At 53.4% G+C, this 228,884-nt stretch overlaps 7 protein-coding genes across 10 annotated transcripts; 5 read left to right on the forward strand and 2 right to left on the reverse strand.

Annotated features, from left to right (window-relative positions):
* Positions 1 to 17,849: 17,849 nt before the first annotated feature.
* Positions 17,850 to 91,054, reverse strand: MED12 (mediator complex subunit 12). Its single transcript, XM_065410898.1, is given in 44 exon segments — positions 17,850 to 18,274; positions 23,697 to 23,778; positions 23,983 to 24,150; positions 32,255 to 32,429; positions 33,319 to 33,536; positions 33,837 to 33,917; positions 34,601 to 34,797; positions 35,064 to 35,214; positions 35,580 to 35,957; positions 36,519 to 36,680; positions 36,915 to 37,050; positions 37,792 to 37,901; positions 38,308 to 38,397; positions 38,654 to 38,765; positions 38,853 to 39,014; positions 39,122 to 39,285; positions 39,582 to 39,653; positions 39,880 to 40,059; positions 55,432 to 55,595; positions 57,803 to 57,916; positions 59,935 to 60,036; positions 69,121 to 69,241; positions 69,559 to 69,703; positions 73,355 to 73,582; positions 74,120 to 74,251; positions 74,531 to 74,694; positions 75,538 to 75,681; positions 75,850 to 75,968; positions 76,866 to 77,067; positions 77,424 to 77,597; positions 78,577 to 78,657; positions 79,097 to 79,326; positions 79,724 to 79,850; positions 80,346 to 80,477; positions 81,579 to 81,715; positions 82,072 to 82,171; positions 82,562 to 82,708; positions 84,152 to 84,406; positions 84,954 to 85,064; positions 85,257 to 85,432; positions 86,712 to 86,871; positions 88,157 to 88,348; positions 89,331 to 89,435; positions 90,956 to 91,054. Coding segments are annotated over 44 exon segments (6,543 nt in total). The 3' UTR covers positions 17,850 to 18,230.
* Positions 91,055 to 96,556: 5,502 nt separating this feature from the next.
* Positions 96,557 to 120,095, forward strand: IL2RG (interleukin 2 receptor subunit gamma). Its single transcript, XM_065410995.1, has 8 exons — positions 96,557 to 96,738; positions 111,336 to 111,441; positions 112,449 to 112,624; positions 115,270 to 115,412; positions 116,097 to 116,259; positions 118,334 to 118,439; positions 118,761 to 118,845; positions 119,815 to 120,095. The coding sequence occupies exons 1-8, from the start codon at positions 96,624 to 96,626 to the stop codon at positions 120,028 to 120,030; spliced, it is 1,110 nt and encodes a 369-aa protein (XP_065267067.1). The 5' UTR covers positions 96,557 to 96,623; the 3' UTR covers positions 120,031 to 120,095.
* Positions 120,096 to 122,212: 2,117 nt separating this feature from the next.
* On the forward strand, positions 122,213 to 128,353 carry C9HXorf65 (chromosome 9 CXorf65 homolog). The gene is made up of 6 exons (XM_065410899.1): positions 122,213 to 122,318; positions 123,436 to 123,522; positions 124,615 to 124,749; positions 125,175 to 125,243; positions 127,386 to 127,507; positions 128,228 to 128,353. Exons 1-6 carry the CDS (start codon positions 122,213 to 122,215, stop codon positions 128,351 to 128,353), a joined length of 645 nt encoding a protein of 214 aa, XP_065266971.1.
* Positions 128,354 to 139,318: 10,965 nt separating this feature from the next.
* LOC135883593 (sestrin-3-like) lies at positions 139,319 to 153,874 on the forward strand. The gene is made up of 9 exons (XM_065410802.1): positions 139,319 to 139,428; positions 148,425 to 148,628; positions 149,133 to 149,315; positions 149,874 to 150,107; positions 150,204 to 150,315; positions 151,028 to 151,146; positions 151,964 to 152,154; positions 153,074 to 153,218; positions 153,785 to 153,874. The coding sequence occupies exons 1-9, from the start codon at positions 139,363 to 139,365 to the stop codon at positions 153,872 to 153,874; spliced, it is 1,344 nt and encodes a 447-aa protein (XP_065266874.1). The 5' UTR covers positions 139,319 to 139,362.
* A 14,330-nt stretch (positions 153,875 to 168,204) lies between these two features.
* On the reverse strand, positions 168,205 to 190,732 carry FOXO4 (forkhead box O4). 2 transcript variants are annotated; one of them, XM_065411326.1, is made up of 3 exons: positions 190,310 to 190,732; positions 176,893 to 178,133; positions 168,205 to 169,287 (listed from the first exon to the last, which is right to left on the reverse strand). In XM_065411326.1, exons 1-2 carry the CDS (start codon positions 190,730 to 190,732, stop codon positions 176,910 to 176,912), a joined length of 1,647 nt encoding a protein of 548 aa, XP_065267398.1. In that variant the 3' UTR covers positions 168,205 to 169,287; positions 176,893 to 176,909. The 2 variants fall into 2 exon arrangements, with proteins under 2 accessions (XP_065267398.1, XP_065267399.1); XM_065411327.1 differs by having other exon boundaries at positions 176,889 to 178,133.
* A 6,092-nt stretch (positions 190,733 to 196,824) lies between these two features.
* On the forward strand, positions 196,825 to 204,410 carry SNX12 (sorting nexin 12). 3 transcript variants are annotated; one of them, XR_010561669.1, is made up of 5 exons: positions 196,825 to 197,015; positions 200,947 to 201,042; positions 201,348 to 201,472; positions 202,188 to 202,706; positions 203,863 to 204,410. XR_010561669.1 is itself a non-coding variant. In XM_065411328.1 (4 exons), exons 1-4 carry the CDS (start codon positions 196,851 to 196,853, stop codon positions 202,288 to 202,290), a joined length of 489 nt encoding a protein of 162 aa, XP_065267400.1. In that variant the 5' UTR covers positions 196,825 to 196,850; the 3' UTR covers positions 202,291 to 204,410. The 3 variants fall into 3 exon arrangements, 2 of the variants coding, with proteins under 2 accessions (XP_065267400.1, XP_065267401.1); XM_065411328.1 differs by having other exon boundaries at positions 202,188 to 204,410; XM_065411329.1 differs by lacking the exon at positions 201,348 to 201,472 and having other exon boundaries at positions 202,188 to 204,410.
* Positions 204,411 to 214,695: 10,285 nt separating this feature from the next.
* Positions 214,696 to 222,166, forward strand: LOC135883390 (putative uncharacterized protein ENSP00000383309). Its single transcript, XM_065410465.1, has 9 exons — positions 214,696 to 215,229; positions 216,990 to 217,200; positions 217,387 to 217,518; positions 217,948 to 218,103; positions 218,448 to 218,561; positions 220,002 to 220,102; positions 221,073 to 221,145; positions 221,427 to 221,495; positions 222,129 to 222,166. Exons 1-9 carry the CDS (start codon positions 214,696 to 214,698, stop codon positions 222,164 to 222,166), a joined length of 1,428 nt encoding a protein of 475 aa, XP_065266537.1.
* The last annotated feature ends 6,718 nt before the right edge of the window (positions 222,167 to 228,884 follow it).

Here is a 228,884-nt window from a genome sequence, read left to right on the forward strand (position 1 = left end):
TACTGGTCTGTAGAAATGCTGTACCCAAGGCAGGCCCTTTCAAAATTTTCTAAGGCGGCCTTGGTATCATTGCCTGCCTTGTAGGTGGGGAATTTTCTGGGATGGGAAGCGGTACCTGGAGAGGGGTTGCTAGGCTTGGCTGGTATATCCTGCCTAGCCCTTACCAACTCCAGTTCATGCTTCCTCTCTCTTTCCCTCTCTTTTTCTTTCTGCTCCATAGCTCTCTTGTGGGCAGCCTCCTCTGCCTCCATAGCCAGTTTCTTCCCTGGCTTTTTCTGCATTAATTTCTAATTGTTTTAGTTCTATCCGTCTCTTATGTTCATTTTCTTTCTCTGTTGCTTCCAGTCTAGGCAGTTCTAGTTTGTTAGCTGCTTCACTGGTAGTTATTTTCCTGCTTTCTTGTGCTGGGTCACACCCCTCTGCAGTTCACTGAAACTGGGATGCACTCAGCTCAGGGCTGCTTAGTTAACAGAGACTTTCACAGCATTCAGTGTTCAGCCTTTCTAAGCTAGCTATACACGAGAGTTAGAAAGAAAAAAAAACAATTCAGCTTGTAAATTCCTTTTGCTAGCTGCTTGCTCACAGCTTGAAACCTTCTCTTAACAAAGACCCTTGTTAAAAAAACTTAACACCTCTGCCTTCAGGCTTAACTACCTTCAGCTCTGCTTTCTAAGCAGCTAAAAATGAGAAAAAAAAATCTTACTGGCTTTTGGTTTAAAATGATCCCACCGCTCTGCCACCATGTCAAGGTTCCTTCCCCACTCTGAACTGTAGAGTACAGATATGGGGACCTGTATGTGAACCCCTAAACTGAATTACCAGCTTAGATCTGGTTTTGCTGCCACCACTCCAAGTACTAACTCTCTTCCCTGGGTAGCCTTGAGAGACTTCTTCACCAATTTCCTGGTGAACACCAATCCAAACCCTTGGATCTTAACACAAGGAGAATTTAACCATCCCCCCTCCTTTCCCCCACCAATTCCTGGTGAGTCCAGATCCAATCCCCTTGGATCTTAACACAAGGAAAAATCAATCAGGTTCTTAAACAGAAGGCTTTTAATTAAAGAAAGAAAGGTAAAAATCATCTCTGTAAAATCAGGATGGAAAATAACTTTACAGGGTAATCAGATTCAAAGAGCCCAGAGGAACCCCCTCTAGCCTTAGGTTCAAAGTTACAGCAAACAGAGGTAAACCCTCTAGCAAAAGGAACATTTACAAGTTGAGAAAACAAAGACAAAACTAACACGCCTTACCTGGCTGTTACTTACAAGTTTGAAATATGAGAGACTTGTTCAGAAAGATTTGGAGAGCATGGATTGATGTCCGGTCCCTCTTAGTCCCAAGAGCAAACAACCCCCAAAACAAAGAGCACAAACAAAAGCTTTCCCCCCACCAAGATTTGAAAGTATCTTGTCCCCTTATTGGTCCTTTGGGTCAGGTGTCAGCCAGGTTACCTGAGCTTCTTAACCCTTTACAGGTAAAAGGATTTTGAAGTCTCTGGCCAGGAGGGATTTTATAGTATTGTACCCAGGAGGGCTGTTACCCTTCCTTTTATAGTTATGACACTGCCGTTCACTCTTGTTCACTGTGGAGACAGCCAAGGAGCCCAGGAAGGGATGGGTATAGAAATGTTCGTGCCTATGAGAAGGAATGTGGTACCTCTATTCGGTCCTCTTGGCTGTCAGTGGCACAGAGATGAAGGTGTCTGACACAATATCTTTATGGGCTTCAATATGGCCTTGTTTACAGGCAGAGCTACATGGGAACGACCTGCTGAACTTAGTATGTCCACCAGCCTATGGGAGCTCTCTTGCATTACCTCAATCTGAATGTCCAGAGGGGAACAATCCAAGACATCACCGCCTCATTCAGTGATGAGGAGCGCAAAGGGGGCAGAGATGGAGTCTCTTGTACCTCCTGCACAGGAGGCTCTGGCAGGCAAGGTTGGTTCCGACCTCAGCACCAGCAGTAACCTCTTGAGTTTTTTCACGAGAGTTATCCCAACATCTGCTCAAGGCTCTGGAGGGGGGAGGATCTGGTGGCAGGAGAAAACCCCGTTGAGTTCCAATACAGCCATTGGTAGGGTATGGAACCCCAACCTCTACCAGCCCACAGATCTGGGTCTCTGGACCACCGTGGGACTTCTGCTGGGTACCAGAAACGTAGTCTTCTTGTTGAAGGTGATGCCTTCCATCCCAGAAGCAAGGGGAACAGAAGGCTACTTCCAACTCCGATGAGTAGTCTGAGTTGCCTGACCAGGCTGGCACGGTACCATTCTGAGCTGAGGACTGGTGGTGTGTCTCTGGAGACACAGGTATCAGAGATAGCATGCTGGGCTTGCCACTAGGATGGTACCAGGTGAGGAGGTGCTGGATGGTCTGAAGTCAGCTACAGTACCAGGAGTTGGATGCTACTCCTAGGTAAGCCCAACGAAGACTGGGGATCAATTGGTATCAGACACGTTGTTTCCTGAACAGCTGGAGAATCCAGTACCGAGAGGCATAGGAGATCCTGTGCCAGAGTATATGCCTCCAGCATCTTTGGTACCAAGATGTTCTTCTGATGCTGCTGTTGTTGCATCGAAGGGGTTGGTCCGCAGAGATGATCGGCTCCAACAGCACAGGCACCGGTGCCAGAGTCAATGATCATGTACGTGACAAAGGCCGTACCAGGGAGCCTCTCTTCCCTTCAAAGAGGTTGGCTCCTTTGAAGCATGGTGTCCATTCTTCCTCGGTACTGGGGAAGGGGAGCAGTGCCGAGTCTTCGCAATGTCCAGAGGGACACTTCTGACTCAGGTAGAAGCACTCGGCGCCCCTCCTGAGCAGGAAGGCTGTGACAGGGACGCAAGACACCTTCCATGAGGAGGTGACGCAGTCTCACCTCTCTGTCCTTCTTAGTCTGGGGCTTGAAGTCTCTACAGTTTTGACACCTGTCCCAGATATGGCCCTCGGATGCCTGGAGTGACGGTCAATCACCGGCATCAACTTCTTGCAGCCAGTGCAAGGGTTAGAGCCTAGAGACCAAGGCATGCCCTAATACCAGGAGCTGGTATCCCAAACACCTGGGAACCAACACTACAAGAAACACTACATACATAATCGGTTAAACTTACTGTAAAGCTCTACTAACTATGACAAGTACACCAACTGTACACAAAAGACCAGAAAGGGGGAATATTTGCAAAGCAAGACAACGCGCTCTGAGTCCCAATCATGAGCAGTAAGAAGGAACGGAGGGAGGTCAGGGGTGGCTCCATCCTTTCTATCATTGTGGAACAGCACATGGTAGCAGGGGGCACACACACAGCCCTGACAGGTACCACTAAGGGGAAAATGTCCGACTCTGGTGTACTGGGTGCACGCACAGCTGGAGTGGAGTGGCTGTGTGCAACCATGCGAAGAGGTAGCTAATCTCACTTAGTCTTAATGAGGTGTGAGATTAGATGGGATCAAATATGCACAAAGCCGGTGTGGTGTTTTAAATCCGTTTCTCTCCGCTGCTTTATACCAACCGCTGCTTATGCTTGCTATGTTCAGGAGACTCTTGGTCACTATAGAGCTAAGTGGTGTTAGTATCAGATCACTGGTCACAGGGTCCCGAAGGGAGGAAACGCAAGTGCACAAAACCCCGTCAGGCCTGCAGGGTGATGAGCAGCTGGGATACATGGATGCTGGTCATGCAGGTCCCAGTGAGAGTCCCCTTCCCCCCCTACAGGTGAGGACAAACGGCTGAACACTGAAGGGGCTCTCAGAGATCAGGAAAGGGGCAGAAGAACTAGTCTTGACATTGTGACAGGTGCTGAGAGCTGTGTGGAGAGGGTCACCAAATTTGAGGGGGGAAGGGAAGAGAGACATGAGGGTGGGTGAGGGGGAAGAGAAGGAATCCAGCTGCGAGGGAGGAGAGATGAGGAACATGGGCAAACAGCAGATGAGCTCAGCTGCACCCTGTGCAGCTCTACGTGTAAGGAGACTAGCAGGAGCCCAGCTCCTCGAAGGGAGGGAGACATGGAGCAGAAATGGCAGTACATGAGCCAGGCGGTCGCTGCAGGCCGTGGTGACAACAAGGCCAGCACAGCTTTGGGCTGCAGACACAGAGTCAGGGCTGGAAGTGGACAGCCCCTTTCCACAGGACTCAGGAAGATGGTGGGCAGTTCTGGGAGCCCCAGCACCCAGGAGACACTGACAGATGGGAGGAAGCCCGCTGCAAAGCCAGGCAGCAGTGGGGAGCAGGGGCTAAGTCAGAGGATGGATCTGCAGCTAGTGAGGTGGCCAGGGGACAGGTAGCAGATGCCTGCAGGGTGTGAGCCCCATGGGGCATCATCGGGAGTCCCCGACAGCAAGCGGTAGGTCGCTCTGCAGCCCTGAGCTTCACATGCCGGGCTGGTGCTCAGCCCAGGAGCAGCAGAGGCAGGGCCCAGCTTAGCTCTGCCCTGTGGACAGTGGAGCCAGACCCCTCCCCTGCGAAGGCCCAACGTGGGGGCCATGTGGGAGACAGACCCAGGACAGATTCATGCACTGTGGGCCTTTCCCTCTGGGTGAGCACTCCGGGGAGCTCTGCTTCCCACCCCTGCAGACAGTGCTCTGCGGAGTGAGGGCCAAGGAGTGCTGGGGGGCTGAGGGAGGACATGGGGGAGGGCACCTGGGGAAATCCCTAGGCTCCTTTCAATTTCTCCCCTCTAATGTTAAAAGCAGAAAACAAACGCTTGATCTCTGTAACTGCTATGTCCACGCCCGCTGCAGCCTGCCCTGGACCGCACCCTGCATCACACTGCAATCTCCCCCTCTCTGGATTGCACCCCTACCAGCCTCCGCACACACTGCACCCTGCTGCAACCCCCCGCCCCCCTGAGCACACCCCACTTCGCTATCCACCTGCATCATCCCCCCCCCCCCCAGAGCCAGCTCCCATCCCCCTTCATCTGTGGGAGATGGACTGACTACTGCAACTGGCCCCCCAGGCACTCCCTTCACCCCCCCGCCCTGCCCCCGGAGTGAGGGAACATCCCCTGGGACGCGCAGATGACAGGTTCTGTCTCACAGAGGAGCGTGGGGGCTGGGGAAGGAGGCAGCTGGCACTCATCAATCCTTGCTGATTAATTCTCTCTCCCTCACTCAGGGCAGGGAGACCCTCAGGCCTGGCTGCTATAGCACAGCCAGGAATGCACAATGCCCAGGCCTGCACCGGGGCAGGGTGGGACAATGCCAGCAGCCCTTTCCGCATTCCCTGGACTACCATTCCTCCCCCCACCCGAAGACTGGAGGAAAGTCCCCAGACAGGCAGGGCAGGGTGCCTGGTCTCTGGGAGAGCAAGGATCCTGCAGTGCTGTAGGGGAGCTGCAGATGGACACAGAGATGGGTATCAGCTCAAACTCCGCTCACTGCCATTGCATGACTGGGGGGGGTACCCAGTCACCCCTTCTCAGCAGAGCCACCCTGAGACCTGGCCCCAGGGTGCCCTAGGAGGACTTTGCCAGCCACACAGTAGGGGGGCATGAGGACAGGAAGAGATTTGTCCCCTTGCCCTTCCTTCCAGAATCCCAGCACCCAATCTCTGCTCATGCTGCCTTGACACCCACTTCTCCAGCTCTCTGACCCCTCCCATCTTATCCCCCCAAATCCCCTTTCTCCTCACTCTCTGCTGAGTGCTGCCGGGCTCTTCCTGCCCTGCTCATCCCCCCCATCCCTGTCTGGCAGCATCCCTCAGGGTCCTGCCGTGCCCCCTCTTCTCCATCTGGGCATACATCTTCTGATCCTACTCCTGTGCCAACGTTTCCCCCTCCCCATCCTCTCGGGAACCCATCCCTCTACCCCCTCCTCCACTGACCTGTCTCCCCTGCAGAGCCATGATCCCAGAGCTGCCCAGCTTCCAGCCCTCATGGAAGGGCAGGGTCCCTATCTCTAAGGCACTATGCATGCCTGTGTGGCTAGAGTTCCTCACAGCCTGATACCATGGGAGCCTGGCACAGCTGCACCCTGTAGCAATACACACTAACCTCTGTGGCGGATCAGAGACAAGGGCTCTTCCTTCGTATGACACCAAAGCCACAGCACTGACCAACACCCACCAGCCCCCACAGGGCCAGGAGCCACCCCGGGAGCAGCCAGGCAAGTCAGACACCACAGTGCTGTCCAGGAAGACCCACCCTGCCAGCCTCACCTGCTCTCCCCATGGTCACTCTCAGCTCTTCCCCCACATTGGGTTCCCTCTGCTCCCTCAGAGGGTGGGCAGGTGATTGAAATGGCCCCAAAGGCCTCCCCAGCACAGAGTGGGCTGGCACCAAGCAGACGTAACCCTTCAGGATCCACCGCCTAGGCCCGGCCCAGTGTAACCCCTAACTTCTAGCACTGGGGGGGGAGCTCCAAGCTGCTCTCCTTGCAAAGAGCCAATCTCGGGGCCCTACCGCCACACATAATCTAGCTCTTCCCCAGGGCCTTTCCCGAGGCAACTCTACAAATAGCTCCATAACAGCACTGCTGGTCTAGCCAAAGCTGTCCCGCGAGAGCTCTGACCGGAGGCTGCTGGGGATTCCCTATACGGGGAGAGGGAGATGGGCTGCGGCAGTGTCAGGCACTGCACACGCTGACCCCTTAACTCTCCTGCAAGTTCCCAAGAACAGGGGCACTGCACCTGCCCTGAGACACAGCCCTCAGTGGGGTGGGGACAGCACTGCTGCAGCCAGCCCACAGGCTGTCTGGGGGTCACCTACACCTCTGTGGCTCAGTGGAGAATTGGGGGGGAACGCAAGGGGATCCTGGCTGCTGGGGATTTGGTATGTAGCCCATCATTCATGCTGCCTTTCCCTTCTCAGAACCACCTCTTCCTCCCATAACTGGACACTGCTGGAAAAGAGATGCGGGAGGGGTCCTAGGTCTAGGGATCCATCCCAGGGAGGAGGAAGGAGATGGTTGGCAGACCAGGGCACCAGGTAAGTGGCAGGCTGGAGACAGAGAGGCGGCTGCTCCCAGGCCTGGATCCTCATTGAAGCAGACAGGTCGAGCTGCACACAGGAAGCAACCCTGCACACACACGTCTGCTCTCATTAACAGAGGAGTCTGTCTCCATCAGCTCTGAGTGGGCTCAGAGGCCTGGCCAAAACTGCCTTCCACCTCCTGTGCCAAAGCAATTCACCAGGAGCCCAGCGCCGGGGAGGAGAGGGGGGTTTGGGGGGACACATGCAAGGTGGGAGGGGCTGGCAGGCCAGGCTGGGGCGGGCATGCTGAAAGGGCAGGCGGCGCTACCAGCTGCCTTGGAACAGCAGCACCACACAGGCACTCACAGCCCCTTCCTGCGCTCCTGTGCCTGTGTGGTGCTCTGAGCACCCCTTGCCTGCCCTGGGGCAGTATGTGTGTGTGTGTGGGGGGTGTCAGCAGGCTCTCAGGCATGGGCTGAGCTTCCTGGGTGAACTGCACACCAGCCGCTGGGGAGCTTTTCCCCGGCACCCCCCCAGGGTCAGGAGGGGAGCTGGCACCGGGGCTGCAGTGCCTAGGGCAGGAAGAAAGGCTGGGGAAATTGGTCCGTGCAGCGGGGGCCAGTCTCCAGGGGAGCGCAGCAGGTGCCATGGCAACGCAGATGGTGAGCGCTAGAGCGCACAGACTCAGGCCAGGCCCGGCCCCTGCCTCGGCACAACAGCAACTCCCCCGACACTCTGCACCTATCCCCCAGCAATTCCTTGCCTGTCAGAATGGCCCTGGCTGACCCATTCCCTCACTGGCCTCGAGTGCCTCCACTCTCAGACTGTAGCCAGCCTGCCCACCCTGCGCGGCTGGGAATTGGGTAAAGCCAGGGAGCCTGCAGGCCTAGGGCCTGGCCCACGCTGCCCAGAATTCCAGCTCTGTACTGCTCAGAGGATGGACAGACGGGTGGGGTGGTGCCAGGCAGGCCCCCTTTCTGTCTGCCCCTGAAGCTGCCATAGACCAGGATGAATTTGTTCCAAGTCTCCCTGCTAACTCAGAGGCCTCAGCAAGAGAGCACACCCCCAGGGCGCACTCTGCTGGCTTTCAGGCCTAGTCCGTGACCTACCTCCCTCCCTCAGCCCAAGAAAGGAAAGGGGGGCCACCTGATTAAGGGGGTGCTGTAGGAGCCAACAGCACAGAGAAGCAGCCCAGGCAGCATCTGCAGTGACTCCTGGCCCCAGTCTGCCAGGTGCATGAGATTCAGCCCCTCCCTGTCAGGTGCTGAGGTCTGGGTCTGTTCACCTCCACATCAGAGCCCACGCTCTGGAAGGTCTCTAAAGGGGACTGATCTGGAGCAGGTGGCGACAGTGGAAAGGCCTTGCCAGGCCCCCTCATATGGTAGGGGAGAGGCCCAGGAGGGAGGCCTAAAGCCTCAGTGAGGCACAGGGGAGCAGGGAGAGGGTGAAGGTTCCTGAGGGCTGTCTGAGGCAGTGGCCTGTGCACCAAGGGCACAGGCCCAGAGAATTGTCAGGGAGAAGGGAAGTCAGAGAGAGGTACCCCAGAAGAAAAAGGGGTCTGGGGGGGGGTCTGCTTGATGTCAGCTTCCTTCTGCCCTCACCTGACCCATCCAAATTGGGCATTCTCACCTGGTGGGCTGAGGCCAAGCAGGAGGCAGGGGGAGAGCTGATGCACGTGTGCTGGGGCAGCAGGCTGGGCACTTTCTCTTTTCACATTCATAGAAATGTAGGGCTGGATCTGTTCTTAAAAACTTCCATTGATGGTGATGTCACAACCTCCCTTGGAAGCCTGTTCCAGAGCTTAACTGCCCTGAGAGTTAGAAAGATTTTCCTAATAGCTAACCTAACTATTCCTGGCTGCAGCTGAAGTCCATTACTTCTTGTCCTGCTGCCAGTGGACATGAAGAACAACTGATTGCTGTCCTCTTTATAGCAGCCCGTAACATATTGAAAGACTGTTATTGGATTCCCCCTCAGTTGTCTTTTCTCAAGAACAAACATGCTCAGTTTTTTTAACCTCTCCTCATAGGTCAGGTTTTCTAAACCTTTGATCATTTTTGTTAGTCTCCTCTGGAGTCTCTTCAATTTGGCCCTGTCTTTCCTAAAGTGCGGTGCCCACAACTGGACACAGCGCTCCAGCTGAGGCCACCAACAGTGCCAAATAGAGCAGGACAATGACTTCCTGTTCCTTACGTACCACACTCCTGATAACACACTCCAGAGTGATATTAGCCTTTTTCGCAACTGCAGCATACTGTTCACTAATATTCAGTTTGTGGTCCACTATATCCCCCAGATCCTTTTCAGCAGTACTACCAACTAGCCAGTTATTCGCCATTTTGTAGTCATGCATTTGCTTTTTCCTTCCTAAGTGAAGTACTTTGCACTTGTCGATTTCAGAACAATTCTCCAATTTGTCAAAGTTGTTTTGAATTCCAATCCTGTCCTACAAAGTGCTTGCAACCCCTCCCAGCTTGGTGTCATCAGCAAATTTTATAAGCATTTTCTTCACTCCAAGTCATTAATGAAAATATTGACTAGTACTGGACCTAGTACTGACCCTTGCAGGAGCCCACCTGATACACCCTCCCAGTCTGACAACAAACCAGGGATAACTACCCTTTGAGTATGGTCTTTCAACCAGCTGGGCACCCGCCTTTTGGTAATTTCATCCAAACCACATTTCCCCAGTTTGCTTATGAGACTGTCATGTGGAACTGTGTCAAAAGCCTTACTAAAAATCAAGGTATATCACGTCTACTGCTTCCCTCCCATTCACTAGACCAGGAACCCTGTCAAATAAGGAAATTAGGCTGGTTTGGCATGGTTTGTTCTTCCTTCTAGTTTATCAATGTCCCTGTGAGCCCAACAGTGCAGTCAGTGGGGCCGGGGCCGGGGGGGTGGCTCTGCAAGGGGCCAAGGCACCTTTGTGCACAGCCCCAAAATCACATGGATTGTGACTAACCACACTGCAAACCTGTGCCCATGACCCCTTCCCAGGTCTCTGCTCCCTTTGGGTTTGTGGCCTTGGAGAAGGAAGGCTCCCTTATGGGCTTTTCTCCTTTGAGCACCTGCTTCTGACTTGCCCAATTTGGAGGGGGAGTTACCTGAATTATGATCCCTTTTCTTCCTGGTAGGGAGCTACTGCCATCTCCACATTCCATGGCACCCTGGGCTGCTCTCTGTAGGGCAGCATTTTGTACCTGTGCCGAGTCTCCTGCTCTCCCTCTAGGGGACGTGGCTGCTTGCTGCATTTCTTCATCACTGAGCACAACAGGCCTGCCAGGTAGGGGGGCCTGTGAACAAAAGAGGCACTGGGTCCCTCCCTGATGCTCAGAAGAGGCTCCAGCAGGGGAACAGAAACATAATCAGAGGGAGCAAGACAGACAGCAGGAGCGAAGGAAGCGAGCGCTTGGCACGTACAGTGCGGTAGGGGCAGGTCCTGCATAACAGCCTCAGCGGCCTCCATCATAGCTAACAAGGGCTCCCGACCCACAAGGCAAGATCAGTGGCTGGCTGAAGAGAGAGGCAGAGCAGTCTTCCCCACTCCTCTCAGCTGGCACTGGGGCAGAGGTTTCTAACTAGCTCTTTCCCCTAGAGGTGCTGGAAACTGTCCTTTCCCTGGGGATTCCCCGCAGCCAGAGATATTCATCTTAGGGCCTCATTTGGCCATTGCTGTAGCTTCAGTAGCTGATTTGGTAGCTGGCCAGAGCTGTCTCTGCACCCAATGATACAGTCCACTACATCGCTTTCCTTTAAACCCTGCCCTTGTGACCCACGCAGCATCTAAGCCAAGATGGGTCTGACCACTTGGCCCTGGTTATCATGCCATGGGCAAGGCAGACGCTGCCCCCTTGACATGGGGCACCAGCCTGGCCATCTTTAGTATTGAGCAATCTGCCCTCTGGCTCACTAGCCCCTTACTGCCAGGGGCTTGCCTGGTGGTTTAAGAGAAGCTTACTGACTAAAGAATGGCCTAATTAGCCACAAATAAGAGTCACCCCAAGGGGCAGAAGAAACCAACAAGGGAAGCACAGAGGACAGTGTGACCTGAGCTTGCTGCACTTTGAGCAAGTAGAAGAAACTGAGGGAGCCCTTGGACTCCTATAGCAGGGGAGAGAATGGAGGGTAAGTGGTCCCCATCAGACCTGGTCTCCAGGGTTTGTCCTGGCTAGGTGTGTTGGGGAGACATGGTAGCTAACACGGTTTGATACACAGGTGAGGTGGTGGAGCTGAAGCCTACACTCCAGGCTTCCTGGCCCAGCTAGTCACAAACAGAATCAGCTAAGAGGGGAGTTTTGGAGGGAGCGTGAGTGGCTTTCCTTCCAGGTTCAGCACTACTTGAGATGTTACGATGGCCAGTGACAGAACCTTGGTGATGACTTGCAATGGACGTGCCATGTTCTCTTTCCTACCAGGAGATAGAAGGGATTTCCTGTGCATGAATGCAAGTTGGTGGCTGAGCTGTAGAAAAAGATTCTTGGATTGGAGGAGCAAGTTGAGATGCTACTAAGAATCAAAAAGGCTGAAGAGTTCCTAGCTGCCAGGTTTGGGAAACATCAGTACCTCAGGTTCAAGGAAGAAAGGAGCTGGCCACAAAGGAATCGGTGAGAGGGAGTCAGAGAGGGTGCCTGGCAGTTGTAACCACCAGAGGCGAGAGGTCATGACAGTATTTTACACTGTTGGAGACAGATGAAGATCAGCCAGCTGTGGCCACCAGAGAGAAAAGAAGCAGGAGGAATTTCACACAGTTAGAAGTTTCAAATTGACTGCCAGAGGCTGGCACTGGATGATGGGCGGTGGATCATGCAATAATAGCCCTGTTCTGTTCATTCCCCCGAAGCACTTGGTATTGGCCACTTTTGGAAGAGAGGATACTGGGCTAGAAATCCACTGGTCTGACTCAGTATGGCCGTTCTTATATTCTTATACCAAGTTCTCAATGTGGAAACTATGGAAGATATCTCTTAAGATCCAGCAGTCCCAAAGGAATGGAAAGATGTACAGGACACACCTGGGCATGGCAACTTGGCCCAACCTGTAAAACATGAAGCTTACCTGCAAAGAGTTTTCCAACCATCCAAAGAAGATGGATAATCCTTGTTGGAGATTCAATACTCAGAAGAATCAGAAAAACATTCTGTAAAGGACAGGTGGACAAACTGGACAGCATGCTCCCTTCCCAGGGCCAAGACATAAGACCTCATTCTAAGACTGGATAGTCTTCTGAAGTCTGCGTGGAAGGATCCATTGGTGATGATTCATAGTGGCACTAATAACACCGCATCCTGGGATATCTCACACATAGTAGATGACTTCAGGGAACTCGGCAGCAAGCTGAAGAAGAATGTCCAAGCAATCTTCTCTGAGAGCCTTCCTGTCCCACAAACAAAGGAAGACAGAAAATTCTGGAAGTGACTCACTGGCTAGGTAAGTGGTGAAGGGCTTTAGTTTTGTGGAACACTGGTCCACTTCTATGGAAAAATGGGGATGTATAATTTGGATGGTCTCCGCCTCAGTAGAAGGGGAACCAATCTCCTTGGGGACAGGCTGGCTAAAGTTGTCGGGGTGTGTGTGTTAAACTAATAGCAAAAGGGAAGGGTAAAAAGAGGGAAGATATGAGCATTCAGCAGAAAACAAGAGGTTGAGAATAAATTAATCAAGGAACTAAAGGACATGAAGAGAAGAAAATATTAAATTATCTATACACCAATGCTAAGAGCCTGAGTAACAAACAAAAGGAACTGGAATTACTCGTTTATGTGCATAAATTCGATGTCATTGGTACTACTGAAAACTGATGGGATGATTCACACAATTGGAATGTTACAATCAAGGTTATAACCTATTTAGGAAAGATGGAGTGGGCAGAAGGGGAATGGCACTCTATGTCAGAAATGGCATTACCTGCTTCCGAGTCACTGATAAGCATTCAAGATCACTTTCTTTATGTCCTAACAGCTATAGCACAAGATGGGGTATTAGTTGGTGTCTGCTACAGACCATCAAATCACAGTAGGGAACAGAATGACCAACTCCTTAATGCATCTATCTATAATGTGCAGGGGAAAAAACTTGTGTGATCATGGGGGACTTCAATGTGAGTGACGTATGCTGGAGGTCTCATGACACCAGGACTAAAAAGATCCTTGGAATTTCTAAACATTATCAACAACAATTTCCTAATTCAAAAACTTTTGCAGCCAACAGGGGGGAATTCTATATTAGACCTTGTCCTAACAGATAAAGATCACAGAACTAAAATTTAATGGTAGCATAGGTACAAGTGATCATATTTTGATCACATCTATACTGTGCAAGCAGAATAAAGTCCAGACCAATTATTTGGTCTTTGGGATGAGGAAATAGCGGGCGTAGAACCCCTTGCCCCTGAACTCCTGAGGAACCTCCTCTATTGCCCCTAGAGCGAGGAGCAATTGCACCTCCTGCAAGAAGAGTTGCTCGTGAGAAGGGTCCCTGAAGAGGGATGGGGAAGAGGGGTGAGAAGGAACAGAATTGGATTCACAAAGAGGAGTAAGGATCCGAGACTGAAACTGATGCTCCGTCCTCGGGTGCATCTTCAAAAGTTTGGCTTCGGGTCCGGGGGCTGTTTGGCCGAACCCTGGCCTTGGCCTGAGGACTGTGGCGGGCGCCTCCTATTATTTCTGCCCCGTCTCCTTGACGAGTCTCACCTAGGAGCCCAGAGTAGAAGCGGGACGGGTCCTGAGGCTTAAAAGGCTTTCTTTGAGGTGCAGGGGTGTAGATCCCCAAAGACTTCAAAGTTGCCCGTGAGTCCTTAAGGCTGTGCAGGCGAGAGTCCATATTTTGGGCGAACAGGCCCTCACAGTCAAAGGGGAGGTCCTGTATTGTGTTCTGGACCTCAGGTGGTATCCCTGAGACCTGGAGCCACACACTGCACCTCATTGTAATGGCGGTGGCCATGGTCCGCGCTGCCGAGTCTGCCGCGTCTAACATGGCCTGGAGGGAGGTTCTGGAGACCACCCTGCCCTCCTCAAAGAGTGCGCTAAAGTCCTTGCACGAGTCAGCCAGGAGTAACTCCTGGAATTTTGCCAACGAGCTCCAAGAGTTGAAAGCATAGCGGCTGAGTACCGCTTGCTGGTTGGCCACTCGAAGCTGGAGCCTCCCAGTTGAGTAGACCTTCCGGCCAAAAAGGTCCAGCTTCTTAGCGTCCCATGACTTAGGTGCGGGACCCAGCTGTCCTTGCCGCTCTTTGTTGTTTGCTGCATTGACCACCAGAGTCCCCAGTTGGAGGTGGGTGAAAAGGTGTTCGTACCCTTTCTGCGGCAAGAAATATCGGCTTTCCACCCCTTTAGCGGTGGGCGGTATCGAGGCCGGGGTCTGTCAGAGCACCTTAGTGGTGTTTTGGATCATTCTTATGAGGGGCAAGGCCACCCTAGAAGGACCCTCAGGGGCAAGGATGTCGACCATTGAGTCAGACTCCTCCATGACCTCCTCTGCCTGGAGACTGAGGTTAAGGGCCATCCTCCTAAGGAGGTCCTGGTGTCCATCGCCGGTAGGGTGGTGGTGGTGCCTGCCACCGCCTCGTCTGGCGAGGTCCATGGGACAGGGTCTTCCTGCCCTTCTGGCTCTCTGCAGGCTGAGTCAGGTACCTCGGAGCCTCTCGTGACTGGAGGTGGCTCTAGTGTCACTGATGGTGCTGGTTCGGGTGCTGCGCCTGAGCAGGACAGCCCAGAGTCCCTGTCTTGTGCGGGATCCTCAGGAGCCCTGGGGGGGTGGCGAGCCAGCAATGTTGCTGGGGGGTGGGGGCACAGGGTGCAGATGCCACCAATGCCAGCCTGGAGCCCTGAGCCTGGGGGTAGGCCCAGGGAATCCCAAAGGGCCATTAGACTGGGCCCTGCCACTGGGGTGGCCAGGCAACCGCCGGGGCCGCGGATTCCACTGGCCTGCGGTGCTGGGAGCGGAAGTGGCTGCATTGAGAGACAGAAGACTCAGTGTCTGACTCGGACGAGCAGCTGTGCCCAACCACGGGGGGGCAGAGTCGGACGGTGCTGGGGAGATGGCGAGCGGCACCGTAACATCATAGGCTTGCCACGATGATGAACCAGAGGCGGTGCAGCCATCGGTGCCGCAAAGGGTGCCAGAGCCACATGCAGTGCTGGGCTAGACGTTGAAGCCGGTGCCGCTGACGGTGCCTGGGCTTGCGGTGCCGGGGCCCGCCCCTGTGTGGCTGGGGACTGCGCCATCATGGCAGTGAGGTCTCGCACTGCCTTGTGGGTGTCCGGCGTGGAGGGAAGGTCGAGCTCTTCCTCCAGATCCTCCCGAGTCGGGGAGTCTATCAGCACTGGACTCGACGGGCCTCCCGTTGGGGCTGGAATCAACGGTGCCGGGTCTTGAGGCCCAGACCGTGGGTGTCCCGCCAGGGGACGCACCCCGCTGGAGTCCCCTCGCGGCTTCTTGATGTGGGAACGACCCCTGTCCGCCTTCTTTTTCTTATGCGGCACCAGGGACTGTGAGTGGTACCTCCTGGTAGCACTGGCCTTACGAGCTGGGGAGCGGCACTGGTGGTCCTTGGAGGAGTCCTTCCTCAGTGCCGGGACATCCCGCGCCGAGGCCGGGGCGCTGCGCACCGATGATGCCGGTGCCGCTTCCAGTGCCGGCTGTGGGCGGAGGGCCGACTCCATCAGGAGAAGCTTCAAACAATAGTCCCGCTCTCTCTTAATCCTGGGTCTGAAGCTCCTGCAAATTGGGCATTTATCTGTTTGATGGCCCTCTCCTAAGCACTTGAGACAGGCAGTGTGCGGATCACTTGTGGGCATAGGTTTCACACACCTCTTGCACGCCTTAAACCCCTGCGACCGAGGCATGCCCTGGTGCCTGGGGAAACTAGGGCCGGGGGAAAGCCCCCCAAAGTAAGCCCAACTAATCTAGAAACTAATATATAACGAACTAACAAGTATGTACAACTAGGAAAAGGAAACCACTAGGTAGGCACTTGTGAATGCAAGAGACTGAGCTGCTCCAAAGACCGTCACTGGCGGCAAGAAGGAACTGAGCAGGCGGCGGGTCGGCAGGGACCTATATACACTGCCATAAAGGTGCCACTCCAGGGGTCTCCACAGCCGACCCGACGGGTACCACTAGGGGAAAAACCTTCTGACGACTGTGCACGCAGCGCGCGCACACTATTGGAATGGACATGTGCAATCACTCGAAGAAGAAACAGGGAAGCTCAAGTAGGAGTAGAGAGGTTATCTTATCTCTGTATTTGGCACTGCTGCAACCACTACTGGAATATCATGTCCACGTCTGGTGCTCACAATTCAAGAGGATGTTGATAAATTGGAGAGGGCTCAGAGATGAGTCACAAGAATGACTAAAGGATTAGAAAACATGCCTTATAGTGACATACCCCAGCAGTTCAATCTATTTAGCATAACAAAGAGAAGGTTAAGGGGTGACTTGATTACAGTCTATAAGTACCTACCTGGGGAACAAATATTTAACAATGGGCTCTTCAATCAGACAAAGGTATGACATGATCCAATGACTGGAAGATGAAGCTAGGTAAATTCAGACTGGAAATAGGGTGTAATTTGTTAACAGAGGGAGTAATTAACCATTGGAACAGCTTACTGAGGGTCATAATGGATTCTCCATCACAGGCAATGTTTAAATCAAGGTTGGATGTTTTCTAAAAGCTCTGCTCTCGGAATTATCCTGGGGCAGTTCTATGGCCTGTGCTATGTAGGAGGTCATATTAGATTATCACGATGGTCCATGTAGTAGGAAGAGAGCCTGAGACATAAGCCCTTGTATCAGAGGCCTCATATGAGACAGGACCTGCTCACAGAATCTGTCAAGAACAGGGCTGATATTGCAGAAATACACATTCCTAAGAAGTGCTAATCACAGAGTACTCACACAAACACATCCCGATATTAAGTGGTACCAGAACATCCCGATGTCAAGGATCCCAAGAACAACAGGAACACACTGACCCCTCCTAAAAGAGAAGGTCAGAATGACAGTACGTAATAGAGATGTTTTGATTGAACCAACATGTACAAGGTGGTAATTAGCCACATCAGGAGGCAGTGACTAACTATGTCAGAGGCAGTACGTAACTTGTTTGTATCAGGGTATAAAGATGTATCTCAGAGAGAGTATCTTTGTCAGCTGAGGGGGGAATGAAAAGTCCCACCATTCACTGAATTGCGTCCATTGTCACGGGCATACGTGTCTTAGTCTGCCAGGTGCTAATACTGTACTTTGTCGACAATAACCCTGGCCTGGTGCCTTTGTACCTTAACAGATCTTGTGGTCATTGGGTGGTTCGCTCAAGGTCTGCTGTGCTATCTGTCTGCGCAGAGCTGAGGCAGCACACAGGAAGAACACACACACACAGCCAAACATCTGACCACAGTTCCTTCTGGCCTTAGAATCTATCTTGAAAGTCTACATGAGGTCTAGAATGTGTTAGCTGCCACACCTCACCTCCTTCCTAGACACCTTTTATCCTCACCAGGACAAACCCTAGCAGGTTCGGGACCCTGGATGTGCAGGCATCTTGATCCCACCAGTGGAAGTGTGCAGGGACCATTTGTTCTCTGTGGATCGGTAACAAGGCACTGCTGCTTAAAGGGAAGCTCTGAATCACTATCCAAACCCTCCTCCCAACTAGTGAACACAGGGAGAGAACAACTTGGGCAAAACAGGCAAGCAAGAGATGAGCAACCTGGTGAGGATGAACAATGTACTTATTTAGGAGAAGGAAAGGTGCAGACAATAGTTCTTAAGATTTGGTGTGTATAGCTCACTGGGCCCTGTACGGGAGTAGTTCAGGGCAAGATCTGTGGGAATGCAGGGGAATCGGGAGAGGGAGCATGCTAGGGTCATGGGGCTCAGACTCTGAACACGCACATGTGCACGCGCGCACACACACACACACACACCCCCCTTTCGCAAAGTAAGCTCTCTGTATTTGTTTGAGGACGTCTGCAATACAGGGTTTCATCTGGTATAAATAAAGTACAAAATCTTACAATGTCTTAATCATTATTTTAACAAAAATACTAAAAACTTAGTAAAAACTGAAACCAAAGGGGGAGGGGAGACTACCAATCACACGGGATCTCCATAAACCTTTGTAGAAACCGGAGTAAAAACATTTTCTCTGTATGATAAAAATTACTCCCTCCCTCCAAGAAGGGCAGCTGCAGAACACGGTGCCTGGGCAGGTGCCCCAGGGACAGAGGGTTGGGAACAGCCCCCACTGGGGGGGAGGCTGTATCCAGTCCACAGTGATGTCTCCCTCTGGATCGGGCCCAAGTGCCATGGCTCAGTAGCGTCCAAATGGATTGTTGTTCTGCTGTGGCTGTGTATCTGTTCAGATCAAACACAGAGTTAGACAATCACAGGATTCTGGTCCAGTTAGGAGATGCCCATCAGCTCTGCAATTCAGAGTCTGATTGTGAAGCGGAGGGGCTAGGTAGGCAAGAGAAGGGGGCTACCCAGGTCTTAGTCTGGGACACTGCACCTGTGTATCACTTGTGGCACTTGATGCTCTGCTCAGATGCCAGACACTCTGGTGCCAGCTCCTGGGGCTTAGGATAGCAGTACTATCAACATTCCACATGCTTCTGGAAAGGTGGGGATAAAGTGTGTCAAACCCAGCTCTCTACGCCTCTTCTGCTCAGCTCCACACTGCTCCTTGGTGTGAAAAAGGTGTGGAACAATGTGGCACTGAAAGGGAGTGGGTAGCTGCCTAGGTGGTGAGGTTGGAAGCTGAATTATCCTCTGGGCTTTTCTCTTTTAAACAGAACACCCGTCACCCCAAGTTCTGTGCAGCACCCCCGCCATACAGAAACCCAAACATCGCAACCGCCACCAGGTGGGTGCACAGCATGAGCTGCGCTGGGCCAGCTAACTACCCTGGAGTTCCCATCAATCATCTAACCTGAAGAAAACTTGGAAACTTCAGCTAGTGCAGAATTCAGAGGCTCACGTCAACCAGGAGCATGTCATCAGTGCTCACAGACCACACGGTCCCACTTACTATCCCGGTGCTGGTTTCAAGACCTATCTGGCTTGAGAGCAGGCTACCTTAGAGACCTGCCTCCCCTCAAACTCCAGCCAGACTTGGATGCTCTTGCTGATCACTTTAGATGCAGTGTGCTCCAGGGTTGGCTCCTGACTACAGGGCTCGCTAGCCCGGCGGGGCCAGACTGCCATGATTTGTTGGTTTACTGTCACCTGGTGAGTGGGAGCATTCAGAGTCTGTCATTCCATTACAAAATCCAGCCATACAGCATGCTGCTGGGCAGGCCCTCAGCAGGGCAAACCCAGCCCCAACCCCACACTGGGAAAGCCTGCTGGTCACAGGGGCATTGGAGAGATGGTTTTTTCCCCCTCTACAAGTGTTTTAGTCAAATTCACTGCTCTTGAAGGCATCAGCCTGACAGTCCTGGAGACTAACGGTACAGCACAGACAACAGCAGCGCAAGCGTCTCCTGCCCCGGGTCTCATCTGAGTTGGACAGGGAGGAGCATGACTCACCCAATGCTTTGTGCTCTCTGCTGAGACTAACCAAAGGGAGTGATCTGTGCCAAGTGGGATGGTGCTTTCAGCGGTGTGGATGTGAGCACTTGGAACACAGCAGTCTCCAAGACACACTCTAGCTGGGCTATATCACTGGGGTTATCTCTAGCTGCAGCCTCTTTCATACAGCAAGGAGGTTGCAAGGTTTCTGCTAGATACAAGACCTTGCCCCAGTTACAGCAATACGATCTACATGGGAGCATGCCCAGGCTCTCGGAAACTCCAGCTAGAGAAAAAGGAGCAACCCTTGGAGTGGTGCTTCTTACAGGGAATGTCACACACCTGTGCTCTGGGATCTGACTGGCCCCACATTCACTGCTGGTGCAATCTGGGGGGATGGTTTTACTCTATAAAGACCTTTATGATTTAGGGCCTGTCTACACAACAACTTTAAACTCAGTGGGTAACCAGTTAGTGACATGGCCAGCTTGAAACACGGCTTGTGTCTGTGCACAACACAATCACTACTCAGGGAGGCATTGGCCTTGCCGCCAGAAACATAATTTTCTTCCTATAACCCAGTCCACAGGCTTTCTGCAGCGCAGACCTGCTAAAATCATGACAGTGTAACCTGCACGGCTGGCCCTCCTTCCTTTTCCATTCTGCAAGAGGGCAATGCATTCTGGGATGCCACCTGAGCTGCTGGTGCCACTCTGTGTGTGTTCTCCAGGTACTCTCCCCATCGCGAGGCCCTATGGGAGAGCAGCTCTGACTTTCAGGAATGCACTGACATGGCGAGGTAGCACAGCAGGTGAGTCCACACAGCAGCTCTTTATACAACTCAGCCCTGTTTATTGTAACCAGGACAGAAGAGAGATTCATGAGCTGGTTACAAAAATGATTATAGTTGTGCTGTAAACAGGTCCTTAGAGGCAGCCTCTCTCTGTACTTTCAGATTATCCCCTGGAGCCACACGCACTAGAAGCCCCTCAGATTGGACTAACTGGGAGCACTCAGCCCTAGAATTCACTTCCTCCACTGCAGAGGAGGACATGCTGCAAGGCCTAAGCTGTTTGCTCAGCCATTCTCAGAGGGACCAGGGCGATATGTTGTTAGGCTGATGGACATAGGCGCTGACTCCATGGGTGCTCCGGGGCTGGAACACCCACAGGGAAAAATTAGTGGGTGCTCTGCACCCACCGGCAGCCAAACTCCCCTCACCCCCCGCCCCACCTCTCCTCCTCCCCCACCCTGAGCACGCCACATCCCCATTCCTCCACCTACCTCCCAGCGCTTCCCGGGACTTTCCGGGAGGAATGGGGGCAGGGGGGGGACTTTGGGGAAAGGTTGGAATGGGGGCGGGGTGAGGGCGGGGCCAGGGGTGGGGTCGAGCACCCACCAGGAACAGTGGAAGTCAGCGCCTATGCTGATGGATAGCATTAATGTTGGCTGTTATTTAGTGTGGACTCTTCTAGAGGCTGATTGTAAATGCACTTTTTACATAGGAAAGATAAAACATGACTTCTGCAGTGGCATAGGTGTTCCTGGTGCTTTTCAGACAAAGAAAGTCACAGGCCCTGTCCTGTGAAGTGCACATTCTAGGGATCTATGTAAAGAAATCCAATCAACCAAGTTCACACAAGACTACCACGTGGTTGGTACTGAGCACTGCCAGATTTCAACCTGGAACCTAGAAGTGAAAGGCTCCGTAACTCAATCAGGCAACCAGTCATGTCACGATACAGGGTGGAAATGGTGGCCTAGATGGGAAAAGGACCATTTACCCCAGTCACCAACCACCCTGCGCCTCCGAATTCTTTTTCTTGACTGTCACTATGGCTCTCAACACCTTGGAGAAACTCTGCAATCTCACTTGCATCTCCCTGGCTTGGTGTATAATGCAGCCCCAGTGAAGCACATACAGGCACTGGAAGGAATATGTAACAGCCCATAAAGGAATATCTAATAGTCCCTGCAGTCTCAGCCTCATAAGGGAAAGAACGCTGGAGGGGCCGGAATCCAATTTTAAATTATATACAGAAAACTGCAAAGTTTTTGCATCACTGCGTTCGATGGTTCTGCTGCACTGAGATGGGGTCACTTGGGGCAGGGTTCGATGCACCTGGGCACAGCTGGGAAGTAAGGCAGCATATGTTTCATGCAGCATTCCTTTGGGCAGGGCTCTGGTTTGGGTGTTGAATAGTTTAATTGCCAGTTTTATTGTATAAAATTACTGACGTGATCCCTACAACAGCAGGGTGGTCCGGAGGGATACACTGCCCTGCTGGGGCTCAGGCAGCATCCCACATGGCAGTGCTCACTGACCATGTCCTGAATAAAGCACCTCCCTGGCTGCCCCATCAGGCACGAGCTCCAGAATTTATACTGCCGTTGAGATCGTTGGGAGCCAGCAACGATGGAGGCAGTGGCACTGACACAGTGGTACATCCAGAAAAGCAGACCTGACACGTTTGGGAGAGCTGCCCGACAGCCTCCACAGACACTGCTGCCCTGGCCCCTCTGTCTGCAACAGGTCTAGAAGGCTGCTCACTTGGTTGGTAGTACTTTGCACCCTCGATAATCTGTATGTTATTCCCTGATAACCAGAAACTTCTATGCTCAAACTCTGTTCATTTTTTTTTTTTAACATCATCTTAATACAATTTTTAAATCTGTATGCTCCTCTCTCTGCCTGCGGCTCTGGCACCACTAACAGCAGCTATGGTCATAAGAACATAGGAATGGCTATACTGGGTCAGACTAATGGTCCATCTAGCCAAGTATCCTGTTTTTTGACTGTGGCCAGTGCCAGGTGCTTCAGAGGGAATGAACAGAACAGGGCAGTTAATGCATGATCCAAACTCAGCTTCTGGCAGTCAGAGGCTTAGGGACACCCAGACATGGGGTTGCATCTCTGACCATCTTGACTAATAGCCATTGATGGACCTATCCCTCCATTAACTTACCTAATTCTTTTTTGAACTCTGTTATAGTTTTGGCCTTCACAACATCCCCTGGCAATGAGTTCCACAGGTTGGCTGTGCTTTGAGTGAAGAAGTACTTCCTTATGTTTGTTTTAAACCTGCAGCCTATTAATTTTATTGGGTGACCCCTGTTCTTATGTTATGTGAAGGGATAAATAATACTTCCTTAATCACTTTCGCCACACCATTCATGATTTTATAGTCCTCTATCACCCTTAATCGTCTCTTTTCCAAGCTGAACAGTCCCAGTCATTTTAATCTCTCCTCATGTGGAAGCTGTTCCATACCCATAATAATTTCTATTGCCTCTCTCTATACTTTTTCCATTTCTATAACATCTTTTTTGAGATGGGGCAACCAGATCTGCAGATAGTATTTAAGGTGTGGGCATACCATGGATCTATATAGTGGCATTATGATATTTACTGTCTTACTGGCTATCCCTTTCTTAACGGTTCCATTCTGTTTGCTTTTTTGACCACCACTGCACTTTGAGTGGATGTTTCCAGAGAACTATCCACAATGACTCCAAGATCTCTTTCTTGAGTGATAACAGCTAATTTAGATCCCATCATTTGGTATGAATAATTGGGATTATGTTTTTCAATGTGCATTACTTTGCATTTATTAACAATAAATTTCATCTGCCATTTTCTTGCCCAGTCATCAGTTTTATGAGATTCCCTTTGTAACTCTTTGCAGTCTGCCTGGGACTTAACTATCTCGAGTAACTTTGTATCATCTGAAAACTTGGCCACCTCACTGTTTACCCCTTTTTCCAGATTATTTATGAATATGTTGAACAGCACTGGTCCCAGTAAAGATCCCTGGGGGACACCATTAATTTACCTCTTTCCATTCTGAAAACTGACCATTTATATCTACCCTTTATTTCCTGTCTTTAACCACTTACTGATCCATGAGAGAACCTTCCCTCTTATCCCATGACAGCTTACTTTGCTTAAGAGCCTTTAGTGAGGGTCCTTGTCAAAGGCTTTCCGAAAGTCTAAGTACACTATATCTACTGGATCACCCTTGTCCACGTTTGTTGATCCCCTCAAAGAATTCTAATAGATTGGTGAGGCAAGATTTCCCTTTACAAAGTCATGTTGGCTCTTCCCCAACAATCCGTGTTCACCGAGAGATGATGTGTAAAGAGACAGAGAAGCCTGGGCTTGCCCTCCCCTCGCTATCACTTTACACTAGGGCCTGTTCTATGGAGAAAGACACTTTGGGTGGGGCAGGGAGAAGAGTAAGAAAAACGAAGAGTGCTAATTTCTTACTAGAGAGTTGCTGCTGAAGCTGTCGGACCAGGGCAGCTGTTTGCTGCTGCTGCTGTGTCTGCTGGAGACCCTGGCGCTGGAACTAGAAAGAGAGAAACATGATTAACAAGTGCCACTAGGCTTGTGGGGACTCAGCATTCACACAGGCAGCCAGCAAATGCTCCCCGTGTTAGGCAGCAGCTAGTGGGGTGGAGAAGGAGAGTGCTGCAGGGAGCAGGTAGGAGGATCTATGGAGGGTTGGGCTATGATGAATGACTCTTCCCCTCTAGCTCTGTGACACACTTACAATGGGCTGTTGAGGAGGAAGAGCCTGCATCCCCAGGCCAGGAGGCTGGCCCTGGGCTTGTGGCTGAGGGACTGTGGACACCTGTGGCTGTTGCTGTGGTGGTGCCTGTTGCTGCTGCTGTTGTTGTTGTTGTTGTTGTTGTTGTTGCTGTTGCTGCTGCTGTTGCTGCTGAAAAAAAAGAAGCAGAAGAGACCATTAGGGATGTGTCATGGGGAGGGCTATACAATAAGACAGTCAGCCTAGGGAATACTACAGGGAAAAATCTGTAATTCGATAAACAAACAGTGACCTTCCCAGGCTGCCCCTCAACTTTATTGATGGTGATGTTTGGGAAAAGTCTGGACCCGCTTTTTTTCCTTTAATTGAAAAAGCAAAGAACAAAATAAAAGGGTAAACATGCATGCGATGTTGTGTGCATGAAGAAATTACTCACCTTGTGCAGTAACGATGGTTCTTCGAGATGTGTGTCCCTACGGTGCTCCACTGCAGGTGTGTCTGCGTCCCTGCGCGGCTGATCGGAGAGCTTTGGTAGCAGTGTCCGTTCAGCCTGCGCATGCGCTGCCCTACCTCCTCATGCCCTGCCACGAGGCTACCCAGTGTTGCTCAGGTGAACCCCTCCTCAGTTCCTTCTCTACTGCAAAGTGAATGATGAGAACTCCAAAGTAGAAGGGAGGAGGGTGGATCGTGGAGCACCGATAGGGACACACATCTGCTCAAGGTGAGTAACTTCTTCTAGTAGTGTTCCTATGGGTGCTCCATTGTAGGTGACTCCCGAGCAGTATCCCCTACTGGAGGCTGTGGCTTTGGAGTCGAGTCTCTGATGGATGATAGTACCACGGTGCCAAATCTGGCGTCTGCAGCAGAGTCCCCAAGGCTGGCATGATGTTCAGCAAATGTATGCGCAGATGCCAAGGTAACCGCTCTGTAGATTTCTGATATAGGGATACCCTTGGAGAAGGCGACGGATGAGGAAACCGATCTCGCAGAATGTGTGAGATTGTAGATGGGGTGCTAAATTGCACATCTGATAACAGAGTTTGATAGTTTGAGACCCATTTAGAGAATTTTTGAGCTGAAATCGCTATGCCTCTAGCCCTGTCCATGACAGAGAGGAAAAGTCTTGGAGATTTTCTAAAAACTCTTGTCCTGTCCAAATAATAGGCCAAGGTTCTCCTTACATCGAGTGTATGGAGGATGGCTTGGCCTATTATGCTGGTGAGGCTTGGGTTAAAAGGTTGGAAGGTGAATGAGTTGGTTCACATGAAATGTGGAAGTCACCTTGGGTGTGAACTTCGGATGTGGTCTAAGCAAGACTTTGTCAGGGAAGAACACTGTGAAGGGGGGATGCGCCATAAAGGTTGCTATCTCCCATATCCTTCTTGTCGAGGTAATGGCGATAAAGAACGCCGCCTGTGACACTGCACCCCATATTCTTCATAGTGATATTATTATGATATGGTTATAGCATAATTATGATGCATTTTATGCAAGATAAGTCATGTGAGGTGTCACTGAAAAAAGGTATGATTTGCTTAATATGATTATTCTATTTGTATGCATGTATCATTTTTGTATCTGAAGTTATGAATGTGGACTATGTATCTATATTTCAAATGTAGTTACACCTGGGTAACGCGCACTAGACAAGATGCTGTCAGTCTAGAAAGCTGGTTGGAAACGGCCTATTCAGGTGAATGTGCCATTAGGGAGAACAATAGGCATTAAGAGAAGCTTATCTCCCACCTGGTGAGCCTTACTGAGAACACCACAGACAGCCTGTGAATGATGGCTGCTATGCCTATACAAGGACATGTGACCAGGCCCCATGATGCTGGTCTCCATCTTGGGATGGCAGTGTTTTTCCACAGACTGGTCTGGGAACCAAGCTTGAGAACAAAGGGTTCCCGCCATATGCTAAGGCTATATAAGGCAGGGAGTGACATCATCTGGAGTTCTTCATTCCCAACACAAGAAAACTCCTGGAAACACCTGAGGAACAAAGACTGACCTGGGGGAAGTGCTGGACCCAGGCTAAAGGGATTTCTGGCCTGTGTACGAAAGACCTGGGGATTCCAAGCTGTAAAGCAAGTGCAGCTCGCCCCTTAAGAATCTGCAGCCTGCTTGTATCCTCTCTTAGGGTGAGACTCTGCTAATTCATATCCAATCTATTTAGTATATTAAGCTTAGTTTGCGTTTTTGTTTATTTGCTAGGTAATCTGCTTTGATCTATATCTTTGACCATATCGGTGCATATAACAAAATTCATTCCACACATGTGTGGGAAAAATTAGAGGGAACACTGTTTAGGAGTACAGGTAGAGTGGCCGCATCCAGGGTAACTTTTTTGAACTGGCACCAGATCTGGAATCTAGTCCACTTCTATAGGCAAGTACGATGGGAGCCACTTTCCTAGTGTGCAATAACACTTCCTGTACCTCTTCAGAGCATGATGTTTCTATGCGCTGGAACCATGAAGGAGCCAGGCTTTGAGCCGTAGTATCCATAGGTTGGGATGGAGAGTGTTTCTCTCATTCTGCAAGAGGAGGTAAGGAGTTGCTGGAAGAGTCATCGGTGGACAAAGCACCAATTGTGACAGATAAGGGTACCATGTCTGTCTGGGTCCGGTGGGAGCAATCGGTATTTTGTTTGCTTTTTCTCTTTTTATTTTCAACAGGAATTTCAGCAACAGAGGAAATGGGAGAAAGGTGGAAAGAAGGCCCTTGTCTCACGAGAGGAGGCAAGCGTCCCCCATAGAGTGCTGGCCAATGCCCATTCTGGAGCAGTACCATGGACATTTCTTGTTCTGGTAAGTAGCTAACAAGTCTATTATCAGTGTCCCCCATTGTCGGAATATGTCAGAGTACCACTGAGTCTATCTCCCACTTGTGGTTGTGTGGGAATTTGTGGCTGAGATTGTCTGCTATCATGTTGTGTACTCTTGGTAGTTAAGCTGCTGATATTGTAACATTGTAGGAAATAAACCAGTTCCATAGCTTTAGTGCTTCCACTGGTGCCTCCTTGATGGTGTATGTAATACATGCACGCTATATTGTCCGTCATGACCTTTGTGCACGTGCCTCTGATCAGCAGAAGGAAATGAGCACACACATTCCTGACCACTCTGAGTTTGAGTAGATTGATGTGAAGGCACGTCTCGGATGGAGACCATTTGCCCTGCACTGCGAGATCATTGATATGTGCGCCCCATCCTATCAGAGATGCATCGGTGGTGAGAAATAGTGATGGGGAAGGCAGAGTGAATGGGATTCCCATGCAGGTGTTTGCTGGTCTTTCCATGGATTCAAGGATTGTTTGATTTTGGTGGGCATCGATAGGAGTTTATCTATGTTGTCTTTGTTTGGTCTGTAAACCGAACTGAACCATAATTGGAGGCATCTCATGTGAAGTCTGGCCTGAGCTATCATCCATGTGCCTGTGGCCATGTGCCCCAGAAGCTGAAGCCAATATTTGAGGGCTGGAGTGCACTGTCTCTATAAGTGTGGACAGACTGAGGAACCTGTGTTGTGGGAGAAGCACCCTTACTCAGAGTCGACATTGGATCCTATGAATTCTAGTCTCTGTACCAGTATTAATGTTGATTTTTTTGCATTGATTTGTAGGTCCAGATTCTTGAACAGATCCAGAGCAATTCTGGTAACTCGCTGGGTTTTGATGAAGGAATGCGCCCTGAAGAGACAATCGTCCAGGTAAGGGTAGATCATAATGCCCTGGGAATGTAGGTGAGCTGCCACCACAGACAGGATCTTGACGAATACTCTGTGGGCCAATGAGAGAGCAAAAGGGAGTACTCTATACTGGTAGTGGTCCTGGCCTAGTGTCAATCTGAGATATCTTCTGTGACATGGTATGATTGAAATGTGGAAGTACGCATCTTGGAGGTCATGGGCCACGAACCAGTCACCTTTTTCTAATGCTGGAATAATAAAGTGACCATCTTGAACTTCTGAGCCTTGACAAATTTGTTGAGCACCCTGAGGTCTAGTATGGGTCTCCAACTTCGCTTTTTCTTGGGTATCAGGAAATAACGAGAGTAAAAGTCTTTGCATCTTAGATGTACTGGTTTTATGGATCCTACACTGAGGAGATGGTCTATCTCTTGTTGTAATAGGTTCTTATGAGAAGGGTCACTGAAGAGGGACGCGGAAGGGTGTTTGGGGGGGAGGGGAAATAGATGGAGTACCAATCTCGAATAATCTCCAGTACTCATTTGTCAGAGGTTATCCCAGGTGCTGCACAATGGGTCAAGATGCCAGCATCCGTAGGGATGAGAGGGGTTTTCCAATGTTGGATGATATTGAAGAGACTGGTCTGATGGCACCTCAAACAACCCAACAAAACTGTCGTTTTGAGATGGATGGCTACGAAGAAATAGTTTGAGGGCCTGAAGATTTCCGTTTGTAGAACCTAGACTTCTTTTTTTGGGGGTTCATACAAGCATTGGGATGAATATTGTGACAAGTGGGCGGAACAAAGGTGTGTAGATTCTGAGCAATCAAAGAGTAGCCCTGGAATCTTTTAAAGTGTGAAGGGAAGGGTCTGTCTTTTTCACAAAGAGCTTTGTATCTTCAAAGAGAAGGTCCTCTATGGTTGTTTGCACCTCTTTGGGGAAACCAAATAACTGCAGCCAAGAAACTCATCTCATCACAACGGCAGTGGAGATGGAACGTGCTGTCGTGTCAGCTGCATCGAGTGCAGTCTGGAGTGACGTCTTTGCCACTTGTTGGCCTTCATTAATGATGGCTTTGAATTGGTCCTTGTGAGAATCTGGGAGCTGCTCAATAAAGGAATTGAATTTTGAGTAGTTGATGTAATCATATTTTGCCACTAAGGGCTGATAGTTTGCCGATACAGAACTGTAAAGTGCTGATGAGTATATTTTTCTCCCCAAAAGACAGAGACACTTCCAGTCCCAGTCATAGGGGCTGGATTTCAGATGATGCTGATGGCCTCTTGAGCTCAGCATGTCCACAATGACTGAATTGGGGGGTGGGTGGGAGAAGAGAAATTCTGTGTCTTTCGCCGGCATGTAACACTTTTTATCGTCCCGCTGGCATGTTGGTGGGACCGATGCCAGGGTCTGCCATATGAGTTTGACAGGGTCCAAGAGGGCCCCGTTAATAGGGAGAGCTAGTCTGGACAAGGTGAGTAAAATGTCCAATAGTTTATGGTGTGACTCGGTCACCTCTTGTAATGGTAGTTGTAATGCATCTGCCACCCTATGAGCTAGCTCCTGGAAAAAGCTTGAAATCATCTGCCAACGATGGAGAAGGGGGCATCACTGTCTCATCTGGTGATGAAGATGAGAAGTTGGTCAGGGTGGGGGGTAATCTCCTCCTCGACTTCAGCCTCTTGTTCCCTCATGACTGTTCAGGGGGCTCAGACGCCCTCAATGCGGTGGGTATCTCATGGGCTCCTGATAGGACAAGCTAGAGCCATAGGAGGCATGGTGTCTCTGTGCCTGCCAAGGATCCCAGTAAGGCCATTGAGAGGGTGGGAAAGGCCCTGGAGGTTGGTACCATGGCTGCCCATACCAAGGAGGCTCGGGGTCAGAGGGGCAGTACAGTTGAGGTCTATACTGGAAATGGGTACCATAGGGTGGATGAGAGGAATGGCGGGAGACTATGTCCTCTTGCTCACTATCTGACTCAGCACTCGAAAATGGGAGTGCATGGCATGATGTCACTGGTGAGCCTGGAGCTCTGGGTGGACTCAGTGCTGGGACCCCAGTACCGAGTAGAGGTGAGTCCAGTGCATCAAACACCGAAACGTCTGTCATGTACTGAAAATCTGGTGGTGCCGCAGTCATTGGTACCAGTAGCATTTAGCAGTGCTGAGATGTCTGCACCGAAGGGGCTGGCAATGCTGTCCTGATTGCGCGGTCTGCCAGTCGTGACGGTACCGACATTGAGGTCTGCACCTTAGGAGCCTTCTCCAGGGTGGATTCTCTAGTTTTCTCGTGCCCAGGCAGTACCAATGATTCCTTGCCTGTGCCCATCGGGTCCTTACGCAGTCCCAGATGTTCTGTTGGGGTGGTAGGTACCATGCGAGCCCCGGTACTACTGGCCCTTTTCTTAGAGGCCTTGTAAGAGTGGCTCGTGGTTGACTTCTTAGGCTCACCACCCTTAGATGTAGAGGGTTGCGGTGAGAATTCCTGCCGTCCGGAGTCTTGGTGCAACTCCAAGGGTGGTTGGAGGGCCGCTTCCATTAGAAGAACCTTGAGTCTCAGTTCTCTATCCTTTCTAGATCTGTGTTTCAATTGTTGGCATAAACTATACTTCTGTGGGATGTGGTTCTCTTCGAGACAGCAGACGCACTGAGAATGTCAATCAGTCACTGGGATAGATTCTTTGCAACTGAGACACTTCTTGAAGCCCGGTGAACCAGGCATACCCTGTTCCGGGGGGGGGGACCCCAGATGGGCGGGGGAGGGAGTAGAAGAAAAACTAAGGGTTTTTTTTGTTTTTTTGTTTTAGCTAAATAAATGATAAAGGAGTGAAAAAGAAAAGGAAGCGCTAAAAGATTAGAATTGCTAATTGTTTCTCTATAGAAAGTAATGATCCACTAACAGACTGCTAAAGCTCCATCTCTAGCCAGGGGCGGTTGAGAAGGAACCGGGGAGCGTAGGGTGGGGGAGTGTGCATACTCGGGCCAAACAGACACTGCAACCAAATTCTCTGATCAGCAGCGCAGGGACTCAGATAAACCTACAGCAGAGCACCCATAGGGACACTACTTGAAGAAGTATTAGACCTTACAATCAGTTAGGGAATACAGTTCACTTGAACCCAGTAGCCCCAAAAATTCATTGTTTAAAATAAAATTTCCCTTGTAATTCTCAATCGATTTCTACCATTTCAGGAGCAGGTGTGTTAATACCTATGTTACCGTGTCATCTATGTCATGGATCCAACATTCATCAAACCCTACTCTTAAGCCAGGGAATAAATCCACTTCCATCAACACATAGATTCTCCTAATCTAGGAGAAGTTTCTATCTGAGGGCTCACCTAAAATTAGCACATCACTGTCTACTGTAAGACTGCATACAAGGAACAAGTGAGGAGCCCTTTGCCGTTAACAATCACCAAAAGGAAATAAAAGCTGAATATTAGGGGACATTTTGTAATAATGAAATCTCCTAGCCCATGAGACAGCCTCCCAAAGGCAAGGCTGGAAGCCTCACCAAGGTCTACCTGGGACACGTCACACTGGAAAAAGCCAGAGGGCTCATCTACATATAAACTGTCAGTGAAACGATTTAGCTGCCTTTAATGCCCACCCCTGTGATTTTGGGCAGGACTGTGCACACGCTCATTTCAGAATAAGTGAGATAGGAATGTACCCACAGACTCACATTGAGCTCACTACAGGTGGGAATTACAATCAGCGTAGTCATTTCCATTCTAGCTACATGACCCTATAACTTCTCCTATATGGAAAAGTCCTGCCCTCGCCTCAGGTTGGGAGGGGATCTCCAGTTAAAGAGGTTCACTGAGAAGCCTGGACACATCTGGCTCACAAAGAATGTCTAAAGCAGCACTGGAGAGACAAGGTGGGTGAGATAATATCTTTTACTGGACCAACTTCAGGTGGTGAGTGACACAAGCTTTTGAGCCACATGCTGTGTGTGGCTCAAAAGCTTCTCTCGCTCACCAACAGAAGTGAGTCCAATAAAAGATATTACCTCACCCACCTTGTCTCTGTAATACCCTTGCACTCGCATGGCTACAACTCATTGCATGAAGCAGCACTGGGCAGTGACGTACCAGTAAAGCTCAGAGCTTAGCACCACTGCAACACTAACTGTTTTGTGAGCCAAACTTCTACCAATATTTCAAAGGCTCAGCTGGAGCCGAGAGCAGTGGGGAGCAGATCAATGGGGGATAGACCCAACAGATTTTTCTAGTTCCTGATTTTTCTACTATGTATGTCAGATGACTTGAAAGTGACAGCAAAGCAATGCCCCCAGGTCTCTACACCAGGAGCACACAATTCCTAGGAAGGGAGAACATCTTCTCAGGAGAGAGATTAGCAAAGAAGCAGCCGAACAGGCATCTTAGTCACCTATCAAACAAAAGTGTGACAGAGAGCACCCCTGCTGTCATCAGCTCCCCCTGCTGGCAATGACAGAGTACTGCACAGATTAGAGGACACATCTGGGCTAGTGGTGCTTGAAGGCCCTCCACCCCTCAACTCTGGCTCTTCAGATGACGTGAGAGAAGGTGGAAAAAAGAAGCAGGCCTTCACTTACCCTCAGCATCTGCTGTTGCTGCTGCTGCTGCCTCAGGTACTGCTGCTGCTGCTGCTGCTGCTGCTGCTGATCAGGTAATATCTGACTGGGTCGGATTCCTGATGGAACCCCTTGTGCACTCATATGATTCATCCCGCTCATCATAGGCGCTTGCTGTATCGACTGATGAGGAAACCTTACACAACAAGGAGAAGAATCAGTGGCTCTTGTGGATCCAGACAAAGCCTGGAGACAGAGGAGCCTCCCTAAACCCAGCCTGAGCTTCTCATTGTCTAAGAAAACCAAATGCATCAGAGCAAGCATGGCCAGAACCAGAACCTCCCACATCACCAGTTCAGAGCCCAGAACACCCCCTGGGACCCATGCACCCTCTCAACTAGGCTTGGATGCAGGATTCTCCCTGTACTTTTTCAAAGGTTTGTCCAGTCTAGGTTAAAAAGTCTCAAGCAACAGGACTCCGAGCCCTGCTCCTGGGGACAATTTCCTGGCTGTATCCATCCCCCTGATGGAGAACGATGGTGCATCCAGTGCTTTCCCCCTGGGGGGGATGGACAATCTCCCAGCCAGATCCATCCCCTGGTCAGGGAGTGACAGCGCACCCAGTCCTTCCCCTGGTCAGGTGATTCCCTGGCCAGATCCACCTGTTTGAGAGTGACTGGGGTCCCAGCCCTTCTCCCCTGGGGTCAGGTCCGAATCTGTGGTTAATGACTTCTCTCTATCCTTCAGCCTACATTCCCCTTTCTTAATTCCATCCCTCCCTTACTGGTCACAGCCTCTTAACCCCCTCCCTGCTTGGGGTTTATACACATCTCTCCCCATGCTACTCACTGAATTCCCTCCTGGCTGTAATATCTTTCTGGGTCTGACAAGGAACTGGACAAGACCATCAGCTCCGGAGGCACAAAGGATTCCAAGATGCTGAACGCTACAGCACCAGAGCTATAGCCCTGGGGCCACAAGGCTTTTCACAGTCCCCTATCAACTAGTCCTGTCTGAGCAGTTACATTGGAGAAGCTCCCTGTGCAACACCAAGAGCTGCTCAGCGCCTGCAGGTTGGGAGGTACCTCTGTGTGTTGCCCAGGGCGTGGCCATAGCCGGGGGCCTGCTGATGCACATAGCCACTTGGTCTCTGCTGCATCTGTCTGACGGGATCCACGAGAGCTGGGTTTGAGCTGGGATGGGAATTCTGGTAGGGCTGGCTGGAATAGTTGGGAGGTACCATTGTACTGGACTGAGGGGGATGCTGCTGCAGGCCTATATGGGAGACGTAAGGTGTGTAACCCTGAGGGGAAGAAAAAGCCAATGTTAAATGTGCTGGGATACAGAGGGAGTGCTGGGGGAGGAAGGGAGAGGGGTTTCCCACTGGGACACAGAGATGGCAGCATTAGAAACCCAGGGCCTCTTGGTCCACTTCACCCTCTTCCCAGAGATTGGAATTTTCATGACAATTGGCAAGTGGGGACACCAGGGGAGCACCAGGTGGCTCCAGGGCCCTACAGCAGGAGTTCACACAGTGCTGGCTGCGCCTGAACCCACCTGTCCCTTCATCCCCCTCCTCCCTGCCAGAGAAAACCCCACTCACCTGGGAAGGCTGCAGGGCTCCATAGGAAGGGGTAGGGGTCATGTGGCGCACTGGCGGCTGCCCCAGCATTCCCTGGCCCTGCTGGAAAGGAGCACGAGACATTCACACTCAGGAACACGGAGACCTAGGACCATCCAGCTCCCTCTTTGCCATCCTCTGGGCATATGTGAGCTCCTCCCAGGCCAGACACAACAGCCCGTCCTCTCCAGGACTCAGTCTGGCAGGAATGTCACGGCCACATGGGACCCAGCAGTGAGCAACTGGGCTCGCAGGGACCCCACCTTCCAATCAGGACAAGGCCTTGGAGAATGTTCCCAGGCCAGGCTAAAGAACAGACCTGCCTCCATTTCTGATGGCCCCACAGTCCAGTGACACTAACCCCTGCCTTCCCCCCTGCTGGCCCCACAGATGCAGTGACACTAACCCCTGCCCTCCCCAGACTAGGGCCTGGCGCCCCCTGCTGGCCCCGCAGCCACAGTGACACTAGCTCATTCTCCATGTCCGTCTCCCCATCACGGCTGATTCAATCAATGATGTGGGAACACAAAGAAAGAAAGGAACCAAGGACCCAGATGATGCCAAATGCTATAGAAATACCAGCCACCTGAGGCAGACGGAAATGCAGGGTTAGGAAGAGCGTTGGGGAGTTTGTTTTCCAGCATGAATAAGAAAATGAAAACCAGTGAGCACAACCCAGGACCCACTGTGCTCTGGGACGACTGCGCAGCCAGGGGTGGGACACAGCTCCGCCGTACCAGCTTAGCCTGAAGCTGCTGGCGGAGCAGCTGCCCTTGGGAAACTGGAGGCTGCTGTCTGTAGACTGCTGGCTTGTAGGAAGGGTCAATTCCCATCATGCCACTCATCCCCGAAGGCAGCACCCCACTGTAGGAGGGCCGACTCTGCACCAGCTTTCCCAGGGGCACGCGTACAGGTCTGTAGGAGGTATCCAGCCGAGGGCCACCTGCAATAGGAGGAGAAAGAGAAAGGGCCAGAGTCACACACATCCTACCCACCACTGTCCCACCACACTAGGGCAGGAGCAGCTGCGAAGGGGCACTCTCTGCTGGTTATTCGTCTCTAGCCAGGCCAAGCCCAGGCAGGTGTGTCTGGTTCTTCCATTCGCTCACCTCTCAAATGGCTACAGAAAAGGAAGCTCATGATGTAAAAGGGACTCCCTTAAAGTTGCTACCTGCAGGGTAGTAAGATTCTCCTCTCCCCCACACCTACCTGCTGGCAGAGGCTGATTCTGGGCATAGAGACCCACTGGCGACTGCCCATATGCCAGTCTAGACATGGAATTCCCAGCCTGATGATGCATGAGGTCTGCAGGCATGCCAACTCCATAGGAGACTCCTCGGCCAGGGCCCAACACAAAATCCTGCAGGAGGAAGGAGGACTGAGTGGGAGCAGCACACCTGGAGCCTCCAGGAACGCACAGCTGGGACAACTGGGTCACAAAGCTAAAAGAGACAGGACCCTGTGTGCTAGTCAGGGCTACGAGCAGACTCTCCTCTCCCTAGCAAGGATGCTGAGGGCACACACACTGCCTCTTCCTCAAGAAACCCGGAGAGGCTCCTCTCCCGGGGAATGCTGGGAAGAGGTCCAGCGTTTCACTGATGCCTCTCGGAAAGGAAAGCACTAACCACCTGCTCCTCCCAGGCAGAGCAGAGAGGGCAGATCTGTGGTTGGGGGTGGGACACAGCCCTGTGTCAGGTCCACGGCTGGCAGGAAAGGCCATGTTACCTCGCTTTTGTTGGCAGGCTGGTTGCGTTTCTTGCTCTTGCTCGGTTTCTTCTTGCGCTCCTCAGTGGAGGTGGCAGGATTGGAGCTGGTTTTATCAGCCTTGGCTGGCTCTACAACCTTCTTCTCTGGCTCTAGGGCCACAGGTGTGGGGGGCTCCTCCTCCTCGGGAGGCAGTGGCAGTGGCTCCAGGTAGTAGCTGCAGGGCTTGGGTTTCAGGTGTGTATGATACAGCAGGAGCCTCTGCTGCTCCTCGAACCTGGACACCTTACGATCCACCCGCACAGTCCCAAACCAGCCCCAAGAGAGGGGGGCTGAGTGCTTCAGGCCCTCAAACAGATCCCAGGGGGAAATCTTCTGCTTCGTGGAGACTTGCAAACCCTTGAAAGAAAGACGAGAAAGTCAGTGAGCAACCCCCAAGCCACTAGCAGCCTTTGGGCAAGGGCACAGGGAGCCACTGAGCCCATACCACCAGCTCCACTCCATCGAGCAGGGACCAGTGTCTTGTCTCTTCTGAAACAATGTTCACCACATTGTCTCCTATTGCTCCTCAATTAATCCCCCCCCTTCTCGTCCCCCCCTTTGCCGGTCTCCTGCTGGCATATAGGCTGTAAGCTGCTGTGGCATGGCTCGTGGGTCTCCGTGGGCACAGAGCCAACATTTAAATCAGCAGCAGCAGTACTCGTGATGTCTTGGAAGACATTGCCTGCAACTATTAACGGGTTAAAACACCTTAACTCTGCCCTTCTCTGATGTGGCTACACCACGCTGAGTGCGAGGGCCCTGGCTCTTTTTGGACAGCTGCACAAAACACAGTACTTGGCAAGAGGGTTAACAAATCAGATGCTTCCAGACACCAGCACAGGCTCCAGGCAAGAGCAGCACGAGGCTGTCTGTGCACCGGCAGCCATGACTCAGAGGCCCAGGAACAGGACTACTTGCCTCCTTCTTGAAAATAGAGTCAAAGCCAGCAATCTTGTTGCCTTTGGTGTCAATGAGGGATCCCTGAGGTTCGCAGGTAATGACGTCCCGAGTCTGCTTGGGAAGAGGAAGTAGCTGTCGCACTTTCTCCAGGCTGTCGGATTGTCGGTCGCCCAACTCCTTCTGCACTAGGCGGAAACAAAGGCGTCAGGAGCCATTCAAACAGCGGCATTCAATGCAACCAACCCTACTATCACTGTCGTCCCCACAATGCTCTGCCCCACAACCACCACTGCCCTATTGCCCCATGCCCCACAAACCACTTCTCAATACCCTCTTATATTGCTGCCCCCTGCCCTCTGTGCCCAACACCACACCATATTCCCCAGCTCTCCAGACTGGCCAGGGCCTCCTCACCCTGAGTTTCTTGACCAGGTTCATGTATGCTCGCTTGTTCTCCTCCATGCTGCCCTGAGAAATGCTGGACATGTCCGCAGCCAGGGTGCCGTTGATGAGCACACTCAGCATGTCCAGCACTGTGGTGAAGAGCTCGCTGAGGGGAAGAGGAGAAAGGCTGAGGTCAGGAGAGGGGAAGACCCTGCAGTTCCACAGCCCAGCACCACACAGAAATGCAAGGTTGCATGAGCACCTCTGCCATCATAGAGAACAATGCCCCGTTAACTCACCTGGAACATGCCCTCAGGGGATGAGCAGGATTGGACCCACCAGCACAGGACATCTTATAGCACCCTGTCCAGACTTCAATCCCCAACTCCTCCTCCGGAAAACTGTTCCACAGCCTCCCAGACCCCTCACCATCCCATTGCACCTTGTAGCCCCCCTGGCATTCACACCCTCAAGACAGCTGGATGTGCCCCCTGCGTGCACACTCACTCAGCCTCTCCTCACAGCTCAGTCCCTCAGCTCTGCCCTGAGCTCCTCACAGCTTGACTGCATCTTTCCGGTAATAACGATGCCTGGGTGAGCTCAGGGGGACTGTCCCCTCCCTGCTCTGCATGTGCCCATGGAGTGTGGGGGCCCTTTGGCTGCCATATGAGCCTATGCACTGGGAACTAGTTGCCCACTACTTCTCCTAAGTCTCTTTCAGCCATCCCTGGTTCCTGATTCCCGCAAGCCTCTCGCAGGAGAGGTCTATATGTGCTTGCGGGCTGGCTCTCCCCCAGGGGACAGAAGTATGTGGGTGGGACAGCTTGCCCTCACCAGGAAGGAGCTGGACTAACTCTAGACTCCCCATGGGAGGGGCCCTGCTCCGAGACTTGAAGGAGACAGTTACTTGTTTGACTGCATGTCGACAGTCCCACTGCTGATGATGTCCAGGAGAAGCACCGCCCACTCTGTTGTCTGCTGTGTGCTGCGCTGAACTGTGTCAAACATCCCCCCCACCTGGCAGGGAACAAAAGTCAGTCAGAGCCTGCCACACAGGGAACCCCAGAACCCAAAAGGGAGAGTGGAGGCTAAGCCAGGATACCTCTTATGGGCAGGTGAGGGGGGGACAAGCTCCAGGCAGCCCAGCTAAAGGGGTGCTCTGCTGTAGGCCCTGGAGCAGCTTAGGCCCTGCCAGGTTGGCAGCAAGTTGAAAAGGGAAGCAATGCTGTGACCAATCTGCACTGAGCGTTTCTGAAAGAGTTCAAGGTGTGTCTCCTGTCTGGACAGGACAGTCAGGTCTCTCCATCCATTCCGTCCCCCGCAAGGCTCCATACCCAGAAGAGCCAGGGAAATCTTCATCAGGCCCTGCCCACCCTTAGAAGGGAGGTCTTCCTGTTTATCTCCCCTTTCTCCTGCTGCTCACCAGATTCAGTCGCAGTTTCAAGGCCTCATGCATCAGCTGTTTGGCTTTACAGTCGTCCTGGTACTGATCTTCCCGCCAGTTTGTAACAATCTAAGAGATTTAGAAGAGAGGTGAGGACCTCACATGCTGGACCCTGCACTGCAGGGGGAGCAGTGAGTACTCCCCACTCCTCACAGTCTGGGCTAGGAGGAAAGCAGAGAAGATGCCCTGCTAAAGCACCCACAGTCCCCGATATGGAGGGAGTGAGGGAGATGCCTTCCCCATGGAGGATGCCACCCTGTGAGGGTACATCCATTTGGATGCTCTGTTGTTCCCAAGCTCTTGTGAGGGCTGGGAAGGGGCCTACCTGCTGGACCTGGCTGTAGAGTGAGGTAAGGAGGCCTTCTCGCTGCTCATCCTGTCCTTTTAAACATGTCAGCACCAGTGACAGGAAGGGCTGCTGGCTCAGGAGGGACATGCTGGGAAGAAGAGGAGGAAGTGAGCTAGACAATACTAAATGCTAGGTGTGGCTGCCCAGGGCTTCCTGACCTCTCCCCAGAGCTCACCTCTTCTGCTTCTGGCGATCTCGCTCTTTGCGGGACGATGACCCCAGGTGCTGTCCTTTCTCTAGCTCTTCTCCAGCAGCTTTAAGTACATGGCCCTGCACCGATGTGGGCAGCTTGGCGATAAGTGGGGCCACCAGCCACACTCCTGACCTCTCCAAGGAACTGTGACACCGGGCAGACAAAAAGCTGAGTGAGCCAACCCATAGTCCAAAGTCCCTCTGCAAAGGATCCCACTGTCCCAAGGAGAGAGGAGCTGGGGCAGTACCTACCTGAGGATGGGTTTGGCTTTGTTGCTGGCAGATGCAGTGCTCACAGGCGCAGTGCTGAGGCTGTTGACTCCAGTTCCAGTGGAGTTAGCGGAGCTGGTCTCTGCTGACTGCTGGAACACCTCAATGGTGGCCTTGGCAATGTTTTCTAACAAGGAATTCATCTCCTGGAGAGAGTAGAAGTGTCGAGTGGAGTTTAGACCCCCCCCCGCAACACCGCTCCTCTTTCTAGAGCACTTGGGGCACTGGCTGACCACAGCAACAGGGCCCAAGTGAAACTCCCTCATGCCTGCAGGCCTTGGGCGACTCACCCATTCTCGGTGAGCCGTTCCCCAAGCATCCTCCCCCACTTATGTTCCCCACGTTCTCACTTCCTGCCAGGGGTCCATTCCCCGACTTGGAAACACAGAGAGATCCCCATCCAACATGCAGGGCAGCTCTCTCAGCTCACCACACAACTCACATTGTTTGCTGTCTGCTTAATCATGAGCTGCAGCTCCAACGAGGACTGCCTCATTGTCCATTGGTCCAAGTTCTGTAACACACAGACATACTGCAAATTAACAACCACTTCCTCAGCCCACATAGCCCCTCCCCCAATGATGAATCTTCCCCCTGGCCTCAAGAAGGTGAACGTGTTTTAGAGACGGACGTTATGAACGCTCATGTCCAGCAATGGAAGTTAATGGGAATAATGTGTCAGGCTCTCTCCTCCCCACTCATCCCACCATGGAGCCAAGCAGGACCCACCCCCCCAACACCTGTAGGATGCGTTTAATCCTCTGTCGCTGCGGATTCTCTCCCTCCTCATTGTCCAGCAGTCGATGTGGGTAACAGATCAGCTGCATCAGCCTCTGGGCCTGGGTGCTGCTCAGAACGGGATCCTGCAGATCATTGCTGTCTTCACAGAGGGACTTCAGACATCGTTCACCCACCCACTCCTGCAAGGTGAGCACAGGATGAGCAGGGTCAGTGCATGGCCTGCACTGTGTTTAGGTGAGCAGGCCAAGACAGCACCCACTGCTTGCTCCTCAAATTTGAGGGAAGGATCTGGGAGCAAATTCAATCCACACGGACCTCCCTAGCAACTAGTAGGGCCCAAAGTCCCTTCTCCTCACTAATTATGCAGACACTGCCCCTTTACTTGTCCGATGCAGTGACTGTAGAAGGGGAAGCTGGTCCTGGCAGTCAGCAGCAGACGAACACAGCTGTAGCTGTTTGTTTATTGACCTATTGGCCAGACTTAACTCCAGACTGTCACCGCCATGGCCAGGCTTCACTAAAGCCATTAGACATTCCAAATGTTCCATTAGTAATTCATACATTTTAAGGCCAGAAAGAACCATTGTGATCATCCAGCCTGAGCTCCTGCACAACATGGGCCACAGGGCTTCCCTGAATTAACTCCTGCCTTCAAGCCCAATGTCTGGGGTTGACCTAAATCGTATCTTAGAAAAACTTCCAATCTTGATTTTAAAATGGTCACTGATGGAGAATCCGCCATGACACTTGGTAAACTGTTCCAGTGGTCAGTTACCCTCACTGTTAAAAATTTGCATCTTGTTTCTAGTCTGAATTTGTCTAGCTTCAATTTCCACTATTGGATCTTGTTAGATCATGGCCTATTAGATTGAACAGCCTTCTTATTAAATTGTTGTTCCCCACACAGGCACTTACAGACTGTGATCAAGTCACCTCTTAACCTTCCTTTCGATAAGCTAAAGTAGATTGAAAGACTCCAGGAGTCTTTACCATCGTCTGGAGTTCCTCTCCTCCAATTCTATCCCAAACCCTCTCCAATCTGGCTTCTGCCCCTTTCATTTCTCTGAAACTGCTCTCGCCGAAGTCCCTAATGGCCTCTTCTCTGGCTTCCATGACTATGCCCTCTTCTGGTTCTCTAATCACGCCTTCCCTCCTTGGTCCCTCTCTACTCTCCCGCTGCACCTTAGGTCTTGGCAATTTCATCTAGAAACACCAACTCAACTACAGTCTCTGTGCTTATGACTCACAGATTTATCTCCTGCTCTCCAAACTACAATCACCGCCTGTCTGTCTCTGACATCCCCTCATGGATCATCAGCTCCAACTCAATATGGCTAAAACTGAGCTCTTAATCTTCCCTCCAAACCCTCCCCACTACCTCTTTTCTCCATCCCACTGGACATCCTCCTCCTGTCTGTCATTCAGGCCTGTAACCTGCACATGCTCTTTGACTCCGGCTTCTCTCTTGGTCCTCATATGCAGGCTGTGTTTGAAGCTTACTGATTCATTCCACAAAACATCTCTAAAATACGGCTTTTCCTTTCCACCACCCAGCTAAAACTCTCATCGTGTCACGCCTGGATCACTGCAACATCCTTCCCTCTGGCTTTGACAAACACCGTCCTGCCTTGCTCAAATCCATTCAGAATGCAGCTGCAAAGATCATTTTCCTAACCTTTCGCTTTGACTGTGTCACCCCTTTCTCTACATCTCTCCATTGGCTCCCCCTTTTCTAGCGCATCAAACATAAGCTATTTCACTTTCAAGGATCTGCGAGGCCCACCCCCACTTTACCTATCATCTCTCATTCATTATCAGGATGTTGACTCCCACCTCCAATCAGCTCATGATGCCACACTCCACTGTCCACTTGTTACATTTTCAAACAAGCACCTTCATGCTTTCTCCCATGCTTAGGTGGTCATCTGCAAAGCTCTCTCGTGATCCTCCTTCCTTCAAAACCTTCCCTAAGACTCTCCTTCTCCTAACTTGATAGCAGTTAGGCCGCTGGGGTGCTGAGACCACTGTCTATCACACTGACCAATCCTGTCTCATTATTTCCTCCCCAGTCTGTCTGTATCCAACTATCTCTTGTCTTATACTTATACTCCTAGGTCACTTAGGAGCTTTTGAAAATTTTCTCTTATCCTTCTCTTTGATCTCAGTTGGAACTGGATTGGGGCCCTCTTCTTAGGCAAAATTAAATTGGTCCTAGGTTTTATATCATGCTAGCAGCAAATGCCTCCTGCCACCAAGTGTAAGCTCTTCAGGACAAGGATTAACTTTTTGTTCTGTGTTTGTACAGGGCCTAGCACAATGGGGTCCTGAGCCAGGACTAGGGCTCCGAGGTACCACATTAATACAAATAATGAATACAGTATACTTCCAATGATCCAAACAGCATGGGGGACACGGACTTTATTTGGATAATTGGGAATTTGGATAATTGAGAAGGCAGGAGCCATTCAGTAGTGGAGTGGCCTTCCCACCAGCCAGGGGTACCTCCTCACAGTCCAGGCCAGGGGTCTCTGCTCTATGCTCTGAAGCTCTGCATTATCCAAATCCCTTCCTTGTCCCCCAGCATGAGATACATGGGAGACAAGGCACCGATCTGAACAACATGGGGGTTTGGATAATAGGGTCTTGGATAAACAGGAGTTACGGTAATGAAAAACAAATAATAAATAAGGCATGTTTTCCAATCTTGTAATTATTCTTGTGGCTCTTCTCTGAATCCTTTCCAAATTTTCAACATCCTTCTTGAATTGGGGACACTGGAATGGAACAATATTCCAGCACCGGTCACACAAGGGCCACATATACAGCAATAGAACCTCTCTACTATTGGATATTACCCTGTTTATCCATCCAAGGATCACATTCGCCTTTTTGGTCACTGCACTGGGAGCTCATGTTCATGCAAACTCACATTTAACCAATTATCCACTATGACCACCAGTCTTGTTCAGAATCTCTCCTTCACAGGATAGAATGGCCCATCCAAGTGTGACCTCCTGCTTTGATCCTAGGTGTACAACTTCAGATTGGCCATACTGATATGGATGTTTGCTTGATCCCAGCTTATCAAGCGATACAGATCACCCTGTACCAGTGACCTGTCCTCTTCATTATTTACCACTCCCCCAATCTTAGTCTCCTCTGCCAACTTTATCATTGATGATTTTATGTTTTTTTCCAGGTCATTGATAAAAAATGTTAAGTAGCATAGAGCCAAAAAATTATTCCGACAGGTTCCACTAGAAACAGACTTGCTTGATGATGATTCCCTATTTACAGTTACAAATTTAGAGCAGTCAGTTAACCAGCTTTTAATCCATTTAACATATGCCATGTTGGTTTTGTATCAGTCTAGTTCCTTAATCAAAATGATATGTGATACCACCTTCAATGCCTTACAGAAGTCTAAGTATATTACAGCAACACTATTATCTTTATCAACCAAGCTTGTCTCATAAAAACAGATATCAAGTTAGTCTGACAGGATCTATTTTCCATAAATCCAAGTTGTTTGGCATTAGTTATATTCCCCTGTTTTAATTCTTTACTAATCGAGTCCTGTATCAATCATTCAGTTATTTTGCCCAGGACTGATATCAGCTGACAGACCTATAATTACCTGGGTTGTCACATTTATCTTTTTTAAATACTGCCACAACATTAGCTTTCTTCCAATCCTTTGGAACTTCCCCAGTGTTCCATGATTTACTGAAAATCCAGCATTAATGGGTCCAGAGAGCTCCTTGGCCAGCTCTTTTTAAATTCTTGGATTAAAGTTATCTGGACTTGCTGATATAAAAACATCTAACCTTAGTAACTGCTGTTTAACATCCTCCTTAGTTACCGTTGGAATTGAAAGTATTTCCCCTTCAACACTATGATATGACATCATCATCATCATCATCTGGACTTTTTCCAAATACGGAACAAATATTTATTGAACACTTCTGGCTCTTTTGCATTATTATTGATAATTCTACCATTTCCATCCAGTAATGGGCCAATACTATCCATCCGAAGTCCTTCTGTTCCTGATATACTTGAAACAGAACAGTTACTTACCCTTCAATAACTGTGGTTTTTGACATGTGTTGTCCATGCAGATTCCACTCATGGTGCCCATGTGACCCAGCCACACAAGATCCGATTCTTTTTGAATAGCAATGTCGTTCACACTCCAAAGTGTAGGTGGTGCAAACTAGTGGTCGGAGCAGAACCAGAAGGCTAGCCAACAGACTGAGCCAGAAGCCAGAACAGGACCAAAGGCAGAGCTAGAGTCATGGTCAGGAGACAAGCCAGTGGTCAGAGCCGGGAGATAGGACTCAGCGGTTCAGAGGTAGGCAGGGACTAGGGCTGGAGTAAGGGCTGGCCAGGAAGTAGGTCTGGCGCAGCTGTGGGCAGAGAATGCATTGAGCGGCCACTGAGTTCCTGTTGCTACAGGGTTTACATGGTGATTTGTTGGCTCTTCTGACCAATCAGGGAACACAGCCACTTAGTGAGGGTTTATTAGGCACAGCCAAGCTTATGGGGTTGCTAGGCAACCGAGCCTGAGGCAGCAGAGTTCCTGACAGCATCCACTATGGCAGCACCCCTGCTTCATGTATCCTCACAACCACAGACATGGGGGTCTTAAAGGATGGAGAGCCTCAACTGCCCCCCCCCCCCATTTCTTCGCCAATAAGAATTCCAAGAGAACAGGTCTCCCATTAGTGAGGGTGGAGGGCCAGATCATGGAGCCTGTGTGGACAACATATCTCAAAGAACCACCCTTACTGTAGGATAAGTAACTGTTCTTCGAGTGACTGTGCAACAGATTCCACTCTTAGTGATTAACAAGCAGTGATCTTTAACCTGAAGGTGGGAAGAGGAGTCCTACTTAAAAAGGTATGGCAGGCTAGCCCTACCAAAGCTGGCATCTGATCTGGAAGCCTGAACCAGGACAAAATGGAGGTGAAAGTGTGAACGAAGCTCCAGGAAGCTGCTCTAACTATTTCAAATAATGAGATGTTACCTAGAGACATTGTGGAGGCAGCGTGAGCCCTCATGGAATAGGCTCTAACATGACCCTGAGGATCTTGTCAGCTATCTGATACCAAAGCCTTAAAACAGTCCAAAACCCAGCTAGATAATCTGAGTGGAAACCCTTTTTGGGAAAGCCACAAACAGACTGGGGGAGGATGTGAATGCTTAGCCCTAACTCTATAGAAGGATAAGGCTTTCACCACATATAAGGTGTACACTTTTATTTTGTCTGAGCTGGAGTTAAGTTTTAGGAAGAAAACAGAAGATGACCTGACTAGTTGAGGTGGAAGTCTGAAACTTGGGCGAAGCCTAAGGATGACACTGTCCTTAAGGTACATAGAGGGCCCACCATGAAGGCCTGTATTTCATTGACTAATCTGGCTGAGCTAACGGACACCAAAAACACCATCTTTGTCTAGAAGTAGTAGAGGGGGCACGTTGCCATGGGTTCTAAAGGGGGTCTCTTAAGCCAGTTAGAACCAAACTGAGGTTCCAGGAACAGGGAGGTTCCTTAACTGGGGGGAAAAACATGAGAAATTTCAATACTGTAGGGAGAGCAAACACGCTGTAACTCTGGACTGGCAGGAGGTTTGCAGAAATTGCTGTCTATGCACTCTAATGGAGCAAACAGAAAACCTAGATTGCTTCAGGGACGATAGCTAGCCCAGGATGGCTCAAATTGAAGTGTTTAATGGTGAGAGCTGCTGCTGGGTTGCCCAGACAGAAAACCTTCTCCATTTAGCTCTGTACATTAGCCCGATAGAAGGCTTTCTGCTTTGTAACAAAATGTTCTGTACTCCAGATGAGCAGTCCCTGTCCAAGGGAGTCATCCAGCCAGCATCCAAGCAAGCAGGCGGAGCCAGGCTGGGTCCGGGTGCAATATGAGGCTGTGGTTCTGAGAGACTACATTGGAAAGAAGTGGTAAGGTAGCTGGTAGGCTGTTCGAAATATTCATCAGTTCAGAGAACTGAAACTGTCTAGATCATGCTTGAACTATCAGGATATTGTGACCTGAGTCCTGTTTCAGTTTTCTGAGAAATCAGGGAACTGGTGGAAAAGCAAACAGACCTACCTGGAGTCCACAGGAGAAGAAAGGTGTCTGTCAGCAAGCCTGGGCTCATGCTCCTTCTGGAGCAAAATACTTGCTGCTTGCTTTTCTGGCACGTTGTGAACACATTAGGAACCCCCATCTGACAAAGATGTCATGGAGGATGGAACTGCTGAGGTACTATTTGTGGTTCTCTGAAAAGTGCCTGCTGAAATGACCTGCCAGGGTGTTCTGGAGACCAGGCAGGTGTAAAGCTACTGGCATAATGCGGTGAGGTATGCACCATTCCCAAAGCTATGTTGTGTCTTCACAGAGTGGGGAGGATCTTGCTCCCCCGAGCTGTTGATAAAGTACACTGCAGTGGTATCGGCTGCGAGCATTTGATCAGCGAGGCTCCAAAGGAGAGGTAGGAAGGTCTGGCATGCTAATGGTATGGCTCTAACTTACAAGATATCTATGTGCAATCAGACCTCCCGAGGGAACCACAGCCCCTGCATCTTGAGATGGTCAAGATAAGCTCCCCAACCAAGAGCGTAGGAGTCCATTACCAGGGTCTTGGGAGGGAGAGGCACAGAGAATGGAACTCCACTGCAGACTTGAAGCAGATCTGCCTGCCAGCTTACCGAGGATAGGACTTCTGACATGACCATGCTGGTCCATACTGTGTCTGTTAGGCAGATAGATTGATCTTAACCAGCCTTGTAGTGGCCAAAGGTGAAGTCCAGTCAGGCATGCTGCTTGACATAGGTGCACACTGCCATAGGCATGAGCCCCATATGCCTCACTGATCCTCTGGAGTGCAAAGTTACTTGCTGTGCGAATCTTCCCCGAATCAGCGAGTCATCCAGATGGAGATAAACTTGTATTCCCAGTCTGCAAAGGTATGCAGACACTAAAGCCAGGACTTTGGCAAAGACCCACTCAGAGGCCAACAGGCAGGACTCTGTGTTGGCAGAGAAATGTTCCTACCAAGAATCTCAGATACCTTCTGGGAGTTGTGTGGATGAAAACGTGCAAGTATGTATCCTGAACCAGTCCATGGGATCCAGGGGAACATATTATGGAAACTAGGGTGACCATATGGAATTTGAAATGAAACAAACACACTGAGAGGTCGAAGGTTGAGGATGGGTCTCCAGCCTCCTTTTTGATATGGGAATACAAGTCCCTTCACATGAAGTACCTCTTCCACTGCTCCGAACTGCATCAGAGTCCACTTTCTGTTTCAACAGTTTTGTGAGATGGGTCCCTGGAAAGGCCAGGGGGAGGGAGTTGGAACAGTCTAAAACTGGATGGAATACCCATTAGCTATTCTCTTGAGGACTCAATCCAAGGTTATCTTCATCCAAACTTCTAGAGAAAAGGCAAGTTTCTAACAGAGGGCAAAAGAAAAATGCTCCAAATGTGGTCCAACCAGCTCTCAACACTTACGGCAAAACTACATCTTAGTAGAAGGTCCAGGTTGCAGCGCAGACGAGGAGGAGAAGGAAGGTTGAACCGTGCAGAACTTCTACCTCTTCCTCAGAGGCTCAGAAGGAGATTGTTGCAATTAGCATTGGGGCTGAGGTTTGCGCTTGTAGTTAGTAGGTTCCTGCCTCTGTTGCAGTTTCCTCTGCGATAGGAACGTAGAGTCCCGGGGCTCAAAGAATCACTCTCCTGTCTCTGATGCTGTGGACAGCCTCATCTGTGCTCCTGCTAAACAAAACTGGTCCCTTCAAAGAGGAGGTCCTCTCTAGCTTTCTGGACCTCCCACAGGATCCCAGATGCCTGAAGCCAGGAAGAATGCATCATGGCAAATGCAATAGTCCTCACTGACATATCAGAGGCATAAAGAGGAGCTTATAACAAGGTTCTCGCTGTGAGTTATTCGGGGTGAGTTAAAGGCGTTCTCTTGGCACTTTGTTAAGTAGGCTAGAGAGTCTATCCCAGAGGAGAAAAATCACACTGATAGCAAAGCTTGATAGTTGGCCACCCTCATTTGGAGGCTTGCGGAAGAGTAGACCTTATAGCCAAATAGATCCAGGTATTTGGGATCCTCCCCCTGAAGGGTGTTTTCTAGGGGCTCCCTACTGTTTGGGCCTTTCCTGAGCTGTCTGTACCAGTAAGAAGCCTGGGATCGGGTGCTGAGAAAAATATTCAGATGTTCATTAATCCACATCACAATTCTGACTGGTATCGCCATGCAAAGTATAAACCAGTAATTTGTGCTGCTTTTCCTGGGTGTTTTCTGGTGATATATCAAGAGTCTCGTGATCCTATTAAAGATATCCTGGAATACTTTGAATTCATCCTGACAGGCTGAAGGAGATGGATTGACCTCCTCATTCAGAAGAACAGGAGGAAATTCCTTGAGGATCAGGGAGCTCTAGATCTAAGCCACTCTGGTCATCCCCAGTATCCAATTCTTCATCTTCTAGCAACTAAGGATAAAAAAGTTGCGGGGCTAGAGATAGCTGAATTTGTCTACTCAGTGAGGGAGATCTTGGTCGAGTCACGGTAGAGGAAAGCTTCCTGGAATAAGGGATCATGCCCCAAGAAGACCAGTATGTCTAGGGCTGGTAGAAGAGGGCACATGGGTGAATACCAAGGTGGAGGTTCCTTGAGAAACCCTGCCCTCTTTGTTGGTGCTCTAGTGAAATCCTCTCTGGATTTTCCGCTGGACTCCTATTGAGCCACCCACAGTGGAGAGTGGGGCTAGGAAGAAGAGGAGCTTTTGCTGTGCTCTGGAGAAGACAATGAGACAGACTACTTCCAGAGCTAGAGCAGACATGTCCAGGATGCCAGGTCTGCGTGGTGTCAGATCAGGTGGAGGCATAGGGACTGAATGCTTGGAGATGACATCTCTTAGGCATTGCAGTAGGGGAGACTCCGGTATTGGACCTATGGATAGGTCGGCCGGTATGATGCAAGGCTTCGGTGTCAGGATGCCGGCCTGTGCCAAGAAGGCTGAAGCAGGCTGGAGGATTTTGGCGCTGAGGATGGTGCTGGAGCACATACTCTCAGCATGATACCAGGGGGAACATAGTCCGTGTGGGTTAAAGGAGCCATCAGTGCAGATTTGCTCTTCAGTGGCAGGGCACTGGGAGGGACACTGAGTTGTGGGTCTTAATAGATGAAGTCTGAGAAGTCTCTTGATTGGGGTTGCTGAGGGCAATCTGTGCAGGACTTCTCTACTGGAACAGTGCTCCTTGCTCCCTCTCTCTGAGGGCGCAGAGCTAGAGAGAAGTGTGGTCTATGGCAGGAGGCAGTGAGAGAGCTGGACGTGGAGCCACAGCTGGCCAGTTTCAAGGCAGGATGAGACTGACCTGTTCTGGACTTCTCCAAAGCAGAAATAAGTTTCAGGCTCCTTGAAATCTCCAGTGGAAACAAATTTAGCCTCACCTCTCTGTTCTTGACAATCCTCTTGGAGAACAAGCACCATACGGAGTAGTGCTGAGTTACGTGTCCTTCCTGGGCAGATAAGACATCAGAAATGCCCATCATTTATGGGTATGGCAGAGTCACACAATGGGCACTTCTTGAAGCCTGGTGACTTGGGTCTGCCATGATGGAGGCATACCCCTCCTGTGCATGGAGGAAGGGAGGAGGGGTGAAGCCACACTAGTCACAAGCTTCCCCTTAAAAATTATGATTTTTCTTTTCTTTTTGTAAGCCAATGGGCAATTAAACCTAAAGACTAACTAGATCTAACACTACAACAGGAACATTAAATGAAAGCTATGTCACTCGAGGGATGCAAACACTGCAAGTCTTTCATCGTGCAGTCATGGTCATGAGACCACCCTACCCCTTATACGCTTAAGTATAGTGGTCACAAGGGTATACAGAGCATGGACGTGGCCACAATAGATGCAGCTATTCATAAAGAGTCCGACTCACATGCCTGGGGCACATGGACACCAAAAGTGGAATCTGTGTGGACAATCACTCAAAGAACTCCTTATTATCCTTAACACTGCTGGCCATAGGATTTCTAATTGTGCCCTTTTACTTCCTTTATCAATTTTCTACAGTTCTCAGCTTCTAGTGTATTTTCATTGATTGATGAGAGGGACAAGCTCTGGAGCTTGAGATGCAAGAGGTAGTCTAGTATGAGCTGCAACAGGGTTCGCTTGGGACGGACCCCCTTATTCGCCATCCAGCAGGTGAATAGCTTCCATTTGGCCAGGTAGGTCGCCCTGGTGGAGGGCTTTCTACTGCCCAACAGGACTCGCTGGACCTCAGATGAGCACTGCCGCTCTTGAGCGTTCAGCCACACAGCAGCCAAGCTGTCAGATGAAGCGCTGCCAGGTTCAGGTGCAGGAGACTGCCGTGGTTCTGGGGCAACAGGCCCACCCTGAGTGGAATCTGGAACAGGGTCGCCACCAAGAGACCCAGCAGTGTGCTGAACCAGTGTTGGTGCGGCCACATCGGTGCTATGAAGATGATATTCACCCTGTCCTGCTTGATTTTCATGAGGACCCTGCGCTGCAACGGCACCGGAGGGAAGGCATACATCAGAGTCCACGACCATGGGAGCAGGAAGGTATCCGACAGAGATCCTCTGTCCCTGCCCTGGAACGAGCAGAAGACGTGGCATTTTCTGTTCTACCTGGACGTGACTAGGTCCACCTGGGGAGTTCCCCACCTGTGGAAGATAGAACTGACCACCTCCAGGTGACGGGACCACTCGTGGCGAGACGAGACTGTCCTGTTGACGCGGTCTGCCCAAGCGTTCCTGGCCCCTAGGAGGTGAGTGGCCACAAGATGGATGTCGTGCTGCAGAGCTGGCGAACCGCCCTGAGCTCCCTGACATTGATGTGCAGAGACCGATCGTGACTGGACCAACAGCCTTGAGTACTGAGATTGCCCAAGTCAGCTCCCCAACCCAGGTCCAAAGCGTCAGAGACAAGAGTCACCAATGAGACTTGGGGCTGCGAAGGGGACTCCCTCCGGCACCAACGCGGGATCTTGCCACCAGGTGAGTGACGACAGTATGCTGTCCGGAATCCTGATCCATACTGTGCCGGTTGGGGATATAGACCGACGCCAGCCACGCCTGTAGGGGCTTGAGGCGGAGTCACTAATGCTGGACCACGTAAGTGCATGCTGCCCGGTGACCCAACAGTCTCAGGCACGTGTGGGCGGTGTTGAGTGGTTGGGCATGCAGAGACGAGAGGAGGTCCACCATGGCTTGGAACCAAGTCTCGGGGACAAAGGCTCTGGCTCGAGTGGAGTTGAGTATCACCCCAATTAATTCTCTACATTGCACTGGGGTTAGGGTTGCCTTGTCATTTATTAATAGGCCCAGATCGCAGCAGGTGGAACAGACCAGGTTGAGATGCCACCACACCTGATCCGAGGACCGGCTCCTTACCAACCAGTCATTGAGATATGGGTAGATTTGGAACCCCGAACGCTGCAGGTGAGCAGCCACTGGCGCTATACACTTGGGGAACATTCTCGGAGCCCGACCAGAGACTAAAGGGCATCACAGTGAACTGGAAATGGCACTGGCCCAACGTGAAACCGAGGAAACACCAGTGCCCCAGGAATATGGACATACGACAAGTACACTTCCTTTAAATCAAGGGCAGCGTACCAGTCTCCTGGATCCAGGGAGGGGAGGATGGAGGCCAGGGAGACCATATGAAACCTCAACTTTTTGAGAGACTTGTTGAGGTGATGCAGATCTAGAATAGGTCTGACGTCCCCTTTTGCCTTTGGAATTAGGAAGTAGTGGGAGTAAAATCCTCTTCCTTCCATGTTTTGCAGAACCTCTTCCACTACCCCTAGATGCAGGAGGTTTTTGACCTCCTGAACGAGGAGTTGCTCATGAGAAGGGTCCTGAAGAGGGACGGGGAAAGGGGATGGAAGGGTTGGTAGGCTATAAACTGCAGAGTATAGCCAGACGAGACTGTGTCGAGCTCCCAGCGGTCCGAGGGGATATGGGACCAGGCTGACCGGAAAGGGCGGAGGTGATTGAGGAAGATGGGGAGCGGATTCGGTGCATTCACTGAGGTGTCGTCCTCGGGTGCACCCTCAAAATGACTGCTTTTGGCTGCCTTGGTATCTGGAAGGACCAGGATGGGCAGGTGGACGAGACGACGACAGGTGGCTTCGCTTAAAACCCCTGTCCTTGTCTTTTTTGTAGGCACCAGATCGAGGGGTACCCCAAGACCTCGATGATGGCGGGGGGGAGGAACGGTTTTCTAGCCTGTTGAGGAGTATGCAGGCCCAAGGAGCAGAGGGTGGCCTGGGAGTCTTTAAGGCCATGGAGCCTTGCATCAGTTAGCTCTGAGAATAGCTCTGTTCCCTCGAAAGGGAGGTTCTGGAGGGTGGATTGCATCTCCTGGGACAGCCCGGAGGTCTGTAACCAGGAGCTACACCTCATGGCTATTGCAGAGGTGACACCAAGTCCGTGGCATCTCGGCTATCTGGGGGACACCTCTGGCTACTGCCTTGCCCTCTTCCACCTGAGTGGCGAACTCCTGTGCCCGATCCTGTGGGAGGCTCTCTTTGAACCTGCCGATGGAGTCCCACAGGTTGAAATTGTATCTGCCAAGTAGGGCCTGATGGTTAGAGACCCTGAATTGGAGGCTCGCTGTTGAATAAATCTTTCTCCCAAATAAGTCCAGCCTCATGGCATCCTTATTTTGGGGGTGCCACTCGCCTGGCCCTGCCTGGCCCTTTCGTTGACAGCGGACACGACCAGGGACCCCGCAGGAGGGTGCGTGTATAGCTATTCAAACCCCTTTGTGGGGACATAGTACTTCTTTTCCGCCTTCTTGGACGTGGGCAGAATGGAAGATGGGGTCTGCCACACCGACTTGGCGATCTTTAGGACCCCGGGGTGAACGGGCAATGCGACCTGGGCTGGGGCAGAGGAGGGAACGACAGTCAAGAGGTCATCGGGCTCCTCAGCTAGCTCCTCAACCTCCAAGTTCAGGTTGGCTGCCACTCTTAAGTAGGGCTTGGTGCTCCCTGAAGTCATCAGGTGGGGGGGGCGGGGGGAATCTACCAGTTTGCGAGTTTCCCCCGCCACTGACTCGTCCGGGGATGACGAGGATGACTGCACCGCCAGAGGGTGGGGAGCGTCCCCTTGCTGCGTCTGGGACCACTCTGCAGCCGCCGGGGCCTCCAGCAGAGTCACTGCTTCGGATTCAGCCCCTTGCTCCAACACCGGTGCCGGCTGTGCTGGAGGTAGCTTGTCTGATGCAGCCTGGGAGGAGCGGTGGGAGTATGGTGCCGGCATTACAGGCACCCACCGTGGGTTCCAGTATTGCCACTGGGCGAGCCATTGCCCTTGATCCCATGCCGGTGCCGCAGGTGCCTTGACGGGTTCCTGGCTGGGAGACGATTCACCCTGTACAGGGGAAGAGCTGAACTGTCCCTCCGACCCAGACCAATGCCCTTCTGGTGACCAGGGTGGGGCTGTGGAAGCCTGAGTCTGTCGACTGACTCTCGTCGGCGACCATTACAAGGAAGCCGAGGGGCCGGTGCCTGCCCAAAGAACGGTACCGGGGCCCCGGTGATCGGTGCCATGACCAGGAACGGTCTCGTGCTGGAAGGGACCGATGCATGGAATACCTGCGAGGCAATGGCAACTGGCACATTGGTGATCTCTGGTGGGAGGACCGTCGGTACAGAGAATACGGGGATCAGCGTCGTGATTCCGGAGTTCCGTGCCTTGTAAGCGGAGACCATGGCGTCAGAGATCTGAGCCTCCTGGCTGGAGACCGAGGTTGCAGTACCAGGGTCCTTGGCCATGGCGAAGGGGAATGACACCTGCGGTCCGGGGGCCATCCCATCACCAGCTGGGTCATCTAAGCCAGTGTCTTGGCGGGATCCGCCATGCGGCCAGGTGTGTGTGGTGCTGGTCAGCCTAACTGTTCTTTGGCCACCAGGGACGCAGATGGCCCTGCGATGGCCTGGGACCCTTTACTGCTCCCCGGAGACCGAGGCAGGTCCACAGCGGTACCCCCGAGAGCCTCCATTGCGGGCACGAGCCCTAACTCAGGTCCTTTGCCCGAAGTTCCCTTGCACGGTGCCTGCAGACCAGTCGACTTGGACTGCTTCTTCGTTACTGGTGAGGGGGAACGGTGCCGGGCAGATCCCAGTGCCAGCGGTGCTGACGCCGAAGTACCGGGTGTGGAGTCCAAGTGCGAGGGCTCCGATGCTGGGCGCAGAGCATGAGGAGGACCCTCAGTCGAATGTCCCGCTCTTTATGAGTTCGGGGATGAAAGTTTTTGCAGATCTGGCACTTGTCTTTTTGATGGGACTCCCCCAGGCACTTCAGACAACTCTCGTGAGGGTCACTGACGGGCATCGGCTGGCAGCACTCAGAACACAGCTTGAAGTCTGGGGAGGGGGGCATGCCCCACCAGCCAGGACTCTAACTGCTACTAAAACACTTAACAGCTAACTAATCACTGACTAAATAACAAAGGAGAACAACCTCAACAGCGAAGAACCGCTAATGCTCTTGCTAAGCAAGACCAGGCACTCCAGCCAACCGCCATGGGCGGTAAGAAGGAACTGAGAGGGCGTAGGGCCAGCAGTGCCTGATATACTGCGGCATGAGGGCGGCACTCCAGGGGGCGCCACAGCCTGCCCCATGGATACTACTAAGGCAAAAATCTCCGACGACTGTGCACGTGGGCGCACACACACCTGGATGGAATCGACATGTGCAAGCACTCCAAGAAGAAAGCAGAATTTCCCACCAATAATGAAATCAGTCAAGTAGTTTGTAAATTCATGCATATTAAAAATGTGCTGCTCATCTACTTGACTTGGGGTAAGCCTCCGCTGCTACACCCACCTATCAAGGCCCCTGCTAGCCAGAGCATCTCCTAACATACTCACTTCTTGTGGATCTTAGAAAGTGGTGAGAGCAGTGGAGAAGGGAAGGGTTCAAGAGGCTGTCAGACGGGCAGGGGAAAGAAGGGCAGCACAGGACTTGGGCACTGCCTGGATGGTGCCCAGGACCCTATTAGACTTGAGAGCCAGGACAACCCTGAAAAGGGCACGTAAAAAGTGAGTGGCTCTCCCTGAAACTCACAAAAACACAGGCTGCAGGTGAGCAAGCCCAGCTATAGAACTGGCCGAGCTGCCAGGAATGCCCCAACCTGACATGCAAGAGACACCTTATATCACTTCAAGTACCCCTCCTTCTCATGCTCCCTCCTCTCTGCCCCCAGCCCATGCGTAGGGGGCTACTGACTGCCATCTCACCCTGGGGAAGGGGCACAGTGGTGGCACCAGAGCCCTACAGAATACACAGCGTCTGAGCTCTCCGAAACCAGAGTACCAGTCAGCTCTGTTCAGCAACTTTTAATTCTTAGCACTACCACGTGGCAAAACTGTGCCCAGCTTCTTTGAAACAGCAGAAGGGAACATCCACCAAACCTGAATAGGCAGAGGGACAGCCCTGTCAGCAGCCGGGATCAGGGACAGGGTGGGGCGCAAGAGCCAGATTTACCTGCTGACAGATACTCCTCAGGACATACTTGGCATAAATATCCAGGCTGGCCGTCTCTATGGACACTGTCCGGCCAGCAGACTTCTTGGCACCCAGCTCATCTTCCATAAGGTCATCCACCCCTCCAGGGTGGGAAAAGCCAGAGCCTTTCAGCTCTGCATCACCTGTAACCAAGAGGCAAAGGGTCACCTTATGCAACAGTAGCAAAAACCAGAGCCATTCACACAAGGGACGCTGAACTTGAATACGATTTCCTCCTGGCCCCAGAGCTCAGCGCAGGCCGTCCCCATGCCCCGCGACTGCCCCACGGCCCCAGAGCTCAGCACAGGCCGTCCCCATGTCCCACTACTGCCCCACGGCCCGAGCTCAGCGTAGGCCAGCCCCATGCCCCACTGCCCCAGAGCTCAGCGCAGGCCGTCCCCATGCCCCACGGCCCCAGAGCTCAGCGCAGGCCACCCCCATGCCCCGCTACTGCCCCACGGCCCCAGAGCTCAGCGCAGGCCGTCCCCATGCCCTGCTACTGCCCCAGAGCTCAGCGCAGGCCGTCCCCATGTCCCACTACTGCCTCACGGCCCGAGCTCAGCGCAGGCCAGCCCCATGCCCCACGGCCCCAGAGCTCAGCGCAGGCCAGCCCCATGCCCCGCTACTGCCCCACAGCCCCAGAGTTCAGCGCAGGCCGGCCCCATGCCCCACTACTGCCCCACAGCCCCAGAGCTCAGCGCAGGCTGTCCCCATGTCCTGTGACTGCCCCACAGCCCCAGAGCTCAGCGCAGGCCGTCCCCATGTCCCACTACTGCCCCACGGTCTGAGCTCAGCACAGGCCAGCCCCATGCCCCACGCCCCACGGCCCCAGAGCTCAGCGCAGGCCGGCCCCATGCCCCGCTACTGCCCCAGAGCTCAGCGCAGGCCAGCCCCATGCCCCACGGCCCCAGAGCTCAGCGAAGGCCAGCACCATGTCTTGCTACTGCCCCACAGCTCAGCACAGGCCGTCCCCATGTCCTGCTACTGCCCCACGGCCCCAGAGCTCAGCACAGGCCACCCTGTCCCCATCCCCAACCAACAGCCCTCAGCCAGAGTGCCCAGCACAGACCAGCCTCATCCCTGCCAGCTACCAACTCCTGGGCAGGGAGACCCACGCAGCCCACATACGCCCCAGGGTGAGAGCTTAGCGCAGGCCAGACATTTCTCCATCACACAGATCTCATCTACCCCTCCTATTTCTCCCGACAGAATTCTGCGCCCCTGCAGGGCCCGCATTTTTCTGTGCCCCCCATGCAGAAAAACGCAAAAAAAATCTGCTGGGGAACACGCGCCTCTTCCCCAGCAGCATATCTGTTCCAGCATGCCTGGAGCAGCCTTACGGTTGGGAAGGGAGGCTGGCTGTGCATGCCTGATCACCGGGGGGGGGGGGGGGGGGGGGGGGCACTCTGTCCCTCTCGCTTGCTACTGCAGCTCCCTGGCGTGGAAGGGTAGGACTTTTTATTATGCAGGAGGCAGGCTAGAGGCAGAAATGTAGCAGCCTGCCTGCATAGTAGCATTGTTAATGTTCCTATTGTTAGTTAACTGTTCCCATTCTCAGTCAATTCCTCCAGGAGCATAAAACCTGTGAAAGTTTTAAGGCCCCTACATTGCCAGAGTGATGTAAAGCCTTATAAATGACAGTAAGGAAATCAGCTAGGAAGATCTATGTGCTCTCTCACTTTTTTCCTGTGCCAAAGTGGCACAATGGGGTTAGATTACAGTTCAGGATTTATTTTACTTACCCATTAAAAAAAAAAAAAAAAAAGACTGAGGGCAAATAAAACATTTACCAAGCAGTCAATAAAATGTCAGGACAATCAGAACCAAGCACTTCCCAAAGTACCCAGCCAGGTCCAGGGCAATGATTAGCAAAACTGTATGACTTTCATGTGTGAAAGTCTGAGCAATTTAAAATGACATTCTACTCCCCCACCCCCGGTTTGGTGTTCTGTAATGTGATTTAAATGAAAATCCAGGATTATAACTGGAATGCAGGATATTGTTACCAAGTGTTTGTAACTTCACTTTCATGTGTTTAAGAAATGCTGAATAGTTATTGTGACCTTTTCCTGTATTGTAGTTTAAATAAATTTCCAAAACAATTGAAACTGATGTGATTATATTGCATTATTTTGACAAATAAAATATGCAGAATTTTGCAGAATTTTTAATTTTTGGCGCAGAATTTTTAATTTCTTGGCGCAGAATCCCCCCAGGACTACTCCTATGTAGTCATCATATATCTCTCGCAGTCCAATACTGTAGCACACACAAACTTCCTGCACTCTGCCTGCTCCCCCAACACTCCTTGTCTCCCTCTCACAGGTCCAGTCTAGGATAAGATACGTACCCAGCACAAAGACAGCCTTCAGCACTGCAAAGACTGCTCCATCCACAATTCGGTTCTGGGAAGCAGCCAGCAAGTGGCGGTCACAGGAGGAACGAATTCCCACTGTGGGCTTATCTGCAGAAAGGACAAAGGAGAAGGGTAAATCCCAGCACACGAGAAAGACCCAGCCTCCAGAGCCACCCAAATCACGCACTATCCAGAGCGGCAGACTGAGGGCCAGCAGTTCTGGCTCGGCTACTAGCTCACTGGGCCAGCTTGGCCCTATTCATTTTCCCATCTGTAACATGGAGCCAATTACATTTGTCTACGCCCAAGAGTGGGGGTGTCTCTGAACAACTTATCTGACAGACTGCACAAAGGCAAAGTGTCGTGCAGCACTGGATCACCCCAGTGTAACATTCATAGGGATGACCAGGAAGCAATGTCTGTGCAACAAAGTCCAGGCTTCAGCACAACTCTAACCTGGGGCAGCAGCCACATTTGGAGGAGTGAGGGGACAATGTACAGATGATGAGCCATGGATGGAGCCCTGCAGGACTGGTTCCACCCCAAACAGAAAGGGCAGTCAAACCAGACAAGTCTGAGACATTACAGAGGTGTGCATGGCAGCCCTAGGGCAGGAGAGGAGCCAGCAACAGGTCAATGAAGAGAGGTTCATATTCTGGGGCCAGAGTGAAACCCAGATGCTGCTGCTGCGAGGACAGCTCCCAGCCCCTCTGCTCAGACTCGGAGCCGGAGGATTAGCGTGCCTGGGCCACGCGGGGGTGTTTAAAGGGGAGGACAGGCAGATTCCAGAGTTTGGGGAAGCAGAGGAGAGGGGTTTGTCAATGGGATAATACAGGGAGCAGCACAGAGACGGGAGTCGAGGGGGAAGAAGCTGCTCTCTGCAGGCACTGCAGGGTGTCAGGAAGGAGAAGGAGGAGTAGGGGTTGCTGACATTAGGGCATGGAAGATTCATAAATTATAAGGCCAGAAGGGACCACTGTGATCATCTAGTCTGACCGCCTGTATAACGCAGGCCAGAGACCTGCCCTGAATGAATTCCTATTTGAACTAGAGCAGATCTTTTAGAAAAACATCCAATCTTGATTTTAAAACATCTAGTGGTGGAGAATCCACGACAACCCTTGGTACATTGTTTCAATAGTTAATTACCCTCACTGTTAAATGTACACCTTACTTCCAGTCTGAATTAAAGTCTAACTTCAACTTCCAGCCATTGGATCTTGTTATACTTTTGTCTGGTACGTCGAAGAACGTCTTTATTATCAAATTTCTGTTCCCCATGTAGGTCCTTACAGACTGTCAGCAAGTCACCCCTCACCTTCTCTTTGATAATCTAAAACTGAGCTCCTTGAATCTATCACTATCAGGCATGTTTTCCAATCCTTCAATTATCCTCATGGCTCTTCTCTGAACCCTCTCCAATTTACATCATCTTTCTTCAATCACGGACACCAGAACTGGACACAGGATTCCAGCAGCTGTTGCCCCAGTGCCAAATACAGAGGTTATAGAGCCTCTCTAATCTGAATCCCCTGGAGAGAAGGAAACGGCAGGTTCCAATGGAGCCAGCTGGTTACAGGCACAGGATGTGAGAAGAACTGCAGAGAACAACACAAGGGGCTGGGTAGGCTGAAGAATCCGGTGCTAGAAGCAGGGAGTGGCACGTCCAAATCCAGCTAGGGAGGGACATGTGTAGGTGAGGACAGAGTAGACTCTGGCACTGATGTCAGGCGGCACGAGACCCTGGCTGACAAACTCTTCAGCACTTACCGTAATGTCTGGGACAGAGCAAGGGTCACATCAACCCACAGCACACCAAGGTTGGTGTCCTGCCTGCAGTGGGGCCCAGTGGCTGATGCTGCAGAGGGAGGAGACCCCTTCTGCACATGCTTGGCTAACCACACAGTGACACACGGGGGAAGCTGTACAAATGCATTCCCCATTCACCCCCTTTCCCAGGGCATGGGAGACTACCCAGCAGAAGGCTAGTCTTGTCTTGCCCAGGGTGAGACAAGGCTTTCCAAGACAGCACCAGGAGCTCCTCCTCTTGGATCCAGTGAGCATAGGCGGCCCACAGACTCACAGTGTTTGAGCTGGGTACAGAAGCCTTCCCCCATAGCACTTACTGCCATCCTGCTGGCATGGGTTCAGCTGTGGTGTCTTAAACAGGTGTAGCAAAATCCGACAGGTCAGACGGGCCCCCGGTTCCGAATCCTGTTCACTGCAGGCTACAGAAAGCAAAGGAATCAATGGAGATTTCACAGGAGCAGAGCTCGCCTCTACTGTCCAGCCGCTGGCCCTAATTTCTGCAGTAGAGTGGCCTGCACTCTGCCTGAAGGGGGGAGGAGGGCATATTGCAATTAATATGCAAATGAGCAATCCAATCAGCACAGACTCCCCAGGCCCCAATCGCTACATGACATTCAATGTATTCTAAGCTTCTCCTACCTCAGCTTCACCGCGCTGCAGCCGGGGGGCTGAAATCAGCAGGGCGAAGCTGGAGGGTCAGACAGCTGGGGCAAGGGCAGGGGGGGGGTTGGAGCTAGAGAGCCCCAGGAGGAGGGAGGGGATGAGCATATTAGTTGGATTCTCCTGTGAAATGATCAGCCATGAGTGTGAACTATGTCGAGAATGAAAAGCCCATTGTTAGGTTTCAGAATTAAACACCCAGAGTGAGGCATATGGGGGAGTTCACACCTCTCTGAGCTCTTATTTGGGACTGTCTGCAGACTCCAGCACACAGCATGGCATGGGTAGAGCCCTGCGTGGATACAAAATTTGTATCCACATCCAATCCGCGATCCACAAATATTATCCAGGGATATAAAATGGATATCCGTGGATTTGCAGGGCTCTACTAACAGCTCCACAGGTCATCACGCACCAGTGACACAAGGCTGTGCCCAGCCCCGAACCACCCTCTCACTTCTCCACAAAGACCTCCTGCCTCACTGCCCGCTCCACCCCCGCCATACCTCCTGCCCTACTCTGGGCAGGTAGGCTATAATCTTGGGCGCTCGTGTGCACCGCCGCCCCCCCAGGGGGGGCTCAGACACACCTACACAGCCGGAGCAACTTTAATGCACACAGACCCAGCCAGGACTGGCAGTGGTGACAACTACTTGGCTCACTGCACCGGAGCACATGGTCACACTCCCTTCTGGGAGTTGTAGTTTACTTCCTCCTTTCGAACAAGCTGTGGACTACAACTCCCAGAATGCCCAGCAGGCTATTGCCTGTTGCGTGATTCAGAGAGCCGAGCTAGAGCCTCAGGGCTGGGTGACAGCTGCTCTGTTCAGGTGAGTGTGTGCTGCAGATATTTGTATCCGCATCCGAGCCATGATCCGCAAAAATGGTCCGTGGATATCAGCGGATTTGCAGGGCTCTAGACATTAGGTAAGAACATAAGAATGGCCACAGTGGGTCAAACCAAAGGTCCCTCTAGCCAGTATCTTGTCATCTGACAATGGCCAATTGTAGCACTCTGTACCTCAGAGCAGTACCCTGGAACCCCCATATTCACCTGTGTCATATAATTATGATATATTTCATACAAAAACGTGCCATGTAAGATATCATATGAAAAGCCATGATCTGCTGAAACCCACAGTTCTGTCCAAATATGTATATAGTTAGTGTGTATGACGTTATGAGATTTCGCTGTAAGGTTGTTACTGAAATATGTTGTAAGTTTGCTAGTTACAACAAAGGCGGTGATCCACACCCAGGAAGGTGTTAAACGCCCACTAATCAGCAGGGGAGTTGTAAACAAGGGATTTACAATGCTGTAAAAGTGCTGCACAAGCATCACACAATGGGGGATTGCTCAACTCTGACTCAGCAAAGCCCACCAGGACATGTCTGGGCTAGTGTTTCCCAGGCACATGGACTGAGGATATAAAAGAGGGGACAGTACCATCATGCTTTTGCCTTTCTATTCCCCCACCTATGCTGGAAGCAACAAGAGAACGCTGGGAAGACACACACTTGAACTGAGGAGACTGATCCCAGGCTTAAAGAGGAAGCCTGTGTATTAAGAACTGTACCATCTAGTGGGGTGAGAAAACTGCTTGATCGAAATACTAACTAGTGTAATAAAGTCTAAGATTTAGACTCTGCACTTACTTTTTATTTTCTTTGGTAACTTTCTCTGACCTTTTGTGCCTATCACTTATAATCACTTAAAATCTTTCTGTAGTTAATAAATCTGTTTTATTTTTTACCTAAAACAGTGGGTTTTGCTTGAAGTGCTTGGGAAATCTCAGCTCAGTTTACAAAGGCTAGTGCGTGTCCTCTCCACATCCAGGGATGGGCAGACTGGGTAATGAACTTACACTGGTCAGGCTTCTGTGATGGTACTGTCCCCTCTTTTATATCCTCAGTCCGGTATATTCCAGAGTGCAAGGCCGGGGGCTTGGGAGATCTGCTGGTGGCTTTCTCTGTGTGATTCATGAGTGGCTCAGGGAGCTTTCATGCAATCTAGCTGAGTGTGGGATAGAGTGATAACAGCACCTGGAGGGGTTTGCTGCTTGTCACTAACAAAGCATTGTGAGAGACAGCCCAGGCTGGAGAGTTAAGGCGGCAGAGCAGTTCCAGGTTGTACTCCAGGGATCCTGTCACACCAATGCCAGATGCTTCAGACAGAATGAACAGAGCAGGGCAGTTATTGCATGATCCATGCCCTGTCATCCAACCACAGCTTCTGGCAGTCAGAGGCTAGGGACATCCAGACCATGTGGTTGTGTCCCTGACCATCTTGGCTAATGGCCATAAGAACATACATAAGAACGGCCGTACCGGGTCAGACCAAAGGTCCATCTAGCCCAGTATCCTGTCTACCGACAGTGGCCAATGCCAGGTGCCCCAGAGGGAGTGGACCAACAGGCAATGATCAAGTGATCTCTCTCCTGCCATCCATCTCCATCCTCTGACAAACAGAGGCTAGGGACACCATTCCTTACCCATCCTGGCTAATAGCCATTAATGGACTTAACCACCATGAATTTATCCAGTTCTCTTTTAAACGCTGTTATAGTCCTAGCCTTCACAACCTCCTCAGGCAAGGAGTTCCACAAGTTGACTGTGCGCTGCGTGAAGAAGAACTTCCTTGTATTTGTTTTAAACCTGCTGCCTATTAATTTAATCTGGTGACCCCTAGTTCCTGTATTATGGGAATAAGTAAATAACTTTTCCTTATCCACTTTCTCCACATCACTCATGATTTTATATACCTCTATCATATCCCCCCTTAGTCTCCTCTTTTCCAAGCTGAAGAGTCCTAGCCTCTTTAATCTCTCCTCATATGGGACCTGTTCCAAACCCCTAATCATTTTAGTTGCCCTTTTCTGAACCTTTTCTAGTGCCAGTATATCTTTTTTTAGATGAGGAGACCACATCTGTACGCAGTATTCAAGATGTGGGCGTACCATCGATTTATATAAGGGCAATAATATATTCTCAGTCTTATTCTCTATCCCCTTTTTAATGATCCCTAACATCCTGTTTGCTTTTTTGACCGCCTCTGCACACTGCGCGGACATCTTCGGAGAACTATCCACGATGACTCCAAGATCTTTTTCCTGGCCATTGATGGACCTATCCTCTAATTCTTTTGTGAACCCAGTTTTACTTCTAGGCTTCACAACATCTCCTAGCAATGAGTTACACAGGTTGACTGTGTGTGGTGTAAAGAAATTCCTTGTGTTTGTTTTAAACTTGCTGCCTATTAATTGTATTGGGTGACACCTAGTTCTTGTGTTATGTGAAGGGATAAAAAACACTTCCTTATTCACTTTCTCCACACCAGTCATGATTGTATAGACCTCTATCTTATCCCCCCTGGTCTCTTTTCCATGCGGAACAGTCCCAGTCTTTTTAATTTCTCCTCATATGGAAGCTGTTCCATACCTCTAATCATTTTTGTTGCCCCTCTGTGCACCTTTTCCATTTCTAATATAGCTTTTTTAAGATGGGGTGACCAAAACTGCACACAGTGTTCAAGGTGTGGGCATACCATGGATCTATATAGTGACATTATGATATTTACTCTCTTATTAGCTATCCCATTCCTAACATTCTGTTAGCATTTTTGACCACCACTGCACACTTATGGATGTTTTCATAGAACTAACCAAATTGACTCCAGGATCTCTTTCTTGAGTGATAACAACTAATTTAGATCCCATCATTTTGTATGTATAGCTGGGATTATGTTTTCCTATGTGCATTACTTTGCATTTATCAGCAATGAATTTCATCTGCCATTTTCTTGCCCAGTCACCCTGTTCTGAGAGATCATCTTTGTAACTCTTCGCAATCTGCATTGGACTTAACTACCTTGAGTAATTTTGTATCGTCTGCAAACTTTGCCACTTCATTGTTTACCCCTTCATCAGATCATTTATGAATATGTTGAACAGCACTGGTCCCAGTACAGATCCCTGCAGGGCACCATTATTTACCTCTCTCCATTCTGAAAACTGCTCATTTATTCATACCCTTCATTTCTGGTCTTCTAACCAATTACATGAGAGGACTTTCCCTCTTACCCCATGACTGCTTACTTTGCTTCAGAGCCTTTGGTGAGGGACCTTGTCAAAAGCTTTCTGAAAACCCAACTACACTGTGCACTGCATCACCCTCGTCCACATGTATGCTGACCCCCTCAAAGAATTCTAACAGACTGGTGAGGCATAATTTCCCTTCACAAAAGCCATGCTGACTTGCCCCCAAGAAATCCAGTTCATCTGTGTGTCTGATCATTCTCTTCTTCAGTATAGTTTCAACCAATTTGCTTGGGACTGAAGTTAGGCTTACCAGCTCTTAATGACAGGATCGCCTCTGGAGCCTCTTTTAAAAACTGATGTCACATTAGCTATCCTCTTTCAGTCATCTGGTATAGAAGCTGATTTAAGCACTATGTTACGTACCACAGTTAATAGTTCTGCAATTTCATATTTGAGTTTCTTCAGAACTCTTGGGTGAACACCATCTGGCCCTGGTGACTTATCACTGTTTAATTTATCAATTTGTTCTAAAACCTCCTCTATTGTCACCTGAATCTGAGACAAGTTCCTCAGACCTGTCACCTAAAAGGATGGCTCATGGGTGGGAATCTCCCTCACATCCTCTGCAGTGAAGACCAATGCCAAGAATTCATTTAGCTTCTCCACAATGGCCTTGTCTTCCTTGAGTGCTTCTTTAGCACTTCCATCATCCAATGGCCCCACTGATTGTTTGGCAGTCTTCCCGCTTCTATTTTTTTTTTTAAATTTTGCAGTTAGTTTGTGTGTCTTGTACTAGTTGCTTTTCAAATTCTTTTTTGGCCTGCCTAATTACACTTCTACATTTGACTTGCCAGAGTTTATGCTCTTTCCTATTTCCCTCAGTAGAATCTGACTTCCAATTTTTAAAGGATGCCTTTTTGCCTCTAACCACCTCTTTTACTCTCTTATTTAGCCATGGTGGCTTTTTTTGGTCCTCTTACTATTTTTTTAAAATTTGGACTATACATTTAATTTGTGCCTCTATTATGGTGTTTTTAAATAGTTTCCATGCAGCTTGCAGATATTTCTCTCTAGTGATTGTTCTTTTTAATTTCCACATAACTTGCTTCCTCATTTTTTAGTAGTTCCCCTTTTTGAAGTTAAATGCTACTATGGTGGGCTTCTTTGGTATTTTTCCCCCTCCCAAGGTTGTTAAATTTAATTACATTATGGTCGCTATTACTGAACGATTCAGCTATACCAAGGGTAGGCAACCTTTCAGAAGTGGTGTGCCGAGTCTTCATTTATTCACTTTAATTTAAGGTTTCGCGTGCCGGTAATACATTTTAACGTTTTTTTAGGTGTCTCTCTCTAAGTCTATATTATATAACTAAACTATTGTTGTATGTAAAGTAAACAAGGTTTTCAAAATGTTTAAGAAGCTTCATTTAAAATTAAATTAAAATGCTGATCTTACGCCGCCAGCCTGCTCAGCCCGCTGGGTGTGGGGGGGGGGGGGGTTCAGGGCAGAGGGCTGGGTGTTGGGGGGGGGCCTCAAGGTCAGGGCAGAGGGCTGGGGTGTGTGGGGGTGCAGGGCAGAAAGCTGGGTGTGGGGGGTTCAGGGCAGAAGGCTGGGTGTTGGGGGGGGACTCAAGGTCAGGGCAGAGGGCTGGGGTGTGTGGGGGTGCAGGGCAGAAGGCTGGGTGTGGGGGGTTCAGGGCAGAGGGCTGGGGTGTGTGGGGGTGCAGGGCAGAAGGCTGGCTGTGGGGGGGGGTTGAGGGCTGGGTGTTGGGGGGGACTCGAGGTCAGGGCAGAGGGCTGGGGTGTGTGTGGAGGTGCAGGGCACAAGGCTGGGTGGGGGGGTGCAGGGCAGAGGGGTGGGGGGTGCAGGGCAGAAGGCTGGGGTGCTCCCAGCCCCCTGCCCTGAGCGGCTCATGGCAGGGGGCTGGGAGGGATATGACCTGTTCCACCCCCTTCCCCCAGGCCCGTCCCTACCTCTCTCTGCCTGCTCTACGGAGCAGCGAGCATGCTGCGCTCGGCTCTGCTCCTCTGGGAGGAGGAGGGGCCGGAATGCACCACGTTGTGGGAAGAAACAGGGGAGGGGGGAAGCTTGGCTGCCGCAGGACCAAGCTTCTGCCTCCTGCCCCCGCAGGGGAGAGCGGTGGGCGGGGGGGTTGAGTGGGGCGGGGGGCCGGGACCCCCCACCACCACTCTCCCCTGCGGGGGCAGGAGGCAGAAACTTGGTCCTGCGGCAGCCAAGCTTCCCCCCTCCCCCGCTTCTTCCCACAACGTGGCGCTTTCCAGCCTCTCCACCCCTCCTCCTCCTCTCACCGGGCAGGCAGCGTGCCACTCAAAATCGGCTCGCGTGCTGTGTTTGGCACGCGTGCCGTAGGTTGCCGACCCCTGAGCTATACTCACCTATTGGACCAGATCCTGTGTGCTTCACTCATATTGAAAACTGCCTCCCCCTTGTAGGTTCCAGGACTAGCTGCTCCAAGAAGCAGTCATTAATAGTGTCTAGACATTTTATCTCTGCATCCCATCCTGAGGTGACATGTACCCAGTCAATATGGGGATAGTTGAAATCCCCCATTATTATTGAGTTCTCTACTTTTATCGCCTCTCTAATCGACCTGAGCATTTCACAATCACCATCCTGGTCAGCTGGTCGGTAATATATTCCTACTGTTATAATCATATTATTCAAGCAGGGAATTTCTATCCATACAGATTCTACAGTACAGTTTGATTCATTTAAGATTTTTAGTATACTTGGCTCTATGCTTTCTTTCACATGTAGTGCCCCTCCCCCACCAGCACGACCTATTCTGTCATTCCTACATATTTTGTACCCTTGTATTACCGTGTCCTACTGATTATCATCGTTCCAACAAGTTTCTGTGATGCCTATCATTTTAATATTCTCATCTAACACCAGGCACACGAGTTCACCCATCTTATTTAGACTCCAGCAATATATAGTTGTCTGCCTTCACGTGATGTAACTGAATGGAACTCTCTTTATTTGACTATTTCTCTTCAGTTCCTACTTGTACTTTATCTACTTCTATCCTCTCCTCTTTACTAGGATATAGAGAATCCCTGTTAACAGATCCTCCCCTAAAGGCTGTTTCTGTCCCAACTGTGCGCTTCTCCACACCTGACAGCTTTCCCTCAGCCCTTAGTTTAAAAACTCCTCTAAGACCTTTTGAATTTTACATGCCAGCAGTCTGGTTCTGTTTTGGTTTAGGTGGAGCCTATCCTTCCCATCCTCCTTTCCCAAAAGGTTCCCCAGTTAGATTTAATAAAATCTAAAACCAGGCTCCATACACAATCATCTCATCCACGCATTGAGACTCTGCAGTTCTGCCAAACTGACCCTGATGTGGAACTGGAAGCATTTCAGAGAATACTACTATAGAGGTCCTGGACTTTAATCTCTTACCTAGCAGCCTAAATTGGCCTCCAGGACCTCTCTCCTACCTTTCCCTACGTCACTGATACCTACATGTACCACAACCACTGGCTCCTCCCCAACATCGCACATTAGTCTCAAGAGATCTGCAAGCTTCACATCCAGTAGGCAATTCATCATGCTGTTCTCCCAGTATTCATAAACCCAGCTTACTCCTGGGGGAATTCTGCGCCACTGCGCATGTGCAGAATTCATGTCCAGTGTAGCCCCCCCGCGTCTCTCCCATGTGGCTCTGCAGCCCCTCCCCCAGTGCCAGGTTAGGAGGCACAGGATATGGTGGGGGCAGACAGAGTGGGGCACATGCAGCTGCTGGGGGATCAGACTGGGGTTCAGAAGTGCTAGTGGGGAGACAGATTGGGGCGCAGGCTCAGGAGCTAGTGGCATGACAACATTTAACCAGGGCCACATGGGGACGGGGCGGAGGAGGCTGCAGGGCCACATGCGGACGGGGGCAGATGTGCCTGACTGAATGCACGAGGCTAGGGGTCAAACAGGGTCTGCATGGCAGAGGCTCCCCAACTCCATAACTATCCCCCCCCCCTCCAAAAAAACCCTGTTCCATACTTCTCCCACCCACACCCAACAACCTTCCACGTTCACTCCCAGGCTCCTTTCCTCTCTCTCAGCTCCTCCATTACCCCCGACTCCCCCAAGCCTTTGCACTGCTTCTGAGGGGTGCGGGAAATGTTTCTGTATTGTATTTTAAATGAATTACTCAAAGTTCTAATATGCCTAGTAAAGAATCTATTTGTCAAAAAAACATTTCCTGAACCATTTTTTTTTTTTTTTTTTTGGTCTGTATTATTACAGACATACTTGCTGACAGATATTTTGAAATAAATTACCAAAATAATTGAAACTGGCATGATTATAGTGTGTTTTCTTTTGACACACAAAATATGCAGAATTTTAATATTGTGCGCAGAATTTTTTGGCACAGAATTCCCCCAGGAGTACCAACTATCTATATTTCTAATGATCGAATCCCCCATTACTATTACCTGCTTCCTCCTAATAACTGGGGTTCCTTCCCCAAGAGAGGTATCCTCAGTGCAGGAGGCTACCATGACATCATCTGGAAGAAGGGTTACACTCAGATCACCTGTTTAGGGTTTCCTTCCCAAACATAAGAGCCAGTTATTTTCTTTAAATCAAAGGTCCGATTCTTAAAAGGTGGACGCTGAGCATATTCCATGGTCAGGGATTATGTGCAACGTTACTGTGCGCAGGGGCTTCAGGGCCCCAGAGTCCCACTGCTGGGTACTCGGCCCTTTGAGACAGGCACTGCATTGCAGGCAGACCGCTGGAGTGCACCGTGAGCAGCACAGTGTCTCTGGAAGGGACTCACTCACCAGCATTGAGGAGTGAGGGGATGGCTGCACAGCGAATCAGGTCCTCCAACAGCAAGCACTGACGGGCAATGAGAATGGCAACAAAGGTGGCCAAGGAGTCATGGAAGGATAAGTCGCTCACCTGGGAGACAGAAGAGCAGCCAGTGACCATGTCAGTCTCTGCTTCACCCCCTCCAGTTAACACCATATGGTCCTGACTGGGTGCAGGGGGAAGGGCAAGCCCAGCAACCCCATGACCAACCCAGCAAAACCCTACATAAGGGCAGCTCCAATACCAAAAGACAGTTCCCCATCTCCCACCCATGACATCCCTCTCCCTCTGCCATTCCCATCTCCAGCCCCTTGGGGACACTCTCCCATGTCCCGTTCCATCTCCGCCCTGCCCCCTCCAAAGCACCCCCCTCTCCTCAGCCCTGTTATTTAAGCTTTTGCACTTACGTCAACATTGCAGAGGAGGTCGTTGAAGCCACAAGTCCCGTTGTTGGAGGAGCAGCACAAAGCCTTGAGCACGCCCAGCCACTCGGCACTCAGGGATTTGCAGTAACCAGTCAGCTCAGCACATAGGATAGCTATGTCATTGACTCTGTAGAGAGGAGCCATGCGGTCACGAACAGCACTCAACAGCCTAGCCCTTCCCCTCATTCCTAAAGCAGAGCCAGGCTTTGGAGAAGGTGGGGAATTGCTGTATCATTATTTTCTTTTTAAACTTTTTATTAAGGCAAAATTACAATAAAACATTAACATACTACATTGTACATTACTTATTCTGGCTAAGAATAAGCCAGGATAAAGATCCTGGCTCGATGTCTGAAGAGCCCTCCTCCTCTGAGTACGCTACAAAGGGTGACCAAATTTCAAAATACCTATTGTCTTTTGGGTGCTTCTCTTGTGTACTTATGTGATAAAAAAGTCTGTATTTTACTATCCCATAACTCCATAGGAGAAGGGGTCACATTTCTCTAGTAACGTGCAATACAAAGTGTAGCTGCTGACAATGAAAAATAACGTAATTTGTTGGTCTATTTAAAATGTAGATCCTTTGCTGGAGCATTAAACAAGCAGGTTTGGGGAACTCTTAAAAGGTTGCATTTTATTTCTGTATTATTAGGAAAAATGTGTGACTCAGTTTAGCCATTCACTTTGTATTGTGATCTACTAGGACTGAAGGAGTTAATTTCTCCTCTGGGACAGGGGAATAAGAGATAAGTGCTGGTCATCCAGATAAGACTGGGTTGGTGTGTGTGACAGATATGACGGTTTGGAAACATGGAATATTCAGACTCTTTTACTGAGATGTGACAGATTCTATGGACACCTAGAATATTCAATCACTATTGCATCAACTTTATTAATGTTGTATATAGCTTTATGGGTTGGTTAGTTCTTGAATTCCTGACTCAGTCATAGAATCATAGAAATGTGGGACTGGACTAGATGATCTGTCCCTTCCAGTCCTATATTTCTAGGACAGGTCATCTAGTCCAGCCCCAGCACTAAGGCAGGATCGAGTATTATTTAGACCATTCCTGGCAGGTGTTTGTCTAACCGGCTCTTAAAAACCTTTATTAATGGAGATTCCACAACCTCCCTAGGCAACTTGTTCCAGTGCTTAACCACCTTTAGTTAGGAAAGTTTTTCCTAATGACTAACCTAAATCTCCCTTGTCACAATTTAAGCCCATATCTTGCCCTGTCCTCAGTGGTTGAGAACAATTTACCACCCTCCTCTTTATAATCACTTTTGACATACTTGAAGACTTATGTCCCCCCTTCTCAGTCTTCTCTTCTCTAAACTAAACAAATCCAATTGTTTTCAATCTTTCCTCATAGGCCGTGTCATAAACATACAGCTAAGGGTAGCATAACATCCCTCCTTTACCTGTAAGGAGTTAAGAAGCTCAAATAACCCGGTTGGATTAGCCTTGGGGGAGGGAGGAGGCAGGCCATTTTCCAGACTTTTAAACATCTTGGTTGCTCTCCTCTGGACTTTCTCCAATTTGCCCACATCTTTCCCCAACCAAGTGTGGTGCCCAGAACTGGATACAACACTCCAGTGGAGGCCTTATCAGTGCTGAGTAGAGTGGAAGAATTACTTCTCGTGTCTGGCTTACAACATGCCTGCTAATACATCCCAAAATGATGTTTGGTTTTGTTGCAACAGTATTACACTGTTGACTCATATTTAGTTTGAGATCCACAAGTGCAGTACTTTGCATTTGTCCTTATTTAATTTCATCCTATCTATTTCTGACCATTTCTCCAATTTGTCAAGCTCATTTTGAATTCTAATCCTGTCCTTTAAAGCACTTGAAACCCATACCCACCACCCAGCTTGGTATTATCCATAAACTTTATAAGTATCAGAGGGGTAGTCATGTTAGTCTGGATCTGTAAAAAGCGACAAAGAGTCCTGTGGCACCTTATAGACTAACAGACCTATTGGAGCATAAGCTTTCGTGGGTGAATACCCATTTCATCAGACGCAGTGGGTATTCACCCACGAAAGCTTAAACTTTATAAGTGTGCTCTCTACACCATTATCCAAATAATTTATGAAGATATTGAATAGAGCCAGAACCACAACGGATCATTGTGGGGCCTCACTCGATATGCTCTTCCAGCTTGACTATGAACCACTGATAACTACTCTCTGGGAATAGTTTTCCAACCAGTTGTGCACCCACCTTTAGGTTCATCTAGACTATATTTACCTAGTTTGTTTGTGAGAAGATCGTGTGAGACGGTATCAAAAGCCTCACTAAAGTCAATAGGGAAGCTAAAGGGTTTCCTGCATTAACTAAAGTCACTTGGTAGAGAGGGCAGTTATTAACAGTTATTTACACAAATCCTTACTGCAGGTAAAAAGTTTGTGGAAGTTTCACCCCTGGAAAATAACACGGACTGGTCTGACCTGGTTCAATAGGCCTAGCTGACAAAGAAATTGTCTGTATAAAGTGACTGCCATGACCTAGAGAGAGATCACTTACGCTTGATACAAGAACTGACCCAAAACTGTGACCAAGAGAGATAGGCCCTGCAGAGGGCCTGAAGTACTTTAATCCTGTCAGGGTCTCCAGGTGGCAAATGGGTGACAGCTGGTGAGCCAGATGTGTGTATAGGCTGTTTGTTGTTTTTAAAGATAAATAGTACTTTGCTTTATGAAAGCTGCCTGGTTATTGGTTAAACCTGTCACTGCCCCTGAGAGAACAGGGCTGCAGGTGCTGAACTAAAGTCAGATCTGCTGAGATAATCACAGTGAATTGCAGGAGCTTGCAGTCTAAGTCCACAGTCTGGAAGAAGTGGATCGCAGGTTCCCGTCCAAGAAAAGTGATGGCTAGAGGCCCGAGACCTAACTGGGCGTGCCCTCAAAGAGTCAAAAACAACAAGGAGTCCGGTGGCACCTTAAAGACTAACAGATTTATTTGGGCAAAACCGGACTCCTTGTCATATTTGTTGATACAGACTAACACGGCTACCCCCTGATACTCAAAGAGTCAGAGGTGCAGTTAATTCCAGAACTGTTGTGACAGTCTGAATAAACTCTGAAGGACCATTAACATACAAATGGAGTTGCATCAGACAGGCACAATGGAAGACCAACAACTGGATATTAACTTTTAAGAACTAGCAGCCAAGGGAAGCAGAACGTATGGAACATGCATAACAGCAACTTGAAACAAAGAACGGAGGTATCAGCATACAGCGCTAAGACCTCTGCTGCGCAGTGCAGAGGAGAGACTGGAATCCTAGACACTTCCAGGCCAGAGAGGCAGGTAATGCTGCCAGCATGGACAAGCGTATAAGTTGGCTTTTCCACTTTAACCAAAGGACCCTAAAATACCATATTCCAGCTGACTAATATGTGCTGGCTTGTTCTGGGACTCTGCAAAACATCTGATGGTTGTGTGGCTCCTGAGAGCAGCATATCTCCAACAGGGGCCTAAACTAATTTGGACCCGATGGAGGAGCCCTGACGAGAAACGTGTGCTGAAGCCAGTAACCCAGGCTCAGGGTAGGAGGTAGTGGAGGCCTAGGACTAAAGGGGTAACCTCCCAAAGAGGCTGTATGAATGTCAGAGTTATAGTATGCCCTGTGGACACATGACAAGTGGCTACTGGTTCCCTCATCCTCAGATTGTATCTTGCTGCCCCCTCGAGGAGCACAGACACTCCTTCTCCCTACACAAGTGGAGCCACCTGAGAGGGGGTCTCAATAACCCCAGCCCTGCGCCTCACCGGTCTGGGTCATGATGTCCCACACACACGTGCATGAGTGCATTGCACACAAAGCTGTAGCGGTTGGCCGGGTTGTCGTTGAGGCTCTTGCCCAAGTTGGTGTAGGTGAAGTTGTGTGCGGATGGATTCTCGATGGTGTCGATCATGAACTCGGGCTCCCACAGCATGTTAGAATCAGAGGGCTCCACATTGCAGTAGATTGTGTTCTTCACCTTGGAGCAGAAGTCACTGGCAGGGACAGGAAGGGAAGGTTAGGCACTTCTGCAAACATGCTTCCCACTGCCTTTCACAAGCAATGCCGAGGCCCGGGGTAAGAGCCTTCTGCTCCCTCTCCCAGACCTCCCCTGCATCCTCTGCAGTGCAGAGAGCTCCAGCTTTTACATGAAGGCTTAAGGGGCTCATTCAAAAAAGTTCCTCCATGAAGAGCCATGCCTGTTCCTTGTTGGGGAAGCCCCTGGAAAATACCAGAGGGGGTTCAGTGAACTAGCTTGGGGCTGCCACTTCCTCTTGCTCTCAGTGCAGCTCCTGGAAGTGCTCACCAGTCAGCAGCTCAGCCTGCAGGCACCGCAGTAACAGAGATGGCCCCAGGCAACTACCATTCTCTCTGCATGCTCAGCTAGACCTGAGGCAGGGAACCCCCACCGTATGTCCATGAGGAAAGAACACTAGCTGGTGGGGAACAGTGTGTGCAAGATCACAAGCAAAGTTGAGGCCATGGTCCTTCTGAGGGCAGTGCCCATTGCCTCCAACCTGCCTCAAACTCACCTAAAGAGCTCCCCAAATTTACTCTTGAGGTGACTGCAGGAGGTGTATAGGTCGTAGAGGTAGGCCAGGATACAGCGCTCTGCTGAGGAGCCATCGGAGCGGTTCATGCCATGTTTCACCACCCCACACAGACTGTAAAGAGACAAGAAATGCTGCAGCAGCTTGAAAGGAAAGCCTGAAGGAGCATGGCATCAGACACAGGCAGCATCCACCCACTTGAGGGTAGAGCCCCAGACATGGAGACAATGCCCTCGGAGAACAGATCCCTCCCCACGCCCACCCCTCCATGGGACAAAGCTCCAGGCACAGAGACACCTCCTAGGAGGACAGACCCCTGTCCCCCCAACCCACCTGGGACAAAGCCCAGAGATGAGGCTTCCCCTGCCCAAGAGGGGCACAAGGCTCCCTTACCCTTCGAAGACCTGGGCCATCTGGTCTTGGTTCAGGATAAGGCAGGAGTGGTAGTGCCGCAGCACAGCCACGATGCACAAGCACAGGCTGGTGGTGTAGCTGCCAACTAGGTCGGAAGATTTCAACAGCAGCTCTGCCTCCACCACGCTCAGCTCGTTCAGCAACTGCACCCAATGACATAAAAACCCTTCAACAATCCAGACAACTCCACTGCTACAAACCCTGTCGTTGGGGCACCAGTCAGAGGGAGCCTGCTGGCTAGGCACCAATGCATTCAGGAGCCTGAAATCCGGGCGAAGCCTGCCATCCAGGCCCCAGTCAGTTCAGGGGGTCTGCCAGCATTGGGGTGCCAACCAGAAGAAGCCTGCCGGTTGGACACAAGTGTGGGCAGGCTGGCTTCCTAGATATAGCTCTGACCTTTCACTACCAGGACCTGTTCAAAATCCCACTTAGCTCATCCACTAACTGGAGTGTAACAGTTTCAGTTATGCCTCCAACTATAGCAAATTTTCTAAAATATCATCTGGCCTAGTCTGCCACAACCACTAACACAGCTTGTATTGCAGGGTGGCAGGACCTTCTGAGGGAGGAAACCACCCTTGTTGTTGGAAGGGCTGCCATGAACAGAAAAAAAAACGTTCTCGCTCAAGAAAGGCATCACTGCAGCTCAGGGACAAGAACAGTAGCAAGGTCCATTCCAAACAATCCTGAAACCTTTGGAAAAATGACCCTCAAAACCAGAGCCCCAGAGGAGGACTACAGCTTTGTGCCACACACAAGCATACCTCATGGCCACTCCCCCCATGGAACACCAGAGAGTCTAAGGCCAGAAAGCACCATTATGATCATCCAGCAAGACCCAGGCCAGAGACCCTCACTCAGAGATTCCTACATCCAACCCAATAACCTGTGGTTGAGCAAGAGCAGATCCTTCAGAAACACACTTAGTCTGGATTTAACGTAGATAAACCCCACTCCGGTGAAGCACCTCAGACCCCAGGGCTCACCTGGATAGCGAAGTCAATGAGACCACTGATGTTGAGCGAATACTCCATCAGGTCAAAGATGAACTGCACGTGCTGCACCAGAGGCAGATGGTATGACATCCCTAAGGCAAAGCTGGTGATCTGTTCCAAGACATTGCGAGATACCTGCAGGCAGAGAGAGAGGCACAAGGGGGTATCAGCCCCTTGCAAAGCTCCACTTGTCAGATCCAAATTACTCTCCCACTGTCTCCTCTGGAGGCTGCTTTCCATGCTGCAGTGGGGCACATACAGCCAGGGCCCAGATTGGAGACTTCTCATTCCGGAACCCCATACCTGAGAGGTGACCTGGTGCTGATCAAAGTGAGAAAGGTGTTGGAATTTAGCAAAGATATCCTCAGCTGTTGGGAATGCCTCTGGCTTGCTCCTCTTCCTCTTCTGGCCTTCCTCTCCACCTGCCAAAGGCAAGAAATACAGGGAGCCATTACCAGACTACCTTCTTTGGGGCACAGAGCCACCCTACAGACAGCCACATGCATCTTCCAATTCCTCAGCAGGGAGCACGGGTCCACCCAACTGCAGGCAGAGTAACCACTGGAACAATTTACCAAGAGTCACGGTGGATTCTCCATCACGGGTAATTTTTAAATCAAGATCGCATATTTTTCTAAAAGCTCTGCTCTAGGAATTCTTTTGGGGCAGTTCCATGGCCTGTTACACAGGAAGTCAGACTACATGATCACAGTGGTTCATTCCGGCCTTGGAATCTATGACTATGAACCAGGGAGCCTCACGTTCCCCCCATTAGGGCAAAGGGTCTTGGGCCAACTCATAAGCTGTAAGGCCTGCTCTAGAAGGCATCAAATTCAACTCCCAGAGATGGGAATCCCTAGTTAAGAGTGATGGTCAGGGATGGTGAAGTATCTAATCCATCCCAAATGAATTAGCTATTCTCTCCAGGGCTCTGACCAGTCGCAGTTTAACTGCCCCAATGTAGGGGCTTCTCTTGGGAGACTAGCCACTCTCACCGGGACTCAGCCTCAAAATCCCTCAGCTTGGTTTCAAGAGCATCTCATCTCTCCTTTAAAGGAGCATCCTCAACTTAAAAACACTGGTGTCTGCTGTTGTCACAAGGCACCTCTAAGAAGCCCTAGACTGACAGAGATTACAGAAAAGTGGAACAGACCAAATCCCCACCTGGTGTAAATCAATGTTGTTCCATTGGCTTCAGTGCAGCTGTCCTAGTTAACATTTTTCATCGGGTTTCCTGTGTGACAGCACACTGTGTCTAGTCAGTGTCATTGCTTCCCTTGCACACTCAGTTGCCCCTGTGTGCAGGTCTCCCAAGGGACCCAACCAGCTGGAAAGGAACACCTTCCTGGGGCAGGGCGGGCCCAGGCTGCACTAACCTGTCTCTGCTGTGCTCTTCCTGTTTAACACCTTCAGAATGTCTTTGGTTATCTTCTTGATGGTATGTCGGGCATCATCTCGCTGTTTCCCAACCCCAAACAGAACCACCAGCCGCTGGTTACATTCATGACTGCATGACTCTTCCTGGGAGCCAAAGGGAGACAACCGCATTAGCTGCTTTCAGGCTAGATGCCAATCATCTCATCACACATGGGTCTCTAAGAGGAGAGGGAAGGTGCAGCTGGGAGATGACCCTGGGGAATGGAGAAGCAAAAAGCCACCCCAGGCACCCACTCAAAGACAAACTGCCCCCAGCATTCAAGGCACGCATGACCATGCTCCTTTCCCTTTCAGTGCTCAAGCTGCAAGGCGTCAGGCGTCCCATGCTTGGGTAGAGCAGCAGGAAGGAACTGTGCAGGTCTCATGATGGGAGGGTGGCGTGAGCCCAGGTCTGATACCTGGGTGAAAGGGGTGGGGGAAGGTAGGCACAGTTCTCATACCTGAGGGATAGGAAAGTGCGTGGCATACTGGATGTGCCGGGGCTGGTCGTACAGGGATGCTAGTGTTCCTTCTGCAGCCTTTTCCTTTAGCAGAGGCTTTGCTTCCTTCTCAGGGTCTGGTTTCTCAGGGGAAGGGCTGGCCTTAGACTCACAGTGCATTGGAGGAGAGAACATCTAGGGAGAGAAGACAAGATTGCTGTGGTACGTGGCCACACATCAATGGTACTGAAAGCAGCCCACAAGGCTATTCCAGCCCACAGCTGATAAGGAGGGCAAAGCATGGGGACAGCACCCACCCCTCAGGACACTGCTCCCAGCCCAGGTACCAGATCCCCCTCCCCAATCTGCACATGAGTACAGCTTCCTGGTACACCTTGGACTGAGAACAAGCAACAGAAAGTTAGGAATTAGAGGCTATGATTCTGATGACAACACTCCACAAGAGCCAAGATAAAGGCAAAAGGCCCCCTGGGGGGCAGTGCAGCCCCAGACACCACAGGTGTCCAACACACATCTTGAAAGATACAAATGGCTGGAAAAAAGAAATTTCCCGGCGGTTTCAACAGCGATCATTCTTAGCTCTTACTGCGCATCTCCACTCAAAGTGCTCTGCAAACACGAATGAGCGACTCCCACAACAAGCTAAGAAACACACAAACTAAGGCAGAGAGGTCAGGTGACTTGCCCAAGGCTGCAGAGTCACTGGACCACATCTCTTCTCCCAGGTAAGCAAGAGTCTCAATGTCACCATCCTTTCCCCACTTTCACCCTCCATACCCTGCACTGCCTCTCAGTAATGTCCCTCTCACCTCCTGCTCCCTCACCATTCCAAGTGACAAGCAGCTCCTGGGGTGGTGTCAACCCTACAAAGGAGGAAATTCATGGAATGGCACACCTGGTTACACAGCTGGATCCTAGCCTGCCTACATGCTCTGTACCACTCGACTCAAGAGCATTCACAGGCAAGTTGTGTCTACCATACCGCCCCAACCAGCCGCAAGACACGAGCCCTTTTGGCCAGGCCCTTCAATTCCATAGAGGACAGAAGGCACACAGCAGCAAGTTGATGCACCTCCACATTGGCAAGGTGCCCAGCAAAGCACACCTGAGCTACTCACCGAGCACCAGGTAGGAGAGGAAAACAGGAACGTACCGAGAAATCAGTCTTCTCCATGTCATCAAACAGCACGCTGGAGCTATGATCAATATCCATGGACTCCGAGAGGCCGGTGTCCTGGGGCCATAAACAAGGGGCAGCCGTTAATTCTCCACGCTGCACTAGGAAACGCGTACACCTCAGAGTTTCCCCACGGCATTGTCCAGCCTACAGCCCAGGCAGAATGAGCCCCCCTCTAGCAGTGCCTGTGCCAGCCACTGTTAATGCCCCTTTGGTTTTCAAATCCTAGTAGCTCATTACATGCTATCTTATTAGAGCTGGGCTGCACGGCATGAGCGATTGAATCATGGCTCGAGAGCCTTTTCCATGCCACAGGCCCCTTTCAGCAGCTCAGAATTTAACCCTTCACCTTCAGGCTGAAGTTTTATAGGATTAGCCTTGGGGGAGGGAGGAGGCAGGTGGCAAGTGCAGGTACTTTGCAGGGGATGAGTCCGGGACGTAAGGACAATCAGGAAGGAGCACTTGGGAAGGGGCCATGAGAGCCGGTGCTCCTTACCTCCAGCTTGATGCCACTGTTGCCCATCCCCTCCTTTCGGTCATGCTCCTCGGCGGGGTCATCGAAGGGCGAGGGAGGGCGGGGCCCATGCGAGTCCATGGCCAGGTCGCCCCGGGAGATGAGTGTGCACATATAGATGTTGTGAGAGAAGACGTCATGCCGGATCAGCTCACAGAACAGCAGCACCAGGTTGAAGAACTCCACCTTCTCACTTTCATTCGCTGGGTCCGCTGGAGGCACAGCGACAGCACATGAAGGAGCAGGTAGCGCTACCCGAGTCCTCCCTCCAGCACTGCTCTGAGCAGCACTGGCCACCTGCCCGATATCTAACCCAGGGATGTCCTTTGGCAGGGCTAGAGGCCCCTCAACCACCCGGCAGGATTCAAGGCAGGGCTAGGAAACCGCAGTGGGGATCAAGGCCAGAGCACACAGCTGGCAGAGGCAGCAACTAAATGCTTGGGCTCCTCTCCAGTTAGTCTCAGCAGCAGTTACATTTCCTCATCCCTTCCCAATGTCTTGCCCTCCGGGCTGCATCCCCTCCTCTCCAGAGTCCAAGTGAGACTGTTGGGTGTGTCCCGGGCTCAAGGAAGAGGGAAGGCTGGACATTAGCGAGTTCTCGTTACGTACTTAGCACAGGAGCCTGAGTGTCGAGGAACTGCATGAGGACATCCTGGAAGACAGGCGTGCTGGCTGCTGAGAGGGAACCTGAGGAGATGGAGCCTTTCTCATCCACAACTTCAGAGTCCCCACATCTCTGGAGAGAGAGACATGAGTACAGGCTGCTGCCAGGAGGAGAAACTCAGTGTCCCCCACTCCCAAAGACAGACATTGTCTTTGCAGAGAGAACCTCCCTCCATAGGAGAAAGCCAGTCCCCGAAACCTTCCCATAATCCACTATGCACAGCCTCTGAGGAGACCTAGTGCTTCTGTATCTGTGCTCCAGAGAACCCGAGAGACACACAGAGCAGTCCCATACAGTGGGGTGGTCTCTGGCCTACTATGGGTCAAAGTAAATGTTCATGCCAAAGGCACTAGCACCAAGGGGCCTTTGGCATCCAGTACTCAGCTAGCAGGCTTCCGCCCATCAGTTCTGGAGACACCACCTCACTACATAGTTATGGGAGAGCTCTTCTTTGGAGAAGGTCACCCTTGCTTTAACCCCAGCGACCAACCCAGTAACTACTGTTCTCTTTCCAACTATTAGCTGCTGTTCAAAGACTTCCAGGGTCCATCAGGGACAAGGACTCACCTCGGCCTCTATCTCCGCTTGCCGCTTTTCCAGCAGTTTAGCCACAACCATAGCCCTGTGGCGGCCGGAGCGCTTACAGCTCACAGCCCACTCACACAGCAAGGCCACCACTGCGTCATCATCTGGGGAGATCTGTCAGAACACAGGCATGATGGTAAAGCACTGAACCACAGGTTAGAGTTCAACCGCTCCTGTGGGCACAGGCAGTCAGGACACAAAGGAAGGTGATCAGCAGGAAGCCAACCAGCCTGAAATCTGCTCTACTCCTCTCTTCCCAGTACACACAGAACACACACCAAGCCAGAGTCTGAAGCGGGGTTTCCACGCTCCATGCAGACCACACAGTGGGGGAACTCCAGCAGCAGCTGCTAGTCTCCACCACACACCCCTGGGAAATCCCAAAGCAGGGCTTTCTTCACAGAATTCCTCCTTTTCGGGGTCAGGCTGGGGCCAAGCTCACCAAGCACATTACCCCAGCCCTTCAGAGACTGCCCTGGATCCCAGTTTCCTTGTGGGTGCTGATACTGACTGACCTCCAAACCTCTAGTCATTTGGGTCCCAGCTCTCCAGGACATGCTACTTTCCATGCTCAGTTGTGGTAAAAGAGCATGACCTAGCAGCTCCTGGATTCCAAAGAGCAGCCTGTGGCCCTGAATCCATGAGGACAAAAGTCAACTGCCCTTGGAAGCTCCCTGCACAGCCTCCTCCGCCCCCCCCCCCCCCCCCCCGGTATTAGCATGGGTTGTCATTTCCTGGATGGGTTGTTTAACATTTGGTTTTCGTGTATTTATACAGCATGATTTTACAGATCAAAGAACCCACCCCCCATCAAAGGCAATTCCCATTTCACAGAGGTCTGGGGCTGCGCCTCTGCTCAGGACAGTCATTGTCGGCTGTACGGAATGCTACTCAGCAGCACCAGACACCACCTCCCCCGTGCCTGCACAGGCTTCCCCTCCCTCAGAAATACAGGCAGCCCTTACCATAGGCTCTCACAATGCACACCTCACTCTCTCTACATGGGCTCTCTCCCTAACCCAGGGCTGCGTAGACACCCCCTCCAATGGAGTTCCAATGTCTTGTCTGCAATGGGCCACTTTTCATGTGGCACCCAAGTAGCTAGTTCCCTCATGTTGCCAGCTGGACATAAACCTGAAAGAGAACAACCCCCCGACTAGCACCTGCACCCACCACCACCAGCACAGGGCATCACCAGTGTCGCCCATCACCCACCTCATGACTGTCTTTGCTTGGTCCCAGCCCAAATATCCTGTTGTACAGGGAATCCAAAGAGTTGCTGAAGTCAGATCTCTCAAAGCTGTGACTGTCCAGAACTTCCAAAGTGTGCAGAACCCGGCCGATAGTGAATCCTGGAGCAGGACAGGGAAGGAAAGGGGAGTGTGCATAAGCAAGCATTTGGGCAACTGGTATCACAGACCTAGGAACACAGGAGGCAAAGCCCCAAATCTCTGCGAGCTCAGAGCATGGGAGACAGGAGACACAACCTGTGATTGGGGGTGGGCCTGATCCCCACAGGGCTCTGAGCCTGGGAAAGAGCGAGATTCATCTGCATTCTCCTCACTGTGGTCAAACGAGCAGAAATGTGGCCAAGAGACAAGCCAAAGAGAGGATGACTGGACATGGAGCTCGTTAGGGCACTGGTTCAGGCTAACACATCTGATGCTAGGGACAGGGAGAAGAGACTGCAGATCCTGCAGTAAGTTACCTGCAGTGGTTTCCTGGCACTTGTCAAATGACCAGCGGACCTCAACTGCCTGGCCACGCTCCTTTATCTGCTGCTCAATCTCACGGAGCTTCGCCCGAACCTAAAGGCAAAGGAATTCCATAAACACCTGCGAGGGTGGCCAGAATAGACTTGCAGCACAGAGAGCTGCCAGCAGAACCCAGGGAATGCCAGCTGCCCTGCCTGAGGCACAAGGCAAGAGAGACGCCGCCCATCCCCAAGTGGGGCGCTGGATGCCTCAGGCACAAGGGAAGAGATTCTGCCCACCCCCCAGGTCCATGGGTGCCCTGCTTGCAGCACAAAGGGAGGAGAGGCCTCCTGCATCTCTCAGTGCCTCAGCTGCTCAGGCTCAGCAGTGGCAGGAGCACAGCCAGAGGTGCTGTTGCTTAACATGGAGAGATAAGCCTGAATGGACTGGGGTAGGTGCTAACGTCCTGGGCCCCCAACACTCCCTCCTTTGAAAGCTGCTCACCTGCTGGGTGAAGGCCGAGTTTCCCCCGGGCATGGGCAGGTTGGAGGGGGCAATAGGCAGATGGTCCAGTGGAGAGCCAGTCTTTATCCTGCTGTCAGTCAGGGAGTAATGCCAGACCAGAGCACTTGGGCAGCACAGGATGATACTCTGCAGCAGACAGCCAAAGCAGAAGCACTGAGCATCTCCAAGCCTGCCTCCTGGGTCCGAGAGCACCCGGCAGGGCTGTTCCCAGACTGTACAGACACTCCCCAGCCTCAGCCTCACCACACCTATGAATAGGCTCCCATCTGAAAGAGCTTCGAGGCTGGAGAGTGTGCTGGGGTACAGAGGTGCCCTCTCTCCATGCAGGAAGCTACCCAGCATTTACTGCATTGGCTTACTTAGACTAGACACGTTTAGGTAGCCAAGGCCAAAACTCCATGTTGCCTTAGGCTAGTGAGAAGCTGGTGCATGCAGCTCATAAAGACCCACAATAACACTACGTGAATTTCCCCGGCTAGCCCGGCCATCGCAGTTACATTAATGACACAGAGAGGACTCACTAGCAAATAAATCAGAAGCGTGATGGGGGATGCGTGTAGCCCAAATCCTGGAGCCCCAGGGTTTCTTATTCGTTGCTACACAGATTCCATAGTCAGACACCCCACATAATACAGGACAGAGCATTTCACCAAGGGATTCCTGCACCAAGCCCAGGACTTCTGATTCAGTAGGTCAACAAGCGTTGATATAAGAACTCCAAGTGATGGACAATCTACCACATCCCTAGCTAACTTGTTCCAATGGTTAATTTATGCCAGACTTGCAGTTTGAATTTATCAAGATGCAACTTCCAGTCATTGCATCTTGTTCTGCCTTTCTCTGCTAGATGAATGAGTCGTCTGCTATCAGAAATCTTCTCCGCATGCGGGTAGATACTGATAGACCATGATCAAGACACCTTTCTTTTAACATACTTTTCAGTACGCTAAAAAGTCTGACCTCCTTCAGTCACTCACTGCAATGCAGGCTTTCCACTCTTCTAATCACTATGGCTTGTCTCTAAACCGCTTCCAGTTTTTCAACAACCTTTTTAAAGTGCGGGCACCAGAACAGGATACAGCATCCCAGTAATGGACTCACCAATGCTATAGAGAGAGGTAACACCACCTCCCTAGGCCTATATTAAGTCCTATCTTTAAGTCCTTTTCCAAGTCCTGCTTTCCAGAATAAAGTCCCCCATCCTTCAACTGTGACCTACATTCTGCATTCCCAGAGGCAAGACCTTGTATTTTGCCATATTAAACTGCATATTGCGCCCAGGGACCCATCATCATTATTTACCATCTCAACTAGTCTGTGTCATCAACAAACTTTACCAGGAATGATCACTGATAAAAATATTAGAGAGTGTTGGGCCAACAATGGGTGCCTGTGGGATCCAACTAGAAACACTCTCTTGGTGATGATCCCCGCTCTACCAGCCAGCCAGTTTCTAGTAGGTACTGTGCTGATTTTGCATCATACTAATATTTTAACCAGAATGTCTTCTGTTGACCCATCAGAGCTCCAGCCTTCTTCACCACTGATATTAACCCAGCAAAACCCTACCTGTAGAATGCAGCTGAGCCCAAATACCACCGGGCGGTGTTGGGGACAGAGCAGCAAGTCACTGAAGGGACTAGGGGGAGGATTTCCTGCAGCCGGTTGAGGGGCGGGTGTTGACGGGAGGGCAGCTCCTGTCTGTGCGGATAGGATGTGGGGCAGGTGCCCACCCGTGCCGTCCACCTGCATGGCAAGCCTGCGGGTACAGAAGTAGGCCAAGCGCCTGGACAGGTATGCAGACTGCACGAACTCTCCAGAGTACTGTGGGGAAGAAGGAAAAACCATCCCAGTTCCAAGCAACACTAGAGAAGTCCCCAGAGCCAATGCTGTGCAGTTGTGCCTCACGGATAGGGCCACAGCCTCGCCCAGAGCAAAGGCCTAAACAGCAGGGGAACCCTTGGGGAAAATGTCATCACAATGTTGCTTAAGTACCAGTGAGATTCACAGAGCACCATGGGCAACATCTCCCTTGATCTCAATGTACCCAGTCCCTGCCTTCTCAGGAGCTTGGGGGTCTAGTGGAACCAGCCATGGGAGCAGAAGAGAAAAGCCACTTCTATTCAGTTCCATCCAATGAACACACTATTCCCATCAAGAGTCCAGCCGTTACAGGTAAGGCAGGGACAAGGAGCTGGAACAAAGCCCCTTGCAGTAGCAGAAAGCAGTGGGATAAGCAGCATTCCCTTCTGCTAGCTGGTGGCTGATGTGGGGGGAAGGCACGCGGCTGGGAAAACACCCCAGGCTAGTGCAAGGCGGCGTGCGCTCCCCAGAGCCGTGTTGGAGGAGGTAGTTCTCTCCTGAAGCTCACCCGCAGCAGCAGAGGTAAGAGCAGTTTCAACAATTCATCTTCTCCTGGCCGTAGCTTCTCAAAGCATTCAAGCACCCAGGTGAGGAATTCGTGTCTGTCCAGCATCCCGTCCTGGAGACAGACAGACAGACAGGGTGAGAGGACCAAAGGAAGAGCATCCTGGAGCTATTCTACCCCTATTCCTCCTGCTGGGCCACCCAGGGGCTCAGAGATGGAATACATTCTGCAAAAGCAAATTACTTCTGAGCCTTGAGTATCCCTTGCAAACCCCACCCCAGCCAGCAGCTCTCTTCAACACCTCACCTGGAACATGAACATAGCCAGTTTCTCATTGTAGTCCCATTGTTTCAAAGCGTGCTCCACCTCCTGCGGCATGGGCCCAGATGGTGAACCACAACCCTGCCCAGAGAGCTGCCTATAGAACTCAGAAATCTTCTGCAGCTGCTCTGACAGGTACTTGGTGATGATCTGTGTCCACTCTGGAACGAAGAAGACAGTCATCAGTGAGTAGGTAAGCAGGAAGAGGAATGGGAGAGGGCTGATCCAGGCAGGGGGAGGGAGAGTCAAAGAGTTCCTGTGATGGAAGAAAAACCACAAGGAAAGAGATACACCTGTGGGTTCCAGGGAAAGGAGGAGAACAAGGGACATATTCTGAACTGCATTTTAAAGCAGGTCTTTAACACACAAAATACAGGACGGCAGTTCGCTAGAAAGGAAGATTCCTTAAACACCTTTGTTGAAGATCTGGCAAGAGCAAAGGGATGGAGGGAAACAGGAGGGGACAGGGTCAGGACAGCCTGATGTAGCATCCCCATTAGTGATCTGAGAGATGGAGTCAGCAACATGTTCAAGGCCTTGGTCTTAATCTTCAAAGCAATTAATAAAGTATGTCCCAGCTACATTAAGCCCAAATTTCATTCCATGAACTGTCAAGATATTTTGGCTCCTCTGGGATGATTCAGATCACAAAGCCCAGGACAAGGCAGGTGAGAGCTGGGAATAAAGCATGCTTGAAGGGGTTGAGCTGTGGAAAAAACTTCCAGAGATCAGGAGATTAAATAAAACAAAACTCTGTAAACAAACATATTAATCAACCAACCCAATAAAATAAAAAAGCTAGAGTGTAGTCTTTGTCCCAGAAAGAGAGAGGAGCAGAGACTTCATGAAGTCCCTCTTGCTATTTCTTTTACGTGGTAAGTGCTCAGATAATATAGTGATGGGCAGCAGTATAAACTGGGAATGGGGTTGTTCAGGGGAGGAACACACAGGGTGTAAGAAAGAGTCATGAGAGTGAACTGTGAAAGACTATCAGAAAATATTCGTTCTCAGGAAGATGTATTTGTCTGTTGTCCAAGGGAACAGGCTGAAGCCCCATTGCCTGGGATGTAACTAGAAGGATGAAAACAGCAGTCATGATCCAGTAGAAGGAAGCCTGTGCTGCCCCCTCCTGGCTAGAGAGATAAGGTGTGTGAAGTAATATATTTTATTGGGCCAACTTTTGTTGGTGAGCGAGACAAGCTTTTGAGCCAAAGAGAGCTCTTCTTCAGGTCACCTCACCCACCTTGTCTCTCTAACATCCTGGGACGCACCTGGCTACAACTACACTGCATATACCCTCCCGGCTAGGGCAGATGTGGCCAAATAGATCTTTTTCATCCTTAACGACTACTATTCTATCGAGGAGGTGCAAGCACAACAACAGGCAAGGAAGAGAAAACCTGGTAGGGAAAAGGCCAGGACTCCACTCAAGTCACTTACCGATAAAGGGATCAATGACGTGCCGTTTTTTCACCTTAGTTTCTGTGATGGCAGCATAGTAGGCGCAAGTCATTTTGATCAGCCAGGCTGCTCTCATCACTGGAACAGTGTATTTTGCCAAGTAACCAAAGACCTCCTCCTTCTTACTAAAGATGGGTACCTAGAACAGAACAGAAAAAGGGAAAAGCTAGCTTCTGAGGATCCAGAAAGGAATCACCCCGGAGTAACATCCACTACCACCCTTGTGCCTGGACAACCGTGCACAAACTAAGTATCACACAGCTTGCGCCATTCCATCAGGGCAGTTACAACATAAAGAACATTTTCCTGGGTCAGCAGGCAACAGTACCAGAGCTGAAGTGCAACACATGAGAAATGAAGCAGGAAACTGGGGAAAGGTACTGCAAAGAGGCAGGTCTGTCATAAACACAGTTCTTAAGGGAAGGGTGGATAACAAGTCAAGAAGTGTGTAAGTACAAAAGACACACTAACAGCCTGTGAAAACTGACTTTTACCCGCAGGGGCCCTGAACTCCAGGACCTGGCAAACCCTAGCCCAGAGGTAGTCAATAGGCAGACCATGGGCCAAATCCAGACCACCAGACGCTTTTGAATGGACCCCGAAATCTTTTTATTTACTTATTATTTTCTCTGGAATTTGGACCTTGATTATACCTGGACTAAGAAATTTAGACCTTGACAAAAAAATAAATTGACTACCTCTGCTCTAGCCTCTACATTATACACTCTGCTGCTACAACGATAGGAACTAAGCTTCCCCACAACCACTGCCAGGCTCACAAGCCCCCTGTTTCTAGCCCCACCTCTTCAGAAGACAGAGCTTTCTTTCCTCATCCAGCCCTCGGAGAATTCATCATTCCAGCTCCACTATGGTAGCATCAAGGCCTAGCTCCTGGAGCACAGAAATGTAAATGCTCTTCTTAACCAGCTCTCCACCAGGCCAATACACAGAGCCCTTCCCTGTAAGAAGGCTGCCACAGACAGGAGTGTGGGAAGTCATTCAGCTAGTTATCGCTAGACAATCTCACTACAATCTTTGAGAACTTGAAAACACCATAGCAGCATGAACTACCCTCATCTAAGCATGAGGCCAATAAAGGTAGGCAGCAGCAGTTCCCCTAAAAGCAATCGAAATTCAAATGAAACATTCAAGCTCTACATGCCATGAGACAAAGTTTAGCCTCGTCTCTGAATAACTGGGAACCTTAGCTCTACAGCTGTGGAGGACACAGGCAGCCCAAGATGAGTCCTGGACACACACTCTGAGAACTATAACCAATCTGATGTGGAGAGAGAACAAACCTCTTCTAACCGCAAAACCTCCATTGCAGTCTTCAAAAATAGACAATACCCACAAAACCAGGTGAGGGAAGAGCTCAGACAGGACATGTTCTACCTTTCTTGGCAGCCTCACCTGCAACATACCTTTTTAGCCAGGTGAGTGAGGGGCTTAGTCCCAGACAGATCTGTGAACCAGTTGTTTATGGCACTCTGAGAGCGTGCCGTCACCAGCCAGAAGTTATCCTTCTGGTTCACCTGAGGTTTCCGTCTTCCCGTGTCAGGCAGCGTGTTGCAGCGAAGCTTCTCTGCAATAATGCTGCTAAAATTTGAACTAATCTGAAAAAGAGAAGAGGGTAAGAAGCCTCTCACAGAACTGGGTCCTGTGAGCTACACACTAACCCCTTGTTAGTCTCTGGGAGAGGCTTGGCTTTATTAATTAGTTACATACATTTGCTATTATCCCCAAAGTCTCATTAGCATGAACTTCCAAAACCCAATCACCAAAAACAGCCAATGGCTCCCTTTACTTCAATCAACAAGATGACTATCTGCAGCAGGACTGAGAATACCTCAATAAGGGAACTTCTGAATTGCAGCGCTAAAATAGCCTGGCTTTAGCACCGCTGGAATGAACGTCTCTAATTCCTTGGCAGAAGAACCCAACACTTGGCACTTCCTGATGGCCTTCCATCCGAGGATATCAGTGGGAGGGAGGCCTGGTGAGCACTAACACATTGTACAGGAGGCCAGACTGAGGCACAGGCATCTCATGACTCCCAGCTTTGTGTTTGCACCAACAGAGAAGTCTGTCTTCCAAACATACAACTTCTTATCCACCACAGCAATGTCCCTGCATCAAGCCAATACTGATGTTCTAACCTCCTACTTAATTTGCAGCTCAAGTGTGAGCCAGTAATCTGTCAGGATGGGGCATCTAGGTACTAGTTATCAACAGCTGTGGATAAAGCTCTGCCACCACATCACACCGCATCACTGACACTGTGGGTCAGGAGCGGAGCAGCCTACTCTCCCACCAAGGTTGGGAACACAGCAGCCCACCACCACAAAGAAGGATAGACACTCCTAGAGCTTAGCCTTGGGAAGGTGATAGGCCAGATCATCACAAGAGTGTAAACCTGTCCACCCTAGAACTCCTATCCCAAAGACCCTGGCTGTGGGCCAAGATCTAGAACCACCACACTAATCATCACCAGTCTGGGTGCAGAAATCATTAAGAACAAGGCCTACCCCTGGGAACCCTAGTAAGAGGGACTCGATGCAGTGGGGCTTGGCCCCCAAAGCCCTGCAGGGATCTCACCTTAGCTGGATTAAAGTTGACATTTTTGGCAGTACCATGTTCATCTCCAGAGACTGCTGGCTGATTATTGAAACCCTGCTTCACATTTAAAGCGGTGAGCTCATCCTGTGCAAGAGAAGGAGTGAGGGAACGCTGCATGGCAGTGCAGCTCTACACAAGCCATGCCGCTCCCCTGGTAGCCCTGCCCAGAGACACGGGACTAGACAGTGAGAGAAAGGAGGTTATCCTCCCCTAGTGGTCCCTGCCACAGCCCTCACTGAGGGAGGGCAACTTCCCAGCCTCATCCACTGATCTCCACAGGGACAGGACCCCTCAGTGACGGGGCCCATTCCCTGACACCCCCCTGGGGACAGGACCCCTCAGCGACGGGGCCCATCCCCCACACTCCCCTGGGGACAGGACCCCTCAGCGACGGGGCCCATCCCCCACACCCCCCTGGGGACAGGCCCCTCAGCGACGGGGCCCATCCCCCACACCCCCCTGGGGGCAGGACCCCTCAGCGACGGGGCCCATCCCCCACAGCCCCCCAGGACAGGACCCCTCAGTGACGGGGCCCATCCCCTGACACCCCCCTGGGGGCAGGCCCCTCAGCGACGGAGCCCATCCCCCACAGCCCCCCAGGACAGGACCCCTCAGTGACGGGGCCCATCCCCCACAGCCCCCCAGGACAGGACCCCTCAGCGACAGGCTCATCCCCTGACACCCCCCTGGGGGCAGGACCCCTCAGCGACGGGGCTCATCCCCTGACACCCCCCTGGGGGCAGAACCCCTCAGCGACGGGGCCCATCCCCTGACACCCCCCTGGGGGCAGGACCCCTCAGCGACGGGGCTCATCCCCTGACACCCCCCTGGGGGCAGGACCCCTCAGCGACGGGGCCCATCCCCCACAGCCCCCCAGGACAGGACCCCTCAGTGACGGGGCCCATCCCCTGACACCCCCCTGGGGGCAGGACCCCTCAGCGACGGGCTCATCCCCTGACACCCCCCCTGGGGGCAGGCCCCTCAGCGACGGGGCCCATCCCCCACACCCCCCTGGGGGCAGGACCCCTCAGCGACGGGGCTCATCCCCTGACACCCCCCTGGGGGCAGAACCCCTCAGCGACGGGGCCCATCCCCCACACTCCCCTGGGGGCAGGACCCCTCAGCGACGGGGCTCATCCCCTGACACCCCCCTGGGGGCAGGACCCCTCAGCGACGGGGCCCATCCCCCACAGCCCCCCAGGACAGGACCCCTCAGTGACGGGGCCCATCCCCTGACACCCCCCTGGGGGCAGGACCCCTCAGTGACGGGGCCCATCCCCCACACTCCCCTGGGGGCAGGACCCCTCAGCGACGGGCTCATCCCCTGACACCCCCCTGGGGGCAGGACCCCTCAGCGACGGGGCCCATCCCCCACACTCCCCTGGGGGCAGGACCCCTCAGCGACGGGCTCATCCCCTGACACCCCCCTGGGGGCAGGCCCCTCAGCGACGGGGCCCATCCCCCACAGCCCCCCAGGACAGGACCCCTCAGCGACAGGCTCATCCCCTGACACCCCCCTGGGGGCAGGACCCCTCAGCGACGGGGCCCATCCCCCACACCCCACACCCGGGTCCCCCAGGCCCGGTCACGCCCCCGGCCCGCACCTCCTTCTGCTTGGGGTCCTGCGGGTAGACGTCAGGCGGCCCCAGGCGCGGCCGCTTCAGGGGCCGGTGCTCGTAGCTCAGGATCCCGAAGGCCGCCATCGCCGGGGGGGGTGGCGGGGCCGGCAAGGCTGGGGGAGAGACACGGCCGGGCCACAACAAGGAACGGCGGAACCACCCGAGTGGGCCCGAACCAGCACCCGGCACTCACGGAAACTGCCGAGCGGGGTCGGAGCTTCCCGAGCCGGCACCCGGCACTCACGGAAACTGCCGAGCGGGGCCGGAGCTTCCCGAGCCGGCACCAGACGCTCACGGAAACCGCCGAGCGAGGACGGAGTTTCCCGAGCCGCCACCCGGCACTCACGAAAACCGCCGAGCGGGGCCGGAGCTTCCCGAGCCGCCACCCGGCACTCACGGAAACCGCCGAGCGGGGCCGGAGCTTCCCGAGCCGGCACCCGGCACTCACGGAAACCGCCGAGCGGGGCCGGAGCTTCCCGAGCCGGCACCCGGCACTCACGGAAACCGCCGAGCGGGGCCGGAGCTTCCCGAGCCGGCACCCGGCACTCACGGAAACTGCCGAGCGGGGCCGGAGCTTCCCGAGCCGGCACCCGGCATTCACGGAAACTGCCGAGCGGGGCCGGAGCTTCCCGAGCCGGCACCAGGCACTCACGGAAACTGCCGAGCGGACCAGCGCCCGTTTCCCCGCCTAGGCAGCACCTAGTGAGCGGCCAGCTCGGCAGCCTCGTGCCCGGCCTGCCCCACGTGACCCGCTTCGCCCCCCACGTGTCCCCGTCTCACTGCTGACCGGGCTGTTTTAAGTCCGGTCGGCGGCGCCGGGACCTGCCAGCATCTCCCTCTGGCCCCCAGTCTTAGAGGTGCCCCGGGGCCCGCGCCGGCTCCGCAGCTCCCATTGGCCAGGGGCTCCCCGGCCCCCCACGTAGAAACCAGAGGGAGATTCCAGCCACTTCCTGGGAGCCCCCTCCCGGAGCCCCCTCCTGCCCCCTGAACCCCTCATGTCCGGCCCCACCCCAGAGCCCACACCCCCAGCCGGAGCCCTTGCCCCCTCCCACACACCAATCCCCTCCCGGAGCCCCCTCCTGCCCCCTGAACCCCTCATGTCCGGCCCCACCCCAGAGCCCACACCCCCAGCCGGAGCCCTTGCCCCCTCCCACACACCAATCCCCTCCCGGAGCCCCCTCCTGCCCCCTGAACCCCTCATGTCCGGCCCCACCCCAGAGCCCACACCCCCAGCCGGAGTCCTTGCCCCCTCCCACACACCAATCCCCTCCCGGAGCCCCCTCCTGCCCCCTGAACCCCTCATGTCTGGCCCCACCCCAGAGCCCACACGCCCAGCCGGAGCCCTCGCCCCCTCCCACACACCAATCCCCTCCCGGAGCCCCCTCCTGCCCCCTGAACCCCTCATGTCCGGCCCCACCCCAGAGCCCACACCCCCAGCCGGAGTCCTTGCCCCTCCCACACACCAATCCCCTCCCGGAGCCCCCTCCTGCCCCCTGAACCCCTCATGTCCGGCCCCACCCCAGAGCCCACACCCCCAGCCGGAGTCCTTGCCCCCTCCCACACACCAATCCCCTCCCGGAGCCCCCTCCTGCCCCCTGAACCCCTCATGTCCGGCCCCACCCCAGAGCCCACACCCCCAGCCGGAGCCCTTGCCCCCTCCCACACACCAATCCCCTCCCGGAGCCCCCTCCTGCCCCCTGAACCCCTCATGTCCGGCCCCACCCCAGAGCCCACACCCCCAGCCGGAGCCCTTGCCCCCTCCCACACACCAATCCCCTCCCGGAGCCCCCTCCTGCCCCCTGAACCCCTCATGTCCGGCCCCACCCCAGAGCCCACACGCCCAGCCGGAGCCCTTGCCCCCTCCCACACACCAATCCCCGCCCAGACCTCCTCCTGCCCCCTGAACCCCTCATGTCCGGCCCCACCCCAGAGCCCACACCCCCAGCCGGAGTCCTTGCCCCCTCCCACACACCAATCCCCTCCCGGAGCCCCCTCCTGCCCCCTGAACCCCTCATGTCCGGCCCCACCCCAGAGCCCACACCCCCAGCCGGAGCCCTTGCCCCCTCCCACACACCAATCCCCTCCCGGAGCCCCCTCCTGCCCCCTGAACCCCTCATGTCCGGCCCCACCCCAGAGCCCACACCCCCAGCCGGAGCCCTTGCCCCCTCCCACACACCAATCCCCTCCCAGACCCCCTCCTGCCCCCTGAACCCCTCATGTCCGGCCCCACCCCAGAGCCCACACCCCCAGCCGGAGTCCTTGCCCCCTCCCACACACCAATCCCCTCCCGGAGCCCCCTCCTGCCCCCTGAACCCCTCATGTCCGGCCCCACCCCAGAGCCCACACGCCCAGCCGGAGTCCTTGCCCCTCCCACACACCAATCCCCTCCCGGAGCCCCCTCCTGCCCCCTGAACCCCTCATGTCCGGCCCCACCCCAGAGCCCACACCCCCAGCCGGAGTCCTTGCCCCCTCCCACACACCAATCCCCTCCCGGAGCCCCCTCCTGCCCCCTGAACCCCTCATGTCCGGCCCCACCCCAGAGCCCACACCCCCAGCCGGAGCCCTTGCCCCCTCCCACACACCAATCCCCTCCCGGAGCCCCCTCCTGCCCCCTGAACCCCTCATGTCCGGCCCCACCCCAGAGCCCACACCCCCAGCCGGAGCCCTTGCCCCCTCCCACACACCAATCCCCTCCCGGAGCCCCCTCCTGCCCCCTGAACCCCTCATGTCCGGCCCCACCCCAGAGCCCACACCCCCAGCCGGAGCCCTTGCCCCCTCCCACACACCAATCCCCGCCCAGACCTCCTCCTGCCCCCTGAACCCCTCATGTCCGGCCCCACCCCAGAGCCCACACCCCCAGCCGGAGTCCTTGCCCCCTCCCACACACCAATCCCCTCCCGGAGCCCCCTCCTGCCCCCTGAACCCCTCATGTCCGGCCCCACCCCAGAGCCCACACGCCCAGCCGGAGTCCTTGCCCCTCCCACACACCAATCCCCTCCCGGAGCCCCCTCCTGCCCCCTGAACCCCTCATGTCCGGCCCCACCCCAGAGCCCACACCCCCAGCCGGAGTCCTTGCCCCCTCCCACACACCAATCCCCTCCCGGAGCCCCCTCCTGCCCCCTGAACCCCTCATGTCCGGCCCCACCCCAGAGCCCACACCCCCAGCCGGAGCCCTTGCCCCCTCCCACACACCAATCCCCTCCCGGAGCCCCCTCCTGCCCCCTGAACCCCTCATGTCCGGCCCCACCCCAGAGCCCACACCCCCAGCCGGAGCCCTTGCCCCCTCCCACACACCAATCCCCTCCCGGAGCCCCCTCCTGCCCCCTGAACCCCTCATGTCCGGCCCCACCCCAGAGCCCACACCCCCAGCCGGAGCCCTTGCCCCCTCCCACACACCAATCCCCGCCCAGACCTCCTCCTGCCCCCTGAACCCCTCATGTCCGGCCCCACCCCAGAGCCCACACCCCCAGCCGGAGTCCTTGCCCCCTCCCACACACCAATCCCCTCCCGGAGCCCCCTCCTGCCCCCTGAACCCCTCATGTCCGGCCCCACCCCAGAGCCCACACCCCCAGCCGGAGCCCTTGCCCCCTCCCACACACCAATCCCCTCCCGGAGCCCCCTCCTGCCCCCTGAACCCCTCATGTCCGGCCCCACCCCAGAGCCCACACCCCCAGCCGGAGCCCTTGCCCCCTCCCACACACCAATCCCCTCCCAGACCCCCTCCTGCCCCCTGAACCCCTCATGTCCGGCCCCACCCCAGAGCCCACACCCCCAGCCGGAGCCCTTGCCCCCTCCCACACACCAATCCCCTCCCGGAGCCCCCTCCTGCCCCCTGAACCCCTCATGTCCGGCCCCACCCCAGAGCCCACACCCCCAGTCGGAGCCCTTGCCCCCTCCCACACACCAATCCCCTCCCAGACCCCCTCCTGCCCCCTGAACCCCTCATGTCCGGCCCCACCCCAGAGCCCACACCCCCAGCCGGAGCCCTTGCCCCCTCCCACACACCAATCCCCTCCCGGAGCCCCCTCCTGCCCCCTGAACCCCTCCTTTCTGACCCCACTCTGGAGCCTGTACCCTTCCCACACACCCTCCCCCTCCCGGAGCCCCCTCCTGCCCCCTGAACCCCTCCTTTCTGACCACACTTTGGAGCCCTTGCCCCCTCCCACACCCCTTCCCCCTCCTGGAGCCCCCTCCTGCCCCCTGAACCCCTCCTTTCTGACCCCACTCTGGAGCCTGTACCCCTCCCACACACCAACCCCCTCCTGGAGCCCCCTCCTGCCCCCTGAACTCCTCCTTTCTGACTCCACTCTGGAGCCTGTACCCCTCCTGCACCCCAGCCCGGAGCCCCCTCCTGCACCCCAAATACCTCATGTCCAGCCCCACCCCAGAGCCCATGCCCCCAGCCAGAGCCCCCTCCTGCACCCCAAACCCCTTCTTTCTGACCCCACTTTGGAGCCTGTACCCCTCCCACACACCAACCCGAAGCCCCCTCCTGCACCCCAAACCCCTCATGTCCAGCCCCACACCACGTCCCGGAGCCCCCTCCTGCACCCCAAACCCCTCATGTCGGGCCCCACCCCAGAGCCCACACCCCCAGCCAGAGCCCAAGCCCCCTCCCACACACCAACCCCCCGCCCCAGCCTGGTGTAAATGAGCAAGGGTGGGGGAGAGCGAGCAATGGAGGGGGGGGATGGAGTGAGCAGGGGCGGAGCCTCAGAGAAGGGGTGGGGCCTCAGGGAAGGGGGGAACATAAGAACATAAGAACATAAGAAAGGCCGTACTGGGTCAGACCAAAGGTCCATCTAGCCCAGTATCTGTCTACCGACAGTGGCCAATGCCAGGTGCCCCAGAGGGAGTGAACCTAACAGGCAATGATCAAGTGATCTCTCTCCTGCCATCCATCTCCATCCTCTGACGAACAGAGGCTAGGGACACCATTCTTACCCAGGCTAGGGACACCATTCTTACCCCATTCTTACTAGGGTGGGACAAGGGTGTTCGGTTTTCTGCAAATAGAAAGTTGGCAATCCTAGGGGCAGCCCGTGGTCCTGTCCTGGGGCAGTCCGTGCTCCAGGCCGTGGTCCCACCCTGAGGCGGCCCATGCTCCAGCCCTGGGGCAGCCCGTAGTCCTGTCCTGGGGCAGCCCGTGCTCCAGCCCATGGTCCTGTCCTGGGGCAGGCCATGCTCCAGGCCATGCTCCAGCCCTGGGGCAGCCCGTGCTCCAGCCCATGGTCCTGTCCTGGGGCAGGCCCAGCCCATTGTCACACACAGCCAGGCCAGGTCGTGATGCCAGCGCCCCTTGCCATGAGGCCATGCTGCAGCCGGTGCCTTTCCAGTCCGGCTGCACCTCAGCTGCCTACACTGACCCTGTCGTGATGGGGCAGAGATGCTCTCCGCAGGCTGGGCTGCAGCTCACAGGGAGTTTCCCTTGGCTGTAGAGTGAAGCACGCTCTGTGCCTATCCCCCAGGGCTGCCAGGACCTATCACTGTCCTGTCTGCAAGCACTCGGGGACGAGGTTTTGTACAGGAAGCAGCAATGCATGCGGAAGCTGAGTGAGCTGCGTGGTATCCTCCTTCAGCAGTGAGCGCTCAGTGACAAGCCAGCTCTGCCGCCTGGCCCAGGTGCCCAGAGAACGCGTGGCAGTACAGGGCCATGGAGTCCCCTCTCGCTCCCGCCTCTGCCAGGAAGGAAGCTGGGATGTTCCTGACTCTGATCCTCCTGCTCGCTGGTCGCAGCCAGCGAGCCATGGCCGCCCAGAGGCAACAAGGTAATGCTCTCGCTCACTCCGCTCTGAGTCCCAGCTGCCCACCACGTTCCTCAGTCCGCTTCCTGCCTTTGTTCTACAGGCCATGTTTGGAGCTTGGGGAACGGCCTCGCTGACAGGCCACCAGAGGCAAGGCAGGAGTTCAGGAGCAAGAGGCTTTACGGGGTGGGGGGAGCGACTATCTAGCAAGGGGGAGGCCCTGCTGCCTCTGGAGATTGTGCGTTGTCCGTAGAGTCTTTGACCTGTGGGTTCAGAGCCATCCCAGCTTAGGCCGGTGTTGACTCATCCCCCCCTGATGGCGGTTTGGGGGCCTTTGTGAAGCCTTTGGTAAAACTCAGGTCGCTAACTCGCGGTGTCTTGTCAGCATCACAAGTCACCACCATCGGCACAAACTGGCCCCTTCGCTGTTTCAAGGGTAAGGCCTGAATGGTCCATGGAGGCTGAATTCACGTCTCCCCGTTATGGCCGGGGTGGGGGAAAGAGACTTGCATTGCTGCATCATAAGTTGTAACTCCTCTGTTGCTAGAGGCCGCCTCTGTGTCACTCGGGCACTTCGTTGTGCTAGATGTGCTGAAAAATATATTGGCACAAGTGAAATAGCAATGATGAGTGAAGACATTGCTCAAGGGATGACATCTCTCGACAGGGCAGTACATGGCGTCGGTCAGGGACCAGGGTGTCTGTCTGCAGGGGCATGATGTGGTATCCATCAGGGGGTGGCTCTGTGGGGGTGTTGTCTGGCCACAGGGCAGTACATGGCGCCCATCAGGGTGACAGCTGGGGGGGTGTGTGACGGCTGGCTACAGGGCAGTACATGGTGCCTGTCGGGGTGACGGCTTGGGGGGGGGTGACGGCTGGCTACAGGGCAGTACATGGCGCCCATCAGGGTGACGGCTGGCCACAGGGCAGTACATGGCGCCTGTCAGGGTGACGGCTGGGGGCTGACAGCTGGCTACAGGGCAGTACATGGCACCTGTCAGGGTGACGGCTGGGGGCTGACGGGTGGCCACAGGGCAGTACATGGCGCCCGTCAGGGTGACGGCTGGGGGGAGTGTCAGCTGGCCACAGGGCAGTACATGGCACCCATCAGGGTGACGGCTGGGGTGGGGTGATGGCTGGCCACAGGGCAGTACATGGCACCCATCAGGGTGACGGCTGGGGGGGGTGACGGCTGGCCGCAGGGCAGTACATGGTGCCTGTCGGGGTGACGGCTGGGGGCTGACAGCTGGCTACAGGGCAGTACGTGGCATCCGTCAGGGTGACGGCTGGCTACAGGGCAGTACGTGGCACCTGTCAGGGTGACAGCTTGGGGGATGACAGTTGGCCGCAGGGCAGTACATGATGCCTGTCAGGGTGATGGCTGGGGGCTGACGTCTGGCCACAGGGCAGTACGTGGCATCCGTCAGGGTGACGGCTCAGGGTGGTGATGTCTGGCCACAGGGCAGTACATGGTGCCTGTCAGGGTGATGGCTGGGGGCAGTGACAGCTAGCCGTAGGGCAGTACATGGCATCTGTCAGGGTGACGGCTGGCCACAGGGCAGTACATGGCGCCCGTCAGGGTGGCGGCTGGCCACAGGGCAGTACATGGCGCCCGTCAGGGTGACGGCTGGGGGGGGGTGACAGCTAGGCGCAGGGCAGTACATGGCATCTGTCACAGGGTGACGGCTAGGGGGTGATGTCTGGCTGCTGGTCAGTACGTAGCGTCCATCAGGGCGACAGCTCAGGGTGGTGACATCTGGCTGCAGGGCAGAACATGGCATCTCCTCCCTTTTACCTTCTCAAAGCAGCCTATCAGCACCACTCCTGCATGGCTGCAGGAAGTGGGGAAGTGCAGCGGGGAGCTCCTGAGCTCTCTGCTTCCCCCACTGTGGCAGCAAGCAAGAGGCCATGGGGGGACTCAAGGCCAGCTCCCGCACTGGAAGTACTAAGTTGCAAAGCTGCCAAGCTCCCGCCCTCATCTCCATGGGGAAAGAGGCTCTAATCTCATCAGCCTCCAGCTTGACCCCTCAGAGCACTGGCCTCAGGTTTTAGGAGTGGGGCAGGAGGCGGGTGCTGCTCAAATCCATTCTCTTTGGAGAGGGAAGTGGAAGGGTCAGCTGTGAACCACAGGCCAGCGGCAAAGATTCAGAGAATGAGTCAGTTTCTTGTAATGCTGAATGAGGAGCTTTATTAGAATAAAGAACACAATCTTTTTCTGTAAGTCCTGCCAGGCCCATGGGCCTGCAATGCAATTACCAGAGCTGCTCAAACTCTGTCATGGAGAGTCCCTCTCTCACTGCATGGAGTTTAGCAGCAGGATGTGAGGCCCTGATAAGTATCTGCACCGTGGGTATAGTTTTTCGATGTGTATCAGCTCTAGTCTCTGGTTGAGTCTGTTCTGATGTCAGTGGGGAGGCTGGCAGGCCCTTGTGTGTTACTCTCATTCCAAGAACCTGGGATCCTCACTGAACAGGCAGCCAGTGCTCCGTCCGGGCTTGCCTCCCACACGCGAGAGCTCTCTCGACCAGCATTGCTGTTCATGACCAGCGGCACATCACTAGTTGGAGTGAGAGAGACCCTGCAGATACCACTCATCTCTCAAGCGCCCTGTTGTTCAAACATTCTCTCTCTATGTGGGTGCACCTGCTCTCGGTGTCTGGAAAACTAGCTGCAGGCTTCCCATCATCTCGGCATAAGAGGTGCATCCCAGCAGAACCACAGCTGCCAGCATCTGTTACTCCTGAGGGCATTCTGCACCAAAAATGTTAAAAATCTGCAAAATTCTGCAAATGTTATTGATCAATAAATGAATGCAGAGGCTCCAGCATGGCAGTGGGAGCACAGGCCACTGGCTACATGAAGGTGAGAGATCACCCTGTAGTCCCCCACCCCCGGGACACGGACTCAGATCCTTTCCCTTGCAGCTCAGAGGATCTCCTCGACCCCCTCAGATATTAATCAGTGTTATGCGGTTTGTGACAAAACAGGACCTTTGAGTGCACATGCTATATAAATGTGCTCCAAGCCTTTAACCGAACTGTGGAACTGCAGCGGCTCCAAAACATGTTTAGGTGGTGGCATTTTAGGCACTTTGACTTCTGGCTCTGTCTTCATCCCTTCTCTTAATCATAGAAATGTTGGGCTGGAAGGGACCACTAGTGGTCATCTAGTCCAGCCCCCAATGCTGAGACAGGACCAAGTAAACCTAGACCATCCCTGGCAGGTCTTTGTCCAACCAGTTCTCAAAAATCTCCACTGATGGGGATTCTACAATAGCCCTTGGAAGCCTATTTCAGAGCTTAACTACCCTTGTAGGTAGAAAGATTTTCCCCAATATCTAGCCTAGATCTACCTTGCTGCAGATTTAGCCCATTACTTTTTGTTCTCCATGTCCACTGAAGGTAGGACAGTTAATCACAGTTCTCCTTTAAACAGCCCTTATCATAGTTGAAGACTTATCAGTCCCTTCTCAGTCATCTTTTTTCCAAGACTAAACATGCCCAGTTTTTTTAACCTTCCCTCATAGTCAGGTTTTCTAAGGCTACATCTACACTACAGCACTTACAGCGGCACCGATGCTGCTGTAGCGCTTGTGGTGGAGACGCTCTATGCTGACGCCAGAGAGCTCTGCCATCGGCTTAACTCCTGCCTCCACGAGAAGCGGTAGCTGTGTCAGCGGGAGAAGCTCTCCCTCCGAAACAGCGCTCTCTACCCCGGCACTTAGGTCGCTGTAACTTATGTCGCTCAGGAGTGTGGATTATTCACACCCCTGAGCAACACAAGTTATATCAAAGTAGATGTAGACAAGGGCTAAACCTTTTATCATCATTTTTGTTACTCTCCTCTGTACTCTGTCTCCCCTGTTTTGGGCACAGTGCTCCAGCTGATGCCTCACCCGTGCCGAGCAGAGCGGGACAGTCACCTCCTGTGTCTTACATAGAACACTCCTGTTAATACACCCCAGAGTGATCTCAGCCTTTTTTGCAACTGCAGCAGATTGTTGGCTCTTATTCAATTTGTGAGCCATTATAACCCCACACACACATTCTTTTCACCAGTATTAACACCTAGCCAGTTATTCCCCATTGTGTAGTTGTGCATTTGGTTTTTCTTTTTAAGTGTAGTACTTTGCACTTGCCTTTGCAGAATTTCATCTGGTTGATTTCAGACCAATACTCCAATTTGTCATGGTTGTTTTGAATTCTAATCCTGTCCTCCAAAGTGCTTGCAACTCCTCCTACCAAAGTTTATAAGCGCACTCTCTACTCCATTATCCAAGTCATTAATTAAAATAATGACTAGGGCCAGACCCAGGACTGACCCCCACAGGACTCCACTAGATCCACCCTCCCAGTTTGACAGTGAATCATTGATAACTAGTCTTTGTGCCCCATCTCTTCCCAGAATAGCATCCCATGGTGGAAGAAACTGAAGCTCTTCCTTCGACACCATCTGCGCTGCCCTGCATTCATCTCCAGGATGCGTGTTCTGGCCTGGGCCCTTCCCCTCAACTGGAAGGATGGACCCAGACTGTGCCCCTGACTCCTTCACCCTCATGCCCAGAGCCCTGTAGTCACTGCTGATCTGCTCAGGGTGAGATCCAGCAGTGTCAGTAGTGCCCATGTGGATGAGCAGCATAGGGTGGTGGTCAGAGGGATGGATGAGCCTCTTCAGCCTTTCCATAACATCTTGGATGCAGGCTCCAGGCAGTGCCTGCACCTCCCAGGACATCACGGGTTGGTAGATGGACGCCTCCATCCCCCTCAGAAGGGAATCTCTGACCTCTGGCATCCTGCGCATCCTCCTCTCAGGTGCTGTGGCTGTGATCCTCCAGCTTTGGAGGCAAATGGCTCCTCCTCAGCCACTGGGGTCTGCCCCTCACCTCCTGTTGTCAATACAGCTACCAGGTTTTTCACCTCAATGGACAGGGACTTGGGGTGGGCTGGGGGAGAGCACAAGCTACTACCCGAGGTGGCCAGCAGCCAGTCTCCTCCCCATAGAGCAGCTGGTTCTCGGTCTGCAGTCAGCCAGAATCCTCCACCCAGATGTATCCATGCGCCTCCTGTCAATTAAGTCCTCCTGCTCCCCGACAAGCCACCTCCTCCTGCAGCTCTCTGACCTGCTTCCCGAGGGACTTCCCCAGCAGACACCCCTCACACCGAGCAATTCCCCCGGCCTGGCTTTCCTCACAGGCCGCGTTCCCAACAAGCCAAGACCAGGGCTGGCAGGGCCTGCCAGGTGCAGGCAGAGGAAGAGCTAGCAGTGGTGCTGGCGATGCGCTGTTTGCCTCCCATTGAGGGTTCTTCCTTGTAGAGCACCTGGAAGGGAAGGGGGAAAAAAGAGACATGATGACTGTAGCTGGGGTTGTCGGCACTTTTCTTTATCTAATTTTACTCCTGCAGCCTCAGTTGCCTTCAGAATTTTACCTGCCTTTCCGTTCTTCCTGACGTCTCCATACCTAGCCTGCTCCTTTGCCTTGCACCGATTTCTGGGGCAGTTGTAATGCTGATCAGGCAATAGCAGAAGCAGTGCTTTCAGGCCAATGGTACAACGGGGTGTGGCTGGCTCACGCCTGGGCTTGGGACAAGCCACACTGGGTCCCCGTCAGGCTTAAGGAAATAAAAGGTTTGTAATCTAGCTGCTGCCCCTTCAGGCAGGGCACCACCTGCAGCTGCTGGTGAGAGGCCAGTCTGCTCAGTCATTTGGGACAAATCAACCAGCAGCCCCACAACAGGCTCTGGTGAGCAGGGGCACAAAGTTCAAGCTGCTGCGTTCTCCCTCCAAGCCTGACCCCCTTCCAGGTTGGAGCAGGGCTGCCTGATCCCGCAGCAACTCGTTAACCCTTTGTGTACCTATCGCTGGGTGGAGTGGAAACAACCAGAACCCACTGGCTGCAGAGGGCCCAATCCAAAGCCCTGTCAAGTCAGTGGGAGTCTCTGTTCCTGCTGCTTCCAGGAGCCTCTTTATTGCTGCACAGACATGGGCAGAGCCCACCTGGAGTCAGTAATGAGCTCCGTTACCTGTTTTCTCCAGTCTGCCCATTCTTCCTTGCCTTGGGGAAGCCTCAGGTTTGTGCAGAACAGCCCCCATTGCAGCAGGCTCTGTGCTGGCTGTCCTTTAAGCAGGCCACCACCTGCGTACGTTTTAGCAGGCCCATCTCAGGCCTGTGCTTCGCTCTTGGAGCCACTCGGGTGCACTGAGAACCTTCATTCTGACATGCTCGACGTCGGAGCGCTTCCCCAAACCTTCTGTACCCCCAGGTTTGGGGTAATTATTCATGTAGTGCCTAAGTGAGCTCTGTACTCCCCAGAGCAATGCAAGACGGGTCCCAGCTCTCCTCTCTGCCGGAGACCCTGGAGCTCCTTGAGTGAGCCCAGCAGCTCCTGTGGGTTCAGCGCCTTTCTCACTTGTGCCTCAGCTCAGGCACGGCAAGGCCAAGCACAAGCTCATCTTCCCTCCCCAAGCCCTCTCGTTGCTGAGCATGACAGAGCATGGAGGCCAACCGCATCTTGCTGCCAGCACCCAGCTTCGGCTCCTCCTCGGAGCCGTACCCATCACTCAGCCATGCCCTGAGCACCTCCTACTGCCTCCTGGGGTCTCTGACATGGACTCACCTCCCTCCCCATCCAGCCAAGATCATCTCTGGTGCCCAGTGCCCCACTTTACTGCCTTCCCGGTGGCCTGTCATCACCCCCTCATCCTTCAGGCTCATGCCAGACTGCAGCCTCTCCCAGGCAGGGACCATGCCTTGGAGTGTGTAGGAGGCACCTAGCCCAGGTCTGAGGCTCAGAAATAACGAACAGTCTCTAAGGCAGGCAGGGCTCGGAGGTGCTACTGAAGGGCAGTTTGGAGAGCTCTGCAGAATTGGGGGTTCGTTTCCTGTGCAGGTAAATCTGTGCCATTGTAATAGAAACCACTTTCCCCCTCCTCCTTCCCAGCTGGCAGTGCCTGAAGTGGGAAACTGTCAGCTAAATTCAGTTACCCTGGCTGTCCCCTTAGCTCAGGGCCAGTAGCACTTAACTTGTGAGTTTGGGTCACCCTCGCCCAACCCCCCATTGAGAGGGACACTCCCATCACACAACCTGTTACGCTGTAAAGCCTTGGGGGCAGGAACTGTAGCTAGCGGTGTTTGTACACCACCCAGCACATCGGGTCAGCCCGAGGGGGGTAGGGGCAGATCCGACACTAGCTGTACAGCCATCCTGATCAGCCAGCTGCTACTCTAACATCAGAGCCACCAGCAGCTTGCACGTGTCTTGCGCTGACAGCAGAGGCAAGAAGCTGGGTTCTGTCCCCTGAGCCAGCCCTAACATTTTGGGGGGGGTCCCCCTAGACAGCTGCTTGTCTCTCCCCACCCTGCCTACATAGTGGACACTCAGCTTTGCCCAGCTGTGCCAGAGGCACCAGCTGGCGCTTGGTTGAGAGTTGAAAGCGATGCCACATTTACACGATCATTGCAACCACCTCCACTGTACTACAGACCAAGGCCAGGGAGATGACCGGTCCCAGCATGCACTGCCCCTGGTGGGGCTAGGCAACAGGGACAGGTGTAAATTGGGAGAGGCCCAAGCCGTGCTGCTGCCTTGGGCCAGTGAACAAAGTCTGGGCCCATCAATCCATTCAGCAGCTCTGCTCTTCTCAGGCTGGCTCCTAAGGGTGTGTCCACCCCGCAGCTGGGAGCGAGCCCCCAGCCCAAGCAGCCAGACGCATGTGAAAAACAGCAGCGTGCACATGGCAGCATGGGCTGGGACCCGGAGTCAGGCAGCTAGCTGGCCTGAGCCACTGCCCGCACCACCACAGCCAGAGCGATGTTAGTTTTAGCTCTCGTAGAGCTAACCTCAGATGTTTTCCTCTGTCCCTGGGTAATCATCTAGGGCGGCTCACTCACACCCCCAGCTCGGTTTCAGCTCACAAGTCTTCGCACCATGGGCAGCCTTTGCGTCTGCTGGTTGATTGAGGGCTGTTCCCCCATCCCTCTGCTTGTTCGTGCTCTCAGGCCCGCCCTAACCTCCAACCCACCCCTGGTCTTCATCTCCCTGGAAACTTTGTGGGGGTCCCTCAGCCCCCGTTAAGGGCTTGGGTTGTCTTTCTTCCCTTTCATCATGAGTTAGGCTCAGTTGCCTAGTGGGTTCCTTTCCTTCCTCCTCTGGTTTATTCTTTTCTCTCCCTTCAGGTTTAATTTTTCCCTCCTTGGGATTCCTCTTCCCCAGTCTGAGAACCCCTACACCAGCTTGTTTTCTGATGGAGAAGGGGCTCCAGTCGGTACCTGTCACAGACCGTGCCCACTCTTGGCCCCGTGCAGTCCGTGGGGGGTGCCCCTTTCAGTGAGACAGCCCTTCTCGGGGGTCCGCTCTCTCTCGGGGTCAGGCCCCTCCACCTCCTGGAGCCCGTCACAGTACCCAACACGGCAGGGCAGCCCTTCCATTACCCCCACCTGTTTCCAATATAACCTCCCCCAGACCTTCAGAGGTACCACTGCTAGAGGGCAACTTTTCTTATCTCCATCGGCACACGCTAGGTTTACACTTGCTCCTGGAATCATCCAGTCGGGTTTCAGCAACTCCCATCAGACCAGAGCGCAAGCTGTGGCCGTGTCTACATTAGTGAAATGGAGAACAGTTTCTATCCCTTTTTCTTCCCTCCAGTCCTGGCCCAAATACGAGACTCGGGAAAACTGCATTCCATGTACTGGCAATCTTTTTGTTATGAGTCCCAGCCACCCGCACTGGTAACCTGTAACAGCCAAGCCCCAGCTAGAGCTGCTCTGGGTTCTCCTTTTCTATCTCCTTTCCAGCTGGAGGTTCTCTGGTCTTCCTCCCAAACACCCACCCCGTCAGTCAGTTCTCTCCTGGGGAGATCTGCCTTCGCAAGTTCCTCCTCAGTTTCATGTTGGGAGCCACAGAACCTGGTTGATGCCAGCTGACCCACACCCATATATTCTTGGGGAGGCCCTAGAGGAATTGTTCAGTCTGTCCATTATCTTCCTCACTGTTTGGGTGTCTTGGCTGCAGCCAGCAGGTGGCCCACAAACCCCCACCCACCTTGTGGATCAGAACTTTTGGTGGTACTGTTCAGTGGACAGACCCACCTGATTCAAGATGGTGGCCTGAATCACCTCATAATTCCTGGCCTGCTCCTCACTCAGAGCCACCCATAGCTGCCCTCTCCAAGATGCCCAGGAATTCATTGGATCCTCTGCAGGGCCCATCCTACACTGTCCTAGGCTGGATGTCTGGTGGCCATCTCCCACCGCAGGACTCGCCACCAGCTGTGGAAGCTGCTGCTGTGCCTTGGCTGGGTCTCTCAGGAAGTCCTGCAGGTTCTTTTGCTGCTCGGCCAGCCAGGCAAGCAAGGGCTACCAGTCCAGGGGGTGGGATTGCTGGAGACTTGGCAGAGCCTTCTACAGCTCCCCTTGCTGTTTCACCAGCCACTGCAGGGTCCCCTCCATGGTCCAGGCTGCCAAACTCCCCTACTGGCTATAGATCCCAGCCAAGCCTCCAAGAGGGATGGGGGGGGGGGTGTCCCACTCCTGTCTCTTGTCACTGCTCAGAGACCTTCTTCTGGCCAAGCGCCTCATGGCTTATTTCACCGTGTTCTTCTCCCCACCTGCACAAAGTCATGCTGCTCTGTATTTACAATATCCTACAATCCTTAGCTCACTCCGCCAAGGATGGGGGGGAGACGGAAGGTCTTTTCCCTGGGGGAGATCTCACCTGGTTCTGACTCTGAAAAGCCTGCTTCTCTCTGTCTCCCTGTGCACGTCTTCCTATGCCTTTTCTACCTCTTGGTTAATGGGCTAATTAGCCTTTGGGGCTCTCCTCAGCCCATCCCAATCCACTAATTAGCACAGCCCTTTTTAACCAGGGCTACTCCAGAGCAATGACCAGTGTGCTGCATCAGTCGTATGGTGTGTAAAATAATGCAAGAATGGCTACACCTAGTCCCCTGCTTCACCCATGTAGGGTGCGGCTCTCTCCCCCAGGGCTATGGAAGAGAGCAGGGGGTTGGACTAGATGACCTCCTGAGGTCCCTTCCAACCCTGATATTCTATGACTCTATGCCCCTGACCTACGGGGACATTGCATACAGGACAGCTACCCCTCCTGCTCTTAAGGCAGTGGCTCTCAACCTTCCCAGACTGCTCTGCCCCTTTCAGGAGTCGGCTCTGTCTTGAGTACCCCAAGTTACACCTCACTTAAAAACTACTAGCTTATAAAGATCTAAATTACCAAGTGTCACAGCACAGTATTACTGAAAGATTGCTACTTTCTCACTTTTACCATATAGTTATAAAATACATCCGTTGGGATATAAAGCTTGTACTTACATTTCAGTGTATATTCTATAGAGCAGTACAAGCAAGTAATCGTGTGAAATGTTAGCTTGTACTGACTTCGCTATCCTTTTTATGTCGCCTGTTGTAAAAGTAGGCAGTGATCTAGCTGCGTTGATGTCCCCGCGGCAGAGCTCTGCATACCCTGGTTGAGACCCCCTGCCGTAAGGGAGATGCTGTATCCTGTACCCCCGGAGGAGCCTCCGAAGCATTGGGCAGTAGCCCCACAGAGCCCAGCCCTGAGGCACACCCAGGAGTCTGCCCACAGAGGCTGAAATGCAGCCGTCGCACCCCCTGTACGCCCAGTCCTGGGGGCCTGAGGGGCTCTGACAGGGTTAGGCCCAGAAGCCCCAGCTCAGGGGCATGGCCTACTTTGCTGCCCTGGTTTCTCTTTGCTGACTGACCACAGCCACCCAGAGCCAGGGCAGGGCTCTCCTGAGCCTGCGTCTTGCGGCTATTTACAAAGCACTGCTCACCACAGCCCTGCCTGCAGTCTCAGCAGGGACTTTCCAGGCCCCAGCTCCCCGACTGCCGAGTATCATACACAGACCCAGGGTTCAGCTGGGTTCAGCCAGAGCCTGGCCGGAAAGGGCCATGCAGGCTGCTGGGCGCTCGGCCTGGGGAAGTGGCACTGCCTCAGCCATTGGGTTTGCAAAGGAGGAGGAACCAGTGGAAAGTTTCAGCAGATGGGAGCAGGGGGCAAAGCGGGGAGGAGAAGAAGCAGCAGGGTGAGGGATTTAACAGCTGTATTTAGCTGTCACTGGAGAATTGGCTCTTTCCAGGCTGGGCACAGCACCCTCTGCTGATGAGACCCAGCAGCCATGTGGCCCCACAACAGTGGGGAGGGGGCCAGCATGGGGCTTTCAGGCCACAAGACATGTTAGTAAACAGCAATATTCTGAGCCTTGGTCACATGGATGGAAGTCACAGGGGTGTGGGCTGTGCAGTGGGTGGGTGGGGGGGGGGGGGAGTTACTCGCCCCACAGACAATTCCATCTAGTAACGAGCTCTCACTGCACAGGTACTAACCAGCACCCAGCAGTGGCAAAGCCCCAGCTGTGGGGCAGCTCCTAAAAGGGAGGCCATGTCACAGTGAAACAGCATAATGCCCTGGGGAATTCTCCAGCACAGCCTCTCTCCTGGATCCCTGACCACCCATACCACCTCCTCATGGGCTCAGGAGCCATGGCATGGCAAGGCAGAGCCTTAGGCACATGCCACAAGGAGCCCAGGAGCCCCACCCCAAGCCTCGGAATGGCCGCAGGTTTTGGAATTCACCCCCCTTGGGGCTATCGGTTCAGGCTCTTTGCAGACTCAGGCATGAGTCAGTTATACTCAGGTTACATGTTCAAGTTTTTCTTGACATCCAGGGGGGGCTAGCAGCAATTATTTTTTTTAATGAAAACAGATTCTGGTCTCATCAAATGACACCAGGAGCTGGACCCGTGACTTGGGCTTATAGTGCCTCCGCCTTAGTCTGGCCCTGCCTGAGGCAAGCCAAGCTGCTGGGCTGAGGAGACTCATCAGCCTTTCCTCTCTCCTTGACGTATTGCAGGGAGCTCAGTAAAACCTGGCCTGTTCAGAATCCCCTTCTCCATCCTGGGCCGGGGAGTTGCTGTGCTGCTGCTGGCAGCCAGTACACAACCCACCCACTTGGGCATGGTTGCTCTGGGAGAGCAAGATAAGCAGCAGGCCCTTCCACTTGTACGACCTGGGCAGTGACTCCCCAGAGAAGCAGGCTAACCCCGCCTTAGTGAGGGCAGGCAGAGGCGGGACCAGGCCAGGGTGCTGAGAAGGAGAGCAGCCAGTGGACCAGGGCTTTCATTCCCAAGCAAACGGGAGCACCCAGTGCAGGCAGAGGGGAGGGTGCTGCTTACAATTGGGTGTGTTTCTGCTCTGCCATGTCCTGTTTTTAGGAGTCGAATTGTCCAGTCTCAGCCCCGCTTGCCCTTCCCGCCGGGGACTGTGCGCGCTGGGTAAAATGAAACGAGATCTATTTCTTCTTGTAACCCCCTTGTTCTCCTGGTTTGCGGAGGCTGGAACTAGTTCAGAGCTGGCTGTGCTCTTACGTGGCCCACAGCCAGTGCCCCAGCCACAAGAGAAGCCATTTCTGAGAATCTCTCGTTTCTTTCTCTCTCTAAACTCAAGTTGTGCTGCAGAGCTTTGGCTCAGACCTGCCCCAAGGGTTTCCCCAGGTAGGTGAAGTTGGGGATGTCAGTGCTATTGACCTGCTTTTTGTAATCTGTCTGGAGCAGATTGCTGACTCACCGGCACAGCGCCTCCTGCTGCTCATCTGGGAATTAGCTCTTTTCAGCCTCAGAGCGCCTGCTGCTGGCCAACATCTCATCTGCCACAGGCCCGTGTCCCTCCCAGACCCCAGTGCCCCTTACCCTGGGGGTTCTGCCCCACTGCAGTCCACACTCTGGGTCTCCCCTCCCAGGGGAACCCCCAACTCTCTAGGCCCACCTTGCCTCAGTGGCTACTGCCAGTCGTCATCTAGCCCCCGCTCACTGGGGCAGACACAGTCTGTCATGGCCACTCATCACTGACAAGGGGGTGGGACCAGCTGCCTCTGCCTATCCCCGGGCTACACCTCTGCAGCCCCAGTACCTCCGTAGGCCTTTAACAAGGCCTCAGCCTGGGGAGTTGCCAGGCTGGAGCTCCCCAGCTCCCTCTGCCTTTCCCCAGCACTGCTCTGCCCCGGGTACCCTTGTGCTCCCAGGCAGCTCGGCCCTTCCCACTCTAGGGGTGGAGTGAGACTGTCTTATTATCAGGCCCTGCAGCTCTTTTATAGGGCCCAGCCTGGCCCTGATTGGCTGCCTCCCAGTCTTTTCCTATTGGCTCTCAGCCCCAGGGCTGGCCTTTAACCCCCTCAGGGCTGGAGTGGGGTGACTGCCCCCCTCCATAGTCCAATTGTCTGAAAGCAGAACCCCAACTCCGGTCATCTCAAATCCAGGGGTGTCAGTACATGCCATACCCTCTGCCATCTCCATCTCTCAAACGCCAGATCATCTCAAACTCCCCCATCACTCAGACACTTGGGCACGAAGTCCTCAGCCCCCAGAAAACTCCAACCAGTGCCAAATGCTGCAGTGCGTCTCAGCAACACGGGCTATCAGGAACACGTCACACTTGTCTTCCTCTCCCTGTGTTGGCTTCCCATAGAACACAGAGTTGAGTTCAAGATCTTGGTCCAGATCTTCACTGCGCTGACGGGCCTGGGTGCAGGATATCTAAAGTTCCAGGAGCCAAAAGTTCTGGGCCAAGGACTGGTTGACAGCTCTGCTCTTCTGATGCGGGAGAACTGTTCACCACCAGGATAAAGTCCCTGCCTGTGGCATGAACTCCCCCAGGAACTAAAAACCGGCACTGACCTCACCACGTTCTGTTCTGAGTGCCTGGCACACTTCTCCAGCCTGCCTTTGTTAGTACAGACCCAGAGCACCGGGCATGTGTCAACTAATGCTTTTTTTTCTTTTTTTTTCAAATCTCTACGCAATTTCCTGCTAAGAGTGAAAGGGAAAAAGAACATGCCCCATGCGGCAGATGTCAGTTAAATCACTTCATGCACCGGAAGGCAGAGGAGGAGGGCAGGATAAGAACCTGAACAGAACAGAAAGCTTTACAGCTCTGACTTGGGCGCCTCATATGGCAAACCACTAAAGCCCAAACTGAGCAGGGGTCCCCAATCTTCTTCACCATTCCAGCATCTTAGACTGATCCCAGAGAGCAAAATGCTAAGTGCAGGTGTGAACTGGCTCACGATAACTGCTCATCAGCTTGAAACTCCTTACACAATGCTCTTCCACTTGAACGTATTCCTCCAAACGTACCAACACCTACAAACCCAGCCAAGTTTGGCATTTCTATCTTCAGGCATTGGCGTTATCCAAGCACAGCGTATGGAGAGATGGCATTCTGGATGCACACATAACCCCAAAGCAGTGAACCAACTTAGCTGAAAAATTAACATAAATCCTCTTCTGTGGGTTAGAAGGGCAGGGACTTGAGCCGCCTCTGTAGCACATGCTCCCCACCTGCCTCGCCCACAGAATGTCTGTACGTGCTGCAGTCTGAACCCCCACCCCACCTCAGGAATCCGCCTCCCTGGTGGATCGGCCATTCGCATGCTCCCCTCTGACACAGCGCTGGCTTTGCGATACCCTTCCTTTGAAGGGTGGGCTAGTGGGCAGAGTGGGGATTGGGCGTCAGGGCTTCTGGGGTTAGTCCTGATTCTGCAGCTGAATTGAGCAGGTCACTCAGCCACAAAATGTGCTTCCCCTTGCAGGCGTGGAGTGTGTACTCTTCAACGATCAGTACCTGACCTGTATGTGGGGCAGCAAAGAGATGCCAACAGCCAATTATTCGCTCTATTACTGGTACTTTCCCCCAAGGTAGGCAACTCTTCTTTGGGGCTGGGCTGCTCTTACCTCGTCCTGTGGGTTGTATTCCCCGTTAGCATGACCCAAGCAGACCAGTGCGAGGCCAGTAGCCATCCTCCAGGAAGTGCGATGGGTTCCCCGGGGGTGCTCAAATACCTTGTTATGCAGCATGGGACATGCTTTGTGCCCAGGCTTGGTGCAGAGCTGGAAGCAGTGGGAAAGTTTCCCTCTCCTGCCACCAGTGAGGCTGGAGGTGTGGGGACTGGCTCTGCCTGGCCGTCCTGTGGCGCTGGAACGCAAGAGGGAGTGGCTGAGATGGGGCTGTAGGCAAGAGGGCACGCTGGGGGTGGTGCCCGCGGGCTGAAGGGAGGGGAGAGCAGAGCTCTCCTGCTCTTGGCACTTCTTGCAGAGTCCCTGATCGCACCAAGGCAATTTTTGGGTTCTTTACAGGGAGGGCAGGGCACTTCCACAGCTGAACCCCTAAGGGGCCAGTCTGGCAGCTTCGGGAACCCTGGAGAGTCTGCTCCTTTCGTGCCATCCCAGGACTGAGTCCTCCCTGCCTGACACGCAGGGCCGTGCTACTGGCGGCACCCAATGAGGAACAGGGTTCTCTCACGGGCCCTTTGTCTTCAGTGGGGAGCAGCCTGTGACACCACCCTTGGAGCCCCAAGTACCTGGAAAGGCTGGGCTCTGCACCTCAGCCCAGCCTCCAGTCTAAACAGAGCCAGCGAATTCCCCATTGGGTGACTCAGAATCGCACCAGCACTTGTCTAACGGTGCCAAACCTGCTCCTCAGCCCCAGAACCAAGCCCAGAGCAGAAGGTGCATTCAGACCTTCCCCAGGCAGGCGTAAGTCCTGAGAGAGGAGGGGCACTGCACCCAGCACAAGGGCCAGGGGCAGGGGTGCACAGCAGAGATCATTCAAAGAGCAGAGCTGAGGGCAGCATCTGTAAGGACCAAGGACCCCGGGCTTTGCAGTTTTCTGCTGTCCTTGATTTCTGAGCTCTCTCCATAACCAGCTCTGTCATGCCAGTGGAATGCAAGTACTACCTCCAGGAGAAGGGCATCAACACGGGCTGCTGGTTCAACCACAGCGAGATCATCCAGTTCCGCACCTTCAACATCCACATCAATGCCAGCCATGAGGGCAGGAGCCTCGTCATCCCCACCAAAGGCATGAAGCTGCAGGACCTAGGTATGGAAGAGCACAGCTCATGCTTCACCTACCCAGCTCAGGCTGCACCAGCGAGCTGACACCCATGGTCCATGCTGGTGCAGAAGCTCCATCCAGGACTGGCTGCATGCCCACTCCCTCCCCCACTCTATAGTCCCAGCCCAGAGGCCGCTGCACATCAGGAAGAGGTGAAGGGACGCTGTCACTGTTGGTCACACATTCCTTGGGGGCCAGTGGGATGAAGGGGAGGAGAGAAATAACAGCTTTGCGTTATTCCAGAAATTCTTGCTTCATTAGGAGGCGCTGTTGTCCCTCAATCCCAATGGCCTCTCCGGGTTCAAGTCATGTGTGACTATTACGGAGCAGCAGCTGTTTCTCAGCAAAGGAGAAGGGTTCACATTATAAACTCGGGTTCCACTCTCTTGCCCAACTTCCCCACAAAGATGCCAATGCCCTGAGGTTTCACATGACCCCTCTCAACCCAGGGTGCCAGGGACGCAGGTGGGGTGAGATACACAGGAACTGGCCAGCGCCCTCCCCATTCTGATGCCTGAGGACTTTACAGAGATGAGGGTACGGAAAGTGAGCTGTTGCTGATGAGTGTCAGCGCCACTCACTGAAATGCCCTGGTGCCCTGAACGTCAGCTGGAACATTGGGAAATTGCCTAGTTAGAGACAGCGGTTTTCAGATCAAGCCCTTCTGAACCCCATCACCTGGCACCACTAAATGTTCCCTGGAAAAGAACCAGTAAGGGCCTGCAATGGGGCTTCTGCTCTCTGCTGGGGCGCCCCCTTGTGGCTGCACCTGGAGATTAGCTCTGCCCCATCTGATGCCCCCTTCCTTTGGTCGCTCACACCACAGCCCCTCTTGCTCTCTGGAGGTGTAGTGCTTCCTCTCCGTGGCTTGGCCCCCCGGCCAGCTCACTACAGTGTGTCCCATCCAGGGTAACGCAGGCACACTGGGCCATTCCAGGCAGTCTTTCCACTTCGAGATTGTGCCACTTCCCTAGGTAGGGGCCATGACAATCAGTAGCCAAGGTCTGCATCATCTCTCCCCATGCTGCCATTTCCCTGGGCCTCGTCCCACTCTGCCCTCCACGGGCTTCCTTCTCCACCAGCCCTGGGGTGACCCTGTCCCTCCGGGCTGGTTCCCCGGCTGCTGCTCCTCTCCGCACTAGGCCGAGAGCAGCTGCAGCCCCTTGGGGTCTCATGTCCGAGCTTTATACCAGCCCCCCCACTCTGCCAGATGGGTCAGTACTCGGCAGCCCAGCTTCAGGCTGCCTCACCCCAGGTGCAGCCTCCCATGTTAATTAGCCCCTTCTGAGCCACCGTAGCCCTGCAGGTGAACCAAGGGCACTGGAGCTCTCCCAAAAGTGGGGGGCCTGGGGGCCCCCAGCCCCTCCCCCTGAAGCCCCGCCCCCGGGGTGGGCCAAAAGCAGCCCCTGTCCACCCCCTGGACCTCCTGCTCAGGGCAGGTGGAGGGACCCAGGCTCCCCACAGCTGCCCACATGGCTCTCCCCGACCCGGCTCCAGCAGGGGCTCGGAGCTGCAGCCTGGCCATGGTAAAAGCCGTGTGGTCAGCTGTGAGACCCTCCACCTCCATCTGCTCTGGGCGGGGAACCGGGGACACGGGCCGGGGCTGCTCTCAGGTGGAGGGTACACCATGGCCCCCCACAGCTGCCTGGGCTCCACGCTGGCCTGGCCAGGGAGTGTGGCCTCAGGGGAAAGAGGAGGGGAAGGAGGTAGGGTCTGCCCTGGTGAAAAGTGGACGGGCCAGACCCCTCCGTTTCAAAAAGTGAGAGGGCCCTGGCCCCCCCAGTTCTGGCACCACTGGGGTGAACACCCCGCCATAGGGCCTTTCTGCTGCCCCACGTGGAAGGGTCTGCTGGGGTCCTGAGGGCAGCCCCACCCACCACACAAGGGCCGGCCACCTCTCTGCTCTCTGTCACACAGGCCAGCTGCCTGGGCTGGCCATGCCACTCCTGCAGTGCCTGGTGCTGACCAGCCCAGAGCGCTGGCAAACACAGTCAGCAAACGGCAAAGCCAGGCCGGCGTCTCCCTGCGCAGGCCCCATCTTGAGAGGAATTCACCTCAGTGCGCCTAGGCCTCACGTGCCCTGGCGGGGGTGACGAGCACCTGTTGATTACCCCTGTACAGGGCCGTCCTGGGGCATACGCAGCACACACAGCTGTGTAGGGCACCATGAAATGTGGGGCACCAAATTGCCCCAAATTTCATGGTGCCCTAGGCAGCTGCGTGCTGCATATGCAGCAGCACCAGCCCTGGCGACCAGCCCTATCCCTCGGCCGGTCCCCCCTGCAAGGGGCAGGGCCGTCCCTGGGGAGTGTGGGGCCCCGGACAACTCCCTCTGCCCTGCCTCTTACCCTTTCCCCCCCACAAGTGGCCCCCCACAGCTCCTGCCTCCCAGACCCTGGTGGGGGGTGGGGGGGAGGCCGTGGGGGAGCTGAGTAGGGCACCCAAATGGCTAGGGGCGGCCCAGCAACTGTAGAAGTGAAGTCGTTCCCTGTCCAGGGCATGGGACATCCCAACTGCCCCCTCCATCCCCTTCACGGGATCTGGGACTCTGAGCTGGACTGGCCGGCGCTGCAGCAGCACCTAGCCCAGCTCCACGCCCCCCGAGCCAGAGTACTGTCTGTCTGTTGTAGTGAAACCCGCTCCACCAGTGAACCTGACCATTCAGAACATAAGCAATAACCAGCTGCAGCTGACCTGGGACTCCATGTACAACAAGCCCCACTGCCTGGAATATGCTGTCAGATACAAAAGCAACAAGGACACCAGATGGACGGTAATGGCAACCAGCAGCCTGGCCCTCCTGCGGCCACCCAAGGCAGGGGCAGCTCAGAGGGGGGCCCCAAGGGCCACAGCCTGTCATCCGCTGCCCCCTTTACCCCAGGGCTCACATTCACTGGTCCCCTGCCCTTCCCAATCCCCCATGAGCTAAGGGCCACGCCAGCCTGGGGCTAAGTTAATGCTGCTGCTTCACTGCACCTCAGTACTCTTCTGGCTTTAATCACCCTTCACGTGACCCAAATGCCCCATCTCAGGCTGCAGGCCCCAACCCATTCTCCTCCGAGCCCACCACTAACACGTTCTCTCTGGGAACCCCTCAGGCACCTGGAAGCACAGCGCTGCCCAGGGGCCAGCTGAGAGCCCCCTATGCACACAGGCCCTGGGGAGCAGCACAGACCTTGCAAGGCTCCGGGGCGCTGGGACTCACAGGCGGAAAGAGGTTCCTTGTGCCCATGCCGTGCCTATAGCCAAGCAGGGGACGGGGCGGAGTCTGTCGTTTGTGGACAGGGAAAGGGGAGGGAGACTGTAGCAGGGCTGAGCTCCATTCTCCACTCATGCCTGGCGAGCCCAGCTTTGAGGAAGCCAGGCCACGTTTCACAGCAGGCGCTCAGAGCATCTCCTTGTGCACCGAGCCGCCCACCCTGTCTCACATGCACGGGAACTTCTGTCTCTGCCCCAGGAGCACTTGGCCAGTGGCAAGATCTTCTCCTTCCCTAGTGTGGACTACGAGAAGTATTACACCTTCAACGTGAAAAGCAAGATCAGTCAGTACTGTGGCACCACCCAGCTCTGGAGCGAGTGGAGTGTCCCAGTGTTCTGGGGCAACAATGCAACAGACAAGGGTAGGTGACACCCCTCACAGCCAGGGTTTCCCAGCTGGCCCCCGGCCCTGGGTTGTTGATAAGGGGCGTCCTGGGCCCAACAAGAGAGAAGATGTTAATTATTATTATTATTTGTAGTTGCATAGTGCATAAGCACCGACTCTGTGGGCCCAGAGCTTTCCCTTGGGTAGGGTGAATCGGGGGGCCCTGTGCTTCAATAAAATCGGGACTGTCCCGATATTTATCCTTTGTCCCACGTCCCGACCAAGGTACGATAGGGACGCCGTTTGTCCCGATATCCAGGTGAGGAGGCAGGTGGGGAGGTGAGGCAGGAGGGCGAGTGGGGTGAGGAGGCGAATGGGGAGGTGGGAGAGGGCTGAGGCGGCAGGGGGTGAGGAGGCCGGCGGGCGAGCAAACGGGGGGGGGGGGGCGGACGGACGGCAAGGAGACTAGCGGGGAGCCTGCACCCAAACTCCCTCCAAGAGCCCGCACCCCTCCCACACCCAAACTCCCTCCCAGAGCCTTAGCAGGTGTGTGTGGGGGGGGGGGGCGGGACTTGGACCCGTTCTGGGCACCAACAAAAATTATACAGACCTGCCTCCCCTATGTGGGGGGGTGAGAGCTCTGGATGGGGCCAGAAATTAAGGGTTTGGGGTGCAGAAGGAGGTTCTGGGCTGGGGCAGGAGGTTGGGGTGCAGGGGGGTGAGGGCTCCAGCTGGGGGTGTGGGCTCCGGGGTGAGGCTGGGGATGAGGGGGTTGGGGTGAAGGGGGCTGGGGCAGGGGGTTGGGGGGTGAGGGGGGGGTGAGGGCTCCAGCTGGGGGTGTGGGCTCTGGGGTGAGGCCGGGGTTGAGGTGAAAGGGGTGGGGCAGGAGGTTGGGGTGCGGGGTGGGGTTAGGGCTCCAGCTGGGGGTGTGGGCTCTGGGGTGAGGCCGGGGATGAGGGGGTTGGGATGAAGGGGGCTGGGGCAGGGGGTTGGGGTGCGAGGGGGGGTGAGGGCTCCAGCTGGGGGTGTGGGCTCTGGGGTGAGGCCGGGGATGAGGGGGTTGGGATGAAGGGGGCTGGGGCAGGGGGTTGGGGGGTGAGGGGGGGGTGAGGGCTCCAGCTGGGGGTGTGGGCTCTGGGGTGAGGCCAGGGATGAAGGGGTTGGGGTGAAGGGGGCTGGGGCAGGGGGTTGGGGTGTTGCGGGGTGCAGGAGAGGGTTTGGGATGCGGGGTCCCAGTGACGCTTACTGTGGCTCCCAGGAAGCAGTCGCCAGGTCCCTGCGGCCCCTAAGTACATGGGCGGCCAGGGAAGCTCTGTGCGCTGCCCTCACACCCACAGCACCGCCCCCACAGCTCCCATTGGTTGCGGTTCCCAGCCATTGGGAGCTGCGGAGCAGACGCTTGGGGTGGGGCAGTGCGGGGAGCCTAGGGGCTGCAGGGACCTAGCGGCTGCTTCCGGGAGCCACATGGAGCCAGGGTGGGTAGGAAGCCTCCCTTAGCCCTGGGCCCCCGCTGTGCCACCAACTGGACTTTTAACGGCCCGGTTGGCAGTGCCGACCAGAGCCACCAGGGTCCCTTTTCAACCAGGTGTTCCGGTCGAAAACCGGCCGCCTGGCCACCCTAGACAACAGGCAGGCAGAGAGGGGCTCTGCAAAGGCTTGAAAGGAGACAGGCAGTGATTTGCTGCACTAGAGAAGGGGGAGCCCGAGGCGAGATGTAGAGAAAGGGGTGACGTGGCCAAAGCAACAGGGGAGGAAAATGCTCTGCAGCTGCATTCTGAATGGAGCTGAGCGAGGCAGGACGGTGCTTGTTGAAGCCAGAGGGAGGGAAGTTGCAGTGATCAGGGCGTGAGGCCATGGGGGCCTGGATGGGAGCTGTGGCAGGGGGTGGATAGGACGGCTGTCTCCTGGAGAAGTTACACAGAAAGAATCAGTAAGATTCAGACACAGCCTGACGTTTAGACAAGTGCTCGTTTCTGCCCGCGTTCCCGGCTGTGTGGGACTCCTGCCTGCTCCCAGCCAGGAACAGCCCCATGGCCTCTCTGCCCCTCCCCTCTACAGTCAGACCACACCAGGGGTGTGTCCGCATCACCCACTGTGCATCCCCTCTGCAGGCGTGGCAGAGAAGCAGGTACCATGGTTCTGGATTCACGTGGTTCTCCCCACTGCCTCTTTGATGCTCATCCTGGTCCTTGTCATTTTGTTGATTCGAATGGAAAGGTGAGTCTTCCGCTGCGTCCCCAAGAGCCCCCAACCCCTGTGCACAGGTATGGCCCTGTAAGGCAGAGAAGCCTTGTTCCCCGGGTGGGTCCTCCTGGCTCAGAGCAGTGACCCAGACCTGCGTCAGCTCTGCGGGCAGGACACAGGGTGGGAGCAGGGTTGGGCCAGGAGGACCCACCTGGGGAACAGGGCTGAAGGGCTGAATCAGAGGACACCGACTGGTGCCTGGCTGAGGAGGGCCCCTGGGCCCATGGTAGGTGTCTGCAGCCAGGTTCCAGGGGCTGCCCTTCCTCACTAAACAAGTCCTTTCCCATTCTGCAGAGTCTGGGTTATTCTCATGCCCAGAATCCCCAACCCCAGCAAGAACTTCGATGAGCTCTTCAACACCCACCAGGGCAACTTCCCGGTAAGAGTGCTGGGCCGGGGACGGAGGGGCCGACGGGCCGGGCTGGGCCGGGGACGGAGGGGCCGACGGGCCAGGCTGGGCTGGGGACGGAGGGGCCGCCGGGCCGGGCTGGGGACGGAGGGGCCGACAGGCCAGGCTGGGCTGGGAGGGGCTGATGGGCCGGGCTGGGCCAGGAACCTGCTCCTTGGGATGAACAGACAGATAGGGCTCAGCCAGGCACCCACAGATAGGGGCATCTGCTCCCTGGAGAGCTGGGACAGACAGGCTGTTTCCCTCTAGCGCTGGTTCAGCTCCCCTGGGGGTGCGCATCCGTGTCTGCCCCATGCTGCTGCCTGCAGTGTTAACCTAGGGCAGGTACGAGAGCACATGACACACAGACAGTCCCTGGGCCCGGGTCCTGGCCGTCCAGCTGGCCCAGGGGAGTCAGCCTGGACATATGCACAGCCAGAGCTGCCCCAACCTCAGGCCTGAATTTTGGCCCAGAGACTCAGGGTACATCTACCCTGCAAACAAAGAACCACGGGGGCACCTGACAGCTTGCGGGGCTCCCGCTCTGGAGCTAACACCAGCAGTGTCGCTGCTCCTGCTCAGGCTCCGTAACCCAGTGAGGGAGGCTCGGAGCCTGGGCTCCAGGCCAAGCAGGAACAGCTACACTGCTGGGGCCCCGCGTGCCCAGGCCAGTCGACCTGGCCTCAGACTCACCGTCGCAGGGTTTTCGCAGTTTAGGCAAGCAGTAAGGTGCCGCACCCATCAGCCCGCCAGCCTGGTCCCAGCTCCCTGCTGGTGCCTCCAGGAGCACGTTGGGTGCTGGACAGGCGCACTGTGACCCTCAGCGCCAGCAGCCGGCTGGCTCTGCCCTAGCGGGGAGAGGGGCCCCTCGGCTGGGCCATGGGGCGGCCCTGGAGTGGGAGCAGGGGGGGGTGCCTGCTACAGGGGGCCGCCTTTAACCTGTGTTTGGCTCTCTTGGAGGAATGGGCCGGAGTCTCCAAGGATGTTGTGGAGAGCTTTAAACCCAACTACAGCGAGAGCTTCTGCTACGTCAGCGAGCTACCCCCCAAGGAGGGCAGCACGCCCCTCTGGGAGGGCCGTGACAAGCCGAGAGCCCCCTCGGGGCGCTCCTCAGCCCCAGCCTCCAGCAGCAGCCCTGGGCTGATCCTCTCCAAAAACAGCTACGTGGGAGTGTGACATTACCAGCAGGAGTCGGGATTGTCTGCTTCTATCGCCTCTCCTCACATTGCACCCCCACCCTCTGTGCCCCCGCCCCAATGCCTCCCCCATCCACTCCAGCACCCCTCGCCCCATCCTGCCCACCTCTCGCCCCATCCTCACACATATACCCCTCCCCCATCCTCCCCAGCCCTCGCCCCATCCTCACACATGTACCCCTCCCCCATCCACCCGTCCCCTCCCCATCCTCACACATGTACCGCTCCCCCATCCACCCCAGCACCCCTCCCCCATCCTGCCTAGCCCTCGCCCCATCCTCACACATATACCCCTCCCCCATCCACCCCAGCACCCCTCGCCCCATCCTGCCCACCTCTCGCCCCATCCTCACACATGTACCCCTCCCCCATCCTCCCCAGGACCCCTCCCCCATCCTGCCTAGCCCTCGCCCCATCCTCACATATGTACCCCTCCCTCATCCTCCCCAACACCCCTCCCCCATCCTGCCTAGCCCTTGCCCCATCCTCACACATATACTCCTCCCGCATCCACCCCAGCACCCCTCGCCCCATCCTCACATATGTACCCCTCCGCCATCCACCCGTCCCCTCCCCATCCTCACACATGTACCGCTCCCCCATCCACCCCAGCACTCCTCCCCCATCCTCCCCAGCCCTCGCCCCATCCTCACACATGTACCCCTCCCCCATCCACCCCAGCACCCCTCCCCCATCCTCCCCACATCCTCACACATGTACCCCTCCCCCATCCACCCCAGCACTCCTTGCCCAGCGCCTCAAGCACTCCCCCAGCCCCTGTATGCAAGCACACACCCCTTTCCACATAGATGATGCTCCCCTCAGCATTCTTTTAGTGCCCCCCCCCCCGTGCACTTTGCATCCCCGCCAGCCGCCAGGCAGCTCACCAGCGTAAGGCACCTGGCCGTGTGGCTGCCGTGCCCTGCTGGGCCTTGCTGCCCCTAGTGCTCCCCACGTTCTGCCTGGGCTGAGCAGGGCCCTGGCAGAGGAGCTCTCTGGCTGCTGATTGTGCAGCAACTTTATAGATAAATAAAAACAGTCTCACCCAAGAGTGTTTGTTCCTCTGGGCATTCTGTACCTGCACCCCCCCCCCCCGACCCAGCCGCTCCGCAGCCTCTCCCACGTCCCCTGGCTCTGCCCAGTGCCCCTCGCTCCCACTGAGGCTCCTTGCAGAGCTGGGACGCGGGAGTCCCAGGAGTCACTCGCCTGGAGCGGGGTCTCCGCACTCATTCACTTGCCTGCTGGAATCCATTGTGCATCCCTCTGGCTGGGCCTGTTCCCCTGCGTCTGACCTGTGGCCCGCTCGCCTCCTGGGCTGCGCACAGAGCCTGGCTCCGCTGCTCACTGCTTTGCCATTGGCCCATTGGGCGTGCCACCCAACCACTGTTGTCAGATGCTACCGGTGTGGTGCTTCTGCTTTCTCCTGTTGATATCACTCGGCTGCGTGTGTGTGTTCCCTCTGTGTGCTGCCCCAGCTCTGCGCAGATAGCTGACCCAGCAAACCCCCAATAACCACAGAATCTAGTAAGGTACGAAGGCACCTCGGCCAGGTTTATTGCGACCCTGACACAATTGCAGTTCCCTGTAGGTTTCTTAGCCTAAGTCAGGGCATACTACGAGAAAGTGCCGCTCGGCAATGGACTCAACTCAGTCAGTGGCGGGACTTTCCACTGCCCCCTCGGCTGGACAAAGACACCACCCCAGGGATACATTCTTATACACAGGTACAAACAAGTTACACATCACTCCTGACGTATTGAGGTGCAACCCCTCTATGTAGCAAGGTACAACCCCTCTACGTAGTAAGGTGCCGCCTCTCACCTTGTACATGTTGGTTCGATCAAAACAACACTATCCATCATATTCCCCTTTTGCCCCTGTCATTGGGATGGGTCGGCCTGTTCCATGTATAACTGTGGAATGTTCCAGTATAGTGTATGTTCTGATATCTGGTGTCCAGTACCTTTTAGGTATGTCTCTTTTTGCAGCATCAGCCCTTTCCTTGCCAGCTTCTGTGAGCAGGGCCTGCCTCTGGCTCACAGCTTAACTTTGCTTTATGTTAGCAAAGTCTTGACCATTACTTTAGTTCAGGCCTTAGGCCTCATACCAGGCCTCTGATACCAAGGTTTATATCTCAGGGGCTCCTCTTATTACAACCACGTATGCCACGGTGCGCGGCCGAGGCCCAGCAGGCACTCACGTCGCTGCCTACCCTGGGCTGCCAGGAACCGAAGAGCTTCCAGTTCCGGTCACGGCCCACACAGCCAAGTGAGATAAAACCATACACACACTCTTGTTGGAAGGGCGCAATGACACCTGCCTTTACTGTGCAGCTCGCAGAACTCTCCCACAGCAGCTCCTGAAAACAGAGAGAGACGAAGCAGGCTGCTCTGTAGGCAGAGGCACAACTCCACCCACCTGGTTCTAGGCTGGCTCGCTGCAAACTGACAGGTAGAGTGCAGGCTTCCCTGCAGAGCCCCAGTCTGCCAACAGGCCCAGGAACACCAGCACATGCTCTCAAAGCGCTCGCTTGTGAGTCTAACCCCGTCCTCAATACACCACACTGCCAAGATGATGGCCCACGGCTGTGCTCAAAGCCTGCACTGTCTCCTCTTGCCAGAGGCCCGTCAGCATCCCCAGCCCAGGCCATCAAGCCGCCTTCCCCCCTCCCCGCCCCCGGCAGCCAGGCCTTTCTGTCTGCGGCTGACTTCACAATAGCCCTGCTGCAGGTCATGTGAGGGGGGCGTGCCCTGCAGCCCCCCACTGGCCTCATGCAGCTTGGCCTATGCACTACGATGTTCATCTGTGTCAAACACGGAGGTGAGGCCCCGTGCTGGCGTTGGCTGGGAGAAGGTGCTGCATGTGCGGCTGCCCTCACTGGGAGGGTGGGTTGGGGTGAGGTGAGGTGAGGGGGCAGGACTCCGGTTAGCTCTGCAGGGGGTGGGCCCGAGTTCTCCGCTGGGGTTCTCTCTTGGGCTTCCATAGCCCCTAGGGATCCACCCCAGCCTTGCAAGCCTGGTCTGCAGGGGCACAGCAGGGCACTGCTTGCCCTGGGCTAAGGGACAGCTCCCAGGTGCCAGCTCACCAAGAGGGCAGATACAGAGCTGCTGGCTGGGCCGGCGCGGGCACACCATGGGCACTGGGGCATTCCCCACGCTCAGTCTGAGGCCACGGAGGGTTTGGCTGGTGAGCCCTGCACTGGCTAGTGCTGCTGGGCTCTGGGAGTCATGCTCTTGGCCCAGCACGGGGACGGGCCCAGCGAGGCGGGGGCAGCAGCCTGCAGATAGCTCCCACCTTCAGCATCATTTCCCCCAGCCCATAGCCCCGAGGCCCCGCCCCAGCTGTGTGCCCAGCCCTGGGTCAGGCACTGCCTCGTCCCTTCCAGAGAACCAGCAGTTTCTGGCTAACACCTGCTGCTCTGTCCTCCTGCTGCTGCACTACCTGAGGAGTAAGGTGGGGCTCCGGAGAACAGGTGAGCACCCCTGACCCGCCAGGCCTGCGCCGGGACCCCGCCAGAGACCGAGAGCAGGCTGGCAGCAAGGGCAGGCCCGCAGACCCAACCTAGCGAGCCAGAGCGCACAGCTCTGGGCCCATGGCACGTGCTGGGGAGGACAGGACAAGAGGGCGCGAGCTGGCGCTGGGTAATGGCAGCGCATAGGAGCAGCGGCCCAGGAGGGAGCCCCACAGGAGCCACCAGGGGCGAGCTCTGTGCAAGACCCGGGGGCAGGGCACTGCCCACACGTGTGATGTGAGCACAGTCATGTCAGATGCCAAGGGGTGGGCGCCATGCTGGGCAGGACACATGCAGTGGAGCGTGGGGGAGCCATGTAGCAGAGGCACTCAGACACTATGGAGAGGAGGAGATGAATTCCTTGTCGACAACAGCAGAGTCTAATGGGTCCAGAGGGCTGTGGGTGAGGGGGTCAGGCAGCAGCCCACGCGATGCCCTCCCAAGATAGCACCATCCACACATCTGACCGGCCAAGCAGGAGGGCGCTGGGCTCCAAGCCTGGGTGGCACAGAGCTAGAGCCAGGGGCACAAAGCACAAAGCCACTGAGGAGGCAGTTTTGATGAGGGGCTGACAGGTGCCACGGGCACTGTGCGGAGGCTTGCTCAGCAGGGACAGGCCGGGCAGGGCAACGGCGACAGGACTGACTCGGGGGGGTGGGCTAGAGCAGCAGAGATGTGAGGCAGGGGCTGCAGGTGAGGAAGGCAGGCTGGCGGCGAGGGGGAGAGCAGCGTGGCTGGACAGCAGCTGGGAGTGGGAGGCAGGGGACCATTCTGCAGCATGCAGGGGAGGGGGAGTCTGGCGGGCGAAGTGCCCCAATGGGCTGCAGGGCAGCCGGGATTCCCTGCCCAGTAACCCATGGCCGCAGCGTGGTCGGCGCGGGAGCAGGCCTAGCAGAGGGCTTGGCCCTGCCCAGCCTCACAGGACTGTGTTTGGAACGTGAATGCCCCAGCCAGCTCGGCGGCAGGCAGGTCCCGGTGTCAGCGCCGTGGGCTGTGCCATGGGGCAGGATGGGGGGAGCGCAGCTCATTCCCAGGACTTGTGGTGTCTTCCAGAAGCCATCGACCTGTGTGACGAACAGGGCACCCTCAAGCTGCTCTTCCTGGTCAAGCTCCCCAGCGACAGTGCCAGCAAGTTCCTCTCGCCCCGAGGAACCTATTACGTGTGCCGGGTGGAGCGTGGAGCCCCAGGTGCCTTCCCGAGGGTGCCCTGCAGCCCCCAGCAGCACAGCCCCTCCCCACTGAAGCCCTAGCACCTCAGCTGGCCAGGGAGGGGGTAGGCAGAGGCTGGGGGGGGGAGACAATTATCCCTTTAAAAGCTCCTCTGTGCAAAGCGAGGCCCAGTCTCTGCTGTGGGGGCTCCTCGTGCCATCTGCCCCACCCCCAAGGGCCCAGAGCAGGAATCTGATGCCCACAGCCAGAGGTACTAGCGCTGAGCAGGCCTCACCCCACCCCCATCAGCCCAGGACTCCCTGCCCTGCCCTGCCAGCCCAGCCCCGCGCCTGGGCAGAGCACAGACTGCCTCTGCTGCTGCCTGAGGGGCGAGGGGAGCAGGCAACACCAGCCCAGGGCACCTTCTCCACCCGTGACGTGACACTGAGGATTTCTTCTTGCAGGGACCAAACAGGAAAACGCCTATCGCGCCTTCACCCCAGTCCTCAAGGACCCCGAGCCAGAGCTGCTGGGTAGGTGCCGGCTGCTCCCCGCCCCACGCTCAGGGTGGCACAAAGAGGCCAAGGCAAGGGAGCTGCAGAAAGGACTTGGCTGCACATGACCCCAGCAGTGGTGGGGCGTGGCAGGACGCAGCCTGGGAGGTGCAGAGCAGGGACGGAGGGAGGTGCAGCACTGGGGCATTATTGGTGGGGATGGCGCCTCTTCCTCAGATGCACTCACGTGGTGGCCGCTGCTGGAACAGGGTTATCAAAGCCCAGATCTCAGGGAAGGAGCCGCAGCCGCTAAAGGGTCTGGGCAGTGCGCAGGGCTCCCCGCAGCAGGCAGCTACCGAGGTAAGTTACTGATGTCACAGCGATGGGGCCCTATGCCTGGCCCCTTGCTGGGGCTCCCCCTTTGCCTTGGCAGATGCCCCTGCAGCAGCACAGGTCTCCACCAGGAAGCATCTCCCGATTTCAAGCCTCTACTTTCCTCGACAGCTTCGTGCCATTGCTTGGCTGCTCCCCGAGCCAGGCTGGGCCACGCTGGCATTGCTAAGTCAGCTCCTGGACGGGTCTGCCAGGAACTAATGCCATGATGGGCTGGGACTCCAGGGGATGGCCCCAGCCACGCTCCCCGCCATAGACCAGCTCAGATGGGGCAGGGTCATTCATGTTCAGCCAACAAGGAACAAGCCACACAGCGCAGCTCACCTGGGCCTGGCCCAGGCCCCGCTCCAGCTCCAGGGGGGCAGGCCCTTGGCTCTACACCAAGTCCTTGGCGCAGGGTCTGTGGGCTGGTTCTGGCAGACTCGTCCCACAAGCTGCATTAGCTGAGTCCACGGCCAGGGGGTCCGAGCCAGCTGGGTTCGCTGCCAAGGTAAAAAGAGTCATCAAGCAAACCCAGCACCAGCAGGCCTGCACCCGCCCTGCCACGTGCCCAGGGCTCACAGCCCCTCTCCCGGGGCTCCCTCGGCCATGCCCGCTCCCGACCCGCCTGACTGGGAGGTGGGAACATTTCCAGAGCCCACACACAGCGCCATGCTAGGGGGACGCGGGGTCACGGCTCGGCCCCTGGCTCTGTAGCACCTGCGGGGGAGGCCTTGCCCTCGTTCCTGTATGCCCACTGCATCCCACTAGAGGGGGCTAGGATCTGAACGAACCCCCCGGGGAACCATGACGAGCAACAGTGCGGGCTCCAGGAACCCACCTGTGCACCCGCCTCCCACGGGCACATCAGGGGATTGCCAGCTCACAGCAGCCAGCTCCAGCCGCCTACCGGCTGGGCTACCATCACTTTGCTCCTCAAATGTCTTAGGCTTTGTCTTCACTACCCGCCGATCCGGCGGGTAGCAATCGGTTTTTCGGGGATCGACTTACCGCGTCTAGTCAGGACGCGGTAAAATCGATCCCTGATCGCTCTGCCGTCGACTCCGGAAATCCACCTCGGCAGGAGGCGGCAGCGGAGTCGGCGGCAGCGCGGCAGCGGTCGACTTTCCCGCGTCCTCACCGCTAGGTAAGCCGACCTAAAATACGCAACTTCAGCTACGGTATTCACGTAGCTGAAGTTGCGTATCTTAGGTCGGAACCCCGCTGCAGTGTAGACCTAGCCTTAGCGAGGGGGCTGGTGGCGGAGCTGCCCTGGCACAAGCCGCATGTCGTCAAGGCCAGAGTAGCCAATGCTGCTGTGCCCGAGGGCGGCGCCAGGCCCTGCAGCGGAGGAACCAGCATTCTTAGCCCATTGATTTTTGCCAGGCCTATTATGACAAAGGTTTCCAGACTGGGCCTGCCCCTTCTCCCCCCATGAAACTAAAGCACCTTCTGGGCTTCAGCCCCCTTTATTCACCCAAACACTGGGATCTGCACACATGCCCAAGCGGGGTCCTGGCCTCCAGCTGCATGCACCAAGCAAAGACTTTGGGGTACAAGAACGTGAGCTCCCAGAACTGCCCACCCCAAACACCTGCAGTTTGGGGCCTGCTGCTAATTTACAGGCTGCATTTGAGAATCTGCCTCCACCTCACCCGGGCACCCTGCCCCAGCCACAGTCGCGCTAGCCAGTGCCAACACTGCAGGGGCCCGGGGAGGAAGGGGGCTCGCCTGGTCAGAGAGACTAGGACTTCTGCAACCAGGCAGATGCCATTCCTTTGAGCCCCGCCCGCCTGCCCCTCTCCGCAGATGCCTTGCGCACTCAGTGCGAGTTTCTGGAAAAGAGCCGGCTCAAGCTGCTGAAGGCCCAGGATGGGAAGAAGATCCAGACCATGGAGTCGCTGATTTCCATTGTGCCCTCCCAGATCTCAGTGAGCTCCATGCCCCCGGCCTGCTCTGCCGGCTGCCCACTCCCTGGTCCCGGCCGAGGGGACTTGGCCCTCTCTGCTCCTGTCTCCAGGGAAGTGCAGGGGGGGGCGGCTCAGGGAGCGCCAGAAAGGAGGGAGTGTCCAGAAGCTCAGAGACTCCCAGAGTCAGGGTGGGGAACGAAAGCCAGGGACACTAGATTCCCTTCTCCCCTCCCATGCTCCTACCCAGAACGCCCCTAGCCCAAGAGCAGCGCCTCAGGCCTGCCCGGGGGGCCAGGATGGGCAGGACCCTGCTGGCTCGTGCTTTCTTTGAATCCAGGCTCCTGGAAGGGGGCAGTGCAGAGCATTCCCTACCCAGCTGCTTCTCTGGGAGGTGGGGGTTGGGTCAGATTAGGGCTCATGTAGGGTTTGGGGTCCACAGCTCAGTCAGGGGCAGGTCAATCACCCCAGAAACCCTGCAAGCTGCTCTGGAGGGATCAGTCACAGGGAGGTTGACCAGTGTCCTCTTCTGCTGCACAGGAGGGGTTCAGCTCCCATCTAGCGTCTCTCCCGTTCTCCAGGCTGCAGAACGTCCTGCATCTTGCACAGAAGTCAGGGCCTGCAGGGCCTGCAGGGCACAGCGGGGGGAAGGGAGGAATCAGAGAGCTAGCGGCAGCCCCGGCACTGCAGACATCACTACTTCCAAATTCCCTCCCCATAACCCCATCTGCCTTCTCTGTCCAGGGAAAGCTCATGGGGAGGCCTGGTCCGGGGGCAGCTGGAGCTGCCGACGAAGAGGGTGCCCCGCGAAAAGCAGGACCATCCCCCAAAATCAAACCAGAGGCCAGCAAGAAGGAGAAACATCGCTGAGGCTGAAATAAAAGTGTGGTGGCACTTTCCTTGCAGAGGCTCTGGGATTCATTGAGATTCAGAAAGGCCCAGGGAATCCGGCTCAGTCCTGCCCGGCCGGCCTGTCCCAGGCCCTGGGAATCCAGCCCGGGCCATCAGGCCCGGCTGACCGCATCCCTGAGCGGAGGCCCAGCTAGTCACTTGCAAAGAGCTGCACCCTCCAAGCGCATGCAGGGAGGCCTTCAGGCAGCTCCAGGCTGTGCACTGGGTCCCAGGAGAGCCGCGGGCTGCACACCCATGGCCGAAGGGAGAGGGAGCAGCATTTCGCCACGATTTTCTGTCTGGCCCGTTTCACATTTTGAGACAATCCCTTATTTTTAAGGCTGATGTCACCAGGGAGCCTCCTGATTGGTGGTTCTTATGCCACTGCACAGGCCAGAGGGGCCACTAGGCAGCAGCTCAGACCCTCCAAAGGAAACAGCCAGAAGCAGCCAGCCTAGGGAGGGGTCACTGGGCCATACAGCCCGGTCCATATCATCTCTCGGACTTTCAGGCCAGAAGGGACCAGTGTGATCATTTAGTCTGACCTCCGGCACATCGCAGGCCCCAGACCTCCCCCACCCACTCCTGTAATAGACCCCTAACCTCTGGCTGAGTCACTGACGGAGTTAAAAGTTACAGACTCTGCCACTTACACCAGTTCAAACCAGCAAGTGGCCCGTGCCCCACACTGGAGTGGAAAGTACAACCCCCCCTTTCCCCCTCCTCGAGTCTCTGGGGGGGAATGGTGATCAGTTAGACCCTGGGCATGTGGGTGAGACCCAGCAGCCAGGTACCTGGGAACGAATTCTCTGTTGTAACTCAGAGCCCTCCCCATCTAGTGTCCTCTGGCCATTAGAAATACTTGATAGCAGCCACAACTGGCCCTGCGCATCTCTTTCACTGTTCCGGTGCCTTCTGCACACAGGACCACACAGAGCTATGCAACGGGGCTTCCTCGCCCTCACTGACAGACAGCAGGGCACAGCGGTATCGCCCCACAGCCAGCTGAAAATGCAGGGACTGTCTCCAATCATCACCATTAAATCTTTGCATACGAGGGGCTGACAGTCTGGCACCGTGTCTGCCTGATGAAGCATTGAGAAAGGCTGTTCCTTGCCAGCCAGGAGCAGCCAGTACACAGAATGGAGCGCCTGACGCTAGTGGCTGACTAGCTGGGACTCCTACTGGCCCTCGACCCAGGCACTCCAGGGGTTTCTAGCAATACCTCTGCAGGGTTTCCCTGAGGTGGCTAACATGGGGAAGCTGGGACTTGCAGGCAGGAAACAGGAATCTCGGATGAGCTCCGCTCCCTTCTCCCACCATGAAACTAGGCAGGCGGGCAGCCAGATGCTCTCCAGCAGGGAGGTCCAGCCCCCAACCACTGCCCTTTCTGTCCAGCGCTGAATGCCAGGCCATCTCACGCCCAGGCTGCTGGAAGGCAAGCCTGGGGTTGCCCATCGCCCAACAGGCAGGCACATCTGCTGAAGGCACCACCGCTCAGTTTACTGCAAGGAGTCCTCATCATTGACAGAGCTGCAGGGCCCATATCAATCAGGGGGCTGAGAAAAGGGAAGGTGCAAAGGTGAGGCATACTCAGTGCCAGAGGTGCATCAGGCAGTGGGATTCCCCCCAAGACCTGCCGTAACCCGGAGGGTGCCCCTAGCCCCCCCCCGCAAGCCTTCAGGTCCCCCAGCCCAGGAAACATGAACAAGGGAAGGCAGGTAAGTGCATGGAGGGTTCTGCTCCCACTTCCCAGAGATGGAACCAGAGCCCAGGGCCACCAGAACCCTGCTTGTAAAGGTCACTGTCTCTCTGCTCCCCACCTTCCCCCATTCCTACCCTGTGGCTTCTCACACTTCCCCCAGAACCCCCACCTCCCACCCCAGGCTGCAGTACCTGGCCCGGGCAGCACAGATGGATGAGCGTCCTCAATGGCCATGGGAGAAATACAAGAAGGGGGCACTGAAAGATTAGCAGTGGCCACTGCCCCAGGAGGGAGGAACCAGGAGCCAGCAAGCGCCAGGGGCACCAGGGGATCAGCAAGTTAGACCTGAGCCTGCCATGGGATACTGCTGCAAAAAAGGTCCACACAACACACAGCCCTCCTCCATCACACAGGGAGGGGACAGTGCTCAGCAACTGGTGCAACCACAACTAGTGCAATGGATCTGCTAAGAAGGGGCCACAACTCCCATCTGCCCCTCCCTACTGCCCATCCCCTCCCCATGCCAGGTAAGGGGAAAGGGCCTTACCCAGGAGCTGCCAGGCTGTTTGGGAGTGAACTGCACGGCAGCAGGGAGCTGGAGAGAAGCTGCACATCGAACAGGCTGAGACTGTCAGGAGCAGGTTTGTGTGGGACTCATGGAGGAGCAGGGAGCCAGTGCAGAGGGGCCCCAATGAGAAATACTAATGGAGCCTGGCTTGGCAGCTGACAAATGCAAATTTGCTTGAATAGAGGCTGGACTGAGGAGGGCACCCCAGGCACTAGCCCTGAAGAGCACGGGACTGCCCCAGGGACCCTCACTAAGCCCCTGTGCCTAGGGGATCTGCAGCCTTTCCCCTTTCCTGCCAGCCCTAGGAAAAACCTTTCCCTTCGCGACATGTCTGATGGTTACTGGAACCTACCAGGCACCAAGCACCGACACTGCTTGCCTCTGAGAGCCGTACCCAGGCATACTACTGGCTAGGCAGGCCACTCGTCCAGCATTAAACTGGACCTTGAGAGGTTTGTCCCCCGTCCAGTACTGGGACAAACTGAACGTGGTTTTGTCCGGTATTGGACAGGGGATACTGGTCCGTCCCCTCTGGCTCTTAACGCCCCCCTCCCCAGTGCAGTGTGACCTCGCATGCACTGTCACACTGGCAGGGGTAGGCCCACGCTGTTCCTAGAAGTACCAGAATGTGTGAGTGGCCACCATACTACTGGCACGCTAGGGGGCTGGGGTACAGGGTATCCCCAATAGGCACACTAGAATAGGAGGGCACTTGTGGGCACCTCCTTCCCAGAAAGATAGTGACATGCTGGTGAGAGCTTAGACAAAAGCCACAGACACGTTTACGAGCCTGGAAGGAGCAATTTATGGGGCAAGAATTAAATCTGTTAAGTTCAGCGAAGCAACTGCCCAAAGGGCAGGAGAACAGTCTGCAAACATTAGAGAGGGCAGCTTTGCCCGGGCATCCCAAGGGGCTGTAGCTAGCCGGCCGGGGATGGAATTCCAAGGGGAAAGCAGACTGCGTGACAGAGCCAACTTTCCGACAGCCAGGCTGGGAAATGGTCTCCCAATACTAGAGTGGACAAACCACAGCAGCAAAGAGTCCTGTGGCACCTTATAGACTAACATCTGTAACTCTTTGCTGCTTTTACAGATCCAGACTAACACGGCTCCCCCTCTGATACTTGAAACCACAGCAAACAGCCCTGCCCATGCATTGGCCTGGGGGTGGCAAGGATGAGCTCCAATGGCCTCCCCAGCTCCAGCTCCCCCACAGGGGCCCCTGGCAAGGAGGAGGGCTGTGGGGCCCATTTCACTTTCACAGCCCCCAGGTGAGAATGAGGATGTCAAGTGCCTCCATTTCCACAGAAACATGGGCCAAGGCACGCCGGATTCTTGGCTATTCCACAGCAAGGAGCCTGAGCAGCCACTGGCCCAGGCAGGAGTCCAGCCCCGCCGGCTGCATTGCTGCCAGGCTAAAGCCTAGTGAACACTAGGCCTTTTTCCTTAAGATCCCTCACTGTGGCTTGCCCCAGCGCGAGCGATGGCTAGAGCCTCACGCAGAGGAGGTGCCAGCAGCCCCTGGCGCTCGAAGCAGGGTTAGATGGCCTGGCGGTTAAGGCACCAGCAGCCTGGGGGTCAGCGCGCTACTCCCGCCGCAACGGGCCCGCAGGAAGCTACGGCAGCTTCCCCATGGACAAGACTTTAGAAGAGGGGTTGGCCTGAGAAGGGACAGTGGGGTTGGCTGAAGGCAGGGGGAGTATGTCAGTGTAGGGCTTTGATTGGCTGTTGCTATTCACTGGTCATAAGGTGCATTTATCGGAGACCAGTCAGGTGCTTCCTGGGAGCCTCCTTCCTGCTGCAGAAAAGAGCAGGCAGCAGGAGGCAGGTACCCTGGTTACATCAACCCAAGCCAGCAAAGCTCTTCCTGGCTGGGATACAGTTCTACTTGGACCACCCCACTCAGCCTCCCTGAGACCCCATCAGTCTCTCTGAAAGCACTGTTTCCATAGAGCAATTTCCTTCCTGGCACCAAGGCTCAGAGCCATTATGTGCTGCTCCGGCAGCAGGGACCTACAAGGGTGGGAACAGAGTCACGTGTCGGCAGCCGGCACAGCTGCCTGGGCAACAGGCCGGTCAGCACTTTGCGCTCTAAGTCACCATCCCTCAAAGTCAGCTCCAGGTGACCCATTGCCTCTCCCCAACAACGGGCTCTGAGAGCCAGAGTGCTTGGGTCCAGTCCCATAAAACCCCAACCAGGCAAGCCTCTCTCCCAACCAACCAGTCACCTGAACATCTTCCCTGGCTCCAAGAACCGGGCACGTCCACCCACTACTCAGTTCTAGGAAGACGGCTCACTCTGCCCCCCAAGGTACCGCCCCCGCCCCCAGGCCTGGGGCCTTGGGCAGAAGCAGCTCAGAGATGGAGAATAAGCTTCTAAAGGCCTGGCAGGGTTAATGGGGAATCTACCCATGCTGTGAACATCAGAGACAAGGCCAATACCAGTAAGAGGCACTGTGTCATTGAGCCAGAACACCCCCCATACAGCCTGAACTCCCCCCACCCACCCCATATGGCCTGAACACCGCCCAGCTACAAATACCTTACTGGTACAGCATACCCGACTGTACCCTGCACACGGGGTATGTCTGCACTGCAGCTAGACACCTGCGGCTGGCCCACGCCCGCTGGCTCGGCCTGCGGGGCTGTTTCATTGCTGTGTAGACGTCTGGGCTTGGGCTGGAGCCTGGGCTCTAGGACCCTGGAAGGTGGGAGGGTCCCAGAGGTTAGGTTCCAGCCCAAGCCCAGACATCTACACAGCAATGAAACAGCCCCGCAGGCCAAGCCCAGTTCAGCACCTGCTGGGGGGTTTCTTTGCTATGCAGCATGACAGGGTGGTTCACCCACCACCAGGATAGCACCTCCTCCTGGTCACTCTGGGCAACAGTTTGTGGGGGCAACAGCCCTTCTCACCATTGCAAGCTGTCCTCCGCCTCTCTCTCTGGGTCTGCAGCCCCTTTCTTGCTCCATGAGCTGCTGCTGCCTATTTGTGACCTGACCCTCCAGCTGGGTCACTCTGTGCATTTCCCCTTCTGGGTATCAAAGTCTTTCCTCACCAGCAGTCCTAGGCGGCCTTACCAATCAGTGCCTCATAGTGCCACTCCCTCAGTGGCTGGCAGGGGAGCCCAGGCCCCCCTCTACTCCAGGTTCTGCTCAGGGACCCTCTAGCCAGCATCCAAGGTCTGTTTCCTTCTACACCTCACTGCCTTTCCCTAAGCCCTGCCCTACCTCCCTGGCTCCCCCATTCCTGATTTGCCAGCTCAGATGCACCTCCCTTCTCCCAGGGAGTGACTGCAGACTTTCCCAGCAGCCCCTTCTGCTAGCAGCTTCCTGTCCTTATAAATCCAGCCCAGCTGTTCCTAAACCAGCCGGGCTCTGTCCCTCAGGCAGGGGAGTGTTCACCCACCTGCTCTCAGCCATGGCCTGTTTGGTTAATTGGCCCCCTCCGGGCAAGAGTGGGGTGAACACCCCATTGCTTGTAGACACACCCAAGGTGTCCAGGAGAGCACAGAGACAGGAGCCTAGTGCAGCAGCCAGGTCTGGCAAGGACTCTGCTCTGTCTGAGGCAGCTCAACACCAGGCGGCAAGAGAGGTGCTGTCTGTCTGCGTTAGCACCGTGGCTCCTTTAGATAAGTGCATGAATGTGCAGGAGGTCAAACTAGAGCAGTGGTTCTCACCGAGGGGTACACGTACCCCTGGGGTACGCAGAGCTCTGCCAGGGGGATAGCAACTCACCTAGAGATTTGCCTACTTGTACAACAGGCGACATAAAAAGCACTAGGGAAGTCAGTACAAACTAAAATTTCACACAGACAATGACTTGTTTATACTGCTCTGCGCTATACACTGAAATGTAAGTACAAGCTTTATATCCCCGTTGGTGTATTTTATAATTATATGGTAAAAGTGAGAAAGTAGCTATCTTTCGGTAATACTGTGCTGTGACACCTTTGTATTCTTAAGTCTGATTTTATAAGCAAGTCGTTTTTAAGTGAGGTGAAACTTGGGGTACGCAAGACAGATCCGATTCCTGAAAGGGGCACAGCAGTCTGGGAAGGTTGAGAGCCACTGGACTAGATGATCACAATGGTCCCTTCTGACCTTACAGTCTGAGTCTAAAGACACTCCTTCAGTGACTGTAGCCCAGCTCCTCCGGCTACCATGTGCAGTCACTGGGGCCTAGCCAGTGAGGGGAGCTAGTCCTCGAAGGTGCCACCCAGCACATCTCGCCTTTTCGCAAGAGTGTGGAACAAGGGAAAGCACCGATGGACATCTCTGATTTACAGGACTCACTTCTCCTCCTGTCCTCCCCATCAGGCCTTCCACCATGGACATCCCTGCGCACCCAGAACAAGTGTCAAGAAAACCACAGCTTCTTTTGGCTGCTGGGAGAATAAAATAAAAACCAAGCACCACTTGCAGCTGATCTGCTGACTCAGCTTCCTGTTGTCAGCCCAACAGCTGCCGGGAGCCAATACTAGAGACAGGAGGAAGTCAGCTGTTACTCACCCCAGCAGGAGCCATATCTGCAAAACCACTAGCAGCGGTGCTGCACTTTCAGCGTTAGCCCGGGTTTCAGACTGACTGGCCACGGAGGAGCGGCAGTGGAGTCTCAGGACTGGAGGCTCCCTGGCGCTCCGTAATGATGACAATGCACATCCTGAGTGACAGCCCAGTAGGGAATGGAGCAGGGGTACAGAGGAGCTCACGGATGCCTTAGAGTCAGCCTCATCTCCCAGGAGACAAGGTAAGGAATGAAGCAGGAGCACAGGGAGCAGGAGAGCACAGGTATTCTAGCAGAGTCCAGCGGAGGGCAACAAAAATGATTAGGGGTCTGGAGCACATGACTTATGAGGAGAGGCTGAGGGAACTGGGATTGTTTAGTCTCCAGAAGAGAAGAATGAGGGGGGATTTGATAGCTGCTTTCAACTACCTGAAAGGGGGTTCCAAAGAGGATGGAGCTCGGCTGTTCTCAGTGGTGGCAGATGACAGAACAAGGAGCAATGGTCTCAAGTTGCAGTGGGGGAGGTCTAGGTTGGATATTAGGAAACACTATTTCACTAGGAGGGTGGTGAAGCACTGGAATGCGTTACCTAGGGAGGTGGTGGAATCTCCTCCCTTAAAGGTTTTTAAGGTCAGGCTTGACAAAGCCCTGGCTGGGATGATTTAGTTGGTGTTGGTCCTGCTTTGAGCAGGGGGTTGGACTAGATGACCTCCTGAGGTCCCTTCCAACCCTGATATTCTATGAGTCTAGACCTGGGCCCGGGGCGGTGAGGCTGGTATCGAAACTGAGAGCGTTCCACGCTCGCTTTGTACTCAGGTACGTGGCCCGGCAAGGGGATGCGCTGAGGAGGATCAGGCCCGCTGCAGGGGAACAGTAGCTCTGCCCACTGGTGAGCTCCCAGCTGCTCCAGTCAACAGAGATCACGGTCTCTTCTTCTAATAGGCTGGGAGGAGGAAGAGGATCGGCTGTTGTTAACTAGTCAAGAACCAGCTGATCAGTAGCCAAGGTGCAGCTAAGGTGGCCTAGTTCACCCCCAGCTCTCAGTCAGCAGGAGGAGAGCGAACGGGAAGCACTTGGGATGTGTCTGCAGGCTGACGGCCACCCAGCCTGGTAGCAGCAAAGGGCCCCGAGGGCAGCAGCACAATAGCTGTCCAGGAATGTCACGCTGCACCCACAGAATGAGGGTCATTAGCCACTGCTACGAGCGGTCAGGGATATCCCTGGTCCCAGAGCGACTACGGGACAAACAGGGCTAAATGGCCCAGTTGCACTACAAGCACAAAGAGAGCTGTAGTGATGGACTGTCCTGCCCGGAGAGCGGCTGCTCTCAAACCTGGCATGGGCAGGATTCACGTGTGTCTGTCACAGGATAGTCAGGTGAACTAGCTTGGATGGCATAGCAATGAGCGAAACACACCCAGACCGTATGTCACTGATAGAGCCGTCGGCCCAAAGGCAGCTATAGCCTCCTGCCAGAGTCCCCATCCTGCCCCCTGCCTGCACAGGGAGCTGTATGCTCTGTGAATGGCACCCTGGCCACCAGCTGCCTGGGAATGAGTTCCTGCTGCTGCTGTGAAGGGACAAATTCCAGCACAGGGGGCAGGGGGCAAAACACGGACATGGACGTAGGGTCAATTCACATCAAGGAGGACAGAAAACCCACAGAGGGAGCCAGGCAGGGTGGGGCTTGGGGGGCTCTTTGCTTCTCAAGTTGCTAGTCCTGAGGTGCAAGGAGCCGTGAGCCCTGGCATGCTGCATTCAGCCCTTCCTGCCCTGGCCTCACAAAAAGCCCAGGATCTGGTTTTCACGGCTGACTCTTGTGCCTGGCCCCTCCCCTTTCCACCCCAGGGAATGGTTCCACCAGCCTTCGGTCCCCTAAGAGGACACAGTCTCCCCACCCTGGGGGCACAAGTGTAAGGGCGAGTAGGGGATGCTCAGACAACACTGAATAACTCTACACTCCCCTGCACCTCGGCTTTCCTCTGTGCTGAAGCTCAGGCCAGAGTTCTGCCTGTTCAGAAAGCAGCACACACAGGTAAACCTCAGGGCTGTTGTATGCAAAGCCCAGAGAAACGGATGGTAACAATCCTGTGTCCATTTCAAAGAGAGCGCACCATAGGCTCTCTGAGTAAAACAAACACTTAATGCACACTAAGCACAGGGCAACTAGTAGAAAATACTGTACATAGTGTTTGAATACTATGAAGAACGTTTAAACAAAGGCTGTTCCACAGTAAATCTACTGCTGTTCCTCCTGCAGGCGTTTCCCCTTTCGTTTCTGTCATAAGCATTCAAATACAAGGGTTCCACACCCCCTTTTCTGTACTTTAGCACACTCCTCTAGCACATTCCCCTTGAAGCTTTCCCAGAGACTGTGTTGTGTCCCTTGATTTGGGCCTTCCTCACACATTGCGTCCTGCATTTGGGCCTTGGCAGGTTGAGGGGTATTGCTGTGACTGCTACACAGCTGTCTCCTTCCACCACACAGCTAACTGCATTTCAGTGTTTGGGGACGATACCCCTGGATATAAAAAAAATCAACAATAAATATCTCTTTGGTATGGGGCTTAAATTTTTCAGAATCCTTGACGACATTAACTAATGAGTCCTCAGTCTGTTGTGGAAGGAAGGGAAGAAATATTATTGTCCCAATTTTACAGAGGAGAAACATGGTTGGTTTGTTTATTTACTGATGCCCTCCCAAGTCCTCTGACAGGTCCTAGACCTAGTGGAACACATCATGCCTGACCCCAGGAGTGTACAGTCTGAACTCGACAGACCACACAAGCTCACACAGACCCATGGGGTCCAAGCTCAAAGCAAGACCATTTTTTCTTAGTTGTTTCTTCTTAGATGCCACGGACAAGGTGTGCTTAGTAATACAGCTTATTACTACTGACTAGTGTAAGGACTTGAGAAGACACCTGCCATACGAAGGAATGAACCTACTAGCCAGAGGCAGAAACGGAAAGAGGAGGCTAGGGTCTCCACTGGTGAGGGCTAGGGCAAGGTCCAGCTGAGAAGCCTAGCTCCTTGCCACCAGCTGCTGGGGGAAGGGCAGAAGCTACTGGTCTTTCTACCCCAGTGCTTGGAGGTTCCATCTTTTAGATCAGCCTCTGCTAGTACAATGTTTCTCATCGTGGGGGCACAGAGCAGAGAAGATCCATACTGGTGGGACAGCTATACAAATCCAGCTACACCCTCCCTTCTACATTGCAAACCTGCTGCCACATCTGCAAGTAACTCCAAGGAAGCCACTCACCTTCCCCCGAGTACAGCCACTAACGCAGCAAGCTGTAACCACAGCCCACATGGACCGGCTGCCAGCCCGCCCAGCCAGCCAGCAGCCTGCCAGCCCTAGCACCTCTTCTTTGCTCCCGCAGCTCTTAGCTCAGCCTTCGCGGGGTGGGAGCAGGGGGAGGGAATGAGAAGGTAAATGCCCAACCGAATAGTCAAGATGGGGGTGAGGAGAGTCTGCAAGAAAGACAAACAAGGAGAATAAAATTGACTGCCTGAAGGGAGAGAAACCCGAGAGAAAAGGGAGGAGAGGCCATGTCAGCTGTTCCTTGCATGGCACCAGGCGCTGGGAGCAGCACCCAGCCCTTCCCTGGGGCACCACCAAAGCCAGTCTGGAAGTTGCTGGGCTGGCAAGTGGCCTGATGATGCACAGCTCCTGCCCCATCTGGCTGCTGTAGGGGAACAAGCGCTGGCCGTCCATCAGCCCCAGGGGCACCGGGCTGCTGGAGGGGGTGGGGAGCAGGGGGCTCGCAGCTCCAGGGCTGGCTCCCGGCAGGAGACTGGCCCGAGCCCAGCCGGCCGCGAGCAGCAGCCGCCAGGGCACAGCCTGCGGGCTCAGGCCGCCGCCGCTTCCGTTCCGGGGCGGGACCAGGAGAAAAGGCTCCGCTGCCTGCCCAAAGCGCGAGGCCCCGCCCCTTTACCCAAGAGTGGGCGGGACTACATCCCTTGACAGGCAGGTAACTTTCCACCCTCGTCCACGTGGTCCGGCAAGCCACCGCCCCCTCCCGGCCGGACTCCAGCCCCTTGGCTCGGATTGGCTGAAGGTTTACAGCGTCCCCGCCTATCTCCACAGCGATTGGTCGCTGTTGTAAACCGGGCATGCCCCCTTCGGGCTCCAGCTCCTCGCTCTGCCCCGGCTTGCAGTTTTCCTGGGCAGGCGGCTGGAGCGGGCCGGTACCGTCAGGCAGCTAACCATGATCCTGTGTCCCCCGAGCACGGAGCACCCCCGCGGAAACCAGTGCCAGCGGCTGCAGGGCCAGGTGAGCGCCAGTGTCCCCCCTCCCCCGCGGAAACCAGTGCCAGCGGCTGCAGGGCCAGGTGAACGCCACTGCCCCCAGTGCCCCCCCCCGAAACCAGTGCCAGCGGCTGCAGGGCCAGGTGAACGCCAGTGTCCCCCCTCCCCCGCGGAAACCAGTGCCAGCGGCTGCAGGGCCAGGTGAACGCCACTGCCCCCAGTGCGCCCCCCCCCCCGAAACCAATGCCAGCGGCTGCAGGGCCAAGTGAACGCCACTGCCCCCAGTGCCCCCCCCGAAACCAGTGCCAGCGGCTGCAGGGCCAGGTGAACTCCAGTGGCCCCCCCCCCGCGGAAACGAGTGCCAGCGGCTGCAGGGCCAGGTGAGCCCCAGTGCCCCCCCCCCCCGAAACCAGTGGCAGCGGCTGCAGGGCCAGGTGAGGACGCGGGTGACTTCCCGTCCCAGTTCGGGGCCCCCCATCCCGCTGCACGCAGAGCTGTGTAGACCTTCCGGCCTGCGGTGGCCCCCGCCCGCCTCTCCCGCTAATCGGCCCCTGTCCCGGCGGTGCGGGAGTCTGCGCCCAGCCGCTGGCCCCGGGAAAGTTGGGGACGGAGCCTGGAAGCTGCCGCGGGCACTTTGCCTCGCTGCCGGGGCGCCTGGCCCCGCTCCCGGCCCCGGGGGGCGCTGGCCACCGGGGACCGTGTCCTCTCCTCGCCGCACGGCTTCGCTCCGCAGCTGTTCCGCGCCGGGCGCACGAGCCGCCCCGTCCCGCCCCGCTGCAGGTGCCGGGGCAGGAGCATCTCCCGAGCCCGGAGCAGGTTCTTTGTCCTGGGATGCTGATGCGAGTCCTCCCCATCACTGCCAATCAAAGTTGTTTTTCTCCTTTCCTGCCGCACTGCCCCCGCTGCCCGCCGGGGGCGCTGCGGCTGGAGCGAGACAATGGAGCGGCCGGGCGCTCGGCCGGGCAGGGGGCTCTCGCAGGGGCAGAGGCCGGGGACCTGCTCGCTTCCCTCTGCTGCTCCGGGGGAGTCCCGGGGACTGGCCCTGGCGCAGGGCGGCCTTGCTGGAGCTCTCCCAGTGCCTGGCTCCCCGGAGTTCCCTCCAGCCTTCAGATTAAAGTGCGCCCGGCCCCCTCGCAGATCTCCAGTGCCCCACGCTGGACTTGCCCTTAGCCACGGAGCCTGCCCTGTTTCCTAGTCCTGACCGCAGCCCACGTGTGTGCTGTGTCCTGCGGAATGTTTGTATTGGTACCAAGTGGGCCCTGCAGTGCCCTAGTCTAGAGCCGGACTCTGATGCTTCAGAACAGTGAGTCTGGGTCCTGTCGCCTGCCTGCCTGCTTACTGGTCAGTTAATCCGCCTTCTCCCCAGTACCTTGGGCATCTAGTGTGGTTGCTTCTAGAGTTACTCCCTGACACTGGAAAGGCTCTACCAGAGAGCCTGCAGCAACTCCTGGCAGACTGAAATTGCTACGCATGGTTAATGGATCTGGGAATTTGGGATACCAAAGAGCCAGGGAGAGAAGTGGGGAGATGAAAGCGTCTCCAGAGCCACCTGTATGACATGGGGTTTCTGGAGTCCTGGGCTGTGGAATTCTCTCTCACTGGAGCCATGGGGGGAGGAGGACCTCACCTTAGTACCAAGAGGACAGGTGCCGAACACACTCTGCCCCGACGTGCATTGTTGGGCGGTTCAGTGAGTGCTCTCTGCAGACAGTTATTTACCCCTCATCACCCCTGTGCTGGGTCCCCTGCTGAAGTGGGTGTGAAGTGTCGTGCACTCCTAAGAGGCCTGCAGTACCTGAACAGAGCTTACAGGCTTTTCAGCAGCCAGGGCGCTCCCTACTCCTGGCAGTGTGCCTGATGTGGGGAGAAGAGAACAAATCCCTTTTGCCCTGGCTTCCTGTGCCTGCTCTTGGAAATGACACCCTGGGAAGATGGACATGAGTTGATTTAGGTTTCATTAATGTACAGTTACCAGGCTCCACAGGCTTCTTCAAATGGGAACTTGTGGGGAGTGTCTGAATAGCTCCAGGTGACTTCCAAACCTCTAAGGGCGGGCTGGGCACTTCTCGGAGTCCAGTGGGGGTCAGGAGCTGAGCACAGACCCATAGAAAGGGAGCGAGAGCTGTTTGCTGCAGCATGTGCTGCTCTGCATGCTGCTTCTCCTGCTGACGGAATGACATCACTTTGCTTTGAGCCAGAACTCCGATCTGGCTTTGGGAGCTCAGCCCTGGAGCTAGTGGGAAGGGACAAAAGGCAGCAATGCAGGGGCCAAGCTGCAAGTGCAGTGCTTGGGATTCTGGCCTCTGAGCCTGGGAAGTAGGGCCATAGCATTGTCACCAGGCTAAAAAGGCACCAAAGCCGACTCTTTGGTGCCAGAGCTAACAAACGCTCTTAAGAAAGGGGAAGTTGGGGGGAGGAGAGGGAAAGGCCCACCTAGCGGTGTGGAGCTGGGTAATTTTGCACTGTTGCTCCTCACTGTCTCTGGTACAGAGAGCTGCTGGGCAGTAAAGGGGAACAGGAGCTTCTCAAAGAACTGCAGGAAAAGCCATTTAAGATTTTAAATAGTGAACTGAATCAGGAGAGCCTTGGCATGTACGCCTTACACCAGAACACCTGCACATCCTCCCCAGGGCCGGGGGAGACGCTTCAAGCTGCTGCTGCTGTCATCAAACCCTGCTGAATCCCCGAACTGCCATCCTCCCGGCACCTTCAGGGTGGCACGGCACTGCCAAGGGACACTGACTCCTGGAAGATTGAAAAGCCTCTAGGTCACTGTTTAAATGCTCCCCTGTATTGATGACTGAGGAATTCAAGGCTGTGTGCACTGGGCATTGTGGCTATCCTATGGGAATCCCATGGCTCATCAGCCCCTCTTCTAGTCTGTGTGGTAGATGCTCTGAAAAGTCTCTGTTCTCCCCCTCAGTTTTGGGGCTGTGAGTTGGGCAGGCAGCTGGCTTGACTCTTCCTTGCATGCATCCTGTTCACAGAGGATTGGTCAGTGCCGCTTGGCTCAGCTGTTGATTGGCCGACCTCCCCTAGTGTGGAACAGGAAGGCTTTGGCTGCTTTGTACATTTCCATGTTGGTCAGCACCTGCCTTGGCAGGACTCTGGCCCCAGGAACAGAAGGCAGAGATGTGGTGAATTCAAATGAAGTGGCATCTGGGAACTGGACAAAACTCAGCCCCTGTCCTGAGGAGCTTACAGTCTATAAAACTGGAAAGCATCTGGTATTCAGAGCGATGTGCTCTAGCAGGGAGGAGAATGTCAATTAGCATTCAGCCTTTGAACTAATGTGAGAACCCCAGGCTCTTGGATCAGGCACTTGTCAGCCTATCAAAGGGGAGTACAATTTTGGAACGTCCTCTGGTCTGGCTTTAGCAAAAGATTTCTTCTGGGAATGTCAGGGAGGTGCCCTTGGGCAGGGTTGTGGGGTTCCTACCTTTTATTTATCCTATGTCCCAGGTGTGCTTGCATGCAACCTAGCCTGAGGAGCTAACAGTAAATTTCTCCAGAGCGCAGCTGGAGGTAACCAACCCAGAGAGTTCACACAGCCACCATTATTTGCACATCTTGGTGGCTCCACCTTGGGTTTTGCATTTGACAAGAATGTAATGGGTAAGGTTGGCTAATAAATGAGCTCTGAGGAGGGTGGCCATGGGATTGGGAGGATGTTTCCCATGTAGGGCGCAGCATGAGAAAAGGTAGAGTTTGACCTTAGTGCCTGAATCAGGAAGGTGGCAGCCAGGCCAAAGATGAAGGCGGGGTGGAGTTGTGCAGGTCCCTGAAGGTGGGAATGCGGAGTTGAAATGTGACACAGATGGTGAAGAGAATCCAAGGTGGGGGTCGGGGAGAGAACTCCAGCTGGAATGCCGGCGTGAGACTCAGGGAAAGCTACAGTAGCTGGATGGGACAGGGTTTGGGAGCGAGGGTAGAGAGGAAAGAGATGGATTTTGGAGCTGATGGGGAGAATCAACTGAAAGCATGGGTGAGAGTCTGGGACATGCTGACAGTGCTGTTGGGGGCGGGGGGGAGATAAGGAGCTCTTGTTTCTATGCTGAGTATGAGCTGGTGCTGGGAGAAGGCCATTCGCAGAGACCATCTCAAGTCCAGACTTGCATAGAGGGGCTGGACCGGATTAGAGAGCGAAACTGAAGCTGGAGAATGGATGAGGTATCCGGGAAGAGGGGATGAGGAAGGCCCCATTGGAGAGGGTTGGGACACTGGAGTATCCTGGGAAGGATGCGCAGCAAGGTGTCTAACTTGCCTCTGTGTGCGGGTCTGGGTATTAGGATCTCCGGTTGGAAGCAGTTTCCTTCTGCACCCAGTAGAAGCAGAGGGAGTAGAGAAGGGATAAGTGCCCCTCCGTCACATCTGCCCCTGTGCTATAATTACCCACGTGCTTGGGAGTGTTTTAGTCTGCAAAGCCCCAAAACAGCCCAATGAGAGAGACTGCTGCATCCTGTGGTTGGGGCTGTGTTTGTACTTAGACGGGTTGCCACTGTATGCAAAATCCTCTGCCCAGAAAGGAAGGGAATGCAAAGGCAGAATAGTAACAGATTTTAATGGCAACCACTTTCTGACTGTCAGACTGGCTTCATTTACAAGCCCCAGGACTACTTCCTAAAACACCACCCAGGCCAGCTTCACAGACAATCCAGGCAGCTTTTCCTGCCTCTTGCAGGATCACAACTAACCGGTATTGGAACTGAGCCAAGGGCACTGGTGGATAACGCAGAATAGAATCTGCTTTGCCTTCCTGCGGCCCCACTGACTTCTGCATTTCTAAAAGGAGCAAAAACCTGTTTGCTGACAGGTTGTTTTTTTGGAGTGTGGGAGGACCTGGAGATGTGCCGGGAGAAGGCATGTTGAGCAAGCTGGGGGTATTTCTGCTTACTCACTTTTCTGATCATTACTGTCTTCGAATAGCCTCTCAAAAGTCCCACTGTTCAAAGTGAAGCCTGGTTTGCGGCTCTAGGGCAAACTGAATTGAAGCTCCAGCAGTGACTAGATTTCTTCCAATGCACAGGCAAAAGCGGGCTCCAAAGCTGCACATGCACTGCAGTGTCCCCCAGAGTGAAATAATTTGCTGGGCCTGTGTTGTTGCCATTGTTCCCCACCAGAGGCCAGATCTAAGGGGCACAGGGATCCTGAGGGGGCTGCTGCACCCACTGGTGTGAAGTGGTTTCCATCATATGCAGGGTTTACAGCAGTGATGTGCCGAGTCTTCATTTATTCACTCTCATTTAAGGTTTCACGTGCCAGTAATACATTTTAACGTTTTTAGAAGGTCTCTTTCTATAAGTCTATAATATATTACTAAACTATCGTTGTATGTAAAGTAAATAAGGTTTTTAAAATGTTTAAGAAGCTTCATTTAAAATTAAATTAAAATGCAGAGCCTCCCCAGACCGGTCGCCAGGACCCAGGCAGTGTGAGTGCCACTGAAAATCAGCTCGCATGCCACCTTCGGCATGCGTGCCATAGGTTGCCTACCCCTGGTTTACAGTTTGGGTCAATGGCCCTCAGCACCCTGAAGGGGCACTGTGGATTTTTACAAGAGCAGTGATTAAAATGTGATGCACCTCTTTCCTCTGCCCTGAGCCTGGCTACCACTGCAGTGGCTTGTGGGAATCCCTGCTACAGGGGATCCCGAACTCACTGAGGCAGGGTTACGGAGCAGGAGAGAGCCACTCACAGAGCTCTTGGGAGTCATTGTGGATAGTTCCCCAGCGGCTAGAAAGAAGTAAATGATGGGCAAAGAGCCCCCTTACTGCTTGCTTATTCTTCCATATCTAGGCTGATGTGCCTCATCACCCCTGGGCTAGCTGCTCTGGGGAGATGCTGAGGTAGTGGCAAGGCCTGGCAGTCTGCAGCAGCAGCTGGAACAATAGGATAACTCACAGCGATAGCTGGGGCAACAGCCCAATACTTTCCTAGGTCTTTGTGTGACAGGCAATTCCTGGTCTCCTATTTGGATATCTTCCCAGGGGGATACAGCCAGAGCTTGTCTCAGGTAGCTGCAGAGTTTCACAGGACTCTGAAAGAGTCAACATATATTATTTGATCCCATAACTGCCTGGCAAAGCTGGCCTTCCTCCCCTAAGGAGACAGAATTTCCCTTGTCTGGGGAGTGCGCGCACCCAGAAGACTCAGCACAGATTTCTGGCTTGTTCTCCCCTGCTGCACACTGACAAGATGAGCCAGGCACCTCTTATTTATATCCACTGGGGGCGTTTGCCCACAGCAGGGTTGTGGGGGGACAATGGCGCAAAACTGGGCTCAGACGTTGTTGCAAAGGTATTTGCAAGTGGGTAGTGCTCCCCCTGCCCTCAAAGAGATTGAGCTTGTCGTCTTGTCGCCCCAAAAGGGCAGGACTGTGGCAGGATTATGGGCTTCACTGGGAGAAGGAGCTACAGCAAAGGCGCAAATGAATTTTCACTTAAGCTTTTGTCGCTATTGAGTCTTGCAATATTAACATACAGATAAATGAGCTAATGGAAAGAGAGTTCAGTTAGGTGACTGGTTGCTGATGCAGTCTGGCTTTTCCATCCCTCAATATTGCTGTCACTCTAACAGTTAAATAATAACCTTCTAGATCACTTAGAAGCTACAGTCCAAGCTTTTGGACAAGCACAGGTTTGTAGATCTACTGGTGGCTGAAACGGTGGCTGCTAAAACTGGGTGGGAATTAAGGGCGGGAAGGGAAAGCAAGGTGGAAGCTGGAATGACGGAATATTTAAGGTCTTTAATCTCATTAGCCCCAGGGCTAAAGACACACAGGCTAGCTAGAAAATGGTCAGTATTCAATGGCATGCTGGGTTCACTTGGCTAACTTCAGGCACTCACTGCAGTATCAGTCTAAGAGCTCTGGCCTACCAACCCCAAATGGTGCTGACGTATTGATCCCCTTTCCGTGGGGCCTACAGCTGAGAATACCGCTGACTGTGGGCAGAAAAGCGCTTGCTGTCTGTACCTGCCCAGCAGTGCCAGTTTGCAATCAGGGAGCAGCTGCTGTCCCGTGAGGTTCTAGCTGACATGGTGGGGGCAGCGAGAGAGTAGAATAAACTGCTTAGGGAAGATGCTAATGTAGCACCAGGAGGGGGAGAGAACTAACTTTTCTGCAGTGCCCCTGTACTGGACGACACAGATAGGCCTGTCTTCTCCGGGCTAGTATCTACCTAGGATAGGTAACAAGCTTGTACTCTTGGTTTGCTGCAGCTGAGAGTGTGCTGCCTGGATTCCTGTATAGGACCCAATCCTCCCACCTCCAGGAGCCCTGACGCTCAGCACAAGCTGGAAACGTGACTCTGACCAACAGGTTAGAACCACTGCTTGGGCCCCTCTGCATTGCTCCCCCTCCCTTGGCTGGCCTGGGACTGGCTCTGTAAGCAGAAGGGAACAAACCAGTCCTCAGATGGTCTTCATGCCAAACGACCTGTGAAGACCAGAGGGAGCTGGGAGCTGGGGGAGGGGGCAAGTGCCTGCTTTCTTTGTCTAGCATGTACGTCCTCTGTTGCTTTCTGCTGTTCTGGTCACGCACTGTCCTTGTAAGGACCAGGAGTGTGTGTTGGCCTTCCTGAGGCTTCAGCTCCTGGCTGGAGAGAATAACTCCACGGTCTGTAGCGGCCTTGGTGGGGAAGGGGCTGCCCAGAGCTGACTAGCACTATGGGCTGAGTGAGTGTGAGCTCACAGTTTCCCAGGAGAGGGCTGGGGGGAGAAACATCTCAGTGTTGATCTCTTCACTGCATGGTCTTGCCAAAAGAGCCAGCTCTCAGGCAGGTTCTGGTTGAGGATTGGCTTCCTCTTTAAACTCCCTAATGGGTCCTGTTGCTGCATGTAGCCAAGGGGGCTTGCAGAAGGGGGTGAATGGGGGAGGAGTGCTTCATTGCTAACTAAATAAGGCGAGAGGTTATGCCTGTCTTCAGACACCCACAGTAAAAGTAGTTGTGCCTCTCGCTTGTTGGGGTGAGTGACCATGGTGCCCAGATGCTATGGTAACAGATACATAAGAAAGAAACCTTTAGTCAGAAGCACTTGCTGTAAGAGGATAATGGGGTTCATGTGCATTGCCCTGTAGTCCCTGACCTTCTCCTGTACAATTGGAATGATACAGCTGGGCACTGGCTTCTCTGCAAACTGCCTGTGGCCGCGTTCCCCTGCAAGGAAGGGAAATCCTAGGACACCGCTGCTCTGAGGAGGTGTGGGCCCTCCGACCAGTCCTGGGCTACTGGATATTCCCTGCCTCCAGCATTCTTCTCAAAAGGAGCTGACTCACTGCTCTTGAATGGGACTGTTGGGTGCACAGGTGCTCCCGTTCTCCTGACACAGGCTGGAGGCCTAGAGGCACTAGCCATCCCTAGAAAGCCAGACCGGCACAGGAGTGCTGTTTCCAAGATTTTGAGAGCGCTTTCTGAGTAGGGATGAAGGCCTTGCGCACTGAAATGGAAAAGCCTATTGAATCCCTCTTGTTCCAGCTCCATGGGGCAGATGCAAGATTACGCCTGTTCTCCAGAGCTTCATCCACTATTCAAGCCCCAAGCAGTGGTGCTTCCAGCTGTTCCAGTGGGGAGACTGCGCCACACACTAACTGGACATGACTCAGGCAGCTTCAGTTTAACAAGAGGGTTAAGGCCTGCCTGCCTCTTACAAACAAGCTCCCCCCTTTGCAGCCAGTATCGGCCTCCTCTTTCAGCGTGGCTTGGATCCCCAAACCCGGCGTGGCAGTCTCCGACCAGAGAAATGGCTGTTGGCCAAACTTCTGGCCTTCCCTTTAGTGGGCTTGGGTCGAGGGCCATAGAGGAAGAATCTGCCCTGAAACAAGGGAACCTCAGCTCCCTCCTTGTGACATTTTCTGCTGAGCTCTGTTAGCCCTGGGCGTGCTTACGAGGGCCAACTCCTGCAATGCTGGGACTAGCACCATTTCAGCCTTTCTCAGCTCTCCAGCAGACTCCAAGCCCCCAGGTGAAAGCCAGCTCCTGCTGGAGTGCGCCAGCTCTAACACTGCGGCTCTCTCTCCCTCAGGTAGTGAAGATGACCAGTAGCGACCAAGAGCGACCACAGTTCCTGTTTGTGAAAGCGCTGGCCAGCCGCGGGCGCCTGGAGGCAGTGACACAACAGATGGGCTACCACCCACAGTACCTGGACAGCTTCCTCAAGATGCAGCACTACCTGCTTCACATGGACGGCCCACTGCCATTTGCCTGCAGACACTACATCGCCATCATGGTACGTACCAAACCCTCACCTCTTGGAAAGCAGCTGAAGTAAAGGCCTCCTTCCTGGCCCTATTGCAACAGCCTGCCAGGGCTGAACGGTAGCCTGCCGGAGCACTCGGTCCTTAGCTTGGCTGGTGCCCAGTGTCTAGTGGCTCCCACGTCTCCATAGAAGGCTCAGTGATGGGGGAGGCAAGGGTGAGCTCTGCTCTTGGTCACCATTATTCTGTGCTGATAGAGTCTGGGGTCACCTCTCCCTGCAGAAGGCCCCAGTTAGGTTCTGTGTCTTGTGTCCCTCTGCAGGAGCTTGGATATCCTTTGTGGCTTGGCCCTAGCCAGGCTCCAAAGGTTCTCTTTGGGTGGGTGGCCTTGGACTTCATGGTCAGCTGGAGTCTTCAGACAGTTGCCCGTGCTGGTTATCTGGGTGGTGTCCCTGGCCCCGTGGATACTGCATTGTCCTCTGGAGAAGCTGCTAGGGCTGTGCTTCATGCACTCAGGGTCTGAGTTGATCTTGCAGGCAGCTGCTCGGCACCAGTGCTGGTATCTGGTGAATCTGCACATGCTGCAGTTCCTGCGAGTGGGGGGAGATCCCCAGTGGCTGCGGGGCCTGGACTTCATCCCTCCCAAACTCCGCAATCTTAATGAGATCAACAAGATCCTGGCTCATCGGCCTTGGCTCATCAGCAAGGAACACATTGAGGTAACTGCACGTGGGACGTGGATATGAAGAGTCTGGGTGTGGGCTGATGGGTGGAATGAGAAGAGAACATAGGGCTGAGAGCTGCCCACTCCTCCCATCATGCACGGCCCCCTTGCAGATTCCTTCAAAAGGGGGCCTGGCATGAAGAGGGAGGAGACCTTGGGTGAGTCACTTGATGGACGGGGCAGACAGTAACCCCGTCTACAGATGCAGGCATTATATAATGACACATGAAGAGAAGGGAGTACTTCACAAGTGGAGAACCAGTGTTGATAGGGCCAATTCGATCAGGGTGGATGTAGTCCACTCCCAATAATAGATGAGGAGGTGTCAATTTCAGGAGAGGCCTGCATCTGTAACTTTCACTCGATGCATCTGAAGAAGTGAGTGTTTTTTTTTACCCACGAAAGCTTATGCCCAAATAAATCTGTTAGGCTTTAAGGTGCCACCGGAGTCCTTGTTGTTTTTGTGGATACAGACTAACATGGCTACCCCTGATACTAGTAACCAGTCTGTTTTCTTGCTGTGCTATCAGTCTCTGTCTGACCTACCCCACAGAAGCTGCTGAAGATCAGTGAGCAGAGCTGGTCTCTGGCAGAGCTGGTCCACGCTGTTGTCCTCGTGGCGCATTACCATGCTCTCGCCAGCTTTGTCTTTGGTTGTGGCTGTGAGCAGGAGTGGCTGGATGGCAGGAGCATACTGAAGTCAACGTTGCCAGGAAACCAGTGTTTCTGTGAGTCCGCCAGTGGGAACAGCTGTAATCTGGAATTGCTGCGCATCAACCGCAAACGGGTGAGCCACCAAGGATTTAACTCTCCCAGTGGCCAGGGGGCCAGCGGAACGAGGACTGCTGGCTGATTAACAGTTGTGTATTGTCTTCCCACACAGTCTCTGGATTCCTGTGTGGAGCTGGAATCGCTCCGGGAACGTATCCAGAGGATCCACCTGGAGACTGAGGGCCGAGAGGAAACGAGGCCACCACCACAAGACAGAGAGGAAGGTAATCCAAAGGGGCAGGCTGGAGATCTGGCACCCCAGAGGTCTCTGCTAGGAGAAGGGCAAGCCACCAATTTAGGCCTGTCCCTGTAGAGGCTGCAGGTGCCACCCAGGACTCTCCTCTCTTTGTAGGACTAGAAGGATGTGCCACAAAGAATTACATCCAAGCTCCTTGCACTGCAGAGTATCTAGTGGGGGCCACAGGAGTATGGAATTGGGGGTTAGTGTCCTTAACACTGGTTAATCCACACCCTTCCAGATCATTGGAGAAGACTGATGATGTTTTCCAGGACTGTAGAGAGGAGGAAAAGCAGAGGAAATGACAAATGTGGCTTTAGGGAACCTGAGAAATAATGATGCTGAAGAGACCTCTTTCCCCAAGGGAGGGAAGGGAAGTGCCATTGATTTGTCTTTCAGAAGTGAAGAAAGCCCCAGGGAGTGTTGTAAGGATCAGTTTTGCCCTGGGAGAATGGCTTAGATGGGATGTAACACTCATGAAACATGTACCAGAGCGCTTGGCTGGGATTGACTTTGCTGGCTCTGCAAGCTCAGAGAGGCAGTAATGCTGTGGGGAGTTGGGATTCCATGCCCCAGGAGATCTCTCTGGAGGGAGACCATGCCCCTTGCTGCTGGATGCTGCAGAGAAGCAGCATAAACTTGTGGCAGATCTGTTCTAATCTCCTCTGTGGGTGGCGGTGGGGTCTTTTTTTCCTCAGATTTTGATGGGGAAATCGTCAGAGCCACAGATCTCTCCTGCTATGTGCAAGACCCTGACTTTGGATACCAGGACTTTGCCAGGCGAGATGAAGATCAGACCCAGATATTTAGAGTCCAGGTGAGTGTTTTGTTCTTTTTTTTTTTTTTTTTTTTTTTTTTTAATGGGGTGACCCTGGAAGGCAGGAGCAGAGTCTGGGCCCAGGATCTTTGTTCCATGTCAACAGTAGGGTGAGAGAGAGTGCCATGCGGCTGCTCTAGGCTCACATGCCTTATACTAAAACAGCATCCACAGGAGGCCATGAGTGAGAGAGGGCTACACCCGCCACTGTCGTGGTGCGGCGTCGCTCTGAAAAGTAACAGAGTCCTGTGGCACCTTTAAGACTAACAGATGTATTGGGCAGTCACCCACGAAAGCTTATGCTCCAATACATCTGTTAGTCTTAAAGGTGCCACAGGACTCTCTGTTGCTTTTTACAGATCCAGACTAACACGGCTACCCCTCTGATACTCTGAAAAGTGACGGTCAAGATGCCCCATCTTACAAGAAGCAGGTTGTGGAGGGAGATGAGTCAGAGCTACTGACCTTGGGGACAAATAAGTATTCTGCTGTTGCAGATCCAGCACAGCTCTGGGGGAGGGAGCCAGATTCTGTTCAGCAACCGCTTTGCTGCCAAAGTTCCAATAGCAGGATCAGATGTTCTCTTGCACCTGGACAACCCCACTAGAGGCAGGTGTAACTGGGGGCAGGGTTTGGCTGCTGGCAGAGCAGGAAAGCCTCTTGCTGTTCTGATTCCAGCAAGAGCTTGTCCTGTCTAAGACATAACACACACTGGACACGATGCCGCTTTCCGCCTCAGTGACTTTTCCACTGGCTCATTTCATGGGGCTGCTGAGTTCCCCCTCTGGCACTGAAGGCATCTTGCTCTGTTTGGCAGGATTACTCCTGGGAGGACCATGGATTCTCGCTGGTAAACAGACTCTACTCTGACGTTGGCCACCTCCTGGATGAGAAGTTCCGTACAGTTGACGGTCTCCAGAGCAATGCCATGGCCAAGCGGCAAGGCTGTGAATCTTCTGTCTTCAAACGGGGCATCTGGAACTATATCCACTGCATGTTCGGAATCAGGTATCCAAGGGGTCTCCGTGCAAGGCCTACATGGGGTTGTCACTGGAGAAAATCTAACTCTTAGCATATGTGGGATTCGTCCGGGAGAGGAGCTTGGCCTGAGAAATGGGGATGTTACAGCTACCTCTGTGCCCCAACCTTGTGGGGCATCTTCCAGACTAGTTAAGAGAATCAGTGAGGAATTAAACGGGGATCGGTTGACATGAGCCTTCGAACCTGGCTGAGCTTCGGGATGACAAGGTTGCCCATGGTGCTCCCCCAGCCCCTTCTCAGGATGTCTTGTGGGAGTGGCTCAGGTATGGCTTACGTTAGGTAGCAGCAGAATTGTTTTGCTATGCCCTCCCACTTCTTACCGGCCGTAAGAGTGAGCAACGGGGGGGAGGGAGGGGGGGAGGAGCGAGCGGGGAGAAGGGGTGGCTCAGGGAGAAGGGGTGACATGGGGGCGGGGCCATGTTTTGGGCACCAGTGGGCCCCCCCACTTTTAGTGAGCTTCCATTGCCCCTGAACCAAGGTGTGTGTCAGCTACTGCCACTCCTGTATGTAAGCCTAGTGCCTCCAGATCAGTGAGCAGGGCTGGCTCCAGGGTTTTTGCCGCCCCAAGCGGCGCAAAAAAAAAAAAAGCCGCGATCACCATCGGCGGCGGCAATTCGGCAGGAGGTCCTTCGCTCCGAGCGGGAGTGAGGGCCTGTCTGCCGAATTGCTGCCGAATAGCTGGACGTGCCGCCCCTCTCCAGAGTGGCCGCCCCAAGCACCTGCTTGGCAAGCTGGTGCCTGGAGCCGGCTCTGTCAGTGAGCAGCAGGGGCCTGATACAAGTGGTCACTCCAGCTCCTCTGGCTGCTATCCTGATCCTGGAGAAGGTTGTGGCAGGTGGGCACATGGAAGCTGGTTCTCACATGCACCCTGGAACTCTTCCCACAGGTACGACGACTATGATTACGCAGAAGTGAATCACTTTCTGGAGCGTATGCTCAAAGTTTACATTAAAACTGTGACTTGTTACCCAGAGAAGACTAACCCAGAAATGTTCAGCCGGTTCTGGAAGCAGTTCAAGCACAGTGAAAAGGTACAGGGGCTCAGAGGAGAACATGGCACATCTAATATCTCCATGTAGTCTATTTGGCCAGTTTTTAGAGCCCGCAGTGCTTCAAAGGTAGCTTGTGCAGCTGTTGGGTTGAGCCCAAAGGTGGGAGGGACCAGAGCCTGGCACACAAGGTCCTTCCTTCAAACCAAAGAGGTGTCAGGGAGGATCCAGAGAACATAGAACTTGGGTGCTCCTGTGGGGCTGGAACCGGGCATCAGGGAGTGAGGCTCTTGGAGGCCTCGTCACTGATGGCGCTGCAAGCAGTCTTGGGGCACTAGTTGTGCTCCGCTGCACTGTGACCTGTGCTGAGCTGCGCAATGGTGAACAGCTGCAGTAACCCGGGAGAAGCAATGCCTCTGCATATGGTCCATGTCTACCCTGCAGGGCAGAACTGTCCTCCGCGCCAGTCCTGTTTGCAAGGCGCATGTGAGGAGTAGCTGCGCTCCCACTGGAGTGAGTCTCTATGGGAGACCTGCCCTGACTGGTGCCCGCAGATCACTGCGCTAAGCAAACTGCACCAAGCCTAAGTCCCTCTTTTGCTCCCTCAGGTCCACGTGAACCTTCTCATCCTGGAAGCCAGAATGCAAGCTGAGCTCCTGTATGCACTGCAAGCAATTACCCAGTACATGATCTCCTAGAGAGCAGGGATGGCTGGGTTATGGCAGGGGCGGCGCAGGCATCCCTGCCTCTCCATGGACTCCATACTTGAACCATCGGGCTGGAACTGGCTGCGATGGGTTTCTCTAATGTACTTGACTGTTCTGTTTCTATGGGGCACGATGAGTGACCTTGTTATGTGCAATTACCAAGCTGTGAGGCAACTCCGTGCTGCTGTGATGTAGGTGTGAAGCTGGAGATGCAAACGTGTCCATGGCCGACTCCCAAAGACTCTGGGCAGGGAGGGAAGGACGGGCAGGGAGAGGGCATGTCTCTCTTTAAAGAGATGGGCTCTAACCATCCACAGTGGAAGCCCCTTCACCCAGGCGGCACAGGGAGCCTGTCCATGGAGGCAGCCCAGTGCCGGCTCCTGTGTGCGTTCCAGCCCTGGGGCAGAGCTGCAAGCTTGCTCCCTTTCCAGCACTGCAGCAGCATCACACTGGGCATGGCTGGCTGTTCGGACGCAGCAGCTGTGGGGTGATGACGCTTGCTGTGGAGCAGCACAATCGGTAGGGGGGCTTGTGGGTGTGTTCTGAAACGCCTTTAGTCAGAGGAGCACTGGTTATGACACAGGTTTTCAGAGATGAGCAGATCCTCCCCCCTCCCCAGCACAGTACTGGAGGGAAACCAGCCTCCTGCACACGCTCCTGGCCATGCCTACCAAGCTCCTGGCAGCATCATGCGGAGTACATGTCAAGCTGTGGCACTCCTGAGGAGGTGCAGTGATCAACATGCTGTATTCTCCCAGTCCCAGGGACAGGCTCTTGTCCTCCGGCTCCTGGAGGTGGCTGCTTGGAATGTTTCCCTTCTGTAGAGCTGGGCTCTGGGACCTGCATCCCACCCTCTGGGTCTCCTATTGAGCCCCCTTTCTACAGAAAGCACAGGGGGGTCATTGTACCCAAACATGAGCTGGGTCACTAGCCAATGCTGCACTAGCCGTGGGATGGGTCACTTGCTGCTCAGTATTGCCATGTGGGCCATGGGCCTGTTTGCTCTGACAGGCCAGGTCAACTGAAACTGCCTCCATCCCCTCCTGTTATGGGGATGGCAGCCCTAGGACTGGAGCAGCTCCTGACCGACCAGCCTCCACCCGCCAGCTATGACCCACGCACAGGGCCTGCACCTCATTCTCGGCCCTGGGCAGGATCCACATGCTGCAGTGCTCTTCGTGACCCCGGGAGGGACTGAGGAGTAACAACCTGCCTACCCCTGTTACCGCTCGTGCTGGAGGAGAGCACGCCGTGCTGGGTCCCCAGCCATGGCTCAGTGGCTGGCTCAGCTTCAGAGGGAGATTCAGGTAAGGGCTGTGTACAGAGGCTCCTTCTCCAAAGAGCTTTTTGGGGCATGAGGACACAGCTGGGACCTTCCTAGTAACTGGAGTCTGGAGGGGAAGGGGCTGGGAGCTGAGTGTGAGGCACGCTGCTTTGGTCAGCCTGGTTAAGCTACAGAAAGCCTATTTTTGCTATAAATATAATTATGTTTGACACAATCTGCACCTGGCTCATCTCTCTTCACTTGCCCCGGCCGGAGAGCTAACCCTTGTACAGACTTGCATCTGAAGAAGTGAGGTTCTTACCCACGAAAGCTTATGCTCCCAATACTTCTGTTAGTCTTAAAGGTGCCCCAGGTCCCTCTGTTGCTTTTTACAGATTCAGACTAACACGGCTGCCCCTCTGACCCTTGTACAAGTGTGCTGTCGTCCGTCTGCTCGGCCTGCAGAGCTGCTGGCAGGCAGGGCCGAGCTGCACTGCCCTAGCTTGTGCAGTGGCTTTCTACAGTAGGTCTGGTCATTGCCTGCATTCCTGAAGTCTCCTAGCTTTGCCTGAGCCCCTGGAGATGCAGCAGTGCTGTGTGGGCTCCCTGGCTGGTCAGGATGGGGGGTTCTCTCTCCCCTCTGGTGCCCTTCGGCGCCATGGCAATAGGAGCCGATAAACTGTCCCTCCTCGTAAAGGAGACTGCTATGCCAAGCTCCATCTCCTCTCTCCCGCAGCAGCACTTTCGCTCTTGCTGTCCAAAATAGCTCCGGCATCTTGCAGCACTCTGCTCAACAGTGCCCAGGGAGTGTGACTGGACAGGAAAAGGGTTAACTGAACCTCCAGGACTCCACTGCAAGAAAGGAGCAATACTGCCACATGTGTGGGGGTGGGGCAGGGAGGTGTTGGGTAGCCTTAACCTCCCCTCCCACCACTAGGTTGTAGGACAGGAGTGAATTTAAGGCTTCACTCCTGCCAGGGCAGCTTGCCCTCAAAGAAGGTGGGTGGGCAAGTGCGTTGTTCTGGATCCCTGGAACAGCAGGAGCCTGGCAACCGTTCCAGCAGGAGGCTTTCTGGCCAAAGCCATGCAGGGGCTGATGACAATGTGGAAGCAGCTGCTCCTTTCCTATGCTGATTAGCTACACTTTGGGCCAAACAAGCTGTAAGATGTAAACCAAGTAGATCCCACTGGATTTTCACTTCTGAACAGAACTAGGAGAAGGGGTTTGCTTTTTTTGGCAGTGTATTTGCTGAAAAAGGGCAGTTTTGGTCAACCTTAAACTATTTGCAAATATGTCTAATTTGCCTAATAGTTTTGACTGAAGTGGAAAAACTCAATGTTTCTGGACATTTCAGCTCTCTGCACCGTAGCAGCCCAAAAGGCTAACTGGGTTAGGGCCTATTAGGAAAGGGATAGAAATCCATGGTGCACCCACACCTTGAATAATCTGTCCAGTTCTGGTTGCCCCTTCTCTGAAAAGGTACAGAAAAGGGCAGCAAAGATGATCAAGGCTATGGAAAGGCTTCCATGTGAGGAGAGACTAAAATGACTAGGTCGGTTCAGCTTAGAAAAGAGACTAAGGGGTGTGTGTGTGTGTGTGTAGGGGGGGGGGAGTTTTATTTACCCTTTCCCACAGTACAAAAACCAGGGGTCACCCAATTTAATAGGCACCAGCCATAATGCAAACATGAGGCAGTACATTTAGACACCACGCACACTTAACCTGTGGAACCCACTGCCAGGGGATGTTGTGATGGCCAAAAGTATTAACTGGGCTAAAAAAAGGCTTTAAAAAAGAAGATAAGTTCCTGGAAGATAAATCCAGCAATGGCTATGGACCAATACAGTCAGAGATGTGACCCTAAATCTCTGACTGCCAGGAGCTGGGAGGAGAAAACTGGTGGCTCATTCCTATTGCCCTCTTCGGTACGCTCCCGCTGAAGGCCTGGTACTGGCTCCTGTCAAGACAGAACCCTAGATGGACCAGCATAGCCATTCTCATGTTGGTGTTTCAGTAACATCTACTTCAATTTACCCTGAAACTTTTCAATGCAGGTATTTTTCAGAGAAACAATGCTGGAGCTCTTATCACCTTTAACTCAGAGGTGGAGGTTCATGCTGGCAATTCGTAACAGGCATTAGGCGGAGGACTGTGTGACATAGCCTGGAGGGTAGGGCACTTGTCTAGGATCTGGGAGACTCAAGTTCAAAGTAGCATTACACTGTTTCATCAGGCTAGACTGAGAAATACTGGGCGGGTGGTGCTAAGCCACTGCCACAATGCAGGAGCCCCAAGTTCAAATGCCTTGTGTACATCAGCCAGAAGGTAAAATTGACCCTGGGACTTCTGTAGCCTAGGAGCATAAAAGACCCATGGTTGTAAGAGACGTTCTCTTCTCCCCCCATCATGGTTTTGTGAATCTAGTCCTTTGCTGATAATACATGACATCAACATGAAAAGTTTCAGGTTGAAACAAAATGTTTCATGTTGATCCACCTCTAAATTTTAACATTTTATTTGCTGCAAGTTTCTGAAAAATTGCCATTTTAGTTTGAGATGAATTTTTTTTCTCATTACTAGTGGAGGGGGGAAAAATACACATCTCTACTTCTGGCTCTGGGGCTACAATTAACAAACCAAACTTCTGTGGGACTCAACTGGTTACTAAAGCTGTGCCTACACTGCCACTTTCAGCGCTAAAACTTTAGTCATTCAGGGGTGCAAAAAAACCCCTCTGAGCGACAAAAGTTTTAGCACTGAAAAGCACCAGTATAGACAGTGCTTGCGCTCCCGGTGATAAAGCTACCACTGCTTGTGCAGGGTGGTTTTTTGTTAATCGCCGGGAGAGCTCTCCCCCAGCACTAAAGGGTGTCTACGCTGCCCACGTCACAACACGGCCGCAGCAGCAGCACCGTAACATGGGCAGTGTAGACATACCCTAAGTGGCTACGGCAGTATTTTAAATGCCCAAGTACACAGCTTAGCCTGGTTTTTCGTTCACCATGAGGCGCTCAGAGGCTTGAAGATATTAGCATAGTCACTTCCTTAGTACCATCATCACCGCAAGGGGTGAGCAATGTCTCTACTTATGCCCCATTAACAGTGGCCCTCCTGTTAGAGGGAAGGCGAAGTTCTGCCATGTTTCTATTGCCCTGCAGCATTACAAGAGGCTGGGGCAACCTTCCCTGCTTCTAAGGGCCTGACTCAAACTCTCTCCTAACATTGTATTCAGATTCTCTCAGCTGAAGGGGGAAAAGTTGAAGATAACTGGCTTGTACCTTCCTTCAACCAGCAATTGTGGATTTAATCTGAGCTGCAGCAGGAAGCTTTCTAGGCTACATGCTGACCACTGATTAATGTCCCCTCCTCTAGCAGGTGTGAAGAACAGTAGCTCCTCCTAACTAAAAGGGCAGGGGTAGTTAAAATAGTCACTTCAAATTCCTGGCTCCTGCTGCTTTGTGGAGTCACTAACCTCAGTGCAAAGTAGGTAGTGAACACTCCCCTTCTACTGGGGCCGTGTTCCTGCTTGCTTTGCACTAGCGTAAGGGACCACAGAAACAGACCCCAAGACCTGCCCGTGGCATTCACAGCTCTGCTAGCCTTAGCCTTTCCCAAAGGGGCGTCGCCTCGTACACAGCTGGGAGCTGTAGACCGTAGTTTATTAATCCCTGTTCAGCAGCACTTGCCCATGGCGGGAGCGTTCAGGAGAAGTCAGCCAGGGAACTGCTGGAAGTTGTCAGAAAGCTGCTGGAGTGTGGCTGCCCATTCACCAGCAGGTGGCACCCTAGCCCCACAACTGTCCTCTGACACAGGCTGCGCCGCTCAAGCATGTGCCCTCTGGCTGGTTCCCCACAGGGCCCCTGGCAGGGAGGGAGACCCAGAGCCTGGCACCTGGCTGATTAAACCAGACTCTCCCCCCCCTCGGCCACTTGAGCTGCAGCAGAGGAATGTTCTCTCCAGGTCTGTTTTCAGAAACACCTTCAGTTCTGCTGCAGAGGGAGGAGGCAGGGTGGTGGTTCTCAGCCTGTGGTCCATGTACCCCTGGGGATACACACAGGTCTCGGGGGAGTGGGGGGATATCAACTCACCTAGCTCTTTGCCTAGTTTTACCACAGGCTCCATAAAGACTGAGCACTAGTGAAGTCAGTACAAGCTAAAATTTCATACAGACAGTGACTTGTTTATACAGCTCTATGCTATACCCTGAAATGTACATACAATATTTATACCCCATTTGATTAATGATATGGTGAAAGTCTCCTGTTGCACCCCCACCTCCAAAGTCCATAAGTAAGCAGGTCCATGCTGGGGATTATTGCTCTAGTACTATTTTTGCTGCCAAAAGTGAGACAGCAGATCCCCTGGCCCACAGCTGTGAGCTCAACTGCCACTCACTCTCTCTTCTAAAGCATCCAGCAAAAGTACCATCCCACTCTCATTTGGATTCAGGCCATCAGGGCACAGCCCAGAGCAGTTCCCAGCCTAGCATGATTCCTTCTCACTGCCTCACGCACAAGGCTGTGTTGGCAGGGGCAGGCGAGAGCTGCTTTGTAACAGTGGAGTGTTCCCAAGTTTTCTGCTGGGAGGAATGGTATGCACTAGTCCATGGAGAGCAACAAACGGTGCTGGAATAGTTAGTGTCCACAGCTAGTCCATGGCCCCATTACAGGACAGGTTTGGGTACAGCTCTTGCAATAGCAGGAATAGTAAAGATGTAATGGAAATGTGGACACCCTTCAAGCAGTGACCTGCCCTAGGTCCAATTTCCTCCCCTTCTCCCATTACACTGACCTGCACTTAGGAACTCACCAGTTGCTGGGGCCAGGAAGCAGAATAAGGCAGGTGGCGTGCCCCCTCCTGGCACTTTTCACAGGTTGCATGTTCTCCACCCCAACAATTTCTAGCCCCCCTTTCCTCTGGAGGCAGCAAGGGAGGGCCAGGGATGAAAGTAACTTAACGGACTTACCGGTATGCAGGGTGGCTGGGGTGAGGGGGCAGCTCTGGGCCCCTGGAAGGGGTGGGGTTGGGGCCAGACTCCCCCAGTCAGCCCTTCAGCACTGCCCAGCCCACACTGCCTGGGGCTCTGGCAGAAATTTAAAGGGCCAGGGGCTCCAGCCACTGCTGGGAGCCCTGGGCCCTTTTAAATTGCCAGGCCATGGGGCAGCTGCCCCTTTTGCGGCCCCGCTGGTACAATCAGCTGTGCACTGGCTTTCTTACCGGTACGCCATACTGGACTGGACCGGCTTACTTTCACCTCTGGGGAGGGCAGGAGATTTGTTCAACCTCATACTGCAGTGTTTAAAACAATCTCTAATTAGGGATTAGGATGAGCCCTCAGGGGTGGGTGTCATCCCACATCTGCTAATTGGGGTTCTTACACCTTACTCTGAAGCATCTGGTGCTGCTCACAGTCAGAGGGGTAACTGGGATAGATGGACCTTGGCTTTGATCTAGTCTGGAAGTTCATATGGGCCTAAAATAAGACTAGGCCCAGGTGAGAGCTGCCTCCCACCACTGAGCTGCTCAGCTCTGGACTGGACGGTGGGAGCCTCATGAACAATGTCAGTCTGAGCGTTGTTATAAACAGACAAGACTCTAGCTCAGAGTACAAAGCAAGGGCAAGCTAGGGTGACAAAGCATCTAAAATACCCATTCTCATTTCAACCATCTGCCTTGTATTCCTTCCATGGGCCCTGCTGTGTTCTGTCCCAGTTTAATGTAGCCACCTGGCAGTAGATTAGCCTTCCCAATTAAAGTCTTAAATGGAGCTTTTCCTTTAGCACAGCACATCTGACACTGCAAGGGTTTGGCCATGCAGGGGGAATGCCCCAATAAAAGCCCCCCGCAGAGCAGAAATAGCTAAAGCTCATTTAAAGGCCACTCAGCAGCCTGTGTGCAGCAATTGGGAGACACCCACTCCTATTAATGTCAGTGACACTACTATCCTTGGGTTTGAGCCAAAATTGTAGGAGAAATGCACGCATATGATGCTCATCCGCTGGAATGGAGCAACCAGCCCCTGCCAGCAGTGAGAAGGTCCCCTTCCAGAATTCTATTTGCATTAATTATTGTAACTCTTGATATTCTTGGTATCCATATAAATGTCCAGTCATACTCCATCTAAACTGTTTGGTTCAGCAACATTCTGGAGCAGTGAGTTCCACTAATTGTTACATGAAAAAGTATTTCCATTTAGTGGTTTTGAATTTCCCACCATTTAATTAAATGTCTCCTGTATCATGTCACAGGCCAATAAGAAGTCCCTCCACCTTCTCTTAAAGATTTATTATTTCATATACTTTTATCATCTTTTTTTTTTTTTTACCCTCTCCTTTCTAAGGTACCAATCCCAATCTTTCCAGTCTCTTTTGATGTAAGTTTTCCTCTGACCCCCATCCCCCCTTAATTCTGCAATAACCTTTTTGCAATAGGGTGACCAGTACCATGCATAGTACCAGCTGAGGGTGTACTATTTTAAGGCCAGCAGGGACCATCCAGCCTGACTTCCTGCATAACTCAGGCCAGAGAATTTCAGCCAGCACTTCCTCCAGCAAACCCAGAACTTCTCGCTGAGCTGGAGCAGATCTTTATCTCTTTCTAAATTTTCATATGAAGACTCCAAGTGATGGAGAAGTCACCATGTCCATCAGCAAGTTGTTCCAATAGGTAATTTCCAACACCTAAATTGCACCTTGTTCCTAGTATGAACTGATCAAGCTTCCACTAGAGCTTGTTCTGCCTTTGCCTGCTGGATTAAAGAACTCTCTGAAATGAGAAATCTTCTCCCTACATAGGTACTTCTGGACAGTCATCAACTCACTGCTTAAACTTCTATTTGATGAAGCTCAATCTATTGAACATCTTTAGTCTCACTATCAGACAGGTTTTCCAGACACTGTGATTCTTATTGCTCTTTCCTGACCTTCCAATTTGTCAATATTTTTAAGTTGTGACACCATAACTTGACACAATATCCCAGTAAAAACCTCAGTAGTGCTGTATACAGAAGTAGTAACATCTCGTCACTGACTCTTTATTGACCTGCATATACATCTTAACATCAGTGGCTAAAAGCAAATGTGCATGGTGCGGGGAGCTCATATCCCCTTGGTTTCCACCATGACCGTAAATCCCTTTGAGTCACTGCTATCCAGGATGCAGTTCCCATACTGTGTGGCCTACATTCTTTGTTCCTAGAAGTAAGATCTTGCACATGGCTCTGTGTCATAGGTATGGTGGTGGGATAGCTCCAAGCCCACAGGAACTGACATCAGCAGGTGCTGCCTGGCCGGAGCCCAAACAATGGAATAGCCATTCTCTTTTTGATGACTGTGCTGGTGGCACATGCTGCAGAGATGAGCTTGCTCCTGAAGTGCTTGGCTACCCTAAGCAAGCCTCAGCAGCTGCTGGGGGAATGGGTGACCAGAAGGCAGAGAGACTAGGAACCTTTTAGTTTGTACACTTAGGGTTAGAAGCTCCAGGAATTGCTGACACTGGTGGAAGCTGCCTGATCGAAGTCTTGAATACAGCTAGGTTGGGGAGCAAGAATAAGGTGGGCTATTTCCATACTCTGATTGGGAAGGGACAGGTAGAGAGTGGCTCCTACCTTTGGGATGGTTTCCACACTAGATGAGCCCTTCAATTATTGCATCCCTTCAAGACTGTCTCGGAGCCAGCAGCACCATTTGCCCTTACACGCAGCCTGCGGGAGCAGTGAGGGGGGGCTCCTCACACAGCATCCTGGGAGTCTCAGGGCACTGCCTCTTCCACCTCAGGCTGGCGCAGGGACATTCAGATCAGAGTGCCTGGCCCCCGCAGCCAGCTGAAATCAGAACACGTGCTGGGTCTCACCAGCAAAACAGACACCAGAAACTGCACCAGACACAGAGCAAAGGATTACAGATCTTTATTTGTCAAACTTTCCCCCTAGTCTAGCACATTCTACACAGTCTCACTAGCACAGATGGTAACAGAGCCTGTAATAGTTCAGAAATCACACTGCTAAGGAGAGCAAACAAAAAGCAGAGATTTTAAAAGTAAAAAATTTCATGAGAAATGAGTGAACGAGAGTGCAACTGGGGCAGGTGTGGGAACCTATGCCAGCCGGTGCTGCTACGCTGTGGGGAGAGGGGGCCTGTGCCAGCAACAGAGAAACCCTGCTTTGAGCAATAGGCTGACACTCTTAGCATGTTGGTGCAGGCATCCCACCATGAGAGCAAGAGGCTGGGCCATAGTCTGGAGGGAGTGGAGAATGACTCTACAATACTGTCCTGGAAAGCGCAGATCATGGGACCATTTCCTATCTCTGCAGCCTAATGAAAGCCTCCTTCCAGGAGAACTGATGCATCCTCCAAGCATCCAAATCCCCCTCTAGGCACTGTTGGCACTTCACCATACATCCCCTCCAAGCTACACGCCATGAAACATGCTGTCAACAGCCTTCACAAGACCACCATGAACACAGCTCTGCAAGGAGCTGCTTCACCCTGTTGGCCTCATACACCTGGGCTCCCTCCTTTCACCTCAGCACCAAGGTGTGTAACAGTCAGTCACTGACACCACCCATTTTTGTCAGCACAACGACTAAAGCAGACTGTCCCATGCCGAGCCTTTCCCCTTAGGATGTATCCTGGCACAGGGAGTGACGTAGCCTTGGTGCTTGGAGAGGGATCCCTTTTCCCCCAGAACGTGTTACTGCAGGTGGAGAGGAGGGGTGGCGGGTTCCATGCACTGACCGATCATCACAAGGACAGACCTCTCCAGGAATCCGTCTTTTGAGGCTCCGTCTCTGATGGCAGCAGTGTGCAGAGTACAGGCACTACACATGTAGCTACATGGCGCATGAAAAGCTTTGGCAATGGGGAGCTCCCGGAACTTTCCCCGCAAGAGCCTTTCCCTGCAGTGGTGAGGCAGCAGGACACTACACTGCTCAAAACAGCTATGTAGACATGGGAGGCACCGCTTGGGTGTGTAGAGACATGTAGGGTACTCTAGTCGCCTAAACTCTCACCATTCACACTGCTATTTATACCCATGCCAGCTGGGTGCGCAGTGTCTGTACTCTACATGCTATCGTAAGCACAGACGTAGCCTTACACAGCAGAGCAAGGATTTAATTTTCATCATCAAGCTTTTTAATGTAATCACAACCAATCCATTTTCCTACCTCAGATGGAGTTTGGGGAGGGGGAAGAGACCTGAACCACAAACTATCCCCCCTCATGCTCATGTCCCACAACTTTAAATGATGGATCCAAACTCTCACTTTACTTTGATCAGAAATAAACCAACAAGGCTCAAGACAGTCCTCTGCCATGCAGAGCAGGGCCCATTCAGAGCAACTGCATCACACTGGTATGAGCGCCTCTGCCTTTTGAGGTCCCCCCAGGCTTACATGGCAACGCACAGGGGCTTGAGGGCAATACCGCCCTGGAGCGTGACTATAAATAAGCAACTAAATTTAAAAAAGAATTCATGGCCTAAATAAAATCTTTCTAGGCATTTCCTTTGGAAAAGCTGATTAGTGCTGTGTGCTTCTAGTATGCACATCATTTATAAGATACACATGGTTTCTGGAACCCTCCCCTCTGTTTGAGTTTCTCGTCAGGATGGTTTGTTTGCAGATTTAAACACACAGTGTAGCAGGAAGGGACAACCTGGCAAAGGGAGAGTGAAGGGCTCCAATAAGCTTTGGCTATTCGAAGTTGTTAGTGACAGTAAGACTAGGGCCACTTGACGGTATCACAGACCCACAGAGAGTGCCTCAAGGAGGCTGCTGAACGCAGGTGTATACAAAGGCAATGGGTTTGCCTCATGCTGGCTCCACAGGCAGATAGTGCACAGAATCCTTCATGCCCTGGGCAGCTCAACACTATGAACAATTGTGGTTGAATCCAGGAATGGAATAACTAAGTGTGGCCTGAGCTCAACTCGTGTAGAAGGCTGAGGGGACACCACACAGCACTGTACTGTATCAGGCCTTGTGCTTACAGCCCTGCACCCCCTCCCTGCTAACTCTCTCAGGCACGTGCCCAGAAGGACAGGGCCACCTCAGAACACAGCTGTCCCCCACCCACACTATGTAAAGTGATTCTATACGTGGAATTTTCCACCAGGCCCTCCATCAGATTGGAGACTGGACACTTCACTACAGGTTACCCACTAGCACTTGGGGAAACGCTCACGGCTAGAGGAGCACAATATTTATGGACAGAGCTAGTCAGAAGTTTGGGAAGGGGCATAACAGGTGCAACTGCCAGATTCTTCCTCCCCTTGCCCTCATCCATTCCCATTCACTAGATCCACCACACACTGCCCTTGTACAGGAGAAGGGCTGATTTGCCTTTAAATGGAGTGCCACCTTTACAGTAGGCTGAGCCCTGTTGCTTTGGCTCCATTCCTCACAGCACTGGGAAGTCTCCCATACTGGCAACCGAGTGTTAACCTCAAACATTGTAGTTTGCTGCTGCAGGCCAGAGACAGCAGCAGGACACCAGCACCACCACCTGTTCTGCCCCCTGCAGATGAGGCTGCCAAAATGCTTAGCTACCAGGGAAGATACCAAGAGATAAACCATTTGTGCCCTATGCCTGATGCAACTGTATCGGGATGTGCTGTAGCATTACTGCTCACTTCCTGCTGTGGCCATCTCCTAGGTGGAGCACTGGAAAGTCTGGCTGAAGTTAAGTTTCCAGACACCAGGAAGAGGTGGCAGCAGCAGCAGCGAGTCCTAGAGTCTGCTTCTGAGTTGTCATTTAACTCCCTAAGGAAAAGGTCTCAGTCCATCCTAAGTGCAATAAGTGCTCTGTGAGAGTATCCCAGTGAGAGATGGTGCAGCAAGGGTCCAGCAGGGAGATAGCAGCTACAACAAACTCCATCTCTTACAGCCAGCAAGGCAGCAATTCCAGCGACCCTCACTAGGCCTGACCCCAGCTCCTAGAGCTACAATGGGTCACGGCAGGCCAGCACACAGTGGTGAGAAAAGCCACCTAACTGCCTAGCTCCCAGGAGTGCAGTATCAATGCACAGACCCATGGCCCACAGGCTGTAACAGGCACCCAAGTGCGTTAGTCACTAACATGCTGCTGTTTGAACTGGACAGATTGAAAGGAAGCTCTAAAGCAGACTGCTTACAACGCACAGATATGCTCACTAATGGCTCGGGCTTGCACTGGATTTGTAGGTCTGAGGTTCTGGTAACTAACATTACAGTCCTGCGCCTTTAGGCTCTGTCTTCGCTGCTGACTAACCACAGCGTAAGCCATCATGGGTCAGTCAACACATGATAGCCTAACCAACTAGAGCACAAACACATTGTCAATGTCAGCACGCTGTGTCACACCCCCACTGGTGCTCTATGCGGTCGTGAGAAGCAATACAGCTAACGTGGGCACTATCCTGAGATTCATAGTGCCACAACTCACTGCATTGCTCTATGCTCACATTCGCAGGGTGTCTACCCACGCTGGGGATTGTAGGAGGAAGTGGTCTAGGCCTGGAAAATTCACTTGTGGCATTAACCATGCTGGTATGCTGTTATGTGCCAAAGGAAAGGATCTAGCTTGCCCTAATAATCGGACCATCAGCCACTGCTCTTTATGGAGGCAATGTGCACAATTGGTGCCCAGGGCTTGTGGGAAGGGATTGGAGGACTATCATCTATCAGTTGCGCTGATTGACCCTGGCTAAATGTTTTCACTGCTGTTACCCCAGTTTAGCAAAGCATGGGATTAGCTAACTCCAGGTCTGCCTATTGTTCAGGGTGTGACGGTTGCCTTACCAGGCAGTACAGCAAGAGGTATGTGGGTGTGTGAACCCAAGGCATGTTACTGTAAAAACGCACAACTGAACTTAAGTCTTCAGTAAAGAGAAAGCCTTAGAATCGTTTCCAATTAGCGTTCCCCAAAAGGACCTAGTGGCAGATAAGGCTCAAGGCAAGACTGCTCCACAGGCCTCATTTCAGGTGGCCAGACTCAGAGATCACTTCTGTTCAGGTCTCCAGCAGTTCTAGTGAAACCCTGAACCGACATGCAGAGAAGGCAGCAAAGCAATACAAACTCCCAGCACCTCACCACATAAACCTTCCACAAGAAGACTCGTCTGCCATCTGCAGAAAGAATGCCAGAGACTTTCTGCATTAACAAATCCCATAGAACACTGCAAAGAATCATCCCCTCCCCCAAATCCTACCACCACAAACACCCAAAGTCTGAAAGAAAACTGCCAGCTGACCCTCATAGTCCCTTCAGGTCCTGGCTGGGGACAAAAACTGTTCACAGGTCAGAACCCCAATCAGACTCCTACAGCGTTGCCTACAGGACTAGAATTAGCAAGTAGTCGCAGAAAAACTTCAGTAACAAAAGGAAAAACTATAGAAACCAGGACAACCAGGTTGTCAGCTACTAAAGCTGACTGAGCTCCTGGCTTCAAAATAGTGGGGGATGAAGGCTGCACAGAATGTCAGCAGGCCTGGCTCAGCCTCCCTCATTAAGCAAGAGGTTAGGGAATCTAAGCCTCTGAAGCATCAGCTGCAGCCCTGCTACTCTAGGGCTTAACATACCCAGCTTATCCCCTGTTAATGATTAGCCAAGAGCACAAGGTTAGGGGATACTTAGTGGGAGTGTCCAATCACATGGCCAGAGACTGATCTGCCGGAGTCTGATTTCTGTAAACACCTCTCCCATTTGATTTGAAGAGTGTGGCTATTCCCCAAGCACTCTGAAGTGTCTGCCCCACCCCTTCCCAACTGTATTCATACCCCATAACCCCAGGCTTGTTCCCAGCCTCACTGTAGTGTTCATGTGGTATCAACAGGATAAAGATGCAGAAAAAAAGTGTGTTTTAATCCAATAATCTTGTTTCTCAATTTAAAAAAAAAAATATATATATATATATATATATATATATATATATATTAAAAGGTTTAGAAAAAGCTTCTAATTAATTTGCAGCTAGTTTTACATATAGATTACAAGAAATGTACAACCCCCTCCCCACATGGTTCCAAACTGTGGGGGCCTGCCAGTTCTTCCCCCAATCAGACACATAATTGAATGTCAAGTGTATTTATTCTCAGCACAGCTTTGAAAGGCAAATCTGCCATTGGTACCACCTTCTTAGAGGGAGAGATACCCAGTATGCCAATGGAGACATGTGGTTACACTGGCTTTCAATATAGAAAGCCCTTAGATTAGTAAAAAAATATTTCATCTATAGAAAATGCCCTTCTGAAAAGCAACCAGGGCTCTGTTAAGGCCACACCCAGGCTTCCCATTTCTCTGCTGTAGCAAGACAGCCCAGAAACAAACCCCCAAAGATGTTTTGGAGTCCCAGCAACAGCAATCAGCACCCGTGTCTATTTTCCAGCAGCCTGCTGTATCAGGAAAGTGCTTAGAACAGCACAGGACTTCTCTAGAACATACTACTCATTCAACAGGGCCCAGCTGGCACAGTGAAATTAAACTGTATGTCCTCCTCTTCTGCCTAGGTGAGCAAAGGGAAGCCTCCCTGGCTGCCACTCCCTCATCCCTTCAGATGGGTGCAGAACGGTGGGGTACTTTGAAACCAAACCCCAATCCATCTGACACCCTAGTCCTACCAGGCTTCTGCCAAGAGGCTCCTTCTAATTCTTCTAAAAGTCTGTGGAGTACCAAGCACAAGGCTGGTGGCTGAAGGAAGAGGCCCAGCTACTCCATCCCAGAGGGCAAGGTGGGGACAGAACAGGCCCCTTCTGATAGCCCAAGGCACTGGGCGAACTGCTGCTATGGCAGAGATAAGGCAGCCTCCAACACACCCAACCCTTTGAATTGGATATTGCTGTTGTCTGGCATAACAGCCTTTGGCCAAGCGTGGGGATTTTCACCAGAGCTCCTCTTCGAATGTGCACAGCCCGGGGGCTTCTGCAGAAGATCCAGGACAAGTCAGGATTTTTAGGAAGAGACGCAGCACACAACAGGATTTTTTTCAAAACTCTTCCTATTGCAACCAGGTGCAGATTTGCCCCCTTCCTCCCAGGTGAGCAATTCTGTCTGCCCCAGGCATGGTGTGCAGAGAAGCTGTGTCCAGTGCGCTCTGTTTTTTCAGACTCTGCCAGGGGTGGGAAGCGAAGTCAGGACCCAACATTCAGAAACCTGAAGGACACTAGGAAGAAGAAAAACAAAGCAGGTGGTTAGATCTCAGCCTCAAAAGGAGCCATGGACAGAAACAGATTTGGGGGTAATCATCATTAAGCAGAGGCATCCAATTCCAGTTGGGGATGCACACACTGAGAAACCTCTGTAGGGGAAGAGGTTTCACACCAATGCAGAGTGAAGTATACAGCCAGACCCTATCCACACTCAGAGCGGGATTGAGAGGAGGGGAGAGCAAAGGGAACAACACAGGGTCTCAAGAGTGAGTGCTCCCCAGAGGAGCTAAAGCAAGACTGCTTAGCCTGAAGAGCTTTGCTTAAGGGAGGGCCCTGATAACACAGAACTAGGAAGAGAAGCAGCAAGAAGAGAAAGTCACTCTTCCCTTTTGGGCAGCCACCCGAGTTAACTGCAAGAGAAACAGACTGGGGCTGAGCATGGGTCTCCTGGGCCCTGTACACCAGGAAGAGCTTTTTGCCTGCACGGCCACTTTAAGAAGCTCTGTTTGAACACATCAAAAATAGCAAATGCACATTTTGGATCACACTCAAGAAACCAATCTTACCAGAAAACCTTCCCAGGCACGGTCCCTCCCCATAGCCACAGCAGCAGCCTTCAAGCAGCCAAAGGAGGAAGAACAGCTCCTTCCAATAACCCTTTGGAATAGTTAACCAACGACTAAGAGAGAGAAATTAGGATGGGAACCTCCGCTTGTGAGCTTGTGACCTGCTTCAGAAGGCAGTGTCAAAACACCAGTGGAGCAAATGGAGGACACACACTTGTAGCTTGGATGGCTTTACACCAGCGTGGCAGCATCTAGCAACGGCACTGTGGAGACAATTGTGTGTGTGTGGGGGGGGTGATGTTACTCATTTCTGTATGGGGAATGAAGCTACAAGAGTGAACAGCCCTGGGAAAAGCACAAAAGCAATTGAGGACATTCACCATGACAGCAGACTCTTCTTTGAAATACTTGGGCGGGGGGAGAGGGGCAGTGTGTCAAAACCCAGCCTGGTGAGGAAGAGAGACAGACAGAACCAAGAGTGGGCTGTGGTCAAGGGACGTAGGAGGTTCTGTGGGCAGTGAGGAATCTGTACAGAGTCTTACTTCACCATTTTGAATCATTCAACTAGCATGAAAAACTCCACCAGGAATCGATGGAGAAGGTTTTGGATTTCCCATTTGCCTACGGATAGGAAGTAAATGTACAGAAAATAGGCAGCTCCTTTCCCATGAACGGCTCATAACGAGATCACCAGGAATCAAGCATGCACGGAGAAAAAGTAATCGGAAATCTGGAAACAAGAAGCCAAACAAGACTTTGCGCTGTTCAAATGGGACGAAGTGCCAGCCCCACGTGTCCAGCTCAGGATCACAGGTCCTCTAAAATGCTTAGACTAAGCACTGAGAGAGGAGGATTGATCTTCCATGTCTGTAGCGAATAGAACAACAGGCTCTTGCTCCAAGGAGCTGACGACACAGCCAGAGGGACAGGGTTCACATTCTCAGGGAAGGACAAGTATTCCCACCACGTGTGCCAAAGGGAGCTGAAGGGGGGTTGAATATAAGCTTGTGGAAGTTATTTTTGTTGTCAGGCTGTGATTCAGCTTGGATGCAGAGAAGGCAGTGTTTTCTGAGCTCAGAATGGAGAAAGGGAGTTAATTTGAAGCCAGGAGTTCTATGAGACCTTGGGCACATCACTTAACCTCTGCTCAGATTTCCCCCTTTGTAAAGATGGGCTGATAATCCTGACCTGCCTCCTAGGCTTCATAGGAGGGTTTGCTAAGCACTCTGAAGTGCCTGTGCCAGTTTGGGGGCCTCTCTTTGGAGATGGGGCCTTGCTGCCCTTTGAGAGCTTGTGTTTTATTTCTGGGCACTATTAGGAAGCGGTAAGTTAGACTGCTATTTGAATCCCTTTACCTCCTGAAGGGAAATGCTTCCCAACATCCAGATTCACCTAGGGTCTGTACAAACCACACAGCATGATGATAGTGGTATTTGCTGAGTGCCAGTATACTCAGTGCTTCACAAGCTGGGTCCCTAGACTGAGACGCTTACAGTCCAATCAGAGCCCCCAGAAGTCCATCAGCAGGATGGTGCCAGCTTAGAGTGGTTGTTCATATTAGTGGTGCAGGCGGGTTTCACTGACAGAGGTTTATATTCATGGGCTTCTGGGAAGGAATGTGTTTGCAGGAGGGATTTGAACAGAGAGGGTCAATACCTAGCACGCTAGAGCAAGAGTTATTTGGTAGCCAGGCATTTCCAAAGAGACGCTGACCCCACAAACCTATGGGCTGAGGGACACCGAACCAAGACCACATCATAGTTGAACGCAAGCCAGGGAACCATGGCATTTCCATCCTAAAGGATTCATAACTTCTGCCAGGGAAGGGAGGCTACAAATACAGGGTCCTAGCCTACTCCCACTGACTTCAGAAACTACAGGTAAGGGCCCACAAATGGCTTCAATGAATAAAAGGGAAGTTGTGTTTTTAAGACTAAGATCTTCAGCCTCCTCACTGATACACTGAGTTATAGATTTTGGTGTTTTCACCTTCATATCTAAATACAGAGAAATACACAGTATTTTCTGACCTTTACTAGTGTTCTCCATTTTCTAGAAAGCCTTCTGCTATTTCTTGCCCATCCTCCCTGCTCCCATTCCTAGGATCTCTACTCCCTTCAGCCATACTTCTCATGGTCCATTATCCCAACTGCACTGTTGCTCCCTTCTTGGTATCTCTCCCCCTCCACCCTCCTGTGCTGATCACTAGACTCAGGCTATGGCTGAGATTGGAAAGTTTTACCAGGCGCAGCAGATAAAAGCAAATGTAGTGTGCGTACCTCTGGATTGCTGGACATTTGGAGAATCTTCTACAGTTCTTGACTGGACTCTCTCTGCCCTGTGCTGGTTGGCTTTTGCTCCAATATCCTCCAAACCTGCCTCTTACCTTTTTCCTCACCTGCCCCATCCTCAGCACAAACTTTCACTTCCCTTTTATTTCCATTTAGTTGCTCCGCCTCCTAAGTAAACCCACCCCCCAAAACCTGTGGAACTAGCATGCTATTTGTTTCCATCACATTGGTCACTCTGCTTCTGGGCTCCCACCCTGTGGGTGTCCGGTCTATTTAGACTGCCAGCTTCAGGACAGGGACTGTCTGCTCCTTTTCGTACATTGCTCAACACATTAGGACCCCATTCTTGGTTGGCCCTTAGGCAATAATAGTTTCTAAGGATTGAAAGCAAATAACCAAGAGACACAGGAGGGGGCAGTACACATGCCCTTTGCGTCCCTTCTCTAACACCTGAACGTGAAATTGCTGTTTTATTCCTGGGGGAATTCTGCAAACAATATTTTAAAATTTTTCAAAATTCTGCATATTTTATTTGTCAAAACCACACAATATAATCATGCCAGTTTCAATTATTTTGGAAATTTATTTCAAAATACCAGTCAGCAAGTATGTCTGTAATAATACAGACAAAACAAAAAAAATCAGGAACTGCTTTTTGACAATAAATAGATTCCTTACTAGACAAATTAATATAGAACTCTGAGTAATTCATTTAAAATACAATGCAGAAACGTATTTCCCGCACCCCTCAGAAGCAATGCAAAGGCTTGGGGGAGTCAGGGGTAACAGAGGTCGGAGGAGCTGAGGGAGAGGGAAGGAGCCTGGGAGGGAATCTGGAGGGTTATTGGGTGTGGGTGGGAGATGTATGGAACAGGTGTTTTTTTGGAAGGGGGGGGGGATTGTTAGGGAGTGCGGGGGCCTCCCCCATGCAGTCCCTGACTGACTACTAGCCTCTCCCATTCAGTCTGGAAAATCTGCCCCTGTCCCTATGTGTTCCTGCAGCCGCGCTTTCCTCTCCCCATGTGTCCCTGTTTCTCAGTACAATAAATAAATTAAATTAATGGAGATATCCTATCTCCTAGAACTGGAAGGGACCTTGAAAGGTCATCAAGTCCAGCCCCCTGCCTTCACTAGCAGGACCAAGTACTGATTTTGCCCCAGATCCCTAAGTGGCCCCCTCAAGGATTGAACTCACAACCCTGGGTTTAACAGGCTAATGCTCAAACCACTGAGCTATCCCTCCCCCCAATGTAATATTGCTGTCAAACGGAATGCTCCTTAGTTTTTCAATGCAGACAGTATGCAGGGATCACAGATGGGCCACAGAACCCCGACCATATGCCTCAGGAGAGGGAGTTAATTCTACTGAAGTATTCGCAGCTAGCATGACATCAGTGTGTTCATGGGTCTACGTGTCACAGGCCCAGACGACAACTATCTAAGCCTCTCCAGATCTCTGTGCAGTTTGGCATGGTTTGCTGCCCAACTGTTTCGCAGACTTTATTATTGTTGAATGTACAACTTACTCTAGACCCTTCAGGAAGCTCATATGATCCGAACGCTGACCTCAGAGGTTTCCCACTTGGTAACACTACTGTCTGCCAGACTATATCCAATCCATGCTCAAGTATTTTTATTTAATTGAGATTTTTCTATTTCTTGTGCAATTATGTCTCACTGAAATCCAAGTCTACAATATGCATAGCAATCCCATGATTTAACTGCCAAGGCAGTAAATCAAAGTGCTATAAACTAAGGTTTATTCCATCCCTCTAGATCAGGGTGTAATTCCTTGGCAAGAGAAGAATGCCATTTTTACCTCTGGCCCTTGCATGCAGTTATGACAATATTCTCGCCTCAATCCTCAGCCATTTGATGTCAGTGGAAAGTCTGCACAAAGATCAAAGTAGAAACTCAGTAGGAAGATGTGCTCCCACTAAGGAGAGCCACTCTCTGTGCTCCCAGTGTATCTACCTTCCTGCTCCGCCCCACCCCACCCCCGAGTTCTCTCCCTTTATCCTTGTGTCTACTGTTCTTTCCTTTGCATTGCATTGCTTTCCTTTCCCTTCCCTGCAGCAATTACCAATTCTCTCCTCTCCCCTCCCCCCACCTTCCATTCCACTAGCTGAAGGTGTTAGTAATGAAATACTAAATATTGATACCTAGTCTTAATAGACTTTACAGTTGATATGCCAGTGGGATTAAGGGAGGGGCGGGGAGCCAGTGTGTCATGCTGTCTGCAGACTCAGGCAGACAGTGTTGCACTGGTTACATTCAGGTCACATTTGGAATGGTTACTTCCAACCATGTTTGCAAAGAACTTTGTAAAATTAAAGCAAAGATTCTAAAGAATCTGAATACGAACACATCAGGTGGGCTGAGGTTGACACCACTGTTCTACATACACAGAGTATCACTTTACCCATGAGATCAGAAGAATATGCTCTGACATCACAAGTACAGCATTATGGCTACTGCATGGAGGAGTGGCTCTTATCTGTAGTGCAGTCACCTTCAGTATTGAGGAACTCACCAGAATCAATCCGTTAACCAATGCCAACACTAATGTAGTTCACCACACGGCAAATTAAAAACAATTTCTAGTTAGAAATAATTCTGCCTTAAAATGTTGCATTAGAAGAACTTGTTTTATAAATGTATTTGTTTGTGCAGCTTAGCTGCCCTTCTGAAGCATGAAGATGGAGGGTTTTAGTTTGAACTAATCCTTCAGGAAAGAGTGAAACATTCTGCAGGTATCCAGCCAGGCAAAGCCCCAGACAATTCATTCCTGAAACTAGTGTTTTTGAAGCATGCTACACAAGGACATCAACTCACTTAGACTGCTGCATCTTTCAAAGAACAAGCAATTGTCAGTCTCACTGGAAACCTGGGCACCAGTTTTTTGAACTGCCACTTCATTAGTGGTGTGGGAAGTAGCTCTCTCCAAATGGTTCAGAGAACAAATTAAGGGAACTAACATGAAGCCACTCAGACTTACTGCTTAAAATTGGGTAACTGACATTTAAGAGTCCCATTAAACTCCTGCTTTTAATAACCTCCCTCCAATAGCAGGTTGGAAGATAATAAGGAGAAAAGCTTCAATAAGTGAAAAGCCATATGGAAACAAATGACAGATTGATACCACCCACAGCTGGCCAGAGGGTGGATGTCTTCCCCACAAAAGCCAGGAGGCCCTAGCACAGCTTACCCAACAAGATGATTTGAGGGAGCCTTTTTAGAGGCATGTGATTTAGAGACTTGATGGTAATTGAAAGGAAAGCCCCCCTCCTCTCCTTCCCTGAAACCAAGACAAAAAGTGTTTCTAGGCTTTTATTCCCACCCACGAACAGGTCCTCTCACAAAGGGGATTCTGACACCACATTATAATGCCCTCTGAAGCCAGCCATTTAACCAAACTCCATTCCCCACAGCTCTCCAGTAGGAAGAGTTTATTTTACTTTCTAATGTATTTGTCGCCTTCTCCTAAACATGGAATATCACTTACAGCTCCCAGGAAACAACCAGCAGTTGTGCAGTGCTGCCCAGTGACAATACTGGAAGGAAATCCAATGGCCAGGCAAGCTGGGACTGGGGAGGTGCATTCTAAGCAGAGGGAAAATCTGAGTGGGTCTCAGTCACAGACATAGCTCAGTTCCCAGCATTTATTTAGACACTTACCTTACCCCATGACTCCTTCCTGTGAATAGACCCCCATACTAGAACACAGCCACAATACACTTGGCTCCCAAAACCAAGTCAAGACTGCCCCCAATGTGATCGAAGAGCAATTCTGAATCAGTTCCTCCCAACATCAAAGCTATTCAAGGAGCAAGCCGAGAGATTCTGACAAGTTAGGAAAGAGGGATGTGTGCTCAGAGGTCAGATGTCAAAATAAGCTTCCTAACTCATTTCTGGGATTGAAGGGAAGCCCATCCTGCTCCTTAGAAGGAGCCTGCTTTTCAATCATAGGTGCGCACTGCATGAGTGAGAAAAGCCTCTGCTAACTCCATCAGTGTTGGCAGCAGCTTCCATGGCTACAGCAAGTCAGTAATTACACCAGAATAGAACATTTGTGCAACCTCACATCTCTTACAAGGTATAGAGGGGCCATGTTTCCAAAATAAAATTGTAAATGCAGGAAAGCTTATGCAGGGAAGTCAAAGATGCAAGAATTATAAACAGGATCATCTTATCTCCAGAATAGCTGGAACGATATAGGAAGCGCAAGGGCCTAGGAGCTGCATGCAGGTACACTGTCACTGAATGGCATAGGGAGGCATTACTGTTTCTTTGTACTTTTTAAAAGCTATAAAAAGAGAGAATATGGCATTGCATACAAACTGTTTCCAGGAAGTTCTGACACTAGAGTGGTCTCACAGATCTACTCTATAGACAGCATTTTCCCAGTCCAAAAGTTTACTTAAACCTGCACAGAAATGCCAGAGACAGCATCCTCCAGCACTCACTGTGAAGAGCACACAGAGCAAGCCACTCCACTAACCAGACTCCAGCAGCTCAAGAGACAAGAAAGCAAAAGGACTTGAAAATTAAAAGTAGCTTCAATACAATCTACCTCTGAAGCTCATTTCTCCTCTAGGCTAGGCAGCCGCAGTAGCTTTCAGCAATCAAGATACTACCACTTTTTAAACAGATGTACCTCACTAGTACAGAACTGCACATTTGAGAACTGCAAGGGGAACATCCCAATTCAAGCTGGTAGTGTCTGTTAGAGATCGACAGAGTATTTGACAAACTCACCTACCTTTTGTATTCCTGAAGTTAACTTGGTACCCAAGTATGGTTGGAGGCCTGCGAGGTGTTGGGGTAGCTGGGAGTAGACAGAATGGGTTCAAAGTTGAAGTCCAGTCCTTCTCCATCCATGAGGTCACTGTTGATTATGTAATCCACATCACATTCAAGGTTCTCCATGTACATGTCAACGTCCAGGTCAGTGGGCAGCCTGTCCTGGTTCACTCCAAATGGGGCAGAGCTAACGGAAGAGAGAAGTGGCTGAGTGCCCAGATGGACTGCTTGGGCCGTTGGTGCTGGGACTGGGGCCTTCAAAGTGGGCATGCTGGCTGTGTTTGGAGGAGATGCCACCACAGAAAGCATAGATGGCAAAGCACTGGCACCTATTGACTCTGACTGCTGCTCCAAAGGCTTTCCTCGTGGGTTGACTGGGCTTGTTTTATTCTGGGTGACTTGTCCACCTAGAAGCAGAAAAGTCTGGCTGTTTAGCCTGCTTCCAGTTTGAGGGAGTATCGGATCCACCTGAGTCATCATCACATCGCTGGGAGGTGGAGAGCTGGATGTCAGGAGAGCTTCCAGGGTCTGAGGGCCAGAGAAACGGTTAACAGAACTCTGCAGCGAGATATCAACAGGGTTAAACAGAGAGGTGCCAAAAGTAGAGGCCTGACCAGCTGAATTCTGGGTCCTCAAAGAGAAGCTGGAATCTCTCTGGACTGGACCACCTGAGGCAGACTGCTGGGTGGGCAGCATAGATGAACTGGGTGACATCAGGTTTAACCCATCAATGAGTTCAAGCTCCTCAGTCACGGTCGGTGGGACATTGCTGGATGCACTGGAGTACACTAGAGAAGGAAGAAGCTTTTCATCTGGGAGGTCGTCCTGCTCAGGCATGATAGGAGAGAGCCTGGCACTAATGGTACTCGCATTGGAACTGGTTCGAGGCCGGAAACTGGTCCACACATCGGAGTCCTCATTATTCCTTGATGATGGGCTCCCAGGCCATTTGGGGAACTGGGAGCCAGGGCTGTCGGCAGTAGCTTCCGGAGCTGCTTGGAGTGAGGCCTTCTTTTTGGATGCTTTACCTCTGACTTTTGCCAGTTTGCTGCTGTTGTCCATGGAGGCAGCTCTCCTCCTTGGTGCTTTCCCACTTTTACCACCTTCAGGATTGAGCATCCACCAAGAACTCTTCCCTGTAGCTTCATTATGCACTTTAATGAACTTGCTGTGCAGGGATAAATTGTGCCTAATAGAGTTCTGAAAAAAGAGAAAAGACAGCATGTTAGCCCCATTTGTATAGATTACATAAACAGAGGATTGGCATGTGCGGCATATATATTCCTGCTAGATTCCACTTTGTAGAGAGACTTGAGTTTCTAAACTTAACGACTGACACTTCAGACCCAACAGAAGAAGTTCCCATGGTTTGAGTGGGTCCTACATAAACACAAACTTTTCTTCTCCAAGTTTCTCAGTGGTGGATTTGTTTAATGTTTACTTTGAACTAGTTAAGGAAGCCAAATTTTTTCTGCTCTAAGAGGCTGCACTGCTTCCACGACAGGGATCCCAGGGCTGCCCCTAACCGGTATAAGCTGGAGCAGGCTGCAGCGGCCCTCAGCTTTAACCCATATAGCCAAGACAGTTTGAATGGAGTTAACTGGGTGCTCCTGTTGCCCCCCGCCTTACATCCTCTCCCACCCCAGCCAAGCCACAGCTCCTTTTCTTTCTCCCAACTGCTTATCAGCCTCTCCCCAACCCCTACCCACTGCTGCCAAAGCAGAATCCCTCAGAGCAGGCAGGATTCCAATAACCCCATCGTGGCCTCATCAGCACCTAGCTATGTTGGATTCTGTGTCAGTTTTGCCTTGCTCATCAGATCTCTTGCCCACCTGCCCAAAATGAAGCAGGAGTGGGACTAGCAACACAGAGGCAGTGCAGAGTACTCCTGCAGTGGGAAGAAGCTGCAGGACTGGGTCTGCCCCCGAGTCCCATCCTAGGCATTCCCACAGCCAAAACCACCTCCCTGAACCAGTCAGTCCAGAAGGCATACAAATTCCTCACAACTAGTCAGCATGCTAGGGGTTACCATGGAGTTGTGATCCTCAGAGACTACCTGTACCAGTAAATAATGTTCCATCATTGCTCATGTGGTGACATAGGTTTAGCAACATGCACAACTTAATGGCCCCCTAGTCTGAAGTTTTGTTTTAAATAAACTGATCAGCGATCCCCAAAACCCACACAACCAATTCAGCATGGTATCCTGTCTCCTCCAGAGGCTGACATCTTTGTTCTTCCAAAAAAAGACTACACATGAACGTTATTGATTTAAAATAGGATTTTCTGCAGCCACCACCAGCAAGGATCACAAGAGCCTCATCTTCCCTTCCAACAGTTAAGCTGTGAACTCCTGCATTACCCCAGTCTCATCAGGAACTAGTCAGCAGCTGGTGTACACAGCCCACCATGGAAGGAATGACTGCTATTGCATAAACAGAAGGGTTTTGGCTCAGTGTACTTCTACGGGACTTTAAATCACGTGGCCTAGAACAACATGTACAGAAAGAGAAGGAAGCTTGTGTCTCTGGGTATAGGCCAGCTGAGCTGTAAAACCTAGTTTATAGCTGGAACCACAATCTGCTAATTGCTACGTCAACAAAAATCCTCTGGATGACAGCAAATCCTTCAGTTACACTGAAACCTACAGGAAGAGGCCACCATTCTTGCCTTAAGTGGAAATTTTAGTTTACAGTTTTCCAGCTTTCTGGCAGTATGGATGTTACAAATAAGACATCCTGAAACAAAGCCAATGCTCATGTCAACACAGTTGTCAGCAGCCCATAAACAGTTTTCCCATGTGTACACCTCAGACCTCAGGCACTCTTCATGCACATCAGGAGTTCTGTGATGAAGCCACACACATTGCGATTCTGGGTACAGTAACCTTAGCAGAAAGGCTAGGTCAATACTGAAAATGAACTTGAGTGTCCAGATCTTCTAAAGCAGAATTAAAGAGCTGACTTGCCTCCAACTCTGGTGATTTCACAGACAATGCAAGGAGCTCTGTAGTTAATGACCCTATGAAAGCAGGCAGGTGACCTACCCAAAATATGAACTGGAGAAAGTTCAGAAGTGCAAACGTTAGGTGACACTTACAGGATTCTGGGGGTGAAGGGGAGGTTTTGTTTGAAGAAAGTTTCCCCCATATTTGTCATGGGCAGGATATTATCCCACTGTGACTAAACCTGAAGAGTAAGGGACAAGTTGTAAAATCAAGGAGGCATTTCCCAATAGGTTTATCATACTCAGTCAAGCAAGGTGGCCTCACCCAGCAACTGTTCCTGCCAGTGGTCCTTGGCCTGACTTTGATTAGAGGCAACAGTCCAAATGACAAAAGCTGACTGGTATTAGCTAGATTTACTCTCCTCTTCCCTAGTTATCTGGGCTCTCTTTCTTCCTTTCCAACTGCCTTACTACTCTGAAAGCACTTGTTACCATTGCCAGCATAAAATATTAAGATTGGAAGGGACCTCAGGAGGTCATCTAGTCCAACCCCCTGCTCAAAGCAGGACCAATCCCCAGACAGTTTTTTTCCCCAGATCCCTAAATGGCCCCCTCAAGGATTGAGCTCACAATCCTGGGTTTAGCAGGCCAATGCTCAAACCACTGAGCTATCCCTCCCAACACAACCACCACCTTGAGGGTGCATCTACACTAGACCTTTTTTCACCATTTGTCTTACATTGATACAGCTCCCCTGGTTGGTTGTATCACCTATGGAAATACCAAAGTAGACCATAAACAAGCATTTTTACCACTGTCAGGCTATAAGATGGCAAAAAAAAAAAAATGCTTGTGTCCATTCAAGTCTTACCACCAGCACTAGTACCACAGGCAAACAGTATGGAAATCATAGTGCAGACAAGGATCTAGTGTCCAATGTCAGTAATACTGCTAGAAATCTTAGACCATACCCTCTCCAAGACAGGAATTGTACCTATCTCTATGCCCAGAAAGAGCCTAGCATGTTATGGGCACTCCCACATCTAAAAGCTGATGTATACAAAAAAATCCAAACTCTATACATCTCTGTCAGCGTCCATCTCTCAGACATTTGTTTACTTATTTAGTGTCAAAGGATTTAAGGATGCAAAGTTAGCATTGAAGGGAGTCTGCAAAGCTGCAATGGACTTGTTGAGCAGCTGCTCAGTTAGAATCATAGACTATCAAGGTTGGAAGGGACCTCAGGAGGTCATCTAGTCCAACCCCCTGCTCAAAGCAGAACCAATCCCCAACTAAATCATCCCAGCCAGGGCTTTGTCAAGCCTAACCTTAAAAACCTCTAAGGAAGGAGATTCCACCACCTCCCTAGGTAGCCCATTCCAGTGCTTCACCACCCTCCTAGTGAAAAAGTTTTTCCTAATATCCAACCTAAACCTCCCCCACTGCAACTTGAGACCATTACTCCTTGTTCTGTCATCTGGTACCACTGAAAACAGTCTAGATCCATCCTCTTTGGAACCCCCTTTCAGGTAGTTATCTAACAGCATTTCCCACGCATGGCCTCAGGATCCCTTCCATGCCCTCTCCCCCCAGAATGAACACAACAGGTTGAGCCACAAGGCTGCAGTCATCTATTAATGATATTCCATTCAATGCATGCAGTGGGTCCCATGTCTTTTCTGTTCGCCTACAGAATGGGGGATTGGGAGATGAGGGTCTTAAAATGCTCTATAGAATGAAGGATCTGGAAGGCAACTGATTTAAGCCAAGTCATGTGGCTATTTATATGGATAACTCCAGTCATTTGGGGTTGGATGGCCTAGGCGGGAACAGCTGGTATAACCAGCACCAACTGCCCAACAGCCACCTTCTTGGGGAGCTCTCTCAGCTATGTAGCAGTGTCTTTGCAGCATTCTTCCAGAGAAGTAAATTTCTTTCCAAAAGCAAAGCACCTAGGGACAGAGAAAAGTGACCCCAAGATCTTCTGAGACAATTAGACTGGTGATGCCTAGAGCAGTAGTGCTCCATCTGGAAGAGCACCCACCCCTGAAAAAAGTACAGTGCCTTCTAGGACGAAGAATCTTAGGGCTAGTCTACACTGGCAAAGCTAAAGCGTAATGTGGCTTGTGTGGTCGCAGCGGAGCGCTGGGAGAGCTCTCTCCCAGTGCTCTAAAAAAAAAAACCACCTCCATGAGGGGCGTTGGTGAACTGTCTACAGCGGCGCTTTACAGCGCTGAAACTTGCTGCGCTCGGGCGGGGTTCACACCCCTGAGCCCAGCAAGTTACAGCGCTGTAAAGTGCCAGTGTAAACAGTGCTCCCAGCGCTGTAAGCTAATCCCCTCGTGGAGGTGGAGTACCAGCGCTGGCGCGCGACCACAGGAGCGCTTTGAAGTTTCGAGTGTAGCCACGGCCTATACTGTCCTTGGGATGCCAGAGTATGTCACTTGGCTTTTGTTGGTTCCTATCTCCAATCCTACCTTCGAGTTGCTCATCTAGGTTTTAAATCTTGCTGGACCAGGGAGCCCCAATCTGTTTACAGCACCTAGCACACTGCTAGCACAATATGAATACAAAAAAAACAGGAGCAAGATTCCAGTGGCTTAGTCCACGATACGTGTCAAAATCCACCAGCCAAGCTAATTCTTAAACTAGAGCTAACTTTCACCATGGCTAACTTCCTTCTAGAACCTTTTAAATACCCATGTTTCATAGGAAGTGACACTCAAAGCATTCTTCACCTGCAGTCACCCAAAAACTTAGTCACCATCATTAGGAACACAACCCCATGTTCTGAGTGCCCCAAAACATCTGACTGCCAGAAGCAGGGATTGGAGGACAGGGGATGGATCACTCAATAAATTGCCCTGTTCTGTTCATTCCCTCTGAAGCATCTGGCACCAGCCACTATCAGAAAAGAGAATACTAGATTAGATGGGCCACTGGTCTGACTCAGTACGGCCATTCTTATGTTCTTTAACCTGCTAAAGACTAATGGGCTTCAAAGTCAGTTGAGTGGCAGAGAAAGAGGATGTTTGCCAGTTCCCACCACCAGCAAGCGTCTCTATGACTCTTACTTAAATTACACTTCCAGTGAATAAAGGAAAAGATTATATTAAGTTTCAAACCCTTCACTTAGAATGTGCAATGCTCCACTTATAGCAGCAAAGTTTAACGGGGACAGTATTTGTGTAGCTGCACACCACACCTCAGTGCTGCTGGGCAAGTCAACTTTCTAGTAATCTCACTTTTGCAGTACACTCAAGACAATAGTAAGTAGCGGTTTTTCCTTTTCCAGAGTCAGTGATTCCCTGACCCCTGGATAAAATTATACACTGGTCTGAACCACCCTGAAACACATGCAGACGCACGCTACAAGTCAGACAGAATTAAGGCTTTGCTCAGCACTAAGATATAGAATTTAAATTTTCCATTTCCGTTTGCTAGATGGTGTCTAGGTTTAATGTCAGCTATGCCTCAGTGGGTGGAGACTGGAGAATTTCCCTATTTTTCCCCCCCAATGGGGCCATGAAACTATCAATTACCAACGGTCAGAACTCAAAATATATGCAGAGCCCCTCCACCCCCGTCACCAACAGATGCCCCTGGAAAGAAAAAAAACCCTACTCTTCTCTAAATGGTATGAACCAGAACATCCCTTATTAGCTTGAGCTGTTGCTAGACCTTGGCATAAGCTGTGCATCTCCAGAAGGGGGCACTAGTTAACTCAGCTACTTCAAGGTCTGATTGTAGAACGGGGGTTCTCAAACTGGGTATCAGGCCCCTCGGGGGTCACGAGGCATGGGGGGTCACGAGCGGTCAGCCTCCACCCCAAACCCCGCTTTGCCTCCAGCATTTATAATGGTGTTAAATATATAAAAAAGTGTTTTTAATGTATAAGGGGGGGTGTCGCACTCAGAGGCTTGCTGTGTGAAAGGGGGCACCAGTACAAAAGTCTGAGAACCCCTATTGTAGAAAGAAAAGATGTGAGGGTGATGGGGCTCTTCTGGACGCTGATGAATAAGGCTCTATCAAATCATATTAATTTTACAGTATGAGAGAACACATGGAAAAGTCTGCAGCAATCTCCAATGCGCTTCTTTTTCCTTTCTCAGTACTTCCATCTGAAGAGGGTCACCTCTGAGCACTAGGATTTGGACTGGTTTAAAGCTAGACATGGTGCTGCATGCAGGATTACCAGCAAGTCTTCATCCCTGGTCACCTAGTTGGCCCAATAATCAATAATTTCTAACCCAGGTGATACTTGCACAATATGCACCTTTGAGGTGTATTGAATAAACATTTTAAAGCGAGATATGTCCAAATTATTCACAAACAGCAGAACCGAGAGTCACTAAGGAGTAGAGAAGCCATCTACTCTACCTTTCAGATAGATCTTGTTTCAAACACAGAGTGCCTGGTGATTTTTATTTTGTAATGCTCTTGAGTGTAATATTTAAGATATTGTTAACATCCAAGTGTCTGAATCAAAGGGTATTTGGGAGGAGAGTGTTAGAGAAATGCTGAAAGTAGCTACCATTTGAATTCAACCATCCTATGACAACTGCGATACTCGAGTCAGACTTTTTTTTGTTTGTGGGGAGAGGATTATATACTATCAGGAAGGATGATAAAGAGACTCCATATGTACCATATAAAAGGGATAGGCTTGATTTCTGCGATGGGGAAAATTGCCTCTGGTGAGGAAGAAACAGTTTCAGAATTCACTCTATCCCGACCAAGAGGTATTTTAAAAATCATTTTAGAGGGAAACAAATGAAGTGTTTCACTCAGAATTAGCACTTTGCTTGTCCTGGCATCTTGCTGACTGGCCCCACCCATATGGGAATGAGACAGCCCTACAGCAGTTTCAGGCGCATGGCATGGATTCCCTTAAGGGTGTTTATCCTTTTCTACAGAACAAAGCATAGCTTTACCCAACTGCATTAACCCCAAGAAGCAGTCTGAAAGCAGGAAAGATTTATCCCATGATCCAGAGAGCAGCTTACAAAGTGCAAAGGAGGGGATTATAAAGAAGTCCAGGGAGAGAAACACCCTGCTGGAATATTTCCACCTTTTTAATCTCAGTTAGTTCTTAACTTCAAAATTGGATGATTGCAGAGAAAAAGCAAACTGCACAGCCAGCAAATTAACTTTCTCCTTTTAAAGCATAGTGAAGGAACACTGCCTCCTCCCCCAAAAAATCTCAAATTCACTGAAATTCACACTAGTTATACTCAGAGTCTGCAAGATTTATAATTTCACTCAATTGTCCATTGGAGTGGAACAGCTATGAAGGGATTATGAGGTAACAATGAGAGATTATAAAGTTTCATCATGGTTAAGCAGTCTCCCCCATGGAAGTTCCTGTTCTGCCCCTGCTGAAGGCCATAAAACAAAGCCATCCTGAATCAACTGATTCACAGACTGCAGTGCTGCAAACTCAGTAGCACTACCTAAAAGTCGGCATTAGAGAACAGTAGCAATTCCAGAGCAGCAGGAAGACCTCTGCATATTTCCACAACATCCATTCCCTTCACTTATCACACAAGGATCTGTGTGTCTGCCTTACCACAAAAACATTCTGATTGCGCATTCCACAGACTAGTTTTCCTTTAGGGTACAAACATGATATAATGAAAACAAATGTCTGAAACTGCTATATCATACTAGACCCTCCAACCTCCCCAGTACCTTGTATTTGAAGTGGAAACATTTTTAGAACCCACTCTAAATATAACTTTAGAGTCTGTATCCTGATGCAGCACATGCCTCACACAGGACTTCTATAACGATTAATTATAATTTATATTACCAACCAGGACCCCCATTATGCTAGGCATTGTACAAACATAGAACAAATTAGGCTGTGTCCTAAAACGCCTCTCATCCTGTTTAATTCAGTCAACCAGCTTTGCCTATTTGACACTGAGGTTTGGACGCAGTGGCCCAAAGACTTCACAACATAGGCATGTCTCTTTTGCAATTAGTCAAAGGTCAAGAAAAGAACTTCACAATTGTCTTGTGGAGAACTCAAAGGGACTCCGTTCCTTCTGAAATCTTGCTTGTCATGGCCTAGAGCAGTGGTTCTCAACATATTACACATTGCATATGCTGCAGTGGTAGCCTGGACCCCGGACCTTCACCGCACAGCTGCCCAGGCCCCCGGATCCCACGGGGCTGGCCGGCTGCCCTGGATCCCTGCCTGCCCTGGTCCCCCTCTGTGTAAGCCCCCTGAACCTCGGGGCCTGCAGGGCCAGGCGGCTACCCTGGACCCTGACCCCCGGCCCACCCCAGGCCCTGCAGCTCACGTGGCCCCGGAGGTGGCAGGGAGCCCTGGACTCCTGAACACCCAACTCCGCAGGGCCGGCCAGGAGCCCGACCCCCGAGCAGCTGGGAACCTGGGACCCCAGGCACACCCACAGCCTTTAGCACACAGCTGAACTGAGCCACAGCTGTGTGCTAATTGTGCTGCTGGTTGAGAACCACTGGCCTAGAGATTAGATATAGACATTCCCCAACAGACAGCACAGAGAACATGATCTAACATCAGTCTCACCAACTTTTTGCCAAAATAATTACACAAGAATCATTGTAGCATAGAGGACAGACCACCTTTAACATGGGGCCTGGAAGAATTCCCTTCAGGAGAGACAACCAGACCTGCTGGAAAATTGGTATTTACAGCTGTTGCAAAGTAACACATCCTAGCAAACTGTCCCGTGACAACTGTTGACTAACTGGATTCAGCCAGTATTGAAAAAATTAATAGAGTAGCTGAAATTTAGTCAGATACTTGTCCTCTCCAGAGAGCCTCAGCCAGCCACCTGGCAGTTGGAAAAGTGACAAACTTTCTGTGCTGAGTAGTTGCATATTCAGGCTCCTAAAGGCATCTGTAAGAGTTTAAATCCAATGTACACTCTGGAAAGAGCAGGGAACTGACTTCTGTTCCACAACAATAAGACCCCTATTTCTTTCTCTCTCCGTATTTCTAAGATGCCTATCCCCATTGTATGTAAGAACAGTTATTAAGGACAGCATTGACAAGCTCGTGTGATAGCAAAATTCTCACAGCTCCCGTTATTCCTGGTCTGTATATCAGGGCAAGTTTTGTTTGACCTAGAATAGTAATGTAGAAATATTGAACACAGCCTCTATTAGCTGTTCTAGGGCAGAAACAAGATCATCACCCCCACATTCACTTTGCTTGCATGTTATATCTCATTCCCCTCTGTAGGTCTGTGTTTTGTCTTCAGACAAAAAGGTCTGTTGGCAATGGACAGTCACTATATGTTTGTACAACACCTGGCATAAGAGGGCCCTAATCCTAACTAGGCCTCTGGATGCTAGAGCAATACGATTAAAATAATAAATACAACTACAAATACATGCCATTCCAAATAAGCCATTAACACAATACAAGCAAAAAGATACCCTATTTTAAAGTTAGTTGTCATGGACTAGGTGATACATGCAGCAAGTTAACACCCCAATGCAGTTGCGAGGCCCAGCACCAGAGCAGCAAGAGTGTTGAGGTAGCTTGGCAGAAAGTTTGCCAAGAGCATCCCTCAGATGTCAGTTCCTCATTCAATTCATTAGTCTAAACCAGGGGTAGGCAACCTATGGCACGCGTGCGAAAGGCGGCACGCGAGCAGATTTTCAGTGGCACTCACACTGCCCGGATCCTGGCCACCCGTCTGGGGAGCTCAGCATTTTCATTTAATTTTAAATGAAGCTTCTTAAACATTTTAAAAACCTTATTTACTTTACATACAACAATAGTTTAGTTATATATTATAGACTTATAGAAAGACCTTCTAAAAACGTTAAAATGTATGACTGGCACACGAAACCTTAAATTAGAGTGAATAAATGAAGACTCGGCACACCACTTCTGAAAGGTTGCAGACCCTTGGTCTAAACATACTAGCATGGAAGACCAGGCTGATAACGGCAGAGGATGGAAACTAAGGTCAATGCTCTTCATGTTACTTTAGTATCTACCTTTTCTATTTCCAGAGCAACATGGTTTAGTATTTTTAAACAATGTATTCCACAGTCTATTTTTACTTTTCACTAGCTCACAGAGCTTCCTCAGTCGCTGTAGGGCAGACAGACCCACCCCCTCTGCCCATGGGACAGAGCACCCTTTTTAAAGGGAGATTCTTGAAAGCCAGGAATACCAGTTATGAAGGAGTTATTTATACTGAGTTTCAGAGAAGCTGGGAGACAAAGAACTGCAGCTTTGTATTTAAAAACCAGTTCAAATAATGCTTTATCTTATACAGTAGCTTAGCACAAGAATCGCTTAACAGGCCAGCTCCTTTCCTGGAAAACTTTCAGAACACACAGAGAGCAAGGAGCAGCCTTTCCTGGAAATACAGAAACCAGCTGGACCAGAGATTGGCACAAAGGGCAGTCCTCATCTGCTTCACAAAGCCATAGGTTGTGGTGAGTCCAATAACAACCTGGTGCATTCAGTGGAGACACATACAAACTGCCCCATCTCCAAAAAGCCCATCACAACCACCTCCATCCACTAGGTTATTTGTATTACAGCAGAACTCAGTGACCCCAATCAGAATAGGGGTCCATTACACAAAGCTCTATATAAACATTAGACAATCCCTACCCTAAAGAGTTTACAATCTAAATACTGACATGAAGCAACAGGTCGGTATAAAACAAAGAGGAGGATGACAAGGCTGATGGTAAAAGGAACACAAGGAGGCACAGCTAGGTGCCTGATTTGCAGACTTATAATAAATAATAAGAATTATACCAAGCTCTTATATAGCACTTGTTGTCTGCAGAGCAAGACACTTTATAAAAGTTAGTATCACTATTCCAATTTTACAGATGGGGAAACTGCGATATGGGGAGGTAAGTGACTTATCCAAGTTCACCCAGCAGACTAGTAAAGCCCTGCGTGGATACCAAATTTATATCCGTGAATATAAAATGGATATCCGAGGAACTGCAGAGCCCTACCAGGAACAGCAGCAGCAAAAGCAGCTGCATGTCCGACCACCGCTCACAGAAGCCAGCACCCTGCATGAGCAGCTCCTCCGGCGTGGCTGTACTGCCCCTGGTCTCCCTGACTGGGGGGGGGGGGCACCAGGCTCAGTGGCACCTGTCCCTGGTCGCACTAGTCCGGGAGCATGCAAGCCACTGAGCCTGGTGCCTGCCTCAGTGGGGGAGACCGGGGGCAGTACAGCCACGCCAGAGGAGCTGCCCACACAGTGCACTGGCTTCTGTGAGTGGCGGCTGGACATACGGCTGCTTTCACCGCTGTTATTCCCGGTAGAGTCCTGCAGCTCCATGGATATCCGCTGATATCCCATCCGCAGATATACATTTGGTATCCACTCAGGGCTCTACAGAGTAGTGCCTAAGTGAGGAAAAGAATCTAGGTCTCCTGAGTCCCAGTCCGGTGCTCTATCCGGTAGGTATACTACCTCCAGTTTGGGGGATTTTTTTTAATATAGGTGAACTGAAAGAATGTAATAGATATTCCATTCTATAGAGGTTCTCCCCATAGTATCCAAGTATTTTCCAGCAGTTCAGTAAGCAACTAAACCTGCAACATGTTTGCTCTCTCATCCTCTCTGCAGAGGGAGAAGTGCATGCCCTATTTTGGATTTTTTTCAGTGTGTTTGTATATATACACATACACAGAGCTACATGTTTATGTCAGAGAACGCAATTGCAAAGTGGAAGGTGGGGGGGGGGGGGGTTGTGAGGATCCTTAACTCTCCTGGGGGAGTTCACTGCACAGGCTGGGACGCACTCCTTAACAGGGCCGCCCAGAGGGGGGGGGGGGCAAGTGGGGCAATTTGCTCCAGGCCCCGGGCCCCACAGGGGCCCCCACGAAAATATAGTATTCTATAGTACTGCAACTTTTTTTAATGAAAGGGGCCCCTGAAATTGCTTTGCCCCAGGCCCCCTGAATCCTCTGGGCGGCCCTGCTCCTTAAGAGACGAACTTTACACCCTTACAGCAGAAAATGTCATTGGGCAAGAAGAGCAAAGCTGTCAACCACGGTCTCGCTTTACTTTGCCTCTCACATCGGCATTGGTTCGGCAGAAAGCAGAGACTGGGCAGCAAGGGGAGACGGCCCGCTCAGGCTGCAGGCTCAGGTAGCGAGGGACAGGAGCGCACCTCGCGCACAGCCATTCGCTGGGTTCCCCCTTTCAGCCACTGCCTCAGCAGCTGCCAGCCCAGGCGCTTGCCCTGCTGACTAAGGCGTTTCCCCGGCACCGCCCGCGGAGCCCGGGCAGAGGCTGCGTTCCTGGGGCGCCAGCTGCGCCCAGGGGCCCGAGCCGGCGCGGCCGCTGCACCGACACTCGGCCGGGGCTGCGCCGCCCAGGCCCCAGGGAGCGGCGAGGCCCTGGATGCCCCCGGCGCGCCCCCGGCCCGGCTGCCCCCGCTACCTTCCAGCCGGCCGAGCTGTTGCTGTCGCCCTTGTCCTTGAAGTAGGGCACGAAGCGAACCATCCACTCGTAGATCTGCGCCAGCGTCAGCCGCTTCTCCGGGGCGCTCTCGATGGCCTGGCTGATCAGCTCCGCGTAGGACTGGTTCCCCCAGGCGTTCCGCCGGGAGCCGCCCTTCCGCGCCGCCGCGCCGGGCCCCCGCGCCCCCTCGGCCCGCCCAGGCGCCGCCGCGGCCCCGCCGGGCCCCTCCTCCTCCGCCGCCGCCGCCGGGCCCCCCGCCTCCTGCTGCGCCGCCGAGAGCTCGGGCCTGGGCAGGGGCCAGGTACAGGAGCGGGGCCGGCTCTGCGGCTCGAAGTCCGGGTCGATCTCCACGCTGCCCCCCGGACCGCCGCCCGCCTCGGGGCCCGGCTCAGGAGCCGCCATGGGCCCGCTGGCTCAGCGCCGCGCCGGGGCCCGCATGCCCGGCGGCTCGCCCGCGCCTCAGCGGCAACCGCCGCGCGCCCCCCGAAGGCCGGCGGCCTCCGCCATTCCCCGGCCGCGCCGCTCCCCGCGCGCTGCTGGCGCCCGCGCTCCCCCGCTTCGCCCCTTTGTCGCGACCCCGAGCCGCCGCAGCCTCACGGCTCTGTTTACCACAGCCTGCGGAGGGAGCTGCGCCTGCGCGCGCGAGGCATGCTGGACGGTGTAGTCCTGCAGCCTTCCAGGAACGGAGCGCCCGCCGGGCAAGTCCGGCCCAGGGACTCCGTTTCCCGACACCTCGCGCATGCGCCGAGGCGAGGCAGGGACCAGAACGGCAGCGTGGCAGACAGGACGCCTGGGGAACTACAATTCCCGAAATGCGCCGCGACAGCCTCTTTATGGGCTCCCCTTACATAACAAACCGAGCCCTCCCACACGAACCCGCACTCCTCGCCCCACCCGCCATGCCAGCGATCCCACCGTGCCCGCTCCCCGCCGTGCCCCTCCCTGACGTGCCAGCCAGCCACCCCCCACCCGCTATGCCAGCCAGCGACCCCACGTGCCCACTCCCCGCCGTGCCAGCCAGCGACCCCCCCACCCGCCATGCCAGCGACCCCCCGTGCCCACTCTCCGCCGTGCCAGCCAGCGACCCCCCCACACCCGCCATGCCAGTGACCCCCCCGTGCCTGCTCCCTGCCGTGCCAGCCAGCGACCCCCTTCCTTCCATACCAGCCAACAACCTCCCCACCCGCCATGCCAGACAGCGATCCCACTGTGCCCCCCCACCTGCCATGCCAGCCAGCGATCCCACCGTGCCAGCCAACGACCCCCCCACCCGCCATGCCAGCCAGCGATCCCACCGTGCCCCTCCCCACCGTGCCAGCCAACGACCCCCCCACCCGCCATGCCAGCCAGTGAACCCACTGTGCCCCTCCCCACCATGCCAGCCAGCGACCCCCCCACCCGCCATGCCAGCGACCCCCCTGTGCCCGCTCCCCACCGTGCCAGCCAGCGGCCCCCCCGCTGTGCCCGCTCCCTGCCATGCCAGCCAGCAACCTCCCTTCCTTCCATACCAGCCAGCGACCCCCCTTCCTTCCACGCCAGCCAGCGATCCCCCACTGTGCCCGCTCCCCGCTATGCCAGCCAGCAACCCCCCTTCCTTTCATGCCAGCCAGCAGACTCCTGCTGTCTCCCCTCTACCCCCTCACTCGCCATGCCAGCCAGCAGCCCCCAGCTGTACCTCCTGCCTGCCGTGCCAGCCAGCGACCCCCCTGCTATGCCCCCAGCTGCCAGGCCCATGTGCCCCCTCCCCACCAACTGTGCTAGCCAGCAACCCACCACTGTGCCAGGCCCTCATGTTCCCTCCCCTGCCTGCCATGCCAGCCAGCAACCCCTTCTCCCACCCGCCATGTCAGGCCTATATGCCCCCTACCCCACTGCTCCCCCCACACTGCCACCTTGGCTGTCCCCCACCTGACTGTGCCAAACAATCGTAGCAGCATCTCCTTGGCCCAGCTCTGCCAGCCAACGTGCAGGGGTCAGCCCAAGTCTCCTTTGGGTCTGGAGTGCTCCAACCTCCCCCGGTTGTCTTTCCCGTCTTGGGTTGTTTCACCCCCCTGCTTCTGCCAATGCTGCCCTACAGGGTCTGGGCTTCTGCAAACTTTGCTTTCCACCATCTCTTCACTCTGGTGCAGGGCCTAGGCTGCTCCCATCCTCCAACCCACCATCTCCCAACCCCTCCTCTGCAAACATCACTAATCCTGTACTCTTATCTATTTGGGGGTGTATGGTAATGTCTGTCACTGGTATCCAGAGGCTTGGGCAGTGAGCACACATATGGTATGGTTAGGCTGATAGGTACTAATGATGGCATGGGTCACAAACCTCTCTGATATTGGGTGTAAATGCAACCTTTAAGTAACATAATGATCAGGATGAGTTAATCAGAAGCCCCCGCACTTAGGACAAAGGGGGCTGTGAACACACTCCGGAGTTCGAAGTGAGTGGGCGCAGGGGTTTTGCTGATTTGTGTGAGGAGTGGGGGAGAGAGAAAGCACACAGAAAGTGAGAACACAGAGAACAGAAGGAGAAACAGAGGCAAAAAACAAGAAAGCCAAGCAGTAGCCTGTGAGCCCAGCGTGTCCCTGGGAGAAGCTAGAGAGCTTTTGGAACTACTGGCAAAAAGAATTGGGGTTGTAAGCTAAGAAACCGTTCCTTTTGTTCTTGGTTCCTTCTGCATTTGGAGAAGCAGGACTCTACATTTCTTGTAAGTAAACAAGATTGCATCAAAGAAAATATCAAATTCCCTCACTTTCTGCTTCCAACTGGAACATTTCCAAGGCCCAGAAATTTGAGTAGTGGCTCAGGTCAAAAAGGAGCAATATTTAGTATTTTCACATATGTTGCCCTCTGCTGCACAGCCTCTAGCATTACAGTCCCTTGGCTATCATCTGAACTCGGTTTATAACTCCTGTCTTGTCTTGGTCCATGAAAAGCGTGTGTGCAAGAAGCAGGGCCATTCATGACAGAAAGGTGCAAGGAGAGCTATAAACCTAAAGCTGACATGGGAAAGAACATCCAGAGGAGACCATCCGATATACTGTCCCAAAAAATCAGTGATCCAATGCTTCATCCTGGACAACTTCTAACCCACAAAATAATATTGCTGGGAGCAGATGGGTTACCTCCATGTGCCAATAGCTCTCTCTACCCCACCCCCACTACATACCTTGTGATTCAATCACCAGGACCTGACATGGGCTAATATCTCTACTAATTGTCTCAACTTTTCAAAACTGTTGCACAGATTATTCCATGTTTTTGTTCCAATATATACACACATGTTTATGCAAGTGAGCATATACAAACACACATGCCTCTCTTTCCCTGTACCATTTCATTCCAAATCAGGTCTAATACTGTTCATCTTAATGTCTTACACAATTCTCTGCAAGCGCTTTGCCACTTAGATCTCACTGGGACCTAAGAAGCCTCCAACATTTCACTGGTTCTAGTTTTTCTTTTTAAGTTGTGCCAAGGATAGATGTAGGGCTCCTGCACTTCCTAAATTCCCCTACATCTCGCTTCTGGGTGACATGTTCCAGTTAGGTGAACCCAGGATCAGTATTACGCATGGGACACCAAACTGAAGGGATGCAGGACTGAAGGGGCTGTTGAAACACCCATCAGGTGGTAATTACCAAGCTGGCCAGATCTGAACCAATGACAAGAGTTCTTGCATTGGTGAAAGACTTTGAATACCATCATTAGCAATAACCACAAGCACTCGGTCTCATTCCTATGTCATGCTGACATGTGCTGTTGTATTAACTGAGTTGGAATAAAGGGGCCAAAGTGTTAACATAACCCAGTCACTGCCTAACTTTAAATGGTGTTAAACAAGGGCCAGGGTGTGGTAAACAGAGACCTCAGCCTGCCTAGTACCATGGCAAACACATCATTACAAATCTTTTTAACATATTAAAGATACAGATAAGGAAAAACAATAAAGAGTTTGAAATGTAAAGTATTAAATAAGGCTTTAATTTTAACATCTCTTCATAGGTGCTGGAACTGGGGGTGCTGCTGTGCCCCCTGGCTTGAAGTGGATTCCATTCCCCCCATGTGTCACCTGGCACCATGTTACTACACTTACCCAGCCTGTCCAACTGGGTTTGGTACCTGCAGTTCCCTCCCGCCCCTCAGGAGTCTGTGACCAGTGGCATAGGGTGACCCAGATGGCTGTCTTAAAATAGAATATTACTTATCTTAACAGAAGGAACAAAGCATTTAGAGGAAAGGAATTTATAACAACATGGTCCACACATGTCTATCTTACCTAAAGTCTTGCTATCCCCTGATGATAGCCTGGGTAGCCCCAGCTTCTGTGTGACACAGCACCCAGTGTCTGTGTCGGTCTGGTTTCCCTAATCAGATCCCCAGTGTCTAGGAAGAGCAAGATAAACAAGATAAAGCAATAATAATAATAATAATAATAATACTGGTGGGCTGCTTTTGGCCTTATCATTTCCATATGTAACAAATGTGGAAGTCTCTATGGGGTGTCTCAGTCCAATATAGGCCATCGTAGGTAGGGATCTTGGTCCCATTGGGGTGTATGCATCATTGCTGGAATTAGGGGTGTGGCGGTGCTGCTGCATACCCTGGCGTGAAGTGGTTTCCATCATATACAGGGTTTACAGTTTGGTTCAATGACTCTCAGCACCCCCACTGTACACATTGTCCCAGCACCGCTACATGTATGTGGGGTCTCTAGTCTCATAAAGGGTGAAGGTGGTCTTGATCCCATATACGGTGTATGTGGGCAGGGCTGGCTCCAGCGTTTTTGCCACCCCAAGCGGAAAAAAAAAAAAAAAAAAGCTGCGATCAGCACTCTACTGCCGCCGCTTCATTCTTTGGCGGCAATTCGGTGGCAGGTCCTACCCTCTGTGAGGGAACTGCCGCCGAAGAGCCGGACATGCCGCCCCCTTCCATGGGCCGCCCCAGGCGCCTGCTTGCTGCGCTGGTACCGGCCCTGTATGTGGGGTTATTATGGGGTTGTCAGTCCCGCACACCCTTATGTGGGGGTCTCGGGACTATATGGGGTGTATGAAGGGCCAGATTAACGCAGGGACTTTAGGGGCTACAGCCCAGGGCCCTGGGCTAAGGGGGGCCTCATCTCAACAGGGCTCAGGCAGGCTGCCTGCATGCCGTGGCCCCACGCCGCTCCCGGAAGCGGCCAGCTGTTGGCACATCTCTGCACCCCCAGCTGCGGGGGCGGCACTTGTGGGCGCAGGTAGCGCATGGAGACATGCTGCCCCCTCCCTCCAGGGGTGCGCAGAGATGCCAGCAGCTGGCCGCTTCTGGGAGCGGCGTGGGGCTATGGCAGGCAGGAAGCCTGCCTGAGCCCTGCTGCACTGCCTGTGGTAAGCACCTCCCAGCCAGAGCCTGCACCTTGCACCCCCTCCTGCACCCCAACCCTGTCCCCCAGGTCAGAATCCCCTCCTGCACCCAAACTCCCTCCCAGAAATAAACTAATATAACAGCTGTTCTAAGGTAAGAAGTAGTCTATTTTGAATTAACTTCACTATATTCTACGTTTTAAGACTGAAATGTAACCACAGAACGGCTTTATGTTAATTAAAAGGCAAGTTTAGTATAGCCTTAATAGCCTCGATGCCATAATTGTGATAATTTTGTTTTAAATTAAGAAAAATATTTGTATACAGGGGTCCCACAAAATCTAATAGCCCCAGGCCCACAGGAGAGTTAATCCGGCCCTGAGTGTATAAGGGATCTGCATGGAGGTCTCAGTCCTATATGAGTTTGTGTGGGGGTCTGGGGCCCAATCGAGGTGTGTGAGGGATCTGCATGGTGGGGCTCAGCCCTGTGGGGGTCTGTGGGGGTCTTGGGCCCATATGGGGTGTGTGAGGGATCTGCATGGTGGGGCTCAGCCCGGCATGGGTCTGTGGGGGTCTCGGGCCCAGGTAGGGTGTGTGTGGGGGGGGGGGGTCCCGGCCCAGGCGGGGGTGTGTGTGTGGGGGGGTCTCGGCCCAGGCGGGGTGTGTGTGTGTGGGGGGGGTCTCGGCCCAGGTAGGGTGTGTGTGGGGGGGGGGGGTCCCGGCCCAGGCGGGGGGCTCAGGCCCAGACAGGGTGTGTGTGTGGGGGGGAGGGTCTCGGGCCCAGGCGGGTTACACGGGAGCGGGTTACACGCTACTCAGGTTCCAGGGTTAGCGCGGCGTATGACCGCCCCGTCAGCGGGGCCCGGGGACCCCGGACCCTGTATGCCGCTGCCGCCGCTCGCGTGGCGGGCGAGGCCGGGGTCGGGCACCCCGCGTTCAGGGGCCGCGGGCCGGCCCCGGGACCTGGCTCGCTGGGCCCGGCCGTTGCCCGAGCCGCGGGGCTGCGCGGCCCTGGGGCCGGCGGTGAGACTTGCCCATGCCGGTTCCGGGGCCGGGACACGGGCGCCCCGGACCCTGGATCCGCCCCTGGCTTATGCCGGCGGCGGGCGGGGCGGGGCGGGCCGTGCGCGTTCCGGGGCCGCTACGTATTGCGGCGCGGCCGGGCTGGGCTCGCTCGCTCCATCATGGCGGACGCGGCGGTGGCCGATACCCGGCGCCTCAACTCGAAGCCGCAGGACCTGACGGACGCGTACGGGCCGCCCAGCAACTTCCTGGAGATCGACATCTTCAACCCGCAGACCGTGGGCGTGGGCCGGGCGCGCTACACCAGCTACGAGCTCCGCATGCGGGTAAGGGGCCGGGCCGGGCGTTACAGCAGCTGCGAGCTCCGCATGCGGGGCCGGGCCGGGCGTTACAGCAGCTGCGAGCTCCGCATGCGGGACCGGGCCGGGCGTTACAGCAGCTGCGAGCTCCGCGTGCGGGGCCGGGGCCGGGCCGGGCGCGCTACACCAGCTACGAGCTCCGCATGCGGGTGAGGGGCCGGGCCGGGCGTTACAGCAGCTGCGAGCTCCGCATGCGGGACCGGGCCGGGCGTTACAGCAGCTGCGAGCTCCGCGTGCGGGGCCGGGGCCGGGCCGGGCGCGCTACACCAGCTACGAGCTCCGCATGCGGGTGAGGGGCCGGGGGCCGGGCCGGGCGTTACAGCAGCTGCGAGCTCCGCGTGCGGGGCCGGGCCGGGCGTTATAGCAGCTGCGAGCTGTGCGTGCGGTTGAGGGGACGAGGGTGGTGGGGGCAGGGGACTCCTGCTCAGGCTCCCAGGTGGTGGCGCCCGCCCCACTAGGGCCCCGGGCATCTCCTGCTGTTGCCCAGGCTCGCTAGGTGCTGTGCTGAAGCACCGCCTGGCCCGGAGCCCCCGCTGCTCACAGTTGGGGGGCCGGGCAGGGGCCCGGCTGCTGAGAGCAGACAGAGGCGAACTGGCTCCCGCAGTTGCCCCTGCATGTCTGGGCTCGGGTGGCCCTTCCTGGGCTTGCATCAAACCGCTGCCCTGGGCAGCCTGGAGCGGACACCAATGGCTGGGGGAGAGGCGGGGCGGGCCGCTTATCTGGGTGTGTGGCTGCAGGCAGAGTGACAGATCACACAACGTGTGCCCTTCGTCCTCCCACTGCCCTGTGGGGTAGGGCCTGCCACCCTCTGTATGTCTCTGGGGATTGCTGAGCACACTGGAGGTGCTGCTGTGTTATAAACCAGTGTTTCTCAGCCAGCGGTCCGGGGGCCGCAAGCAGGTTTCAGGTGGCCCTCGAAGCAGGGCCGGCGTTAGACTCACGGGGGCCCAGGGCAGAAAGCCAAAGCCCCAGGGCCCTGAGCTCCGCTACCTGGGGCTGAAGCCAAAGCCTGAGCAACTGAACTTGGCGGGGGTGCTGTGGCATGTGGCCCCAGGCAATTGCCATGCTTGCTACCCCCTAACGCCGGCCCTGGCAGAAAACCAGTTGTTGTGGCACAGGTGGGCTGTGGAGTTTTTATATCGTGGGGTGGGGGTGTCATACAAGGATCCCGCAAAGGGTCCCTTGACCTCCTTTCAGCAACCTTTGAGATGACCAAGGTAGCCTCTCATTTTCCAACTGCAAACTGTAAAGGGAATGCTGTTGGGAGTTGGGACTACAAGGTTTTCTGCTTCCTTTCTAAAATAGTCCCCTGCAGAAGGTTCTAGTGAGTGAGGCCCTTGAACACTGGTCTATGAATTCCCTGTACTTCACACAGAGCCCACAGGGGGATGTCTGCACTGGCAGGCTGGCTTCCAGCTGCTGGCTGGGTAGACAGGCTCATACCCGTCAAGCTCAAGCTGGCGGCAGTGTGGACATTCCAGCTCAGGCAGCAACTCAAGCCCACCTGACCCCCAGCTCGAAGTGTGGTCGGTGCGGATTCGGAACCCCGCATCGTCCACACCACTGTTCTTTACGTGCTCACTCGAGCCCTGGTAGCCCGAGTCTGTCTGCCTGGGCAGGATGCTTGCTCCCAGCAGCAGTGTAGACGGACCCACAGAGGCCTGGGTCATTTCACTCTGTTTTGTTGGGTCGCATGGACCTCTGTCTCTCAAGCACATCTGGCTGCATGTTGAACTATGGGAAAAGGACTCAAGGTCAGAGTATGTCTACAGCCAGTCCTGTCCAGGGAAACAGGCTTTATCTTGTTGGCATGGCTGTTTTCTGACTTGAGCGTAGTGATAGAGGTGTAGGATCTCACCGCATCCTTGCCTCAGAAGTCTGCAACCCTGTAGAACCTCAGTCTGATCTCAGAAGGGTTGACCAAGGCCCCTGGAATTACCGAATTCTGAGAGGGATACACCTACCATATCTAACAGAGGATTCCTGTCCAGTGCTGCAGAGAAGGTGGTAAATCCCAACATGTCTGCTGGATCTCAAGAGGCCACTACATCCCACGAACCTGGTGCAGTCTCGTTCTCTATATGTGAACAAGAATAGTGGATGGTCAAACATCAGGTCCTGCTTAGATCCAAAGTCAGTGATTTTATGCACTCCTCAGTCCCTCTTAGGTGTATTCTGCTGGCACCAATGAGTCCAAGTGCAGCCACTTTGTGCCCCTCCTTAGTGCTGGAATGCCTCTTTATGTAAGTAGAGTACACTTGCCTCTTGCGCACTGCTCAGAAACCAAGACAGGTGCTCTGTTGTGTCTCCAGGGGCATTCGCTCCAATTGGGGCAGAGAGACGAGAACAGTATTTAGGGGAGGGGGACTTTTGTTGTGTCTTGGCTAGCTGCTAGTTAACAGCCTTCCAAGGTAACTGGGTGCTGAATGGCTTTTGTGTTTTGGTTGCCAATCTAATTACCTACCAATTATAGACAAACTCTAGTCCTAAACATGGATATGCTTATACAAACAAGTAGCACAACCGTGGAGGTTGTGCAGTACAGCCTGCATAATCAGTATGGCTGAGCACTCCTTGTTTACTCAACATCCCTTTGCATGGTCTTGCCTTAGGCGGTGAGCTCTTCAGGGCAGGGTGTCCTTGTAAGGTGCCATGCATTGCCATGGTCCCATGAGTAATTACTTAGACTGAGAAATTACTCCCCTCTCCTGTGGGATTATGTATGTTGTGCTTGTGCTCTGTGTGGTAGGTACTTTCCAAACCATGGAAGATACAGTCCCTGCCCCTTAGAGGATACAGTCTTTCCTCATTAGCTAATTTTACTGTCCTCCTCACACCTCACATGACTGATTTTCCATCTGAGGATTGGATGTTGATACTCCCCACTCCCACAAAAAACTGTCATTGTTGGTTCTTCAGTCAGCCAGAGGTGGCTGCTAGAAAACAGTAGGAAACTATCTCGAGTTTCTCTGCAGTTCTAGTCCCTGCTGGCACCATACAGATGAACTGCCTAAAAGCTGATCAGAGGCTTTAGTAAGAACTGTTTAAATGTAGCCGCAATAGGTTTAACATGAGCGTGTATCTGGTCACTAAAAAGCTCATCCAAGAGCTTTTGTTACCTCCCCTTCTCCCCCACCCTCCCCATAAAGTTCTGTAATTTCTCCCGGGGGGTGAGGTGGGGTGGGGGGGGTCAGCATTGGGAAGGTGGAGTTAACATAATCACCAGGTGAGAGATCAGGCTTCAGAGTTAATGCAGCTTTGGGAAAATGCCTACACGCTCCTGGCTAGATCCAAGCTACATAGCTAGACATGCAAAAGCCTTTCCTGGCAACGGGGAGGGTTGCTACTGCTGTTTGGAGATCTTAAAGCAAGGTCTCAGCCTGTTGCTTGGATGTAGTCAGGGATTAACCTCCTTCCTCAACCTCTTCAAAAAGATCCTAAGGTCTGCAGTGAGGTCTCTGGCAGTGCATCTCCCTCTGTAATGCTGTTTGGAATTCATAAGGGTGAACATCTGAAAGGGCTGAGGCCTAGATTCTTCTTGAAGTTACAAATAGCACATGTGAAATGGAAGCATAGGCACCATCAGTGCACCCAAAAGGGAGACCATGCATCTGAAAGCATAGCTCATGGAGTGTGAAGGACATCTGGGTGAACTGTTCACTCTTCTCTGCCCAGAGGAGTCTGAAAAACGCCTGCTTCTTTCTGAAAAACCACAGGGAGGCTTGCAAATACTTTCCTGTATTGCAGCATTATATGCACTCTTTACTGACCTCTAATGCCTATCGTGTCTAGAGGTTTCAGGCCTCTGAATGCAGCTCTGCAGACTTCAGTAGGAAGCAGTAAAGTCAGCCTGGTTTCTACAGCAATCTGCAAATTAACAACCTCTCCTTCCTTGCAGACAAACCTCCCTATCTTCAAACTGAAAGAGTCTTGTGTGAGGAGGCGATACAGTGACTTTGAATGGCTGAAGAGTGAGCTGGAGCGAGACAGTAAGGTGAGGGCCTCTGCACACAGACCTGTTCCTGTTACCGTTACGCCAATCCTGCTCCTGTATAGCCAGGTTTTAACCAGCTTGGGCTGTGAGAACAGTCTTTGCAGGTCTGCAGGAGAGGCTGCTGTGGGCGGCTATCCCAGGAAATGAGAGGAGCTTCCAGAATTGACAGCCTTGCTCTCCCAGCGAGCTAGTGAACGGTGTAGGAGCACAGCCTGTGGGCCAGAGGGGATCACTGTGAAAGAGTGACCACTTGAGGGGCCTGTCCATTCCTACTCCTCTGCTAGCTCACACTGGTGTGTTTTTAGATTGTAGTGCCACCGCTGCCTGGAAAAGCCTTGAAACGACAGCTTCCATTTCGAGGAGATGAGGGGATCTTCGAGGAGTCTTTCATTGAGGAGAGGAGGCAGGGACTAGAACAGTTTATTAACAAGTAAGCTTCATGTCCTGGGCTTGCCCTGTACTTCATATGTTGGTTAATGGCCCTAGGAACAGGGATGGGGATGAGGGCAGTCGCAGTGTCAGTTCTGGAGTCTTGTTCCACTGCCGCCGCCCCCCCCCCCCCGCCACCTACCTAGAGTCTCACACTTCAGCCACCATCATTCTGACCGGATAGTCAAGCTCTGAAGGAAATCCTTTGTAAAGGGAGCACTGATGTGCAACACAACGTTCCCTTCTCCTCTAGGGGCTCAGTGCAATGCCTCTGCAGCACTGTTGTCCCGAGGGAGCGATTGTTTAGATACTTTTCTGCACTTCAGTGTGGCACTGAAGCATGTAAAATCCTGGGGCTGCCATCTTCCTCTTGTGCTAGTCTGGTGTCGTGAGGCTGCAGAGCTGACCATCACTGCTGTTGTCACGAGCAATTCTGTCCTCCTAGAGCTGATTGTCTGGGAGTGAGGAGATGAGTTATGCACCTGCCCCTCTGTCCTTAGCAGAGCTGATCAGGTGCATTGTCCATGTGTATAGAATCTGACTCTGACAACATGTGTAAGTGCTGCAGCTTCTCTCTTCCTCTGCCCCTAATGACAGTGGAATTGACCGTTCACTCTACATGACTCTGAGGCCCAGGTGTTTGCCTTTATTCTCTTAAGATGGGGCTCCAGCCGGTGCATGCGTGCTAACCTCTGCTCCTCCCTGTTCCCTGGCAGAATCGCTGGACACCCGCTGGCACAGAACGAGCGCTGCTTACACATGTTCCTGCAAGAGGAAACTATAGATAGGAATTACGTCCCAGGCAAAGTCCGCCAGTAGGAGATCCTGATGCTCCGTCTTCCTCCATTCCACCCACCCTCCTGCAGAAATGACATTTATTTTTACACTAAATCTGTCTTTCCCGAACCAGCTTTTCCTCTCTGAACCTTCCCGTTTGTCCAGTATTTTTCTTTTTTGTATCTGGCAGCAGTGTTGTGTTCAGATGAGCTTTGATATCTGCCAAAGGGTGTGAAGATTTAAGCCATGAATCTGCTGTTGTGCACCCGGTGGCAGGAGTGAGTAAGTGTGAGGGTGGGGCACGAACTGTTTTAGGGCATTATGACAATGTGACTGGGCTGCCCCTTCCCTGTGAAAAGGGGTACAAGATGTCCTTCCAGCCTCGTCCTTCACCCCCCTGTCCATGCGGCCTCAAGCATTGTAAAGAACACCAGAGCAGAACAGTGATTGTCATATAGGTCAGTGACTGCAGCAAGTTTTAGGATGTTAGTAGGATTTAACCAAAAACTGAGCAAGCAGGTGCCAGGTAGGATGTCCAGTCCCTTCCTTATCCCCACGATAAATCCCCTTCCACCCTGCATGAGACCTTCATCCTGTGCCGTCTGCAAGTGCTGAAACCCAAGATGCCACTCTGACCCTGCTCCAGATCTCCTGCATTACAGGCCTGCTCAGCATAGCAGCGTTGATCCCTCTCCTCTCTAACATGCTGCTGGCAGCTCTGGGGTGTTTGTGCTGTCGGCGAGTTCTCTAGGTGCTCTGAGAGTGCAGTCTGGTGGAGTTGGGCAGAGCAGGGACAGCTGATGAGTTCAGAAAATGCCACAGCTTGCTCTTGACTGGCACGCTGCAGAGGGTGTCAGTAGAGCTGCACTGGCCTTGTCTCTCCAAAGACTTGGCTCCAATCCCTGTACCTGGAGGGAAAGGTCCTGCCCATCACTGAGAAGAGAGAATGGGAGGGGGGAGTAGGGCACAGTCACTCCCAGATTGCATAGTGCTGAGTGGCAGAAGCGTTCCAGTCACCTATGTCTGGAGGCAGGAGGTTTGTGATCAGTAATCTGCACTGGAAGTGTGCCTTTAGACTGGCAGCACAAGTATCCGCCATCCTCAGCCCTTCCTTTTCACTCCTCCCTTGTCCCCCAGGGTGGCTTTGCAGGCCAGGCATGCTTTTGTATGGGGGAGAAAAGACATGGGAACTAGCCAAGTAGCTACTCTTTAAAAGCACTTCCCTTTGGTGAGAGGGTGCAATGGGCTGTGCACTGCTGATGCACCACAAATACACATTCCCTTGGAGTAACGGTAAAAGATGAAGTTGAGCGCTTTGCTCAGGGGTTCCCCAAAAGTCAGGTCCAGGATTACCATTTGCTTTGTAGTGTCACTAAGGACTTAGCAGAAGAGGTAAACTCTGGGCAGAGTGCGCTAGGTCAAGAAGTAGTGAGCCTCTTGGTTCTAGAGGGAGGCAGCTCCTAACTTCTGAGTTGTTTCTGTGCAGTAAACTGACTTCTTTCTGTCTTCACGAAGAAATGGGATGACTAGGCCCCCCACTGTATCCACAAAGATTCCTGCCAAACTTATCCACCAGGGCATCCACTATTCTTCCTGTTTGTGGTTTTTTTCCAGTGAGGAACTTCAGTGTCTCGGGGTGGAATGGGTAAAGCTGGAAAAACCCAAATGAAGAGTAAGTCACTGAAGCAGCCTGGAGAGAGCTGCTCCTGGGAGTGACACGGATTGAGGAGTGGCTGATGTAAAATGTGCATGAAATATAATCCTGGCACTGGATTCAGAGCCAGCTTGAAAGGTGGATCTTTGACTTGTAATGCAAACAAGGAGAGGGTTCCAGAAGGAGATTGGAGTCTCTAGGTCTGCTCCTTTCCTCTCCGCACTCTGCAAAGAAGCACTCTGCACTGACCAGTTATTCTGCTTTTTGGATTGAAGTGGCATATATGGTCCTGCCTTGCTAACTTTTTGTTCGAAGCAATCTGCTGCCTTTTTGATCTATATTAGTCACTTTTTAAAAACTCCCTTCATGCACAAGTGCTGAGCGATTGAAGGCTGTTTCTGCTGTGTATATATCTTGATGTGGGGCTTTAATTCACAAACTGTCTTCATGCTGCTGTCTGATAATGTAATGTCCAAGTTCTGTTCATATTAAACCACTGTGAAGCCAATATGTCTGCATGTTGTGACCCTTGGAAAAATGAGGGGTTCTTCTAAATCTGTGACGTGATGCTTGTGAGAATGGAAACTAATAGCACGAGTTGGAGCCGCAGTCCTAGTCCTGGCAGGCTCGGTGGGCTGTAGGTCCCCCAGTAGTCTAGCCAGTGCACCTTAGTCACAAGCTCCAGCAGCACCACTGTACTCCCGTTGGGTGAATATCAGCTGTTACGCTGAACTGGACAGTATATTTTGCAGTTGCTGCTAAGGAATTGGTTGGAAACTAGAAGTCCTCACATGAAGCTTTTGTCCATAACAATGAATTGAGCATAAGTCTCTAGAGGTGAAAAGCTCTTGTATTAACCTGAGTCATCCTGTTTACTAATCAGTTTAATTTGATACTGATGGTGTTGATTGTGCTTGTATTGGTCAATGGCTTGTCTAGGCTGCATGCAGGCTGAGGTAGACATAGCTGTACTTGCCAGATCACAAAGAAGGAACGCTAGGTTCCTATAGTTCTGCCTCAGCCTTCTGGCAGGATGACCATTTCTCCATAAGCATATCCAGAAATGTGATGCTTCTGCGAATTGCATATATTCTGGCCTTTGCAGACAGACAAGCGACTGGTTCTTCCTAGTGCTAGACCCAGGAAACTACAGACCAGTTAGTTTAACTTCTGTGCCAGGGAAGATAATGGAGCAAGTAATTAAGGAAATCATCTGCAAACACTTGGAAGGTGGTAAGGTGATAGGGAATAGCCGGCATGGATTTGTAAAGAACAAATCGTGTCAAACCAATCTGATAGCTTTCTTTGATAGGATAACTAGTCTTGTGGATAAGGGAGAAGCTGTGGATGTGGTATACGTAGACTTTAGTAAGGCATTTGATACAGTCTCGCATGATATTCTTATCAATAAACTAGGCAAATACAATTTAGATGAAGCTACTATAAGGTGGGTGCATAACTGTCTGGATAACCGTACTCAGAGAGTTGTTATTAATGGTTCCCAATCTTGCTGGAAAGGCATAACGAGTGGGGTTCCGCAGGGATCTGTTTTGGGACCGGCTCTGTTCAATATCTTCATTAACGACTTAGATATTGGCATAGAAAGTACGCTTATTAAGTTTGCAGATGATACCAAACTGGGAGGGATTGCAACTGCTTTGGAGGACAGGGTCATAATTCAAAATGATCTGGACAAATTGGAGAAATGGTCTGAGGTAAACAGAATGAAGTTTAACAAAGACAAATGCAAAGTGCTCCACTTAGGAAGGAAAAATCACTTTCACACATACAGAATGGGAAGAGACTGTCTAGGAAGGAGTATGGCAGAAAGGGATCTAGGGGTTATAGTGTACCACAAGCTAAATATGAGTGAACAGTGTGATGCTGTTGCAAAAAAAGCAAATGTGATTCTGGGATGTATTAACAGGTGTGTTGTGAGCAAGACACGAGAAGTCATTCTTCCGCTCTACTCTGCTCTGGTTAGGCCTCAACTGGAGTATTGTGTCCAGTTCTGGGCACCGCATTTCAAGAAAGATGTGGAGAAATTGGAGAGGGTCCAGAGAAGAGCAACAAGAATGATTAAAGGTCTTGAGAACATGACCTATGAAGGAAGGCTGAAAGAATTGGGTTTGTTTAGTTTGGAAAAGAGAAGACTGAGAGGGGACATGATAGCAGTTTTCAGGTATCTAAAAGGGTGTCATAAGGAGGAGGGAGAAAACTTGTTCATCTTAGTCTCTAAGGATAGAACAAGAAGCATTGGGCTTAAACTGCAGCAAGGGAGGTCTAGGTTGGACATTAGGAAAAAATTCCTAACTGTCAGGGTAGTTAAACACTGCAATAAATTGCCTAGGGAGGTTGTGGAATCTCCATCTCTGGAGATATTTAAGAGTAGGTTAGATAAATGTCTATCAGGGATGGTCTAGACAGTATTTGGTCCTGCCATGAGGGCAGGGGACTGGACTCGATGACCTCTCGAGGTCCCTTCCAGTCCTAGAATCTATGAATCTATGAAAATGTTAAAAAATCATGGCTTTTTTTAGGCTTGACTCATAAGGTTCTTTCCTTCTTGATTGTAGGGTGCCTTTGGCTCATATATTCAAGGTTTCCTCTGCAATCGTGAGGACTAGAACCCTCAATTTTTCTTTACATGAAAGCTGAGTTGGCACACTGTGACTTGTTCTAACTGTGTAAGTTTGTAGGGATATGATCAATTCAGACATGCCCTATTTTGTGTAGGAACCAGAGAAATAAAAATGCTTCCATAACTGAACAATGAAACAGCAGTTTAGAAATCACTGTCTCATCACTGCCACTGAAGGTGAATCTACTTGCATGGATTTTAATTTTTAAAGATGAGAAGAAAAGTAAAAAGAGCATAAATGGGAATAAACCAGTTGCATTTTAAAATTTTCTCTTCTAATCTAACCTTACACTTGAGAGGGTACACTTGATTACCCCATGAATAAGAGTAGACCCCTGAGGACTTATCTACGTTGGAAACATGAGTGGGGGTTTAGAAAAGGGTGTATGTACTAACTTTGACCCAGCTAGGATCCTTTCACTAGCAGGGTGGCATTGTGATTCCCCTTGCTGTAATGGAGCTAGGGAAGCCTAGCAAACATTTTGTCCTGTTTGAGGGCAGGAAAGGACACATAATGCACTTGCAGGGAAAAGGTGGAGGATAGGTGGGGAGGAATAGCTAGTTTTCTAGCATAGGTGAGCATAAATGGTGAAACTCTAATCTCTTAATAAACTAAATTACAACAGCTTTAAAAGTCAGCTCCCTTGGTCTCCTTTTCAGCTAGGAGCACCTGTCAATAGCCTCAGACAAACAAAAGGACAGTGATTGAGCTGGTACCACTACCCGTAGTTAAGATTGCCCAACACTGAAGACCATTTTCAGTTACAGCTTTGCCCAACTTTTCCATTCAACCTGGAATTTTCTATGCTAGGTGTCTGCCTCAGGGCCAATTTCTTTGGAAAGCTTCAGCAAAAATGATTCAACCATTTCTGAGAAGGAGATGGGGGAAATATGTCGTGTAGGAGAGTCTTGAAATTTGGCAGAAGGGATGCCATGGTGTGAGGGATGTGCCTTGTGCTGTTCCTGTGGAAAAACTACCCAAATTTGACCAAATTATCAGCGGGGGGGAGAACTTGTTTTGCGCACACAGACTCCTTATGACAATAAGGAGTCCGGTAGCACCTTAAAAACTAACAGATTTATTTGGGCATAAGCTTTCGTGGGTAAAAAACCTCACTTCTTCAGATGCATGGAGTGAAAGTTACAGATGCTGGCTCATTACAGAAGCAGCTTTGCTTCTCCTGGAATTGACACCACCTCATCTATTATTGGGAGTGGACTACATTCACCCTGATCGAATTGGTCCTGTCAACACTGGTTCTCCACTTGCGAGTTACTCCCTTCTCGTCATGTGTCAGTATAACAATGCCTGCATCTGTAACGTTCACTCCATGCATCTGAAGAAGTGAGGTTTTTTACTCACGAAAGCTTATGCCCAAATCTGTTAGTCTTTAAGGTGCCACTGGACTCCTTGTTGTTTTTGCAGATACAGACTAACACTGCTACCCCCTGAGACTTGTTATGAGTGTGTAAAGCCCTTTGTTTTTTGTTTTTACCAAAATATTCCTGGATTTTACAAAAGCTACTCTGTGCTGATTTTTTTTCATTAGAATTTTGGACCACTCAAGTATATGAAAATAGTGATTGTTAGGAAAATCAGATAACTACATTAGATAGTTAATGAGTCTTAAGTGTAAATGTGAGGCTGTCTGTTAAAGCAAGGGAATGTAGTAGAAGACACACAGACACACACACACACATCTGTGTAGGTACTGATAATGTACAGTTCATGAAATAAACCACCGCATTAAACTGCTTTTACTTCAATACTCTTTACTTTGTTGCTTTTTCTGTCTTCCTATCCCTGGACCTTGTCACCTTCTGGGCCAAGTCCTTGGGGAGCAGGGTCCTCCCCCTGTCATGCTCTGCGACCTTCGGAACCAGGGTCGGCTTCAGCTTTTTTGCCACCCCAAGTGGCCGGGGGGGGGGGGGGAAAGGAAAACCATAGTGAGCTCCCGCCAAAGTGCCGCTGAAGAGGAAGAGATGGAGTGAAGACTCGCCGCCGACTTCTAAAGCAGAGCACTGGAGCGGCCACCGAAGACCCAGACCTGCTGCCCAGATACTGGACGGAGTGCCGCCCCTTTCTATTGGCTGCCCCAGGTACCTGCTTCCTTCGCTGGTGCCTGGAGACGGCCCTGTTCGGAACTGGTGTCCTGTCTCCCTCCTCAGCACGGACTACAAAGTCGTAGCAAAAGTCATCTTGCTGCAGCTGGGGTCCATGCTGGCGTATGTGGTCCAGACCTACACCGTCCCAGGCCATTCCATCTTTGATCATTTGTATTTGGTCCGGGAGCTCCTGGAGCTCGGGTGTAGGGATGGTCTATTGTTCACCCTCCTGTCCCTGGACCAGGAGAAGGCATTTGACAGGCTGGACCACGGGTAACTCCTGGGCACTCTGCGGGCGTTCAGGTTCAGACCCCAGTTTATGGGTGTTCTCCAGGTGCTCTGCTTCTGCAGAGTGTTTGGTCAGGCTCAACTGGACCCTGACCGAGCCAGTCAGCTTTGGGTGCGGGGTGTGTCAGGGGTGTCTGCTGTCGGGCCAGCTGTATACTCTGGCGATCAAGCCCTTCCTCTGTCTCCTCCGCCGGAGGCTGACAGGGTTGGGGCTCCCTGAGCCGGAGTTGTGGCTGGTCCTGTCGGCATATGCCAACGACATGGTGCAGGCGCCCTGGTGTGGGTGGAGGCTTGCCAGGCCCTCTGCTCAGCGGCCTCCTCCGCCCAGGTCAACTGGGTCAAGAGCTCTGGCCCTGGTGGTCAGGGACGGTTGGCAGGTGAGCTCCTTCCCACCCGCGCTTCAAGCCATTCTGTGGAGTGCGTGTCCACTGCTCTATCTCGGCGTCTACCTTTCTGCCACGCATCCTTCTCTGCTGGAGAACTGGCGGCATTTGGAGGCCAGGGTGGGTGAGCGGCTGCAGAGATGGACAGGACTCCTCCCGTGCCTCTCCCTGTTAGGGAGGGTGCTGGTGCTGAACCAACTAGTCCTGTCCATGCTCTGGCGCAAGCTCAACACCCTCAGCCCGGCCCCGGGGATCCTGGCCTAGCTCCAGAAGCTAGTTCTGCAGTTTTTCTGGTCACAACTGCACTGGGTCTCTGCAGGGGTTCTGCTTCTTCCCCTGGAGGAGGGAGGACAGAGTCTGGTTTACCATGTCTTCCGCCACCAGGCCCCGCAGAGACTCCTTTGTGGTGCAGGTAGTTTGGTATGGAGCACATTAGCACACGCCTTCCTCCACCACCTTCCAGGGCTCCGATATAACCAGCAGTTCTTTTATCTCCATCTGAGGGGTCTTCTGTGAGATCTCTTCATCAGCACGGGCCTGTACCTGGGGTGGTTCACCCCCCTCCCCAATACCTGTCCATTTTGCAGCGTGAGGGAGACCCTGATGATGCCGATCTAGAATGTGCCAGGTTGCAGCCCCTATTCTGGCTCTTCCAGAACCTCCTGTTGAGGTTCTGGCTGCACTCCCCCCACATTTTCATATATGCACCTCTTGTCAACCTCCCCCTGGCACTGGCCAAAGTACCCATCTACAACACCAGGAGGAGGATGCTGGACGAGGGGGTGCTCTGTGACTGTGGGGCCTATCTCTGTTCCTCCCTGGTCTCATCTCAAATGCACCCAGGTGAGTTCCTCTGGGCGGCTTCCACTGGCTCCGTAGACAGCTTCAAGGAGCAGTGGGTGCTGTCCAGGGTTCTCTGCTCAGTGTCCCCCTGGGTTTTGAACCTGTGACCTCCACTCCTGGCCCTGTTATTCCTTAGTTGTCCCCCATTTTCAGTTGAGTCCTGGGTCCAGTAGCTCCTCCCTCAAGGCTGGGGGAGGGGCCTTTAGATGGGGGCAGGTGATTTCAATAGGCTAAGCACTCACAGCTGCAAAGGAAGTCAAGGGGAGGTGTGCTCTGAACATACCAAGTGCAATTTAAATACTCCAAACCAGGCCCTGGTCTCAGGCTAGGCAAGGAAAAGCAGCAGATGCTTTCGACCCGAATCTCTCTCTGCCTTAGTCCCCGCCGCACCCACCTGTGGGGCACTGTGACTTTGGTCACGTTTGCTCAGCTCACAGCTACAGATGGGTGCACAGGGGGCCAGAGCAGCGTGTGTAGGGCCCAGGAGCACCCCGGACACCAGCTACCCGTGCATGGCTGGGCCTGGCAGGTAGAATCGCCATTTCAGATTTTGGTTGGGGGGGGCAACTTGGGCACCTGAAAACTCTAGGGCTTTTTGCAGATAACTTAGAAATTAGCTGATAGGGCCTGTATCTAATTCCTATATTAAAAAAGAGAATTAAATAAATATTAGACCCACTCAGCTCTAATACTAACATGTTCTCACATCTTGTTTCAAGTCATTTAAGGAATACATGTTAGATTTAAAATTTAAATATATATTCTTACTTTGTTACTAAATCTTGAATACAACAATTGAAATACTCGTAGAAAAATCTAGATGACTTTCTATCACTTTTTTGCAGTTTACCAAGCCTGTAATAGATCATTTAGCTTTGGAAACATCCTACTAGGGCAAGGCCCTGTGAGTTTATATTGCACCTGCCTGGGGCTCTAGAGGTGTTACCTTACTACACATAAACTAGAAACTGACCTTAAACAGGAGTGAAAGTGACACTTTCCAGTCACTTTCACAGTATTGCCAATCCCAAATGTTCAAAAATCATGGATCAGGCTCATCAAAAATCATGAGATTGGCTTTAAACTCATAAGATTATGTAAAAATAATAGATTTGTTGTTCTTTCATTTGCCTTCTGCTTTTTGAGCCTTTAGGGTGCACTGGGGTCACATTTTGAAGCTTTCTCCACAGCCACGAGGGCTAGAAACTTCATTTTTCTTTAAGAATGAAGGCTAAAATCATCCCAGATCCACCTGATTCCAGGAGCAGGGGCTTTAAGAAAAACAATAATTATCATGAGACTCATGACAAAATCATGAGAGTTGGTAACACTCCTTTCACTTCTATTTAAAAGCTAGTTACTTTCCAGAAGGCTCTTAAGCACAACACTACAGTGATTGAGTTACAGTTCTCACAGGACAATATTTAAAAGCAAACACCAAGAAAATTCCACATTTAAAGTTGAGAAAAAAATTGAGACTTCTGAGGTATCCCAGGGCAACTGCAGGCAGGAAAAGAAAATAAACAGGCACAGGAGCTCTGGACAGCTCTTCCTTTAGAAAGAAGGTTGGAGGGTCAAATCTTCTAGTCCTTAATCCAGTAAAATATCTATTGCCTCCACTCATAGATATTAACATGTGCTTAATAAGTATACACTTCATACTTAAATATCTTATCCAGGGCTACACATTTGATACACACTGGCTCTCAGGGACTGTATTGTCTGGCATATTCTGAACAGTGCTGAGCACACAGATGGTGCCCAGTGAATAACACAAATCATAACAATAATTGTTGACTTTATGGACTCTGTGGATGCAATTTCTGTTCTTTGTTCTGGAATTGGGCTGGATACAGCTGAAGAGTTTGAGGCATAAATACACCTGATACTTATGACACTTTCTGATTCTTTCCTTTTCTCAAACAGAGAACAAAAAAATGACAACACAATGGTTTTCAATTAAAATGTAAAATTGCACAGCAGCCATTGCTCTACAACCCAGCCTGGGGCAGAACCTGCCACCCCTTGGGAGTTAAGTGATCTCCTGTCATCTGTCTCTGATTCTCCATCCTTTCTGACCTCTGTGCTGATTTTCATGCTGTCAACCATGACCTCCATCCCAACCTCCTGGGACCATTTGCTGGAGTCTCAGATAACTGGACCCCTTGGTTTTGCTCCCCTCTATTAGAGTCCTCTTTTTTTGCAGCATGCAGCAGAGAGAAAGGCTGATCCAGGGAATAGGAAGCTAGTCCTGAGACACCTACTCCCCACCCCACCCGGACTTCCTGTCTGGTCTTGGGCCAGTGCCTTATGGCATAGGCGCCGACTTCACCTCTGCCCAGTGGGTGCTTGACACACACCCCTGCACCGCCCTTGCCCCGCCCCTGCACCGCCCTTGCCCCAACCCCATTCCACCCCTTCCCAAAATTCCCTGCCCCACCCTGCCTTTTCCCACCCCAGCCCTGACACCTTCCGCTCCCTTCCCCCAAGTCCCCGCCCCTGCCCTGCCTCCTCTCCTGAGTTCGCCGCCTCCCTGCTCCTCCCCCTCTCTCCCGGAAAGTCGGAAGCGCTGCCAAACAGCTGTTAGGTGGGGGGTGGGGGTGGGACCTGGTGCTCAGATACTATGATGATGAGGCCACATAAGTACCACAGGTAGAGTGGGAACTTCTCTGTACCACTGCTATCCCTACCCTGGGTTTTTGCCCCTTCTTTTCACCTACACCCCCAAATCTCCCCCTTTTCTGAATGTAACGTTGGCTCAAAGGGCTTGGCTGTATTTTTTCTGAGTCCCCTGCGTTTGCTCTAAAACAACTCCCTCCCCCTGCCCCCAGATTCCTGTTTTACAGGCTAGACTTTCAGATCAGTAATTTAATCACCATCTCTTCCTTACCTTCATCACCTCGCCTCCGTTTGCAAAGAAAACACTGACTCCCTGCCCCAGGGTGACCAGATGTCCCGGTTTTATAGGGACAGTCCCGATTTTGGGGCTTTGTCTTATACAGGCTCCTATTACCCCCCAACCCGTCCTGATTTTTCACACTTGCTGTCTGGTCACCCTGCCCCAGGGCACCTGGGCAGGGCTGCGGGGGGGGGGGGGGGGCAAGTGGGGAATTTGCCCCAGGCCCCGGCCCCGCACGGGCCCCCACGAGAATATAGTATTCTATAGTATTGCAACTTTTTTTAATGGAAGGGGCCCCTGAAATTGCTTTGCCCCAGGCCCCCTGAATCCTCTGGGCGGCCCAGCACCTGTCTCCCCCTGCAGAGCCCAGGCTGGGCTGTGGTTAGAGCCCAATGGCGCCCCTGCCGGCAGGGAACTAGCGGCCTGGCCCACGCGTGACTGCGGCCCAGAGCGGAGAGACCCGCCCACTCCCATTGGACAAGGCAGTTTCCGTGGAGCAGCGATCCCCATTCCTATTGGTGAGCCATTGGCACGTGCTCAGGAGCGCTGCGCGGTGACTGGCTGAGGCGATAGAGTGCGCTGATTGGTGGCGAGGCGCCCAATAGCCTTGAGACGCGGCGTACGAAAGCGGGGCGAGCGGCAGGTTCCACATCCTCGGGGCGCCGCTCGGAGCCGGGCGCGGGTCGTGTCGTGTCGCGCGTGGGGCGGGTTCGCTGGCGCTTGCGCGCGTCGCGGCATGAAGGACCCGCAGCCCCCGCCCGGGGCCGCGCCCGCGTGGAGCCCCGCGCGTGGCGCTGCCCACGGGCCCGGGCCCCGGCACGGCGGCGGGGGCGAGGAGGCCGCTGTCCCCGGAGCGGCGGCCGCGTGGGAGGGGCGCGGGGCCCGCAAGTCGCGGCACCTGAGCCCGGTGTGGGAGGAGGAGCCGGAGCCCGCGGGAGCTGCCCGCGGGAGGCCGCTGGAGGCCCTGTCCCCGGATCTGCTGCAGCAGGTGCGGCTCCGGCTGGGCTGCGGCTCGCCCGAGACCCCGCTCTTCCGCAGCTTCTTCGCGGAGGAGTGCCTGGCCATCGCGCGGCAGCTGCAGCGGCCCGGCCCCGAGCTCTCCGGCATCGAGGCGGAGCCCCTGCCCCTGGAGACCACCTGGTCCCTGGGGGGCGAGCGGGCCGGACCCCCGGCGCCGCGCCGCTCAGACCCGCCGGGCCGGGAGCCACTCGCTCCCTGGCGGGAGGAAGAGGGGCTACGGGACTGGGGGCCCGGCTGCCAGAGCCCAGGGGCAGTGGAAGTCCTGCCTGCCGGGGCCGGGGGAGCCGCCCCAGCCCAGGGCACAGAGCCCGAGCACAGGGGACTGCTGGGCCTGCAGGCGCTGGCGCCAGATGCTCTGAACCTCACCGTTGAGCTCCAGGGATCTGGTCACACCAGTGCGTCCCTGAGGCAGGTAACATTTGAGGTCTCTGCTGCTAACCCGCTCGGGTCCACTGTGACCTTGCCTGTGGAAAGGGAGCACCTGGCTGACCAGTCCGAGGTGGATGATCTAGAGCGGAGCAGGTCTGCTTATAGAACCCATGAGCTGGAAATCCTATCCAATGAAAGCACCGTTTCTTTAGGCTCCAGCTCCTTTGCAACCTCCACTCCGCTGATGGGCCCAGCAAAGTTTCACTTTGTGACAGGTAGTCCCCTAGGAGATGACTTGGAACAGAGGGACCCAAACTCCTCTAGACGTTCAATGCCAAGAGAGCTAACCTGCCCAAGTCAGGCTGGCTCCAAATCTGCAGCACCCAAGGTAACCCAGAGCGCCATGTCCAAGTGCGGGAACCTACCTGAAGAAGAGTCCCGTGGCAAGGTCAGTCTCAAACCGCCTCGGAAGAGTACTGCGTTGCCTGTCTCTTCCAGAAGCTATACCAGTACTGAAGGCCAAGCTGCTATCAAATCACTGCCCCTGGCCTTTACCACCCCAAGAGCAAGTAGGAGTCTGGCCCTCGCTTCCTTTGAATCTCGGAGAGCTTCTCGGGAGCTGCTGAGAGCAGGCCTGCCTCCGAGGAGCAGAGGCATCGCCTCCGAGGGGAAAGCAACAAGACTGTCTCTGGGTAACTCCGGGCCCAGCATGCAGAAAGCAGCTGCCACTGGAAAAACAAGCCAGGGATCCAACGTGGAGACCCAGCCTGCTGCCCAAGTAAGTGGTGGGGGTGCTACATCTTACTGCTGACTAATAATGCCAAGTGCCTCTTCCAACTGCCCCTTACTTCAGTATCCCATGGGAGCAGCGTGAGGGAGGGACCAAGGTGCTATTTCAGATTGTGTTCTCTCTGACACAACCCTTCCTCCCTCCCCCCCCACTACATGGAGGGATTCCTCTTGCACCTAAACTTCCAGACCCTTCATTTAATCACCAGCCTTTCTTATCTCAATCACCTGGCCTCTGCCTGTAAACAAAACACTGACTCCCTGCCCCAGGGCACCTCTCCTCTGCACAACTTACATTTCACACCAAGGCTGTATCTACACTGCCACTTTCAGCGCTAAAACTTAAATCATTCAGGAACAAAAGTTTTAGCACTGAAAAGCGCTAGTATAGACCACGCTTTTGCTGCTCCGGGCGATAAAGCTACCAGCCCTCATTCATGGTGGTTATTTTGTATGGCCGGGGGGGGGAGCTCTCCCCCCCTCCCCCCCCCCCCGCGATAAAGCGTGATTACACAGCCTGGCCGTGCTGTAAGTGGGCAGTGTAGACATGCCCTAATCCTGTGCTGTAGTTAAGAGTTCTACCTGGGAGCTTGCAGACCTCCTGTATGAAACTCAGAGGGGGGGCTCCCACCATTCCCTGCACCCCCTAATTGGCACCCTTGGGAGGAACGTGCTCACGTTTCTGTTAGAATAACTGAACTGAGGAGAGAGAGTTAAGTCAGGAGCTGGGGAGAAGACACTGAGTCAGGGAGGCTGCGCCTCTCTTGCTCCACCCACAAGCTGGATCCACTGAGGATAGGGAGAATGCGGGTTACCCAATCAGTCCTTGGAGGAGCTGGAAGACTCCTTCCTAAGGGATGTCTACCATTGTGCTTCAGAGCATGTCTGCCTGGGGTGAGTAAGGAGCTACTCCATAATTCCTCACAAGGGGCTCTCTCACTTTCTGAAGCACTTGGTACAGGATACTGTCAGATGGGATGCTGGACCTTGGTCTGTCTACACAGCAAAAGCTGTGCATGGCCAGCCTACCTGAGCCGGATTGAATCTAGGTGACCTGGGTGGCAGACCTACTACTGTTGTTGGGGAGACCTGAAGGCAAAGCAGCCCTGCCCTGCCGGCTCAGGAAGGATGAATGTGAAGTTAGAGGTGGGGGACATTGGCTCATGTTGACCCTTAGAACAGCCTGGTTTGGATCTGTGAACTGGAGGCCTTGTGGAGGTAGGAGTTGGTGAGATGGTTAGTTTGAGGAAAGCTGGTACAGGTGGGTGGATACTAAGACTGGGGCTATGGGCCTCTCAAAAGCTGGCCTAGGCTTAACCCCTAGATGTGGGGGGTGACTCCACTGTGGAAGCTCCCCATGCAGGGGGAGCCTGGGCAGTGGCACAAGGAGTAGCAGGGGGAGCAGAGGGCCTGGGACTGGCCATCTGTAGGTTCCTGGGGCTTCTCTGGAGACCTGGTTTATTGCTGTTGTGATGCTATGGTGGCTCCAGAAATGCCATTTCAGAGGGGCTGCTCCTTCTGTGGCAGGGGGCGGGAGTGAGCCACAGACTTCAGGCCAGGGGGTGTTCAGGAGGCAGAGGAGTCCACCAGAGCATCCCCTGGGCTGGCTGCTGTTCTGGAGGTGGGATTGGACAGACTCCGGTTCTGAGCCTGCGTCTGAATGGTAGCAGGGGAGGGGGCAGGAGAGGCCTGGCCTGCCTCCCTGCTTGCCACCAGGGTCTAACCCATGGCTCATCTGTCTGGCTCTAGCTACCTGCCAGCGGCACTGTGAAGCAGAGTGCTACAAAGCTACCTTGCAGTGAGAAGTGCCCCTCATCCCTCCAGCCTCCTACCAAAGTCCCTGGACTCAGCAGCAGCAGCAGACCCTTGCTCATGGGATCCCGAGTTTCTCTGGGTCCAGGGATCCTCTGCACGAGCAAAGGGGCTGGAGCTCTGGGAACCAAACTCCCAACTTACCCAGGTGAGCAGACTCAATGGAAGGAAGCCAGTAGAGTTGGGGAGGGGAGGGGATGGGATGGGAAGGAGGGTCTGACCTGATGGGGAGGCCATCTGCTCTCTGTGGCCGTGCCCTGGCTGGACTTTTCAGCTCCCCTGGCTGCCCTTGGGGGCAGTGAAATCCTTGTTCTCCTTTCCTTCTCTTCCCCAGGTACCAGGCTAAGACTAATGAAGCCCAGACCCAGCAGCATGCAGCACATCAATGGGACCCTGCAGCCAGCATGCACTCTTCCCACTGGGCATCCAGGAGCCAGATCCAGCCCCCAGGACAAAGAGACAGAAAGTAACTGCCTGTAATCCTGCTGCATGCAGAGCAGGGAGCTCCTGTAGTGCTGCAGGCAGGGAGCAGCGTTATGGGGGAGCACCCCCAACGCTCATCTGGAGAGCAGCATGGGCTGGGAACGGAAGGTGCCTGCTCACTTGTCTTGGGAGTGCTGTGCTGGACCCTAGCTCCAGCTCCGTGGTGTTCTGTGAGCGGCCGCAGCCTTGCTGGGCTTGCTGTCTGAGCTTTGCGCTTGCTGTGTGGTGGGAATGCTGCGTTCTGGGTAGGGGAGGCTGGGGGGTCCACGCTGGGGCAGTGTGAGAGGAGCATGGCTAAGCTCTGAGACTGCATACGCACATGCTCCAGGCCCTGGCCGTGCTATTCTGGGGCCAGCCCCTCTGCAGCTGGCCTAGGTCTCCTCCAGGCTAACGCTCCTCACCTCCTCAGCAGGTGTCACCAAACCTGGCTGCAACAAGCTGCCTGTTCGAAGGGCTGCCACCGCTGCGATTCCTGCCAGGGCTCCCCACTCCCGACTGAGACCAACAGGGAGGACAACAGCCTCCCCCAAAAGGCTCCCTTCCCCTAAGCGAGCTCGCCTAGGTAAAGGTAGGTCTGGGAGGGGAAGGGGCTCGCAGTCCTGGTGCCTCCCTGCTGCAGGCAGGGCTGGTGGACAGAGAGCTGCAGGGCCAGGTCAGATTATCCATCTCCTCCCCCGTCTTCAGAGAATCGGGCTGATTCCTGGGGTGTAGTGTGGACGCTGGGCTCTGCAAAGGGCTGCACAGTGGGAAGCAGAAGTGCTATTTTGAGCCTCCTTCCCCAGGGCCCTCCTGGCCTTTCCCAGCCTGGAGCTCCAGTCGAGGGCTCCATCATGGCGTGCCCTGGTTAGGGCAGATCTCACTGGCTTGACGCTACCTGGGCAGAGGCTGACACCCTTCACCTTCGCTTTCTAGACACTAACTCAGCAGCAGCTGCCCAAGCCCTGGAGCCCAGTGGCGGAGAAGGGCTCTCTGTAGACACTGAGGACAAGCCAGTGCTGGCTGTGGGGCAAGACTGCACCAGTGCAGGTGAGCGAGCAGTTCAGTAGCTTTGGGATGCCGCGAGACATGGTTAGCGGTTTGGGGGCTGGGTTCTTAGCAAAGGGAGCAGGAACTCCTGCCTGGGTGGTTCCTTGGCCAGGCCTGCTTCTCCCGGCGCTAAGGCTCAGCTTATCCTTCCATTGGAATTAGGGAACCTCTCGGGCGGGGCCCTGACACGGTTAGACAGCACACAAGCCTGGCATCTATCGTCCACCCCACCCCTTCAGTGCCGCTGTCCTGGGCCAGCCACTGGCTGCTTAAGGCTCCCACCCGCATTTGTGGCTCCTGAGATTCTCTGATGTGCTGGCCAGGGTTAAAGGGGAGTGGCAAATGGCATAGTGTGTTTGGGGCCCATCTCCACATCCTCTGTGGGCTCCTGGCGGGGGAGAGTGTGCTGAGCTCTGCTCCTGAAGGGGCGGAAAGGGACCGCAAATCTCTGCCAGTAAACAAAGGGAAACGTATTTCCCTGACTAAGCCAGCGGACTGTTCCACGTTCTTGGGGCCAGAGCCTGTATCGCCCTTTGTGCAGCTGAGATCAGCAGGGTTGGAGCTGTTGGCTCTCGTCTCCAGATCACTCTGGGGCAGGAGGCAGGGCCTTCCCCAAGGGCTGCAGCTCTGGAGTGATCCCACCCTCCCCATCCTCTGGGGGCCGTGCTCTAGGTGGCAGGGCCTTTCCCACAGCCCATCAGGAGAATTCTCTGCTCTGCCAAAGAACTGCCCTGATGCTTGGGGCATTGCTATGCTGTTCCCGTCCCTGGGTAGAATCGGACTAGCCTTGGTGAAGGCATTTGGGGCACCTGAACAGTAACCAGTATTAAGGGTACGTCTTCACTACCCGCCGTATCGGCGGGTAGCAATCGATTTATCCGGGATCGATATATCGCGTCTCGTTAAGACGCGATATATCGATCCCCGAACACGCTCACCGTCGACTCCGGAACTCCACCAGACCGAGCGGTGGTAGCGGAGTCGACGGGGGAGCCGCGGCCATGGATCCTGTGCCGTCTGGACCCCAGGTAATTCGATCCAAGATACTTCAACTTCAGCTACACTATTCGCGTAGCTGAAGTTGCGTATCTTGGATCAATCCCTCTCTCCCCCCCCCCCCCCCCCAGTGTAGACCAGCCCTAAGACTTGGTCGCCCCTTGGATGCCCATGGGCAATTTGGGGGAAGTTTTAAGTGGTGCAGATGCAACTTCTTGCCAGTGGAGGGCAGCAGCATCCCAAGAAAATGCCCAGTGCTGGAACAAAGACTTGTCCTGTGCCCGTGAGTGGCAGCTGTTCAGACTGCAGCACTGGTGGGCAGGGAGCACCTGGGACCCACCCGATCCAGGTGCCTGGAGCAAGGCGGGGGGGGGGGGGGACGGAGGAGCAGGAGAGCGGATGGGCCTGGATGGTTCTGCACCATGTCTGAGTCTCTCTTTGCAGGTGGAATGGCCCAGCCTCAGACGGGTGGGAATTCCCCAGCTCCTCTCAGTTTCCTCCCTGACTCTGCCCTGGAGAGTGGAGGTGCAGCGCCCTCCATGCAGGTAACAACCGGCCGTCTCCTGGCATCACTCAGCACAGCTCTCACAAGGCGACTGGGTGCGGCGCAGCAGGGCTGGAGGAATGGCGGGATGAAGGAGGTGCTCTGTGGGACTGGGATGGGCCCTGGGATACCTGAACCTTTAAACCACGGGCTCTTCAGGGCAGAGGCTCTCGTGTCTTTCAGCCAGGCCGGGCATGAATGCAGAGCAGCTCCCAAAGCTGCCCCCTAGCAGCAGTGAGGTGAGACTTGGAGGGGAAGGAAGAGTTTCAGAGCATTCTCCTCTCCTTGAACTCCCATCCTTAGTCGTCCCAGTGCTGCTCTCAGCAGTGGCTCCCTACTCCACAGAGCCCTGGAGCCGTGCACTCGTCCTGCTAATGAAAGCCCTGCCTGGGAGTGGCCTGGGGGTGTGAGCTGCTGCTCCGTCTGCAGCCCTGACCTCCCCTGACCAGTCTCCCCAGTGGGAGATGCTGGTGGCCACAGGGGACAGAAATTTCATAGGAACTGGGCACAGGCCATGGAGCTCTGCTGTAAGGGGGAGGAGTGAGCAGCCCTGACAAAGTGCAGGACCATTGCTTTGACTTGGCCCTGCCCAGACATGTTGCCCTATTCACACGCAGCAGATGGACTACAAGCCAAGCAGATGGGAACCGTGTTCTTCTAAACGCTTGGGAGGTGCCGGGCGCTGTGGTGATGGGGCCATGTCCGCGCCCTATGCAATGCCATGTCCACCTCTGGTGCTCAAAGCTCCCGCTTCCCAAGGAATTACTTCCATCGGGCATGTGCCAGCTACAGACTGTCTTGATGCAATGGGCTGTTCCGGTCCCCTCCTGGGTGGAGCTGGACACCAGGGTCCCCCTATGAAACTCTGCTCCAGACCCCTGCAGCATCAAAGTGCACTGGGCAAGGGGCAGCAGAACGGCTTGTATCTTGCTGGCTTCCCTGGTTGGTGGTGAACAGCCTTTCTCCGTCAGCTTCCAGATCAGCTGCTCTCGCAGGAGCTGCAGAGAGTGAGGAGTGAGCTGCAGAGAGTGAAGAATGAGCTTGGTATGTGGGGCAGAAACCCCTCTCCCTCCTAGCGGCGCCATGCGGGAGCTGGAGCGCTGCTGCTGAAGCATGGCCCCTGGGTGGGGTGGGGGGGCCCCCTCCAGTTCCTGGGAGCCCCAGCGCCCGTGCTGCAGTTGGGCACTTGTGTCCCTACCCCATGCAGTGGGAACCACCACCAGAATCCCGCACTCGGGCTCCCTTCCCCTCTGCCCAGCAAGCATCCCTGCAGCGCGCTCTGCCGGGCTGGCTGGGCACACGCTGACCTCTCCCCTGTTCTTCAGCTGCAAGAGATGCCCAATGTGAAGCCTATCGAAGGACCATCTCCTCCCTGGAGGCTCAGCTGAGGGCAGGTAGGTGATCCCCCTCCTCTGACAGTGGCCATGCCCCTGGAAATCCCTCTTGCCAACCTTCCCAAAGCCCCCTCCTTGCCTGAGGAAAGGTGGCGCTGTGAGCCCATCGCACGGGGGGAGTTAGTCCCACAGCCCAGCAGCTGGAGCAGTGTGTGTGGGGTCATCCCCCGAGCCCACTGTGGACCAGAGCCAGTGAGTGCACCCCCTGCCCCCGGGGCAGACAGAGCATGCACTTCTTTACAGCGACCAAGGTGAGGTGCTGTCTGTAGCCCAATGCCTCCTGCCCCTGCAGAGAGTTGGCTCAGGAGCTGGGAGCATCTTGTCTCGTACCAGCCTCCCCGGGCTGGGGTCCCTGGTCATTCCCTCGCGGGTGGGCCAGACGGCGCTGAAGTCTCCGTACCCCTCCTGCTGTGCCCTTCCTGTAGGCAACGGGAGTGCCATTGTGCAGACTAGGCCAGGCGTTAAGGGTTCGTGCTACCGGGCAGCTGGCCACGGTGCCAGCTGTTCTCCCTGCCCCAGGCCCTGCTTGTGGCTGCCTCAGGCCCAGGCATGTGCTGAAGTGACAGAAGTGAGCAGCAGTGACTCGCTGTCAGTGTCTTTTGTCCCATGATGCCCCTGTTCCCCCTCCCCCAGGCTCCCTCTCACAGGACTGTGCCTTGGAAGGCGAGTGACAGCGAAGCATGGAGGGCCTGCGTCTGCCTCTCTAGCAGGCTCCTCGCAGGGGTGCGCTGCTCTGGAGAGCCTGAAGGAAAACCCTGCAGCCCAGCGCCTGGAGCGAGCGGTGACTGTTCACACGGACACCTGCGGGGGGGAATTCTTAATTGTGGCATTTTGGGTTTTTTTTAAAAGGTAAATAAAGTTCTCTTCCTTCCCCTTGGTGCTGTGCAGAGCCCTCCTCCTGCTCCCCTTGGCGTGTGTTCCTCTGCTGGCCGGGGGGCATGCAGCCTCGCGGGGGGCAGGCAGCCTCGCAGGGCCCAGCGCTCCTAGCTGGAAAGAGCCCCCCAGGCTAGGCTGCAGCCAGCGCCCAGCACAGGAAGCACCACTCTGGGGGCTGGACGTGGCCCCCTTGCGAACTGGGTCCTGTTGTCTTGCCCCAAGGCAGCCTGTGACGCCTGTGGTACATGGGGTCCCATAGTGCAGCTCGCCTGCCTGCCCTGGGCACAGCTTCCCGCCGAGGCCCTTACAGGTGTGGTGTGAGGCATGGACCCTTGGGCTGTGGGTCCCTCTGTGGCCCTCACTCATCACCGCGTCTGTCGGGTGGGCAGGGAGCGAGGACACTGGCTCCAGCAGTGCCAGCTGCTTGGGCTTTAAGGAATCCTCCTCTGCACTCTGCCTTGAGGGCACCTGTCTCTCCCAGCCCTGGTTCTGACCCAGCCAGCCAGCACCTGGGGGGGTGGGGGGGAGGAGAGGCCACAGGCCCCTCCCTTCCTTAGTGCCTAGTCCCACATCACTCTCACTTCCTCCCCTGTTAGAGGAAATGTCCCAGGGTGGCAGCCAGCATGAGGTCACCACAGCATCTTCCAAGACTCCTGCAGCTGAACTGAGCGTGGGCGAAGCTTCTGCCACCAGCCAGTTCCAGCCTCGAGCTTGTGGAGGGAGAGACCGCGTGGGGCAGGGGAGAGGGAAGATGTCTTCCCTGCCGGGGATTCCTCTGCCTTCCCACTTGGAGACACGAGATAAAGGAGGGGGGAGGCCTACGTGTTCCTCTCTGAACTCTCTCCTGCAGTGGGGCATGCCTAGGCCTCTTGGGAGAGGGATTACTAATCCCTTCCTACGGGCAGGCAAATAGCCAGCGTGTCTCGTAGCATTAGCTGCCGGGCTAGGAAGGTCTCTGCAAGCTGTGCAGCTGGGGCGTGGAGCCGCTGGCCTGGGGCGAGGAGGTGCCTGGCCTGCAGCCCCAGTTACTGTTACCTTCCTTCTGAGCTTTGCTTAGACCTCCATAGGTGCTGCTGCTGCCCCTTGTGCCCAGTCCTGGTTGTCTGGCAGAGGCTGGGCCTAGAAGGGAGCCAGCTAGTTCTGGTTCAAGCCAAAGAGGGCAGCGTTCTGTGGAACTGGCCAGGAAGGTGTGAGCACTCACCCAGTGTGTCTGCGGGCTGGCTTGACTCCTCCCTGCACTAGATTTCCAGGAGCATGCCCCCATAGCCAGCTCTTCACGCTGTACATGTGCCCTTTCCTGTGAGACTGCTCCAGGGGGCTGCTTGCTGAAAAGCATGGGGGGGACCGTGGCTCTGCTGTCCCCCCAGCAAGGTGGGCTTGTTACCTGCACACATTTGGGCATCCCACCTTTTCCCAGGCCGTAGGGCTCCAGCTGTAACCTGGTTAATTTAGGCATCCCCACTTTTCCCAATTCATAAGGCTCCAGGTGAAAAGCACCTGCCCTTTCCCAATCCGTAGGGCTCCGGGTATCACTACCCACCCCTTTTCCCTATACGTAGGGCTCAGGGTAACTAACCTAGTTGATGTAAGTACCCACCCCCTTTCCTTATATGTAGGGTGTGCAGGACCTTTTAGCAGTGAAACAGCCTTACACAGTAATATCCTGATCCTCTATTTATTAACAATCACCAAGCAGAGCACACAGTAAGCATACAATGCCATGCTCGCCAACCCTGATCACGCAGGCGGCCTTTCCCTGGTGGCCAGGCCAGGTCGGTCTCGTCTGGGTCCTAGTTGCTGCACATCACGGTCGTGCAGAGGATTCTTAACAGCTCTGATCTTAGGCTGAGTCTTGGGGGTGAGTTCTTCTTCTTCCAGGTCGTTCCTCCTTCTTCTCTTCCCAGCTGGTCTCCTCCTTGGACCCCAGTTTATACAGTGAAACTTGAATTCTGCATATGCCCCCACAGCCGGCTCTTCACGCTGTACCGGTGCCCTTTCCTGTGACCGCTCCAGGGGACTGCTTGCGGGGGGTGAGCTGAAAAGCCCTGGGGGGACTGTGGCTCTGAGATGGTGGCACAGCAGTCACTGTCCAGCTGGAACACGTGCCCTGAGCCTCGCTCCGGGGCTCGAAGGGCTTCAGGCCTGGCTGCCTCTGACCTGCTGTGCCCGCAGTGCTCATCTGCCCTGGGCATGAGGCCGGAGGAAGCCAGGGCAGCTTCTCCCCTGTAGAATTTTGTCCCACTGAGCCTGGCCAGAGTCAGGAAGATCTGTCAGATGTGCAGCCTCAGCTAGCCCTGGTCTAGAGGCTGTGGCACAGCCAGTGCTGTATCCGGCCAGGCCCTGGGTTCTTGGCTCCCTAGGCTTTGGCAGTAGAGCACGTCCAGCTGGTGCATGGCTGGGTGTTGCAGAAACACCAGAGGCTTGGACTGGCAGCCTCAGGCCTGTTGGGTGGCCCTGCTTCCCAGCCATATTGTCAAATCCTGCTGGTGCTGCTTTCTCCTAGCTTCTCCTTCGTACACCTGCGGGGTTCCTCATGCTGATGTGATTTCTCTCCAGGGCACTGCAGCTGGTCAAACTCGCCCACTGCTGCACTGGGTCCCTCTTCTCCCCCTGCGCTGGCTCCGAATTCCTCACTCCACAAGCCAGGAGCTCTGCCTGCTCAGCGGGGCCATCTTCTGGGGCTGCCTCTGAGCCTCCTGCCAGGCAGCCCTGAGCCTGTGCCCCACTCAGTCCCCTGGTCCCTGCCTGCCCTGCCCTCTGCTCTAGAGCTGGGGACATTTCTGGGGAATTTTGCAGGGCCCTGAGCTTATTTGGCAAATAGATTAGGCCAAAATAAAGCAACTTTGGAAAGATTGAAAAAAACCCCACCCCGGGCTTTGGTTTTTCACTTCAGTGTGTATGGAACCCACGCAGTCATCTTCAGTGTGAACCAACGCCGGGTATTTTGGCTCAGAAGGGGGCTGAACCAGTCACTTATTCGATCAGCTCTTCGTTGCCTCCAGCTGTTGCGTCAGTACCCGGAACTCATCCTCCCTGCATGCAAGAGGGAACTGAAGGCAGCTGGGGTTGCCTTTGCCCCTCCTGTGGCACCCTGCTCCGGCTGCCTGTGGGGCCTGGGCTCTTGTGGGGAAAGCCCCCAGGCACAGATCAGCCGGCTGAGAGCAGGCTGGACTGCGCTGACTGAGCTGGTGTTGATTGTCATCAGCTCCCATGCTCTGCTCTCTGCTGTGGAAACAAAAAGGAAAGGGCCGGTTGCTGCCCCACAGAGCACAAGCAGCCAGAGGACAAGGGAATGAGCCGCTGGAGCCTGGCCGTGCCTTCGAGGTACCTGATGCTCCCACTGGCTCCTTGACCCCTTGTTAGCTAGCTGCCTTCTTGCAGGTCTTAGGAGGGCTGTGAATGCTGAGGGTCCTGTGCAGCGAGGGTGGCCTGGAAGCAAAGGCAGAGGTGCTCGTGGGAGCAGCGCCCGGCTAGAGGAACAAGGCTGGGAGCATGGGCAGAGCAGGGAATTCGGCCGCGTGAGCAGGAGCTGCAGCTGTTGGGAAGGGAGGGCCTGACAGACTCCGGATTAACCCTTATGTTCTGAATCTAGCTCCTTGGGGCCGAACTTCTGCAGCTTCCGGTGAGCCTGCCGGGGATGTCTGCTGCTCCTGTGCCACGAAGGCACGGCAGGCAGGCGGGAGGGGGATGCCTGGGCAGTTCTGTCACCAGAGCTAAGGGGGGGTTGGAGGGGTTGCCGTGAGCAAAGGGAAGGGTGCTGCAGGCTGTGAATGCTCACCTGACTGCTCAGCGTGCAGGATAAAGGAAGGGGAAGTGGGTCCTTGCACCTCATGGGAGGTTAAAGGGGGAGAAGGGTCTGGGAATTACTGCCTGCTGTTATTACAGGAGCAATGCCATAAGATGCGTTCCCTTTGCTGGCAGGTAAACCTGCCCCCCTCCAGCCCGTGATCCCTGCCAGAGGCGCCCTGCTGAAGGACAAGGAACTTGTGCTCTGGCTACCTGCCCAAGGGGCCCTGAGCACCAGCTTGCACCAAGGGGTGGAGTTTATGTTTCTCAGGCCTGGCACGTGCACATTGCCCCAGATGTATTTCTGGACTGAGCAGTGCTGCCTCTTCCCGTGGGCATTGCTTGAGAGAGTGCTTTTCCTTAGCTACAGCAAGAAAGGGGCCTCCCTCCCCGCCAGCCTCTGAGGACACAGGCTGCCAAGGGCTTTAACACTCCTGCCGCACCTATGCGAGAGGGCCCCTTTGCTGAGCTCCAGGCACCCGCGTGTTTCCTGGCTCTCAAGCATGTGCACACATGGCGCTGCTGCTGCGGGGCAGGGCTGGCGGTAAGCTGGAGTTGTGCTTTTCTTTTCCCCGTCCTAGGCAGGTTTCCTTCCTTCTGAGCAGCAGGGAGTGGCTCTGGGACAGCGTCTGCTTGTCCCTCTGTATCTCAGCCAACACAGGAGGAAGTGGCTGTTTCTGCCCCTCTGGTCATGAGCCCAGAGCCCAGGCGCAGCCCACCTCCAGCTGCGTGGGAAGAGGTCTGCAGTTAAGGGTGGGGCACTTTTGCTTCCCTTCCCTGTGACTCAGCTCTGCCCCAGGGCAGACCGGGGGATTCTCAGCAGGTTTTGCTGTCTCTGCTTCCTGGAGCTGGCTCCCGAGCTCTGGGAAGTGGCTGGGCCCCCAGCCAGAAGGGCATGATGGGGGGCTGGCCTGGAGGCCTATGATGCGCACACACACTGTTCAAACAGCAGTTGAGTTGGGGTAGCAGTGGTGGGAACCCGAAAGCCTGAGTGTGTCTGCACTGGAAACACTGTAGTCTAGACCCTTACACAGCGTTGGAAGGGGCAGTGGTTCTCAGACTTCAGTGCACTGCAACCCCCTTCTGACAAACATTACTACAAGCCCCCAGGAGTGGGGACCGCCTGCCTGAGCCCTGTTGCCCTGGGCGGGGATGGTGAGGGGCAAAGCTGAAGCCCTTGGGCTTCGGCCCCAAGTGGGTGGCCTGTAATGTGAGGTTCAGCCCTGAGGGGCAGGGCTAACGCCTGAGCCCTGCCCCCCCCAGGCATTGGGGCTCAGGCTTTGGCTTCGGCCCCAGCAAGTCTTGGGCCAGCCCCATTACAATGGGGTCACGACCCACAGTTTGAGAACCGCTGCTTGCAGTGACCCCACTTCCCCGGAGCCAGGTGAGTGGGGAATTCTAGAGCAGGGCCAGCGGCAGCTCGACTCCAGCACACGGGCTGGCACAGTCCTGGGCGATGTCGCTCACGTGCAGCCCAGGCCTCGCTGTAGCTAAGGCCGCAGGCCGCTCAGCGTTTTGTTCCTGGAAGCGGTTCTCGGGGCAGGGAAAGTGGCTCACTTCCTCCTACGGCACTGCACATCTGAGCTGCCAGGACCAGCAGATGATGACACCAGGGCACAGCTTGCATCAGTGGCAACACACGGCATTCTGGGAAGTGTAGTTCTGAGCTGGTCTATGTGGCAAAGCTTTCGTTTCACAGGCAGCAGGTTTAAAACAAGCCTAGGGAAGCACTTCTTCCCTCAAAGCACAGTCAGCCTCTGGAACCCATTGCCAGGGGACGTGGTGAAGGCTAAGACTGTAATGGGGTTCAGAAAATAACTAGATACGCTCATGGGGGACAGGTCCATCAAGGCCTAATAGCCGGGGTCAGGGATGCAATCCCAAGGTCTGGGTGTCCCTAAGCCTCTGACTGCCAGAAGCTGGGGTTGGACCACGTGATGACTGCCCTGTTCTGATCATTCCTTCTGAAGTGCCTGGCCCTGGCCACTCTTGGATGACAGGACACGGGGCTAGATGGACCATGGGTCTGACCCAGTCTGGGCGCTGTGATGTTGGTAAAGATGTGCAGTGCTAGCGCACTTGTTGCTGTAAGGGGCTCACAGGGCCAACCTGCACTGAAGGAGCGGGGGCAGAGGTGAGGCGCAGGGGTAGCCCTGGTGAGTGCAGGGCAGCACACAAAGGACTGACAAGGCAGCCCTGCTGGAGTAGGGCAAAGGGGACTCCGGGCACCATTCTCTCTTCTTGCTCTGCAGAGGGAAGTGGGAGGTGAGTGAAGCAGGAATGCCACAGCCCTTCAGTCACACCCCCAGCCTCCCCCCCGCACGGCTCTGCCAATGTCCCTCAGTCCCAGTGTGTAGCAGCCACGCCAGTCCTGCCCTCTCAAACCCCTAGTGCTCTTTTGAGCCTGGGGCTGGCAATGAGCTCTCGATCTGGGCTTGCAAAATGATAGTTGTCATGGCCCTGAAAAGTCACCTTGGGGCTAGCTTCACCAGAACCAGCAAGCCCCCTAATCAGAGAGGCAGTTCCTACCAGAAACACGGCAGAGCTGTGCGGCTGATGCAGGCTCCATCCCCGGGGCTGCATTACAGGACAGGACAGGACAGAAGTTCAGGCAAGAGCTGGTTAAGCATCAAGACGCGCCAAGCTGGGATGGTGCCATGTTCGGCTGGGGCTGGGTGCTTTGGATGCAGGCAATTCCCTGCTCCTACCTAGAGCTGGCTGCAGAGC

Source organism: Emys orbicularis, chromosome 9 (genome assembly GCF_028017835.1).
Source record: "Emys orbicularis isolate rEmyOrb1 chromosome 9, rEmyOrb1.hap1, whole genome shotgun sequence".
Lineage (NCBI taxonomy): Eukaryota > Metazoa > Chordata > Testudines > Emydidae > Emys > Emys orbicularis.

Coding starts and splice junctions, on each gene's coding strand:
- IL2RG (XM_065410995.1), top strand. CDS start 96,624: ATGGAGTCCCCTCTCGCTCCCGCCTCTGCCAGGAAGGAAGCTGGGATG. Junction 96,739..111,335: donor GGCCGCCCAGAGGCAACAAG/GTAATGCTCTCG, acceptor TTCCCCTTGCAG/GCGTGGAGTGTGTACTCTTC. Junction 118,440..118,760: donor TTGTTGATTCGAATGGAAAG/GTGAGTCTTCCG, acceptor CCCATTCTGCAG/AGTCTGGGTTATTCTCATGC.
- C9HXorf65 (XM_065410899.1), top strand. CDS start 122,213: ATGCCACGGTGCGCGGCCGAGGCCCAGCAGGCACTCACGTCGCTGCCT. Junction 122,319..123,435: donor GTCACGGCCCACACAGCCAA/GTGAGATAAAAC, acceptor CGTCCCTTCCAG/AGAACCAGCAGTTTCTGGCT. Junction 124,750..125,174: donor GGTGGAGCGTGGAGCCCCAG/GTGCCTTCCCGA, acceptor TTCTTCTTGCAG/GGACCAAACAGGAAAACGCC.
- LOC135883593 (XM_065410802.1), top strand. CDS start 139,363: ATGATCCTGTGTCCCCCGAGCACGGAGCACCCCCGCGGAAACCAGTGC. Junction 148,629..149,132: donor GACACTACATCGCCATCATG/GTACGTACCAAA, acceptor TTGATCTTGCAG/GCAGCTGCTCGGCACCAGTG. Junction 150,108..150,203: donor TGCGCATCAACCGCAAACGG/GTGAGCCACCAA, acceptor CTTCCCACACAG/TCTCTGGATTCCTGTGTGGA.
- FOXO4 (XM_065411326.1), bottom strand. CDS start 190,732: ATGGCGGCTCCTGAGCCGGGCCCCGAGGCGGGCGGCGGTCCGGGGGGC. Junction 178,134..190,309: donor ACAGCTCGGCCGGCTGGAAG/GTAGCGGGGGCA, acceptor CTCTTTTTTCAG/AACTCTATTAGGCACAATTT.
- SNX12 (XM_065411328.1), top strand. CDS start 196,851: ATGGCGGACGCGGCGGTGGCCGATACCCGGCGCCTCAACTCGAAGCCG. Junction 197,016..200,946: donor GCTACGAGCTCCGCATGCGG/GTAAGGGGCCGG, acceptor CCTTCCTTGCAG/ACAAACCTCCCTATCTTCAA. Junction 201,043..201,347: donor AGCTGGAGCGAGACAGTAAG/GTGAGGGCCTCT, acceptor GTGTGTTTTTAG/ATTGTAGTGCCACCGCTGCC.
- LOC135883390 (XM_065410465.1), top strand. CDS start 214,696: ATGGGCCCAGCAAAGTTTCACTTTGTGACAGGTAGTCCCCTAGGAGAT. Junction 215,230..216,989: donor AGACCCAGCCTGCTGCCCAA/GTAAGTGGTGGG, acceptor GTCTGGCTCTAG/CTACCTGCCAGCGGCACTGT. Junction 220,103..221,072: donor GTGCAGCGCCCTCCATGCAG/GTAACAACCGGC, acceptor TTTCTCCGTCAG/CTTCCAGATCAGCTGCTCTC.